Here is a 263,942-nt window from a genome sequence, read left to right as displayed (position 1 = left end):
CGGACACGGAGCAGAGAGGTGAGGGGAACAGCGTCCCTGCCTAGCAGTGGGCAGGGACGCCGGCGCTACAGCGAGAAAAGGCGAGAAAGGGCGTTGTAGGGCAGGAAAGGGCGTTTTAGGGCGAGAAAGAGTGTTGTAGGGTAAGAAAGAGCGAGAAGGGGCGTTGTAGGGCGAGAAACGGCGTTGAAGGGCGAGAAAGAGCGTTTTAGGGCGAGAAAGGGCGTTGTAGGGTGAGAAAGGGCGAGAAAGAGCGTTGTAGGGCGATAAAGGGAGAGAAAGGGTGAGAAAGGGTGAGAAAGGGCGAGAAAGGACGTTGTAGGGCGAGAAAGGGCGTTGTAGGGTGTTGTAGGGCGAGAATGGGCGTTGTAGGGCGAGAAAGGGCGAGAAAGGGCTTTGTAGGGCGAGAAAGGGCGATAAAGGGAGTAAAAGGGCGTGAAAGGGCGTTGTAGGGCGAAAAAAAACGAGAAAGGGCGAGAAAGGGCCTTGAAGGGCGAGAAAGGTCAAGAAAGGGCGTTGTAGGGTGAGAAAGGGCGAGAAAGGAAGTTGTAGGGCGAGAAAAGGCGAGAAAGGGCGAGAAAGGGTGTTGTAGGGCGAGAAAGGGCGAGAAAGGGTGAGAAAGGGCGTTGTAGGGCGAGAAAGGGCGTTGTAGGGCGTTGTAGGGCGAGAAAGGGCAAGAAAAGGCGAGAAAGGGCGTTTTAGGGCGTTGTAGGGAAAGAAAGGGCGTTATAGGGCGAGAAAGGGTGTTGTAGGGTAAGAAAGAGCGAGAAGGGGCGTTGTAGGGCGAGAAACGGCGTTGAAGGGCGAGAAAGAGCGTTTTAGGGCGAGAAAGGGCGTTGTAGGGTGAGAAAGGGCGAGAAAGGGCGTTGTAGGGCGTTGTAGGGCGAGAAAAAGCGAGAAAGGGCGAGAAAGGGTGTTGTAGGGCGAGAAAGGGCGAGAAAGGGTGAGAAAGGGGGTTGTAGGGCGATAAAGGGAGAGAAAGGGTGAGAAAGGGCGAGAAAGGGCGAGAAAGGACGTTGTAGGGCGAGAAAGGGCTTTGTAGGGCGTTGTAGGGCGAGAAAGGGCGTTGTAGGGTGAGAAAGGGTGTTGTAGGGTAAGAAAGAGCGAGAAGGGGCGTTGTAGGGCGAGAAACGGCGTTGAAGGGCGAGAAAGAGCGTTTTAGGGCGAGAAAGGGCGTTGTAGGGTGCGAAAGGGCGAGAAAGGGCGTTGTAGGGCGTTGTAGGGCGAGAAAAAGCGAGAAAGGGCGAGAAAGGGTGTTGTAGGTCGAGAAAGCGCGAGAAAGGGTGACGAAGGGCGTTGTAGGGCGATAAAGGGAGAGAAAGGGTGAGAAAGGGCGAGAAAGGGCGAGAAAGGACGACGTTGTAGGGCGAGAAAGGGCGTTGTAGGGCGAGAAAGGGCGTTGTAGGGCGAGAAAGGGCTTTGTAGGAAGTTGTTGCGCGAGAAAGGGCGATAAAGGGAGTGAAAGGGCGTGAAAGAGCGTTGTAGGGCGAAAAAAAGCGAGAAAGGGCGAGAAAGGGTGTTGTAGGGCGAGAAAGGGCCTTGTAGGGCGAGAAAGGGCGAGAAAGGGCGAGAAAGGAAGTTGTAGGGCGAGAAAAGGCGAGAAAGGGTGAGAAAGGGCGTTGTAGGGCGATAAAGGGCGAGAAAGGATGAGAAAGGACGTTGTAGGGCGAGAAAGGGCGTTGTAGGGCGAAAAAGGCAAGAAAGGGCGAGAAAGGGCATTGTAGGACGAGAAAGGGCGTTGTAGGGTGAAAAAAGGCGAGAAAGGGCGAGAAAGGAAGTACTAGGGCGAGAAAAGGCGAGAAAGGGCGAGAAACGGCGTTGTAGGGTGTTGTAGGGCGAGAAAGTGCTTTGTAGGGCGTTGTAGGGCGAGAAAGAGCGATAAAGGATGAGAAAGGGCGGGAAAGGGCGTTGTAGGGCGTTGTAGGGCGTTGTAGGGCGAGGAAGGACGTTGTAGGGTGAGAAAGGGCGACAAATGGAGTTGTAGGGCGATAAAGGGCGTGAAAGGGCGTTGTAGGGCGAGAAAGGGCGTTGTAGGGCGAGAAAGGGCGAGAAAGGGTGAGAAATGGAGTTGTAGGGCGAGAAAGGGCCAGAAAGGGCGTTGTAGAGAGTTGTATGGAGAGAAAGGGTGAGAAAGGGCGTTGTAGAGTGAGAAGGGGTGAGAAAGGGCGTTGTAGGGCGAGAAAGGGCAATGTAGGGCATTGTATAGCGTTGTAGGGCGAGAAAGGGAGAGAAAGGGAGTTGTAGGGCATTCTAGGGAGTTGTAGGGCGAGTAAGGGCGTTGTAAGGCGAGAAAGGGCTTTGAAGGGCGAGAAAGAGCGTTGTAGGGTGAGAAAGGGTGTTGTAGGGCGAGAAAGGGCGAGAAAGGGCGAGAAATGGAGTTGTAGGGCGAGATAGGGCGAGAAAGGGCGTTGTAGGGAGTTGTAGGGCGAGAAAGGGTGAGAAAGAGCGTTGTAGGGTGAGAAGGGGTGAGAAACGGCGTTGTAGGGCGAGAAAGGGCAATGTAGGGCATTGTAGAGCGTTGTAGGGCGAGAAAGGGCGTTGAAGGGCGAGAAAGAGCGTTGTAGGGCGAGAAAGGGCGTTGTAGGGCGAGAAAGGGCGTTCTAGGGCGTTGTAGGGCGAGAAAGGGCGTTGAAGGGCAAGAAAGAGCATTGTAGGGCGAGAAAGGGCGTTGAAAGGCGAGAAAAAGCGAGAAAGGGCGAGAAAGGGCGTTGTAGGGCGAGAAAGGGCAAGAAAGGGTGAGAAAGGGCATTGTAGGGCGAGAAAGGGCGTTGTAAGGCGTTGTAGGGCGTTGTAGGGCGTTGTAGGGCGAGAAAGGGTGAAAAAGGGTGAGAAAGGACGTTGTAGGGCGAGAAAGAGCGAGAAAGGGCGTTGTAGGGCGAGAAAGGGCGAGAAAGGGCGTTGTAGGGCGAGAAAGGGCGAGAAAGGGCGTTGTAGGGTAGAGAAAGGGCGTTGCAGGGCGAGAAAGGGTGAGAAAGGCGAGAAAGAGCGTTGCAGGGCGAGAAAGGGCGTTGTAGGGCGAGAAAGGGCGAGAATAATCTTTGTAGGGCGAGAAAGGGCCTTGTAGGGCGAGAAAAGGCGTTGTAGGGCGAGAAAGGGCGTTGTAGGGCGTTGTAGGGTGAGAAAGGGCGTTGTTAGGCGAGAAAGGGCGTTTTAGGGCTTTGTAGGGCGAGAAAGGGTGAGAAAGGGCGTTGCTAGGCGAGAAAGGGCGTTTTAGGGCTTTGTAGGGCGTTGTAGGGCGTTGTAGGGCAAGAAAGGGCGTTGCAGGGCGTTGTAGGGTGAGAAAGGGCGTTGTTAGGCAAGAAAGGGCGATTTAGGGCTTTGTAGGGCGTTGTAGGGCGAGAAAGGGCGCGAAAGGACGTTGTAGGGCGAGAAAGGGTGAGAAAGAGCGTTGTAGGGTGAGAAAGGGCGAGAAAGGGCGTTGTAGGGCGAGAAAGGGTGAGAAAGGACGTTGTAGGGCAAGAAAGGGCGTTGTAGGGTGGTGTAGGTCGTTGCAGGGCGAGAAAGGGCGCTGTAGGGCGCTGTAGGGTGAGAAAGGGCGTTGTAGGGCGAGAAAGGGAGAGAAAGGGTGTTGTAGGGCGAGAAAGGGCGTTGTAGGGCGTTGGAGGGCGAGAAAAGGGGAGAAAGGGCGTTGTTGGGCGAGAAATGTCGAGAAAAGGTGTTGTACGGCGAGAAAGGGCGAGTAAGGGCGTTGTATGGCGTTGTAGGGCGAGAAAGGGCATTGCAGGGCGAGAAAGGGCAAGAAAGTGTGAGAAAGGGCGTTGTAGGGCGAGAAAGGGCGTTGTAAGGCGTTGTAGGGCGTTGTAGGGCGAGAAAGGGTGAGAAAGGGCGGGAAAGGACGTTGTAGGGTGAGAAAAAGCGTTGTAGGGCGAGAAAGAGCGAGAAAGGGCGTTGTAGGGCGTTGTAGGGCTAGAAAGGGCATTGTAGGGCGAGAAAGGGCGAGAAAGGGCATTGTAGGGTAGAGAAAGGGCGTTGCAGGGCAAGAAAGGGTGAGAAAATCGATAAAGAGCGTTGTAGGGCGAGAAAGGGCGTTGTAGGGCGAGAAAGGGCGAGAATAAGATTTGTAGGGCGAGAAAGGGCCTTGTAGTGCGAGAAAAGGCGAGAAAGGTAGTTGTAGGGCGTTGTAGGGTGAGAAAGGGCGTTGTTAGGCGAGAAAGGGCGAGAAAGAGCGTTTTAGGGCTGTGTAGGGCGAGAAAGGGTGAGAAAGGGCGTTGTTAGGTGAGAAAGGGCGTTCTAGGGCTTTGTAGGGCGTTGTATGGCGTTGTAGGGCAAGAAAGGGCATTGTAGGGTGAGAAAGGGCGTTGTTAATCGAGAAAGGGCGAGAAAGGGTGTATTAGGGCTTTGCAGAGCGAGAAAAAGCGAGAAAGGGCGAGAAAGGGCGTTGTAGGGCGAGAAAGGGCGAGAAAGAGCGTTGTAGGGCGAGAAAGGGCGTTGTAGGACGAGAAAGTGTGAGAAAGGACGTTGTAGGGCGAGAAAGGGCGTTGTAGGGCGAGAAAGGGCGCCGTAGGGCGCTGTAGGGCGAGAAAGGGCGTTGTAGGGCGAGAAAGGGCGAGAAATGGAGAGAAAGGGCGAGAAAGGGCGTTGTAGGGCGAGAAAGGGCATTGTAGGGTGTTGAAGGGCGAGAAAAGGCGAGAAAGGGCGTTGTTGGGCGAGAAAGGGCGAGAAAGGGCGTTGTAGGGTGAGAAAGGGTGAGAAAGGGCGTTGTATGGCGTTGTAGGGCGAGAAAGGGCGTTGCAGGGCGAGAAAGGGCGAGAAAGAGCGTTGTAGGGCGAGAAAGGGCGTTGTAGGGCAAGAAAGAGTGTTATAGGGCGAGAAAGGGCGTTGTAGGGCGAGAAAGGGCGAGAAAGGTCGTTTTAGGGCGTTGTAGGGTGAGAAAGGGCCAGAAAGGGTGATAAAGGGCGTTGTAGGGCGAGAAAGGGCGAGAAAGGGCGTTGTAGGGCGAGAAAGGGCGTTGAAGGGCGAGAAAGAGCGTTGGAGGGCAAGAAAGGGCGTTGTAGGGTGAGAAAGGGCGAGAAAGGGCGTTGTAGGGCATTGTAGAGCGAGAAAAAGCGAGAAAGGGCAAGAAAGAGTGTTGTAGGGCAAGAAAGGGTGAGAAAGGGCCTTGTAGGGCGAGAAAGGGCGTTGTAGGGCGTTGTAGGGCGAGAAAGGGTGAGAAAAGGCGAGAAAGAGCGAGAAAGGGCGAGAAAGGGTTTTGTAGGGCAAGAAAGGGCGTTGTAGGGCGAGAAAGGGCGTTGTTAATCGAGAAAGGGCGAGAAAGGGCGTATTAGGGCTTTGCAGGGCGAGAAAGGGCGAGAAAGGGCGTTGTAGGGCGAGAAAGGGCGAGAAAGAGCGTTGTAGGGCGAGAAAGGGCGTTGTAGGACGAGAAAGTGTGAGAAAGGACGTTGTAGGGCGAGAAAGGGCGTTGTAGGGCGAGAAAGGGCGCTGTAGGGCGAGAAAGGGCGTTGTAGGGCGAGAAAGGGCGAGAAATGGAGAGAAAGGGCGAGAAAGGGCGTTATAGGGCGAGAAAGGGCATTGTAGGGCGTTGAAGGGCGAGAAAAGGCGAGAAAGGGCGTTGTTGGGTGAGAAAGGGCAAGAAAGGGCGTTGTAGGGTGAGAAAGGGCGAGAAAGGGCGTTGTATGGTGTTGTAGGGCGAGAAAGTGCGTTATAGGGCGAGAAAGGGCATTGTAGGGCGTTGAAGGGCGAGAAAAGGCGAGAAAGGGCGTTGTTGGGTGAGAAAGGGCGAGAAAGGGCGTTGTAGGGTGAGAAAGGGCGAGAAAGGGCGTTGTATGGCGTTGTAGGGCGAGAAAGGGCGTTGCAGGGCGAGAAAGGGCGAGAAAGGGCGTTGTATGGCGTTGTAGGGCGAGAAAGGGCGTTGCAGGGCGAGAAAGGGCGAGAAAGAGCGTTGTAGGGCGAGAAAGGGCGTTGTAGGGCAAGAAAGAGCGTTATAGGGCGAGAAAGGGCGTTGTAGGGCGAGAAAGGGCGAGAAAGGTCGTTTTAGGGCGTTGTAGGGTGAGAAAGGGCCAGAAAGGGCGATAAAGGGCGTTGTAGGGCGAGAAAGGGCGTTGAAGGGCGAGAAAGAGCGTTGGAGGGTAAGAAAGGGCGTTGTAGGGTGAGAAAGGGCGAGAAAGGGCGTTGTAGGGCGTTGTAGAGCGAGAAAAAGCGAGAAAGGGCAAGAAAGAGTGTTGTAGGGCGAGAAAGGGTGAGAAAGAGCGTTGTAGGGCGAGAAAGGGCGTTGTAGGGCGTTGTAGGGCGAGAAAGGGCGAGAAAGGGTTTTGTAGGGCAAGAAAGGGCGTTGTAGGGCGACAAAGGGTGTTGTAGGGTGAGAAAGAGCGAGAAAGGGCGTTGTAGGGCGAGAAAGGGCGTTGAAGGGCGAGAAAGGGCGTTGTAGGGTGAGAAAGGGCGAGAAAGGGCGTTGTAGGTCGTTGTAGGGTGAGAAAAAGCGAGAAAGGGTGAGAAAGGGTGTTGTAGGGCGAGAAAATGAGTTGTAGGGCGTTGTAGGGCGTTGTAGGGCGATAAAGGGAGAGAAAGGGTGAGAAAGGGCGAGAAAGGACTCTGTAGGGCGAGAAAGGGCGAGAAAGGGCGATGGAGGGCGAGAAAGGGCGAGAAAGGGTTTTGTAGGGCGTTGTTGGGCGAGAAAGGGCGAGAAAGGGCGAGAAAAGGCGTGAAAGGGCGTTGTAGGGCGTTTTAGGGCGAGAAAAAGCGAAAAAGGGCGAGAAAGGGTGTTGTAGGGCGAGAAAGGGCGTTGTAGGGCGTTGTAGGGTGAGAAAGGGCGAGAAAAGGCGAGAAAGGAAGTTGTAGGGCGAGAACAGGCGAGTAAGGGTGTTGTACGGCGAGAAAGGGCAAGAAAGGGTGAGAAAGGGCGTTGTAGGGCATTGTAGGGCGTTGTAGCGCGTTGTAGGGCGATAATGGGCGAGAAAGGGTGAGAAAGGACGTTGTAGGGCGAAAAAGGGCGTTGTAGGGCGAAAAAGGCGAGAAAGGGCGAGAAAGGGCGTTGTAAGGCGAGAAAGGGCATTGTAGGGCGTTGTAGTGTGAAAAAGGGCAAGAAAGGGCGAGAAAGGAAGTACTAGGGCGAGAAAAGGCGAGAAAGGGCATTGTAGGGTGTTGTAGGGCGAGAAAGGGTGAGAAAGGGCTTTGTAGGGCGTTGTAGGACGAGAAAGGGCGTTGTAGGGCGTTGTAGGGCGTTGTAGGGCGAGGAAGGACGTTGTAGGGTGAGAAAAAGCGAGAAGGGGCGAGAAATGGAGTTGTAGGGCGAGAAAGGGCGTGAAAGGGCCTTGTAGGGCGAGAAAGGGCGTTGTAGGGCGTTGTAGGGCGAGAAAGGGCGAGAAATGGAGTTGTAGGGCGAGAAAGGGCGAGAAAGGGCTTTGTAGGGCGTTGTTGGGTGAGAAAGGGCGATAAAGGGCAATAAAGGGCGTTGTAGGGCGTTGTAGGGCGAGAAAAAGCGAGAAAGGGCGAGAAAGGGAGTTGTAGGGCGTTCTAGGGCGTTGTAGGGCGAGAAAGGGCGTTGTAAGGCGAGAAAAGGCGTTGAAGGGCGAGAAAGAGTGTTGTACGGTGAGAAAGGGCATTGTAGGGCGAGAAAGGGCGTTGAAGTGCGATAAAGAGCGTTGTAGGGCGAGAAAGGGCGTTGTAGGGCGACAAAGGGTGAGAAAGGGCGTTGTAGGGCGTTGTAGGGCGAGAAAAAGCGAGAAAGGGCGAGAAAGGGCGTTGTAGGGCGAGAAAGGGTGAGAAAGGGCGTTGTAGGGCGAGAAAGATCGTTGTAGGGCGTTGTAAGGCGTTGTAGGACGAGAAAAGGCAAGAAAGCGCGAGAAAGGGCATTGTAGGGCGTTGTAGGGTAAGAAAGGGCGAGAAAGGGCGTTTTAGGGCGTTGTAGTGTGAGAAAGGGCGAGAAAGGGCGAGAATGGACGTTGTAGGGCGAGAAAGGGCGTTGTAGGGCGTTGTAGGGCGAGAAAGGGCGTTGTAGGGCGTTGTAGGGTGAGAAAGGGCGAGAAAGGGCGAGAAAGGGCGTTGTAGGGCGAGAAAGGGTGAGAAAGGGCGTTGTAGGGCGAGAAAGATCGTTGTAGGGCATTGTAAGGCGTTGTAGGGCGAAAAAGGGCGAGAAAAGGCAAGAAAGCGCGAGAAAGGGCATTGTAGTGCGTTGTAGGGTAAGAAAGGGCGTTGTAGGGCGAGAAAGGGCGAGAAAGGGCGTTTTAGGGCGTTGTAGTGTGAGAAAGGGCGAGAAAGGGCGAGAATGGACGTTGTAGGGCGAGAAAGGGCGTTGTAGGGTGTTGTAGGGCGAGAAAGGGCGTTGTAGGGCGTTGTAGGGTGAGAAAGGGCGAGAAAGGAAGTTGTAGGGCGAGAAAAGGCGAGAAAGGGCGAGAAAGGGCGAGAAAGGGCGAGAAAGGATGAGAAAGGGCTTTGTAGGGCGTTGTAGGGCGAGAAAGAGCGATAAAGGGCGAGAAAGAGCGAGAAAGGGTGTTGTAGGGCGAGAAAGGGCTTTGTAGGGCGTTGTATGGCGAGAAACGACGAGAAAGGGCGAGAAAGAGCGAGAAAGGGAGTTGTAGGGCGTTATAGAGCGAGAAAGGGCGAGAAAGGGCGAGGAAGGGTGAGAAAGGAAGTTGTAGGGCGAGAAAAGGCGAGAAAGGGTGAGAAAGGGCGTTGTAAGGCGAGAAAGGGTGAGAAAGGGCGTTGTAGGGCATTGTAGGGCGATAAAGGGCGAGAAAGGGTGAGAAAGGGCGAGAAAGGGCGTTGTAGGGCGAGAAAGGGCGAGAAAGGGTGAGAAAGGGCGTTGTAGGGCGATAAAGGGAGAGAAAGGGTGAGAAAGGGCGAGAAAGGGCGAGAAAGGATGTTGTAGGGCGTGAAAGGGCGTTGTAGGGCAAGAAAGGGCTTTGTAGGAAGTTGTTGGGCGAGAAAGGGCGATAAAGGGAGTGAAAGGGCGTGAAAGGGCGTTGTAGGGCGTTGTAGGGCGAAAAAAAGCGAGAAAGGGCGAGAAAGGGTGTTGTAGGGCGAGAAAGGGCCTTGTAGGGCGAGAAAGGGCGAGAAAGGAAGTTGTAGGGCGAGAAAAGGCGAGAAAGGGTGAGAAAGGGCGTTGTAGGGCGTTGTAGGGCGATAAAGGGCGAGAAAGGATGAGAAAGGACGTTGTAGGGCGAGAAAGGGCGTTGTAGGGCGAAAAAGGCAAGAAAGGGCGAGAAAGGGCGTTGTAGGACGAGAAAGGGCGTTGTAGGGTGAAAAAGGGCGAGAAAGGGCGAGAAAGGAAGTACTAGGGCGAGAAAAGGCGAGAAAGGGCGAGAAAGGGCGTTGTAGGGTGTTGTAGGGCGAGAAAGGGTGAGAAAGTGCTTTGTAGGGCGTTGTAGGGCGAGAAAGAGCGATAAAGGATGAGAAAGGGCGGGAAAGGGCGTTGTAGGGCGTTGTAGGGCAAGGAAGGACGTTGTAGGGTGAGGAAGGGCGACAAATGGAGTTGTAGGGCGAGAAAGGGCGTGAAAGGGCGTTGCAGGGCGAGAAAGGGCGTTGTAGGGCGAGAAAGGGCGAGAAAGGGTGAGAAATGGAGTTGTAGGGCGAGAAAGGGCGAGAAAGGGCGTTGTAGAGAGTTGTATGGCGTTGTAGGGTGAGAAGGGGTGAGAAAGGGCGTTGTAGGGCGAGAAAGGGCAATGTAGGGCATTGTATAGCGTTGTAGGGCGAGAAAGGGAGAGAAAGGGAGTTGTAGGGCGTTCTAGGGTGTTGTAGGGCGAGTAAGGGCGTTGTAAGGCGAGAAAGGGCTTTGAAGGGCGAGAAAGAGCGTTGTAGGGTGAGAAAGGGCGTTGTAGGGCGAGAAAGGGCGAGAAATGGAGTTGTAGGGCGTTGTAGGGCGAGAAAGGGTGAGAAAGAGCGTTGTAGGGTGAGAAGGGGTGAGAAAGGGCGTTGTAGGGCGAGAAAGGGCAATGTAGGGCATTGTAGAGCGTTGTAGGGTGAGAAAGGGCGTTGAAGGGCGAGAAAGAGCGTTGTAGGGCGAGAAAGGGCGTTGTAGGGCGAGAAAGGGCGTTCTAGGGCGTTGTAGGGCGAGAAAGGGCGTTGAAGTTCAAGAAAGAGCATTGTAGGGCGAGAAAGGGCGTTGTAGGGCGAGAAAAAGCGAGAAAGGGCGAGAAAGGGCGTTGTAGGGCGAGAAAGGGCAAGAAAGGGTGAGAAAGGGCGTTGTAGGGCGAGAAAGGGCGTTGTAAGGCGTTGTAGGGCGTTGTAGGGCGTTGTAGGGCGAGAAAGGGTGAAAAAGGGTGAGAAAGGACGTTGTAGGGCGAGAAAGAGCGAGAAAGGGCGTTGTAGGGCGAGAAAGGGCGAGAAAGGGCGTTGTAGGGCGAGAAAGTGCGAGAAAGGGCGTTGTAGGGTAGAGAAAGGGCGTTGCAGGGCGAGAAAGGGTGAGAAAGGCGAGAAAGAGCGTTGCAGGGCGAGAAAGGGCGTTGTAGGGCGAGAAAGGGCGAGAATAATCTTTGTAGGGCGAGAAAGGGCCTTGTAGGGCGAGAAAAGGCGTTGTAGGGCGAGAAAGGTCGTTGTAGGGCGTTGTAGGGTGAGAAAGGGCATTGTTAGGCGAGAAAGGGCGTTTTAGGGCTTTGTAGGGCGTTGTAGGGCGTTGTAGGGTGAGAAAGGGCGTTGTTAGGCACGAAAGGGCGATTTAGGGCTTTGCAGGGCGTTGTAGGGCGAGAAAGGGCGTGAAAGGACGTTGTAGGGCGAGAAAGGGCGAGAAAGAGCGTTGTAGGGCGAGAAAGGGCGAGAAAGGGCGTTGTAGGGCGAGAAAGGGTGAGAAAGGACGTTGTAGGGCAAGAAAGGGCGTTGTAGGGCGGTGTAGGTCGTTGTAGGGCGAGAAAGGGTGCTGTAGGGCGCTGTAGGGCGAGAAAGGGCGTTGTAGGGCGAGAAAGGGAGAGAAAGGGCATTGTAGGGCGTTGAAGGGCGAGAAAAGGGGAGAAAGGGCGTTGTTGGGCGAGAAATGTCGAGAAAAGGCGTTGTATGGCGAGAAAGGGCGAGTAAGGGCGTTGTATGGCGTTGTAGGGCGAGAAAGGGCATTGCAGGGCGAGAAAGGGCAAGAAAGTGTGAGAAAGGGCGTTGTAGGGCGAGAAAGGGCGTTGTAAGGCGTTGTAGGGCGTTGTAGGGCGAGAAAGGGTGAGAAAGGGCGGGAAAGGACGTTGTAGGGTGAGAAAAAGCGTTGTAGGGCGAGAAAGAGCGAGAAAGGGCGTTGTAGGGCGTTGTAGGGCGAGAAAGGGCGAGAAAGGGCGTTGTAGGGCGAGAAAGGGCGAGAAAGGGCGTTGTAGGGTAGAGAAAGGGCGTTGCAGGGCGAGAAAGGGTGAGAAAGTCGAGAAAGAGCGTTGTAGGGCGAGAAAGGGCGTTGTAGGGCGAGAAAGGGCGAGAATAAGCTTTGTAGGGCGAGAAAGGGCTTTGTAGTGCGAGAAAAGGCGAGAAAGGTCGTTGTAGAGCGTTGTAGGGTGAGAAAGGGCGTTGTTAGGCGAGAAAGGGCGAGAAAGAGCGTTTTAGGGCTGTGTAGGGCGAGAAAGGGTGAGAAAGGGCGTTGTTAGGTGAGAAAGGGCGTTTTAGGGCTTTGTAGGGCGTTGTATGGTGTTGTAGGGCAAGAAAGGGCATTGTAGGGTGAGAAAGGGCGTTGTTAATCGAGAAAGGGCGTGAAAGGGTACGCATTAGGGCTTTGCAGGGCGAGAAAGGGCGAGAAAGGGCGTTGTAGGGCGAGAAAGGGCGAAAAAGAGCGTTGTAGGGCGAGAAAGGGCGTTGTAGGACGAGAAAGTGTGAGAAAGGACGTTGTAGGGCGAGAAAGGGCGTTGTAGGGCGAGAAAGGGCGCTGTAGGGCGCTGTAGGGCGAGAAAGGGCGTTGTAGGGCGAGAAAGGGCGAGAAATGGAGAGAAAGGGCGAGAAAGGGCGTTGTAGGGCGAGAAAGGGCATTGTAGGGCGTTGAAGGGCGAGAAAAGGCGAGAAAGGGTGTTGTTGGGCGAGAAAGGGCGAGAAAGGGCATTCTAGGGTGAGAAAGGGCGAGAAAGGGCGTTGTATGGCGTTGTAGGGCGAGAAAAGGCGTTGCAGGGCGAGAAAGGGCGAGAAAGAGCGTTGTAGGGCGAGAAAGGGCGTTGTAGGGCAAGAAAGAGCGTTATAGGGCGAGAAAGGGCGTTGTAGGGCGAGAAAGGGCGAGAAAGGTCGTTTTAAGGCGTTGTAGGGTGAGAAAGGGCCAGAAAGGGCGATAAAGGGCGTTGTAGGGCGAGAAAGGGCGAGAAAGGGCGTTGTAGGGCGAGAAAGGGCGTTGAAGGGCGAGAAAGAGCGTTGGAGGGCAAGAAAGGGCGTTGTAGGGTGAGAAAGGGCGAGAAAGGGCGTTGTAGGGCGTTGTAGAGCGAGAAAAAGCGAGAAAGGGCAAGAAAGAGTGTTGTAGGGCGAGAAAGGGTGAGAAAGGGCGTTGTAGGGCGAGAAAGGGCGTTGTAGGGCGTTGTAGGGCGAGAAAGGGCGAGAAAAGGCGAGAAAGGGTGACAAAGGGCGAGAAAGGGTTTTGTAGGGCAAGAAAGGGCGTTGTAGGGCGAGAAAGGGCGTTGTTAATCGAGAAAGGGCGAGAAAGGGCGTATTAGGGCTTTGCAGGGCGAGAAAGGGCGAGAAAGGGCGAGAAAGGGCGTTGTAGGGCGAGAAAGCGCGAGAAAGAGCGTTGTAGGGTGAGAAAGGGCGTTGTAGGACGAGAAAGTGTGAGAAAGGACGTTGTAGGGCGAGAAAGGGCGTTGTAGGGCGAGAAAGGGCGCTGTAGGGCGCTGTAGGGCGAGAAAGGGCGTTGTAGGGCGAGAAAGGGCGAGAAATGGAGAGAAAGGGCTAGAAAGGGCGTTGTAGGGCGAGAAAGGGCATTGTAGGGCGTTGAAGGGCGAGAAAAGGCGAGAAAGGGCGTTGTTGGGCGGGAAAAGGCGAGAAAGGGCGTTGTAGGGTGAGAAAGGGCGAGAAAGGGCGTTGTATGGCGTTGTAGGGCGAGAAAGGGCGTTGCAGGGCGAGAAAGGGCGAGAAAGAGCGTTGTAGGGCGAGAAAGGGCGTTGTAGGGCAAGAAAGAGCGTTATAGGGCGAGAAAGGGCGTTGTAGGGCGAGAAAGGGCGAGAAAGGTCGTTTTAAGGCGTTGTAGGGTGAGAAAGGGCCAGAAAGGGCGATAAAGGGCGTTGTAGGGCGAGAAAGGGCGTTGTAGGGCGAGAAAGGGCGTTGAAGGGCGAGAAAGAGCGTTGGAGGGCAAGAAAGGGCGTTGTAGGGTGAGAAAGGGCGAGAAAGGGCGTTGTAGGGCGTTGTAGAGCGAGAAAAAGCGAGAAAGGGCAAGAAAGAGTGTTGTAGGGCGAGAAAGGGTGAGAAAGGGCGTTGTAGGGCGAGAAAGGGCGTTGTATGGCGTTGTAGGGCGAGAAAGGGCGAGAAAAGGCGAGAAAGGGCGAGAAAGGGCGAGAAAGGGTTTTGTAGGGCAAGAAAGGGCGTTGTAGGGCGAGAAAGGGCGTTGTTAATCGAGAAAGGGCGAGAAAGGGCGTATTAGGGCTTTGCAGGGCGAGAAAGGGCGAGAAAGGGCGAGAAAGGGCGTTGTAGGGCGAGAAAGCGCGAGAAAGAGCGTTGTAGGGTGAGAAAGGGCGTTGTAGGACGAGAAAGTGTGAGAAAGGACGTTATAGGGCGAGAAAGGGCGTTGTAGGGCGAGAAAGGGCGCTGTAGGGCGCTGTAGGGCGAGAAAGGGCGTTGTAGGGCGAGAAAGGGCGAGAAATGGAGAGAAAGGGCTAGAAAGGGCGTTGTAGGGCGAGAAAGGGCATTGTAGGGCGTTGAAGGGCGAGAAAAGGCGAGAAAGGGCGTTGTTGGGCGAGAAAAGGCGAGAAAGGGCGTTGTAGGGTGAGAAAGGGCGAGAAAGGGCGTTGTATGGCCTTGTAGGGCGAGAAAGGGCGTTGCAGGGCGAGAAAGGGCGAGAAAGAGCGTTGTAGGGCGAGAAAGGGCGTTGTAGGGCAAGAAAGAGCGTTATAGGGCAAGAAAGGGCGTTGTAGGGCGAGAAAGGGCGAGAAAGGTCGTTTTAGGGCGTTGTAGGGTGAGAAAGGGCCAGAAAGGGCGATAAAGGGCGTTGTAGGGCGAGAAAGGGCGAGAAAGGGCGTTGTAGGGCGAGAAAGGGCGTTGAAGGGCGAGAAAGAGCGTTGGAGGGCAAGAAAGGGCGTTGTAGGGTGAGAAAGGGCAAGAAAGGGCGTTGTAGGGCGTTGTAGAGCGCGAAAAAGCGAGAAAGGGCAAGAAAGAGTGTTGTAGGGCGAGAAAGGGCGAGAAAGGGCGTTGTAGGGCGAGAAAGCGCGAGAAAGAGCGTTGTAGGGTGAGAAAGGGCGTTGTAGGACGAGAAAGTGTGAGAAAGGACGTTATAGGGCGAGAAAGGGCGTTGTAGGGCGAGAAAGGGCGCTGTAGGGCGCTGTAGGGCGAGAAAGGGCGTTGTAGGGCGAGAAAGGGCGAGAAATGGAGAGAAAGGGCTAGAAAGGGCGTTGTAGGGCGAGAAAGGGCATTGTAGGGCGTTGAAGGGCGAGAAAAGGCGAGAAAGGGCGTTGTTGGGCGAGAAAAGGCGAGAAAGGGCGTTGTAGGGTGAGAAAGGGCGAGAAAGGGCGTTGTATGGCCTTGTAGGGCGAGAAAGGGCGTTGCAGGGCGAGAAAGGGCGAGAAAGAGCGTTGTAGGGCGAGAAAGGGCGTTGTAGGGCAAGAAAGAGCGTTATAGGGCAAGAAAGGGCGTTGTAGGGCGAGAAAGGGCGAGAAAGGTCGTTTTAGGGCGTTGTAGGGTGAGAAAGGGCCAGAAAGGGCGATAAAGGGCGTTGTAGGGCGAGAAAGGGCGAGAAAGGGCGTTGTAGGGCGAGAAAGGGCGTTGAAGGGCGAGAAAGAGCGTTGGAGGGCAAGAAAGGGCGTTGTAGGGTGAGAAAGGGCAAGAAAGGGCGTTGTAGGGCGTTGTAGAGCGCGAAAAAGCGAGAAAGGGCAAGAAAGAGTGTTGTAGGGCGAGAAAGGGTGAGAAAGGGCGTTGTAGGGCGAGAAAGGGCGTTGTAGGGCGAGAAAGGGCGAGAAAAGGCGAGAAAGGGCGAGAAAGGGCGAGAAAGGGTTTTGTAGGGCAAGAAAGGGCGTTGTAGGGCGAGAAAGGGCGTTGTTAATTGAGAAAGGGCGAGAAAGGGCGTATTAGGGCTTTGCAGGGCGAGAAATGGCGAGAAAGGGCGAGAAAGGGCGTTGTAGGGCGAGAAAGGGCGAGAAAGAGCGTTGTAGGGTGAGAAAGGGCGTTGTAGGACGAGAAAGTGTGAGAAAGGACGTTGTAGGGCGAGAAAGGGCGGTGTAGGGCGAGAAAGGGCGCTGTAGGGCGCTGTAGGGCGAGAAAGTTCGTTGTAGGGCGAGAAAGGGCGAGAAATGGAGAGAAAGGGCGAGAAAGGGCGTTGTAGGGCGAGAAAGGGCATTGTAGGGCGTTGAAGGGCGAGAAAAGGCGAAAAAGGGCGTTGTTGGGCGAGAAAGGGCAAGAAAGGGCGTTGTAGGGTGAGAAAGGGCGAGAAAGGGCGTTGTATGGCGTTGTAGGGCGAGAAAGGGCGTTGCAGGGCGAGAAAGGGCGAGAAAGGTCGTTTTAGGGCGTTGTAGGGTGAGAAAGGGCCAGAAAGGGCGATAAAGGGCGTTGTAGGGCGAGAAAGGGCGAGAAAGTGCGTTGTAGGGCGAGAAAGGGCGTTGAAGGGCGAGAAAGAGCGTTGGAGGGCAAGAAAGGGCGTTGTAGGGTGAGAAAGGGCGAGAAAGGGCGTTGTAGGGCGTTGTAGAGCGAGAAAAAGCGAGAAAGGGCAAGAAAGAGTGTTGTAGGGCGAGAAAGGGTGAGAAAGGGCGTTGTAGGGCGAGAAAGGGCGTTGTAGGGCGTTGTAGGGCGAGAAAGGGCAAGAAAAGGCGAGAAAGGGCGAGAAAGGGTTTTGTAGGGCAAGAAAGGGCGTTGTAGGGCGACAAAGGGTGTTGTAGGGTGAGAAAGAGCGAGAAAGGGCGTTGTAGGGCGAGAAAGGGCGTTGAAGGGCGAGAAAGGGCGTTGTAGGGTGAGAAAGGGCTTGAAAGGGCGTTGTAGGTCGTTGTAGGGCGAGAAAAAGCGAGAAAGGTCGTTTTAAGGCGTTGTAGGGTGAGAAAGGGCCAGAAAGGGCGATAAAGGGCGTTGTAGGGCGAGAAAGGGCGAGAAAGGGCGTTGTAGGGCGAGAAAGGGCGTTGAAGGGCGAGAAAGAGCGTTGGAGGGCAAGAAAGGGCGTTGTAGGGTGAGAAAGGGCGAGAAAGGGCGTTGTAGGGCGTTGTAGAGCGAGAAAAAGCGAGAAAGGGCAAGAAAGAGTGTTGTAGGGCGAGAAAGGGTGAGAAAGGGCGTTGTAGGGCGAGAAAGGGCGTTGTAGGGCGTTGTAGGGCGAGAAAGGGCGAGAAAAGGCGAGAAAGGGCGAGAAAGGGCGAGAAAGGGTTTTGTAGGGCAAGAAAGGGCGTTGTAGGGCGAGAAAGGGCGTTGTTAATCGAGAAAGGGCGAGAAAGGGCGTATTAGGGCTTTGCAGGGCGAGAAAGGGCGAGAAAGGGCGAGAAAGGGCGTTGTAGGGCGAGAAAGCGCGAGAAAGAGCGTTGTAGGGCGAGAAAGGGCGTTGTAGGACGAGAAAGTGTGAGAAAGGACGTTGTAGGGCGAGAAAGGGCGTTGTAGGGCGAGAAAGGGCGCTGTAGGGCGCTGTAGGGCGAGAAAGGGCGTTGTAGGGCGAGAAAGGGCGAGAAATGGAGAGAAAGGGCTAGAAAGGGCGTTGTAGGGCGAGAAAGGGCATTGTAGGGCGTTGAAGTGCGAGAAAAGGCGAGAAAGGGCGTTGTTGGGCGAGAAAAGGCGAGAAAGGGCGTTGTAGGGTGAGAAAGGGCGAGAAAGGGCGTTGTATTGCGTTGTAGGGCGAGAAAGGGCGTTGCAGGGCGAGAAAGGGCGAGAAAGAGCGTTGTAGGGCGAGAAAGGGCGTTGTAGGGCAAGAAAGAGCGTTATAGGGCGAGAAAGGGCGTTGTAGGGCGAGAAAGGGCGAGAAAGGTTGTTTTAGGGCGTTGTAGGGTGAGAAAGGGCCAGAAAGGGCGATAAAGGGCGTTGTAGGGCGAGAAAGGGCGAGAAAGGGCGTTGTAGGGCGAGAAAGGGCGTTGAAGGGCGAGAAAGAGCGTTGGAGGGCAAGAAAGGGCGTTGTAGGGTGAGAAAGGGCGAGAAAGGGCGTTGTAGGGCGTTGTAGAGCGCGAAAAAGCGAGAAAGGGCAAGAAAGAGTGTTGTAGGGCGAGAAAGGGTGAGAAAGGGCGTTGTAGGGCGAGAAAGGGCGTTGTAGGGCGTTGTAGGGCGAGAAAGGGCGAGAAAAGGCGAGAAAGGGCGAGAAAGGGCGAGAAAGGGTTTTGTAGGGCAAGAAAGGGCGTTGTAGGGCGAGAAAGGGCGTTGTTAATCGAGAAAGGGCGAGAAAGGGCGTATTAGGGCTTTGCAGGGCGAGAAATGGCGAGAAAGGGCGAGAAAGGGCGTTGTAGGGCGAGAAAGGGCGAGAAAGAGCGTTGTAGGGCGAGAAAGGGCGTTGTAGGACGAGAAAGTGTGAGAAAGGACGTTGTAGGGCGAGAAAGGGCGTTGTAGGGCGAGAAAGGGCGCTGTAGGGCGCTGTAGGGCGAGAAAGTTCGTTGTAGGGCGAGAAAGGGCGAGAAATGGAGAGAAAGGGCGAGAAAGGGCGTTGTAGGGCGAGAAAGGGCATTGTAGGGCGTTGAAGGGCGAGAAAAGGCGAGAAAGGGCGTTGTTGGGCGAGAAAGGGCAAGAAAGGGCGTTGTAGGGTGAGAAAGGGCGAGAAAGGGCGTTGTATGGCGTTGTAGGGAGAGAAAGGGCGTTGCAGGGCGAGAAAGGGCGAGAAAGGTCGTTTTAGGGCGTTGTAGGGTGAGAAAGGGCCAGAAAGGGCGATAAAGGGCGTTGTAGGGCGAGAAAGGGCGAGAAAGTGCGTTGTAGGGCGAGAAAGGGCGTTGAAGGGCGAGAAAGAGCGTTGGAGGGCAAGAAAGGGCGTTGTAGGGTGAGAAAGGGTGAGAAAGGGCGTTGTAGGGCGTTGTAGAGCGAGAAAAAGCGAGAAAGGGCAAGAAAGAGTGTTGTAGGGCGAGAAAGGGTGAGAAAGGGCGTTGTAGGGCGAGAAAGGGCGTTGTAGGGCGTTGTAGGGCGAGAAAGGGCGAGAAAGGGCGAGAAAGGGTTTTGTAGGGCAAGAAAGGGCGTTGTAGGGCGAAAAAGGGTGTTGTAGGGTGAGAAAGAGCGAGAAAGGGCGTTGTAGGGCGAGAAAGGGCGTTGAAGGGTGAGAAAGGGCGTTGTAGGGTGAGAAAGGGCGAGAAAGGGCGTTGTAGGTTGTTGTAGGGCGAGAAAAAGCGAGAAAGGGCGAGAAAGGGTGTTGTAGGGCGAGAAAGGGCGAGAAAGGTCGTTTTAGGGCGTTGTAGGGTGAGAAAGGGCCAGAAAGGGCGATAAAGGGCGTTGTAGGGCGAGAAAGGGCGAGAAAGTGCGTTGTAGGGCGAGAAAGGGCGTTGAAGGGCGAGAAAGAGCGTTGGAGGGCAAGAAAGGGCGTTGTAGGGTGAGAAAGGGCGAGAAAGGGCGTTGTAGGGCGTTGTAGAGCGAGAAAAAGCGAGAAAGGGCAAGAAAGAGTGTTGTAGGGCGAGAAAGGGTGAGAAAGGGCGTTGTAGGGCGAGAAAGGGCGTTGTAGGGCGTTGTAGGGCGAGAAAGGGCAAGAAAAGGCGAGAAAGGGCGAGAAAGGGTTTTGTAGGGCAAGAAAGGGCGTTGTAGGGCGACAAAGGGTGTTGTAGGGTGAGAAAGAGCGAGAAAGGGCGTTGTAGGGCGAGAAAGGGCGTTGAAGGGCGAGAAAGGGCGTTGTAGGGTGAGAAAGGGCTTGAAAGGGCGTTGTAGGTCGTTGTAGGGCGAGAAAAAGCGAGAAAGGTCGTTTTAAGGCGTTGTAGGGTGAGAAAGGGCCAGAAAGGGCGATAAAGGGCGTTGTAGGGCGAGAAAGGGCGAGAAAGGGCGTTGTAGGGCGAGAAAGGGCGTTGAAGGGCGAGAAAGAGCGTTGGAGGGCAAGAAAGGGCGTTGTAGGGTGAGAAAGGGCGAGAAAGGGCGTTGTAGGGCGTTGTAGAGCGAGAAAAAGCGAGAAAGGGCAAGAAAGAGTGTTGTAGGGCGAGAAAGGGTGAGAAAGGGCGTTGTAGGGCGAGAAAGGGCGTTGTAGGGCGTTGTAGGGCGAGAAAGGGCGAGAAAAGGCGAGAAAGGGCGAGAAAGGGCGAGAAAGGGTTTTGTAGGGCAAGAAAGGGCGTTGTAGGGCGAGAAAGGGCGTTGTTAATCGAGAAAGGGCGAGAAAGGGCGTATTAGGGCTTTGCAGGGCGAGAAAGGGCGAGAAAGGGCGAGAAAGGGCGTTGTAGGGCGAGAAAGCGCGAGAAAGAGCGTTGTAGGGCGAGAAAGGGCGTTGTAGGACGAGAAAGTGTGAGAAAGGACGTTGTAGGGCGAGAAAGGGCGTTGTAGGGCGAGAAAGGGCGCTGTAGGGCGCTGTAGGGCGAGAAAGGGCGTTGTAGGGCGAGAAAGGGCGAGAAATGGAGAGAAAGGGCTAGAAAGGGCGTTGTAGGGCGAGAAAGGGCATTGTAGGGCGTTGAAGTGCGAGAAAAGGCGAGAAAGGGCGTTGTTGGGCGAGAAAAGGCGAGAAAGGGCGTTGTAGGGTGAGAAAGGGCGAGAAAGGGCGTTGTATTGCGTTGTAGGGCGAGAAAGGGCGTTGCAGGGCGAGAAAGGGCGAGAAAGAGCGTTGTAGGGCGAGAAAGGGCGTTGTAGGGCAAGAAAGAGCGTTATAGGGCGAGAAAGGGCGTTGTAGGGCGAGAAAGGGCGAGAAAGGTTGTTTTAGGGCGTTGTAGGGTGAGAAAGGGCCAGAAAGGGCGATAAAGGGCGTTGTAGGGCGAGAAAGGGCGAGAAAGGGCGTTGTAGGGCGAGAAAGGGCGTTGAAGGGCGAGAAAGAGCGTTGGAGGGCAAGAAAGGGCGTTGTAGGGTGAGAAAGGGCGAGAAAGGGCGTTGTAGGGCGTTGTAGAGCGCGAAAAAGCGAGAAAGGGCAAGAAAGAGTGTTGTAGGGCGAGAAAGGGTGAGAAAGGGCGTTGTAGGGCGAGAAAGGGCGTTGTAGGGCGTTGTAGGGCGAGAAAGGGCGAGAAAAGGCGAGAAAGGGCGAGAAAGGGCGAGAAAGGGTTTTGTAGGGCAAGAAAGGGCGTTGTAGGGCGAGAAAGGGCGTTGTTAATCGAGAAAGGGCGAGAAAGGGCGTATTAGGGCTTTGCAGGGCGAGAAATGGCGAGAAAGGGCGAGAAAGGGCGTTGTAGGGCGAGAAAGGGCGAGAAAGAGCGTTGTAGGGCGAGAAAGGGCGTTGTAGGACGAGAAAGTGTGAGAAAGGACGTTGTAGGGCGAGAAAGGGCGTTGTAGGGCGAGAAAGGGCGCTGTAGGGCGCTGTAGGGCGAGAAAGTTCGTTGTAGGGCGAGAAAGGGCGAGAAATGGAGAGAAAGGGCGAGAAAGGGCGTTGTAGGGCGAGAAAGGGCATTGTAGGGCGTTGAAGGGCGAGAAAAGGCGAGAAAGGGCGTTGTTGGGCGAGAAAGGGCAAGAAAGGGCGTTGTAGGGTGAGAAAGGGCGAGAAAGGGCGTTGTATGGCGTTGTAGGGAGAGAAAGGGCGTTGCAGGGCGAGAAAGGGCGAGAAAGGTCGTTTTAGGGCGTTGTAGGGTGAGAAAGGGCCAGAAAGGGCGATAAAGGGCGTTGTAGGGCGAGAAAGGGCGAGAAAGTGCGTTGTAGGGCGAGAAAGGGCGTTGAAGGGCGAGAAAGAGCGTTGGAGGGCAAGAAAGGGCGTTGTAGGGTGAGAAAGGGTGAGAAAGGGCGTTGTAGGGCGTCGTAGAGCGAGAAAAAGCGAGAAAGGGCAAGAAAGAGTGTTGTAGGGCGAGAAAGGGCGTTGTAGGGCGAGAAAGGGCGTTGTAGGGCGTTGTAGGGCGAGAAAGGGCGAGAAAGGGCGAGAAAGGGTTTTGTAGGGCAAGAAAGGGCGTTGTAGGGCGAAAAAGGGTGTTGTAGGGTGAGAAAGAGCGAGAAAGGGCGTTGTAGGGCGAGAAAGGGCGTTGAAGGGTGAGAAAGGGCGTTGTAGGGTGAGAAAGGGCGAGAAAGGGCGTTGTAGGTCGTTGTAGGGCGAGAAAAAGCGAGAAAGGGCGAGAAAGGGTGTTGTAGGGCGAGAAAGGGTGTTGTAGGGCGTTGTAGGGCGTTGTAGGGCGATAAAGGGAGAGAAAGGGTGAGAAAGGGCGAGAAAGGGCGAGAAAGGACGCTGTAGGGCGAGAAAGGGCGAGAAAGAGCGTTGTAGGGCGAGAAAGGGCGAGAAAGGGCTTTGTAGGGCGTTGTTGGGCGAGAAAGGGCGAGAAAAGGCGTGAAAGTGCGTTGTAGGGTGTTTTAGGGCGAGAAAAAGCGAAAAAGGGCGAGAAAGGGTGTTGTAGGGCGAGAAAGGGCGAGAAAGGGCGTTGTAGGGCGTTGTAGGGTGAGAAAGGGTGAGAAAAGGCGAGAAAGGAAGTTGTAGGGCAAAAAAAGGCGAGTAAGGGTGTTGTACGGCGAGAAAGGGCAAGAAAGGGTGAGAAAGGGCGTTGTAGGACGTTGTAGGGCGTTGTAGCGCGTTGTAGGGCGATAATGGGCGAGAAAGGGTGAGAAAGGACGTTGTAGGGCGAAAAAGGGCGTTGTAGGGCGAAAAAGGCGAGAAAGGGCGAGAAAGGGCGTTGTAAGGCGAGAAAGGGCGTTGTAGGGCGTTGTAGGGTGAGAAAGGGTGAGAAAAGGCGAGAAAGGAAGTTTTAGGGCGAGAAAAGGCGAGTAAGGGTGTTGTACGGCGAGAAAGGGCAAGAAAGGGTGAGAAAGGGCGTTGTAGGACGTTGTAGGGCGTTGTAGCGCGTTGTAGGGCGATAATGGGCGAGAAAGGGTGAGAAAGGACGTTGTAGGGCGAAAAAGGGCGTTGTAGGGCGAAAAAGGCGAGAAAGGGCGAGAAAGGGCGTTGTAAGGCGAGAAAGGGCGTTGTAGGGCGTTGTAGGGTGAAAAAGGGCGAGAAAGGGCGAGAAAGGAAGTACTAGGGCGAGAAAAGGCGAGAAAGGGTGTTGTAGGGTGTTGTAGGGCGAGAAAGGGTGAGAAAGGGCTTTGTAGGGCGTTGTAGGACGAGAAAGGGCGTTGTAGGGCGTTGTAGGGCGAGGAAGGACGTTGTAGGGTGAGAAAAAGCGAGAAAGGGCGAGAAATGGAGTTGTAGGGCGAGAAAGGGCGTGAAAGGGCGTTGTAGGGCGAGAAAGGGCGTTGTAGGGTGAGAAAGGGCGAGAAAGGGCGAGAAATGGAGTTGTAGGGCGAGAAAGGGCGAGAAAGGGCTTTGTAGGGCGTTGTTGGGTGAGAAAGGGCGATAAAGGGCAATAAAGGGCGTTGTAGGGCGTTGTAGGGCGAGAAAAAGCGAGAAAGGGCGAGAAAGGGAGTTGTAGGGCGTTATAGGGCGTTGTAGGGCGAGAAAGGGCGTTGTAAGGCGAGAAAAGGCGTTGAAGGGCGAGAAAGAGTGTTTTACGGTGAGAAAGGGCATTGTAGGGCGAGAAAGGGCGTTGAAGGGCGATAAAGAGCGTTGTAGGGCGAGAAAGGGCGTTATAGGGCGACAAAGGGTGAGAAAGGGCGTTGTAGGGCGTTGTAGGGCGAGAAAAAGCGAGAAAGGGCGAGAAAGGGCGTTATAGGGCGAGAAAGGGTGAAAAAGGGCGTTGTAGGGTGAGAAAGATCGTTGTAGAGCATTGTAAGGCGTTGTAGGGCGAGAAAGGGCGAGAAAAGGCAAGAAAGCGCGAGAAAGGGCATTGTAGAGCGTTGTAGGGTAAGAAAGGGCGTTGTAGGGCGAGAAAGGGCGAGAAAGGGCGTTTTAGGGCGTTGTAGTGTGAGAAAGGGCGAGAAAGAACGAGAATGGACGTTGTAGGGCGAGAAAGGGCGTTGTAGGGCGTTGTAGGGCGAGAAAGGGCGTTGTAGGGCGTTGTAGGGTGAGAAAGGGCGAGAAAGGGCGAGAAAGGAAGTTGTAGGGCGAGAAAAGGTGAGAAAGGGCGAGAAAGGGTGAGAAAGGGCGAGAAAGGATGAGAAAGGGCTTTGTAGGGCGTTGTAGGGCGAGAAAGAGCGATAAAGGGCGAGAAAGAGCGAGAAAGGGTGTTGTAGGGCGAGAAAGGGCGAGAAAGGGCTTTGTAGGGCGTTGTATGGCGAGAAACGACGAGAAAGGGCGAGAAAGAGCGAGAAAGGGAGTTGTAGGGCGTTGTAGAGCGAGAAAGGGCGAGAAAGGGCGAGGAAGGGTGAGAAAGGAAGTTGTAGGGCGAGAAAAGGCGAGAAAGGGTGAGAAAGGGCGTTGTAAGGTGAGAAAGGGTGAGAAAGGGCGTTGTAGGGCATTGTAGGGCGATAAAGGGCGAGAAAGGGTGAGAAAGGGCGAGAAAGGGCGTTGTAGGGCGAGAAAGGGCGAGAAAGGGCGTTGTAGGGCGAGAAAGGGCGAAAAAGGGCGTTGTAGGGCGTTGTAGTGTGAGAAAGGGCGAGAAAGGAAGTTGTAGGGCGAGAAAAGGCGAGAAAGAGCGAGAAAGGGAGTTGTAGGGCATTGTAGAGCGAGAAAGGGCGAGAAAGGATGAGAAAGGAAGTTGTAGGGCGAGAAAAGGCGAGAAAGGGTGAGAAAGGGCGTTGTAGGGCTAGAAAGGGCGAAGGGCTTTGTAGGGCGTTGTAGGGCGATAAAGGGCGAGAAAGGGCGAGAAAGGGTGTTGTAGCGCGAGAAAGGGCGAGAAAGGGCGAGAAAGGGCGTTGTAGGGCGAGAAAGGGCGAAAAAGGGCGATGTATGGCGTTGTAGTGTGAGAAAGGGCGAGAAAGGAAGTTGTAGGGCGAGAAAGGGCGAGAAAAGGCGAGAAAGGGCGAGAAAGGGCGAGAAAGGGTTTTGTAGGTCAAGAAAGGGCGTTGTAGGGCGAGAAAGGGCGTTGTTAATCGAGAAAGGGCGAGAAAGGGCGTATTAGGGCTTTGCATGGCGAGAAAGGGCGAGAAAGGGTGAGAAAGGGCGTTGTAGGGCGAGAAAGGGCGAGAAAGAGCGTTGTAGGGCGAGAAAGGGCGAGAAAGGAAGTTGTAGGGCAAGAAAAAGCGAGAAAGGGCGAGAAAGGGCGAGAAAGGACGAGAAAGGGCTTTGTAGGGCGTTGTAGGGCGAGAAAGAGCGATAAAGGGCGAGAAAGAGCGAGAAAGGGCGTTGTAGGGCGAGAAAGGGCGAGAAAGGGCGTTGTAGGGCGTTGTAGAGCGAGAAAAAGCGAGAAAGGGCAAGAAAGAGTGTTGTAGGGCGAGAAAGGGTGAGAAAGGGCGTTGTAGGGCGAGAAAGGGCGTTGTAGGGCGTTGTAGGGCGAGAAAGGGCGAGAAAGGGTTTTGTAGGGCAAGAAAGGGCGTTGTAGGGCGAAAAAGGGTGTTGTAGGGTGAGAAAGAACGAGAAAGGGCGTTGTAGGGCGAGAAAGGGCGTTGAAGGGTGAAAAAGGGCGTTGTAGGGTGAGAAAGGGCGAGAAAGGGCGTTGTAAGTCGTTGTAGGGCGAGAAAAAGCGAGAAAGGGCGAGAAAGGGTGTTGTAGGGCGAGAAAGGGTGTTGTAGGGCGTTGTAGGGCGTTGTAGGGCGATAAAGGGAGAGAAAGGGTGAGAAAGGGCGAGAAAGGGCGAGAAAGGACGCTGTAGGGCGAGAAAGGGCGAGAAAGAGCGTTGTAGGGCGAGAAAGGGCGAGAAAGGGCTTTGTAGGGCGTTGTTGGGCGAGAAAGGGCGAGAAAAGGCGTGAAAGTGCGTTGTAGGGCGTTTTAGGGCGAGAAAAAGCGAAAAAGGGCGAGAAAGGGTGTTGTAGGGCGAGAAAGGGCGAGAAAGGGCGTTGTAGGGCGTTGTAGGGTGAGAAAGGGTGAGAAAAGGCGAGAAAGGAAGTTGTAGGGCAAAAAAAGGCGAGTAAGGGTGTTGTACGGCGAGAAAGGGCAAGAAAGGGTGAGAAAGGGCGTTGTAGGACGTTGTAGGGCGTTGTAGCGCGTTGTAGGGCGATAATGGGCGAGAAAGGGTGAGAAAGGACGTTGTAGGGCGAAAAAGGGCGTTGTAGGGCGAAAAAGGCGAGAAAGGGCGAGAAAGGGCGTTGTAAGGCGAGAAAGGGCGTTGTAGGGCGTTGTAGGGTGAGAAAGGGTGAGAAAAGGCGAGAAAGGAAGTTGTAGGGCGAGAAAAGGCGAGTAAGGGTGTTGTACGGCGAGAAAGGGCAAGAAAGGGTGAGAAAGGGCGTTGTAGGACGTTGTAGGGCGTTGTAGCGCGTTGTAGGGCGATAATGGGCGAGAAAGGGTGAGAAAGGACGTTGTAGGGCGAAAAAGGGCGTTGTAGGGCGAAAAAGGCGAGAAAGGGCGAGAAAGGGCGTTGTAAGGCGAGAAAGGGCGTTGTAGGGCGTTGTAGGGTGAAAAAGGGCGAGAAAGGGCGAGAAAGGAAGTACTAGGGCGAGAAAAGGCGAGAAAGGGTGTTGTAGGGTGTTGTAGGGCGAGAAAGGGTGAGAAAGGGCTTTGTAGGGCGTTGTAGGACGAGAAAGGGCGTTGTAGGGCGTTGTAGGGCGAGGAAGGACGTTGTAGGGTGAGAAAAAGCGAGAAAGGGCGAGAAATGGAGTTGTAGGGCGAGAAAGGGCGTGAAAGGGCGTTGTAGGGCGAGAAAGGGCGTTGTAGGGTGAGAAAGGGCGAGAAAGGGCGAGAAATGGAGTTGTAGGGCGAGAAAGGGCGAGAAAGGGCTTTGTAGGGCGTTGTTGGGTGAGAAAGGGCGATAAAGGGCAATAAAGGGCGTTGTAGGGCGTTGTAGGGCGAGAAAAAGCGAGAAAGGGCGAGAAAGGGAGTTGTAGGGCGTTATAGGGCGTTGTAGGGCGAGAAAGGGCGTTGTAAGGCGAGAAAAGGCGTTGAAGGGCGAGAAAGAGTGTTTTACGGTGAGAAAGGGCATTGTAGGGCGAGAAAGGGCGTTGAAGCGTGATAAAGAGCGTTGTAGGGCGAGAAAGGGCGTTATAGGGCGACAAAGGGTGAGAAAGGGCGTTGTAGGGCGTTGTAGGGCGAGAAAAAGCGAGAAAGGGCGAGAAAGGGCGTTGTAGGGCGAGAAAGGGTGAAAAAGGGCGTTGTAGGGTGAGAAAGATCGTTGTAGGGCATTGTAAGGCGTTGTAGGGCGAGAAAGGGCGAGAAAAGGCAAGAAAGCGCGAGAAAGGGCATTGTAGGGCGTTGTAGGGTAAGAAAGGGCGTTGTAGGGCGAGAAAGGGCGAGAAAGGGCGTTTTAGGGCGTTGTAGTGTGAGAAAGGGCGAGAAAGAACGAGAATGGACGTTGTAGGGCGAGAAAGGGCGAGAAAGGGCGTTGTAGGGCGAGAAAGGGCGAGAAAGGGCGTTGTAGGGCGTTGTAGGGTGAGAAAGGGCGAGAAAGGGCGAGAAAGGAAGTTGTAGGGCGAGAAAAGGCGAGAAAGGGCGAGAAAGGGTGAGAAAGGGCGAGAAAGGATGAGAAAGGGCTTTGTAGGGCGTTGTAGGGCGAGAAAGAGCGATAAAGGGCGAGAAAGAGCGAGAAAGGGTGTTGTAGGGCGAGAAAGGGCGAGAAAGGGCTTTGTAGGGCGTTGTATGGCGAGAAACGACGAGAAAGGGCGAGAAAGAGCGAGAAAGGGAGTTGTAGGGCGTTGTAGAGCGAGAAAGGGCGAGAAAGGGTGAGGAAGGGTGAGAAAGGAAGTTGTAGGGCGAGAAAAGGCGAGAAAGGGTGAGAAAGGGCGTTGTAAGGCGAGAAAGGGTGAGAAAGGGCATTGTAGGGCGATAAAGGGCGAGAAAGGGTGAGAAAGGGCGAGAAAGGGCGTTGTAGGGCGAGAAAGGGCGAGAAAGGGCGTTGTAGGGTGAGAAAGGGCGAGAAAGGAAGTTGTAGGGCAAGAAAAAGCGAGAAAGGGCGAGAAAGGGCGAGAAAGGACGAGAAAGGGCTTTGTAGGGCGTTGTAGGGCGAGAAAGAGCGATAAAGGGCGAGAAAGAGCGAGAAAGGGCGTTGTAGGACGAGAAAGGGCGAGAAAGGGCGTTGTAGGGCGTTGTAGGGTGAGAAAGGGCGAGAAAGGGCGAGAAAGGGCGTTGTAGGGCTAGAAAGGGCGAGAAAGGGCATTGTAGGGCGTTGTATGGCGAGAAAGGGCGAGAAAGGGCGAGAAAGAGCGAGAAAGGGAGTTGTAGGGCGTTGTAGAGCGAGAAAGGGCGAGAAAGGGTGAGAAAGGAAGTTGTAGGGCGAGAAAGGGCGAGAAAGGGCTTTGTAGGGCGTTGTAGGGCGTTGTAGGGCGATAAAGGGCGAGAAAGGGCGAGAAAGGGTGTTGTAGGGCGAGAAAGGGCGTTGTAGGGCGAGAAAGGGCGAAAAAGGGCGTTGTAGGGCGTTGTAGTGTGAGAAAGGGCGAGAAAGGAAGTTGTAGGGCGAGAAAAGGCGAGAAAGAGCGAGAAAGGGAGTTGTAGGGCATTGTAGAGCGAGAAAGGGCGAGAAAGGATGAGAAAGGAAGTTGTAGGGCGAGAAAAGGCGAGAAAGGGTGAGAAAGGGCGTTGTAGGGCTAGAAAGGGCGAAGGGCTTTGTAGGGCGTTGTAGGGCGATAAAGGGCGAGAAAGGGTGTTGTAGCGCGAGAAAGGGCGAAAAAGGGCGAGAAAGGGCGTTGTAGGGCGAGAAAGGGCGAAAAAGGGCGATGTATGGCGTTGTAGTGTGAGAAAGGGCGAGAAAGGAAGTTGTAGGGCGAGAAAGGGCGAGAAAAGGCGAGAAAGGGCGAGAAAGGGTTTTGTAGGTCAAGAAAGGGCGTTGTAGGGCGAGAAAGGGCGTTGTTAATCGAGAAAGGGCGAGAAAGGGCGTATTAGGGCTTTGCAGGGCGAGAAAGGGCGAGAAAGGGCGAGAAAGGGCGTTGTAGGGCGAGAAAGGGCGAGAAAGAGCGTTGTAGGGCGAGAAAGGGCGAGAAAGGAAGTTGTAGGGCAAGAAAAAGCGAGAAAGGGCGAGAAAGGACGAGAAAGGGCTTTGTAGGGCGTTGTAGGGCGAGAAAGAGCGATAAAGGGCGAGAAAGAGCGAGAAAGGGCGTTGTAGGGCGAGAAAGGGCGAGAAAGGGCGTTGTAGGGCGTTGTAGGGTGAGAAAGGGCGAGAAAGGGCGAGAAAGGGCGTTGTAGGGCTAGAAAGGGCGAGAAAGGGCATTGTAGGGCGTTGTATGGCGAGAAAGGGCGAGAAAGGGCGAGAAAGAGCGAGAAAGGGAGTTGTAGGGCGTTGTAGAGCGAGAAAGGGCGAGAAAGGGTGAGAAAGGAAGTTGTAGGGCGAGAAAGGGCGAGAAAGGGCTTTGTAGGGCGTTGTAGGGCGTTGTAGGGCGATAAAGGGCGAGAAAGGGCGAGAAAGGGTGTTGTAGGGCGAGAAAGGGCGTTGTAGGGCGAGAAAGGGCGAAAAAGGGCGTTGTAGGGCGTTGTAGTGTGAGAAAGGGCGAGAAAGGAAGTTGTAGGGCGAGAAAAGGCGAGAAAGAGCGAGAAAGGGAGTTGTAGGGCATTGTAGAGCGAGAAAGGGCGAGAAAGGATGAGAAAGGAAGTTGTAGGGCGAGAAAAGGCGAGAAAGGGTGAGAAAGGGCGTTGTAGGGCTAGAAAGGGCGAGAAAGGGCTTTGTAGGGCGTTGTAGGGCGATAAAGGGCGAGAAAGGGCGAGAAAGGGTGTTGCAGCGCGAGAAAGGGCGAGAAAGGGCGAGAAAGGGCGTTGTAGGGCGAGAAAGGGCGAAAAAGGGCGATGTATGGCGTTGTAGTGTGAGAAAGGGCGAGAAAGGAAGTTGTAGGGTGAGAAAGGGCGAGAAAATGCGAGAAAGGGCGAGAAAGGGCGAGAAAGGGTTTTGTAGGTCAAGAAAGGGCGTTGTAGGGCGAGAAAGGGCGTTGTTAATCGAGAAAGGGCGAGAAAGGGCGTATTAGGGCTTTGCAGGGCGAGAAAGGGCGAGAAAGGGCGATGTAGGGCGAGAAAGGGCGAGAAAGAGCGTTGTAGGGCGAGAAAGGGCGTTGTAGGACGAAAAAGTGTGAGAAAGGACGTTGTAGGGCGAGAAAGGGCGTTGTAGGGCGAGAAAGGGCGCTGTAGGGCGCTGTAGGGCGAGAAAGGGCGTTGTAGGGCGAGAAAGGGCGAGAAATGGAGAGAAAGGGCGAGAAAGGGCGTTATAGGGCGAGAAAGGGCATTGTAGGGCGTTGAAGGGCGAGAAAAGGCGAGAAAGGGCGTTGTTGGGCGAGAAAGGGCGAGAAAGGGCGTTGTAGGGTGAGAAAGGGCAAGAAAGGGCGTTGTATGGCGTTGTAGGGCGAGAAAGGGCGTTGCAGGGCGAGAAAGGGCGAGAAAGAGCGTTGTAGGGCGAGAAAGGGCGTTGTAGGGCAAGAAAGAGCGTTATAGGGCGAGAAAGGGCGTTGTAGGGCGAGAAAGGGCGAGAAAGGTCGTTTTAGGGCGTTGTAGGGTGAGAAAGGGCCAGAAAGGGCGATAAAGGGCGTTGTAGGGCGAGAAAGGGCGTTGAAGGGCGAGAAAGAGCGTTGGAGGGCAAGAAAGGGCGTTGTAGGGTGAGAAAGGGCGAGAAAGGGCGTTGTAGGGCGTTGTAGAGCGAGAAAAAGCGAGAAAGGGCAAGAAAGAGTGTTGAAGGGCGAGAAAGGGTGAGAAAGGGCGTTGTAGGGCGAGAAAGGGCGTTGTAGGGCGTTGTAGGGCGAGAAAGGGCGAGAAAAGGCGAGAAAGGGCGAGAAAGGGCGAGAAAGGGTTTTGTAGGGCAAGAAAGGGCGTTGTAGGGCGACAAACGGTGTTGTAGGGTGAGAAAGAGCGAGAAAGGGCGTTGTAGGGCGAGAAAGGGCGTTGAAGGGAGAGAAAGGGCGTTGTATGGTGAGAAAGGGCGAGAAAGGGCTTTGTAGTTCGTTGTAGGGCGAGAAAAAGCGAGAAAGGGAGAGAAAGGGTGTTGTAGGGCGAGAAAAGGCGTTGTAGGGCGTTGTAGGGCGATAAAGGGAGAGAAAGGGTGAGAAAGGGCGAGAAAGGACGCTGTAGGGCGAGAAAGGACGAGAAAGGGCGATGGAGGGCGAGAAAGGGCGAGAAAGGGCTTTGTAGGGCGTTGTTGGGCGAGAAAGGGCGAGAAAAGGCGTGAAAGGGCGTTGTAGGGCGTTTTAGGGCGAGAAAAAGCGAAAAAGGGCGAGAAAGGGTGTTGTAGGGCGAGAAAGGGCGAGAAAGGGCGTTGTAGGGTGAGAAAGGGCGAGAAAAGGCGAGAAAGGAAGTTGCAGGGCGAGAACAGGCGAGTAAGGGTGTTGTACGGCGAGAAAGGGCAAGAAAGGGTGAAAAAGGGCGTTGTAGGGCGTTGTAGGGCGTTGTAGCGCGTTGTAGGGCGATAATGGGCGAGAAAGGGTGAGAAAGGACGTTGTAGGGCGAAAAAGGGCGTTGTAGGGCGAAAAAGGCGAGAAAGGGCGAGAAAGGGCGTTGTAAGGCGAGAAAGGGCGTTGTAGGGCGTTGTAGGGTGAAAAAGGGCGAGAAAGGGCGAGAAAGGAAGTAATAGGGAGAGAAAAGGCGAGAAAGGGCATTGTAGGGTGTTGTAGGGCGAGAACAGGCGAGTAAGGGTGTTGTACGGCGAGAAAGGGCAAGAAAGGGTGAGAAAGGGCGTTGTAGGGCGTTGTAGCGCGTTGTAGGGCGATAATGGGCGAGAAAGGGTGAGAAAGGACGTTGTAGAGCGAAAAAGGGCGTTGTAGGGCGAAAAAGGCGAGAAAGGGCGAGAAAGGGCGTTGTAAGGCGAGAAAGGGCGTTGTAGGGCGTTGTAGGGTGAAAAAGGGCGAGAAAGGGCGAGAAAGGAAGTACTAGGGAGAGAAAAGGCGAGAAAGGGCATTGTAGGGTGTTGTAGGGCGAGAAAGGGTGAGAAAGGGCTTTGTAGGGCGTTGTAGGACGAGAAAGGGCGTTGTAGGGCGTTGTAAGGCGTTGTAGGGCGAGGAAGGACGTTGTAGGGTGAGAAAAAGCGAGAAAGGGCGAGAAATGGAGTTGTAGGGCGAGAAAGGGCGTGAAAGGGCGTTATAGGGCGAGAAAGGGCGTTGTAGGGCGTTGTAGGGCGAGAAAGGGCGAGAAATGGAGTTGTAGGGCGAGAAAGGGCGAGAAAGGGCTTTGTAGGGCGTTGTTGGGTGAGAAAGGGCGATAAAGGGCAATAAAGGGCGTTGTAGGGCGTTGTAGGGCGAGAAAAAGCGAGAAAGGGCGAGAAAGGGAGTTGTAGGCTGTTCTAGGGCGTTGTAGGGCGAGAAAGGGCGTTGTAAGGTGAGAAAAGGCGTTGAAGGGCGAGAAAGAGTGTTGTACTGTGAGAAAGGGCATTGTAGGGCGAGAAAGGGCGTTGAAGGGCGATAAAGAGCGTTGTAGGGCGAGAAAGGGCGTTGTAGGGCGACAAAGGGTGAGAAAGGGCGTTGTAGGGCGTTGTAGGGCGAGAAAAAGCGAGAAAGGGCGAGAAAGGGCGTTGTAGGGCGAGAAAGGGTGAGAAAGGGCGTTGTAGGGCGAGAAAGATCGTTGTAGGGCGTTGTAAGGCGTTGTAGGGCGAGAAAGGGCGAGAAAAGGCAAGAAAGCGCGAGAAAGGGCATTGTAGGGCGTTGTAGGGTAAGAAAGGGCGAGAAAGGGCGTTTTAGGGCGTTGTAGTGTGAGAAAGGGCGAGAAAGGGCAAGAATGGACGTTGTAGGGCGAGAAAGGGCGTTGTAGGGCGTTGTAGGGTGAGAAAGGGCGAGAAAGGGCGAGAAAGGATGAGAAAGGGCTTTTTAGGGCGTTGTAGGGCGAGAAAGAGCGATAAAGGGCGAGAAAGAGCGAGAAAGGGTGTTGTAGGGCGAGAAAGGGCGAGAAAGGGCTTTGTAGGGCGTTGTATGGCGAGAAACGACGAGAAAGGGCGAGAAAGAGCGAGAAAGGGAGTTGTAGGGCGTTGTAGAGCGAGAAAGGGCGAGAAAGGGCGAGGAAGGGTAAGAAAGGAAGTTGTAGGGCGAGAAAAGGCGAGAAAGGGTGAGAAAGGGCGTTGTAAGGCGAGAAAGGGTGAGAAAGGGCGTTGTAGGGCATTGTAGGGCGATAAAGGGCGAGAAAGGGTGAGAAAGGGCGAGAAAGGGCGTTGTAGGCGAGAAAGGGCGAGAAAGGGTGAGAAAGGGCGTTGTAGGGCGATAAAGGGAGAGAAAGGGTGAGAAAGGGCGAGAAAGGGCGAGAAAGGACGTTGTAGGGCGAGAAAGGGCGTTGTAGGGCGAGAAAGGGCGTTGTAGGGCGAGAAAGGGCTTTGTAGGAAGTTGTTGGGCGAGAAAGGGCGATAAAGGGAGTGAAAGGGCGTGAAAGGACGTTGTAGGGCGTTGTAGGGCGAAAAAAAGCGAGAAAGGGTGTTGTAGGGCGAGAAAGGGCCTTGTAGGGCGAGAAAGGGCGAGAAAGGGCGAGAAAGGAAGTTGTAGGGCGAGAAAAGGCGAGAAAGGGTGAGAAAGGGCGTTGTAGGGCGTTGTAGGGCGATAAAGGGCGAGAAAGGATGAGAAAGGACGTTGTAGGGCGAGAAAGGGCGTTGTAGGGCGAAAAAGGCAAGAAAGGGCGAGAAAGGGCGTTGTAGGACGAGAAAGGGCGTTGTAGGGTGAAAAAGGGCGAGAAAGGGCGAGAAAGGAAGTACTAGGGCGAGAAAAGGCGAGAAAGGGCGAGAAAGGGCGTTGTAGGGTGTTGTAGGGCGAGAAAGGGTGAGAAAGTGCTTTGTAGGGCGTTGTAGGGCGAGAAAGAGCGATAAAGGATGAGAAAGGGCGGGAAAGGGCGTTGTAGGGCGTTGTAGGGCGAGGAAGGACGTTGTAGGGTGAGAAAGGGCGACAAATGGAGTTGTAGGGCGAGAAAGGGCGTGAAAGGGCGTTGCAGGGCGAGAAAGGGCGTTGTAGGGCGAGAAAGGGCGAGAAAGGGTGAGAAATGGAGTTGTAGGGCGAGAAAGGGCGTTGTAGAGAGTTGTATGGCAAGAAAGGGTGAGAAAGGGCGTTGTAGGGTGAGAAGGCTTGAGAAAGGGCGTTGTAGGGCGAGAAAGGGCAATGTAGGGCATTGTATAGCGTTGTAGGGCGAGAAAGGGAGAGAAAGGGAGTTGTAGGGCGTTCTAGGGAGTTGTAGGGCGAGTAAGGGCATTGTAAGGCGAGAAAAGGCTTTGAAGGGCGAGAAAGAGCGTTGTAGGGTGAGAAAGGGCGTTGTAGGGCGAGAAAGGGCGAGAAAGGGCGAGAAATGGAGTTGTAGGGCGAGATAGGGCGAGAAAGGGCGTTGTAGGGCGTTGTAGGGCGAGAAAGGGTGAGAAAGAGCGTTGCAGGGTGAGAAGGGGTGAGAAAGGGCGTTGTAGGGCGAGAAAGGGCAATGTAGGGCATTGTAGAGCGTTGTAGGGCGAGAAAGGGCGTTGAAGGGCGAGAAAGAGCATTGTAGGGCGAGAAAGGGCGATGTAGGGCGAGAAAGGGCGTTCTAGGGCGTTGTAGGGCGAGAAAGGGCGTTGAAGGGCAAGAAAGAGCATTGTAGGGCGAGAAAGGGCGTTGTAGGGCGAGAAAAAGCGAGAAAGGGCGAGAAAGGGCGTTGTAGGGCGAGAAAGGGCAAGAAAGGGTGAGAAAGGGCGTTGTAGGGCGAGAAAGGGCGTTGTAAGGCGTTGTAGGGCGAGAAAGGGTGAAAAAGGGTGAGAAATGACGTTGTAGGGCGAGAAAGAGCGAGAAAGGGTGTTGTAGGGCGAGAAAGGGCGTTGTAGGGCGAGAAAGGGCGAGAAAGGGCGTTGTAGGGTAGAGAAAGGGCGTTGCAGGGCGAGAAAGGGTGAGAAAGGCGAGAAAGAGCGTTGCAGGGCGAGAAAGGGCGTTGTAGGGCGAGAAAGGGCGAGAATAATCTTTGTAGGGCGAGAAAGGGCCTTGTAGGGCGAGAAAAGGCGTTGTAGGGCGAGAAAGGGCGTTGTAGGGCGTTGTAGGGTGAGAAAGGGCATTGTTAGGCGAGAAAGGGCGTTTTAGGGCTTTGTAGGGCGAGAAATGGTGAGAAAGGGCGTTGCTAGGCGAGAAAGGGCGTTTTAGGGCTTTGTAGGGCGTTGTAGGGCGTTGTAGGGCGATGTAGGGCAAGAAAGGGCGTTGTAGGGCGTTGTAGGGTGAGAAAGGGCGTTGTTAGGCAAGAAAGGGCGATTTAGGGCTTTGTAGGGCGTTGTAGGGCGAGAAAGGGCGCGAAAGGACGTTGTAGGGCGAGAAAGGGTGAGAAAGGACGTTGTAGGGCAAGAAAGGGCGTTGTAGGGCGGTGTAGGTCGTTGTAGGGCGAGAAAGGGCGCTGTAGGGCGCTGTAGGGCGAGAAAGGGCGTTGTAGGGCGAGAAAGGGAGAGAAAGGGCGTTGTAGGGCGAGAAAGGGCGTTGTAGGGCGTTGAAGGGCGAGAAAAGGGGAGAAAGGGCGTTGTTGGGCGAGAAATGTCGAGAAAAGGCGTTGTACGGCGAGAAAGGGCGAGTAAGGGCGTTGTATGGCGTTGTAGGGCGAGAAAGGGCGTTGCAGGGCGAGAAAGGGCAAGAAAGTGTGAGAAAGGGCGTTGTAGGGCGAGAAAGGGCGTTGTAAGGCGTTGTAGGGCGTTGTAGGGCGAGAAAGGGTGAGAAAGGGCGGGAAAGGACGTTATAGGGTGAGAAAAAGCGTTGTAGGGCGAGAAAGAGCGAGAAAGGGCGTTGTAGGGCGTTGTAGGGCGTTGTAGGGCGAGAAAGGGCGTTGTAGGGCGAGAAAGGGCGAGAAAGGGCGAGAAAGGGCATTGTAGGGTAGAGAAAGGGCGTTGCAGGGCGAGAAAGGGTGAGAAAGTCGAGAAAGAGCGTTGTAGGGCGAGAAAGGGCATTGTAGGGCGAGAAAGGGCGAGAATAAGCTTTGTAGGGCGAGAAAGGGCTTTGTAGTGCGAGAAAAGGCGAGAAAGGTCGTTGTAGGGCATTGTAGGGTGAGAAAGGGCGTTGTTAGGCGAGAAAGGGCGAGAAAGAGCGTTTTAGGGCTGTGTAGGGCGAGAAAGGGTGAGAAAGGGCGTTGTTAGGTGAGAAAGGGCGTTTTAGGGCTTTGTAGGGCGTTGTATGGCGTTGTAGGGCAAGAAAGGGCATTGTAGGGTGAGAAAGGGCGTTGTTAATCGAGAAAGGGCGAGAAAGGGCGTATTAGGGCTTTGCAGGGCGAGAAAGGGCGAGAAAGGGCGAGAAAGGGCGTTGTAGGGCGAGAAAGGGCGAGAAAGAGCGTTGTAGGGCGAGAAAGGGCGTTGTAGGACGAGAAAGTGTGAGAAAGGACGTTGTAGGGCGAGAAAGGGCGTTGTAGGGCGAGAAAGGGCGCTGTAGGGCGCTGTAGGGCGAGAAAGGGCGTTGTAGGGCGAGAAAGGGCGAGAAATGGAGAGAAAGGGCGAGAAAGGGCGTTGTAGGGCGAGAAAGGGCATTGTAAGGCGTTGAAGGGCGTGAAAAGGCGAGAAAGGGCGTTGTTGGGCGAGAAAGGGCGAGAAAGGGCGTTGTAGGGTGAGAAAGGGCGAGAAAGGGCGTTGTATGGCGTTGTAGGGCGAGAAAGGGCGTTGCAGGGCGAGAAAGGGCGAGAAAGAGCGTTGTAGGGCGAGAAAGGGCGTTTTAAGGCGTTGTAGGGTGAGAAAGGGCCAGAAAGGGCGATAAAGGGCGTTGTAGGGCGAGAAAGGGCGAGAAAGGGCGTTGTAGGGCGAGAAAGGGCGTTGAAGGGCGAGAAAGAGCGTTGGAGGGCAAGAAAGGGCGTTGTAGGGTGAGAAAGGGCGAGAAAGGGCGTTGTAGGGCGTTGTAGAGCGAGAAAAAGCGAGAAAGGGCAAGAAAGAGTGTTGTAGGGCGAGAAAGGGTGAGAAAGGGCGTTGTAGGGCGAGAAAGGGCGTTGTAGGGCGTTGTAGGGCGAGAAAGGGCGAGAAAAGGCGAGAAAGGGCGAGAAAGGGCGAGAAAGGGTTTTGTAGGGCAAGAAAGGGCGTTGTAGGGCGAGAAAGGGCGTTGTTAATCGAGAAAGGGCGAGAAAGGGCGTATTAGGGCTTTGCAGGGCGAGAAAGGGCGAGAAAGGGCGAGAAAAGGTGTTGTAGGGCGAGAAAGGGCGAGAAAGAGCGTTGTAGGGCGAGAAAGGGCGTTGTAGGGCGAGAAAGGGCGAGAAAGGTCGTTTTAAGGCGTTGTAGGGTGAGAAAGGGCCAGAAAGGGCGATAAAGGGCGTTGTAGGGCGAGAAAGGGCGAGAAAGGGCGTTGTAGGGCGAGAAAGGGCGTTGAAGGGCGAGAAAGAGCATTGGAGGGCAAGAAAGGGCGTTGTAGGGTGAGAAAGGGCGAGAAAGGGCGTTGTAGGGCGTTGTAGAGCGAGAAAAAGCGAGAAAGGGCAAGAAAGAGTGTTGTAGGGCGAGAAAGGGTGAGAAAGGGCGTTGTAGGGCGAGAAAGGGCGTTGTAGGGCGTTGTAGGGCGAGAAAGGGCGAGAAAAGGCGAGAAAGGGCGAGAAAGGGCGAGAAAGGGTTTTGTAGGGCAAGAAAGGGCGTTGTAGGGCGAGAAAGGGCGTTGTTAATCGAGAAAGGGCGAGAAAGGGCGTATTAGGGTTTTGCAGGGCGAGAAAGGGCGAGAAAGTGCGAGAAAGGGCGTTGTAGGGCGAGAAAGGGCGAGAAAGAGCGTTGTAGGGCGAGAAAGGGCGTTGTAGGACGAGAAAGTGTGAGAAAGGACGTTGTAGGGCGAGAAAGGGCGTTGTAGGGCGAGAAAGGGCGCTGTAGGGCGCTGTAGGGCGAGAAAGGGCGTTGTAGGGCGAGAAAGGGCGAGAAATGGAGAGAAAGGGCGAGAAAGGGCGTTGTAGGGCGAGAAAGGGCATTGTAGGGCGTTGAAGGGCGAGAAAAGGCGAGAAAGGGCGTTGTTGGGCGAGAAAGGGCGAGAAAAGGCGTTGTAGGGTGAGAAAGGGCGAGAAAGGGCGTTGTATGGCGTTGTAGGGCGAGAAAGGGCGTTGCAGGGCGAGAAAGGGCGAGAAAGAGCGTTGTAGGGCGAGAAAGGGCGTTGTAGGGCAAGAAAGAGCGTTATAGGGCGAGAATGGGCGTTGTAGGGCGAAAAAGGGCGAGAAAGGTCGTTTTAGGGCGTTGTAGGATGAGAAAGGGCCAGAAAGGGCGATAAAGGGCGTTGTAGGGCGAGAAAGGGCGAGAAAGGGCGTTGTAGGGCGAGAAAGGGTGTTGAAGGGCGAGAAAGAGCGTTGGAGGGCAAGAAAGGGCGTTGTAGGGTGAGAAAGGGCGAGAAAGGGCGTTGTAGGGCGTTGTAGAGCGCGAAAAAGCGAGAAAGGGCAAGAAAGAGTGTTGTAGGGCTTGAAAGGGTGAGAAAGGGCGTTGTAGGGCGAGAAAGGGCGTTGTAGGGCGTTGTAGGGCGAGAAAGGGCGAGAAAGGGCGAGAAGGGGTTTTGTAGGGCAAGAAAGGGCATTGTAGGGCGAGAAAGGGCGTTGTTAATCGAGAAAGGGCGAGAAAGGGCGTATTAGGGCTTTGCAGGGCGAGAAAGGGCGAGAAAGGGCGTTGTAGGGCGAGAAATGGCGAGAAAGAGCGTTGTAGGGTGAGAAAGGGCGTTGTAGGACGAGAAAGTGTGAGAAAGGACGTTGTAGGGCGAGAAAGGGCGTTGTAGGGCGAGAAAGGGCGCTGTAGGGCGCTGTAGGGCGAGAAAGGGCGTTGTAGGGCGAGAAAGGGCGAGAAATGGCGTTGTAGGGCAAGAAAGGGCGAGAAAGGGCGTTGTAGGGTGAGAAAGGGATAGAATGGGCGTTGTAGGGCGTTGTAGGGTGAAAAAGGGCGAGAAAGGGCGAGAAAGGAAGTTGTAGGGCGAGAAAAGGTGAGAAAGGGCGAGAAAGGGCGTTGTAGGGCGAGAAAGGGCGAGAAAGGGCGTTGTCCGGCGTTGTAGGGCGTTGTAGGGCGAGGAAGGACGTTGTAGGGTGAAAAAAAGCGAGAAAGGTCGAGAAATGGAGTTGTAGGGCGAGAAAGGGCGTGAAAGGGCGTTGTAGGGCGAGAAAGGGCGTTTTAGGGCGTTGTAGGGCCAGAAAGGGCGAGAAATGGAGTTGTAGGGCGAGAAAGGGCGTTGTAGGGAGTTGTAGGGTGAGAAAGGGTGAGAAAGGGCGTTGTAGGGTGAGAAGGGGTGAGAAAGGGCATTATAGGGTGAGAAAGGGCGAGAAAGGGCAATGTAGGGCATTGTAGGGCGTCGTAGGGTGAGAAAAGGCGAGAAAGGGAGTTGTAGGGTGTTCTAGGGCGTTGTAGGGCGATAAAGGGCGTTGAAGGGCGAGAAAGAGCGTTGTAGGGTGAGAAAGGGCGTTGTAGCGCGAGAAAGGGCATTGAAGGGCGAGAAAGAGCATTGTAGGGCGAGAAAGGGTGTTGTAGAGCGAGAAAGGGTGAGAAAGGGCGTTGTAGGGCGTTGTAGGGCGACAAAAAGCGAGAAATGGCGAGAAAGGGCGTTGTAGGGCGAGAAATGGCGAGAAAGGTTGAGAAAGGGCGTTGTAGGGCGAGAAAGGGCGTTGTAAGGCGTTGTAGGGCGTTGTAGCGCGTTGTAGGGCGAGAAAGGGTGAGAAAGGGCGAGAAACGACGTTGTAGGGCGAGAAAGAGCGTTGTAGGGCGAGAAAGAGCGTTGTAGGGCGAGAAAGTGCGTTGTAGGGCGAGAAAGACTGTTGTAGGGCTAGAAAGGGCGTTATAGGGCGTTGTAGGGTGAGAAAGGGCAAGAAAGGGCGAGAAAGGGAGTTGTAGGGTGAGAAAGGGCGAGAAAGGTGGAGAAAGGGCGCTGTAGAGCGTTGTAGGGCGAGAAAGGGCGTTGTAGGGCGTTGTAGGGCGAGAAAGGGCGTTGAAGTTCGAGAAAGGGCGAGAATGAGCGTTGTAGGGCGTTGTTGGGCGAGAAAGGGCGAGAAAGGGTGTTGTAGGGCGATGTAGGGCGAGAAAGGGCGTTGCAGGGCTTTGCAGGGCGAGAAAGCGTGAGAAAGGGTGAGAAAGAGCGTTGTAGGGTGAGAAAGGGCGCTGTAGGGCGAGAAAGGGCGAGAAAGGGCGTTGCAGGGCGAGAAAGGTTGAGAAAGGCTAGAAAGAGCGTTGTAGGGCGAGAATGGGCGTTGTAGGGTGATGTAGGGCGAGAAAGGGCGTTGCAGGGCTTTGCAGGGCGTGAAAGGGTGAGAAAGGGCGAGAAAGAGCATTGTAGGGCAAGAAAGGGCGAGAAAGGGCGAGAAAGGGCGAGAAAGAGCGTTGTAGGGCGAGAAAGGGCGTTGTAGGGCGAGAAAGAGCATTGTAGGGCGAGAAAAAGCGTTGTAGGGCCAGAAAGGGCATTGTAAGGCGAGAAAGGGCGTTGTATGGCATTGTAGGGCGAGAAAGGGCGTTGTAGGGTGAGAAAGGGCGAGAAAGGGCGTTGTAGGGCGAAAAATGGCGAGAAAGGGCGTTGTAGGGTTGCGAAAGGGCGTTGCAGGGCGAGAAAGGTTGAGAAAGGCTAGAAAGAGCGTTGTAGGGCGAGAAAGGGCGTTGTAGGGCGAGAAAGGGCGAGAAAGGGCGAGAAAGGGCGAGAATAAGCTTTGTAGGGCGAGAAAGGGCCTTGTAGGGCGAGAAAATGCGAGAAAGGGAGAGAAAGGGCGTTTTAGGGCTTAGTAGGGCGAGAAAGGGTGAGAAAGGGCGTTGTTAAGCGAGAAAGGGCGAGAAAGGGCATTTTAGGGCTTTGTAGGGCGTTGTTGGGTGTTGTAGGGAAGAAAGGGCGTTGAAGGGCATTGTAGGGTGAGAAAGGGAGTTGTTAGGCGAGAAAGGGACGTTTTAGGGCTTGTAGGGCGTTGTAGGGCGAGAAAGGGCGTTGTAGGGCGAGAAAGGGCGAGAAAGAGCGTTGTAGGGCGAGAAAGGGCGAGTAAGGGCGTTGTAGGGCGAGAAAGGGTGAGAAAGGATGTTGTAGGGCGCTGTAGGGCGAGAAAAGGCGTTGCAGGGCGAGAAAGGGCGAGAAAGGAAGAGAAAGGACGAGAAAGAGCGTTGTAGGGCGAGAAAGGGCGTTGTAGGGCGAGAAAGAGCATTGTAGGGCGAGAAAAAGCGCTGTAGGGCGAGAAAGGGCGTTGTAGGGCGAGAAAGGGCGTTGTAGTGCATTGTAGGGCGAGAAAGGGCGTTGTAGGGCGAGAAAGGGCGTTGCAGGGCGAGAAAGGGAGTTGTAGGGCGAGAAAGGGCGAGAAAGGGCGTTGTAGGGTTGAGAAAGGGCGTTGCAGGGCGAGAAAGGGTGAGAAAGGCGAGAAAGTGCGTTGTTGGGCGAGAAAGGGCGAGAATAAGCTTTGTAGGACGAGAAAGGGCCTTGTAGGGCGAGAAAAGGCGAGAAAGGGTGAGAAAGGGCTTTGTTAGGTGAGAAAGGGCGTTTTAGGGTTTAGTAGGGCGAGAAAGGGTGAGAAAGGGCGTTGTTAAGCGAGAAAGGGCGAGAAAGGGTGTTTTAGGGCTTTGTAGGGCGTTGTAGGGCGAGAATGGGCGAGAAAGGGCGTTGAAGGGTGAGAAAGAGCTTTATAGGGCGAGAAAGGGCGTTGTAGGGCGTTGTAGGGCGTTGTAGGGTGAGAAAGGACGTTGTAGGGCGAGAAAGGGCGTTGCAGGGCGAGAAAGGGCGTTGTAGGGCGAGAAAAAGCATTGTAGGGTGAGAAAAAGCGTTGTAGAGTGAGATAGGGCGTTGTAAGGCGAGAAAGGGCGTTGTATGGCATTGTAGGGTGAGAAAGGGCGTTGCAGGGCGAGAAAGGGCGTTGTAGGGCGAGAAATGGCGAGAAAGGGCATTGTAGGGTTGAGAAAGGGCGTTGCAGGGCGAGAAAGGTTGAGAAAGGCTAGAAAGAGCGTTGTAGGGCGAGAAAGGGCATTGTAGGGCGAGAAAGGGCGAGAAAGGGCGAGAATAAGCTTTGTAGGGCGAGAAAGGGCCTTGTAGGGCGAGAAAATGCGAGAAAGGGAGAGAAAGGGCGTTTTAGGGCTTAGTAGGGCGAGAAAGGGTGAGAAAGGGAGTTGTTAGGCGAGAAAGGGCGAGAAAGGGACGTTTTAGGGCTTTGTAGGGCGAGAAAGGGCATTGTAGGGCGAGAAAGAGCTTTGTAGGGCGAGAAAGGGCGTGTAAGGGCGTTGTAGGGCGAGAAAGGGTGAGAAAGGATGTTGTAGGGCAAGAAAGGGCATTGTAGGGCATTGTAGGGTGAGAAAGAGCGAGAAAGGGCACTGTAGGGCGAGAAAGGGCGTTGCAGGGCGAGAAAGGGCGAGAAAGGAAGAGAAAGGACGAGAAAGAGCGTTGTAGGGCGAGAAAGGGCGTTGTAGGGCGAGAAAGAGCATTGTAGGGCGAGAAACAGCGCTGTAGGGCGAGAAAGGGCGTTGTGGGGCGAGAAAGGGCGTTGTAGGGCATTGTAGGGCGAGAAAGGGCATTGTAGAGCGAGAAAGGGTGAGAAAGGGCGTTGTAGGGCGAGAAAGGGCGTTGCAGGGCGAGAAAGGGCGTTGTAGGGCGAGAAAGGGCGTTGTAGGGTTGAGAAAGGGCGTTGCAGGACGAGAAAGGGTGAGAAAGGCGAGAAAGTGCGTTGTAGGGCAAGAAAGGGCGTTGTAGGGCGAGAATGGGCGAGAATAAGCTTTGTAGGACGAGAAAGGGCCTTGTAGGGCGAGAAAAGGCGAGAAAGGGTGAGAAAGGGCTTTGTTAGGCGAGAAAGGGCGTTTTAGGGCTTAGTAGGGCGAGAAACGGTGAGAAAGGGCGTTGTTAAGCGAGAAAGGGCGAGAAAGGGTGTTTTAGGGCTTTGTAGGGCGTTGTAGGGCGAGAATGGGCGAGAAAGGGCATTGTAGGGCGAGAAAGGGCGAGAAAGAGCTTTATAGGGCGAGAAAGGGCGAGAAAGGGCGTTGTAGGGCGTTGTAGGGCGAGAAAGGGTGAGAAAGGTTGTTATAGGGTGAGAAAGGGCGTTGTAGGGCGTTGTAGGGCGTTGTAGGGCGAGAAAGGGGGCTGAAGGGTGCTGTAGGGCGAGAAAGGACGTTGCAGGGCGAGAAATGGCGAGAAAGGGCGTTGTAGTGCGAGAAAGGGCGTTATAGGGCGTTGAAGGGCGAGAAAAGGCGAGAAAGGGCGTTGTAGGCCGAGAAATGGCAAGAAAAGGCGTTGTAGGGCGAGAAAGGGCGAGAAAGAGCTTTATAGGGCGAGAAAGGGCGTTGTAGGGCGTTGTAGGGCGAGAAAGGGTGAGAAAGGACGTTATAGGGTGAGAAAGGGCGTTGTAGGGCGTCGTAGGGCGAGAAAGGGGGCTGAAGGGTGCTGTAGGGCGAGAAAGGGCGTTGCAGGGCGAGAAATGGCGAGAAAGGGAGAGAAAGGACGAGAAAGGGCATTGTAGTGCGAGAAAGGGCGTTGTAGGGCGTTGAAGGGCGAGAAAAGGCGAGAAAGGGCGTTGTAGGCCGAGAAATGGCGAGAAAAGGCGTTGTATGGCGAGAAAGGGCGAGAAAGGGCATTGCAATGCGAGAAATGGCGTTGTAGGGCGAGAAAGGGCGAGAAAGGGCGTTGTAGGGTTGAGAAAGGGCAATGCAGGGCGAGAAAGGGTGAGAAAGGCGAGAAAGAGCGTTGTAGGGTGAGAAAGTGCGTTGTAGGGCGAGAAAGGGCGAGAAAGGGCGAGAATAAGCTTTGCAGGGCGAGAAAGGGCCTTGTAGGTCGAGAAAAGGCGAAAAAGGGGGAGAAAGGGCGTTGTTAGGCGAGAAAGGGCTTTTTAGGGCTTAGTAGGGCGAGAAAGGGTGAGAAAGGGCGTTGTTAAGCGAGAAAGGGCGAGAAAGGGCGTTTTAGGGCTTTGTAGAGCGTTGTAGGGCAAGAATGGTCGAGAAAGGGCGTTGTAGGGCGAGAAAGGGCGAGAAAGAGCGTTGTAGGGCGAGAAAGGGCGAGAAAGGGCGTTGTAGGGCGAGAAAGGGTGAGAAAGGACGTTATAGGGCGAGAAAGGGCATTGTAGGGCGTTGTAGGGCGTTGTAGGGCGTTGTAGGGCGCTGTAGGGCGCTGTAGGGCGCTGTAGGGCGAGAAAGGGCGTTGCAGGGCGAGAAATGGCGAGAAAGGGAGAGAAAGGACGAGAAAGGGCATTGTAGTGCGAGAAAGGGCGTTGTAGGGCGTTGAAGGGCGAGAAAAGGCGTTGTATGGTGAGAAAGGGCGAGAAAGGGCGTTGTATGGCGTTGTAGGGCGAGAAAGGGCGTTGCAGGGCGAGAAAGGGCCAGAAAGAGCGTTGTAGGGCGAGAAAGGGCGTTGTAGGGCGAGAAAGGGCGAGAAAGGTCGTTGTAGGGCGTTGTAGGGTGAGAAAGGGCCAGAAAGGGCGATAAAGGGCGTTGTAGGGCGAGAAAGGGCGAGAAAGGGCGTTGTAGGGCGAGAAAGGGCGTTGAAGGGCGAGAAAGAGAGTTGTAGGGTGAGAAAGAACGAGAAAGGGCAAGAAAGGGTGTTGTAGGGCGTTGTAGGGCGAGAAAAAGCGAGAAAGGGCAAGAAAGGGTGTTGTAGGGCGAAAAAGGGCGAGAAAGGGCGTTGTAGGGCGAGAAAGGCTTTGTAGGGCGTTGTAGGGCGTTGTAGGGCAAGAAAGGGCGAGAAAAGGCGAGAATGGGCGTTGTAGGGCGTTGAAGGGCGAGAAAGAGCGTTGTAGGGCGAGAAAGGGCGAGTAAGGGCGTTGTAGGGCGAGAAAGGGTGAGAAAGGACGTTGTAGGGCAAGAAAGGGCATTGTAGGGCGTTGTAGGACGTTGAAGGGCGAGAAAGAGCGAGAAAGGGCGCTGTAGGGCGAGAAATGGCGTTGCAGGGCGAGAAAGGAAGAGAAAGGATGAGAAAGAGTGTTGTAGGGCGAGAAAGGGCGTTGTAGGGCGAGTAAGAGCATTGTAGGGCGAGAAAAAGCGCTGTAGGGTGAGAAAGGGCGTTGTAGGGCGAGAAAGGGCGTTGTAGGGCATTGTAGGGCGAGAAAGGGCGTTGTAGGGCGAGAAAGGGTGAGAAAGGGCGTTGTAGGGCGAGAAAGGGCGTTGCAGGGCGAGAAAGGGTGTTGTAGGGCGAGAAAGAGCATTGTAGGGTGAGAAAAAGCGTTGTAGGGCGAGATAGGGCGTTGTAAGGCGAGAAAGGGCGTTGTATGGCATTGTAGGGCGAGAAAGGGCGTTGTAGGGCGAGAAATGGCGAGAAAGGGCGTTGTAGGGTTGAGAAAGGGCGTTGCAGGGCGAGAAAGGTTGAGAAAGGCTAGAAAGAGCGTTGTAGGGCGAGAAAGGGCGTTGTAGGGCGAGAAAGGGCGAGAATAAGCTTTGTAGGGCGAGAAAGGGCCTTGTAGGGCGAGAAAATGCGAGAAAGGGAGAGAAAGGGCGTTTTAGGGCTTAGTAGTGCGAGAAAGGGTGAGAAAGGGCGTTGTTAAGCGAGAAAGGGCGAGAAAGGGCATTTTAGGGCTTTGTAGGGCGTTGTTGGGTGTTGTAGGGCAAGAAAGGGCGTTGAAGGGCATTGTAGGGTGAGAAAGGGAGTTGTTAGGCGAGAAAGGGCGAGAAAGGGACGTTTTAGGGCTTGTAGGGCGTTGTAGGGCGAGAAAGGGCGTTGTAGGGTGAGAAATGGCGAGAAAGAGCGTTGTAGGGCGAGAAAGGGCGAGTAAGGGCGTTGTAGGGCGAGAAAGGGCGTTGAAGGGCGAGAAAAGGCGAGAAAGGGCGTTATAGGGCGAGAAAGGGCATTGCAGGGCGAGAAAGGGTGAGAAAGAGCGTTGTAGGGCGAGAAAGGGCGTTGTAGGGCGAGAAAGAGCGTTGTAGGGCGAGAAAGGGCGTTGTAGGGCGAGAAAGGGCGAGAAAGGTCGTTGTAGGGCGTTGTAGGGTGAGAAAGGGTCAGAAAGGACGAAAAAGGGCGTTGTAGTGCAAGAAAGGGCATTGAAGGGCGAGAAAGAGCGTTGTAGGGCAAGAAAGGGCGTTGTAGGGTGAGAAAGGGCGAGAAAGGGCGTTGTAGTTCATTGTAGGGCGAGAAAGGGTGAGAAAGAGTGTTGTAGGGTGAGGAAGGGCGTTGTAGGGCATTGTAGGGCGAGAAAGGGCGAGAAAAAGCGCTGTAGGGCGAGAAAGGGCGTTGTAGGGCGTTGTAGGGCGTTGTAGGGCATTGTAGGGTGAGAAAGGGCGTTGTAGGGCGAGAAAGGGTGAGAAAGGGCGTTGTAGGGCGAGAAAGGGCGTTGCAGGGTGAGAAAGGGCGTTGTAGGGCGAGAAAGGGCGTTGTAGGGTTGAGAAAGGGCGTTGCAGGGCGAGAAAGGGTGAGAAAGGCGAGAAAGTGCATTGTAGGGCGAGAAAGGGCGTTGTAGGGCGAGAAAGGGCGAGAATAAGCTTTGTAGGACGAGAAAGGGCCTTGTAGGGCGAGAAAAGGCGAGAAAGGGTGAGAAAGGGCGTTGTTAGGCGAGAAAGGGTGTTTTAGGGCTTAGTAGGGCGAGAAAGGGTGAGAAAGGGCGTTGTTAAGCGAGAAAGGGCGTTTTAGGGCTTTGTAGGGCGTTGTAGGGCGAGAATGGGCGAGAAAGGGCGTTGTAGGGCGAGAAAGGGCGAGAAAGAGCTTTATAGGGCGAGAAAGGGCGAGAAAGGGCGTTGTAGGGCGTTGTAGGGCGAGAAAGGGTGAGAAAGGACGTTATAAGGCGAGAAAGGGCGTTGTAGGGCGTTGTAGGGCGAGAAAGGGGGCTGTAGGGCGCTGTAGGGCGAGAAAGGGCGTTGCAGGGCGAGAAATGGCGAGAAAGGGAGAGAAAGGACGAGAAAGGGCGTTGTAGTGCGAGAAAGGGCGTTGTAGGGCGTTGAAGGGCGAGAAAAGGCGAGAAAGGGCGTTGTAGGCCGAGAAATGGCAAGAAAAGGCGTTGTATGGCGAGATAGGGCGTTGTATGGCGTTGTAGGGCGAGAAAGGGCGTTGCAGGGCGAGAAAGGGCGTTGTAGGGCGAGAAACGGCGAGAAAGGGCGTTGTAGGGTTGAGAAAGGGCGATGCAGGGCGAGATAGGGTGAGAAAGGCGAGAAAGAGCGTTGTAGGGCGAGAAAGGGCGTTGTAGGGCGAGAAAGGGCGAGAAAGGGTGAGAAAGGGTGTTGTAGGGCGAGAAAGGGCGTTGTAGGGCGTTGTAGGGCGTTGTAGGGCGAGAAAGGGCGTTGTAGGGCGTTGTAGGGCAAGAAAGAGCATTGTAGGGTGAGAAAGGGTGTGGTAGGGTGAGAAAGAGCGAGAAAGGGCGTTGTAGGGCGAGAAAGGGCGTTGAAAGGCGAGAAAGGGCGAAAAAGGGCAAAAAAGGGCGAGAAAGAACGTTGTAGGGCGAGAAAGGGCGAGAAAGGGCAAGAAAGGGCGAGAAAGAGCGTTGTAGGGCGAGAAAGGGCGAGAAAGGGCGTTGTAGGGCGAGAAAGGGTGAGAAAGGACGTTGTAGGGCGAGAAAGGGCGTTGTAGGGCGTTGTAGGGCATTGTAGGGCGAGAAAGGGCGCTGTAGGGCGCTCTAGGGCGAGAAAGTGCGTTGTAGGTAGTGTTGAGCCACCGCCGTAGTGTTCGAGTTCGGATTGGTTCGTCGAACACCCGTGTGTTCGCCGAACTGTTTGTCGAACTGTTCGACGAACACCTTCGAACACCGTTAAAACCAATGGCAGGCAAACAAAAACACATAGAAACACATAGAAAACACCTTCAAAGGTGTCCAAAAGCTGACAAACTGCTCAGAAGACACAACTAACACATGGAAAAGTGACAAGTACATATAGTCATGCGAAAAGAAAAGAGGTGGAGGAGTAAAAGGAGGGGGAGACACAGATATAGGCATGTCATGCCCTTCTAAAATCCAAAAAGTGAGAAGCCGACACGGCCAGTCCGCTCCTGCCCGTGCCACCTCCGTGTTGCCGGGTTTGTGCCAGAGCCGCGGTGAACCCTGACGGCCAGCCCCCCTCTCCCAATACTGGTGCCTGTCCGCTGGTGGGTCGAGCGAGCCCCCCTGTGCTGGAGGCAGCTCTAAGCTTTTTAATTTAAATTGTCTCTCTAATTTGAATGAATACACTTTAAATCCATTTACAAGGATCTATTGGGGGGCAAGTCTCATGCCAGCAGCCGCATAATTCCAGCTCCAGTAGCGTCCACTAAAGCTGCTGCAGTTAAAAAGCTTTTATAAGGATCGAGCTCGGCTGTCCACCGCAAGGCATCCTACTGCCAGTCCCAGCCCCTATGCCTTGGGGTGCCTCCTGATGCTCTTCACTGAGTATCCCGTGGTCCCGAAGCATTTCCTTTGAAAAAATTAAGTGTCCAAACTACAGGTGGTGTAGCTTGCTTAACAGCCGGGATAATCCGCTGACTAGCAGACACTGCTACTAGGCACAAAGTATTTCCTGGGCTAGATGCAGTTAAAAATTTGTAAGTAGATACTCTCGTTGGATGCTGAGAAAGCATTCCATAGAGTCTCCTGGCACGCCATATATGATTCTCTTAAAAAGCTTGGGGTAGGGGTCTAGGGGACCCTTTTATAGCCAAAATCACGGCCCTGTATCACAATACGTCACCTAGGCTGAAGATAAATGGAACTGTAGCACCCTGAGGGCTCGGTTGCTACAGACGTATTGCACCTCACCCAGAGGTGTGATATCTCACTCTCAGATAAGGATGGAGTGTGGATCAGGACCCGACACCTGCATGCATTACACCACATTGCCGTGGGGCAGGGCGACCAATATGCCCCTGAGATGGGCACGACAGCCCCTGTCCCTGGCTGGAGTGGGGGGAGGGAACACTGAGGAAGGGGAGCAGGGAGGAAGCAGTTCCTGGGTGCATTGAGAAGGGAGTATAAAAGGTGGGCACCATCTTAGTTCAGTGCAGAGAAGTCTGAGCAGAAGTGGCAGGGAGCAGGGGCTCTGCATGAGCTCTGCTCCGGAGGCGGGCCTAGTAACAGAGGCCCATTCCTGCAAGAGGGAGAAGGAAGGAAGAGGAGCGGAGAAGGCTCCAGGAACGAGGAATGAAGGGATCCCAGGGGTGCGGACGGGCGAGTCGCCACCGCAGTCCCGAATCCACCTGCGTGGAGGGGTCAGGCCAAAGGGGGAGACCGGTCCCCGAACTAGTGGAGGCAGGAAACGACCCTCAGCTAGAAACCGGAGGCTCTGACATTTTATGTGGCGCAGCCCCTTGCTACACCCGCTAGGAAGGCACCACATAGGGTCAGGGAAACTGGCGCCAAGTTTACCAAGAGGAGGCCCGAGGCAGCCGGACAGAAGTGTTGGTAAGAAAGGCCAGACAAAGGACACACAAAGGGGGTCCTGTGAAGCGCTCCAAAGTTATCTGGGAGTTGTCTGAGCCCCTCACCTGGTGAGCACAGTACGACGTGGGCAGCCGTTACCTGCAGACGTGGTCTGGATAATAAGAACTGTGAGTAAAGGCCCTGAACTGCATCACTGACTCCGTGTCGTTACTGCTGCTGCCCTGCACCATCACCCCCATCCTCCGCATACACTGCCCTGAGGCTATACTCCTCCCGTGGGGAGTTATGCTACGCTCTGCTGCACCCACAACACCAGCCTTAGCGGTCTGCCCTGTAGCGGCGGTTCACTCTGACCGCAGTCCACGGGTGGCATAGTCGGACATTTAAACATCAAAACCACATAAATAGTTCCGACACTGGTTTGACCGCCCTGAGCCACGGAACTGGGTCGCCGCCACGAAGACTACAACCACCAGCATCCACCAAAAAGGGTCCGGCTCCGGGTGTCCCAAGGCCCAGGGGGTGCGTCAGAACATTTTCATCACCTTTCACAATCACCAATGGGACAAGGCAGGGATGTCCTCTGTCCCCTCTCTTATACATCCTAGTGACGGAGCACCTGCTCTCATCAATTCGCCATAACCCCAATATTAGGTGGATTGAGGTGGGAGGCACCGAGTACAAGTGCTCTCTACTTGCTGATGATGTCCTAGTATATATCACTCAATCACATATATCCATCCATGCTGTTATGGCTGAAATAGATCACTTTGTTACATGGTCAAATTTTAAAATCAATGCAGCGAAGTCTGAGGCCCTCGATGTCTCCCTCCCCAAATCCATATAGGATTCCATCCAGTCCAACTTTCCCTTTGCCTGGCCCTCACAGAGTATCAAATACTTAGGAATTCCTATTCATAGAGACCTCTCCCATCTATGTTATCTTAATTTTGGGCCCTTTATTGAACAACTCCATACAGACCACGGTTGGCAAGTTAGAACTGTAAGATTCACTACGTGAACCACTGGTGTTTTGTGGAAAAGCACATGTACACTGCGTTCCAAATTATTATGCAAAAAGTGTTTAGGAGTGATAAGGGAAGAATTTGTTTGTTTGTCAGTTAAACTCATTGATGGTGATGTGTGTCAGGGCTCTTTATATCACTGTAAGCAATTGCAGACACCTGTGCTAATTAGTTTGGCAGGTGTGTCCAATGAAAGGCAAGACTACTTAAGAAGGCTGTCTCACATTATTAAGCAGCCTACATTTTCTGCCAAAATGGGAAAGAAAAAGGATGTGTCGGCTGCTGAGAAGCAACAAATTGTGGAGTGTTTAGGTCAAGGCATGACTACAATCAACATTGTGCGATGATCAGGATGAAGTGTCTTGGCAATCAAGAAGTATGTAGCTGATTCACAGTACACACGTGTGCGTGCTGATAAGGGCAAATTGAGGACTCTTTCCTACAGGCAATTACGTCAGGTTGAAAGAGCAGCGGCAAAAAAGCCTTGTCATAGCAGCAGACAAGTTTTTGAAGCTGCTTGTGCCTCCAACGTCCCCCGAACAACAAGATGCAGGGTCCTTCAGAGGTTTGCAGCTGTTCATACGCCATCCTGTCGACCTCCTCTATCCACTTCACACAAGCAGAAACGGCTCCAGTGGGCCAAACATTACATGAAGACTGATTTCAAAACTGTTTTGTTCACGGATGAGTGCCGTGCAGCGCTCGATGGTCCAGATGGATGGAGTGGAGGATGGCTGGTTGATGGACACCCCACGCAAACACGACTACAGCGCCAACAAGGAGGAGGTGGAGTAATGTTTTGGCCTGGAATCATGGGGAGAGAGATTGTCGGCCCCTTTAGGATCCCTGAAGGCGCTAAAGATGAACTCCATAATGTATGTGATTTTCTCAAACAGCACTTCCTGCCATGGTTTAAGAAGAAGAACCGTGTATTTCACAGCAAGATCATTTTTCTGCATGATAATGCACCATCTCATGCTGCACATAAAACATCTGCATCTCTGGCTGATATGGGCATAAAAGGGGACAAACTTATGGTGGGACCCCCATGCTCCCCTGACCTCTACCCCATTGAGAACCTTTGGAGCATCATTAAAAGGAGTTCACATCTAAGCAACAGCTCTGGGAGGGTATTCTGTCCTCATGCAAAACAATTGAAGCAGAAACCATCCAAAACCTGACAAATTCAATGGACGAGAGAGTTCAGAAGCTCCTTTCGAACAAGGGGTTCTACGTGAAAATGTAACATCACCTAGAATAAAGTTTTGAGTTTAAAACTGTTTGATTTCAGTTTCTAACAACCTGCTAATGCTTATAATTTCAAAAATGACCATTTTTTTGGTCTTTATTAAAATGAAAAGGTTGATCGAAAAGTTTGGGGGATCTAAGAGTGTGGCAACCCAGTAGTCATGATTACTTCGAATTCTGACAATATGAGGGTCATGCTGCAGGTAGTGCAGCAAGAAGGCACTTATGTGTCTTGCGCATCTCGGAGCCCCAAAATTATTTTCCGGGCTAGATGCAGCTGAAAATTTTTATTAATTTTAAATCTGGTGAAGCTTTAGTATAGATGGCCTAATAGGATCAGTGCTGCACACTGCTACAAAGCCCAAATTATTTTCCAGTCAAGATACAGATAAACATGATTAGTAATTTGAAAGCTTAAAACGGTTGGTAGGGTGATTTTAACCAATCGGATCCATGATTTGTTCATCTTTATGAACGTGAGTCTGTCTACATTATCAGTGGAGAGCCGCGTGCGCTTATCTGTCAGCACACCACCAGCAGCGCTGAACACACGTTCAGACAGAACGCTGGCTGCGGGGCATGACAAGATTTCCAAGGCGTAAGTGGCTAGCTCCGGCCATTTATCCAGATTGGAAGCCCAAAAAGAGCAAGGGTCCAGTGACACAGTCGTGGCTTCAATGTTTACTTGGAGATACTCCTGTACCATCGTCTCTAGGCGTTGACTATGTGTCAGACTTCTTGTCTCCTGTGGCCTTGCAAAGGATGGGCTAAAAAAGTGGTGAAATGATTCCGCAAAATTGATGTTACCAGCAGATACTGTGGTTCTGTTACGGTTTGAGTGCTGAACACTTGACGGTCCCACGGTTGGCAAGTTGGAACTGTGAGATTCACTACGTGCACCACTGGTATTTTGTGGAAAAGCACATGTAAGATTCTGCAACAGTCTCTGCTGATACTCCTGCATGCGTGCATCCCTTTCTATGGCAGGAATAATTTCTGCAAATTTACTTTTGTACCGGGGATCTAACAGTGTGGCAACCCAGTAGTCAGGATTATTTCTAATTCTCACAATTCGAGGGTCATGTTGCAGGTAGTGCAGCAAGAAGGCACTCATGTGTGTTGCGCATCCAGGAGCACCAAGTCCCTGTTGTGTTGGTGGCGAGGTAACAATCATGCTTCCTTCCTCTGTCCTCTCCCCCCAACCTCGCACAACAGAAATGTGATCAAGTTCTCCCTCATCTGATGAGTCTTCCATCAGTTCGTCCTCCACTTCTTCCTGGGCTCCTGCACCTTCCTCACTAGTTTGGCTGCTACCATGCGCCCTGGTAAAATCATCTCCCCCACCCTCACATGCCTGCCGCCTTGGTGCTGCCGACCGTCTGGACCTTGCAGATGTTAGCCCTTCCGCATACAACTCCTCCTCCTCTACTTCCTCCACCTCCTCTTGTGCCACCACCTGACTCCGAATTTTGTTTAACATGTGCTCCAGCATGTAAATCACCGGAATAGTCATGCTGATAATGGCATCGTCAGCACTAAACATCTTCGTCGCCATTTCAAAACTGTGCAGAAGGGTGCATAGGTCCCTGATCTGAGACCACTCCTCCAGCGTGATTTGCCCCACCTCTGAATCTCGTTGGCCCAGGCTATACGTCAGAACGTATTGCACCAGGGCTTGTCGGTGCTGCCACAGTCGCTGCAACATGTGCAGAGTTGAATTCCACCGGGTAGGCACATCGCATTTTAGCCGGTGAAGTGGCAGGCCCAACGACTTCTGTAGAGATGTAAGTCGCTGAGCTGCGGGATGCGAACGGCGGAAGTGAGCACACAGCGACCGTGCCCTCTGCAGAAGGCCATCTAGTCTGGGATAGTGGGCTAAAAATTGCTGGACAACCAGGTTCAACACGTGAGCCATACAAGGCACGTGTGTGACATTGCCCCGGCGAAGGGCCGCACCCAGGTTTGCAGCATTGTCGCACACGGCCTTCCCTGGTTTCAGGTCCAGTGGAGACAACCATTCATGAAATTGGTTCTCCAGAGCTGACCACAACTCCTCAGCTGTGTGACTCACATTTCCCAGACATTTCAATGTAAAAACCGCCTGATGACGTTGAGCCCTACTGCCAGCATAGTAAGGAGGTGTGCAGGATCCCTTCTGCGCAGTTAGAAAGCTTGTGGCATGACCAGACAGGCTTTGGGTGCAGGTGGAAGACCGAGAGGAGGTTGAGGAGGCAGAAGCAGTGGAGGAACTTTGACATAAAGAGGATTGACGCACAACTCGTGGGGACGGCAAGACTTGGACAGCAGCCCCTTGTCCTGCTGTCACCATAGTTACCCAGTGCCCAGTCAGCGACATGTAACGCCCCTGTCCATGCCTACTCGTCCAAGTGTCTGTGGTGAAATGCACCCTGTCACACACAGAGTTTCTCAAAGAAGCGGTGATGTTGTGTGCGACATGCTGGTGGAGCGCAGGCACACCTTTCTTTGAGAAGTAGTGCCGACTGGGCATCTGGTACTGGGGCACTGCGACGGACATAAGGTCTCGAAAATCCTCTGTGTCCACCAGGCGGAAAGGCAGCATTTCTGTAGCCAAGAGCTTGCAGATGGTGAAATTCAACCTCTTAGCTTTCTCATGGCTAGGAGGAAATGGTCTTTTACTTGTCCACATCTGAGGGACCGAGGGCTGGCTATTGTGCTTAGACGGGGTTGATAAGGGTGTCCCCGGCAAACGGCCGGTCTGTGAGGAAGATGCAGGCGGACATGTTAGGTTGCCTTGATCCAAAGGTGGTGCTATCGATGTCGGACAGCGCTCAACACCAGCTGGTGTTACCACCTCCAAAGAAAATTATGACCTGCCAATCAAGCTGGCTGTTGCAGGTAAAGAGGTGGCAGGTCTGCGCCCCAAAACAGGTGTGACTGCTGTCCCCCCAGTCACAGAGGATGAAGAGGCCGCGGATGCACAAGATATGGCAGACGGTGGTTGGCCCGGCCGGCTAGGCCGCATTGTAGCACACTGAGCTTCCCACTGCAACTTATGCTTCATGTTCATGTGCCGGTTCATGCATGAAGTACTCAAACTAAATATTTTTTGGCCTCTACTTAGCTTTTGCTGACAAATGTTACAGATAACACGAGTTGGGTCATCTTTATCGATCTGAAAAAATGCCCAGGCTATGCAAGGCTTAGCACCCATGCGACCTGAAGAGCCACCACGACTTGTGGTGAGAGGCAGAGTTGTGTTTGAGGATGCAGTTGTTGACGTGCTTCCAGTACTACGTCTCTGTCCAGGAAGGCGCAACCTGACCTCGTCGTCACTAGCATCTTCCTCCACCTCCTCTGCTGACCTCATCTCTTGGCTGACTGTGGGTTGACAGTAAGTGGGATCTCCAACCTCATCATCATCACCCTGTGCGTTATCACACCCGTCGTCCTCAGAGCCAACCTGTTCCTGCCCTGACAAAAACTAAAGTTGTCGCTCCAATCAGGTATTTGAGTCTTATCATCGTCTTCCTCATTGTCTCCACCAACAGGAGTTACAGTTTGGGAATGAGGGTCTACATTATGGTCAGAACCTTCTGCGTCTCGTCCTGGATCCGACTCATAAAGATTCTGGGCATCAGTGCAGATCATTTCCTCGTCTGGATTCACAGAAGCGCTGGAGTCGACCTCTGATTCCCAGGCTATAGTATGAGTAAACAGCTCTGCAGACTCAACCATCTGTTCTACCTCATACTCAGACGGGCAGCTGGAGATTTGGGAGCTGTGAGGAAGCAAGTGCGATTTGGGTGACACCTTTGAGGACTGGAGTATTTGTGATGTTGAAGTTGATGTGGAGGAGAGCCCACTTAAAGGAGCACTTGATATCCGTTGAAGCACCTGCTGTTTTTGTGCCTCATCTGGAATTTGTAGCGATTGGCGTGGCCGTAAGAAAGGGATCTTATCACATTGTCCGCTAAAAGAAGTAGACATTTTAGTTTGGCTGGAAGATGGTCTTTCTTCTGCACCTACCCCACGGACACAACCTTTTTTCCCCTTCCCAACACGCCTATTCCCCTTTCCACCAGCAGCAGGCCTTTTTCCACTCATTTTGGTGGTTAACTAATTCACAACTCTGGAGTTGTTTGCACAAAAAAACAATGGATGGTAACCGAGCAGAGCTGAGTGGCCAAACTGTGGTATTAGGCCAAAACTATTGGCTGGGTTAGATGCAGAAAAAAATTATTTTGAATTTGCAACCTGATGGAGGTCAGTATAGATGGACTAATACAACAAGTCCCACACACAGCTAGAAGCCGAATATTTTTTCAGAGGTAGATGCAGAAAAAAATATATTCAGTTTGCAACCTGATGGAGGTCAGTATAGATGGATTAATAGAACAAGTCCCACACACTGCTAGAAGCCCAAATATTTTTTCAGAGCTAGATGCAGAAAAAAATTATTTTTAATTTGCAACCTGATGGAGGTCAGTATAGATGGACTAATAGACCAAGTCCCACACACCGCTAGAAGCCCAAATATTTTTTCAGAGCTAGATGCAGAAAAAAATTATATTCAATTTGCAACCTGATGGAGGTAAGTATAGATGGACTAATAGACCAAGTCCCACACACTGCTAGAAGCCCAAATATTTTTTCAGAGCTAGATGCAGAAAAGTTTTTTATTCAATTTGCAACCTGATGGAGGTCACTATAGATGGACTAATAGAACAAGTCCCACACACTGCTAGAAGCCCAAATATTTTTTCAGAGCTAGATGCAGAAAAAAATTATTTTTAATTTGCAACCTGATGGAGGTCAGTATAGATGGACTAATAGACCAAGTCCCACACACCGCTAGATGCCCAAATATTTTTTCAGAGCTAGATGCAGAAAAAAATTATATTCAGTTTGCAACCTGATGGAGGTTAGTATAGATGGATTAATAGAACAAGACCCACACACAGCTAGAAGCCCAATATTTTTTCAGAGGTAGATGCAGAAAAAAATATATTCAGTTTGCAACCTGATGGAGGTCAGTATAGAAGGACTAATAGAACAAGTCCCGCACACCGCTAGAAGCCCAAATATTTTTTCAGAGCTAGATGCAGAAAAAAATTATATTCAATTTGCAACCTGATGGAGGTCAGTATAGATGGACTAATACAACAAGTCCCACACACAGCTAGAAGCCGAATATTTTTTCAGAGGTAGATGCAGAAAAAAATATATTCAGTTTGCAACCTGATGGAGGTCAGTATAGATGGACTAATACAACAGGTCCCACACACAGCTAGAAGCCCAAATATTTTTTCAGAGGTACTGTAGATGCAGATAAAAATTAGTTTTCATTTGCAACCTGATGGAGGTCAGTATAGGTGGACTAATAGAACAAGTCCCACACACTGCTAGAAGCCCAAATATTTTTTCAGAGCTAGATGCAGAAAAAAATTATATTCAGTTTGCAACCTGATGGAGGTCAGTATAGATGGATTAATAGAACAAGACCCACACACAGCTAGAAGCCCAATATTTTTTTAGAGGTAGATGCAGAAAAAAATATATTCAGTTTGCAACCTGATGGAGGTCAGTATAGAAGGACTAATAGAACAAGTCCCACACACTGCTAGAAGCCCAAATATTTTTTCAGAGCTAGATGCAGAAAAAAAATATTTTTAATTTGCAACCTGATGGAGGTCAGTATAGGTGGACTAATAGAACAAGTCCCACACACTGCTAGAAGCCCAAATATTTTTTCAGAGCTAGATGCAGAAAAAAATTATATTCAGTTTGCAACCTGATGGAGGTCAGTATAGATGGATTAATAGAACAAGACCCACACACAGCTAGAAGCCCAATATTTTTTCAGAGGTAGATGCAGAAAAAAATATATTCAGTTTGCAACCTGATGGAGGTCAGTATAGAAGGACTAATAGAACAAGTCCCACACACTGCTAGAAGCCCAAATATTTTTTCAGAGCTAGATGCAGAAAAAAATTATTTTTAATTTGCAACCTGATGGAGGTCAGTATAGATGGACTAATAGACCAAGTCCCACACACCGCTAGAAGCCCAAATATTTTTTCAGAGCTAGATGCAGAAAAAAATTATATTCAATTTGCAACCTGCTGGAGGTCAGTATAGAAGGACTAATAGAACAAGTCCCACACACTGCTAGAAGCCCAAATATTTTTTCAGAGCTAAATGAAGAAAAAAAATATTTTTAATTTGCAACCTGATGGAGGTCAGTATAGATGGACTAATAGACCAAGTCCCACACACTGCTAGAAGCCCAAATATTTTTTCAGAGCTAGATGCAGAAAAAAATTATTTTTAATTTGCAACCTGATGGAGGTCAGTATAGATGGACTAATAGACCAAGTCCCACACACCGCTAGAAGCCCAAATATTTTTTCAGAGCTAGATGCAGAAAAAAATTATATTCAGTTTGGAACCTGATGGAGGTCAGTATAGATGGATTAATAGAACAAGACCCACACACAGCTAGAAGCCCAATATTTTTTCAGAGGTACTGTAGATGCAGATAAAAATTAGTTTTAATTTGCAACCTGATGGAGGCCAGTATAGATGGACTAATAGAATGATGCTATGCCCAAAAGATTTTACTTCACTAGGTGCAGTAAAAAAATTGGTATTCTATACACAGGTGGTATATCTTGCAACACAGATAGGCTACTCCACTGACTAACACACTCTGCAATAGGCCAAAAAGGATTAGCTTTGCTAGATTCAGCCAAATGCTGTGAAAAAAACTTGCACAGCACTGGCACAGGCCTGCCTGGCAAAAACTGATAGGAACTGATGTAACCTAGTCCTGAAAAGGACTCCAATTACAATTAGTCTTTACTCCCACAACCTATCTATTTAAGAGCACAGACCTCCCTGATAAAAGTCGTAGGAAATGCTGTAACCTAGTCCTTAAAAGGACTGCAATCACAACTATTCCCTACTCCCAAGCTATCTGTATATTTGTGCGAAAATTGGCTTGAAATTAACAAGGTATAGCGCACACAGCAACAGCGGTGCCGTCTAACACGCAGCTGCAGCAGTGAGAAAATGGTGGCGATGGGGAAAATGGCTTGGTCTTATAGGGCAAGGACATGTGACATACACTGCCAATGACACATGCCCTTGTGTGAAAAAAAGCACTTCGCTCCGTGTGTGCGCTGCTGATAGGCTGACAGATTGCACCTCCCCACTGCAAATGCGGGAAAGAGAAAAAAAAATGGAGATCTTCATTGTTCCTGCAGAGATCCATCCCCTGCCCCTCCCCCCACCCCGCTGTACACTCAAACTGCGTATTAATATTAATTTTCATCATTACTGAGAAAAAATCCAGTTATGATTTTGGTGCACGAACAGTTATCGAACATAACCTCGAACAGCCGAATTTTTCTCAAATTGTTCGTGTTCGCCGAACGACTCGAACACCGCCCAAAACAGCTCGAATTTGAGATTGGCGAACAGTTCGAGTAGAACAACGCTCATCTCTAGTTGTAGGGCGAGAAAGGGTGAGAAAGGACGAGAAAGGGCTTTGTAGTGCGAGAAAGGGCGATGTATGGCGTTGAAGGGCGAGAAAAGGCGAGAAAGGGCGTTGGAGGGCGAGAAATGGCGAGAAAAGGCGTTGTAGGGCGAGAAAGGTCATTGTAGGGCGTTGTAGAGTGAGAAAGGGCCAGAAAGGGTGAGAAAGAGCGTTGTAGGGCGAGAAAGGGCGAGAAATGGCATTGTAGGGCGAGAAAGGGTGAGAAAGGACGTTGTAGGGCGAGAAAGGACGCTGTAGGGTGCTGTAGGGCGAGAAAGGGCGCTGCAGGGCGAGAAATGGCGAGAAAGGGAGAGAAAGGACGAGAAAGGGCATTGTAGTGCGAGAAAGGGCGTTGTAGGGCGTTGAAGGGCGAGTAAAGGCGAGAAAAGGCGTATGGTGAGAAAGGGCGAGAAAGGGCGTTGTATGGCGTTTTAGGGTGAGAAAGGGCGTTGCAGGGCGCGAAAGGGCCAGAAAGAACAATGTAGGGCGAGAAAGGGCGTTTTAGGGCGAGAAAGGGCGAGAAAGGTCGTTGTAGGGCGTTGTAGGGTGAGAAAGGGCCAGAAAAGGCGATAAAGGGCGTTGTAGGGCGAGAAAGGGCGAGAAAGGGCGTTGAAGGGCTAGAAAGAGCGTTGTAGGGTGAGAAAGAACGAGAAAGGGCAAGAAAGGGTGTTGTAGGGCGTTGTAGGGCGAGAAAAAGCGAGAAAGGGCAAGAAAGGGTGTTGTAGGGCGAAAAAGGGCGAGAAAGGGCGTTGTAGGGCGAGAAAGGGCGTTGTAGGGCGTTGTAGGGCAAGAAAGGGCGAGAAAAAGCGAGAATGGGCGTTGTAGGGCGTTGTAGGGCAAGAAAGAGCGTTGTAGGGCGAGAAAGTGTGTTGTAGGGTGAGAAAGAGCGAGAAAGGGCGTTGAAGGGAGAGAAAGAGCGTTGTAGGGCGAGAAAGGGCGTTGTAGGGCAAGAAAGGGCGTTGTAGGGTGAGAAAGGGTGTTGTAGGGCGAGAAATGGTGAGAAAGGGCGTTGTTAAGCGAGAAAGGGCGAGAAAGGGCGTTTTAGGGCTTTGTAGGGCGTTGTAGGGCGCTGTAGGGCGTTGTAGGGCAAGAAAGGGCGTTGTAGGGCGTTGTAGGGTGAGAAAGGGAGTTGTTAGGCGAGAAAGAGCGTTTTAGGGCTTTGTAGGGCGTTGTAAGGCGAGAAAGGGCGAGAAAGGGCGTTGTAGGGCAAGAAAGGGTGAGAAAGGACATTGTAGGGCGAGAAAGGGCGTTGTAGGGCATTGTAGGGCGAGAAAGGGCGAGAAAAGGCGCTGTAGGGCGCTGTAGGGCGAGAAAGGGCGTTGCAGGGCGAGAAAGGGCGAGAAAGGGAGAGAAAGGACGAGAAAGGGCGTTGTAGTGCGAGAAAGGGCGTTGTAGGGCGTTGAAGGGCGAGAAAAGGCGAGAAAGGGCTTTGTAGGGCGAGAAATGGCGAGAAAAGGCATTCTATGGCGAGAAAGGGCGAGAAAGGGCGTTGTATGGCGTTGTAGGGCGAGAAAGGGCATTGAAGGGCGAGAAAGGGTGAGAAAGAGCGTTGTAGGGCGAGAAAGGGCGTTGTAGGGCGAGAAAGAGCGTTGTAGGGCGAGAAAGGGCGTTGTAGGGCGAGAAAAGGCGAGAAAGGTCGTTGTAGGGCGTTGCAGGGTGAGAAAGGGCCAGAAAGGGCGATAAAGGGCGTTGTAGTACGAAAAAGGGTGTTGAAGGGCGAGAAAGAGCGTAGTAGGGCAAGAAAGGGCGTTGTAGGGTGAGGAAGGGCGAGAAAGGGCGTTGTAGGGCGTTGTAGGGCGAGAAAGGGTGTTGTAGGGCGAGAAAGGGCGTTGTAGGGCGTTGTAGGGCGAGAAAGGGCGAGAAAAGGCGTTGTAGGGCGAGAAAGGGCGTTGTAGGGCGTTGTAGGGCAAGAAAGAGCGTTGTAGGGCGAGAAAGGGCGTTGTAGGGCGAGAAAGAGCATTGTAGGGCGAGAAAAAGCGCCGTAGGGCGAGAAAGGGCGTTGTAGGGCGAGAAAGGGCGTTGTAGGGCATTGTAGGGTGAGAAAGGGCGTTGTAGGGCGAGAAAGGGTGAGAAAGGGCGTTGTAGGGCGAGAAAGGGCGTTGCAGGGCGAGAAAGGGCGTTGTAGGGCGAGAAAGGGCGTTGTAGGGCGAGAAAGGGCGTTGTAGGGTTGAGAAAGGGCGTTGCAGGGCGAGAAAGGGTGAGAAAGGCGAGAAAGTGCATTGTAGGGCGAGAAAGGGCGTTGTAGGGCGAGAAAGGGCGAGAAAGGGCGAGAATAAGCTTTGTATGACGAGAAAGGGCCTTGTAGGGCGAGAAAAGGCGAGAAAGGGTGAGAAAGGGCGTTGTTAGGCGAGAAAGGGTGTTTTAGGGCTTAGTCGGGCGAGAAAGGGTGAGAAAGGGCGTTGTTAAGCGAGAAAGGGCGAGAAAGGGCATTTTAGGGCTTTGTAGGGCGTTGTAGGGCGAGAAAGGGCGTTGTAGGGCGAGAAAGGGCGAGAAAGAGCTTCATAGGGCGAGAAAGGGCGAGAAAGGGCGAGAAAGGGCGAGAAAGGGTGAGAAAGGACGTTATAGGGCGAGAAAGGGCGTTGTAGGGCGTTGTAGGGCGAGAAAGGGGGCTGTAGGGCGCTGTAGGGCGAGAAAGGGCGTTGCAGGGCGAGAAATGGCGAGAAAGGGAGAGAAAGAAGGAGAAAGGGCGTTGTAGTGCATGAAAGGGCGTTGTAGGGCGTTGAAGGGCGAGAAAAGGCGAGAAGGGGCGTTGTAGGCCGAGAAATGGTGAGAAAAGACGTTGTATGGCGAGAAAGGGCGAGAAAGGGCGTTGTATGGCGTTGTAGGGCGAGAAAGGGCGTTGCAGGGCGAGAAAGGGCGAGAAAGGGCGTTGTAGGGTTGAGAAAGGGCGATGCAGGGCGAGAAAGGGTGAGAAAGGCGAGAAAAAGCGTTGTAGGGCGAGGAAGGGCGTTGTAGGGCGAGAAAGGGCGTTGTAGGGCGAGAAAGGGCGAGAAAAGGCGAGAATAAGCTTTGCAGGGCGAGAAAGGGCCTTGTAGGTCGAGAAAAGGCGAAAAAGGGTGAGAAAGGGCGTTGTTAGGCGAGAAAGGGCGTTTTAGGGCTTAGTAGGGCGAGAAAGGGTGAGAAATGGCGTTGTTAAGCGAGAAAGGGCGAGAAAGGGCGTTTTAGGGCTTTGTAGGGCGTTGTAGGGCGAGAATGGGCGAGAAAGGGCGTTGTAGGGCAAGAAAGGGCGAGAAAGAGCGTTGTAGGGCGAGAAAGGGCGAGAAAGGGTGAGAAAGGACGTTATAGGGCGAGAAAGGGCATTGTAGGGCGTTGTAGGGCGCTGTAGGGCGAGAAAGGGTGCTGTAGGGCTCTGTAGGGCGAGAAAGGGCGTTGCAGGGCGAGAAATGGCGAGAAAGGGAGAGAAAGGACGAGAAAGGGCATTGTAGTGCGAGAAAGTGCGTTGTAGGGCGTTGAAGGGCGAGAAAAGGCGAGAAAAGGCGTTGTATGGTGAGAAAGGGCGAGAAAGGGCGTTGTATGGCGTTGTAGGGCGAGAAAGGGCGTTGCAGGGCGAGAAAGGGCCAGAAAGAGCGTTGTAGGGCGAGAAAGGGCGTTGTAGGGCGAGAAAGGGCGAGAAAGGTCGTTGTAGGGTGTTGTAGGGTGAGAAAGGGCCAGAAAGGGCGATAAAGGGCGTTGTAGGGCGAGAAAGGGCGTTGTAGGGCGAGAAAGGGCGTTGAAGGGCGAGAAAGAGCGTTGTAGGGTGAGAAAGAACGAGAAAGGGCAAGAAAGGGTGTTGTAGGGCGTTGTAGGGCGAGAAAAAGCGAGAAAGGGCGTTGTAGGGCGAGAAAGGGCGTTGTAGGGCGTTGTAGGGCAAGAAAGGGCGAGAAAAGGCGAGAATGGGCGTTGTAGGGCGTTGTAGGGCAAGAAAGAGCGTTGTAGGGCGAGAAAGTTTGTTGTAGGGTGAGAAAGAGCGAGAAAGGGCGTTGAAGGGAGAGAAAGAGCGTTGTAGGGCGAGAAAGGGCGTTGTAGGGCAAGAAAGGGCGTTGTAGGGTGAGAAAGGGTGTTGTAGGGCGAGAAATGGTGAGAAAGGGCGTTGTTAAGCGAGAAAGGGCGAGAAAGGGCGTTTTAGGGCTTTGTAGGGCGTTGTAGGGCGCTGTAGGGCGTTGTAGGGCAAGAAAGGGCGTTGTAGGGCGTTGTAGGGTGAGAAAGGGAGTTGTTAGGCGAGAAAGGGCGTTTTAGGGCTTTGTAGGGCGTTGTAGGGCGAGAAAGGGCGAGAAAGGGCGTTGTAGGGCGAGAAAGGGTGAGAAAGGACATTGTAGGGCGAGAAAGGGCGTTGTAGGGCATTGTAGGGCGAGAAAGGGCGAGAAAAGGCGCTGTAGGGCGCTGTAGGGCGAGAAAGGGCGTTGCAGGGCGAGAAAGGGCGAGAAAGGGAGAGAAAGGGAGAGAAAGGACGAGAAAGGGCGTTGTAGTGCGAGAAAGGGCGTTGTAGGGCGTTGAAGGGCGAGAAAAGGCAAGAAAGGGCTTTGTAGGGCGAGAAAAGGCGTTCTATGGCGAGAAAGGGTGAGAAAGGGCGTTGTATGGCGTTGTAGGGCGAGAAAGGGCATTGAAGGGCGAGAAAGGGTGAGAAAGAGCGTTGTAGGGCGAGAAAGGGCGTTGTAGGGCGAGAAAGAGCGTTGTAGGGCGAGAAAGGGCGTTGTAGGGCGAGAAAGGGCGAGAAAGGTCGTTGTAGGGCGCTGTAGGGTGAGAAAGGGCCAGAAAGGGCGATAAAGGGCGTTGTAGTGCGAAAAAGGGCGTTGAAGGGCGAGAAAGAGCGTTGTAGGGCAAGAAAGGGCGTTGTAGGGTGAGAAAGGGCGTTGTAGGGCGTTGTAGGGCGAGAAAGGGTGAGAAAGGGTGTTGTAGGGCGAGAAAGGGCGTTGTAGGGCGTTGTAGGGCGAGAAAGGGCGAGAAAAGGCATTGTAGGGCGAGAAAGGGCGGTGTAGGGCGTTGTAGGGCAAGAAAGAGCGTTGTAGGGCGAGAAAGGGCGTTGTAGGGCGAGAAAGAGCATTGCAGGGCGAGAAAAAGCGCCGTAGGGCGAGAAAGGGCGTTGTAGGGCGAGAAAGGGCGTTGTAGGGCATTGTAGGGTGAGAAAGGGCGTTGTAGGGCGAGAAAGGGTGAGAAAGGGCGTTGTAGGGCGAGAAAGGGCGTTGCAGGGCGAGAAAGGGCGTTGTAGGGCGAGAAAGGGGGTTGTAGGGCGAAAAAGGGCGTTGTAGGGCGAGAAAGGGCGTTGTAGGGTTGAGAAAGGGCGTTGCAGGGCGAGAAAGGGTGAGAAAGGCGAGAAAGTGCATTGTAGGGCGAGAAAGGGCGTTGTAGGGCGAGAAAGGGCGAGAAAGGGCGAGAATAAGCTTTGTATGACGAGAAAGGGCCTTGTAGGGCGAGAAAATGCGAGAAAGGGTGAGAAAGGGCGTTGTTAGGCGAGAAAGGGTGTTTTAGGGTTTAGTAGGGCGAGAAAGGGTGAGAAAGGGCGTTGTTAAGCGAGAAAGGGCGTTTTAGGGCTTTGTAGGGCGTTGTAGGGCGAGAATGGGCGAGAAAGGGCGTTGTAGGGCGAGAAAGGGCGAGAAAGAGCTTTATAGGGCGAGAAAGGGCGAGAAAGGGCGTTGTAGGGCGTTGTAGGGCGAGAAAGGGTGAGAAAGGACGTTATAGGGCGAGAAAGGGCGTTGTAGGGCGTTGTAGGGCGAGAAAGGGGGCTGTAGGGCGCTGTAGGGCATCAAGGGCGTTGCAGGGCGAGAAATGGCGAGAAAGGGCGTTGTAGTGCGAGAAAGGGTGTTGTAGGGCGTTGAAGGGCGAGAAAAGGTGAGAAAGGGCGTTGTAGGCCGAGAAATGGTGAGAAAAGGCGTTGTATGGCGAGAAAGGGCGAGAAAGGGCGTTGTATGGCGTTGTAGGGCGAGAAAGGGCGTTGCAGGGCGAGAAAGGGCGTTGTAGGGCGAGAAAGGGCGAGAAAGGGCGTTGTAGGGTTGAGAAAGGGCGATGCAGGGCGAGAAAGGGTGAGAAAGGCGAGAAAGAGCGTTGTAGGGCGAGGAAGGGCGTTGTAGGGCGAGAAAGGGCGTTGTAGGGCGAGAAAGGGCGAGAAAAGGCGAGAATAAGCTTTGTAGGGCAAGAAAGGGCCTTGTAGGTCGAGAAAAGGCGAAAAAGGGTGAGAAAGGGCGTTGTTAGGCGAGAAAGGGCGTTTTAGGGCTTAGTAGGGCGAGAAAGGGTGAGAAAGGGCGTTGTTAAGCGAGAAAGGGCGAAAAAGGGCGTTTTAGGGCTTTGTAGGGCGTTGTAGGGCGAGAATGGGCGAGAAAGGGCGTTGTAGGGCAAGAAAGGGCGAGAAAGAGCGTTGTAGGGCGAGAAAGGGCATTGTAGGGCGTTGTAGGGCGAGAAAGGGTGCTGTAGGGCTCTGTAGGGCGAGAAAGGGCGTTGCAGGGCGAGAAATGGCGAGAAAGGGAGAGAAACGACGAGAAAGGGCATTGTAGTGCGAGAAAGTGCGTTGTAGGGCGTTGAAGGGCGAGAAAAGGCGAGAAAAGGCGTTGTATGGTGAGAAAGGGCGAGAAAGGGCGTTGTATGGCGTTGTAGGGCGAGAAAGGGCGTTGCAGGGTGAGAAAGGGCCAGAAAGAGCGTTGTAGGGCAAGAAAGGGCGTTGTAGGGCGAGAAAGGGCGAGAAAGGTCGTTGTAGGGCGTTGTAGGGTGAGAAAGGGCCAGAAAGGGCGATAAAGGGCGTTGTAGGGCGAGAAAGGGCGTTGTAGGGCGAGAAAGGGCGTTGAAGGGCGAGAAAGAGCGTTGTAGGGCGTTGTAGGGCGTTGTAGGGCAAGAAATGGCGAGAAAAGGCGAGAATGGGCGTTGTAGGGCAAGAAAGAGCGTTGTAGGGCGAGAAAGGGTGAGAAAGGGTGAGAAAGGGTGTTGTAGGGCGAGAAAGGGCGTTGTAGGGCAATAAAGGGCGAGAATGGGCGTTGTAGGGCGTTGTAGGGCAAGAAAGAGCGTTGTAGGGCGAGAAAGGGTGTTGTAGGATGAGAAAGAGCGAGAAAGGGCGTTGAAGGGAGAGGAAGAGCGTTGTAGGGCGAGAAAGGGCGTTGTAGGGCAAGAAAGGGCGTTGTAGGGCGAGAAAGGGTGTTGTAGGGCGAGAAAGGGTGAGAAAGGGCGTTGTTAAGTGAGAAAGGGCGAGAAAGGGCATTTTAGGGCTTTTTAGGGCGTTGTAGGGCATTGTAGGGCGTTGTAGGGCAAGAAAGGGCGTTGTAGGGCGTTGTAGGGTGAGAAACGGAGTTGTTAGGCGAGAAAGGGCGTTTTAGGGCTTTGTAGGGCGTTGTAGGGCGAGAAAGGGCGAGAAAGGGCGTTGTAGGGCGAGAAAGGGTGAGAAAGGACCATTGTAGGGCGAGAAAGGGCATTGTAGGGCATTGTAGGGCGAGAAAGGGCGAGAAAAGGCGCTGTAGGGCACTGTAGGGCGAGAAAGGGCGTTGCAGGGCGAGAAAGGGCGAGAAAGGGAGAGAAAGGACTAGAAAGGGCGTTGTAGTGCGAGAAAGGGCGTTGTAGGGCGTTGAAGGGTGAGAAAAGGCGAGAAAGGGCGTTGTAGGGCGAGAAATGGCGAGAAAAGGCGTTCTATGGTGAGAAAGGGCGAGAAAGGGCGTTGTATGGCGTTGTAGGTCGAGAAAGGGCATTGCAGGGCGAGAAAGGGTGAGAAAGAGCGTTGTAGGGCGAGAAAGGGCATTGTAGGGCGAGAAAGAGCGTTGTAGGGCGAGAAAGGGCGTTGTAGGGCGAGAAAGGGCGTTGTAGGGCGTTGTAGGGCGAGAAAGGGCTAGAAAGGGCGATAAAGGGCGTTGTAGTGCGAGAAAGGGCGTTGAAGGGCGAGAAAGAGCGTTGTAGGGCAAGAAAGGGCGTTGTAGGGTGAGAAAGGGCGTTGTAGGGCGTTGTAGGGCGAGAAAGGGTGAGAAAGGACGTTATAGGGCGAGAAAGGGCGTTGTAGGGCGTTGTAGGGCGAGAAAAGGGGCTGTAGGGCGCTGTAGGGCGAGAAAGGGCGTTGCAGGGCGAGAAATGGCGAGAAAGGGAGAGAAAGGACGAGAAAGGGCGTTGTAGTGCGAGAAAGGGTGTTGTAGGGCGTTGAAGGGCGAGAAAAGGCGAGAAAGGGCGTTGTAGGCCGAGAAATGGTGAGAAAAGGCGTTGTATGGCGAGAAAGGGCGAGAAAGGGCGTTGTATGGCGTTGTAGGGCGAGAAAGGGCGCTGCAGGGCGAGAAAGGGCGTTGTAGGGCGAGAAAGGGCGAGAAAGGGCGTTGTAGGGTTGAGAAAGGGCGATGCAGGGCGAGAAAGGGTGAGAAAGGCGAGAAAGAGCGTTGTAGGGCGAGGAAGGGCGTTGTAGGGCGAGAAAGGGCGTTGTAGGGCGAGAAAGGGCGAGAAAAGGCTAGAATAAGCTTTGCAGGGCGAGAAAGGGCCTTGTAGGTCGAGAAAAGGCGAAAAAGGGTGAGAAAGGGCGTTGTTAGGCGAGAAAAGGCGTTTTAGGGCTTAGTAGGGCGAGAAAGGGTGAGAAAGGGCATTGTTAAGCGAGAAAGGGCGAGAAAGGGCGTTTTAGGGCTTTGTAGGGCGTTGTAGGGCGAGAATGGGTGAGAAAGGGCGTTGTAGGGCAAGAAAGGGCGAGAAAGAGCGTTGTAGGGCGAGAAAGGGCGAGAAAGGGCGTTATAGGGCGAGAAAGGGCATTCTGGGCGTTGTAGGGCGTTGTAGGGCGAGAAAGGGTGCTGTAGGGCTCTGTAGGGCGAGAAAGGGCGTTGCAGGGCGAGAAATGGCGAGAAAGGGAGAGAAACGACGAGAAAGGGCATTGTAGTGCGAGAAAGTGCGTTGTAGGGCGTTGAAGGGCGAGAAAAGGCGTTGTATGGTGAGAAAGGGCGAGAAAGGGCGTTGTATGGCGTTGTAGGGCGAGAAAGGGCGTTGCAGGGTGAGAAAGGGCCAGAAAGAGCGTTGTAGGGCGAGAAAGGGCGTTGTAGGGCGAGAAAGGGCGAGAAAGGTCGTTGTAGGGCGTTGTAGGGTGAGAAAGGGCCAGAAAGGGCGATAAAGGGCGTTGTAGGGCGAGAAAGGGCGAGAAAGGGCGTTGTAGGGCGAGAAAGGGCGTTGAAGGGCGAGAAAGAGCGTTGTAGGGCGTTGTAGGGCGTTGTAGGGCAATAAATGGCGAGAAAAGGCGAGAATGGGCGTTGTAGGGCAAGAAAGAGCGTTGTAGGGCGAGAAAGGGTGAGAAAGGGTGAGAAAGGGTGTTGTAGGGCGAGAAAGGGCGTTGTAGGGCAATAAAGGGCGAGAAAAGGCGAGAATGGGCGTTGTAGGGCGTTGTAGGGCAAGAAAGAGCGTTGTAGGGCGAGAAAGGGTGTTGTAGGATGAGAAAGAGCGAGAAAGGGCGTTGAAGGGAGAGGAAGAGCGTTGTAGGGCGAGAAAGGGCGTTGTAGGGCAAGAAAGGGCGTTGTAGGGCGAGAAAGGGTGTTGTAGGGCGAGAAAGGGTGAGAAAGGGCGTTGTTAAGTGAGAAAGGGCGAGAAAGGGCGTTTTAGGGCTTTGTAGGGCGTTGTAGGGCATTGTAGGGCGTTGTAGGGCAAGAAAGGGCGTTGTAGGGCGTTGTAGGGTGAGAAAGGGAGCTGTTAGGCGAGAAAGGGCGTTTTAGGGCTTTGTAGGGCGTTGTAGGGCGAGAAAGGGCGTTGTAGGGCGAGAAAGGGCGAGAAAGGGCGTTGTAGGGCGAGAAAGGGTGAGAAAGGACCATTGTAGGGCGAGAAAGGGCATTGTAGGGCATTGTAGGGCGAGAAAGGGCGAGAAAAGGCGCTGTAGGGCACTGTAGGGCGAGAAAGGGCGTTGCAGGGCGAGAAAGGGCGAGAAAGGGAGAGAAAGGACTAGAAAGGGCGTTGTAGTGCGAGAAAGGGCGTTGTAGGGCGTTGAAGGGTGAGAAAAGGCGAGAAAGGGCGTTGTAGGGCGAGAAATGGCGAGACAAGGCGTTCTATGGCGAGAAAGGGCGTTGTATGGTGTTGTAGGTCGAGAAAGGGCATTGCAGGGCGAGAAAGGGTGAGAAAGAGCGTTGTAGGGCGAGAAAGGGCATTGTAGGGCGAGAAAGAGCGTTGTAGGGCGAGAAAGGGCGTTGTAGGGCGAGAAAGGGCGAGAAAGGTCGTTGTAGGGCGTTGTAGGGTGAGAAAGGGCCAGAAAGGGCGATAAAGGGAGTTGTAGTGCGAGAAAGGGCGTTGAAGGGCGAGAAAGAGCGTTGTAGGGCAAGAAAGGGCGTTGTAGGGTGAGAAAGGGCGTTGTAGAGCGTTGTAGAGCGAGAAAGGGTGAGAAAGGGTGTTGTAGGGCGAGAAAGGGCGTTGTAGGGCGAGAAAGGGCGAGAAAAGGCGAGAAAGGGCGAGAAAGGGCGAGAAAGGGCGAGATAGGGCGAGAAAGGGCGTTGTAGGGGAAGAAAGAGTGTTGTAGGGTGAGAAAGGGTGTTGTAGGGTGAGAAAGAGCGAGAAAGGGCGTTGTAGGGCGAGAAAGGGCGTTGAAAGGCGAGAAAGGGTGAGAAAGGGCAAAAAAGGGCGAGAAAGGGCAAGAAAGGGCGAGAAAGAGCGTTGTAGGGCGAGAAAGGGCGAGAAAGGGCGTTGTAGGGCGAGAAAGGGTGAGAAAGGACGTTGTAGGGCAAGAAAGGGCGTTGTAGGGCGTTGTAGGGCATTGTAGGGCGCTCTAGGGCGAGAAAGGGCGCTGTAGGGCGCTCTAGGGCGAGAAAGTGCGTTGTAGGGCGAGAAAGGGTGAGAAAGGGAGAGAAAGGACGAGAAAGGGCTTTGTAGTGCGAGAAAGGGCGATGTATGGCGTTGAAGGGCGAGAAAAGGCGAGAAAGGGCGTTGGAGGGCGAGAAATGGCGAGAAAAGGCGTTGTAGGGCGAAAAAGGGCGAGAAAGGGCGTTGTATGGCGTTGTAGGGCGAGAAAGGGCGTTGCAGGGCGAGAAAGAGCGTTGTAGGGCGAGAAAGGGCGAGAAAGGTCGTTGTAGGGCGTTGTAGAGTGAGAAAGGGCCAGAAAGGGCGAGAAAGAGCGTTGTAGGGCGAGAAAGGGCGTTGTAGGGCGAGAAAGGGTGAGAAAGGACGTTGTAGGGCGAGAAAGGGCGTTGTAGGGCGTTGTAGGGCATTGTCGGGCGAGAAAGGGCACTGTAGGGCGCTCTAGGGCGAGAAAGGGCGTTGTAGGGCGAGAAAGGGTGAGAAAGGGAGAGAAAGGACGAGAAAGGGCATTGTAGTGCGAGAAAGGGCGATGTATGGCGTTGAGGGGCGAGAAAAGGCGAGAAAGGGCGTTGGAGGGCGAGAAATGGCGAGAAAAGGCGTTGTAGGGCGAGAAAGGGCGAGAAAGGGCGTTGTATGGCGTTGTAGGGCGAGAAAGGGCGTTGCAGGGCGAGAAAGAGCGTTGTAGGGCGAGAAAGGGCGAGAAAGGTCGTTGTAGGGCGTTGTAGATTGAGAAAGGGCCAGGAAGGGCGATAAAGTGCATTATAGGGCGAGAAAGGGCGTTGTAGGGCGAGAAAGGGCGAGAAAGAGCGTTGTAGGGCGAGAAAGGGCGTTGTAGGGCGAGAAAGGGCGAGAAAGATCGTTGTAGGGCGTTGTAGGGTGAGAAAGGGCCAGAAACGGCGATAAAGGGCGCTGTAGGGCGCTGTAGGGCGAGAAAGGGCGTTGTAGGGCGAGAAAGGGCGTTGTAGGTTGAGAAAGAAAGAGAAACGGCAAGAAAGCGTGTTGTAGGGCGTTGTAGGGCGAGAAAAAGCGAGAAAGGGCAAGAAAGGGTGTTGTAGGGCGACAAAGAGCAAGAAAGGGCGTTGTAGGGCGTGTAGGGCAAGAAAGGGCGAGAAAAGGCGAGAAAGGGCAAGAAAGGGTGTTGTAGGGCAAGAAAGAGCGATGTAGGGCGAGAAAGGGTGTTGTAGGGCGTTGTAGGGTGAGAAAGGGCCAGAAAGGGCGATAAAGGGCGTTGTAGGGCGAGAAAGGGCGAGAAAGGGCGTTGTAGGGCGAGAAAGGGCGTTGAAGGGCGAGAAAGAGCGTTGTAGGGCGTTGTAGGGCAATAAATGGCGAGAAAAGGCGAGAATGGGCGTTGTAGGGCAAGAAAGAGCGTTGTAGGGCGAGAAAGGGTGAGAAAGGGTGAGAAAGGGTGTTGTAGGGCGAGAAAGGGCGTTGTAGGGCAATAAAGGGCGAGAAAAGGCGAGAATGGGCGTTGTAGGGCGTTGTAGGGCAAGAAAGAGCGTTGTAGGGCGAGAAAGGGTGTTGTAGGATGAGAAAGAGCGAGAAAGGGCGTTGAAGGGAGAGGAAGAGAGTTGTAGGGCGAGAAAGGGCGTTGTAGGGCAAGAAAGGGCGTTGTAGGGCGAGAAAGGGTGTTGTAGGGCGAGAAAGGGTGAGAAAGGGCGTTGTTAAGTGAGAAAGGGCGAGAAAGGGCGTTTTAGGGCTTTGTAGGGCGTTGTAGGGCATTGTAGGGCGTTGTAGGGCAAGAAAGGGCGTTGTAGGGCGTTGTAGGGTGAGAAAGGGAGCTGTTAGGCGAGAAAGGGCGTTTTAGGGCTTTGTAGGGCGTTGTAGGGCGAGAAAGGGCGTTGTAGGGCGAGAAAGGGCGTTGTAGGGCGAGAAAGGGTGAGAAAGGACCATTGTAGGGCGAGAAAGGGCATTGTAGGGCATTGTAGGGCGAGAAAGGGCGAGAAAAGGCGCTGTAGGGCACTGTAGGGCGAGAAAGGGCGTTGCAGGGCGAGAAAGGGCGAGAAAGGGAGAGAAAGGACTAGAAAGGGCGTTGTAGTGCGAGAAAGGGCGTTGTAGGGCGTTGAAGGGTGAGAAAAGGCGAGAAAGGGCGTTGTAGGGCGAGAAATGGCGAGACAAGGCGTTCTATGGCGAGAAAGGGCGTTGTATGGTGTTGTAGGTCGAGAAAGGGCATTGCAGGGCGAGAAAGGGTGAGAAAGAGCGTTGTAGGGCGAGAAAGGGCATTGTAGGGCGAGAAAGAGCGTTGTAGGGCGAGAAAGGGCGTTGTAGGGCGAGAAAGGGCGAGAAAGGTCGTTGTAGGGCGTTGTAGGGTGAGAAAGGGCCAGAAAGGGCGATAAAGGGAGTTGTAGTGCGAGAAAGGGCGTTGAAGGGCGAGAAAGAGCGTTGTAGGGCAAGAAAGGGCGTTGTAGGGTGAGAAAGGGCGTTGTAGGGCGTTGTAGAGCGAGAAAGGGTGAGAAAGGGTGTTGTAGGGCGAGAAAGGGCGTTGTAGGGCGAGAAAGGGCGAGAAAAGGCGAGAAAGGGCGAGAAAGGGCGAGAAAGGGCGAGATAGGGCGAGAAAGGGCGTTGTAGGGGAAGAAAGAGTGTTGTAGGGTGAGAAAGGGTGTTGTAGGGTGAGAAAGAGCGAGAAAGGGCGTTGTAGGGCGAGAAAGGGCGTTGAAAGGCGAGAAAGGGTGAGAAAGGGCAAAAAAGGGCGAGAAAGGGCAAGAAAGGGCGAGAAAGAGCGTTGTAGGGCGAGAAAGGGCGAGAAAGGGCGTTGTAGGGCGAGAAAGGGTGAGAAAGGACGTTGTAGGGCAAGAAAGGGCGTTGTAGGGCGTTGTAGGGCATTGTAGGGCGCTCTAGGGCGAGAAAGGGCGCTGTAGGGCGCTCTAGGGCGAGAAAGTGCGTTGTAGGGCGAGAAAGGGTGAGAAAGGGAGAGAAAGGACGAGAAAGGGCTTTGTAGTGCGAGAAAGGGCGATGTATGGCGTTGAAGGGCGAGAAAAGGCGAGAAAGGGCGTTGGAGGGCGAGAAATGGCGAGAAAAGGCGTTGTAGGGCGAAAAAGGGCGAGAAAGGGCGTTGTATGGCGTTGTAGGGCGAGAAAGGGCGTTGCAGGGCGAGAAAGAGCGTTGTAGGGCGAGAAAGGGCGAGAAAGGTCGTTGTAGGGCGTTGTAGAGTGAGAAAGGGCCAGAAAGGGCGAGAAAGAGCGTTGTAGGGCGAGAAAGGGCGTTGTAGGGCGAGAAAGGGTGAGAAAGGACGTTGTAGGGCGAGAAAGGGCGTTGTAGGGCGTTGTAGGGCATTGTCGGGCGAGAAAGGGCACTGTAGGGCGCTCTAGGGCGAGAAAGGGCGTTGTAGGGCGAGAAAGGGTGAGAAAGGGAGAGAAAGGACGAGAAAGGGCATTGTAGTGCGAGAAAGGGCGATGTATGGCGTTGAGGGGCGAGAAAAGGCGAGAAAGGGCGTTGGAGGGCGAGAAATGGCGAGAAAAGGCGTTGTAGGGCGAGAAAGGGCGAGAAAGGGCGTTGTATGGCGTTGTAGGGCGAGAAAGGGCGTTGCAGGGCGAGAAAGAGCGTTGTAGGGCGAGAAAGGGCGAGAAAGGTCGTTGTAGGGCGTTGTAGATTGAGAAAGGGCCAGGAAGGGCGATAAAGTGCATTATAGGGCGAGAAAGGGCGTTGTAGGGCGAGAAAGGGCGAGAAAGAGCGTTGTAGGGCGAGAAAGGGCGTTGTAGGGCGAGAAAGGGCGAGAAAGATCGTTGTAGGGCGTTGTAGGGTGAGAAAGGGCCAGAAACGGCGATAAAGGGCGCTGTAGGGCGCTGTAGGGCGAGAAAGGGCGTTGTAGGGCGAGAAAGGGCGTTGTAGGTTGAGAAAGAAAGAGAAACGGCAAGAAAGCGTGTTGTAGGGCGTTGTAGGGCGAGAAAAAGCGAGAAAGGGCAAGAAAGGGTGTTGTAGGGCGACAAAGAGCAAGAAAGGGCGTTGTAGGGCGTGTAGGGCAAGAAAGGGCGAGAAAAGGCGAGAAAGGGCAAGAAAGGGTGTTGTAGGGCAAGAAAGAGCGATGTAGGGCGAGAAAGGGTGTTGTAGGGTGAGAAAGGGCAAGAAAGGGTGTTGTAGGGCGACAAAGGGTGAGAAAGGGTGAGAATGGGCGTTGTAGGGCGTTGTAGGGCAAGAATGGGCGAGAAAAGGCGAGAAAGGGCGAGAAAGGGCGTTGTAGGGCGTTGTAGGGCAAGAAAGAGCGTTGAAGGGCATGAAAGAGCGTTGTAGGGCGAGAAAGGGCGTTGTAGGGCAAGAAAGGGCGTTGTAGGGCGAGAAAGGGCGTTGTAGGGTGAGAAAGGGCGTTGTAGGGCGAGAAAGGGCGTTGAAGGGCGAGAAAGTGCTTTGTAGGGCGAGAAAAAGGGCGTTGTAGGGCGAGAAAGGGCGAGAAAGGTAGTTGTAGGGTGTTGTAGGATGAGAAAGGGCCAGAAAGGGCGATAAAGGGCGTTGTAGGGTGAGAAAGAGTGTTGTAGGGCGAAAAAGGCGAGAAAGCGCGAGAAAGGGCGTTGTAGGGACAGAAAGGGCGAGAAAGGGCGTTCTAGTCTGTTGTAGGGTGAAAAAGGGCGAGAAAGGAAGTTGTAGGGCGAGAAAAGACGAGAAAGGGCGAGAAAGGGCGTTGTAGGGTGTTGTAGGGCGAGAAAGGGCTTTGTAGGGCGTTGTAGGGCGTTGTAGGGCGAAAAAGGGCGATAAAGGGCGAGAAAGGGTGTTGTAGGGCGTTGTAGGGTGAGGAAAGACGTTGTAGGGTGAGAAAAAGCGGGAAAAGGCGAGAAATGGAGTTGTAGGGCGAGAAAGGGCGTGAAAGGGCGTTGTAGGGCGAGAAAGGGCATTGTAGGGCAAGAAAGGGCGAGAAATGGAGTTGTAGGGCGAGAAAGGGCGAGAAAGGGCGTTGTAGGGAGTTGTAGGGTGAGAAAGGGTGAGAAAGGGCGTTGTAGGGCGAGAAAGGGCGAGAAAGGACAATGTAGGGCATTGTAGGGCGTTGTAGGGCGAGAAAGGGAGTTGTAGGGCGTTCTAGGGCGTTGTAGGGCGAGAAAGGGCGTTGTAGGGCGAGAAAGAGCGTTGTAGGGCAAGAAAAAGCATTGTAGGGCGAGAAAGGGCATTGTAGGGCGAGAAAGGGCGTTGTAGGGCATTGTAGGGCGAGAAAGGGCGTTGTAGGGCGAGAAAGGGCTTTGTAGGGCGTTGCATGGCAAGAAAGGGCGTTGTAGGGCGAGAAAGGGTGTTGTAGGGTGAGAAAGAGCGAGAAAGGGCGTTGCAGGCGAGAAGGGGCGTTGTAGGGCGAGAAAGTGTGAGAAAGGGCGTTGTTGGGCGTTGTAGGGCATTGTCGGGCGAGAAAGGGCACTGTAGGGCGCTCTAGGGCGAGAAAGGGCGTTGTAGGGCGAGAAAGGGTGAGAAAGGGAGAGAAAGGACGAGAAAGGGCATTGTAGTGCGAGAAAGGGCGATGTATGGCGTTGAGGGGCGAGAAAAGGCGAGAAAGGGCGTTGGAGGGCGAGAAATGGCGAGAAAAGGCGTTGTAGGGCGAGAAAGGGCGAGAAAGGGCGTTGTATGGCGTTGTAGGGCGAGAAAGGGCGTTGCAGGGCGAGAAAGAGCGTTGTAGGGCGAGAAAGGGCGAGAAAGGTCGTTGTAGGGCGTTGTAGATTGAGAAAGGGCCAGGAAGGGCGATAAAGTGCATTATAGGGCGAGAAAGGGCGTTGTAGGGCGAGAAAGGGCGAGAAAGAGCGTTGTAGGGCGAGAAAGGGCGTTGTAGGGCGAGAAAGGGCGAGAAAGATCGTTGTAGGGCGTTGTAGGGTGAGAAAGGGCCAGAAACGGCGATAAAGGGCGCTGTAGGGCGCTGTAGGGCGAGAAAGGGCGTTGTAGGGCGAGAAAGGGCGTTGTAGGTTGAGAAAGAAAGAGAAACGGCAAGAAAGCGTGTTGTAGGGCGTTGTAGGGCGAGAAAAAGCGAGAAAGGGCAAGAAAGGGTGTTGTAGGGCGACAAAGAGCAAGAAAGGGCGTTGTAGGGCGTGTAGGGCAAGAAAGGGCGAGAAAAGGCGAGAAAGGGCAAGAAAGGGTGTTGTAGGGCAAGAAAGAGCGATGTAGGGCGAGAAAGGGTGTTGTAGGGCGTTGTAGGGTGAGAAAGGGCCAGAAAGGGCGATAAAGGGCGTTGTAGGGCGAGAAAGGGCGAGAAAGGGCGTTGTAGGGCGAGAAAGGGCGTTGAAGGGCGAGAAAGAGCGTTGTAGGGCGTTGTAGGGCGTTGTAGGGCAATAAATGGCGAGAAAAGGCGAGAATGGGCGTTGTAGGGCAAGAAAGAGCGTTGTAGGGCGAGAAAGGGTGAGAAAGGGTGAGAAAGGGTGTTGTAGGGCGAGAAAGGGCGTTGTAGGGCAATAAAGGGCGAGAAAAGGCGAGAATGGGCGTTGTAGGGCGTTGTAGGGCAAGAAAGAGCGTTGTAGGGCGAGAAAGGGTGTTGTAGGATGAGAAAGAGCGAGAAAGGGCGTTGAAGGGAGAGGAAGAGAGTTGTAGGGCGAGAAAGGGCGTTGTAGGGCAAGAAAGGGCGTTGTAGGGCGAGAAAGGGTGTTGTAGGGCGAGAAAGGGTGAGAAAGGGCGTTGTTAAGTGAGAAAGGGCGAGAAAGGGCGTTTTAGGGCTTTGTAGGGCGTTGTAGGGCATTGTAGGGCGTTGTAGGGCAAGAAAGGGCGTTGTAGGGCGTTGTAGGGTGAGAAAGGGAGCTGTTAGGCGAGAAAGGGCGTTTTAGGGCTTTGTAGGGCGTTGTAGGGCGAGAAAGGGCGTTGTAGGGCGAGAAAGGGCGTTGTAGGGCGAGAAAGGGTGAGAAAGGACCATTGTAGGGCGAGAAAGGGCATTGTAGGGCATTGTAGGGCGAGAAAGGGCGAGAAAAGGCGCTGTAGGGCACTGTAGGGCGAGAAAGGGCGTTGCAGGGCGAGAAAGGGCGAGAAAGGGAGAGAAAGGACTAGAAAGGGCGTTGTAGTGCGAGAAAGGGCGTTGTAGGGCGTTGAAGGGTGAGAAAAGGCGAGAAAGGGCGTTGTAGGGCGAGAAATGGCGAGACAAGGCGTTCTATGGCGAGAAAGGGCGTTGTATGGTGTTGTAGGTCGAGAAAGGGCATTGCAGGGCGAGAAAGGGTGAGAAAGAGCGTTGTAGGGCGAGAAAGGGCATTGTAGGGCGAGAAAGAGCGTTGTAGGGCGAGAAAGGGCGTTGTAGGGCGAGAAAGGGCGAGAAAGGTCGTTGTAGGGCGTTGTAGGGTGAGAAAGGGCCAGAAAGGGCGATAAAGGGAGTTGTAGTGCGAGAAAGGGCGTTGAAGGGCGAGAAAGAGCGTTGTAGGGCAAGAAAGGGCGTTGTAGGGTGAGAAAGGGCGTTGTAGGGCGTTGTAGAGCGAGAAAGGGTGAGAAAGGGTGTTGTAGGGCGAGAAAGGGCGTTGTAGGGCGAGAAAGGGCGAGAAAAGGCGAGAAAGGGCGAGAAAGGGCGAGAAAGGGCGAGATAGGGCGAGAAAGGGCGTTGTAGGGGAAGAAAGAGTGTTGTAGGGTGAGAAAGGGTGTTGTAGGGTGAGAAAGAGCGAGAAAGGGCGTTGTAGGGCGAGAAAGGGCGTTGAAAGGCGAGAAAGGGTGAGAAAGGGCAAAAAAGGGCGAGAAAGGGCAAGAAAGGGCGAGAAAGAGCGTTGTAGGGCGAGAAAGGGCGAGAAAGGGCGTTGTAGGGCGAGAAAGGGTGAGAAAGGACGTTGTAGGGCAAGAAAGGGCGTTGTAGGGCGTTGTAGGGCATTGTAGGGCGCTCTAGGGCGAGAAAGGGCGCTGTAGGGCGCTCTAGGGCGAGAAAGTGCGTTGTAGGGCGAGAAAGGGTGAGAAAGGGAGAGAAAGGACGAGAAAGGGCTTTGTAGTGCGAGAAAGGGCGATGTATGGCGTTGAAGGGCGAGAAAAGGCGAGAAAGGGCGTTGGAGGGCGAGAAATGGCGAGAAAAGGCGTTGTAGGGCGAAAAAGGGCGAGAAAGGGCGTTGTATGGCGTTGTAGGGCGAGAAAGGGCGTTGCAGGGCGAGAAAGAGCGTTGTAGGGCGAGAAAGGGCGAGAAAGGTCGTTGTAGGGCGTTGTAGAGTGAGAAAGGGCCAGAAAGGGCGAGAAAGAGCGTTGTAGGGCGAGAAAGGGCGTTGTAGGGCGAGAAAGGGTGAGAAAGGACGTTGTAGGGCGAGAAAGGGCGTTGTAGGGCGTTGTAGGGCATTGTCGGGCGAGAAAGGGCACTGTAGGGCGCTCTAGGGCGAGAAAGGGCGTTGTAGGGCGAGAAAGGGTGAGAAAGGGAGAGAAAGGACGAGAAAGGGCATTGTAGTGCGAGAAAGGGCGATGTATGGCGTTGAGGGGCGAGAAAAGGCGAGAAAGGGCGTTGGAGGGCGAGAAATGGCGAGAAAAGGCGTTGTAGGGCGAGAAAGGGCGAGAAAGGGCGTTGTATGGCGTTGTAGGGCGAGAAAGGGCGTTGCAGGGCGAGAAAGAGCGTTGTAGGGCGAGAAAGGGCGAGAAAGGTCGTTGTAGGGCGTTGTAGATTGAGAAAGGGCCAGGAAGGGCGATAAAGTGCATTATAGGGCGAGAAAGGGCGTTGTAGGGCGAGAAAGGGCGAGAAAGAGCGTTGTAGGGCGAGAAAGGGCGTTGTAGGGCGAGAAAGGGCGAGAAAGATCGTTGTAGGGCGTTGTAGGGTGAGAAAGGGCCAGAAACGGCGATAAAGGGCGCTGTAGGGCGCTGTAGGGCGAGAAAGGGCGTTGTAGGGCGAGAAAGGGCGTTGTAGGTTGAGAAAGAAAGAGAAACGGCAAGAAAGCGTGTTGTAGGGCGTTGTAGGGCGAGAAAAAGCGAGAAAGGGCAAGAAAGGGTGTTGTAGGGCGACAAAGAGCAAGAAAGGGCGTTGTAGGGCGTGTAGGGCAAGAAAGGGCGAGAAAAGGCGAGAAAGGGCAAGAAAGGGTGTTGTAGGGCAAGAAAGAGCGATGTAGGGCGAGAAAGGGTGTTGTAGGGTGAGAAAGGGCAAGAAAGGGTGTTGTAGGGCGACAAAGGGTGAGAAAGGGTGAGAATGGGCGTTGTAGGGCGTTGTAGGGCAAGAATGGGCGAGAAAAGGCGAGAAAGGGCGAGAAAGGGCGTTGTAGGGCGTTGTAGGGCAAGAAAGAGCGTTGAAGGGCATGAAAGAGCGTTGTAGGGCGAGAAAGGGCGTTGTAGGGCAAGAAAGGGCGTTGTAGGGCGAGAAAGGGCGTTGTAGGGTGAGAAAGGGCGTTGTAGGGCGAGAAAGGGCGTTGAAGGGCGAGAAAGTGCTTTGTAGGGCGAGAAAAAGGGCGTTGTAGGGCGAGAAAGGGCGAGAAAGGTAGTTGTAGGGTGTTGTAGGATGAGAAAGGGCCAGAAAGGGCGATAAAGGGCGTTGTAGGGTGAGAAAGAGTGTTGTAGGGCGAAAAAGGCGAGAAAGCGCGAGAAAGGGCGTTGTAGGGACAGAAAGGGCGAGAAAGGGCGTTCTAGTCTGTTGTAGGGTGAAAAAGGGCGAGAAAGGAAGTTGTAGGGCGAGAAAAGACGAGAAAGGGCGAGAAAGGGCGTTGTAGGGTGTTGTAGGGCGAGAAAGGGCTTTGTAGGGCGTTGTAGGGCGTTGTAGGGCGAAAAAGGGCGATAAAGGGCGAGAAAGGGTGTTGTAGGGCGTTGTAGGGTGAGGAAAGACGTTGTAGGGTGAGAAAAAGCGGGAAAAGGCGAGAAATGGAGTTGTAGGGCGAGAAAGGGCGTGAAAGGGCGTTGTAGGGCGAGAAAGGGCATTGTAGGGCAAGAAAGGGCGAGAAATGGAGTTGTAGGGCGAGAAAGGGCGAGAAAGGGCGTTGTAGGGAGTTGTAGGGTGAGAAAGGGTGAGAAAGGGCGTTGTAGGGCGAGAAAGGGCGAGAAAGGACAATGTAGGGCATTGTAGGGCGTTGTAGGGCGAGAAAGGGAGTTGTAGGGCGTTCTAGGGCGTTGTAGGGCGAGAAAGGGCGTTGTAGGGCGAGAAAGAGCGTTGTAGGGCAAGAAAAAGCATTGTAGGGCGAGAAAGGGCATTGTAGGGCGAGAAAGGGCGTTGTAGGGCATTGTAGGGCGAGAAAGGGCGTTGTAGGGCGAGAAAGGGCTTTGTAGGGCGTTGCATGGCAAGAAAGGGCGTTGTAGGGCGAGAAAGGGTGTTGTAGGGTGAGAAAGAGCGAGAAAGGGCGTTGCAGGCGAGAAGGGGCGTTGTAGGGCGAGAAAGTGTGAGAAAGGGCGTTGTTGGGCGTTGTAGGGCGAGCAAGGGCGTTGTAGGGCGAGAAGGGGCGTTGTGGGGCGTTGTAGGGCGAGAAAAGGCATTGTAGGGTGAGAAACGGTGAGAAAGTTCGTTGTAGGGCGAGAAAGGGCGTTGAAGGGCGAGAAAGAGTGTTGTAGGGCGAGAAAGGGCGTTGTAGATTGAGAAAGGGCGAGAAAGGGCGTTGTAGGGCGAGAAAGGGTGAGAAAGGGCGAGAAAGGACGTTGTAGGGTGAGAAAGGGCGAGAAAGGGCGAGAAAAGTCGTTGTAGGGCAAGAAAGGGCGATAAAGGGCGTTGTAGGGTGAGAAAGGGCGAGAAGGGGAGAGAAAGGGCGAGAATGGAAGTTGTAGGGCGAGAAAAGGCGAGAAAGGGCGAGAAAGGGCGTTGTAGGGCGAGAAATTGCGAGAAAGGGCTTTGTATTGCGTTGTAGGGCGAGAAAGAGCGATAAAGGGAGAGAAAGGGCGTTGTAGGGCGAGAAAGGGCGTTGTAGGGCGTTTTAGGGTGAGAAAGGGCGAGAAAGGGCGAGAAAGGGCGTTGTAGGGCGAGAAAAAGCGAGAAAGGGCGAGAAAGGGCGTTGTAGGGCGAGAAAAAGCGAGAAAGGGTGAGAAAGGGTGTTGTAGGGCAAGAAAGGGCGAGAAAGGGCGTTGTAGGGCGTTGTAGGGTGAGAAAGGGCGAGAAAGGAAGTTGTAGGACGAGAAAAGGCTGAGAAAGGGCGTTTTATGGCGAGAGAGGGCTTTGTAGGGCGTTGTAGGGCGAGAAAGGGCGATAAAGGGCGAGAAAGGGTGAGAAAGGGCGGGAAAGGCGTTATAGGGCGAGAAAGGGCGATGTAGGGCGTTGTAGGGTGAGAAAGGGCGAGAAAGGAAGTTGTAGGGCGAGAAAAGGCGAGAAAGGGCAAGAAAGGGCGTTGTAGGGCGTTGTAGGTCGAGAAAGGGCGATAAAGGGTGTTGTAGGGCGTTGTAGGGCGAGAAAGGGTGTTGTAGGGTGAGAAAGAGCGAGAAAGGGCGTTGCAGGCGAGAAGGGGCGTTGTAGGGCAAGAAAGTGTGAGAAAGGGCGTTGTTGGGCGTTGTAGGGCGAGCAAGGGCGTTGTAGGGCGAGAAGGGTCGTTGTAGGGCGTTGTAGGGCGAGAAAGGGCATTGTAGGGTGAGAAAGGGTGAGAAAGTTCATTGTAGGGCGAGAAAGGGCGTTGAAGGGCTAGAAAGAGTGTTGTAGGGCGAGAAAGGGCGAGAAAGGGCGAGAATGGAAGTTGTAGGGTGAGAAAAGGCGAGAAAGGGCGAGAAAGGGCGTTGTAGGGCGAGAAATTGCGAGAAAGGGCTTTGTATTGCGTTGTAGGGCGAGAAAGGGCGATAAAGGGAGAGAAAGGGCGTTGTAGGGCGAGAAAGGGCGTTGTAGGGCGTTTTAGGGTGAGAAAGGGCGAGAAAGGGCGTTGTAGGGTGAGAAAAAGCGAGAAAGGGCGAGAAAGGGCGTTGTAGGGCGTTGTAGGGCGAGAAAAAGCGAGAAAGGGTGAGAAAGGGTGTTGTAGGGCGAGAAAGGGCGAGAAAGGGCGTTGTAGGGCGTTGTAGGGTGAGAAAGGGCGAGAAAGGAAGTTGTAGGACGAGAAAAGGCTGAGAAAGGGCGTTGTAGGGGGAGAGAGGGCTTTGTAGGGCGTTGTAGGGCGAGAAAGGGCGATAAAGGGCGAGAAAGGGTGAGAAAGGGCGGGAAAGGCGTTATAGGGCGAGAAAGGGCGATGTAGGGCGTTGTAGGGTGAGAAAGGGAGAGAAAGGGCGAGAAAGGAAGTTGTAGGGCGAGAAAAGGCGAGAAAGGGCAAGAAAGGGCGTTGTAGGGCGTTGTAGGTCGAAAAAGGGCGATAAAGGGTGTTGTAGGGCGTTGTAGGGCAAGAAAGGGTGTTGTAGGGTGAGAAAGAGCGAGAAAGGGCGTTGCAGGCGAGAAGGGGCGTTGTAGGGTGAGAAAGTGTGAGAAAGGGTGTTGTTGGGCGTTGTAGGGCGAGCAAGGGCGTTGTAGGGCGAGAAGGGGCGTTGTAGGGCGTTGTAGGGCGAGAAAGGGCATTGTAGGGTGAGAAAGGGTGAGAAAGTTCATTGTAGGGCGAGAAAGGGCGTTGAAGGGCGAGAAAGAGTGTTGTAGGGCGAGAAAGGGCGTTGTAGGTTGAGAAAGGGCGAGAAAGGGCGTTGTAGGGCGTTGTAGGGCGAGAAAGGGTGAGAAAGGGCGAGAAAGGGCGAGAAAGGACGTTGTAGGGTGAGAAAGGGCGAGAAAGGGTGAGAAAAGTTGTTGTAGGGCAAGAAAGGGCGATAAAGGGCGTTGTAGGGCGTTGTAGGGTGAGAAAGGGCGAGAAGGGGCGAGAAAGGGCGAGAATGGAAGTTGTAGGGCGAGAAAAGGCGAGAAAGAGTGAGAAAGGGCGTTGTAGGGCGAGAAATTGCGATAAAGGGCTTTGTATTGCGTTGTAGGGCGAGAAAGGGCGATAAAGGGAGAGAAAGGGCGTTGTAGCGCGAGAAAGGGCGAGAAAGGGCGTTGTAGGGCGTTTTAGGGTGAGAAAGGGTGAGAAAGGGCGAGAAAGGGCGTTGTAGGGCATTGTAGGGCGAGAAAAAGCGAGAAAGGGCGAGAAAGGGCGTTGTAGGGCGTTGTAGGGCGAGAAAAAGCGAGAAAGGGCGAGAAAGGGTGTTGTAGGGTGAGAAAGGGCGAGAAAGGGTGTTGTAGAGCGTTGTAGGGTGAGGAAGGGCGAGAAAGGAAGTTGTAGGACGAGAAAAGGCTGAGAAAGGGCGTTGTAGGGCGAGAAAGGGCGAGAGAGGGCTTTGTAGGGCTTTGTAGGGCGAGAAAGGGCGATAAAGGGCGAGAAAGGGTGAGAAAGGGCGGGAAAGGCGTTATAGGGCGAGAAAGGGCGATGTAGGGCATTGTAGGGTGAGAAAGGGCGAGAAAGGAAGTTGTAGGGCGAGAAAAGGCGAGAAAGGGCAAGAAAGGGCGTTGTAGGGCGTTGTAGGTCGAGAAAGGGCGATAAAGGGTGTTGTAGGGCGTTGTAGGGCGAGAAAGGGCGAGAAAGGGCTTTGTAGGGCGTTGTAGGGCGAGAAAGGGCGAGAATGGGTGAGAAAGGGTGGGAAAGGGCGTTATAGGGCGAGAAAGGGCGATGTAGGGCGTTGTAGGGTGAGAAAAGGCGAGAAAGGGCGAGAAAGGGCATTGTAGGGCGTTGTAGGTCGAGAAAGGGCGAGAAAGGGTGTTGTAGGGCGTTGTAGGGCGAGAAAAAGCGAGAAAGGGCGAGAAAGGGTGTTGTAGGGCGAGAAAGGGCGAGAAAGGGTGAGAAAGGGCGTTGTAGGGCGTTGTAGGGCGATAAAGGGCGAGAAAGGGTGAGAAAGGGCGAGAAAGGACGTTGTAGGGCAAGAAAGGGTGTTGTAGGGCGAAAAATGCGAGAAAGGGCGAGAAAGGGCGCTGTAGGGAGAGAAAGGGCGAGAAAGGGCATTGTAGGGCGTTGTAGGGTGAAAAAGGGCGAGAAAGGGCAAGAAAGGAAGTTGTCGGGCGAGAAAAGGCGAGAAAGGGCGAGAAAGGGCGTTGTAGGGTGTTGTAGGGCGAGAAAGGGCGAGAAAGGGCGTTGTAGGGCGATAAAGGGCGATAAAGGGAAAGAAAGGGCGTTGTAGGGCATTGTAGGGCGAGGAAAGACGTTGTAGGGTGAGAAAAAGCGGGAAAGCGCGAGAAATGGAGTTGTAGGGCGAGAAAGGGCGTGAAAGGGTGTTGTAGGGCGAGAAAGGACATTGTAGTACGAGAAAGGGCGAGAAAGGGCGATAAATGGAGTTGTAGGGCAAGAAAGGGTGAGAAAGGGCGTTGTAGGGTGAGAAAGGGCAAGAAAGGGAGTTGTAGGGCGTTCTAGGGCGTTGTAGGGCGAGAAAGGGCGTTGTAGGGCGAGAAAGAGCGTTGTAGGGCAAGAAAAAGCATTGTAGGGCGAGAAAGGGCGTTGTAGGGCGAGAAAGGGCGAGAAAGGGAGTTGTAGGGCGTTCTAGGGCGTTGTAGGGCGAGAAAGGGCGAGAAAGGGAGTTGTAGGGCGTTCTAGGGCGTTGTAGGGCGAGAAAGGGCGTTGTAAGGCGAGAAAGAGCGTTGTAGGGCAAGAAAAAGCATTGTAGGACGAGAAAGGGCGTTGTAGGGCGAGAAAGGGCGTTGTAGGGCATTGTAGGGCGAGAAAGGGAGTTGTAGGGTGAGAAAGGGTGTTGTAGGGCGTTGTAGGGCGAGAAAGGGCGAGAAAGGGCATTGTAGGGCGAGAAAGGAAAAGAAAGGGCGTTGTAGGGCGTTGTTGGGCAAGAAAGGGCGAGAAAGGGTGTTGTAGGGCGATGTAGGGCGAGAAAGGGCGTTGCAGGGCTTTGCAGGGCGAGAAAAGGTGATAAATGGTGAGAAAGAGCATTGCAGGGCGAGAAATGGCGCCGTAGGGCGAGAAAGGGCGAGAAAGGGCGAGAAAGAGCGTTGTATTGCGAGAAAGTTTGTTGTAGGGCGAGAAAGAGCGTTGTAGGGCGAGAAAGGGCGTTGTAGGGCGAGAAAGGGCGAGAAAGGGCGTTGTAGTCTGTTGTAGGGCGAGAAAGGGCGAGAAAGGGTGTTGTAGGGTGATGTAGGGCGAGAAAGGGCGTTGCAGGGCTTTGCAGGGCGAGAAAGGGTGAGAAAGGGCAAGAAAGAGCGTTGTAGGGAGAGAAAAGGCGAGAAAGGGCGAGAAAGAGCGTTGTAGGGCGAGAAAGGGCGTTGTAGGGCAAGAAAGAGCGACGTAGAGCGAGAAAAAGCATTGTAGGGCGAGAAAGGGCGTTGTAGGGTGAGAAAGGGCGTTGTAGGGCGAGAAAGGGTGAGAAAGGACGTTGTAGGGCGAGAAAGGGCGTTGCAGGGCGGTGTAGGGAGTTGTAGGGCGTTGCAGGGCGGTGTAGGGAGTTGTAGGGCGAGAAAGGGCGAGAAAGGGCGTTGTAGGGCGAGAAAGGGCGAGAAAGGGAGAGAAAGGGCGTTGTAGGGCGCTGTAGGGCGAGAAAGGGCGTTGTAGGGTGTTGTAGGGTGAGAAAGGGCGAGAAAGGGCGTTGTAGGGCGATAAAGGGCGATAAAGGGAAAGAAAGGGCGTTGTAGGGCATTGTAGGGCGAGGAAAGACGTTGTAGGGTGAGAAAAAGTGGGAAAGGGCGAGAAATGGAGTTGTAGGGCGAGAAAGGGCGTGAAAGGGTGTTGTAGGGCGAGAAAGGGCATTGTAGGGCGAGAAAGGGCGAGAAAGGGCGATAAATGGAGTTGTAGGGCAAGAAAGGGTGAGAAAGGGCGTTGTAGGGCGAGAAAGGGCAAGAAAGGGAGTTGTAGGGCATTCTAGGGCGTTGTAGGGCGAGAAAGGGCGTTGTAGGGCGAGAAAGAGCGTTGTAGGGCAAGAAAAAGCATTGTAGGGCGAGAAAGGGCGTTGTAGGCCAAGAAAGGGCGAGAAAGGGAGTTGTAGGGCGTTCTAGGGCGTTGTAGGGCGAGAAAGGGCGAGAAAGGGAGTTGTAGGGCGTTGTAGGGTGTTGTAGGGCGAGAAAGAGCGTTGTAGGGCAAGAAAAAGCATTGTAGGACGAGAAAGGGCGTTGTAGGGCGAGAAAGGGCGTTGTAGGGCATTGTAGGGCGAGAAAGGGCGTTGTAGGGCGAGAAAGGGCGTTGTAGGGCGAGAAAGGAAAAGAAAGGGCGTTGCAGGGCGTTGTTGGGCAAGAAAGGGCGAGAAAGCGTGTTGTAGGGCGATGTAGGGCTAGAAAGGGCGTTGCAGGGCTTTGCAGGGCGAGAAAAGGTGATAAATGGCGAGAAAGAGCGTTGCAGGGCGAGAAATGGCGCCGTAGGGCGAGAAAGGGCGAGAAAGGGCGAGAAAGAGCGTTGTATTGCGAGAAAGTTTGTTGTAGGGCGAGAAAGAGCGTTGTAGGGCGAGAAAGGGCGTTGTAGGGCGAGAAAGGGCGAGAAAGGGCGTTGTAGTCTGTTGTAGGGCGAGAAAGGGCGAGAAAGGGTGTTGTAGGGTGATGTAGGGCGAGAAAGGGCGTTGCAGGGCTTTGCAGGGCGAGAAAGGGTGAGAAAGGGCAAGAAAGAGCGTTGTAGGGAGAGTAAACGCGAGAAAGGGCGAGAAAGAGCGTTGTAGGGCGAGAAAGGGCGTTGTAGGGCAAGAAAGAGCGATGTAGAGCGAGAAAAAGCGTTGTAGGGCGAGAAAGGGCGTTGTAGGGTGAGAAAGGGCGTTGTAGGGCGAGAAAGGGTGAGAAAGGACGTTGTAGGGCGAGAAAGGGCATTGTAGGGCGGTGTAGGGAGTTGTAGGGCGAGAAAGAGCGAGAAAGGGCGCTGTAGGGCGAGAAAGGGCGTTGTAGGGCGAGAAAGGGTGAGAAAGGGAGAGAAAGGGCGAGAAAGGGCGTTGTAGGGCGAAAAAGGGCGTTGTAGGGCATTGAAGGGAGAGAAAAGGCGAGAAAGGGCGTTGTTGGGCGAGAAATGGCGAGAAAAGGCGTTGTAGGGCGAGAATGGGCAAGAAAGGGCGTTGCAGGGCGAGAAAGAGCGTTGTAGGGCGAGAAAGGGTGAGAAAGAGCGTTGTAGGGCGAGAAATTGCGTTGTAGGGCAAGAAAGGGCGTTGTAGGGCGATAAAGGGCGAGAAAGGTCGTTGTAGGGCTTTGTAGGGTGAGAAAGGGACAGAAAGGGCGATAAAGGGCGTTGTAGGGCGAGAAAGGGCGAGAAAGGGCATTGTAGGGCGAGAAAGGGCGTTGAAGGGCGAGAAAGAGCGTTGTAGGGCAAGAAAGGGCGTTGTTGGGTGAGAAAGGGCGTTGTAGGGCGTTGTAGGGCGTTGTAGAGCGAGAAAAAGCGAGAAAGGGCAAGAAAGGGTGTTGTAGGGCGAGAAAGGGGTGAGAAAGGGAGTTGTAGGGCGTTGTAGGGCGAGAAAGGGCGAGAAAAGGCGAGAAAGGGCAAGAAAGGGCGTTGTAGGGAGTTGTAGGGCAAGAAAGGGCGTTGTAGGGCGAGAAAGGGTGTTGTAGGGTGAGAAAGAGTGAGAAAGGGCGTTAAAGGGCGAGAAAGAGCATTGTAGGGCGAGAAAGGGCGAGAAAGGGCGTTGTAGTCTGTTGTAGGGCGAGAAAGGGCGAGAAAGGGTGTCGTAGGGTGATGTAGGGCGAGAAAGGGCGTTGCAGGGCTTTGCAGGGCGAGAAAGGGTGAGAAAGGGCAAGAAAGAGCGTTGTAGGGCGAGAAAAGGCGAGAAAGAGCGAGAAAGAGCGGTGTAGGGCGAGAAAGGGCGTTGTAGGGCGAGAAAGAGCGATGTAGAGCGAGAAAAAGCGTTGTAGGGCGAGAAAGGGCGTTGTAGGGTGAGAAAGGGCGAGAAAGGGCGTTGTAGGGCGAGAAAGGGTGAGAAAGGACGTTGTAGGGCGAGAAAGGGCGATAAAGGGCGAGAAAGGGTGAGAAAGGGCGGGAAAGGCGTTATAGGGCGAGAAAGGGCGATGTAGGGCATTGTAGGGTGAGAAAGGGCGAGAAAGGAAGTTGTAGGGCGAGAAAAGGCGAGAAAGGGCAAGAAAGGGCGTTGTAGGGCGTTGTAGGTCGAGAAAGGGCGATAAAGGGTGTTGTAGGGCGTTGTAGGGCGAGAAAGGGCGAGAAAGGGCTTTGTAGGGCGTTGTAGGGCGAGAAAGGGCGAGAATGGGTGAGAAAGGGTGGGAAAGGGCGTTATAGGGCGAGAAAGGGCGATGTAGGGCGTTGTAGGGTGAGAAAAGGCGAGAAAGGGCGAGAAAGGGCATTGTAGCTCGTTGTAGGTCGAGAAAGGGCGAGAAAGGGTGTTGTAGGGCGTTGTAGGGCGAGAAAAAGCGAGAAAGGGCGAGAAAGGGTGTTGTAGGGCGAGAAAGGGCGAGAAAGGGTGAGAAAGGGCGTTGTAGGGCGTTGTAGGGCGATAAAGGGCGAGAAAGGGTGAGAAAGGGCGAGAAAGGACGTTGTAGGGCAAGAAAGGGTGTTGTAGGGCGAAAAATGCGAGAAAGGGCGAGAAAGGGCGCTGTAGGGAGAGAAAGGGCGAGAAAGGGCATTGTAGGGCGTTGTAGGGTGAAAAAGGGCGAGAAAGGGCAAGAAAGGAAGTTGTAGGGCGAGAAAAGGCGAGAAAGGGCGAGAAAGGGCGTTGTAGGGTGTTGTAGGGCGAGAAAGGGCGAGAAAGGGCGTTGTAGGGCGATAAAGGGCGATAAAGGGAAAGAAAGGGCGTTGTAGGGCATTGTAGGGCGAGGAAAGACGTTGTAGGGTGAGAAAAAGCGGGAAAGCGCGAGAAATGGAGTTGTAGGGCGAGAAAGGGCGTGAAAGGGTGTTGTAGGGCGAGAAAGGACATTGTAGTACGAGAAAGGGCGAGAAAGGGCGATAAATGGAGTTGTAGGGCAAGAAAGGGTGAGAAAGGGCGTTGTAGGGTGAGAAAGGGCAAGAAAGGGAGTTGTAGGGCGTTCTAGGGCGTTGTAGGGCGAGAAAGGGCGTTGTAGGGCGAGAAAGAGCGTTGTAGGGCAAGAAAAAGCATTGTAGGGCGAGAAAGGGCGTTGTAGGGCGAGAAAGGGCGAGAAAGGGAGTTGTAGGGCGTTCTAGGGCGTTGTAGGGCGAGAAAGGGCGAGAAAGGGAGTTGTAGGGCGTTCTAGGGCGTTGTAGGGCGAGAAAGGGCGTTGTAAGGCGAGAAAGAGCGTTGTAGGGCAAGAAAAAGCATTGTAGGACGAGAAAGGGCGTTGTAGGGCGAGAAAGGGCGTTGTAGGGCATTGTAGGGCGAGAAAGGGAGTTGTAGGGCGAGAAAGGGTGTTGTAGGGCGTTGTAGGGCGAGAAAGGGCGAGAAAGGGCATTGTAGGGCGAGAAAGGAAAAGAAAGGGCGTTGTAGGGCGTTGTTGGGCAAGAAAGGGCGAGAAAGGGTGTTGTAGGGCGATGTAGGGTGAGAAAGGGCGTTGCAGGGCTTTGCAGGGCGAGAAAAGGTGATAAATGGCGAGAAAGGTGCGTTGCAGGGCGAGAAATGGCGCCGTAGGGCGAGAAAGGGCGAGAAAGGGCGAGAAAGAGCGTTGTATTGCGAGAAAGTTTGTTGTAGGGCGAGAAAGAGCGTTGTAGGGCGAGAAAGGGCGTTGTAGGGCGAGAAAGGGCGAGAAAGGGCGTTGTAGGGCGAGAAAGGGCGTTGTAGGGCGAGAAAGGGCGTTGTAGTCTGTTGTAGGGCGAGAAAGGGCGAGAAAGGGTGTTGTAGGGTGATGTAGGGCGAGAAAGGGCGTTGCAGGGCTTTGCAGGGCGAGAAAGGGTGAGAAAGGGCAAGAAAGAGCGTTGTAGGGAGAGAAAAGGCGAGAAAGGGCGAGAAAGAGCGTTGTAGGGCGAGAAAGGGCGTTGTAGGGCAAGAAAGAGCGATGTAGAGCGAGAAAAAGCATTGTAGGGCGAGAAAGGGCGTTGTAGGGTGAGAAAGGGCGTTGTAGGGCGAGAAAGGGTGAGAAAGGACGTTGTAGGGCGAGAAAGGGCGTTGCAGGGCGGTGTAGGGAGTTGTAGGGCGTTGCAGGGCGGTGTAGGGAGTTGTAGGGCGAGAAAGGGCGAGAAAGGGCGTTGTAGGGCGAGAAAGGGCGAGAAAGGGAGAGAAAGGGCGTTGTAGGGCGCTGTAGGGCGAGAAAGGGCGTTGTAGGGTGTTGTAGGGTGAGAAAGGGCGAGAAAGGGCGTTGTAGGGCGATAAAGGGCGATAAAGGGAAAGAAAGGGCGTTGTAATGCATTGCAGGGCGAGGAAAGACGTTGTAGGGTGAGAAAAAGCGGGAAAGGGCGAGAAATGGAGTTGTAGGGCGAGAAAGGGCGTGAAAGGGTGTTGTAGGGCAAGAAAGGGCATTGTAGGGCGAGAAAGGGCGAGAAAGGGCGATAAATGGAGTTGTAGGGCAAGAAAGGGTGACAAAGGGCATTGTAGGGCGAGAAAGGGCAAGAAAGGGAGTTGTAGGGCATTCTAGGGCGTTGTAGGGCGAGAAAGGGCGTTGTAGGGCGAGAAAGAGAGTTGTAGGGCAAGAAAAAGCATTGTAGGGCGAGAAAGGGCGTTGTAGGCCAATAAAGGGCGAGAAAGGGAGTTGTAGGGCGTTCTAGGGCGTTGTAGGGCGAGAAAGGGCGAGAAAGGGAGTTGTAGGGCGTTGTAGGGTGTTGTAGGGCGAGAAAGAGCGTTGTAGGGCAAGAAAAAGCATTGTAGGACGAGAAAGGGCGTTGTAGGGCGAGAAAGGGTGTTGTAGGGCATTGTAGGGCGAGAAAGGGCGTTGTAGGGCGAGAAAGGGCGTTGTAGGGCGAGAAAGGAAAAGAAAGGGCGTTGTAGGGCGTTGTTGGGCAAGAAAGGGCGAGAAAGGGTGTTGTAGGGCGACGTAGGGCTAGAAAGGGCGTTGCAGGGCTTTGCAGGGCGAGAAAAGGTGATAAATGGCGAGAAAGAGCGTTGCAGGGCGAGAAATGGCGCCGTAGGGCGAGAAAGGGCGAGAAAGGGCGAGAAAGAGCGTTGTATTGCGAGAAAGTTTGTTGTAGGGCGAGAAAGAGCGTTGTAGGGCGAGAAAGGGCGTTGTAGGGCGAGAAAGGGCGAGAAAGGGCGTTGTAGTCTGTTGTAGGGCGAGAAAGGGCGAGAAAGGGTGTTGTAGGGTGGTGTAGGGCGAGAAAGGGCGTTGCAGGGCTTTGCAGGGCGAGAAAGGGTGAGAAAGGGCAAGAAAGAGCGTTGTAGGGAGAGAAAAGGCGAGAAAGGGCGAGAAAGAGCGTTGTAGGGCGAGAAAGGGCGTTGTAGGGCAAGAAAGAGCGATGTAGAGCGAGAAAAAGCGTTGTAGGGCGAGAAAGGGCGTTGTAGGGTGAGAAAGGGCGCTGTAGGGCGAGAAAGGGTGAGAAAGGACGTTGTAGGGCGAGAAAGGGCATTGTAGGGCGGTGTAGGGAGTTGTAGGGCGAGAAAGAGCGAGAAAGGGCGCTGTAGGGCGAGAAAGGGCGTTGTAGGGCGAGAAAGGGCGAGAAAGGGAGAGAAAGGGCGAGAAAGGGCGTTGTAGGGCGAGAAAGGGCGTTGTAGGGCATTGAAGGGAGAGAAAAGGCGAGAAAGGGCGTTGTTGGGCGAGAAATGGCGAGAAAAGGCGTTGTAGGGCGAGAATGGGCAAGAAAGGGCGTTGCAGGGCGAGAAAGAGCGTTGTAGGGCGAGAAAGGGTGAGAAAGAGCGTTGTAGGGCGAGAAATTGCGTTGTAGGGCAAGAAAGGGCGTTGTAGGGCGATAAAGGGCGAGAAAGGTCGTTGTAGGGCTTTGTAGGGTGAGAAAGGGACAGAAAGGGCGATAAAGGGCGTTGTAGGGCGAGAAAGGGCGAGAAAGGGCATTGTAGGGCGAGAAAGGGCGTTGAAGGGCGAGAAAGAGCGTTGTAGGGCAAGAAAGGGCGTTGTTGGGTGAGAAAGGGCGTTGTAGGGCGTTGTAGGGCGTTGTAGAGCGAGAAAAAGCGAGAAAGGGCAAGAAAGGGTGTTGTAGGGCGAGAAAGGGGTGAGAAAGGGCGTTGTAGGGCGTTGTAGGGCGAGAAAGGGCGAGAAAAGGCGAGAAAGGGCAAGAAAGGGCGTTGTAGGGAGTTGTAGGGCAAGAAAGGGCGTTGTAGGGCGAGAAAGGGTGTTGTAGGGTGAGAAAGAGTGAGAAAGGGCGTTAAAGGGCGAGAAAGAGCGTTGTAGGGCGAGAAAGGGCGAGAAAGGGCGTTGTAGTCTGTTGTAGGGCGAGAAAGGGCGAGAAAGGGTGTCGTAGGGTGATGTAGGGCGAGAAAGGGCGTTGCAGGGCTTTGCAGGGCGAGAAAGGGTGAGAAAGGGCAAGAAAGAGCGTTGTAGGGCGAGAAAAGGCGAGAAAAAGCGAGAAAGAGCGGTGTAGGGCGAGAAAGGGCGTTGTAGGGCGAGAAAGAGCGATGTAGAGCGAGAAAAAGCGTTGTAGGGCGAGAAAGGGCGTTGTAGGGTGAGAAAGGGCGAGAAAGGGCGTTGTAGGGCGAGAAAGGGTGAGAAAGGACGTTGTAGGGCGAGAAAGGGCGTTGTAGGGCGGTGTAGGGAGTTGTAGGGTGAGAAAGGGCGAGAAAGGGCGCTGTAGGGCGAGAAAGGGCGTTGTAGGGCGAGAAAGGGCGTTGTAGGGCGAGAAAGGGCGAGAAAGGGAGAGAAAGGGCGAGAAAGGGCGTTGAAGGGCGAGAAAGGGCGTTGTAGGGCGTTGAAGGGAGAGAAAAGGCGAGAAAGGGCGTTGTTGGACGAGAAATGGCGAGAAAAGGCGTTGTAGGGCGAGAATGGTCGAGAAAGGGCGTTGCAGGGCGAGAAAGGGCGAGAAAGAGCGTTGTAGGGTGAGAAAGGGCGAGAAAGAGCGTTGTAGGGCAAGAAAGGGCGTTGTAGGGCTCTGTAGGGTGAGAAAGGGACAGAAAGGGCGATAAAGGGCGTTGTACGACGAGAAAGGGCGAGAAAGGGCATTGTAGGGCGAGAAAGGGCGTTGAAGGGCGAGAAAGAGCGTTGTAGGGCAAGAAAGGGCGTTGTTGGGTGACAAAGGGCGTTGTAGGGCGTTGTAGAGCGAGAAAAAGCGAGAAAGGGCAAGAAAGGGTGTTGTATGGCGAGAAAGGGGTGAGAAAGGGCGTTGTAGGGCGTTGTAGGGCGAGAAAGGGCGAGAAAAGGCGAGAAAGGGCAAGAAAGGGCGTTGTAGGGAGTTGTAGGGCAAGAAAGGGCGTTGTAGGGCGAGAAAGGGTGTTGTAGGGTGAGAAAGAGTGAGAAAGGGCGTTAAAGGGCGAGAAAGAGCGTTGTAGGGCGAGAAAGGGCGAGAAAGGGCGTTGTAGTCTGTTGTAGGGCGAGAAAGGGCGAGAAAGGGTGTCGTAGGGTGATGTAGGGCGAGAAAGGGCGTTGCAGGGCTTTGCAGGGCGAGAAAGGGTGAGAAAGGGCAAGAAAGAGCGTTGTAGGGCGAGAAAAGGCGAGAAAGAGCGAGAAAGAGCGGTGTAGGGCGAGAAAGGGCGTTGTAGGGCGAGAAAGAGCGATGTAGAGCGAGAAAAAGCGTTGTAGGGCGAGAAAGGGCGTTGTAGGGTGAGAAAGGGCGAGAAAGGGCGTTGTAGGGCGAGAAAGGGTGAGAAAGGACGTTGTAGGGCGAGAAAGGGCGTTGTAGGGCGGTGTAGGGAGTTGTAGGGTGAGAAAGGGCGCTGTAGGGCGAGAAAGGGCGTTGTAGGGCGAGAAAGGGCGTTGTAGGGCGAGAAAGGGCGAGAAAGGGAGAGAAAGGGCGAGAAAGGGCGTTGAAGGGCGAGAAAGGGCGTTGTAGGGCGTTGAAGGGAGAGAAAAGGCGAGAAAGGGCGTTGTTGGGCGAGAAATGGCGAGAAAAGGCGTTGTAGGGCGAGAATGGTCGAGAAAGGGCGTTGCAGGGCGAGAAAGGGCGAGAAAGAGCGTTGTAGGGTGAGAAAGGGCGAGAAAGAGCGTTGTAGGGCAAGAAAGGGCGTTGTAGGGCTCTGTAGGGTGAGAAAGGGACAGAAAGGGCGATAAAGGGCGTTGTACGACGAGAAAGGGCGAGAAAGGGCATTGTAGGGCGAGAAAGGGCGTTGAAGGGCGAGAAAGAGCGTTGTAGGGCAAGAAAGGGCGTTGTTGGGTGACAAAGGGCGTTGTAGGGCGTTGTAGAGCGAGAAAAAGCGAGAAAGGGCAAGAAAGGGTGTTGTAGGGCGAGAAAGGGTAAGAAAGGGCGTTGTAGGGCGTTGTAGAGCGTTGGAGGGCAATAAAGGGAGAGAAAGGGCGAGAAAGGGCGAGAAAGGACGTTGTAGGGCGAGAAAGGGCGAGAAAGGGCGTTGTAGGGCGAGAAAGGGTGTTGTAGGGTGAGAAAGAGTGAGAAAGGGCGTTGTAGGACGAGAAAGAGCGTTGTTAGGCGAGAAATGGCGTTGTAAGGTGAGAAAGGGCGAGAAAGGACGCTGTAGGGCGTTGTAGGGCGAGAAAAAGTGAGAAAGGGCGAGAAAGGGTGTTGTAGGGCGAGAAAGGGTAAGAAAGGGCGTTGTAGGGCGTTGTAGAGCGTTGGAGGGCAATAAAGGGAGAGAAAGGGCGAGAAAGGGCGAGAAAGGACGTTGTAGGGCGAGAAAGGGCGAGAAAGGGCGTTGTAGGGCGAGGAAGGGCGTTGTTGGGCGAGAAATGGCGAGAAAGGGCTTTGTAGGGCGTTGTTGGGCGAGAAAGGGCGATAAAGGGCGAGAAAGGGCGTGTAAGGGCGTTGTAGGGCGAGAAAAAGCGAGAAAGGGCGAGAAAGGGTGTTGTAGGGCGAGAAAGGGCGAGAAAGGGCGTTGTAGGGCGAGAAAGGGCGTTGTAGGGTGAGAAAGGGCGAGAAAGGGCGAGAAAGAGCGTTGCAGGGCGAGAAAGGGCGTTGTAGGGCGATAAAGGGCGAGAAACGGCGACAAAGAGTGTTGTATTGCGAGAAAGGGAGTTGTAGGGCGAGAAAGAGAGTTGTAGGGCGAGAAGGTGCGTTGTAGGGCGAGAAAGGGCGAGAAAGGGCGTTGTAGTCTGTTGTAGGGCGAGAAAAGGCGAGAAAGGGTGTTGTAGGGCGATTTAGGGCGAGAAAGGGCGTTGCAGGGCCTTGCAGGGCGAGAAAGGGTGAGAAAGGGCGAGAAAGAGCGTTGTAGGGTGAGAAAGGGCGAGAAAGGGCGAGAAAGAGCGTTGTAGGGCGAAAAAGGGCGTTGTAGGGCGACAAAGAGCAATGTAGAGCGAGAGAAAGCGTTGTAGGGCGAGAAAGTGCGTTGTAGGGCGAGAAAGGGCGGTGTAGGGCGAGAAAGGGTGAGAAAGGACGTTGTAGGGCGAGAAAGGGCGTTGTAGTGCGGTGTAGGGAGTTGTAGGGCGAGAAAGGGCGAGAAAGGTCGCTGTAGGGCGAGAAAGGGCGTTGTAGGGCGAGAAAGGGTGAGAAAGGGAGAGAAAGGGTGAGAACGGGCGTTGTAGGACGAGAAAGGGCGTTGTAGGGCGTTGAAGGGCGAGAAAAGGCGAGAAAGGGCGTTGTTGGGCGAGAAATGGTGAGAAAAGGCGTTGTAGGGCGAGAAAGGGCTAGAAAGGGCGATGTATAGCGTTGTAGGGCGAGAAAGGGCGAGAAAGGGCGAGAAAGACCGTTGTAGGGCGAGAAAGGGCGTTGTAGGGCGAGAAAGAGCGTTGTAGGGCGAGAAAGAGCGTTGTAGGGCGAGAAAGGGCGAGAAAGGTCGTTGTAGGGCGTTGTAGGGTGAGAAAAAGCGAGAAAGGGCGAGAAAGGGCTTTGTAGGGCGAGAAAGGGCGATAAAGGGAGTAAAAGGGCGTGAAAGGGCGTTGTCGGGCGTTGTAGGGCGAAAAAAAGCGAGAAAGGGCGAGAAAGGGTGTTGTAGGGTGACAAAGGGCGAGAAAGGGCCATGTAGGGCGAGAAAGGGCGAGAAAGGGCGTTGTAGGGCGTTGTAGGGTGAGAAAGGGCAAGAAAGGAAGTTGTAGGGCGAGAAAGCGCGAGAAAGGGTGAGAAAGGGCGTTGTAGGGCATTCTAGGGCGTTGTAGGGCGATAAAGGGCGAGAAAGGATGAGAAAGGACGTTGTAGGGCGAGAAAGGGCGTTGTAGGGCGAAAAAGGCGAGAAATGGCGAGAAGAGGCGTTGTAGGGCGAGACAGGGCGAGAAAGGTCGTTGTATAGCGTTGTAGGGCGAGAAAGGGCGAGAAAGGGCGAGAAAGACCGTTGTAGGGCGAGAAAGGGCGTTGTAGGCTGAGAAAGGGTGTTGTAGGGCGAGAAAGGGCGAGAAAGGTCGTTGTAGGGCGTTGTAGGGTGAGAAAAAGTGAGAAAGGGCAATAAAGGATGTTGTAGGGCGAGAAAGGGCGAGAAAGGGTGAGAAAGGGCGTTGTAGGGCGAGAAAGGGCGTTGTAGGGCGAGAAAGGGCGATAAAGGGAGTAAAAAGGCGTGAAAGGGCGTTGTCGGGCGTTGTAGGGTGAAAAAAAGCGAGAAAGGGCGAGAAAGGGTGTTGTAGGGCGACAAAGGGCGAGAAAGGGCCATGTAGGGCGAGAAAGGGCTTTGTAGGGCGTTGTAGGGTGAGAAAGGGCAAGAAAGGAAGTTGTAGGGCGAGAAAAGGCGAGAAAGGGCGAGAAAGGGTGTTGTAGGGCGAGAAAGGGCGAGAAAGGGTGAGAAAAGGCGTTGTAGGGCATTGTAGGGTGTTGTAGGGCGATAAAGGGCGAGAAAGGATGAGAAAGGACGTTGTAGGGCGAGAAAGGGCGCTGTAGGGCGAAAAAGGCGAGAAATGGCGAGAAAAGGCGTTGTAGGGCGAGAAAGGGCGAGAAAGGGCGTTGTATAGCGTTGTAGGGCGAGAAAGGGCGAGAAAGGGCGAGAAAGACCGTTGTAGGGCGAGAAAGGGCGTTGTAGGGCGAGAAAGAGTGTTGTAGGGTGAGAAAGGGTGTTGTAGGGCGAGAAAGGGCGAGAAAGGTCATTGTAGGGCGTTGTAGGGTGAGAAAAAGCGAGAAAGGGCAATAAAGGATGTTGTAGGGCGAGAAAGGGCGAGAAAGGGTGAGAAAGGGCGTTGTAGGGCAAGAAAGGGCGTTGTAGGGCGTTGTAGGGCGAAAAAGGGCAAGAAAAGGCGAGAAAGGGCGTTGTAGGGCGTTGTAGGGAAAGAAAGGGCGTTGTAGGGCGAGAAAGGGTGTTGTAGGGTAAGAAAGAGCGAGAAAAGGCGTTGTAGGGCGAGAAACGGCGTTGAAGGGCGAGAAAGAGCGTTTTAGGGCGAGAAAGGGCGTTGTAGGGTGAGAAATGGCGAGAAAGGGCGTTGTAGGGCGTTGTAGGGCGAGAAAGGGTGTTGTAGGGCGAGAAAGGGCGAGAAAGGGTGAGAAAGGGGGTTGTAGGGCGATAAAGGGAGAGAAAGGGTGAGAAAGGGCGAGAAAGGGCGAGAAAGGACGTTGTAGGGCGAGAAAGGGCGTTGTAGGGCGTTGTAGGGCGAGAAAGGGCGTTGTAGGGCGAGAAAGGGTGTTGTAGGGTAAGAAAGAGCGAGAAGGGGCGTTGTAGGGCGAGAAACGGCGTTGAAGGGCGAGAAAGAGCGTTTTAGGGCGAGAAAGGGCGTTGTAGGGCGAGAAAAAGCGAGAAAGGGCGAGAAAGGGTGTTGTAGGGCGAGAAAGGGTGAGAAAGGGCGAGAAAGGGTGAGAAAGGGCGTTGTAGGGCGTTGTAGGGCGATAAAGGGAGAGAAAGGGTGAGAAAGAGCGAGAAAGGACGTTGTAGGGCGAGAAAGGGTGTTGTAGGGCGAGAAAGGGCGAGAAAGGTCATTGTAGGGCGTTGTAGGGTGAGAAAAAGCGAGAAAGGGCAATAAAGGATGTTGTAGGGCGAGAAAGGGCGAGAAAGGGTGAGAAAGGGCGTTGTAGGGCAAGAAAGGGCGTTGTAGGGCGTTGTAGGGCGAGAAAGGGCAAGAAAAGGCGAGAAAGGGCGTTGTAGGGCGTTGTAGGGAAAGAAAGGGCGTTGTAGGGCGAGAAAGGGTGTTGTAGGGTAAGAAAGAGCGAGAAAAGGCGTTGTAGGGCGAGAAACGGCGTTGAAGGGCGAGAAAGAGCGTTTTAGTCTGTTGTAGGGCGAGAAAAGGCGAGAAAGGGTGTTGTAGGGCGATTTAGGGCGAGAAAGGGCGTTGCAGGGCCTTGCAGGGCGAGAAAGGGTGAGAAAGGGCGAGAAAGAGCGTTGTAGGGTGAGAAAGGGCGAGAAAGGGCGAGAAAGAGCGTTGTAGGGCGAGAAAGGGCGTTGTAGGGCGACAAAGAGCAATGTAGAGCGAGAGAAAGCGTTGTAGGGCGAGAAAGTGCGTTGTAGGGCGAGAAAGGGCGGTGTAGGGCGAGAAAGGGTGAGAAAGGGAGAGAAAGGGTGAGAACGGGCGTTGTAGGACGAGAAAGGGCGTTGTAGGGCGTTGAAGGGCGAGAAAAGGCGAGAAAGGGCGTTGTTGGGCGAGAAATGGTGAGAAAAGGCGTTGTAGGGCGAGAAAGGGCTAGAAAGGGCGATGTATAGCGTTGTAGGGCGAGAAAGGGCGAGAAAGGGCGAGAAAGACCGTTGTAGGGCGAGAAAGGGCGTTGTAGGGCGAGAAAGAGCGTTGTAGGGCGAGAAAGAGCGTTGTAGGGCGAGAAAGGGCGAGAAAGGTCGTTGTAGGGCGTTGTAGGGTGAGAAAAAGCGAGAAAGGGCGAGAAAGGGCTTTGTAGGGCGAGAAAGGGCGATAAAGGGAGTAAAAGGGCGTGAAAGGGCGTTGTCGGGCGTTGTAGGGCGAAAAAAAGCGAGAAAGGGCGAGAAAGGGTGTTGTAGGGCGACAAAGGGCGAGAAAGGGCCATGTAGGGCGAGAAAGGGCGAGAAAGGGCGTTGTAGGGCGTTGTAGGGTGAGAAAGGGCAAGAAAGGAAGTTGTAGGGCGAGAAAAGGCGAGAAAGGGCGAGAAAGGGTGTTGTAGGGCGAGAAAGCGCGAGAAAGGGTGAGAAAGGGCGTTGTAGGGCATTCTAGGGCGTTGTAGGGCGATAAAGGGCGAGAAAGGATAAGAAAGGACGTTGTAGGGCGAGAAAGGGCGTTGTAGGGCGAAAAAGGCGAGAAATGGCGAGAAGAGGCGTTGTAGGGCGAGACAGGGCGAGAAAGGTCGTTGTATAGCGTTGTAGGGCGAGAAAGGGCGAGAAAGGGCGAGAAAGACCGTTGTAGGGCGAGAAAGGGCGTTGTAGGCTGAGAAAGGGTGTTGTAGGGCGAGAAAGGGCGAGAAAGGTCGTTGTAGGGCGTTGTAGGGTGAGAAAAAGTGAGAAAGGGCAATAAAGGATGTTGTAGGGCGAGAAAGGACGAGAAAGGGTGAGAAAGGGCGTTGTAGGGCGAGAAAGGGCGTTGTAGGGCGAGAAAGGGCGATAAAGGGAGTAAAAGGGCGTGAAAGGGCGTTGTCGGGCGTTGTAGGGTGAAAAAAAGCGAGAAAGGGCGAGAAAGGGTGTTGTAGGGCGACAAAGGGCGAGAAAGGGCCATGTAGGGCGAGAAAGGGCGTTGTAGGGCGTTGTAGGGTGAGAAAGGGCAAGAAAGGAAGTTGTAGGGCGAGAAAAGGCGAGAAAGGGCGAGAAAGGGTGTTGTAGGGCGAGAAAGGGCGAGAAAGGGTGAGAAAAGGCGTTGTAGGGCATTGTAGGGTGTTGTAGGGCGATAAAGGGCGAGAAAGGATGAGAAAGGACGTTGTAGGGCGAGAAAGGGCGCTGTAGGGCGAAAAAGGCGAGAAATGGCGAGAAAAGGCGGTGTAGGGCGAGAAAGGGCGAGAAAGGGCGTTGTATAGCATTGTAGGGCGAGAAAGGGCGAGAAAGGGCGAGAAAGACCGTTGTAGGGCGAGAAAGGGCGTTGTAGGGCGAGAAAGAGTGTTGTAGGGTGAGAAAGGGTGTTGTAGGGCGAGAAAGGGCGAGAAAGGTCATTGTAGGGCGTTGTAGGGTGAGAAAAAGCGAGAAAGGGCAATAAAGGATGTTGTAGGGCGAGAAAGGGCGAGAAAGGGTGAGAAAGGGCGTTGTAGGGCAAGAAAGGGCGTTGTAGGGCGTTGTAGGGCGAAAAAGGGCAAGAAAAGGCGAGAAAGGGCGTTGTAGGGCGTTGTAGGGAAAGAAAGGGCGTTGTAGGGCGAGAAAGGGTGTTGTAGGGTAAGAAAGAGCGAGAAAAGGCGTTGTAGGGCGAGAAACGGCGTTGAAGGGCGAGAAAGAGCGTTTTAGGGCGAGAAAGGGCGTTGTAGGGTGAGAAATGGCGAGAAAGGGCGTTGTAGGGCGTTGTAGGGCGAGAAAGGGTGTTGTAGGGCGAGAAAGGGCGAGAAAGGGTGAGAAAGGGGGTTGTAGGGCGATAAAGGGAGAGAAAGGGTGAGAAAGGGCGAGAAAGGGCGAGAAAGGACGTTGTAGGGCGAGAAAGGGCGTTGTAGGGCGTTGTAGGGCGAGAAAGGGCGTTGTAGGGCGAGAAAGGGTGTTGTAGGGTAAGAAAGAGCGAGAAGGGGCGTTGTAGGGCGAGAAACGGCGTTGAAGGGCGAGAAAGAGCGTTTTAGGGCGAGAAAGGGCGTTGTAGGGCGAGAAAAAGCGAGAAAGGGGGAGAAAGGGTGTTGTAGGGCGAGAAAGGGTGAGAAAGGGCGAGAAAGGGTGAGAAAGGGCGTTGTAGGGCGTTGTAGGGCGATAAAGGGAGAGAAAGGGTGAGAAAGAGCGAGAAAGGACGTTGTAGGGCGAGAAAGGGTGTTGTAGGGCGAGAAAGGGCGAGAAAGGTCATTGTAGGGCGTTGTAGGGTGAGAAAAAGCGAGAAAGGGCAATAAAGGATGTTGTAGGGCGAGAAAGGGCGAGAAAGGGTGAGAAAGGGCGTTGTAGGGCAAGAAAGGGCGTTGTAGGGCGTTGTAGGGCGAGAAAGGGCAAGAAAAGGCGAGAAAGGGCGTTGTAGGGCGTTGTAGGGAAAGAAAGGGCGTTGTAGGGCGAGAAAGGGTGTTGTAGGGTAAGAAAGAGCGAGAAAAGGCGTTGTAGGGCGAGAAACGGCGTTGAAGGGCGAGAAAGAGCGTTTTAGGGCGAGAAAGGGCGTTGTAGGGTGAGAAAGGGCGTTGTAGGGCGTTGTAGGGCGAGAAAGGGTGTTGTAGGGGAAGAAAGGGCGAGAAAGGGTGAGAAAGGGGGTTGTAGGGCGATAAAGGGAGAGAAAGGGTGAGAAAGGGCGAGAAAGGGCGAGAAAGGACGTTGTAGGGCGAGAAAGGGCGTTGTAGGGCGTTGTAGGGCGAGAAAGGGCGTTGTAGGGCGAGAAAGGGTGTTGTAGGGTAAGAAAGAGCGAGAAGGGGCGTTGTAGGGCGAGAAACGGCGTTGAAGGGCGAGAAAGAGCGTTTTAGGGCGAGAAAGGGCGTTGTAGGGCGAGAAAAAGCGAGAAAGGGGGAGAAAGGGTGTTGTAGGGCGAGAAAGGGTGAGAAAGGGCGAGAAAGGGTGAGAAAGGGCGTTGTAGGGCGTTGTAGGGCGATAAAGGGAGAGAAAGGGTGAGAAAGAGCGAGAAAGGACGTTGTAGGGCGAGAAAGGGTGTTGTAGGGCGAGAAAGGGCGAGAAAGGTCATTGTAGGGCGTTGTAGGGTGAGAAAAAGCGAGAAAGGGCAATAAAGGATGTTGTAGGGCGAGAAAGGGCGAGAAAGGGTGAGAAAGGGCGTTGTAGGGCAAGAAAGGGCGTTGTAGGGCGTTGTAGGGCGAGAAAGGGCAAGAAAAGGCGAGAAAGGGCGTTGTAGGGCGTTGTAGGGAAAGAAAGGGCGTTGTAGGGCGAGAAAGGGTGTTGTAGGGTAAGAAAGAGCGAGAAAAGGCGTTGTAGGGCGAGAAACGGCGTTGAAGGGCGAGAAAGAGCGTTTTAGGGCGAGAAAGGGCGTTGTAGGGTGAGAAAGGGCGTTGTAGGGCGTTGTAGGGCGAGAAAGGGTGTTGTAGGGGAAGAAAGGGCGAGAAAGGGTGAGAAAGGGGGTTGTAGGGCGATAAAGGGAGAGAAAGGGTGAGAAAGGGCGAGAAAGGGCGAGAAAGGACGTTGTAGGGCGAGAAAGGGCGTTGTAGGGCGTTGTAGGGCGAGAAAGGGCGTTGTAGGGCGAGAAAGGGTGTTGTAGGGTAAGAAAGAGCGAGAAGGGGCGTTGTAGGGCGAGAAACGGCGTTGAAGGGCGAGAAAGAGCGTTTTAGGGCGAGAAAGGGCGTTGTAGGGTGCGAAAGGGCGAGAAAGGGCGTTGTAGGGCGTTGTAGGGCGAGAAAAAGCGAGAAAGGGCGAGAAAGGGTGTTGTAGGGCGAGAAAGGGTGAGAAAGGGCGAGAAAGGGTGAGAAAGGGCGTTGTAGGGCGTTGTAGGGCGATAAAGGGAGAGAAAGGGTGAGAAAGAGCGAGAAAGGACGTTGTAGGGCGAGAAAGGGTGTTGTAGGGCAAGAAAGGGCGTTGTAGTTCGAGAAAGGGTGAGAAAGGGCTTTGTAGGAAGTTGTTGGGCGATAAAGGGAGTGAAAGGGCGTGAAAGGGCGTTGTAGGGCGTTTTAGGGCGAAAAAAAGCGAGAAAGGGCGAGAAAGGGTGTTGTAGGGCGAGAAAGGGCGAGAAAGGGCGTTGTAGGGCGTTGTAGGATGAGAAAGGGCGAGAAAGGAAGTTGTAGGGCGAGAAAAGGCGAGAAAGGGTGAGAAAGGGCGTTGTAGGGCGTTGTAGGGCGATAAAGGGCGAGAAAGGATGAGAAAGGACGTTGTAGGGCGAGAAAGGGCGTTGTAGGGCGAAAAAGGCAAGAAAGGGCGAGAAAGGGCGTTGTAGGACGAGAAAGGGCGAGAAAGGGCGTTGTAGGGCGTTGTAGGGTGAAAAAGGGCGAGAAAGGAAGTACTAGGGCGAGAAAAGGCGAGAAAGGGCGAGAATGGGCGTTGTAGGGTGTTGTAGGGCGAGAAAGGGTGAGAAAGTGCTTTGTAGGGCGTTGTAGGGCAAGAAAGAGCGATAAAGGATGAGAAAGGGCGGGAAAGGGCGTTATAGGGCGTTGTAGGGTGTTGTAGGGCGAGGAAGGACGTTGTAGGGTGAGAAAGGGCGAGAAAGGGCGAGAAATGGAGTTGTAGGGCGAGAAAGGGCGTGAAAGGGCGTTGCAGGGCGAGAAAGGGCGTTGTAGGGCGAGAAAGGGCGAGAAAGGGTGAGAAATGGAGTTGTAGGGCGAGAAAGGGCGAGAAAGGGCGTTGTAGAGAGTTGTATGGCAAGAAAGGGTGAGAAAGGGCGTTGTAGGGTGAGAAGGGGTGAGAAAGGGCGTTGTAGGGCGAGAAAGGGCAATGTAGGGCATTGTAGAGCGTTGTAGGGCAAGAAAGGGCGTTGAAGGGCGAGAAAGAGCGTTGTAGGGAGAGAAAGGGCGTTGTAGGGCGAGAAAGGGTGAGAAAGGGCGTTCTAGGGTGTTGTAGGGCGAGAAAGGGCGAGAAATGGAGTTGTAGGGCGAGATAGGGCGAGAAAGGGCGTTGTAGGGAGTTGTAGGGCGAGAAAGGGTGAGAAAGAGCGTTGTAGGGTGAGAAGGGGTGAGAAAGGGCGTTGTAGGGCGAGAAAGGGCAATGTAGGGCATTGTAGAGCGTTGTAGGGCAAGAAAGGGCGTTGAAGGGCGAGAAAGAGCGTTGTAGGGAGAGAAAGGGCGTTGTAGGGCGAGAAAGGGTGAGAAAGGGCGTTCTAGGGCGTTGTAGGGCGAGAAAGGGCGTTGAAGGGCAAGAAAGAGCATTGTAGGGCGAGAAAGGGCGTTGTAGGGCGAGAAAAAGCGAGAAAGGGCGAGAAAGGGCGTTGTAGGGCGAGAAAGGGCAAGAAAGGGTGAGAAAGGGCTTTGTAGGGCGAGAAAGGGCGTTGTAGGGCGTTGTAGGGCGAGAAAGGGCAAGAAAAGGCGAGAAAGGGCGTTGTAGGGCGTTGTAGGGAAAGAAAGGGCGTTGTAGGGCGAGAAAGGGTGTTGTAGGGTAAGAAAGAGCGAGAAAAGGCGTTGTAGGGCGAGAAACGGCGTTTTAGGGCGAGAAAGAGCGTTTTAGGGTGAGAAAGGGCGTTGTAGGGTGAGAAAGGGCGCTGTAGGGCGTTGTAGGGCGAGAAAGGGTGTTGCTGGGCGAGAAAGGGTGTTGTAGGGCGAGAAAGGGCGAGAAAGGGTGAGAAAGGGGGTTGTAGGGCGATAAAGGGAGAGAAAGGGTGAGAAAGGGCGAGAAAGGGCGAGAAAGGGCGAGAAAGGACGTTGTAGGGCGAGAAAGGGCGTTGTAGGGCGAGAAAGGGCGTTGTAGGGCGAGAAAGGGTGTTGTAGGGTAAGAAAGAGCGAGAAGGGGCGTTGTAGGGCGAGAAACGGCGTTGAAGGGCGAGAAAGAGCGTTTTAGGGCGAGAAAGGGCGTTGTAGGGTGCGAAAGGGCGAGAAACGGCGTTGTAGGGCGTTGTAGGGCGAGAAAAAGCGAGAAAGGGCGAGAAAGGGTGTTGTAGGGCGAGAAAGGGTGAGAAAGGGCGAGAAAGGGTGAGAAAGGGCGTTGTAGGGCGTTGTAGGGCGATAAAGGGAGAGAAAGGGTGAGAAAGAGCGAGAAAGGACGTTGTTGGGCGAGAAAGGGCGCTGTAGGGCGAGAAAGGGCATTGTAGGGCGAGAAAGGGTGAGAAAGGGCTTTGTAGGAAGTTGTTGGGCGAGAAAGGGCTTTGTAGGAAGTTGTTGGGCGAGAAAGGGCGATAAAGGGAGTGAAAGGGCGTGAAAGGGCGTTGTAGGGCGTTGTAGGGCGAAAAAAAGCGAGAAAGGGCGAGAAAGGGTTTTGTAGGGCGAGAAAGGGCCTTGTAGGGCGAGAAAGGGCGAAAAAGAGCGTTGTAGGGCGAGAAAGGGCGAGAAAGGAAGTTGTAGGGCGAGAAAAGGCGAGAAAGGGTGAGAAAGGGCGTTGTAGGGCGTTGTAGGGCGATAAAGGGCGAGAAAGGATGAGAAAGGACGTTGTAGGGCGAGAAAGGGCGTTGTAGGGCGAAAAAGGCAAGAAAGGGCGTTGTAGGACGAGAAAGGGCGATAAAGGGCGTTGTAGGGCGTTGTAGGGTGAAAAAGGGCGAGAAAAAGCGAGAAAGGAAGTACTAGGGCGAGAAAAGGCGAGAAAGGGCGAGAATTGGCGTCGTAGGGTGTTGTAGGGCGAGAAAGGGTGAGAAAGTGCTTTGTAGGGCGTTGTAGGGCGAGAAAGAGCGATAAAGGATGAGAAAGGGCGGGAAAGGGCGTTGTAGGACGTTGTAGGGCGTTGTAGGGCGAGGAAGGACGTTGTAGGGTGAGAAAGGGCGAGAAAGGGCGAGAAATGGAGTTGTAGGGCGAGAAAGGGCGTGAAAGGGCGTTGCAGGGCGAGAAAGGGCGTTGTAGAGCGAGAAAGGGTGAGAAAGGGTGGGAAATGGAGTTGTAGGGCGAGAAAGGGCGAGAAAGGGCGTTGTAGAGAGTTGTATGGCGAGAAAGGGTGAGAAAGGGCGTTGTAGGGTGAGAAGGGGTGAGAAAAGGCGTTGTAGGGTGAGAAAGGGCAATGTAGGGCATTGTATAGCGTTGTAGGGCGAGAAAGGGAGAGAAAGGGAGTTGTAGGGCGTTCTAGGGAGTTGTAGGGCGAGAAAGGGCGTTGTAAGGCGAGAAAGGGCATTGAAGGGCGAGAAAGAGTGTTGTAGGGTGAGAAAGGGCGTTGTAGGGCGACAAAGGGCGAGAAATGGAGTTGTAGGGCGAGATAGGGCGAGAAAGGGCGTTGTAGGGAGTTGTAGGGCGAGAAAGGGTGAGAAAGAGCATTGTAGGGTGAGAAGGGGTGAGAAAGGGCGTTGTAGGGCGAGAAAGGGCATTGTAGGGCATTGTAGAGCGTTGTAGGGCAAGAAAGGGCGTTGAAGGGCGAGAAAGAGCGTTGTAGGGCGAGAAAGGGCGTTGTAGGGCGAGAAAGGGTGAGAAAGGGCGTTCTAGGGCGTTGTAGGGCAAGAAAGGGCGTTGAAGGGCAAGAAAGAGCATTGTAGGGCGAGAAAGGACGTTGTAGGGCGAGAAAAAGCGAGAAAGGGCGAAAAAGGGCGTTGTACGGCGAGAAAGGGCAAGAAAGGGTGAGAAAGGGCGTTGTAGGGCGAGAAAGGGCGTTGTAGGGCGTTGTAGGGCGAGAAAGGGCAAGAAAAGGCGAGAAAGGGCGTTGTAGGGCGTTGTAGGGAAAGAAAGGGCGTTGTAGGGCGAGAAAGGGTGTTGTAGGGTAAGAAAGCGAGAAAAGGCGTTGTAGGGCGAGAAACGGCGTTGAAGGGCGAGAAATAGCGTTTTAGGGCGATAAAGGGCGTTGTAGGGTGCGAAAGGGCGAGAAAGGGCGTTGTAGGGCGTTGTAGGGCGAGAAAGGGTGTTGTAGGGCGAGAAAGGGTGTTGTAGGGCGAGAAAGGGCGAGAAAGGGTGAGAAAGGGGGTTGTAGGGTGATAAAGGGAGAGAAAGGGCGAGAAAGAGCGAGAAAGGACGTTGTAGGGCAAGAAAGGACGTTGTAGGGTGTTGTAGGGCGAGAACGGGCGTTGTAGGGCGAGAAAGGGTGTTGTAGGGTAAGAAAGAGCGAGAAGGGGCGTTGTAGGGCGAGAAACGGCGTTGAAGGGCGAGAAAGAGCGTTTTAGGGCGAGAAAGGGCGTTGTAGGGTGCGAAAGGGCGAGAAAGGGCGTTGTAGGGCGTTGTAGGGCAAGAAAAAGCGAGAAAGGGAGAGAAAGGGTGTTGTAGGGCCAGAAAGGGTGAGAAAGGGCGAGAAAGGGAGAGAAAGGGCGTTGTAGGGCGTTGTAGGGCGATAAAGGGAGAGAAAGGGTGAGAAAGAGCGAGAAAGGATGTTGTAGGGCGAGAAAGGGCGTTGTAGGGCGAGAAAGGGCGTTGTAGGGCGAGAAAGGGTGAGAAAGGGCTTTGTAGGAAGTTGTTGGGCGAGAAAGGGCGATAAAGGGAGTGAAAGGGCGTGAAAGGGAGTTGTAGGGCGTTGTAGGGCGAAAAAAAGCGAGAAAGGGCGAGAAAGGGTGTTGTAGGGCGAGAAAGGGCCTTGTAGGGCGAGAAAGGGCGAGAAAGGGCGTTGTAGGGCGTTGTAGGATGAGAAAGGGCGAGAAAGGGCGAGAAAGGAAGTTGTAGGGCGAGAAAAGGCGAGAAAGGGCGAGAAAGGGTGAGAAAGGGCGTTGTAGGGCGTTGTAGGGCGATAAAGGGCGAGAAAGGATGAGAAAGGACGTTGTAGGGCGAGAAAGGGCGTTGTAGGGCGAAAAAGGCAAGAAAGGGCGAGAAAGGGCGTTGTAAGACGAGAAAGGGCGAGAAAGGGCGTTGTAGGGCGTTGTAGGGTGAAAAAGGGCGAGAAAGGGCGAGAAAGGAAGTACTAGGGCGAGAAAAGGCGAGAAAGGGCGAGAAAGGGCATTGTAGGGTGTTGTAGGGCGAGAAAGTGCTTTGTAGGGCGTTGTAGGGCGAGAAAGAGCGATAAAGGATGAGAAAGGGCGGGAAAGGGCGTTGTAGGGCGTTGTAGGGCGTTGTAGGGCGTTGTAGGGCGAGGAAGGACGTTGTAGGGTGAGAAAGGGCGAGAAAGGGCGAGAAATGGAGTTGTAGGGCGAGAAAGGGCGTGAAAGGGCGTTGCAGGGCGAGAAAGGGCGTTGTAGGGCGAGAAAGGGCGAGAAAGGGTGAGAAATGGAGTTGTAGGGCGAGAAAGGGCGAGAAAGGGCGTTGTAGAGAGTTGTATGGCGAGAAAGGGTGAGAAAGGGCGTTGTAGGGTGAGAAGGGGTGAGAAAGGGCGTTGTAGGGCGAGAAAGGGCAATGTAGGGCATTGTAGAGCGTTGTAGGGCGAGAAAGGGCGTTGAAGGGTGAGAAAGAGTGTTGTAGGGTGAGAAAGGGCGTTGTAGGGTGAGAAAGGGTGAGAAATGGAGTTGTAGGGCGAGATAGGGCGAGAAAGGGCGTTGTAGGGAGTTGTAGGGCGAGAAAGGGTGAGAAAGAGCGTTGTAGGGTGAGAAGGGGTGAGAAAGGGCGTTGTAGGGCGAGAAAGGGCAATGTAGGGCATTGTAGAGCGTTGTAGGGCGAGAAAGGGCGTTGAAGGGCGAGAAAGAGCGTTGTAGGGCGAGAAAGGGCGTTGTAGGGCGAGAAAGGGTGAGAAAGGGCGTTCTAGGGCGTTGTAGGGCGAGAAAGGGCGTTGAAGGGCAAGAAAGAGCATTGTAGGGCGAGAAAGGGCGTTGTAGGGCGAGAAAAAGCGAGAAAGGGCGAGAAAGGGCGTTGTAGGGCGAGAAAGGGCAAGAAAGGGTGAGAAAGGGCTTTGTAGGGCGAGAAAGGGCGTTGTAGGGCGTTGTAGGGCGTTGTAGGGCGAGAAAGGGCAAGAAAAGGCGAGAAATGGCGTTGTAGGGTGTTGTAGGGAAAGAAAGGGCGTTGTAGGGCGAGAAAGGGTGTTGTAGGGTAAGAAAGAGCGAGAAAAGGCGTTGTAGGGCGAGAAACGGCGTTGAAGGGCGAGAAAGAGCGTTTTAGGGCGAGAAAGGGCGTTGTAGGGTGAGAAAGGGCGTTGTAGGGCGAGAAAGGGTGTTGTTGGGCGAGAAAGGGTGTTGTAGGGCGAGAAAGGGCGAGAAAGGGTGAGAAAGGGGGTTGTAGGGCGATAAAGGGAGAGAAAGGGTGAGAAAGGGCGAGAAAGGGCGAGAAAGGACGTTGTAGGGCGAGAAAGGGCGTTGTAGGGCATTGTAGGGCGAGAAAGGGCGTTGTAGGGCGAGAAAGGGTGTTGTAGGGTAAGAAAGAGCGAGAAGGGGCGTTGTAGGGCGAGAAACGGTGTTGAAGGGCGAGAAAGAGCGTTTTAGGGCGAGAAAGGGCGTTGTAGGGTGCGAAAGGGCGAGAAACGGCGTTGTAGGGCGTTGTAGGGCGAGAAAAAGCGAGAAAGGGCGAGAAAGGGTGTTGTAGGGCGAGAAAGGGTGAGAAAGGGCGAGAAATGGTGAGAAAGGGCGTTGTAGGGCGTTGTAGGGCGATAAAGGGAGAGAAAGGGTGAGAAAGAGCGAGAAAGGACGTTGTAGGGCGAGAAAGGGCGCTGTAGGGCGAGAAAGGGCATTGTAGGGCGAGAAAGGGTGAGAAAGGGCTTTGTAGGAAGTTGTTGGGCGATGAATGGCGATAAAGGGAGTGAAAGGGCGTGAAAGGGCGTTGTAGGGCGTTGTAGGGCGAAAAAAAGCGAGAAAGGGCGAGAAAGGGTTTTGTAGGGCGAGAAAGGGCCTTGTAGGGCGAGAAAGGGCGAGAAAGGGCGTTGTAGGGCGTTGTAGGATGAGAAAGGGCGAGAAAGGGCGAGAAAGGAAGTTGTAGGGCGAGAAAAAGCGAGAAAGGGCGAGAAAGGGTGAGAAAGGGCGTTGTAGGGCGTTGTAGGGCGATAAAGGGCGAGAAAGGATGAGAAAGGACGTTGTAGGGCGAGAAAGGGCGTTGTAGGGCGAAAAAGGCAAGAAAGGGCGAGAAAGGGCGTTGTAGGACGAGAAAGGGCGATAAAGGGCGTTGTAGGGCGTTGTAGGGTGAAAAAGGGCGAGAAAAAGCGAGAAAGGAAGTACTAGGTTGAGAAAAGGCAAGAAAGGGCGAGAATTGGCGTTGTAGGGTGTTGTAGGGCGAGAAAGGGTGAGAAAGTGCTTTGTAGGGCGTTGTAGGGCGAGAAAGAGCGAAAAAGGATGAGAAAGGGCGGGAAAGGGCGTTGTAGGGCGTTGTAGGGCGTTGTAGGGCGAGGAAGGACGTTGTAGGGTGAGAAAGGGCGAGAAAGGGCGAGAAATGGAGTTGTAGGGCGAGAAAGGGCGTGAAAGGGCGTTGCAGGGCGAGAAAGGGCGTTGTAGGGCGAGAAAGGGTGAGAAAGGGTGAGAAATGGAGTTTTAGGGCGAGAAAGGGGGAGAAAGGGCGTTGTAGAGAGTTGTATGGCGAGAAAGGGTGAGAAAGGGCGTTGTAGGGTGAGAAGGGGTGAGAAAGGGCGTTGTAGGGCGAGAAAGGGCAATGTAGGGCATTGTATAGCGTTGTAGGGCGAGAAAGGGAGAGAAAGGGAGTTGTAGGGCGTTCTAGGGAGTTGTAGGGCGAGAAAGGGCGAGAAAGGATGAGAAAGGACGTTGTAGGGCGAGAAAGGGCGTTGTAGGGCGAAAAAGGCAAGAAAGGGCGAGAAAGGGCGTTGTAGGACGAGAAAGGGCGATAAAGGGCGTTGTAGGGCGTTGTAGGGTGAAAAAGGGCGAGAAAAAGCGAGAAAGGAAGTACTAGGTTGAGAAAAGGCAAGAAAGGGCGAGAATTGGCGTTGTAGGGTGTTGTAGGGCGAGAAAGGGTGAGAAAGTGCTTTGTAGGGCGTTGTAGGGCGAGAAAGAGCGAAAAAGGATGAGAAAGGGCGGGAAAGGGCGTTGTAGGGCGTTGTAGGGCGTTGTAGGGCGAGGAAGGACGTTGTAGGGTGAGAAAGGGCGAGAAAGGGCGAGAAATGGAGTTGTAGGGCGAGAAAGGGCGTGAAAGGGCGTTGCAGGGCGAGAAAGGGCGTTGTAGGGCGAGAAAGGGTGAGAAAGGGTGAGAAATGGAGTTTTAGGGCGAGAAAGGGGGAGAAAGGGCGTTGTAGAGAGTTGTATGGCGAGAAAGGGTGAGAAAGGGCGTTGTAGGGTGAGAAGGGGTGAGAAAGGGCGTTGTAGGGCGAGAAAGGGCAATGTAGGGCATTGTATAGCGTTGTAGGGCGAGAAAGGGAGAGAAAGGGAGTTGTAGGGCGTTCTAGGGAGTTGTAGGGCGAGAAAGGGCGTTGTAAGGCGAGAAAGGGCATTGAAGGGCGAGAAAGAGCGTTGTAGGGTGAGAAAGGGCGTTGTAGGGCGAGAAAGGGTGAGAAATGGAGTTGTAGGGCGAGATAGGGCGAGAAAGGGTGTTGTAGGGAGTTGTAGGGCGAGAAAGGGTGAGAAAGAGCGTTGTAGGGTGAGAAGGGGTGAGAAAGGGCGTTGTAGGGCGAGAAAGGGCATTGTAGGGCATTGTAGAGCGTTGTAGGGCGAGAAAGGGCGTTGAAGGGCGAGAAAGAGCGTTGTAGGGCGAGAAAGGGCGTTGTAGGGCGAGAAAGGGTGAGAAAGGGCGTTCTAGGGCGTTGTAGGGCGAGAAAGGGCGTTGAAAGGCAAGAAAGAGCATTGTAGGGCGAGAAAGGGCGTTGTAGGGCGAGAAAAAGCGAGAAAGGGCGAAAAAGGGCGTTGTAGGGCGAGAAAGGGCAAGAAAGGGTGAGAAAGGGCGTTGTAGGGCGAGAAAGGGCGTTGTAGGGCGTTGTAGGGCGTTGTAGGGCGAGAAAGGGCAAGAAAAGGCGAGAAAGGGCGTTGTAGGGCGTTGTAGGGAAAGAAAGGGCGTTGTAGGGCGAGAAAGGGTGTTGTAGGGTAAGAAAGAGCAAGAAAAGGCGTTGTAGGGCGAGAAACGGCGTTGAAGGGGGAGAAAGAGCGTTTTAGGGCGAGAAAGGGCGTTGTAGGGTGAGAAAGGGCGAGAAAGGGCGTTGTAGGGCGTTGTAGGGCGAGAAAGGGTGTTGTAGGGCGAGAAAGTGTGTTGTAGGGCGAGAAAGGGCGAGAAAGGGTGAGAAAGGGGGTTGTAGGGCGATAAAGGGAGAGAAAGGGCGAGAAAGGACGTTGTAGGGCGAGAAAGGGCGTTGTAGGGCGTTGTAGGGCGAGATAGGGCGTTGTAGGGCGAGAAAGGGTGTTGTAGGGTAAGAAAGAGCGAGAAGGGGCATTGTAGGGCGAGAAACGGCGTTGAAGGGCGAGAAAGAGCGTTTTAGGGCGAGAAAGGGCGTTGTAGGGTGCGAAAGGGCGAGAAACGGCGTTGTAGGGCGTTGTAGGGCGAGAAAAAGCGAGAAAGGGCGAGAAAGGGTGTTGTAGGGCGAGAAAGGGTGAGAAAGGGCGAGAAAGGGTGAGAAAGGGCATTGTAGGGCGTTGTAGGGCGATAAAGGGAGAGAAAGGGTGAGAAAGAGCGAGAAAGGACGTTGTAGGGCGAGAAAGGGCGTTGTAGGGCGAGAAAGGGCGTTGTAGGGCGAGAAAGGGTGAGAAAGGGCTTTGTAGGAAGTTGTTGGGCGAGAAAGGGCGATAAAGGGAGTGAAAGGGCGTGAAAGGGAGTTGTAGGGCGTTGTAGGGCGAAAAAAAGCGAGAAAGGGCGAGTAAGGGTGTTGTAGGGCGAGAAAGGGCCTTGCAGGGCGAGAAAGGGCGAGAAAGGGCGTTGTAGGGTGTTGTAGGATGAGAAAGGGCGAGAAAGTGCGAGAAAGGAAGTTGTAGGGCGAGAAAAGGCGAGAAAGGGCGAGAAAGGGTGAGAAAGGGCTTTGTAGGGCGTTGTAGGGCGATAAAGGGCGAGAAAGGATGAGAAAGGACGTTGTAGGGCGAGAAAGGGCGTTGTAGGGCGAAAAAGGCAAGAAAGGGCGAGAAAGGGCGTTGTAGGACGAGAAAGGGCGAGAAAGGGCGTTGTAGGGCGTTGTAGGGTGAAAAAGGGCGAGAAAGGGCGAGAAAGGAAGTACTAGGGTGAGAAAAGGCGAGAAAGGGCGAGAAAGGGCATTGTAGGGTGTTGTAGGGCGAGAAAGTGCTTTGTAGGGCTTTGTAGGGCGAGAAAGAGCGATAAAGGATGAGAAAGGGCGGGAAAGGGCGTTGTAGGGCGTTGTAGGGCGAGGAAGGACGTTGTAGGGTGAGAAAGGGCGAGAAAGGGCGAGAAATGGAGTTGTAGGGCGAGAAAGGGCGTGAAAGGGCGTTGCAGGGCGAGAAAGGGCGTTGTAGGGCGAGAAAGGGCGAGAAAGTGTGAGAAATGGAGTTGTAGGGCGAGAAAGGGCGAGAAAGGGCGTTGTAGAGAGTTGTATGGCGAGAAAGGGTGAGAAAGGGCGTTGTAGGGTGAGAAGGGGTGAGAAAGGGCGTTGTAGGGCGAGAAAGGGCAATGTAGGGCATTGTATAGCGTTGTAGGGTGAGAAAGGGAGAGAAAGGGAGTTGTAGGGCGTTCTAGGGAGTTGTAGGGCGAGAAAGGGCGTTGTAAGGCGAGAAAGGGCGTTGAAGGGCGAGAAAGAGCGTTGTAGGGTGAGAAAGGGAGTTGTAGGGCGAGAAAGGGCGAGAAATGGAGTTGTAGGGCGAGATAGGGCGAGAAAGGGCGTTGTAGGGAGTTGTAGGGCGAGAAAGGGTGAGAAAGAGCGTTGTAGGGTTAGAAGGGGTGAGAAAGGGCGTTGTAGGGCGAGAAAGGGCAATGTAGGGTATTGTAGAGCGTTGTAGGGCGAGAAAGGGCGTTGAAGGGCGAGAAAGAGCGTTGTAGGGCGAGAAAGGGCGTTGTAGGGCGAGAAAGGGTGAGAAAGGGCGTTCTAGGGCGTTGTAGGGCGAGAAAGGGCGTTGAAGGGCAAGAAAGAGCATTGTAGGGCGAGAAAGGGCGTTGTAGGGCGAGAAAAAGCGAGAAAGGGCGAGAAAGGGCGTTGTAGGGCGAGAAAGGGCAAGAAAGGGTGAGAAAGGGCGTTGTAGGGCGAGAAAGGGCGTTGTAGGGCGTTGTAGGGCGAGAAAGGATGAGAAAGGGCGAGAAAGGACGTTGTAGGGCGAGAAAGAGCGTTGTAGGGCGAGAAAGAGCGAGAAAGGGCGTTGTAGGGCGTTGTAGGGCGAGAAAGGGCGAGAAAGGGCGTTGTAGGGCGTTGTAGGGCGAGAAAGGGCGTTGTAGGGCGAGAAAGGGCGGGAAAGGGCGTTGTAGGGTAGAGAAAGGGCGTTGCAGGGCGAGAAAGGGTGAGAAAGGCGAGAAAGAGCGTTGCAGGGCGAGAAAGGGCGTTGTAGGGCGAGAAAGGGCGAGAATAATCTTTGTAGGGCGAGAAAGGGCCTTGTAGGGCGAGAAAAGGCGAGAAAGGGCGAGAAAGGGCGTTGTAGGGCGTTGTAGGGTGAGAAAGGGCGTTGCTAGGCGAGAAAGGGCGTTTTAGGGCTTTGTAGGGCAAGAAAGGGTGAGAAAGGGCGTTGCTAGGCGAGAAAGGGCGTTTTAGGGCTTTGTAGGGCGTTGTAGGGCGTTGTAGGGCAAGAAAGGGCGTTGTAGCGCGTTGTAGGTTAGAAAGGGCGTTGTTAGGCAAGAAAGGGCGATTTAGGGCTTTGTAGGGTGTTGTAGGGCGAGAAAGGGCGCGAAAGGACGTTGTAGGGCGAGAAAGGGCGAGAAAGAGCATTGTAGGGCAAGAAGGGGCGAGAAAGGTCGTTGTAGGGCGAGAAAGGGTGAGAAAGGACGTTGTAGGGCGAGAAAGGGCGCTGTAGGGCAAGAAAGGGCGTTGTAGGGCGAGAAAGGGAGAGAAAGGGCGTTGTAGGGCGAGAAAGGGTGTTGTAGGGAGTTGAAGGGCGAGAAAAGGGTAGAAAGGGCGTTGTTGGGCGAGAAATGGCGAGAAAAGGCGTTGTACGGCGAGAAAGGGCAAGTAAGGGCGTTGTATGGCGTTGTAGGGCGAGAAAGGGCGTTGCAGGGCGAGAAAGGGCAAGAAAGTGTGAGAAAGGGCGTTGTAGGGCGAGAAAGGGCGTTGTAAGGCGTTGTAGGGCGTTTTAGGGCGAGAAAGGGTGAGAAAGGGCGGGAAAGGACGTTGTAGGGTGAGAAAAAGCGTTGTAGGGCGAGAAAGAGCGAGAAAGGGCGTTGTAGGGTGTTGTAGGGCGAGAAAGGGCGAGAAAGGGCGTTGTAGGGCGAGAAAGGGCGAGAAAGGGCGAGAAAGGGCGTTGTAGGGTAGAGAAAGGGCGTTGCAGGGCGAGAAAGGGTGAGAAAGTCGAGAAAGAGCGTTGTAGGGCGAGAAAGGGCGTTGTAGGGCGAGAAAGGGCGAGAATAAGCTTTGTAGGGCGAGAAAGGGCCTTGTAGGGCGAAAAAAGGCGAGAAAGGGCGTTGTAGGGCGTTGTAGGGTGAAAAAGGGCATTGTTAGGCGAGAAAGGGTGAGAAAGAGCGTTTTAGGGCTGTGTAGGGCGAGAAAGGGTGAGAAAGGGCGTTGTTAGGTGAGAAAGGGCGTTTTAGGGCTTTGTAGGGCGTTGTATGGCGTTGTAGGGCAAGAAAGGGCATTGTAGGGTGAGAAAGGGCGTTGTTAATCGAGAAAGGGCGAGAAAGGGCGTATTAGGGCTTTGCAGGGGGAGAAAGGGCGAGAAAGGGCGAGAAAGGGCGAGAAAGGGCGTTGTAGGGCGAGAAATGGCGAGAAAGAGCGTTGTAGGGCGAGAAAGGGCGTTGTAGGACGAGAAAGTGTGAGAAAGGACATTGTAGGGCGAGAAAGGGCGTTGTAGGGCGAGAAAGGGCGCTGTAGGTCGCTGTAGGGCGAGAAAGGGCGTTGTAGGGCGAGAAAGGGCGAGAAATGGAGAGAAAGGGCGAGAAAGGGCGTTGTAGGGCGAGAAAGGGCATTGTAGGGCGTTGAAGGGCGAGAAAAGGCGAGAAAGGGCGTTGTTGGGTGAGAAAGGGCGAGAAAGGGCGTTGTAGGGTGAGAAAGGGTGAGAAAGAGCGTTGTAGGGCGAGAAAGGGCGTTATAGGGCAAGAAAGAGCGTTATAGGGCGAGAAAGGGCGTTGTAGGGCCAGAAAGGGCGAGAAAGGTCGTTTTAGGGCGTTGTAGGGTGAGAAAGGGCCAGAAAGGGCGATAAAGGGCGTTGTAGGGCGTTGTAGGGCGAGAAAGGGCGTTGTAGGGCGAGAAAGGGCGTTGAAGGGCGAGAAAGAGCGTTGTAGGGCAAGAAAGGGCGTTGTAGGGTGAGAAAGGGCGATAAAGGGCGTTGTAGGGCGTTGTAGAGCGAGAAAAAGCGAGAAAGGGCAAGAAAGAGTGTTGTAGGGCGAGAAAGGGTGAGAAAGGGCGTTGTATGGCGTTGTAGGGCGAGAAAGGGCGTTGCAGGGCGAGAAAGGGTGAGAAAGAGCGTTGTAGGGCGAGAAAGGGCGTTATAGGGCAAGAAAGAGCGTTATAGGGCGAGAAAGGGCGTTGTAGGGCCAGAAAGGGCGAGAAAGGTCGTTTTAGGGTGTTGTAGGGTGAGAAAGGGCCAGAAAGGGCGATAAAGGGCGTTGTAGGGCGTTGTAGGGCGAGAAAGGGCGTTGTAGGGCGAGAAAGGGCGTTGAAGGGCGAGAAAGAGCGTTGTAGGGCAAGAAAGGGCGTTGTAGGGTGAGAAAGGGCGATAAAGGGCGTTGTAGGGCGTTGTAGAGCGAGAAAAAGCGAGAAAGGGCAAGAAAGAGTGTTGTAGGGCGAGAAAGGGTGAGAAAGGGCGTTGTAGGGCGAGAAAGGGCGTTGTAGGGCGAGAAAGAGCGAGAAAAGGCGAGAAAGGGCGAGAAAGGACGAGAAAGGGTTTTGTAGGGCAAGAAAGGGCGTTGTAGGGCGACAAAGGGTGTTGTAGGGTGAGAAAGAGCGAGAAAGGGCGTTGTAATGCGAGAAAGGGCGTTGTAATGCGAGAAAGGGCGTTGTAGGGCGAGAAAGGGCGAGAAAGGGTGTTGTAGGGCGAGAAAGGGTGAGAAAGGGCGTTGTAGGGCATTGTAGGGCGTTGTAGGGCGATAAAGGGAGAGAAAGGGTGAGAAAAGGCGAGAAAGGGCGAGAAATGGGCGTGAAAGGGCGTTGTAGGGCGAAAAAGGGCGTTGTAGGGCGAGAAAGGGCGAGAAAGGGCGAGAGATGGAGTTGTAGGGCGAGAAAGGGCGAGAAAGGGCGTTGTAGGGAGTTATAGGGCGAGAAAGGGTGAGAAAGGGCGTTGTAGGGTGAGAAGGGGTGAGAAAGGGCGTTGTAGGGCGAGAAAGGGCAATGTATGGCATTGTAGAGCGTTGTAGGGCGAGAAAGCGCGAGAAAGGGAGTTGTAGAGTGTTCTAGGGCACTGTAGGGCGAGAAAGGGCGTTGTAAGGCGAGAAAGGGCGTTGAAGGGCGAGAAAGAGCGTTGTAGGGTGAGAAAGGGCATTGTAGGGCGAGAAAGGGCGTTGAAGGGCGAGAAAGAGCGTTGTAGAGCGAGAAAGGGCGTTGTAGGGCGAGAAAGGGTGAGAAAGGGCATTGTAGGGCGAGAAAAAGCGAGAAAGGGCGAGAAAGGGCGTTGTAGGGCGAGAAAGGGTGAGAAATGGCGTTGTAGGGCGAGAAAGGGCGTTGTAAGGTGTTGTAGGGCGAGAAAGGGCGAGAAAAGGCAAGAAAGGGCGAGAAAGGGCATTGTAGGGCGTTGTAGGGTAAGAAAGGGTGTTGTAGGGAGAGAAAGGCTGTTGTAGGGTGAGAAAGAGCGAGAAAGGGCATTGTAGGGCGAGAAAGGGCGTTGAAGTGCGAGAAAGAGCGTTGTAGGGCGAGAAAGGGCGTTGTAGTGTGAGAAAGGGCGAGAAAGGGTGAGAAAGGGCGTTGTAGGGCGTTGTAGAGCGAGAAAAAGTGAGAAAGGGCAAGAAAGAGTGTTGTAGGGCGAGAAAGGGTGAGAAAGGGCGTTGTAGGGCGAGAAAGGGCGTTGTAGGGCGAGAAAGAGCGAGAAAAGGCGAGAATGGGCGAGAAAGGACGAGAAAGGGTTTTGTAGGGCAAGAAAGGGCGTTGTAGGGCGACAAAGGGTGTTGTAGGGTGAGAAAGAGCGAGAAAGGGCGTTGTAATGCGAGAAAGGGCGTTGAAGGGCGAGAAAGGGCGTTGTAGGGCGAGAAAGGGCGAGAAAGGGTGTTGTAGGGCGAGAAAGGGTGAGAAATGGCATTGTAGGGCATTGTAGGGCGGTGTAGGGCGATAAAGGGAGAGAAAGGGTGAGAAAGGGCGAGAAAGGGCGAGAAAGGACGCTGTAGGGCGAGAAAGGGCGAGAAAGGGCGTTGTAAGGCGAGAAAGGGCTTTGGAGGGCGTTGTTGGGCGAGAAAGGGCGAGAAAAGGCGTGAAAGGGCGTTGTAGGGCGTTTTAGGGCGAGAAAAAGCGAAAAAGGGTGAGAAAGGGTGTTGTAGGGCGAGAAAGGGCGAGAAAGGGCGTTGTAGGGCGTTGTAGGGTGAGAAAGGGCGAGAAAAGGCGAGAAAGGAAGTTGTAGGGCGAGAAAAGGCGAGTAAGGGTGTTGTACGGTGAGAAAGGGCAAGAAAGGGTGAGAAAGGGCGTTGTAGGGCGTTGTAGGGCGTTGTAGCGCGTTGTAGGGCGATAATGGGCGAGAAAGGGTGAGAAAGGACGTTGTAGGGCGAAAAAGGGCGTTGTAGGGCGAAAAAGGCGAGAAAGGGCGTTGTAAGGCGAGAAAGGGCGTTGTATGGCGTTGTTGGGCGTTGTAGGGTAAAAAAGGGCGAGAAAGGGCGAGAAAGGAAGTACTAGAGCGAGAAAAGGCGAGAAAGGGCGTTGTAGGGTGTTGTAGGGCGAGAAAGAGTGAGAAAGGGCTTTGTAGGGCGTTGTAGGACGAGAAAGGGCGTTGTAGGGCGTTGTAGGGCGAGGAAGGACGTTGTAGGGTGAGAAAAAGCGAGAAAGGGCGAGAAATGGAGTTGTAGGGCGAGAAAGGGCGTGAAAGGGCGTTGTAGGGCGAGAAAGGGCGTTGTAGGGTGTTGTAGGGCGAGAAAGGGCGAGAAATGGAGTTGTAGGGCGAGAAAGGGCGAGAAAGGGCTTTGTAGGGCGTTGTTGGGTGAGAAAGGGCGATAAAGGGCAATAAAGGGCGTTGTAGGGCGAGAAAAAGCGAGAAAGGGCGAGAAAGGGTGTTGTAGGGCGAGAAAGGGCGAGAAAGGGCGAGAAAGGGTGAGAAAGGGCATTGTAGGGCGTTGTAGGGTGAGAAAGGGCGAGAAAGGATGTTGTGGGGCGAGAAAAGGCGAGAAAGGGCGAGAAAGGGTGTTGTAGGGCGAGAAAGGGTGAGAAAGGGCGTTGTAGGGTGTTGTAGGAAGTTGTAGGGCGTTGTAGGGCGATAAAGGGCGAGAATGGGTGAGAAAAGACGTTGTAGGGCGAGAAAGGGCGTTGTAGGGCGAAAAAGGCGAGAAAGGGCGAGAAAGGGCGTTGTAGGGTGAGAAAGGGCGAGAAAGGGCGTTGTAGGGCATTGTAGGGTGAAAAAGGGCGAGAAAGGGCGAGAAAGAAAGTACTAGGGCGAGAAAAGGCGAGAAAGGGCGTGAAAGGGCGTTGTAGGGTGTTGTAGGGCGAGAAAGGGTGAGAAAGGGCTTTGTAGGACGTTGTAGGGCGAGAAAAAGCGATAAAGGGCGAGAAAGGGCGAGAAAGGGCGTTGTAGGGCGTTGTAGGGTGTTGTAGGGCGAGGAAGGACGTTGTAGGGTGAGAAAAAGCGAGAAAGGGCGAGAAATGGGCGTGAAAGGGCGTTGTAGGGCGAAAAAGGGCGTTGTAGGGCAAGAAAGGGCGAGAAAGGGCGAGAAAGGGCGAGAAAGGGCGAGAAATGGAGTTGTAGGGTGAGAAAGGGCGAGAAAGGGCGTTGTAGGGAGTTATAGGGCGAGAAAGGGTGAGAAAGGGCGTTGTAGGGTGAGAAGGGGTGAGAAAGGGCGTTGTAGGGCGAGAAAGGGCAATGTATGGCATTGTAGAGCGTTGTAGGGCGAGAAAGCGCGAGAAAGGGAGTTGTAGAGTGTTCTAGGGCACTGTAGGGCGAGAAAGGGCGTTGTAAGGCGAGAAAGGGCGTTGAAGGGCGAGAAAGAGCGTTGTAGGGTGAGAAAGGGCATTGTAGGGCGAGAAAGGGTGTTGAAGGGCGAGAAAGAGCGTTGTAGAGCGAGAAAGGGCGTTGTAGGGCGAGAAAGGGTGAGAAAGGGCATTGTAGGGCGAGAAAAAGCGAGAAAGGGCGAGAAAGGGCGTTGTAGGGCGAGAAAGGGTGAGAAATGGCGTTGTAGGGCGAGAAAGGGCGTTGTAGGGTGTTGTAGGTCGAGAAAGGGCGAGAAAAGGCAAGAAAGGGCGAGAAAGGGCATTGTAGGGCGTTGTAGGGTAAGAAAGGGCGTTGTAGGGAGAGAAAGGCTGTTGTAGGGTGAGAAAGAGCGAGAAAGGGCATTGTAGGGCGAGAAAGGGCGTTGAAGTGCGAGAAAGAGCGTTGTAGGGCGAGAAAGGGCGTTGTAGTGTGAGAAAGGGCGAGAAAGGGTGAGAAAGGGCGTTGTAGGGCGTTGTAGAGCGAGAAAAAGCGAGAAAGGGCAAGAAAGAGTGTTGTAGGGCGAGAAAGGGTGAGAAAGGGCGTTGTAGGGCGAGAAAGGGCGTTGTAGGGCGAGAAAGAGCGAGAAAAGGCGAGAAAGGGCGAGAAAGGACGAGAAAGGGTTTTGTAGGGCAAGAAAGGGCGTTGTAGGGCGACAAAGGGTGTTGTAGGGTGAGAAAGAGCGAGAAAGGGCGTTGTAATGCGAGAAAGGGCGTTGAAGGGCGAGAAAGGGCGTTGTAGGGCGAGAAAGGGCGAGAAAGGGTGTTGTAGGGCGAGAAAGGGTGAGAAAGGGCGTTGTAGGGCATTGTAGGGCGTTGTAGGGCGATAAAGGGAGAGAAAGGGCGAGAAAGGGCGAGAAAGGACGCTGTAGGGCGAGAAAGGGCGAGAAAGGGCGTTGTAAGGCGAGAAAGGGCTTTGTAGGGCGTTGTTGGGCGAGAAAGGGCGAGAAAAGGCGTGAAAGGGCGTTGTAGGGCGTTTTAGGGCGAGAAAAAGCGAAAAAGGGTGAGAAAGGGTGTTGTAGGGCGAGAAAGGGCGTTGTAGGGCGTTGTAGGGCGAGAAAGGGCGAGAAAAGGCGAGAAAGGAAGTTGTAGGGCGAGAAAAGGCGAGTAAGGGTGTTGTACGGTGAGAAAGGGCAAGAAAGGGTGAGAAAGGGCGTTGTAGGGCGTTGTAGGGCGTTGTAGCGCGTTGTAGGGCGATAATGGGCGAGAAAGGGTGAGAAAGGACGTTGTAGGGCGAAAAAGGGCGTTGTAGGGCGAAAAAGGCGAGAAAGGGCGTTGTAAGGCGAGAAAGGGCGTTGTATGGCGTTGTTGGGCGTTGTAGGGTGAAAAAGGGCGAGAAAGGGCGAGAAAGGAAGTACTAGAGCGAGAAAAGGCGAGAAAGGGCGTTGTAGGGTGTTGTAGGGCGAGAAAGGGTGAGAAAGGGCTTTGTAGGGCGTTGTAGGACGAGAAAGGGCGTTGTAGGGCGAGGAAGGACGTTGTAGGGTGAGAAAAAGCGAGAAAGGGCGAGAAATGGAGTTGTAGGGCGAGAAAGGGCGTGAAAGGGCGTTGTAGGGCGAGAAAGGGCGTTGTAGGGTGTTGTAGGGCGAGAAAGGGCGAGAAATGGAGTTGTAGGGCGAGAAAGGGCGAGAAAGGGCTTTGTAGGGCGTTGTTGGGTGAGAAAGGGCGATAAAGGGCAATAAAGGGCGTTGTAGGGCGTTGTAGGGCGAGAAAAAGCGAGAAAGGGCGAGAAAGGGTGTTGTAGGGCGAGAAAGGGCGAGAAAGGGTGAGAAAGGGCATTGTAGGGCGTTGTAGGGTGAGAAAGGGCGAGAAAGGGCGAGAAAGGATGTTGTGGGGCGAGAAAAGGCGAGAAAGGGCGAGAAAGGGTGTTGTAGGGTGAGAAAGGGTGAGAAAGGGCGTTGTAGGGTGTTGTAGGAAGTTGTAGGGCGTTGTAGGGCGATAAAGGGCGAGAATGGGTGAGAAAAGACGTTGTAGGGCGAGAAAGGGCGTTGTAGGGCGAAAAAGGCGAGAAAGGGCGAGAAAGGGCGTTGTAGGGTGAGAAAGGGCGAGAAAGGGCGTTGTAGGGCATTGTAGGGTGAAAAAGGGCGAGAAAGGGCGAGAAAGAAAGTAATAGGGCGAGAAAAGGCGAGAAAGGGCGTGAAAGGGCGTTGTAGGGTGTTGTAGGGCGAGAAAGGGTGAGAAAGGGCTTTGTAGGACGTTGTAGGGCGAGAAATAGCGATAAAGGGCGAGAAAGGGCGAGAAAGGGCGTTGTAGGGCGTTGTAGGGTGTTATAGGGCGAGGAAGGACGTTGTAGGGTGAGAAAAAGCGAGAAAGGGCGAGAAATGGGCGTGAAAGGGCGTTGTAGGGCGAAAAAGGGCGCTGTAGGGCGAGAAAGGGCGAGAAAGGGCGAGAAATGGAGTTGTAGGGCGAGAAAGGGCGAGAAAGGGCGTTGTAGGGAGTTATAGGGCGAGAAAGGGTGAGAAAGGGCGTTGTAGGGTGAGAAGGGGTGAGAAAGGGCGTTGTAGGGCGAGAAAGGGCAATGTATGGCATTGTAGAGCGTTGTAGGGCGAGAAAGCGCGAGAAAGGGAGTTGTAGAGTGTTCTAGGGCACTGTAGGGCGAGAAAGGGCGTTGTAAGGCGAGAAAGGGCGTTGAAGGGCGAGAAAGAGCGTTGTAGGGTGAGAAAGGGCATTGTAGGGCGAGAAAGGGCGTTGAAGGGCGAGAAAGAGCGTTGTAGAGCGAGAAAGGGCGTTGTAGGGCGAGAAAGGGTGAGAAAGGGCATTGTAGGGCGAGAAAAAGCGAGAAAGGGCGAGAAAGGGCGTTGTAGGGCGAGAAAGGGTGAGAAATGGCGTTGTAGGGCGAGAAAGGGAGTTGTAGGGTGTTGTAGGGCGACAAAGGGCGAGAAAAGGCAAGAAAGGGCGAGAAAGGGCATTGTAGGGCGTTGTAGGGTAAGAAAGGGCGTTGTAGGGAGAGAAAGGCTGTTGTAGGGTGAGAAAGAGCGAGAAAGGGCATTGTAGGGCGAGAAAGGGCGTTGAAGTGCGAGAAAGAGCGTTGTAGGGCGAGAAAGGGCGTTGTAGTGTGAGAAAGGGCGAGAAAGGGTGAGAAAGGGCGTTGTAGGGCGTTGTAGGGCGAGAAAAAGCGAGAAAGGGCGAGAAAGGGCGTTGTAGGGAGTTATAGGGCGAGAAAGAATGAGAAAGGGCATTGTAGGGTGAGAAGCGGTGAGAAAGGGCGTTGTAGGGCGAGAAAGGGCAATGTATGGCATTGTAGAGCGTTGTAGGGCGAGAAAAGGCGAGAAAGGGAGTTGTAGGGCGTTCTATTGCGTTGTAGGGCGAGAAAGGGCGTTGTAAGGCGAGAAAAGGCGTTGAAGGGCGAGAAAGAGTGTTGTACGGTGAGAAAGGGCATTGTAGGGCGAGAAAGGTCGTTGAAGGACGATAAAGAGCGTTGTAGGGTGAGAAAGGGCGTTGTAGGGCGACAAAGGGTGAGAAAGGGCGTTGTAGGGCGTTGTAGGGCGAGAAAAAGCGAGAAAGGGCGAGAAAGGGCGTTGTAGGGCGAGAAAGGGTGAGAAAGGGCGTTGTAGGGCGAGAAAGATCGTTGTAGGGCGTTGTAAGGCGTTGTAGGGCGAGAAAGGGCGAGAAATGGCAAGAAAGCGCGAGAAAGGGCATTTTAGGGCGTTGTAGCGTAAGAAAGGGCGTTGTAGGGCGAGAAAGGGCGAGAAAGTGCGTTGTAGGGCGTTGTAGTGTGAGAAAGGGCGAGAAAGGGCGAGAATGGACGTTGTAGGGCGAGAAAGGGCGAGAAAGGGCGTTGTAGGGCGAGAAAGGGCGTTGTAGGGCGTTGTAGGGTGAGAAAGGGCGAGAAAGGGCGAGAAAGGAAGTTGTAGGGCGAGAAAAGGCGAGAAAGGGTGAGAAAGGGCGTTGTAAGGCGAGAAAGGGTGAGAAAGGGCGTTGTAGGGCATTGTAGGGCGATAAAGGGCGAGAAAGGGTGAGAAAGGGCGAGAAAGGGCGAGAAAGGGCGTTGTAGGGCGAGAAAGGGCGAGAAAGGGCGAGAAAGGGCGTTGTAGGGTGAGAAAGGGCGAGAAAGGAAGTTGTAGGGCAAGAAAAAGCGAGAACGGGCGAGAAAGGGCGAGAAAGGGCGAGAAAGGACGAGAAAGGGCTTTGTAGGGCGTTGTAGGGCGAGAAAGAGCGATAAAGGGCGAGAAAGAGCGAGAAAGGGCGTTGTAGGGCGAGAAAGGGCGTTGTAGGACGTTATAGGGTGAGAAAGGGCGAGAAAGGGCGTTGTATGGCGAGAAAGGGCGAGAAAGGGCGAGAAAGAGCGAGAAAGGGAGTTGTAGGGAGTTGTAGAGTGAGAAAGGGTGAGAAAGGGTGAGAAAGGAAGTTGTAGGGCGTGAAAAGGCGAGAAAGGGAGTTGTAGGGCTAGAAAGGGCGAGAAAGGGCTTTGTAGGGCGTTGTAGGGCGTTGTAGGGCGATAAAGGGCGAGAAAGGGCGAGAAAGGGTGAGAAAGGGCGAGAAAGGGAGTTGTAGGGCGAGAAAGGGCGAAAAAGGGCGTTGTAGTGTGAGAAAGGGCGAGAAAGTAAGTTGTAGGGCGAGAAAAGGCGAGAAAGAGCGAGAAAGGGAGTTGTAGGGCGTTGTGGAGCGATAAAGGGCAAGAAAGGGTGAGAAAGGAAGTTGTAGGGTGAGAAAAGGCGAGAAAGGGTGAGAAAGGGCATTGTAGGGCTAGAAAGGGCGAGAAAGGGCTTTGTAGGGCGTTGTAGGGCGATAAAGGGTGAGAAAGGGCGAGAAAGGGTGTTGTAGCGCGAGAAAGGGCGAGAAAGGGCGAGAAAGGGCGTTGTAGGGCGAGAAAGGGCGAAAAAGGGCGTTGTAGGGCGTTGTAGTGTGAAAAAGGGCGAGAAAGGAAGTTGTAGGGCGAGAAAAGGCGAGAAAGGGCGTTTTAGGGCGTTGTAGGGCGAGCAAAAGCGAGAAAGGGTGAGAAAGGGTGTTGTAGGGCGAAAAAGGTCGTTGTAGGGCGTTGTAGGGCGTTGTAGGGCGATAAAGGGCGAGAAAGGGCGAGAAAGGGCGAGAAATGGCGAGAAAGGACGTTGTAGGGCGAGAAAGGGCGTTGTAGGGCGAAAAAGGCGAGAAAGGGCGAGAAAGGGCGTTGTAGGGCGAGAAAGGGCGAGAATGGGCGTTGTAGGGCGTTGTAGGGTGAGAAAGGGCGAGAAAGGAAGTTGTAGGGCGAGAAAAGGTGAGAAAGGGCGAGAAAGTGCGTTGTAGGGTGTTGTAGGGTGAGAAAGGGCAAGAAAGGGCTTTGTAGGGCGTTGTAGGGCGAGAAAGGGCGAGAAAGGGCGTTGTTTGGCGTTGTAGGGCGTTGTAGGGCGAGGAAGGACGTTGTAGGGTGAGAAAAAGCGAGAAAGGGCGAGAAATGGAGTTGTAGGGCGAGAAAGGGCGTGAAAGGGCGTTGTAGGGCGAGAAAGGGCGTTTTAGGGCGTTGTAGGGCGAGAAAGGGCGAGAAATGGAGTTGTAGGGCGAGAAAGGGCGTTGTAGAGAGTTGTAGGGTGAGAAAGGGTGAGAAAGGGCGTTGTAGGGTGAGAAGGGGTGAGAAAGGGCATTGTAGGGTGAGAAAGGGCAATGTAGGGCATTGTAGGGCGTCGTAGGGTGAGAAAGGGCGAGAAAGGGAGTTGTAGGGTGTTCTTGGGCGTTGTAGGGCGAGAAAGGGCGTTGAAGGGCGAGAAAGAGCGTTGTAGGGTGAGAAAGGGCGTTGTAGGGCGAGAAAGGGCATTGAAGGGCGAGAAAGAGCATTGTAGGGAGAGAAAGGGTGTTGTAGAGCGAGAAAGGGTGAGAACGGGCGTTGTAGGGCGTTGTAGGGCGAGAAAAAGCGAGAAATGGCGAGAAAGGGCGTTGTAGGGCGAGAAATGGCGAGAAAGGTTGAGAAAGGGCGTTGTAGGGCGAGAAAGGGCGTTGTAAGGCGTTGTAGGGCGTTGTAGCGCGTTGTAGGGCGAGAAAGGGTGAGAAAGGGCGAGAGACGACGTTGTAGGGCGAGAAAGAGCGTTGTAGGGCGAGAAAGAGCATTGTAGGGCGAGAAAGTGCGTTGTAGGGCGAGAAAGACCGTTGTAGGGCTAGAAAGGGTGTTGTAGGGCGTTGTAGGGTGAGAAAGGGCAAGAAAGGGCGAGAAAGGGAGTTGTAGGGCGAGAAAGGGCGAGAAAGGTGGAGAAAGGGCGCTGTAGAGCGTTGTAGGGCGAGAAAGGGCGTTGTAGGGCGTTGTAGGGCGTTGTAGGGTGAGAAAGAACGTTGAAGGGCGAGAAAGGGTGAGAATGAGCGTTGTAGGGCGTTGTTGGGCGAGAAAGGGCGAGAAAGGGTGTTGTAGGGCGATGTAGGGCGAGAAAGGGCGTTGCAGGGCTTTGCAGGGCGAGAAAGCGTGAGAAAGGGCGAGAAAGAGCGTTGTAGGGTGAGAAAGGGCGCTGTAGGGCGAGAAAGGGCGAGAAAGGGCGTTGCAGGGCGAGAAAGGTTGAGAAAGGCTAGAAAGAGCGTTGTAGGGCGAGAAAGGGCGTTGTAGGGTGATGTATTGCGAGAAAGGGCGTTGCAGGGCTTTGCAGGGCGTGAAAGGGTGAGAAAAGGCGAGAAAGAGCATTGTAGGGCAAGAAAGGGCGATAAAGGGCGAGAAAGGGTGAGAAAGAGCGTTGTAGGGCGCGAAAGGGCGTTGTAGGGCGAGAAAGAGCATTGTAGGGCGAGAAAAAGCATTGTAGGGCCAGAAAGGGCGTTGTAAGGCGAGAAAGGGCGTTGTATGGCATTGTAGGGCGAGAAAGGGCGTTGTAGGGCGAGAAAGGGCGAGAAAGGGCGTTGTAGGGCGAGAAATGGCGAAAAAGGGCGTTGTAGGGTTGAGAAAGGGCGTTGCAGGGCGAGAAAGGTTGAGAAAGGCTAGAAAGAGCGTTGTAGGGCGAGAAAGGGCGTTGTAGGGCGAGAAAGGGCGAGAAAGGGCGAGAATAAGCTTTGTAGGGTGAGAAAGGGCCTTGTAGGGCGAGAAAATGCGAGAAAGGGAGAGAAAGGGCGTTTTAGGGCTTAGTAGGGCGAGAAAGGGTGAGAAAGGGCATTGTTAAGCGAGAAAGGGCGAGAAAGGGCATTTTAGGGCTTTGTAGGGCGTTGTAGGACGTTGTTGGGTGTTGTAGGGCAAGAAAGGGCGTTGAAGGGCATTGTAGGGTGAGAAAGGGAGTTGTTAGGCGAGAAAGGGCGAGAAAGGGACATTTTAGGGCTTTGTAGGGCGTTGTAGGGCGAGAAAGTGCGTTGTAGGGCGAGAAAGGGCGAGAAAGAGCGTTGTAGGGCGAGAAAGGGCGAGTAAGGGCGTTGTAGGGCGAGAAAGGGTGAGAAAGGACGTTGTAGGGCAAGAAAGGGCATTGTAGGGCGTTGTAGGACGTTGTAGGGCGAGAAAGAGCGAGAAAGGGCGCTGTAGGGCGCTGTAGGGCGAGAAAGGGCGTTGCAGGGCGAGAAAGGGCGAGAAAGGAAGAGAAAGGCCGAGAAAGAGCGTTGTATGGCGATAAAGGGCGTTGTAGGGCGAGAAAGAGCATTGTAGGGCGAGAAAAAGCACTGTAGGGCGAGAAAGGGCGTTGTAGGGCGAGAAAGGGCGTTGTAGGGCATTGTAGGGCGAGAAAGGGCATTGTAGGGTGAGAAAGGGTGAGAAAGGGCGTTGTAGGGCGAGAAAGGGCATTGCAGGGCGAGAAAGGGCGTTGTAGGGCGAGAAAGAGCATTGTAGGGCGAGAAAAAGCGTTGTAGGGTGAGATAGGGCGTTGTAAGGCGAGAAAGGGCGTTGTATGGCATTGTAGGGCGAGAAAGGGCGTTGTAGGGCGAGAAAGGGCGTTGTAGGGCGAGAAATGGCGAGAAAGAGCGTTGTAGGGTTGAGAAAGGGCGTTGCAGGGCGAGAAAGGTTGAGAAAGGCTAGAAAGAGCGTTGTAGGGCGAGAAAGGGCGTTGTTGGGCGAGAAAGGGCGAGAAAGGGCGAGAATAAGCTTTGTAGGGCGAGAAAGGGCCTTGTAGGGCGAGAAAATGCGAGAAAGGGAGAGAAAGGGCGTTTTAGGGCTTAGTAGGGCGAGAAAGGGTGAGAAAGGGCGTTGTTTAGCGAGGAAGGGCGAGAAAGGGCATTTTAGGGCTTTGTAGGGCGTTGTTGGGTGTTGTAGGGCAAGAAAGGGCGTTGAAGGGCATTGTAGGGTGAGAAAGGGAGTTGTTAGGCGAGAAAGGGTGAGAAAGGGACGTTTTAGGGCTTTGTAGGGCGTTGTAGGGCGAGAAAGGGCGTTGTAGGGCGAGAAAGGGCGAGAAAGAGCGTTGTAGGGCGAGAAAGGGCGAGTAAGGGCGTTGTAGGGCGAGAAAGGGTGAGAAAGGACGTTGTAGGGCAAGAAAGGGCATTGTAGGGCGTTGTAGGGCGAGAAAGAGCGAGAAAGGGCGCTGTAGGGCGCTGTAGGGCGAGAAAGGGCGTTGCAGGGCGAGAAAGGGCGAGAAAGGAAGAGAAAGGACGAGAAAGAGCGTTGTAGGGCGAGAAAAAGCGCTGTAGGGTGAGAAAAGGCGTTGTAGGGCGAGAAAGGGCGTTGTAGGGCATTGTAGGGCGAGAAAGGGCGTTGTAGGGAGAGAAAGGGCGTTGCAGGGCGAGAAAGGGCGTTGTAGGGCGAGAAAGGGCGAGAAAGGGCGTTGTAGGGTTGAGAAAGGGCGTTGCAGGGCGAGAAAGGGTGAGAAAGGCGAGAAAGTGCGTTGTTGGGCGAGAAAGGGCGTTGTAGGGCGAGAAAGGGCGAGAATAAGCTTTGTAGGACGAGAAAGGGCCTTGTAGGGCGAGAAAAGGCGAGAAAGGGTGAGAAAGGGCTTTGTTAGGCGAGAAAGGGCGTTTTAGGGCTTAGTAGGGCGAGAAAGGGTGAGAAAGGCCGTTGTTAAGTGAGAAAGGGCGAGAAAGGGTGTTTTAGGGCTTTGTAGGGCGTTGTAGGGCGAGAATGGGCGAGAAAGGGCGTTGTAGGGCGAGAAAGAGCTTTATAGGGCGAGAAAGGGCGAGAAAGGGCGTTGTAGGGCGTTGTAGGGCGAGAAAGGGTGAGAAAGGACGTTGTAGGGCGAGAAAGGGCGTTGCAGGGCGAGAAAAGGCGTTGTAGGGCGAGAAAGAGCATTGTAGGGCGAGAAACAGCGTTGTAGGGCGAGATAGGGCGTTGTAAGGCGAGAAAGGGCGTTGTATGGCATTGTAGGGCGAGAAAGGGCGTTGTAGGGCGAGAAAGGGCGTTGTAGGGCGAGAAATGGCGAGAAAGGGCGTTGTAGGGTTGAGAAAGGGCGTTGCAGGGCGAGAAAGGTTGAGAAAGGTTGAGAAAGGCTAGAAAGAGCGTTGTAGGGCGAGAAAGGACGTTTTAGGGCGAGAAAGGGCGAGAAAGGGCGAGAATAAGCTTTGTAGGGCGAGAAAGGGCCTTGTAGGGCGAGAAAATGCGAGAAAGGGAGAGAAAGGGCGTTTTAGGGCTTAGTAGGGCGAGAAAGGGTGAGAAAGGGAGTTGTTAGTAGAGATGAGCGTTGTTCTACTCGAACTGTTCGCCAATCTCAAATTCGAGCTGTTTTGGGCGGTGTTCGAGCCGTTCGGCGAACACGAACAATTTGAGAAAAATTCGGCTGTTCGAGGTTATGTTCGATAACTGTTCGTGCACCAAAATCATAACTGGATTTTTTCTCAGTAATGATGAAAATGAATGTTAATACGCAGTTTGAGTGTACAGCGGGGTGGGGGGAGGGGCAGGGGATGGATCTCTGCAGGAACAATGAAGATCTCCATTTTTTTTTCTCTTTCCCGCATTTGCAGTGGGGAGGTGCAATCTATCAGCTTATCAGCAGCGCACACACGGAGCGAAGTGCTTTTTTTCACACAAGCAAGGGCATGTGTCATTGGCAGTGTATGTCACATGTCCTTGCCCTATAAGACCAAGCCATTTTCCCCGTCGCCACCATTTTCTCACTGCTGCAGCTGCGTGTTAGACGGCACCGCTGTTGCTGTGTGCGCTATACCTTGTTAATTTCAAGCCAATTTTCGCACAAATATACAGATAGCTTGGGAGTAGGGAATAGTTGTGATTGCAGTCCTTTTAAGGACTAGGTTACAGCATTTCCTACGACTTTTATCAGGGAGGTCTGTGCTCTTAAATAGATAGGTTGTGGGAGTAAAGACTAATTGTAATTGGAGTCCTTTTCAGGACTAGGTTACATCAGTTCCTATCAGTTTTTGCCAGGCAGGTCTGTGCCAGTGCTGTGCAAGTTTTTTTCACAGCATTTGGCTGAATCTAGCAAAGCTAATCCTTTTTGGCCTATTGCAGAGTGTGTTAGTCAGTGGAGTAGCCTATCTGTGTTGCAAGATATACCACCTGTGTATAGAATACCAATTTTTTTACTGCACCTAGTGAAGTAAAATCTTTTGGGCATAGCATCATTCTATTAGTCCATCTATACTGACCTCCATCAGGTTGCAAACTGAATATAATTTTTTTCTGCATCTAGCTCTGAAAAAATATTTGGGCTTCTAGCAGTGTGTGGGACTTGGTCTATTAGTCCATCTATACTGACCTCCATCAGGTTGCAAATTAAAAATAATTTTTTTCTTCATTTAGCTCTGAAAAAATATTTGGGCTTCTAGCAGTGTGTGGGACTTGTTCTATTAGTCCTTCTATACTGACCTCCAGCAGGTTGCAAATTGAATATAATTTTTTTCTGCATCTAGCTCTGAAAAAATAGTTGGGCTTCTAGCGGTGTGTGGGACTTGGTCTATTAGTCCATCTATACTGACCTCCATCAGGTTGCAAATTAAAAATAATTTTTTTCTGCATCTAGCTCTGAAAAAATATTTGGGCTTCTAGCAGTGTGTGGGACTTGGTCTATTAGTCCATCTATACTGACCTCCATCAGGTTGCAAATTAAAAATATTTTTTTTCTGCATCTAGCTCTGAAAAAATATTTGGGCTTCTAGCAGTGTGTGGGACTTGGTCTATTAGTCCATCTATACTGACCTCCATCAGGTTGCAAATTAAAAATAATTTTTTTCTTCATTTAGCTCTGAAAAAATATTTGGGCTTCTAGCAGTGTGTGGGACTATTTGTATTAGTCCATCTATACTGACCTCCATCAGGTTGCAAACTGAATATATTTTTTTCTGCATCTACCTCTGAAAAAATATTTGGCCTTCTAGTAGTGTGTCGGACTTTCTCTATTAGTCCATCTATACTGACCTCCATCAGGTTGCAAATTAAAACTAATTTTTATCTGCATCTTCAGTACCTCTGAAAAAATATTTGGGCTTCTAGCTGTGTGTGGGACTATTTGTATTAGTCCATCTATACTGACCTCCATCAGGTTGCAAATTCAAAATAATTTTTTTCTGCATCTAACCCAGCCAATAGTTTTGGCCTAATACCACAGTTTGGCCACTCAGCTCTGCTCGGTTACCATCCATTGTTTTTTTGTGCAAACAACTCCAGAGTTGTGAATTAGTTAACCACCAAAATGAGTGGAAAAAGGCCTGCTGCTGGTGGAAAGGGGAATAGGCGTGTTGGGAAGGGGAAAAAAGGTTGTGTCCGTGGGGTAGGTGTTAAAGCAACAGTAACATCTGCAGAAGAAAGACCATCTTCCAGCCAAACTAAAATGTCTACTTCTTTTAGCGGACAATGTGATAAGATCCCTTTCTTACGGCCACGCCAATCGCTACAAATTACAGATGAGGCACAAAAACAGCAGGTGCTTCAACGGATATCAAGTGCTCCTTTAAGTGGGCTCTCCTCCACATCAACTTCAACATCACAAATACTCCAATCCTCAAAGGTGTCACCCAAATCGCACTTGCTTCCTCACAGCTCCCAAATCTCCAGCTGCCCGTCTGAGTATGAGGTAGAACAGATGGTTGAGTCTGCAGAGCTGTTTACTCATACTATAGCCTGGGAATCAGAGGTCGACTCCAGTGCTTCTGTGAATCCAGACGAGGAAATGATCTGCACTGATGCCCAGAATCTTTATGAGTCGGATCCAGGACCAGACGCAGAAGGTTCTGACCATAATTTAGACCCTCATTCCCAAACTGTAACTCCTGTTGGTGGAGACAATGAGGAAGACGATGATAAGACTCAAATACCTGATTGGAGCGACAACTTTAGTTTTTTGTCAGGGCAGGAACAGGTTGGCTCTGAGGACGACGGGTGTGATAACGCACAGGGTGATGATGATGAGGTCGGAGATCCCACTTACTGTCAACCCACAGTCAGCCAAGAGATGAGGTCAGCAGAGGAGGTGGAGGAAGATGCTAGTGACGACGAGGTCAGGTTGCGCCGTCCTGGACAGAGACGTAGTACTGGAAGCACGTCAACAACTGCATCCTCAAACACAACTCTGCCTCTCACCACAAGTCGTGGTGGCTCTTCAGGTCGCATGGGTGCTAAGCCTTGCATAGCCTGGGCATTTTTCAGATCGATAAAGATGACCCAACTCGTGTTATCTGTAACATTTGTCAGCAAAAGCTAAGTAGAGGCCAAAAAATACATAGTTTGAGTACTTCATGCATGAACCGGCACATGGACATGAAGCATAAGTTGCAGTGGGAAGCTCAGTGTGCTACAATGCGGCCTAGCCGGCCGGGCCAATCACCGTCTGCCATATCTTGTGCATCCGCGGCCTCTTCATCCTCTGTGACTGGGGGGACAGCAGTCACACCTGTTTTGGGGCGCAGACCTGCCACCTCTTTACCCGCAACAGCCAGCGTGATTGGCAGGTCATCATTTTCTTTGGAGGTGGTAACACCAGCTGGTGTTGAGCGCTGTCCGACATCGATAGCACCACCTTTGGATCAAGGCAACCTAACATGTCCGCCTGCATCTTCCTCACAGACCGGCAGTTTGCCGGGGACACCCTTATCAACCCCGTCTAAGCACAATAGCCAGCCCTCGGTCCCTCAGATGTGGACAAGTAAAAGACCATTTCCTCCTAGCCATGAGAAAGCTAAGAGGTTGAATTTCACCATCTGCAAGCTCTTGGCTACAGAAATGCTGCCTTTCCGCCTGGTGGACACAGAGGATTTTCGAGACCTTATGTCCGTCGCAGTGCCCCAGTACCAGATGCCCAGTCGGCACTACTTCTCAAAGAAAGGTGTTCCTGCGCTCCACCAGCATGTCGCACACAACATCACCGCTTCTTTGAGAAACTCTGTGTGTGACAAGGTGCATTTCACCACAGACACTTGGACGAGTAGGCATGGACAGGGGCGTTACATGTCGCTGACTGGGCACTGGGTAACTATGGTGACAGCAGGACAAGGGGCTGCTGTCCAAGTCTTGCCGTCCCCACGAGTTGTGCGTCAATCCTCTTTATGTCAAAGTTCCTCCACTGCTTCTGCCTCCTCAACCTCCTCTCGGTCTTCCACCTGCACCCAAAGCCTGTCTGGTCATGCCACAAGCTTTCTAACTGCGCAGAAGGGATCCTGCACACCTCCTTACTATGCTGGCAGTAGGGCTCAACGTCATCAGGCGGTTTTTACATTGAAATGTCTGGGAAATGTGAGTCACACAGCTGAGGAGTTGTGGTCAGCTCTGGAGAACCAATTTCATGAATGGTTGTCTCCACTGGACCTGAAACCAGGGAAGGCCGTGTGCGACAATGCTGCAAACCTGGGTGCGGCCCTTCGCCGGGGCAATGTCACACACGTGCCTTGTATGGCTCACGTGTTGAACCTGGTTGTCCAGCAATTTTTAGCCCACTATCCCAGACTAGATGGCCTTCTGCAGAGGGCACGGTCGCTGTGTGCTCACTTCCGCCGTTCGCATCCCGCAGCTCAGCGACTTACATCTCTACAGAAGTCGTTGGGCCTGCCACTTCACCGGCTAAAATGCGATGTGCCTACCCGGTGGAATTCAACTCTGCACATGTTGCAGCGACTGTGGCAGCACCGACAAGCCCTGGTGCAATACGTTCTGACGTATAGCCTGGGCCAACGAGATTCAGAGGTGGGGCAAATCACGCTGGAGGAGTGGTCTCAGATCAGGGACCTATGCACCCTTCTGCACAGTTTTGAAATGGCGACGAAGATGTTTAGTGCTGACGATGCCATTATCAGCATGACTATTCCGGTGATTTACATGCTGGAGCACATGTTAAACAGAATTCGGAGTCAGGTGGTGGCACAAGAGGAGGTGGAGGAAGTAGAGGAGGAGGAGTTGTATGCGGAAGGGCTAACATCTGCAAGGTCCAGACGGTCGGCAGCACCAAGGCGGCAGGCATGTGAGGGTGGGGGAGATGGTTTTACCAGGGCGCATGGTAGCAGCCAAACTAGTGAGGAAGGTGCAGGAGCCCAGGAAGAAGTGGAGGACGAACTGATGGAAGACTCATCAGATGAGGGAGAACTTGATCACATTTCTGTTGTGCGAGGTTGGGGGGAGAGGACAGAGGAAGGAAGCATGATTGTTACCTCGCCACCAACACAACAGGGACTTGGTGCTCCTGGATGCGCAACACACATGAGTGCCTTCTTGCTGCACTACCTGCAACATGACCCTCGAATTGTGAGAATTAGAAATAATCCTGACTACTGGGTTGCCACACTGTTAGATCCCCGGTACAAAAGTAAATTTGCAGAAATTATTCCTGCCATAGAAAGGGATGCACGCATGCAGGAGTATCAGCAGAGACTGTTGCAGAATCTTACATGTGCTTTTCCACAAAATACCAGTGGTGCACGTAGTGAATCTCACAGTTCCAACTTGCCAACCGTGGGACCGTCAAGTGTTCAGCACTCAAACCGTAACAGAACCACAGTATCTGCTGGTAACATCAATTTTGCGGAATCATTTCACCACTTTTTTAGCCCATCCTTTGCAAGGCCACAGGAGACAAGAAGTCTGACACATAGTCAACGCCTAGAGACGATGGTACAGGAGTATCTCCAAGTAAACATTGAAGCCACGACTGTGTCACTGGACCCTTGGTCTTTTTGGGCTTCCAATCTGGATAAATGGCCGGAGCTAGCCACTTACGCCTTGGAGATCTTGTCATGCCCCGCAGCCAGCGTTCTGTCTGAACGTGTGTTCAGCGCTGCTGGTGGTGTGCTGACAGATAAGCGCACGCGGCTCTCCACTGATAATGTAGACAGACTCACGTTCATAAAGATGAACAAATCATGGATCCGAAACGACTTTTCTACCCCTGTGTCATCCTGGGGAGAGTAAAAGCTTGATGATTGGTTAAAATCACCCTACCAACCGTTTTAAGCTTTCAAATTACTAATCATGTTTATCTGTATCTTGACTGGAAAATAATTTGGGCTTTGTAGCAGTGTGCAGCACTGATCCTATTAGGCCATCTATACTAAAGCTTCACCAGATTTAAAATTAAAAATAATTTTTAGCTGCATCTAGCCCGGAAAATAATTTTGGGGCTCCGAGATGCGCAAGGCACATAAGTGCCTTCTTGCTGCACTACCTGCAGCATGACCCTCATATTGTCAGAATTCGAAGTAATCATGACTACTGGGTTGCCACACTCTTAGATCCCCCAAACTTTTCGATCAACCTTTTCATTTTAATAAAGACCAAAAAAATGGTAATTTTTGAAATTATAAGCATTAGCAGGTTGTTAGAAACTGAAATCAAACAGTTTTCAACTCAAAACTTTATTCTAGGTGATGTTACATTTTCACATAGGACCCCTTGTTCGAAAGGAGCTTCTGAACTCTCTCGTCCATTGAATTTGTCAGGTTTTGGATGGTTTCTGCTTCAATTATTTTGCATGAGGACAGAATACCCTCCCAGAGCTGTTGCTTAGATGTGAACTGCCTCCCGCCATCATAGACACTCCTTTTAATGATGCTCCAAAGGTTCTGAATGGGGTAGAGGTCAGGGGAGCATGGGGGTCAAACCATAAGTTTGTCCCCTTTTATGCCCATATCAGCCAGAGATGCAGATGTTTTATGTGCAGCATGAGATGGTGCATTATCATGCAGAAAAATGATCTTGCTGTGAAATACACGGTTCTTCTTCTTGAACCATGGCAGGAAGTGCTGTTTGAGAAAATCCACATACATTATGGAGTTCATCTTTAGCGCCTTCAGGGATCCTAAAGGGGCCGACAATCTCTCTCCCCATGATTCCAGCCCAAAACATTACTCCACCTCCTCCTTGTTGGCGCTGTAGCCGTGTTTGCGTGGGGTGTCCATCAACCAGCCATCCTCCACTCCATCCATCTGGACCATCGAGCGCTGCACGGCACTCATCCGTGAACAAAACAGTTTTGAAATCAGTCTTCATGTAATGTTTGGCCCACTGGAGCCGTTTCTGCTTGTGTGAAGTGGATAGAGGAGGTCGACAGGATGGCGCATGCACAGCTGCAAACCTCTGAAGGACCCTGCATCTTGTTGTTCGGGGGACGTTGGAGGCACAAGCAGCTTCAAAAACTTGTCTGCTGCTATGACAAGGCTTTTTTGCCGCTGCTCTTTCAACCTGATGTAATTGCCTGTAGGAAAGAGTCCTCAATTTGCCCTTATCAGCACGCACACGTGTGTACTGTGAATCAGCTACATACTTCTTGATTGCCAAGACACTTCATCCTGATCATCGCACAATGTTGATTGTAGTCATGCCTTGACCTAAACACTCCACAATTTGTTGCTTCTCAGCAGCCGACACATCCTTTTTCTTTCCCATTTTGGCAGAAAATGTAGGCTGCTTAATAATGTGAGAGAGCCTTCTTAAGTAGTCTTGCCTTTCATTGGACACACCTGCCAAACTAATTAGCACAGGTGTCTGCAATTGCTTACAGTGATATAAAGAGCCCTGACACACATCACCATCAATGAGTTTAACTGACAAACAAACAAATTCTTCCCTTATCACTCCTAAACACTTTTTGTATAATAATTTGGAACGCAGTGTACATGTGCTTTTCCACAAAACACCAGTGGTTCACGTAGTGAATCTTACAGTTCTAACTTGCCAACCGTGGTCTGTATGGAGTTGTTCAATAAAGGGCCCAAAATTAAGATAACATAGATGGGAGAGGTCTCTATGAATAGGAATTTCTAAGTATTTGATACCCTGTGAGGGCCAGGCAAAGGGAAAGTTGGACTGGATGGAATCCTATATGGATTTGGGGAGGGAGACATCGAGGGCCTCAGACTTCGCTGCATTGATTTTAAAATTTTACCATGTAACAAAGTGATCTATTTCAGCCATAACAGCATGGATGGATATATGTGATTGAGTGATATATACTAGGACATCATCAGCAAATAGAGAGCACTTGTACTCGGTGCCTCCCACCTCAATCCACCTAATATTGGGGTTATGGCGAATTGATGAGAGCAGGTGCTCCGTCACTAGGATGTATAAGAGAGGGGACAGAGGACATCACTGCCTTGTCCCATTGGTGATTGTGAAAGGTGATGAAAATGTTCTGACGCACCCCCTGGGCCTTGGGACACCCGGAGCCGGACCCTTTTTGGTGGATGCTGGTGGTTGTAGTCTTCGTGGCGGCGACCCAGTTCCGTGGCTCAGGGCGGTCAAACCAGTGGCGGAACTATTTATGTGGTTTTGATGTTTAAATGTCCGACTACGCCACCCGTGGATTGCGGTCAGAGTGAACCGCCGCTACAGGGCAGACCACTGAGGCTGGTGTTGTGGGTGCAGCAGAGCATAGCATAACTCCCCACGGGAGGAGTATAGCCTCAGGGCAATGTATGCGGAGGATGGGGGTGATGGTGCAGGGCAGCAGCAGTAACGACACGGAGTCAGTGATGCAGTTCAGGGCCTTTACTCACAGTTCTTATTATCCAGACCACGTCTGCAGGTAACGGCTGCCCACGTCGTACTGTGCTCACCAGGTGAGGGGCTCAGACAACTCCCAGATAACTTTGGAGCACTTCACAGGACCCCCTTTGTGTGTCCTTTGTCTGGCCTTTCTTACCAACACTTCTGTCCGGCTGCCTCGGGCCTCCTCTTGGTAAACTTGGCGCCAGTTTCCCTGACCCTATGTGGTGCCTTCCTAGCGGGTGTAGCGAGGGGCTGCGCCACATAAAATGTCAGAGCCTCCGGTTTCTAGCTGAGGGTCGTTTCCTGCCTCCACTAGTTCGGGGACCGGTCTCCCCCTTTGGCCTGACCCCTCCACGCAGGTGGATTCGGGCGTGCGGTGGCGACTCGCCCGTCCGCACCCCTGGGATCCCTTCATTCCTCATTCCTGGAGCCTTCTCCGCTCCTCTTCCTTCCTTCTCCCTCTTCCAGGCCTGGGCCTCTGTTACTAGGCCCGCCTCCGGAGCAGAGCTCATGCAGAGCCCCTGCTCCCTGCCACTTCTGCTCAGACTTCTCTGCACTGAACTAAGATGGTGCCCACCTTTTATACTCCCTTCTCAATGCACCCAGGAACTGCTTCCTCCCTGCTCCTGCACTACAGGGTTCCCCTTCCTCAGTGTTCCCTCCCCCCACTCCAGCCAGGGACAGGGACTGTCGTGCCCATCTCAGGGGCATATTGGTCGCCCTGCCCCACGGCAATGTGGTGTAATGCATGCAGGTGTCGGGTCCTGATCCACACTCCAACCTTACCTGAGAGTGAGATATCACACCTCTGGGTGAGGTGCAATACGTCTGTAGCAACCGAGCCCTCAGGGTGCTACAGTTCCATTTATCTTCAGCCTAGGTGACGTATTGCGATACAGGGCCGTGATTTTGGCTATAAAAGGGTCCCCTAGACCCCTACCCCAAGCTTTTTAAGAGAATCATATATGGCGTGCCAGGAGACTCTATGGAATGCTTTCTCAGCATCCAACGAGAGTATCTAATTACAAATTTTTAACTGCATCTAGCCCAGGAAATACTTTGTGCCTAGTAGCAGTGTCTGCTAGTGAGCGGATTATCCCGGCTGTTAAGCAAGCTGCACCACCTGTAGTTTAGACACTTAATTTTTTCAAAGGAAATGCTTCGGGACCATGGGATACTTAGTGAAGAGCATCAGGAGGCACCCCAAGGCATAGGGGCTGGGACTAGCAGTAGGATGCCTTGCGGTGGACAGCCGAGCTCGATCTTTATAAAAGCTTTTTAACTGCAGCAGCTTTAGTGGACGCTACTGGAGCTGGAATTACCGCGGCTGCTGGCATGAGACTTGCCCTCCAATAGATCCTTGTAAATGGATTTAAAGTGTATTCATTCAAATTAGAGAGACAATTTAAATTAAAAAGCTTAGAGCTGCCTCCACCACAGGGGGGCTCGCTCGACCCACCAGCGGACAGGCACCAGTATTGGGAGAGGGGGGCTGGCCGTCAGGGTTCACCGCGGCTCTGGCACAAACCCGGCGACACGGAGGTGGCACGGGCAGGAGCGGACTGGCCGTGTCGGCTTCTCACTTTTTGGATTTTAGAAGGGCATGACATGCCTATATCTGTGTCTCCCCCTCCTTTTACTCCTCCACCTCTTTTATTTTCGCATGACTATATGTACTTGTCACTTTTCCATGTGTTAGTTATGTCTTCTGAGCAGTTTGTCAGCTTTTGGACACCTTTGAAGGTGTTTTCTATGTGTTTCTATGTGTTTTTGTTTGCCTGCCATTGGTTTTAACGGTGTTCGAAGGTGTTCGACGAACAGTTCGACGAACAGTTCGGCGAACACACGGGTGTTCGACGAACCGAACCGAACTCGAACACTACGGGGGTGGCTCAACACTAGTTGTTAGGCGAGAAAGGGCGAGAAAGGGACGTTTTAGGGCTTTGTAGGGCGTTGTAGGGCGAGAAAGGGCGTTGTAGGGTGAGAAAGGGCGAGAAAGAGCGTTGTAGGGCGAGAAAGGGCGAGTAAGGGCGTTGTAGGGTGAGAAAGGGTGAGAAAGGACGTTGTAGGGCAAGAAAGGGCATTGTAGGGCGAGAAACAGCGAGAAAGGGCGCTGTAGGGCGCTGTAGGGCGAGAAAGGGCGTTGCAGGGCGATAAAGGGCGAGAAAGGAAGAGAAAAGACGAGAAAGAGCGTTGTAGGGCGAGAAAGGACGTTGTAGGGCGAGAAAGAGCATTGTAGGGCGAGAAAAAGCGCTGTAGAGCGAGAAAGGGCGTTGTAGGGCGAGAAAGGGCGTTGTAGGGCATTGTAGGGCGAGAAAGGGCGTTGTAGGGCGAGAAAGGGTGAGAAAGGGCGTTGTAGGGCGAGAAAGGGCGTTGCAGGGCGAGAAAGGGCGTTGTAGGGCGAGAAAGGGCGTTGTAGGGTTGAGAAAGGGCGTTGCAGGGCGAGAAAGGGTGAGAAAGGCGAGAAAGTGCGTTGTAGCGCGAGAAAGGGCGTAGTAGGGCGAGAAAGGGCGAGAATAAGCTTTGTAGGACGAGAAAGGGCCTTGTAGGGCGAGAAAAGGCGATAAAGGGTGAGAAAGGGCATTGTTAGGCGAGAAAGGGCGTTTTAGGGCTTAGTAGGGCAAGAAAGGGTGAGAAAGGGCGTTGTTAAGCGAGAAAGGACGAGAAAGGGTGTTTTAGGGCTTTGTAGGGCGTTGTAGGGCGAGAATGGGCGAGAAAGGGCGTTGTAGGGCGAGAAAGGGCGAGAAAGAGCTTTATAGGGCGAGAAAGGGCGAGAAAGGGCGTTGTAGGGCGTTGTAGGGCGAGAAAGGGTGAGAAAGGACGTTATAGGGTGAGAAAGGGCGTTGTAGGGCGTTGTAGGGCGTTGTAGGGCGAGAAAGGGCGTTGCAGGGCGAGAAATGGCGAGAAAGGGAGAGAAAGGACGAGAAAGGGCGTTGTAGTGCGAGAAAGGGCGTTGTAGGGCGTTGAAGGGCGAGAAAAGGCGAGAAAGGGCGTTGTAGGCCGAGAAATGGCGAGAAAAGGCGTTGTATGGCGAGAAAGGGCGCGAAAGGGCGTTGTATGGCGTTGTAGGGCGAGAAAGGGCGTTGCAATGCGAGAAAGGGCGTTGTAGGGCGAGAAAGGGCGAGAAAGGGCGAGAATAAGCTTTGCAGGGCGAGAAAGGGCCTTGTAGGTCGAGAAAAGGCGAAAAAGGGGGAGAAAGGGCGTTGTTAGGCGAGAAAGGGCTTTTTAGGGCTTAGTAGGGCGAGAAAGGGTGAGAAAGGACGTTGTTAAGCGAGAAAGGGCGAGAAAGGGCGTTTTAGGGCTTTGCAGAGCGTTGTAGGGCGAGAATGGGCGAGAAAGGGCGTTGTAGGGCGAGAAAGGGCGAGAGAGAGCGTTGTAGGGCGAGAAAGGGCGAGAAAGGGCGTTGTAGGGCGAGAAAGGGTGAGAAAGGACGTTGTAGGGCGAGAAAGGGCATTGTAGGACGTTGTAGGGCGTTGTAGGGCGAGAAAGGGCGAGAAAGGGCGCTGTAGGGCGCTGTAGGGCGAGAAAGGGCGTTGCAGGGCGAGAAATGGCGAGAAAGGGAAAGAAAGGACGAGAAAGGGCATTGTAGTGCGAGAAAGGGCGTTGTAGGGCGTTGAAGGGCGAGAAAAGGCGTTGTATGTTGAGAAAGTGCGAGAAAGGGCGTTGTATGGCGTTGTAGGGCGAGAAAGGGCATTGCAGGGCGAGAAAGGGCCAGAAAGAGCGTTGTAGGGCGAGAAAGTGCGTTGTAGGGCGAGAAAGGGCGAGAAAGGTCGTTGTAGGGCGTTGTAGGGTGAGAAAGGGCCAGAAAGGGCGATAAAGGGCGTTGTAGGGCGAGAAAGGGCGTTGAAGGGCGAGAAAGAGCGTTGTAGGGTGAGAAAGAACGAGAAAGGGCAAGAAAGGGTGTTGTAGGGCGAGAAAAAGCGAGAAAGGGCAAGAAAGGGTGTTGTAGGGCGAAAAAGGGCGAGAAAGGGCGTTGTAGGGCGAGAAAGGGCGTTGTAGGGCGATGTAGGGCGTTGTAGGGCAAGAAAGGGCGAGAAAAGGCGAGAATGGGCGTTGTAGGGCGTTGTAGGGCAAGAAAGAGCGTTGTAGGGCGAGAAAGTGTGTTGTAGGGTGAGAAAGAGCGAGAAAGGGCGTTGAAGGGAGAGAAAGAGCGTTGTAGGGTGAGAAAGGGCGTTGTTGGGCAAGAAAGGGCGTTGTAGGGTGAGAAAGGGTGTTGTAGGGCGAGAAATGGTGAGAAAGGGCGTTGTTAAGCGAGAAAGGGTGAGAAAGGGCGTTTTAGGGCTTTGTAGGGCGTTGTAGGGCGCTGTAGGGCGTTGTAGGGCAAGAAAGGGCGTTGTAGGGCGTTGTAGGGTGAGAAAGGGAGTTGTTAGGCGAGAAAGGGCGTTTTAGGGCTTTGTAGGGCGTTGTAGGGCGAGAAAGGGCGAGAAAGGGCGTTGTAGGGCGAGAAAGGGTGAGAAATTACATTGTAGGGCGAGAAAGGGCGTTGTAGGGCATTGTAGGGCGAGAAAGGGCGAGAAAAGGCGCTGTAGGGAGCTGTAAGGCGAGAAAGGGTGTTGCAGGGCGAGAAAGGGCGAGAAAGGGAGAGAAAGGACGAGAAAGGGCGTTGTAGTGTGAGAAAGGGCGTTGTAGGGCGTTGAAGGGCGAGAAAAGGCGAGAAAGGGCGTTGTAGGGAGAGAAAAGGCGTTCTATGGCGAGAAAGGGCGAGAAAGGGCGTTGTATGGCGTTGTAGGGCGAGAAAGGGCATTGCAGGCCGAGAAAGTGTGAGAAAGAGCGTTGTAGGGCGAGAAAGGGCGTTGTAGGGCGAGAAAGAGCGTTGTAGGGCGAGAAAGGGCGTTGTAGGGCGAGAAAGGGCGAGAAAGGTCGTTGTAGGGCGTTGTAGGGTGAGAAAGGGCCAGAAAGGGCGATAAAGGGCGTTGTAGTGCGAGAAAGGGCATTGAAGGGCGAGAAAGAGCGTTGTAGGGCAAGAAAGGGCGTTGTAGGGTGAGAAAGGGCGAGAAAGGGCGTTGTAGGGCGAGAAAGGGTGAGAAAGGGTGTTGTAGGGCGAGAAAGGGCGTTGTAGGGCGTTGTAGGGCGAGAAAGAGCGTTGTAGGGCGAGAAAGGGCGTTGTAGGGCGAGAAAGAGCATTGTAGGGCGAGAAAAAGCGCTGTAGGGCGAGAAAGGGCGTTGTAGGGCGAGAAAGGGCGTTGTAGGGCGAGAAAGGGTGAGAAAGGGCGTTGTAGGGCGAGAAAGGGCTTTGCAGGGCGAGAAAGGGCGTTGTAGGGCGAGAAAGGGCGTTGTAGGGTTGAGAAAGGGCGTTGCAGGGCGAGAAAGGGTGAGAAAGGCGAGAAAGTACATTGTAGGGCGAGAAAGGGCGTTGTAGGGCGAGAAAGGGCGAGAATAAGCTTTGTAGGACGAGAAAGGGCCTTGTAGGGCGAGAAAAGGCGAGAAAGGGTGAGAAAGGGCGTTGTTAGGCGAGAAAGGGTGTTTTAAGGCTTAGTAGGGCGAGAAAGGGTGAGAAAGGGCGTTGTTAAGCGAGAAAGGGCGAGAAAGGGCGTTTTAGGGCTTTGTAGAGCGTTGTAGGGCGAGAATGGGCGAGAAAGGGCGTTGTAGGGCGAGAAAGGGCGAGAAAGAGCTTTATAGGGCGAGAAAGGGCGAGAAAGGGCGAAAGGGCGTTGTAGGGCGAGAAAGGGTGAGAAAGGACGTTATAGGGCGAGAAAGGGCGTTGTAGGGCGTTGTAGGGCGAGAAAGGGGGCTGTAGGGCGCTGTAGGGCGAGAAAGGGCGTTGCCGGGCGAGAAATGGCGAGAAAGGGAGAGAAAAGACGAGAAAGGGCGTTGTAGTGCGAGAAAGGGCGTTGTAGGGCGTTGAAGGGCGAGAAAAGGCGTTGTATGGTGAGAAAGGGCGAGAAAGGGCGTTGTATGGCGTTGTAGGGCGAGAAAGGGCGTTGCAGGGCGAGAAAGGGCCAGAAAGAGCGTTGTAGGGCGAGAAAGGGCGTTGTAGGGCGAGAAAGGTCGTTGTAGGGCGTTGTTGGGTGAGAAAGGGCCAGAAAGGGAGATAAAGGGCGTTGTAGGGCGAGAAAGGGCGAGAAAGGGCGTTGTAGGGCGAGAAAGGGCGTTGAAGGGCGAGAAAGAGCGTTGTAGGGTGAGAAAGAACGAGAAAGGGCAAGAAAGGGTGTTGTAGGGCGAGAAAAAGCGAGAAAGGGCAAGAAAGGGTGTTGTAGGGCGAAAAAGGGCGAGAAAGGGCGTTGTAGGGCGAGAAAGGGCGTTGTAGGGCGATGTAGGGCGTTGTAGGGCAAGAAAGGGCGAGAAAAGGCGAGAATGGGCGTTGTAGGGCGAGAAAGGGCGTTGTAGGGCATTGTAGGGTGAGAAAGGGCGTTGTAGGGCGTGAAAGGGTGAGAAAGGGCGTTGTAGGGCGAGAAAGGGCTTTGCAGGGCGAGAAAGGGCGTTGTAGGGCGAGAAAGGGCGTTGTAGGGTTGAGAAAGGGCGTTGCAGGGCGAGAAAGGGTGAGAAAGGCGAGAAAGTACATTGTAGGGCGAGAAAGGGCGTTGTAGGGCGAGAAAGGGCGAGAATAAGCTTTGTAGGACGAGAAAGGGCCTTGTAGGGCGAGAAAAGGCGAGAAAGGGTGAGAAAGGGCGTTGTTAGGCGAGAAAGGGTGTTTTAAGGCTTAGTAGGGCGAGAAAGGGTGAGAAAGGGCGTTGTTAAGCGAGAAAGGGCGAGAAAGGGCGTTTTAGGGCTTTGTAGAGCGTTGTAGGGCGAGAATGGGCGCGAAAGGGCGTTGTAGGGCGAGAAAGGGCGAGAAAGAGCTTTATAGGGCGAGAAAGGGCGAGAAAGGGCGAGAAAGGGCGTTGTAGGGCGAGAAAGGGTGAGAAAGGACGTTATAGGGCGAGAAAGGGCGTTGTAGGGCGTTGTAGGGCGAGAAAGGGGGCTGTAGGGCGCTGTAGGGGGAAAGGCGTTGCCGGGCGAGAAATGGCGAGAAAGGGAGAGAAAAGACGAGAAAGGGCGTTGTAGTGCGAGAAAGGGCATTGTAGGGCGTTGAAGGGCGAGAAAAGGCGAGAAAGAGCGTTGTAGGCCGAGAAATGGCGAGAAAAGGCGTTGTATGGCGAGAAAGGGCGAGAAAGGGTGTTGTATGGCGTTGTAGGGCGAGAAAGGGCGTTGCAGGGCGAGAAAGGGCGTTGTAGGGCGAGAAAGGGCGAGAAAGGGCGTTGTAGGGTTGAGAAAGGGTGATGCAGGGCGAGAAAGGGTGAGAAAGGCGAGAAAGAGCGTTGTAGGGCGAGAAAGGGCGTTGTAGGGCGAGAAAGGGCGAGAAAGGGTGAGAAAGGTTGTTGTAGGGCGAGAAAGGGCGTTGTAGGGCGTTGTAGGGCGAGAAAAGGAGAGAAAGGGCGTTGTAGGGCGTTGTAGGGCAAGAAAGAGCGTTGTAGGGTGAGAAAGGGTGTTGTAGGGTGAGAAAGAGCGAGAAAGGGCGTTGTAGGGCGAGAAAGGGCGAGAAAGGCAAAAAAGGGCGAGAAAGAGCGTTGTAGGGCGAGAAAGGGCGAGAAAGGTCGTTGTAGGGCGTTGTAGGGTGAGAAAGGGCCAGAAAGGGCGATAAAGGGCGTTGTAGGGCGAGAAAGGGCGAGAAAGGGCGTTGTAGGGCGAGAAAGGGCGTTGAAGGGCGGGAAAGAGCGTTGTAAGGTGAGAAAGAACGAGAAAGGGCAAGACAGGGTGTTGTAGGGCGTTGTAGTGCGAGAAAAAGCGAGAAAGGGCAAGAAAGGGTGTTGTAGGGCGAAAAAGGGCGAGAAAGGGCGTTGTAGGGCGAGAAAGGGCGTTGTAGGGCGATGTAGGGCGTTGTAGGGCAAGAAAGGGCGAGAAAAGGCGAGAATGGGCGTTGTAGAGCGTTGTAGGGCAAGAAAGAGCGTTGTAGAGCGAGAAAGTGTGTTGTAGGGTGAGAAAGAGCGTTGTAGGGTGAGAAAGGGCGTTGTTGGGCAAGAAAGGGCGTTGTAGGGTGAGAAAGGGTGTTGTAGGGCGAGAAATGGTGAGAAAGGGCGTTGTTAAGCGAGAAAGGGCGAGAAAGGGCGTTTTAGGGCTTTGTAGGGCGTTGTAGGGCGCTGTAGGGCGTTGTAGGGCAAGAAAGGGCGTTGTAGGGCGTTGTAGGGTGAGAAAGGGAGTTGTTAGGCGAGAAAGGGCGAGAAAGGGCGTTTTAGTGCTTTGTAGGGCGTTGTAGGGCGAGAAAGGGCGAGAAAGGGCGTTGTAGGGCGAGAAAGGGCGAGAAAGGGCGTTGTAGGGCGAGAAAGGGTGAGAAAGGACATTGTAGGGCGAGAAAGGGCGTTGTAGGGCATTGTAGGGCGAGAAAGGGCGAGAAAAGGCGCTGTAGGGCGCTGTAAGGCGAGAAAGGGCGTTGCAGGGCGAGAAAGGGCGAGAAAGGGAGAGAAAGGATGAGAAAGGGCGTTGTAGTGCGAAAAAGGGCGTTGTAGGGTGTTGAAGGGCGAGAAAAGGCGAGAAAGGGCGTTGTAGGGAGAGAAAAGGCGTTCTATGGCGAGAAAGGGCTAGAAAGGGCGTTGTATGGCGTTGTAGGGCGAGAAAGGGCATTGCAGGGCGAGAAAGTGTGAGAAAGAGCGTTGTAGGGCGAGAAAGGGCGTTGTAGGGCGAGAAAGAGCGTTGTAGGGCGAGAAAGGGCGTTGTAGGGCGAGAAAGGGCGAGAAAGGTCGTTGTAGGGCGTTGTAGGGTGAGAAAGGGCCAGAAAGGGCGATAAAGGGCGTTGTAGTGCGAGAAAGGGCATTGAAGGGCGAGAAAGAGCGTTGTAGGGCAAGAAAGGGCGTTGTAGGGTGAGAAAGGGCGAGAAAGGGCGTTGTAGGGCGAGAAAGGGTGAGAAAGGGTGTTGTAGGGCGAGAAAGGGCGTTGTAGGGCGTTGTAGGGCGAGAAAAGGCGTTGTAGGGCGAGAAAGGGCGTTGTAGGGCGTTGTAGGGCAAGAAAGAGCGTTGTAGGGCGAGAAAGGGCGTTGTAGGGCGAGAAAGAGCATTGTAGGGCGAGAAAAAGCGCTGTAGGGCGAGAAAGGGCGTTGTAGGGCGAGAAAGGGCGTTGTAGGGCATTGTAGGGTGAGAAAGGGCGTTGTAGGGCGAGAAAGGGTGAGAAAGGGCGTTGTAGGGCGAGAAAGGGCGTTGCAGGGCGAGAAAGGGCGTTGTAGGGCGAGAAAGGGCGTTGTAGGGTTGAGAAAGGGCGTTGCAGGGCGAGAAAGGGTGAGAAAGGCGAGAAAGTACTTTGTAGGGCGAGAAAGGGCGTTGTAGGGCGAGAAAGGGCGAGAATAAGCTTTGTAGGACGAGAAAGGGCCTTGTAGGGCGAGAAAAGGCGAGAAAGGGTGAGAAAGGGCGTTGTTAGGCGAGAAAGGGTGTTTTAGGGCTTAGTAGGGCGAGAAAGGGTGAGAAAGGGCGTTGTTAAGCGAGAAAGGGCGAGAAAGGGCGTTTTAGGGCTTTGTAGGGCGTTGTAGGGCGAGAATGGGCGAGAAAGGGCTTTGTAGGGCGAGAAAGGGCGAGAAAGAGCTTTATAGGGCGAGAAAGGGCGAGAAAGGGCGAGAAAGGGCGTTGTAGGGCGAGAAAGGGTGAGAAAGGACGTTATAGGGCAAGAAAGGGCGTTGTAGGGCGTTGTAGGGCGAGAAAGGGGGCTGTAGGGCGCTGTAGGGCGAGAAAGGGCGTTGCAGGGCGAGAAATGGCGAGAAAGGGAGAGAAAAGACGAGAAAGGGCGTTGTAGTGCGAGAAAGGGCGTTGTAGGGCGTTGAAGGGCGAGAAAAGGCGAGAAAGGGCGTTGTAGGCCGAGAAATGGCGAGAAAAGGCGTTGTATGGCGAGAAAGGGCGAGAAAGGGTGTTGTATGGCGTTATAGGGCGAGAAAGGGCGTTGCAGGGCGAGAAAGGGCGTTGTAGGGCGAGAAAGGGCGAGAAAGGGCGTTGTAGGGTTGAGAAAGGGCGATGCAGGGCGAGAAAGGGTGAGAAAGGCGAGAAAGAGCGTTGTAGGGCGAGAAAGGGCGTTGTAGGGCGAGAAAGGGCGAGAAATGGTAAGAAAGGGTGTTGTAGGGCGAGAAAGGGCGTTGTAGGGCGTTGTAGGGCGAGAAAGGGCGAGAAAGGGCGTTGTAGGGCGTTGTAGGGCAAGAAAGAGCGTTGTATGGTGAGAAAGGGTGTTGTAGGGTGAGAAAGAGCGAGAAAGGGCGTTGTAGGGCGAGAAAGGGCGAGAAAGGCAAAAAAGGGCGAGAAAGAGCGTTGTAGGGCGAGAAAGGGCGAGAAAGGGCAAGAAAGGGCGAGAAAGAGCATTGTAGGGCGAGAAAGGGCGTTGTAGGGCGAGAAAGGGTGAGAAAGGACGTTGTAGGGCGAGACAGGGCGTTGTAGGGCATTGTAGGGCGAGAAAGGGCGAGAAAGGGCGCTGTAGGGCGCTCTAGGGCGAGAAAGTGCGTTGTAGGGCGAGAAAGGGTGAGAAAGGGAGAGAAAGGACGAGAAAGGGCTTTGTAGTGCGAGAAAGGGCGATGTATGGCGTTGAAGGGCGAGAAAAGGCGAGAAAGGGCGTTGGAGGGCGAGAAATGGCGAGAAAGGTCGTTGTAGGGCGTTGTAGAGTGAGAAAGGGCCAGAAAGGGCGAGAAAGAGCGTTGTAGGGCGAGAAAGGGCGAGAAAGGGCGTTGTAGGGCGAGAAAGGGTGAGAAAGGACGTTGTAGGGCGAGAAAGGGCGCTGTAGGGCGCTGTAGGGCGAGAAAGGGTGTTGCAGGGCGAGAAATGGCGAGAAAGGGAGAGAAAGGACGAGAAAGAGCATTGTAGTGCGAGAAAGGGCGTTGTAGGGCGTTGAAGGGCGAGAAAAGGCGAGAAAAGGCGTTGTATGGTGAGAAAGGGCGAGAAAGGGCGTTGTATGGCGTTGTAGGGCGAGAAAGGGCGTTGCAGGGCGAGAAAGGGCCAGATAGAGCGTTGTAGGGCGAGAAAGGGCGAGAAAGGTCGTTGTAGGGCGTTTTAGGGTAAGAAAGGGCCAGAAAGGGCGATAAAGGGCGTTGTAGGGCGAGAAAGGGCGTTGAAGGGCGAGAAAGGGTGTTGTAGGGTGAGAAAGAACGAGAAAGGGCAAGAAAGGGTGTTGTAGGGCGTTGTAGGGCGAGAAAAAGCGAGAAAGGGCAAGAAAGGGTGTTGTAGGGCGAAAAAGGGCGAGAAAGGGCGTTGTAGGGCGAGAAAGGGCGTTGTAGGGCAAGAAAGGGCGAGAAAAGGCGAGAATGGGCGTTGTAGGGCGTTGTAGGGCAAGAAAGAGCGTTGTAGGGCGAGAAAGTGTGTTGTAGGGTGAGAAAGAGCGAGAAAGGGCGTTGAAGGGAGAGAAAGAGCGTTGTAGGGCGAGAAAGGGCGTTGTAGGGCAAGAAAGGGCGTTGTAGGGTGAGAAAGGGTGTTGTAGGGCGAGAAATGGTGAGAAAGGGCGTTGATAAGCGAGAAAGGGCGAGAAAGGGCGTTTTAGGGCTTTGTAGGGCGCTGTAGGGCGTTGTAGGGCAAGAAAGGGCGTTGTAGGGCGTTGTAGGGTGAGAAAGGGAGTTGTTCGGCGAGAAAGGGCGTTTTAGGGCTTTGTAGGGTGTTATAGGGCGAGAAAGGGCGAGAAAGGGCGTTGTAGGGCGAGAAAGGGTGAGAAAGGACATTGTAGGGCGAGAAAGGGCGTTGTAGGGCATTGTAGGGCGAGAAAAGGCGAGAAAGGGCGTTGTAGGCCGAGAAATGGCGAGAAAAGGCGTTGTATGGCGAGAAAGGGCGAGAAAGGGTGTTGTATGGCGTTGTAGGGCGAGAAAGGGCGTTGTAGGGCGAGAAAGGGCGAGAAAGGGCGTTGTAGGGTTGAGAAAGGGCGATGCAGGGCGAGAAAGGGTGAGAAAGGCGAGAAAGAGCGTTGTAGGGCGAGAAAGGGCGTTGTAGGGCGAGAAAGGGCGAGAAAGGGTGAGAAAGGGTGTTGTAGGGCGAGAAAGGGCGTTGTAGGGCGTTGTAGGGCGAGAAAGGGCGAGAAAGGGCGTTGTAGGGCGTTGTAGGGCAAGAAAGAGCGTTGTATGGTGAGAAAGGGTGTTGTAGGGTGAGAAAGAGCGAGAAAGGGCGTTGTAGGGCGAGAAAGGGCGAGAAAGGCAAAAAAGGGCGAGAAAGAGCGTTGTAGGGCGAGAAAGGGCGAGAAAGGGCGAGAAAGAGCATTGTAGGGCGAGAAAGGGCGTTGTAGGGCGAGAAAGGGTGAGAAAGGACGTTGTAGGGCGAGACAGGGCGTTGTAGGGCGTTGTAGGGCATTGTAGGGCGAGAAAGGGCGCTGTAGGGCGCTCTAGGGCGAGAAAGTGCGTTGTAGGGCGAGAAAGAGTGAGAAAGGGAGAGAAAGGACGAGAAAGGGCTTTGTAGTGCGAGAAAGGGCGATGTATGGCGTTGAAGGGCGAGAAAAGGCGAGAAAGGGTGTTAGAGGACGAGAAATGGCGAGAAAGGTCGTTGTATTGCGTTGTAGAGTGAGAAAGGGCCAGAAAGGGCGAGAAAGAGCGTTGTAGGGCGAGAAAGGGCGTTGTAGGGCGAGAAAGGGTGAGAAAGGACGTTGTAGGGCGAGAAAGGGCGCTGTAGGGCGCTGTAGGGCGAGAAAGGGTGTTGCAGGGCGAGAAATGGCGAGAAAGGGAGAGAAAGGACGAGAAAGAGCATTGTAGTGCGAGAAAGGGCGTTGTAGGGCGTTGAAGGGCGAGAAAAGGCGAGAAAAGGCGTTGTATGGTGAGAAAGGGCGAGAAAGGGCGTTGTATGGCGTTGTAGGGCGAGAAAGGGCGTTGCAGGGCGAGAAAGGGCCAGATAGAGCGTTGTAGGGCGAGAAAGGGCGAGAAAGGTCGTTGTAGGGCGTTGTAGGGTGAGAAAGGGCCAGAAAGGGCGATAAAGGGCGTTGTAGGGTGAGAAAGGGCGTTGTAGGGCGAGAAAGGGCGTTGAAGGGCGAGAAAGGGTGTTGTAGGGTGAGAAAGAACGAGAAAGGGCAAGAAAGGGTGTTGTAGGGCGTTGTAGGGCGAGAAAAAGCGAGAATGGGCAAGAAAGGGTGTTGTAGGGCGAAAAAGGGTGAGAAAGGGCGTTGTAGGGCGAGAAAGGGCGTTGTAGGGCAAGAAAGGGCGAGAAAAGGCGAGAATGGGCGTTGTAGGGCGTTGTAGGGCAAGAAAGAGCGTTGTAGGGCGAGAAAGTGTGTTGTAGGGTGAGAAAGAGCGAGAAAGGGCGTTGAAAGGAGAGAAAGAGCGTTGTAGGGCGAGAAAGGGCGTTGTAGGGCAAGAAAGGGCGTTGTAGGGTGAGAAAGGGTGTTGTAGGGCGAGAAATGGTGAGAAAGGGCGTTGATAAGCGAGAAAGGGTGAGAAAGGGCGTTTTAGGGCTTTGTAGGGCGCTGTAGGGCGTTGTAGGGCAAGAAAGGGCGTTGTAGGGCGTTGTAGGGTGAGAAAGGGAGTTGTTAGGCGAGAAAGGGCGTTTTAGGGCTTTGTAGGGTGTTGTAGGGCGAGAAAGGGTGAGAAAGGACATTGTAGGGCGAGAAAGGGCGTTGTAGGGCATTGTAGGGCGAGAAAGGGCGAGAAAAGGCGCTGTAGGGCGCTGTAGGGCGAGAAAGGGCGTTGCAGGGCGAGAAAGGGCGAGAAAGGGAGAGAAAGGACGAGAAAGGGCGTTGTAGTGCGAGAAAGGGCGTTGAAGGGCGAGAAAAGGCGAGAAAGGGCGTTGTAGGACGAGAAATGGCGAGAAAGGGCGTTCTATGGCGAGAAAGGGCGTTGTATGGCGTTGTAGGGCGAGAAAGGGCATTGCAGGGCGAGAAAGGGCGTTGTAGGGCGAGAAAGAGCGTTGTAGGGCGAGAAAGGGCGTTGTAGGGCAAGAAAGGTCCTTGTAGGGCGTTGTAGGGTGAGAAAGGGCCAGAAAGGGCGATAAAGGGCGTTGTAGTGCGAGAAAGGGCGTTGAAGGGCGAGAAAGAGCGTTGTAGGGCAAGAAAGGGCGTTGCAGGGTGAGAAAGGGCGAGAAAGGGCGTTGTAGGGCGTTGTAGGGCGAGAAAGGGTGAGAAAGGGTGTTGTAGGGCGAGAAAGGGCGTTGTAGGGCGTTGTAGGGCGTTGTAGGGCGAGAAAAGGCGTTGTAGGGCGAGAAAGGGCGTTGTAGGGCGTTGTAGGGCAAGAAAGAGCGTTGTAGGGTGAGAACGGGCGTTGTAGGGCGAGAAAGAGCATTGTAGGGTGAGAAAAAGCGCCGTAGAGCGAGAAAGGGCGTTGTAAGGCGAGAAAGGGCGTTGTAGGGCATTGTAGGGTGAGAAAGGGCATTGTAGGGTGAGAAAGGGTGAGAAAGGGCGTTGTAGGGCGAGAAAGGGCGTTGTAGGACGAGAAAGGGCGTTGTAGGGTTGAGAAAGGGCGTTGCAGGGCGAGAAAGGGTGAGAAAGATGAGAAAGTGCATTGTAGGGCGAGAAAGGGCGTTGTAGGGCGAGAAAGGGCGAGAAAGGGCGAGAATAAGCTTTGTAGGACGAGAAAGGGCCTTGTAGGGCGAGAAAAGGCGAGAAAGGGTGAGAAAGGGCGTTGTTAGGCGAGAAAGGGTGTTTTAGGGCTTTGTAGGGCGTTGTAGGGCAAGAATGGGCGAGAAAGGGCGTTGTAGGGTGAGAAAGGACGAGAAAGAGCTTTATAGGGCGAGAAAGGGCGAGAAAGGGCGTTGTAGGGCGTTGTAGGGTGAGAAAGGGTGAGAAAGGACGTTATAGGGCGAGAAAGGGCGTTGTAGGGCGAGAAAGGGGGCTGTAGGGCGAGAAAGGGCGAGAAAGCGCGTTGCAGGGCGAGAAATGGCGAGAAAGGGAGAGAAAGGATGAGAAAGGGCGTTGTAGTGCGAGAAAGGGCGTTGTAGGGCGTTGAAGGGCGAGAAAAGGCGAGAAAGGGCGTTGTAGGCCGAAAAATGGCGAGAAAAGGCGTTGTATGGCGAGAAAGGGCGAGAAAGGGCATTGTATGGCGTTGTAGGGCGAGAAAGGGCGTTGCAGGGCGAGAAGGGGTGTTGCAGGGCGAGAAAGGGCGAGAAAGGGCGTTGTAGGGTTGAGAAAGGGCGATGCAGGGCGAGAAAGGGTGAGAAAGGCGAGAAAGAGCATTGTAGGGCGAGAAAGGGCGTTGTTGGGCGAGAAAGGGCGTTGTAGGGCGAGAAAGGGCGAGAAAAGGCGAGAATAAGCTTTGCAGGGCGAGAAAGGGCCTTGTAGGTCGAGAAAAGGCGAAAAAGGGTGAGAAAGGGCGTTGTTAGGCGAGAAAGGGCGTTTTAGGGCTTAGTAGGGCGAGAAAGGGTGAGAAAGGGCGTTGTTAAGCAAGAAAGGGCGAGAAAGGGCGTTTTAGGGCGTTGTAGGGCGAGAATGGGCGAGAAAGGGCATTGTAGGGCGAGAAAGGGTGAGAAAGGACGTTATAGGGCGAGAAAGGGCTTTGTAGGGCGTTGTAGGGCGTTGTAGGGCGAGAAAGGGTGCTGTAGGGCGCTGTAGGGCGAGAAAGGGCGTTGCAGGGCGAGAAATGGCGAGAAAGGGAGAGAAAGGACGAGAAAGGGCATTGTAGTGCGAGAAAGGGCGTTGTAGGGCGTTGAAGGGCGAGAAAAGGCGAGAAAAGGCGTTGCATGGTGAGAAAGGGCGAGAAAGGGCGTTGTATGGCGTTGTAGGGCGAGAATGGGCGTTGCAGGGCGAGAAAGGGCCAGAAAGAGAGTTGTAGGGCGAGAAAGAGCGTTGTAGGGCGAGAAAGGGCGAGAAAGGTCGTTGTAGGGCGTTGTAGGGTGAGAAAGGGCCAGAAAGGGCGATAAAGGGCGTTGTAGGGCGAGAAAGGGCGAGAAAGGACGTTGTAGGGTGAGAAAGGGCATTGAAGGGCGAGAAAGAGCGTTGTAGGGCAAGAAAGGGCGTTGTAGGGTGAGAAAGAACGAGAAAGGGCAAGAAAGGGTGTTGTAGGGCGTTGTAGGGCGAGAAAAAGCGAGAAAGGGCAAGAAAGTGTGTTGTAGGGCGAAAAAGGGAGAGATAGGGTGAGAAAGGGCGTTGTAGGGCGTTGTAGGGCGTTGTCGGGCAAGAAAGGGCGAGAAAAGGCGAGAATGGGTGTTGTAGGGCATTGTAGGGCAAGAAAGAGCGTTGTAGGGCGAGAAAGGGTGTTGTAGGATGAGAAAGAGCGAGAAAGGGCATTGAAGGGAGAGGAAGAGCATTGTATTGCGAGAAAGGGCGTTGTAGGGCGAGAAAGGGTGTTGTAGGGCGAGAAAGGGTGAGAAAGGGCGTTGTTAAACGAGAAAGGGCGAGAAAGGGCGTTTTAGGGCTTTGTAGGGCGTTGTAGGGCATTGTAGGGCGTTGTAGGGCAAGAAAGGGCGTTGTAGGGCGTTGTAGGGTGAGAAAGGGAGTTGTTAGGTGAGAAAGGGCGAGAAAGGACATTTTAGGGCTTTGTAGGGCGTTGTAGGGAGAGAAAGGGCGAGAAAGGGCGTTGTAGGGCGAGAAAGGGTGAGAAAGGACCATTGTAGGGCGAGAAAGGGCGTTGTAGGGCATTGTAGGGCGAGAAAGGGCGAGAAAAGGCGCTGTAGGGCACTGTAGGGCGAGAAAGGGCGTTGCAGGGTGAGAAAGGGCGAGAAAGGGAGAGAAAGGACTAGAAAGGGCGTTGTAGTGCGAGAAAGGGCGTTGTAGGGCGTTGAAGGGCGAGAAAAGGCGAGAAAGGGCGTTGTAGGGCGAGAAATGGCGAGAAAAGGCGTTCTATGGCGAGAAAGGGCGAGAAAGGGCGTTGTATGGCGTTGTTGGGTGAGAAAGGGCATTGCAGGGCGAGAAAGGGTGAGAAAGAGCTTTGTAGGGCGAGAAAGGGCGTTGTAGGGCGAGAAAGAGCGTTGTAGGGCGAGAAAGGGCGTTGTAGGGCGAGAAAGGGCGTTGTAGGGCGAGAAAGGGCGAGAAAGGTCGTTGTAGGGCGTTGTAGGGTGAGAAAGGGCCAGAAAGGGCGATAAAGGGCGTTGTAGTGCGAGAAAGGGCGTTGAAGGGCGAGAAAGAGCGTTGTGGGCAAGAAAGGGCGTTGTAGGGTGAGAAAGGGCGAGAAAGGGCATTGTAGGGCGTTGTAGAGTGAGAAAGGGTGTTGTAGGGCGAGAAAGGGCGTTGTAGGGCGAGAAAGGGCGAGAAAAGGCGAGAAAGGGCGAGAAAGGGCGTTGTAGGGCGTTGTGGGGCAAGAAAGAGTGTTGTAGGGTGAGAAAGGGTGTTGTAGGGTGAGAAAGAGCGAGAAAGGGCGTTGTAGGGCGAGAAAGGGCGTTGAAAGGCGAGAAAGGGCGTGAAAGGGCAAAAAAGGGCGAGAAAGAGTGTTGTAGGGCGAGAAAGGGCGAGAAAGGGCAAGAAAGGGCGAGAAGGAGCGTTGTAGGGCGAGAAAGGGCGTTGTAGGGCGAGAAAGGGTGAGAAAGGATGTTGTAGGGCGAGAAAGGGCGTTGTAGGGCGTTGTAGGGCATTGTAGGGCGCACTAGGGCGAGAAAGGGCGCTGTAGGGCGCTCTAGGGCGAGAAAGTGCGTTGTAGGGCGAGAAAGGGTGAGAAAGGGAGAGAAAGGACGAGAAAGGGCTTTGTAGTGCGAGAAAGGGCGATGTATGGCGTTGAAGGGCGAGAAAAGGCGAGAAAGGGCGTTGGAGGGCGAGAAACGGCGAGAAAAGGCGTTGTAGGGCGAGAAAGGGCGAGAAAGGGCGTTGTATGGCGTTGTAGGGCGAGAAAGGGCGTTGCAGGGTGAGAAAGAGCATTGTAGGGCGAGAAAGGGCGAGAAAGATCATTGTAGGGCGTTGTAGAGTGAGAAAGGACTAGAAAGGGCGAGAAAGAGCGTTGTAGGGCGAGAAAGGGCGAGAAAGGGCGTTGTAGGGCGAGAAAGGGTGAGAAAGGACGTTGTAGGGCGAGTAAGGGTGTTGTAGGGTGTTGTAGGGCATTGTAGGGCGAAAAAGGGCGCTGTAGGGCGCTCTAGGGCGAGAAAGGGCGTTGTAGGGCGATAAAGGGTGAGAAAGGGAAAGAAAGAACGAGAAAGGGCGTTGTATGGCGTTGTAGGGCGAGAAAGGGCGTTGCAGGGCGAGAAAGAGTGTTGTAGGGCGAGAAAGGGCGAGAAAGGTCGTTGTAGGGCGTTGTAGAGTGAGAAAGGGCCAGGAAGGGTGATAAAGTGCATTGTAGGGCGAGAAAGGGCGTTGTAGGGCGAGAAAAGGCAAGAAAGAGCGTTGTAGGGCGAGAAAGGGCGTTGTAGGGCGAGAAAGGGCGAGAAAGGTCGTTGTAGGGCGTTGTAGGGTGAGAAAGGGCCAGAAAGGGCGATAAAGGGCGTTGTAGGGCGAGAAAGGGCGAGAAAGGGCGTTGTAGGGCGAGAAAGGGCGTTGTAGGGTGCGAAAGAAAGATAAACGGCAAGAAAGCGTGTTGTAGGGCGTTGTAGGGCGAGAAAAAGCGAGAAAGGGCAAGAAAGGTTGTTGTAGGGCGACAAAGGGCGAGAAAGGGCGTTGTAGGGCGTGTAGGGCAAGAAAGGGCGAGAAAAGGCGAGAAAGGGCGAGAAAGGGCGTTGTAGGGCAAGAAAGAGCGTTGTAGGGCGAGAAAGGGTGTTGTAGGGTGAGAAAGGGCAAGAAAGGGTGTTGTAGGGCGACAAAGGGCGAGAAAGGGTGAGAAAGGGCGTTGTAGGGCGTTGTACGGCATTGTAGAGCAAGAAAGGGCGAGAAAAGGCGAGAAAGGGCGTTGTAGGGCATTGTAGGGCAAGAAAGAGCGTTGAAGGGCATGAAAGAGCGTTGTAGGGCGAGAAAGGGCGTTGTAGGGCAAGAAAGGGCGTTGTAGGGCGAGAAAGGGTGTTGTAGGGTGAGAAAGGGAGTTGTAGGGCGAGAAAGGGCGTTGAAGGGCGACAAAGAGCGTTGTAGGGCGAGAAAAAGGGCATTGTAGGGCGAGAAAGGGCGAGAAAGGTAGTTGTAGGGTGTTGTAGGATGAGAAAGGGCCAGAAAGGGCGATAAAGGGCGTTGTAGGGCGAGAAAGGGCGAGAAAGGGCGTTGTAGGGCGAGAAAGGGCGTTGTAGGGCGTTGAAGGGCGAGAAAAGGCGAGAAAGGGCGTTGTAGGGCGAGAAATGGCGAGAAAAGGCGTTCTATGGCGAGAAAGGGCGTTGTATGGCGTTGTAGGGCGAGAAAGGGCATTGCAGGGCGAGAAAGAGCGTTGTAGGGCGAGAAAGGGCGTTGTAAGGCGAGAAAGAGCGTTGTAGGGCGAGAAACGGCATTGTAGGGCGAGAAAGGACGAGAAAGGTCGTTGTAGGGCGTTGTAGGGTGAGAAAGGGCCAGAAAGGGCGAAAAAGGGCGTTGTAGTGCGAGAAACGGCGTTGAAGGGCGAGAAAGAGCGTTGTAGGGCAAGAAAGGGCGTTGTAGGGTGAGAACGGGCGAGAAAGGGCGTTGTAGGACGTTGTAGGGCGAGAAAGGATGGGAAAGGGTGTTGTAGGAAGAGAAAGGGCGTTGTAGGGCGTTGTAGGGCGAGAAAGGGCGAGAAAAGGCGAGAAAGGGCGTTGTAGGGCGTTGTAGGGCAAGAAAGAGCGTTGTAGGGTGAGAAAGGGTGTTGTAGGGTGAGAAAGAGCGAGAAAGGGCGTTGTAGGGAGAGAAAGGGCGTTGAAAGGCGAGAAAGGGCAAGAAAGGGCGAGAAAGAGCGAGAAAGGGCAAGAAAGGGCGAGAAAGAGCGTTGTAGGGCGAGAAAGGGCGTTGTAGGGCGAGAAAGGGCGTTGTAGGGCGAGAAAGGGCGTTGTAGGGCGTTGTAGGGCAAGAAAGAGCGTTGTAGGGCGAGAAAGGGCGTCGTAGGGCGAGACAGGGCGTTGTAGGGCGAGAAAGGGCGTTGTAGGGCGTTGTAGGGCAAGATAGAGCGTTGTAGGGTGAGAAAGGGTGTTGTAGGGTGAGAAAGAGCGAGAAAGGGCGTTGTAGGGAGAGAAAGGGCGTTGAAAGGCGAGAAAGGGCAAGAAAGGGCGAGAAAGAGCGAGAAAGGGCAAGAAAGGGCGAGAAAGAGCGTTGTAGGGCGAGAAAGGGCGAGAAAGGGCATTGTAGGGCGAGAAAGGGTGAGAAAGGACGTTGTAGGGCGAGAAAGGGCGTTGCAGGGCATTGTAGGGCGAGAAAGGACGAGAAAGGGCGCTTTAGGGCGCTCTAGGGTGAGAAAGGGCGTTGTAGGGCGAGAAAGGGCGAGAAAGGGAGAGAAAGGACGAGAAAGGGCATTGTAGTGCGAGAAAGAGCGATGTATGGCGTTGAAGGGCGAGAAAAGGCGAGAAAGGGCGTTGGAGGGCGAGAAATGGCGAGAAAAGGCGTTGTAGGGCGAGAAAGGGCATTGTATGGCATTGTAGGGCGAGAAAGGGCGTTGCAGTGCGAGAAAGAGCGTCGTAGGGCGAGAAAGGGCGAGAAAGGTCGTTGTAGGGCGTTGTAGAGTGAGAAAGGGCCAGAAAGGGCGATAAAGTGCGTTGTAGGGCGAGAAAGGGCGTTGTAGGGCGAGAAAGGGCGAGAAAGAGCGATTGTAGGGCGAGAAAGGGCGTTGTAGGGTGAGAAAGGGCGAGAAAGGTCATTGTAGGGCGTTGTAGGGTGAGAAAGGGCCAGAAAGGGCGATAAAGGCGTTGTAGGGTGAGAAAGGGCGAGAAAGGGCGTTGTAGGGCGAGAAAGGGCGTTGTAGAGTGAGAAAGAACGAGAAAGGGCAAGAAAGGGTGTTGTAGGGCGTTGTAGGGTGAGAAAAAGCGAGAAAGGGCAAGAAAGGGTGTTGTAGGGCAACAAAGGTCGAGAAAGGGCGTTGTAGGGCGTGTAGGGCAAGAAAGGGCGAGAAAAGGCGAGAAAGGGCGTTGTAGGGCGTTGTAGGGCAAGCAAGAGCGTTGTAGGACGAGAAAGGGTGTTGTAGGGTGAGAAAGGGCAAGAAAGGGTGTTGTAGGGCGACAAAGGGCGAGAAAGGGTGAGAAAGGGCGTTGTAGGGCGTTATAGGGCATGAAAGGGCGAGAAAAGGCGAGAAAGGGCGAGAAAGGGCGTTGTAGGGCAAGAAAGAGCGTTGTAGGGCGAGAAAGGGTGTTGTAGGGTGAGAAAGAGCAAGAAAGGGCGTTGTAGGGCGAGAAAGGGCGTTGAAGGGCATGAAAGAGCGCTGTAGGGTGAGAAAGGGCGTTGTAGGGCAAGAAGGGGCGTTGTAGGGCGAGAAAGGGTGTTGTAGGGTGAGAAAGAGCGAGAAAGGGCGTTGTAGGGCGAGAAAGGGCGTTGAAGGGCGAGAAAGGGTGTTGTAGGGCGAGAAAAAGGGCGTTGTAGGGCGAGAAAGGGCGAGAAAGGTAATTGTAGGGCGTTGTAGGATGAGAAAGGGCCAGAAAGGGCGATAAAGGGCGTTGTAGGGCGAGAAAGGGCGTTGAAGGGCATGAAAGAGCGCAGTAGGGTGAAAAAGGGCGTTGTAGGGCAAGAAAGGGCGTTGTAGGGCGAGAAAGGGTGTTGTAGGGTGAGAAAGAGCGAGAAAGGACGTTGTAGGGCGAGAAAGGGCGTTGAAGGGCGAGAAAGAGCGCTGTAGAGCGAGAAAAAGGGCGTTGTAGGGCGAGAAAGGGCGAGAAAGGTAGTTGTAGGGCGTTGTAGGATGAGAAAGGGCCAGAAAGGGCGATAAAGGGCGTGTAGGGCGAGAAAGGGCGAGAAAGGGCGTTGTAGGGCGAGAAAGGGCGTTGAAGGGCGAGAAAGGGTGTTGTAGGGCGAGAAAGGGCGAGAAAGGGCGAGAATAAGCTTTGTAGGGCGAGAAAGGGCCTTGTAGGGTGAGAAAAGGCGAGAAAGGGTGAGAACGGGCGTTGTTAGGCGAGAAAGGGCAAGAAAGGGCGTTTTAGGGCTTAGTAGGTCAAGAAAGGGTGAGAAGGGCGTTGTTAAGCGAGAAAGGGCGAGAAAGGGCGTTTTAGGGCTTTGCAGGGCATTGTAGGGCGTTGTAGTGCAAGAAAGGGCGGTGTAGGGCGTTGTAGGGTGAGAAAGGGAGTTGTTAGGCGATAAAGGGCGAGAAAGGGCGTTTTAGGGCTTTGTAGTGCGAGAAATGGCGAGAAAGGGCGTTGTAGGGCGAGAAAGGGCGAGAAACAGTGTTGTAGGGCGAGAAAGGGCGTTGTAGGGCGAGAAAGGGTGAGAAAGGAAATTGTAGGGCGAGAAAGGGCGTTGTAGGGCGTTGTAGGGCGAGAAAGGGCGAGAAAGGGCGCTGTAGGGCTCTGTAGGGCGAAAAAGGGTGTTGCAGGGCGAGAAAGGGCGAGAAAGGGAGAGAAAGGAGGAGAAAGGGCGATGTAGTGCGAGAAAGGGCGTTGTAGGGCGTTGAAGGGCGAGAAAAGGCGAGAAAGGGCGTTGTAGGGCGAGAAATGGCGAGAAAAGGTGTTGTATGGCGAGAAAGGGCGAGAAAGGGCATTGTATGGTGTTGTAGGGCGAGAAAGGGCATTGCAGGGCGAGAAAGAGCGTTGTATGGCGAGTACGGGCGTTGTAGGGCGAGAAAGAGCGTTGTAGGGCGAGAAAGAGCGTTGTAGGGCGAGAAAGGGCGAGAAAGGTCGTTGTAGGGCGTTGTAGGGTGAGAAAGGGCCAGAAAGGGCGATAAAGGGCGTTGTAGGGCGAGAAAGGGAGTTGAAGGGCGAGAAAGAGCGTTGTAGGGCAAGAAAGGGCGTTGTAGGGTGAGAAAGGGCGAGAAAGGGCGTTGTAGGGTGTTGTAGGGCGAGAAACGGTGAGAAAGGGCGTTGTAGGGCGAGAAAGGGCATTGTAGGGCGTTGTAGGGCGAGAAAGGGCGAGAAAAGGCGAGAAAGGGCTAGAAAGGGCGTTGTAGGGCAAGAAAGAGCGTTGTAGGGCGAGAAAGGGTGTTGTAGGGTGAGAAAGAGCGAGAAAGAGCGTTGTAGGGCGAGAAAGTGCGTTCAAGGGCGAGAAAGGGCGAGAAAGGGCAAGAAAGGGTGAGAAAGAGCGTTGTAGGGCGAGAAAGAGCGTTGTAGGGCGAGAAAGGGCGTTGCAGGGCGAGAAAGGGCGAGAAAGGTCGTTGTAGGGCGTTGTAGGGTGAGAAAGGGCCAGAAAGGGCGATAAAAGGCGTTGTAGGGCGAGAAAGTGAGTTGAAGGGCGAGAAAGAGCATTGTAGGGCAAGAAAGGGCGTTGTAGGCTGAGAAAGGGCGAGAAAGGGCGTTGTAGGGTGTTGTAGGGCGAGAAAGGGTGAGAAAGGGCGTTGTAGGGCGTTGGAGGGCGAGAAAGGGCGAGAAAGGGCGAGAAAAGGCGAGAAAGGGCTAGAAAGGGCGTTGTAGGGCGTTGTAGGGCAAGAAAGAGCGTTGTAGGGCGAGAAAGGGTGTTGTAGGGTGAGAAAGAGCGAGAAAGACCATTGTAGGGCGAGAAAGGGCGTTGAAGGGCGAGAAAGGGCGAAAAAGGGCAAGAAAGGGCGAGAAAGAGCGTTGTAGGGCGAGAAAGGGCGAGAAAGGGCAAGAAAGGGCGAGAAAGAGCGTTGTAGGGCGAGAAAGGGCGTGAAAGGGCGTTGTAGGGCGAGAAAGGGTGAGAAAGGACGTTGTAGGGCGAGAAAGGGTGTTGTAGGGCGTTGTAGGGCATGGTAGGGCGAGAAAAGGCGAGAAAGGGCGAGAAAGGGCGCTGTAGGGCCCTCTAGGGCGAGAATGGGCGTTGTAGGGCGAGAAAGGGCGAGAAAGGAAGTTGTAGGGCGAGAAAAGGCGAGAAAGGGTGAGAAAGGGAGTTGTAGGGCTAGAAATGGCGAGAAAGGGCTTTGTAGGGAGTTGTAGGGAGTTGTAGAGCGATAAAGGGCGAGAAAGGGCGAGAAAGGGTGTTGTGGGGCGAGAAAGGGCGAGAAAGGGCGAGAAAGGTCGTTGTAGGGCGAGAAAGGGCGAAAAAGGGCGTTGTAGGGCGTTGTAGTGTGAGAAAGGGCGAGAAAGTAAGCTGTAGGGCGAGAAAAGGCGCGAAAGAGCGAGAAAGGGAGTTGTAGAGCGTTGTAGAGCGAGAAAGGGCGAGAAAGGGAGAGAAAGGAAGTTGTAGGGCGAGAAAAGGCGAGAAAGGGTGAGAAAGGGCATTGTAGGGCTAGAAAGGGCGAGAAAGGGCTTTGTAGGGCATTGTAGGGCGTTGTAGGGCGATAAAGGGCGAGAAAGGGTGTTGTAGGGCGAGAAAGGGCGTTGTAGGGCGAGAAAGGGCGAAAAATGGCGTTGTAGGGCGTTGTAGTGTGAGAAAGGGCGAGAAAGGAAGTTGTAGGGCGAGAAAAGTCGAGAAAGGGCGTTGTAGGGCGAGAAAGGGCGTTGCAGGGCGAGAAAGGGCGAGAAAGGTCGTTGTAGGGCGTTGTAGGGTGAGAAAGGGCCAGAAAGGGCAATAAAAGGCGTTGTAGGGCGAGAAAGTGAGTTGAAGGGCGAGAAAGAGCATTGTAGGGCAAGAAAGGGCGTTGTAGGCTGAGAAAGGGCGAGAAAGGGCGTTGTAGGGTGTTGTAGGGCGAGAAAGGGTGAGAAAGGGCGTTGTAGGGCGTTGGAGGGTGAGAAAGGGCGAGAAAGGGCGAGAAAAGGCGAGAAAGGGCTAGAAAGGGCGTTGTAGGGCGTTGTAGGGCAAGAAAGAGCGTTGTAGGGCGAGAAAGGGTGTTGTAGGGTGAGAAAGAGCGAGAAAGACCATTGTAGGGCGAGAAAGGGCGTTGAAGGGCGAGAAAGGGCGAAAAAGGGCAAGAAAGGGCGAGAAAGAGCGTTGTAGGGCGAGAAAGGGCGAGAAAGGGCAAGAAAGGGCGAGAAAGAGCGTTGTAGGGCGAGAAAGGGCGAGAAAGGGCGTTGTAGGGCGAGAAAGGGTGAGAAAGGACGTTGTAGGGCGAGAAAGGATGTTGTAGGGCGTTGTAGGGCATGGTAGGGCGAGAAAAGGCGAGAAAGGGCGAGAAACGGCGCTGTAGGGCCCTCTAGGGCGAGAATGGGCGTTGTAGGGCGAGAAAGGGCGAGAAAGGAAGTTGTAGGGCGAGAAAAGGCGAGAAAGGGTGAGAAAGGGAGTTGTAGGGCTAGAAATGGCGAGAAAGGGCTTTGTAGGGAGTTGTAGGGAGTTGTAGAGCGATAAAGGGCGAGAAAGGGCGAGAAAGGGTGTTGTAGGGCGAGAAAGGGCGAGAAAGGGCGAGAAAGGTCGTTGTAGGGCGAGAAAGGGCGAAAAAGGGCGTTGTAGGGCGTTGTAGTGTGAGAAAGGGCGAGAAAGTAAGCTGTAGGGCGAGAAAAGGCGCGAAAGAGCGAGAAAGGGAGTTGTAGGGCGTTGTAGAGCGAGAAAGGGCGAGAAAGGGTGAGAAAGGAAGTTGTAGGGCGAGAAAAGGCGAGAAAGGGTGAGAAAGGGCATTGTAGGGCTAGAAAGGGCGAGAAAAGGCTTTGTAGGGCGTTGTAGGGCGTTGTAGGGCGATAAAGGGCGAGAAAGGGTGTTGTAGGGCGAGAAAGGGCATTGTAGGGCGAGAAAGGGCGAAAAAGGGCGTTGTAGGGCGTTGTAGTGTGAGAAAGGGCGAGAAAGGAAGTTGTAGGGCGAGAAAAGTCGAGAAAGGGCGTTGTAGGGCGTTGTAGGGCGAGCAAAAGCGAGAAAGGGCAAGAAAGGGTGTTGTAGGGCGAAAAAGGGCGTTGTAGGGCGTTGTAGGGCGTTGTAGGGCGATAAAGGGCGAGAAAGGGTGAGAAAGGGCGAGAAATGGCGAGAAAGGACGTTGTAGGGCGAGAAAGGGCGTTGTAGGGTGAAAAAAGCGAGAAAGGGCGAGAAAGGGCGTTGTAGGGCGAGAAAGGGTGAGAATGGGCGTTGTAGGGCGTTGTAGGGTGAAAAAGGGCGAGAAAGGGCGAGAAAGGAAGTTGTAGGGCGAGAAAAGGTGAGAAAGGGCGGGAAAGGGCGTTGTAGGGTGTTATAGGGTGAGAAAGGGCGAGAAAGGGCTTTGTAGGGCGTTGTAGGGCGACAAAGGGCGATAAAGGGCGAGAAAGGGCGATGTCTGGCGTTGTAGGGCGTTGTATTGCGAGGAAGGACGTTGTAGGGTGAGAAAAAGCGAGAAAGGGCGAGAAATGGAGTTGTAGGGCGAGAAGGGGCGTGAAAGGGCGTTGTAGGGCGAGAAAGGGCGATTTAGGGCGTTGTAGGGCGAGGAAGGTCGAGAAATAGAGTTGTAGGGCGAGAAAGGGCGAGAAAGGGCGTTGTAGGGAGTTGTAGGGTGAGAAAGGGTGAGAAAGGGCGTTGTAGGGTGAGAAGGGGTGAGAAAGGGCATTGTAGGGTGAGAAAGGGCGAGAAAGGGCAATGTAGGGCATTGTAGGGCGTCGTAGGGTGTGAAAGGGCGAGAAAGGGAGTTGTAGGGTGTTCTAGGGCGTTGTAGGGCGAGAAAGGGCGTTGAAGGGCGAGAAAGAGCGTTGTAGGGTGAGAAAGGGCGTTGTAGGGCGAGAAAGGGCATTGAAGGGCGAGAAAGAGCATTGTAGGGCGAGAAAGGGTGTTGTAGAGCAAGAAAGGGTGAGAAAGGGCGTTGTAGGGCGTTGTAGGGCGAGAAAAAGCGAGAAATGGCGAGAAAGGGCGTTGTAGGGCGAGAAATGGCGAGAAAGGTTGAGAAAGGGCGTTGTAGGGTGAGAAAGGGCGTTGTAAGGCGTTGTAGGGCGTTGTAGCGCGTTGTAGGGCGAGAAAGGGTGAGAAAGGGCGAGAAACGACGTTGTAGGGCGAGAAAGAGCGTTGTAGGGCGACAAAGAGCGTTGTAGGGCGAGAAAGTGCGTTGTAGGGCGAGAAAGACCGTTGTAGGGCTAGAAAGGGCGTTGTAGGGTGTTGTAGGGTGAGAAAGGGCAAGAAAGGGCGAGAAAGGGAGTTGTAGGGTGAGAAAGGGTGAGAAAGGTGGAGAAAGGGCGCTGTAGAGCGTTGTAGGGCGTTGTAGGGCGTTGTAGGGGGTTGTAGGGCGAGAAAGGGCGTTGAAGGGCGAGAAAGGGCGAGAATGAGCGTTGTAGGGCGTTGTTGGGCGAGAAAGGGCGAGAAAGGGTGTTGTAGGGCGATGTAGGGCGAGAAAGGGCGTTGCAGGGCTTTGCAGGGCGAGAAAGCGTGAGAAAGGGCGGGAAAGAGCGTTGTAGGGTGAGAAAGGGCGCTGTAGGGCGAGAAAGGGAGAGAAAGGGAGAGAAAGGGCGAGAAAGAGCGTTGTTTTGCGAGAAAGGGCCTTGTAGGGCGAAAAAGAACGTTGTAGTGCGAGAAAGGGCGTTGTAGGGCGAGAAAGGGCGAGAAAGGGAGTTGTAGTGCGTTGTAGGGCGAGAAACGGCGTTGCAGGGCTTTGCAGGGCGAGAAAGGGTGAGAAAGGGCGTTGTAGGGTTGAGAAAGGGCGATGCAGGGCGAGAAAGGGTGAGAAAGGCGAGAAAGAGCGTTGTAGGGTGAGAAAGGGCGTTGTAGGGCGAGAAAGGGCGAGAATAAGCTTTGCAGGGCGAGAAAGAGCCTTGTAGGTCGAGAAAAGGCGAAAAAGGGGGAGAAAGGGCGTTGTTAGGCGTGAAAGGGCGTTTTAGGGCTTAGTAGGGCGAGAAAGGGTGAGAAAGGGCGTTGTTAAGCGAGAAAGGGCGAGAAAGGGCGTTTTAGGGCTTTGTAGAGCGTTGTAGGGCGAGAATGGGCGAGAAAGGGCGTTGTAGGGCGAGAAAGGGCGAGAAAGAGCGTTGTAGGGCGAGAAAGGGCGAGAAAGGGCGTTGTAGGGCGAGAAAGGGTGAGAAAGGACGTTATAGGGCGAGAAAGGGCATTGTAGGGCGTTGTAGGGCGAGAAAGGGCGCTGTAGGGCGAGAAAGGGCGTTGCAGGGCGAGAAATGGCGAGAAAGGGAGAGAAATAACGAGAAAGGGCATTGTAGTGCGAGAAAGGGCGTTGTAGGGCGTTAAAGGGCGAGAAAAGGCGTTGTATGGTGAGAAAGGGCGAGAAAGGGCGTTGTATGGCGTTGTAGGGCGAGAAAGGGCGTTGCAGGGCGAGAAAAGGCCAGAAAGAGCGTTGAAGGGCGAGAAAGGGCGTTGTAGGGCGAGAAAGGGCGAGAAAGGTCGTTGTAGGGCGTTGTAGGGTGAGAAAGGGCCAGAAAGGGCGATAAAGGGCGTTGTAGGGCGAGAAAGGGCGTTGTAGGGCGAGAAAGGGCGTTGAAGGGCGAGAAAGAGCGTTGTAGGGTGAGAAAGAACGAGAAAGGGCAAGAAAGGGTGTTATAGGGCGTTGTAGGGCAAGAAAAAGCGAGAAAGGGCAAGAAAGGGTGTTGTAGGGTGAAAAAGGGCGAGAAAGGGCGTTGTAGGGCGAGAAAGGGCGTTGTAGTTCGTTGTAGGGCGTTGTAGGGCAAGAAAGGGCGAGAAAAGGCGAGAATGGGCGTTGTAGGGCGTTGTAGGGCAAGAAAGGGTGAGAAAGGGCGTTGTAGGGCGAGAAAGGGCGTTGCAGGGCGAGAAAGGGCGTTGTAGGGCGAGAAAGAGCATTGTAGGGCGAGAAAAAGCGTTGTAGGGCGAGATAGGGCATTGTAAGGCGAGAAAGGGCGTTGTATGGCATTGTAGGGCGAGAAAGGGCGTTGTAGGGCGAGAAAGGGCGTTGTAGGGCGAGAAATGGCGAGAAAGGGCGTTGTAGGGTTGAGAAAGGGCGTTGCAGGGCGAGAAAGGTTGAGAAAGGCTAGAAAGAGTGTTGTAGGGTGAGAAAGGGCGTTGTAGGGCGAGAAAGGGCGAGAAAGGGCGAGAATAAGCTTTGTTGGGCGAGAAAGGGCCTTGTAGGGCGAGAAAATGCGAGAAAGGGAGAGAAAGGGCGTTTTAGGGCTTAGTAGGGCGAGAAAGGGTGAGAAAGGGCGTTGTTAAGCGAGAAAGGGCGAGAAAGGGCATTTTAGGGCTTTGTAGGGCGTTGTTGGGAGTTGTAGGGCAAGAAAGGGCGTTGAAGGGCATTGTAGGGTGAGAAAGGGAGTTGTTAGGCGAGAAAGGGCGAGAAAGGGACGTTTTAGGGCTTTGTAGGGCGTTGTAGGGCGAGAAAGGGCGTTGTAGGGCGAGAAAGGGCGAGAAAGAGCGTTGTAGGGCGAGAAAGGGCGAGTAAGGGCGTTGTAGGGCGAGAAAGGATGAGAAAGGACGTTGTAGGGCAAGAAAGGGCATTGTAGGGCGTTGTAGGGCGAGAAAGAGCGAGAAAGGGCGCTGTAGGGCGCTGTAGGGCGTTGCAGGGCGAGAAAGGGCGAGAAAGGAAGAGAAAGGACGAGAAAGAGCGTTGTAGGCGAGAAAGGGCGTTGTAGGGCGAGAAAGAGCATTGTAGGGCGAGAAAAAGCGCTGTAGGGCGAGAAAGGGCGTTGTGGGCGAGAAAGGGCGTTGTAGGGCATTATAGGGCGAGAAAGGGCGTTGTAGGGCGAGAAAGGGTGAGAAAGGGCGTTGTAGGGCGAGAAAGGGCGTTGCAGGGCGAGAAAGGGCGTTGTAAGGCGAGAAAGGGCGTTGTAGGGTTGAGAAAGGGCGTTGCAGGGCGAGAAAGGGTGAGAAAGGCGAGAAAGTGCGTTGTTGGGCGAGAAAGGGCGTTGTAGGGCGAGAAAGATCGAGAATAAGCTTTGTAGGACGAGAAAGGGCCTTGTAGGGCGAGAAAAGGCGAGAAAGGGTGAGAAAGGGCTTTGTTAGGCGAGAAAGGGCGTTTTAGGGCTTAGTAGGGCGAGAAAGGGTGAGAAAGGGCGTTGTTAAGCGAGAAAGGGCGAGAAAGGGTGTTTTAGGGCTTTGTAGGGCGTTGTAGGGCGAGAATGGGCGAGAAAGGGCGTTGTAGGGCGAGAAAGGGCGAGAAAGAGCTTTATAGGGCGAGAAAGGGCGAGAAAGGGCGTTGTAGGACGTTGTAGGGCGAGAAAGGGTGAAAGGACGTTGTAGGGCGAGAAAGGGCGTTGCAGGGCGAGAAAGGGCGTTGTAGGGCGAGAAAGAGCATTGTAGGGCGAGAAAAAGCGTTGTAGGGCAAGATAGGGCGTTGTAAGGCGAGAAAGGGCGTTGTATGGCATTGTAGGGCGAGAAAGGGCGTTGTAGGGTGAGAAAGGGCGAGAAAGGGCGTTGTAGGGCGAGAAATGGCGAGAAAGGGCGTTGCAGGGTTGAGAAAGGGCGTTGCAGGTCGAGAAAGGTTGAGAAAGGCTAGAAAGAGCGTTGTAGGGCGAGAAAGGGCGTTGTAGGGCGAGAAAGGGCGAGAATAAGCTTTGTAGGGCGAGAAAGGGCCTTGTAGGGCGAGAAAATGCGAGAAAGGGAGAGAAAGGGCGTTTTAGGGCTTAGTAGGGCGAGAAAGGGTGAGAAAGGGCGTTGTTAAGCGAGAAAGGGCGAGAAAGGGCATTTCAGGGCTTTGTAGGGCGTTGTTGGGTGTTGTAGGGCAAGAAAGGGCGTTGAAGGGCATTGTAGGGTGAGAAAGGGAGTTGTTAGGCGAGAAAGGGCGAGAAAGGGACGTTATAGGGCTTTGTAGGGCGTTGTAGGGCGAGAAAGGGTGTTGTAGGGCGAGAAAGGGCGAGAAAGAGCATTGTAGGGCGAGAAAGGGTGAGAAAGGAAGTTGTAGGGCAAGAAAGGGCGTTGTAGGGCGAGAAAGAGCGAGAAAGGGTGCTGTAGGGCGCTGTAGGGCGAGAAAGGGCGTTGCAGGGCGGGAAAGGGCGAGAAAGGAAGAGAAAGGACGAGAAAGAGCGTTGTAGGGCGAGAAAGGGCGTTGTAGGGCGAGAAAGAGCATTGTACGGCGAGAAAAAGCGCTGTAGGGCGAGAAAGGGCGTTGTAGAGCGAGAAAGTGCGTTGTAGAGCATTGTAGGGCGAGAAAGGGCGTTGTAGGGCGAGAAAGGGTGAGAAAGGGCGTTGTAGGGCGAGAAAGGGCGTTGCAGGGCGAGAAAGGGCGTTGTAGGGCGAGAAAGGGCGAGAATAAGCTTTGTAGGACGAGAAAGGGCCTTGTAGGGCGAGAAAAAGCGAGAAAGGGTGAGAAAGGGCTTTGTTAGGCGAGAGAGGGCGTTTTAGGGCTTAGTAGGGCGAGAAAGGGTGAGAAAGGGCGTTGTTAAGCGAGAAAGGGCGAGAAAGGGTGTTTTAGGGCTTTGTAGGGCGTTGTAGGGCGAGAATGGGCGAGAAAGGGCGTTGTAGGGCGAGAAAGGGCGAGAAAGAGCTTTATAGGGCGAGAAAGGGCGAGAAAGGGCGTTGTAGGGCGTTGTAGGGCGAGAAAGGGTGAGAAAGGACGTTATAGGGCGAGAAAGGGCGTTGTAGGGCGTTGTAGGGCGAGAAAGGGGGCTGAAGGGCGCTGTAGGGCGAGAAAGGGCGTTGCAGGGCGAGAAATGGCGAGAAAGGGAGAGAAAGGACGAGAAAGGGGGTTGTAGTGCGAGAAAGGGCGTTGTAGGGCATTGAAGGGCGAGAAAAGGTGAGAAAGGGCGTTGTAGGCCGAGAAAAGGCGTTGTATGGCGAGAAAGGGCGCGAAAGGGCGTTGTATGGCGTTGTAGGGCGAGAAAGGGCGTTGCAATGCGAGAAAGGGCGTTGTAGGGCGAGAAAGGGCGTTGTAGGGTTGAGAAAGGGCGATGCAGGGCGAGAAAGGGTGAGAAAGGCGAGAAAGAGCGTTGTAGGGTGAGAAAGGGCGTTGTAGCGCGAGAAAGGGCGAGAATAAGCTTTGCAGGGCGAGAAAGAGCCTTGTAGGTCGAGAAAAGGCGAAAAAGGGGGAGAAATGGCGTTGTTAGGCGAGAAAGGGCGTTTTAGGGCTTAGTAGGGCGAGAAAGGGTGAGAAAGGGCGTTGTTAAGCGAGAAAGGGCGAGAAAGGGTGTTTTAGGGCTTTGTAGGGCGTTGTAGGGCGAGAATGGGCGAGAAAGGGCGTTGTAGGGCGAGAAAGGGTGAGAAAGAGCGTTGTAGGGCGAGAAAGGGCGAGAAAGGGCGTTGTAGGGCGAGAAAGGGTGAGAAAGGACGTTATAGGGCGAGAAAGGGCATTGTAGGGCGTTGTAGGGCGAGAAAGTTCGAGAAAGGGCGCTGTAGGGCGCTGTAGGGCGAGAAAGGGCGTTGCAGGGCGAGAAATGGCGAGAAAGGGAGAGAAATAACGAGAAAGGGCATTGTAGTGCAAGAAAGGGCGTTGTAGGGCGTTGAAGGGCGAGAAAAGGCATTGTATGGTGAGAAAGGGCGAGAAAGGGCGTTGTATGGCGTTGTAGGGCGAGAAAGGGCGCTGCAGGGCGAGAAAGGGCCAGAAAGAGCGTTGTAGGGAAAGAAAGGGCGTTGTAGGGCGAGAAAGGGCGAGAAAGGTCGTTGTAGGGCGTTGTAGGGTGAGAAAGGGCCAGAAAGGGCGATAAAGGGCGTTGTAGGGCGAGAAAGGGCGAGAAAGTGCGTTGTAGGGCGAGAAAGGGCGTTGAAGGGCGAGAAAGAGCGTTGTAGGGTGAGAAAGAACGAGAAAGGGCAAGAAAGGGTGTTGTAGGGCGTTGTAGGGCGAGAAAAAGCGAGAAAGGGCAAAAAAGGGTGTTGTAGGGTGAAAAAGGGCGAGAAAGGGCGTTGTAGGGCGAGAAAGGGTGAGAAAGGGCGTTGTAGGGCGAGAAAGGGCGTTGCAGGGCGAGAAAGGGCGTTGTAAGGCGAGAAAGGGCGAGAAAGGGCGTTGTAGGGTTGAGAAAGGGCGTTGCAGGGCGAGAAAGGGTGAGAAAGGCGAGAAAGTGCGTTGTTGGGCGAGAAAGGGCGTTGTAGGGCGAGAAAGATCGAGAATAAGCTTTGTAGGACGAGAAAGGGCCTTGTAGGGCGAGAAAAGGCGAGAAAGGGTGAGAAAGGGCTTTGTTAGGCGAGAAAGGGCGTTTTAGGGCTTAGTAGGGCGAGAAAGGGTGAGAAAGGGCGTTGTTAAGCGAGAAAGGGCGAGAAAGGGTGTTTTAGGGCTTTGTAGGGCGTTGTAGGGCGAGAATGGGCGAGAAAGGGCGTTGTAGGGCGAGAAAGGGCGAGAAAGAGCTTTATAGGGCGAGAAAGGGCGAGAAAGGGCGTTGTAGGGCGTTGTAGGGCGAGAAAGGGTGAAAGGACGTTGTAGGGCGAGAAAGGGCGTTGCAGGGCGAGAAAGGGCGTTGTAGGGCGAGAAAGAGCATTGTAGGGCGAGAAAAAGCGTTGTAGGGCGAGATAGGGCGTTGTAAGGCGAGAAAGGGCGTTGTATGGCATTGTAGGGCGAGAAAGGGCGTTGTAGGGCGAGAAAGGGCGAGAAAGGGCGTTGTAGGGCGAGAAATGGCGAGAAAGGGCGTTGCAGGGTTGAGAAAGGGCGTTGCAGGTCGAGAAAGGTTGAGAAAGGCTAGAAAGAGCGTTGTAGGGCGAGAAAGGGCGTTGTAGGGCGAGAAAGGGCGAGAATAAGCTTTGTAGGGCGAGAAAGGGCCTTGTAGGGCGAGAAAATGCGAGAAAGGGAGAGAAAGGGCGTTTTAGGGCTTAGTAGGGCGAGAAAGGGTGAGAAAGGGCGTTGTTAAGCGAGAAAGGGCGAGAAAGGGCATTTTAGGGCTTTGTAGGGCGTTGTTGGGTGTTGTAGGGCAAGAAAGGGCGTTGAAGGGCATTGTAGGGTGAGAAAGGGAGTTGTTAGGCGAGAAAGGGCGAGAAAGGGACGTTATAGGGCTTTGTAGGGCGTTGTAGGGCGAGAAAGGGTGTTGTAGGGCGAGAAAGGGCGAGAAAGAGCATTGTAGGGCGAGAAAGGGTGAGAAAGGAAGTTGTAGGGCAAGAAAGGGCATTGTAGGGCGTTGTAGGGCGAGAAAGAGCGAGAAAGGGTGCTGTAGGGCGCTGTAGGGCGAGAAAGGGCGTTGCAGGGCGGGAAAGGGCGAGAAAGGAAGAGAAAGGACGAGAAAGAGCGTTGTAGGGCGAGAAAGGGCGTTGTAGGGCGAGAAAGAGCATTGTACGGCGAGAAAAAGCGCTGTAGGGCGAGAAAGGGCGCTGTAGAGCGAGAAAGTGCGTTGTAGAGCATTGTAGGGCGAGAAAGGGCGTTGTAGGGCGAGAAAGGGTGAGAAAGGGCGTTGTAGGGCGAGAAAGGGCGTTGCAGGGCGAGAAAGGGCGTTGTAGGGCGAGAAAGGGCGAGAATAAGCTTTGTAGGACGAGAAAGGGCCTTGTAGGGCGAGAAAAAGCGAGAAAGGGTGAGAAAGGGCTTTGTTAGGCGAGAGAGGGCGTTTTAGGGCTTAGTAGGGCGAGAAAGGGTGAGAAAGGGCGTTGTTAAGCGAGAAAGGGCGAGAAAGGGTGTTTTAGGGCTTTGTAGGGCGTTGTAGGGCGAGAATGGGCGAGAAAGGGCGTTGTAGGGCGAGAAAGGGCGAGAAAGAGCTTTATAGGGCGAGAAAGGGCGAGAAAGGGCGTTGTAGGGCGTTGTAGGGCGAGAAAGGGTGAGAAAGGACGTTATAGGGCGAGAAAGGGCGTTGTAGGGTGTTGTAGGGCGAGAAAGGGGGCTGAAGGGCGCTGTAGGGCGAGAAAGGGCGTTGCAGGGCGAGAAATGGCGAGAAAGGGAGAGAAAGGACGAGAAAGGGCGTTGTAGTGCGAGAAAGGGCGTTGTAGGGCATTGAAGGGCGAGAAAAGGTGAGAAAGGGCGTTGTAGGCCGAGAAAAGGCGTTGTATGGCGAGAAAGGGCGCGAAAGGGCGTTGTATGGCGTTGTAGGGCGAGAAAGGGCGTTGCAATGCGAGAAAGGGCGTTGTAGGGCGAGAAAGGGCGTTGTAGGGTTGAGAAAGGGCGATGCAGGGCGAGAAAGGGTGAGAAAGGCGAGAAAGAGCGTTGTAGGGTGAGAAAGGGCGTTGTAGCGCGAGAAAGGGCGAGAATAAGCTTTGCAGGGCGAGAAAGAGCCTTGTAGGTCGAGAAAAGGCGAAAAAGGGGGAGAAATGGCGTTGTTAGGCGAGAAAGGGCGTTTTAGGGCTTAGTAGGGCGAGAAAGGGTGAGAAAGGGCGTTGTTAAGCGAGAAAGGGCGAGAAAGGGTGTTTTAGGGCTTTGTAGGGCGTTGTAGGGCGAGAATGGGCGAGAAAGGGCGTTGTAGGGCGAGAAAGGGTGAGAAAGAGCGTTGTAGGGCGAGAAAGGGCGTTGTAGGGCGAGAAAGGGTGAGAAAGGACGTTATAGGGCGAGAAAGGGCATTGTAGGGCGTTGTAGGGCGAGAAAGTTCGAGAAAGGGCGCTGTAGGGCGCTGTAGGGCGAGAAAGGGCGTTGCAGGGCGAGAAATGGCGAGAAAGGGAGAGAAATAACGAGAAAGGGCATTGTAGTGCGAGAAAGGGCGTTGTAGGGCGTTGAAGGGCGAGAAAAGGCATTGTATGGTGAGAAAGGGCGAGAAAGGGCGTTGTATGGCGTTGTAGGGCGAGAAAGGGCGCTGCAGGGCGAGAAAGGGCCAGAAAGAGCGTTGTAGGGAAAGAAAGGGCGTTGTAGGGCGAGAAAGGGCGAGAAAGGTCATTGTAGGGCGTTGTAGGGTGAGAAAGGGCCAGAAAGGGCGATAAAGGGCGTTGTAGGGCGAGAAAGGGCGAGAAAGTGCGTTGTAGGGCGAGAAAGGGCGTTGAAGGGCGAGAAAGAGCGTTGTAGGGTGAGAAAGAACGAGAAAGGGCAAGAAAGGGTGTTGTAGGGCGTTGTAGGGCGAGAAAAAGCGAGAAAGGGCAAAAAAGGGTGTTGTAGGGTGAAAAAGGGCGAGAAAGGGCGTTGTAGGGCGAGAAAGGGCGTTGTATGGCGTTGTAGGGCGTTGTAGGGCAAGAAAGGGCGAGAAAAGGCGAGAATGGGCGTTGTAGGGCGTTGTAGGGCAAGAAAGAGCGTTGTAGGGCGAGAAAGTGTGTTGTAGGGTGAGAAAGAGCGAGAAAGGGCGTTGAAGGGAGAGAAAGAGCGTTGTAGGGCGAGAAAGGGCGTTGTAGGGCAAGAAAGGGCGTTGTAGGGTGAGAAAGGGTGTTGTAGGGCGAGAAATGGTGAGAAAGGGCGTTGTTAAGCGAGAAAGGGAGAGAAAGGGCGTTTTAGGGCTTTGTAGGGCGTTGTAGGGCGCTGTAGGGCGTTGTAGGGCAAGAAAGAGCGTTGTAGGGCGTGGTAGGGTGAGAAAGGGAGTTGTTAGGCGAGAAAGGGCGTTTTAGGGCTTTGTAGGGCGTTGTAGGGCGAGAAAGGGCGAGAAAGGGCGTTTTAGGGCTTTGTAGGGCGTTGTAGGGCGTTGTAGGGCATTGTAGGGCGAGAAAGGGCGTTGTAGGGCGAGAAAGGGCGTTGTAGGGTGAGAAAGGGTGAGAAAGGACATTGTAGGGCGAGAAAGGGCGTTGTAGGGCGAGAAAGAGCATTGTAGGGCGAGAAAAAGCGCTATAGGGCGAGAAAGGGCGTTGTAGGGCAAGAAAGGGCGTTGTAGGGCATTGTAGGGCGAGAAAGGGCGTTGTAGGGTGAGAAAGGGTGAGAAAGGGCGAGAAAGGGCGAGAAAGGGCGAGAAAGGGCGTTGCAGGGCGAGAAAGGGCGCTGTAGGGCGAGAAAGGGCATTGTAGGGTTGAGAAAGGGCGTTGCAGGGCGAGAAAGGGTGAGAAAGGCGAGAAAGTGCGTTGTAGGGCGAGAAAGGGCGTTGTAGGGCGAGAAAGGGCGAGAATAAGCTTTGTAGGACGAGAAATGGCTTTGTAGGGCGAGAAAAGGCGAGAAACGGTGAGAAAGGGCTTTGTTAGGCGAGAAAGGGCGTTTTAGGGCTTAGTAGGGTGAGAAAGGGTGAGAAAGGGCGTTGTTAAGCGAGAAAGGGCGAGAAAGGGTGTTTTAGGGCTTTGTAGGGCGTTGTAGGGCGAGAATGGGCGAGAAAGGGCGTTGTAGGGCGAGAAAGGGCGAGAAAGAGCTTTATAGGGCGAGAAAGGGCGAGAAAGGGCGTTGTAGGGCGTTGTAGGGCGAGAAAGGGTGAGAAAGGACGGTATAGGGCGAAAAAGGGCGTTGTAGGGCCTTGTAGGGCGAGAAAGGGGGCTGAAGGGCGCTGTAGGGCGAGAAAGGGCGTTGCAGGGCGAGAAATGGCGAGAAAGGGAGAGAAAGGACGAGAAAGGGCGTTGTAGTGCGAGAAAGGGCGTTGTAGGGCATTGAAGGGCGAGAAAAGGCGAGAAAGGGCGTTGTAGGCCGAGAAATGGCGAGAAAAGGCGTTGTATGGCGAGAAAGGGCGCGAAAGGGCGTTGTATGGCGTTGTAGGGCGAGAAAGGGCGTTGCAGTGCGAGAAAGGGCGTTGTAGGGCGAGAAAGGGCGTTGTAGGGTTGAGAAAGGGCGATGCAGGGCGAGAAAGGGTGAGAAAGGCGAGAAAGAGCGTTGTAGGGTGAGAAAGGGCGTTGTAGGGTGAGAAAGGGCGAGAATAAGCTTTGCAGGGCGAGAAAGGGCCTTGTAGGTCGAGGAAAGGCGAAAAAGGGGGAGAAAGGGCGTTGTTAGGCGAGAAAGGGCGTTTTAGGGCTTAGTAGGGCGAGAAAGGGTGAGAAAGGGCGTTGTTAAGCGAGAAAGGGCGAGAAAGGGCGTTTTAGGGCTTTGTAGAGCGTTGTAGGACGAGAAAGGGCGAGAAAGGGCGTTGTAGGGCGAGAAAGGGCGAGAAAGAGCGTTGTAGGGCGAGAAAGGGCGAGAAAGGGCGTTGTAGGGTGAGAAAGGGTGAGAAAGGACGTTATAGGGCGAGAAAGGGCATTGTAGGGCGTTGTAGGGCGAGAAAGGGCGAGAAAGGACGTTATAGGGCGAGAAAGGACGTTGTAGGGCGTTGTAGGGCGAGAAAGGGGGCTGAAGGGCGCTTGTAGGGCGAGAAAGGGCGTTGCAGGGCGAGAAATGGCGAGAAAGGGAGAGAAAGGACGAGAAAGGGCGTTGTAGTGCGAGAAAGGGCGTTGTAGGGCATTGAAGGGCGAGAAAAGGCGAGAAAGGGCGTTGTATGGCGAGAAAGGGCGCGAAAGGGCGTTGTATGGCGTTGTAGGGCGAGAAAGGGCGTTGCAATGCGAGAAAGGGCGTTGTAGGGCGAGAAAGGGTGAGAAAGGGCGTTGTAGGGATGAGAAAGGGCGATGCAGGGCGAGAAAGGGTGAGAAAGGCGAGAAAGAGCGTTGTAGGGTGAGAAAGGGCGTTGTAGGGCGAGAAAGGGCGAGAATAAGCTTTGCAGGGCGAGAAAGGGCCTTGTAGGTCGAGAAAAGGCGAAAAAGGGGGAGAAAGGGCGAGAAAGGGCGTTTTAGGGCTTTGTAGGGCGTTGTAGGGCGTTGTAGGGCATTGTAGGGCGAGAAAGGGCGTTGTAGGGCGAGAAAGGGCGTTGTAGGGCATTGTAGGGCGAGAAAGGGCGTTGTAGGGTGAGAAAGGGTGAGAAAGGGCGAGAAAGGGCGCTGTAGGGCGAGAAAGGGCGTTGTAGGGTTGAGAAAGGGCGTTGCAGGGCGAGAAAGGGTGAGAAAGGTGAGAAAGTGCGTTGTAGGGCGAGAAAGGGTGTTGTAGGGCGAGAAAGGGCGAGAATAAGCTTTGTAGGACGAGAAAGGGCCTTGTAGGGCGAGAAAAGGCGAGAAAGGGCTTTGTTAGTAGGGTGAGAAAGGGTGAGAAAGGGCGTTGTTAAGCGAGAAAGGGCGAGAAAGGGTGTTTTAGGGCTTTGTAGGGCGAGAATGGGCGAGAAAGGGCGTTGTAGGGCGAGAAAGGGCGAGAAAGAGCTTTATAGGGCGAGAAAGGGCGAGAAAGGGCGTTGTAGGGCGTTGTAGGGCGAGAAAGGGTGAGAAAGGACGTTATAGGGCGAAAAAGGGCGTTGTAGGGCCTTGTAGGGCGAGAAAGGGGGCTGAAGGGCGCTGTAGGGCGAGAAAGGGCGTTGCAGGGCGAGAAATGGCGAGAAAGGGAGAGAAAGGACGAGAAAGGGCGTTGTAGTGCGAGAAAGGGCGTTGTAGGGCATTGAAGGGCGAGAAAAGGCGAGAAAGGGCGTTGTAGGCCGAGAAATGGCGAGAAAAGGCGTTGTATGGCGAGAAAGGGCGCGAAAGTGCGTTGTATGGCGTTGTAGGGCGAGAAAGGGCGTTGCAGTGCGAGAAAGGGCGTTGTAGGGCGAGAAAGGGCGTTGTAGGGTTGAGAAGGGCGATGCAGGGCGAGAAAGGGTGAGAAAGGCGAGAAAGAGCGTTGTAGGGTGAGAAAGGGCGTTGTAGGGCGAGAAAGGGCGAGAATAAGCTTTGCAGGGCGAGAAAAGGCCTTGTAGGTCGAGAAAAGGCGAAAAAGGGGGAGAAAGGGCGTTGTTAGGCGAGAAAGGGCGTTTTAGGGCTTAGTAGGGCGAGAAAGGGTGAGAAAGGGCGTTGTTAAGCAAGAAAGGGCGAGAAAGGGCGTTTTAGGGCTTTGTAGAGCGTTGTAGGGCGAGAATGGGCGAGAAAGGGCGTTGTAGGGCGAGAAAGGGCGAGAAAGAGCGTTGTAGGGCGAGAAAGGGCGAGAAAGGGCGTTGTAGGGTGAGAAAGGGTGAGAAAGGACGTTATAGGGCGAGAAAGGGCATTGTAGGGCGTTGTAGGGCGTTGTAGGGCGAGAAAGGACGTTATAGGGCGAGAAAGGGCGTTGTAGGGCGTTGTAGGGCGAGAAAGGGGGCTGAAGGGCGCTGTAGGGCGAGAAAGGGCATTGCAGGGCGAGAAATGGCGAGAAAGGGAGAGAAAGGACGAGAAAGGGCGTTGTAGTGCGAGAAAGGGCGTTGTAGGGCATTGAAGGGCGAGAAAAGGCGAGAAAGGGCGTTGTAGGCCGAGAAATGGCGAGAAAAGGCGTTGTATGGCGAGAAAGGGCGCGAAAGGGCGTTGTATGGCGTTGTAGGGCGAGAAAGGGCGTTGCAATGCGAGAAAGGGCGTTGTAGGGCGAGAAAGGGTGAGAAAGGGCGTTGTAGGGTTGAGAAAGGGCGATGCAGGGCGAGAAAGGGTGAGAAAGGCGAGAAAGAGCGTTGTAGGGTGAGAAAAGGCGTTGTAGGGCGAGAAAGGGCGAGAATAAGCTTTGCAGGGCGAGAAAGGGCCTTGTAGGTCGAGAAAAGGCGAAAAAGGGGGAGAAAGGGCGTTGTTAGGCGAGAAAGGGCGTTTTAGGGCTTAGTAGGGCGAGAAAGGGTGAGAAAGGGCGTTGTTAAGCGAGAAAGGGCGAGAAAGGGCGTTTTAGGGCTTTGTAGAGCGTTGTAGGGCGAGAATGGGCGAGAAAGGGCGTTGTAGGGCGAGAAAGGGCGAGAAAGAGCGTTGTAGGGCGAGAAAGGGCGTTGTAGGGCGAGAAAGGGTGAGAAAGAACGTTATAGGGCGAGAACGGGCATTGTAGGGCGTTGTAGGGCGAGAAAGGGCGCTGTAGGGCGCTGTAGGGCGAGAAAGGGCGTTGCAGGGCGAGAAATGGCGAGAAAGGGAGAGAAATAACGAGAAAGGGCATTGTAGTGCGAGAAAGGGCGTTGTAGGGCGTTGAAGGGCGAGAAAAGGCGTTGTATGGTGAGAAAGGGCGAGAAAGGGCGTTGTATGGTGTTGTAGGGCGAGAAAGGGCGTTGCAGGGCGAGAAAGGGCCAGAAAGAGCGTTGTAGGGCAAGAAAGGGCGTTGTAGGACGAGAAAGGGCGAGAAAGGTCGTTGTAGGGCGTTGTAGGGTGAGAAAGGGCCAGAAAGGGCGATAAAGGGCGTTGTAGGGCGAGAAAGGGCGAGAAAGGGCGTTGTTGGGCGAGAAAGGGCGTTGAAGGGCGAGAAAGAGCGTTATAGGGTGAGAATGGGCGAGAAAGGGCGTTGTAGGGCGAGAAAGGGCGAGAAAGAGCAAGAAAGGGTGTTGTAGGGTGAAAAAGGGTGAGAAAGGGCGTTGTAGGGCGTTGTAGGGCGAGAAAAAGCGAGAAAGGGCAAGAAAGGGTGTTGTAGGGTGAAAAAGGGCGAGAAAGGGCGTTGTAGGGCGAGAAAGGGCGTTGTAGGGCGTTGTAGGGCGTTGTAGGGCAAGAAAGGGCGAGAAAAGGCGAGAATGGGCGTTGTAGGGCGTTGTAGGGCAAGAAAGAGCGTTGTAGGGCGAGAAAGTGTGTTGTAGGGTGAGAAAGAGCAAGAAAGGGCGTTGAAGGGAGAGAAACAGCGTTGTAGGGCGAGAAAGGGCGTTGTAGGGCAAGAAAGGGCGTTGTAGGGTGAGAAAGGGTGTTGTAGGGCGAGAAATGGTGAGAAAGGGCGTTGTTAAGCGAGAAAGGGCGAGAAAGGGCGTTTTAGGGCTTTGTAGGGCGTTGTAGGGCGCTGTAGGGCGTTGTAGGGCAAGAAAGGGCGTTGTACGGCGTGGTAGGGTGAGAAAGGGAGTTGTTAGGCGAGAAAGGGCGTTTTAGGGCTTTGTAGGGCGTTGTAGGGCGTTGTAGGGCGAGAAAGGGCGTTTTAGGGCTTTGTAGGGCGTTGTAGGGCATTGTAGGGCGAGAAAGGGCGTTGTAGGGCGAGAAAGGGCGTTGTAGGGCGAGAAAGGGTGAGAAAGGACATTGTAGGGTGAGAAAGGGCGTTGTAGGGCGAGAAAGAGCATTGTAGGGCGAGAAAAAGCGCTGTAGGGTGAGAAAGGGCGTTGTAGGGCAAGAAAGGGCGAGAAAGGGCGTTGCAGGGCGAGAAAGGGCGCTGTAGGGCGAGAAAGGGCGTTGTAGGGTTGAGAAAGGTCGTTGCAGGGCGAGAAAGGGTGAGAAAGGCGAGAAAGTGCGTTGTAGGGCGAGAAAGGGCGTTGTAGGGCGAGAAAGGGCGAGAATAAGCTTTGTAGGACGAGAAAGGGCCTTGTAGGGCGAGAAAAGGCGAGAAAGAGTGAGAAAGGGCTTTGTTAGGCGAGAAAGGGCGTTTTAGGGCTTAGTAGGGTGAGAAAGGGTGAGAAAGGGCGTTGTTAAGCGAGAAAGGGCGAGAAAGGGTGTTTTAGGGCTTTGTAGGGCGTTGTAGGGCGAGAATGGGCGAGAAAGGGCGTTGTAGGGCGAGAAAGGGCGAGAAAGAGCTTTATAGGGCGAGAAAGGGTGAGAAAGGGCGTTGTAGGGCGTTGTAGGGCGAGAAAGGGTGAGAAAGGACGTTATAGGGCGAAAAAGGGCGTTGTAGGGCCTTGTAGGGCGAGAAAGGGGGCTGAAGGGCGCTGTAGGGCGAGAAAGGGCGTTGCAGGGCGAGAAATGGCGAGAAAGGGAGAGAAAGGACGAGAAAGGGCGTTGTAGTGAGAGAAAGGGCGTTGTAGGGCATTGAAGGGCGAGAAAAGGTGAGAAAGGGCGTTGTAGGCCGAGAAATGGCGAGAAAAGGCGTTGTATGGCGAGAAAGGGCGCGAAAGGGCGTTGTATGGCGTTGTAGGGCGAGAAAGGGCGTTGCAATGCGAGAAAGGGCGTTGTAGGGCGAGAAAGGGCGAGAAAGGGCGTTGTAGGGTTGAGAAAGGGCGATGCAGGGCGAGAAAGGGTGAGAAAGAGCGTTGTAGGGTGAGAAAGGGCGTTGTAGGGCGAGAAAGGGCGAGAATAAGCTTTGCAGGGCGAGAAAGGGCCTTGTAGGTCGAGAAAAGGCGAAAAAGGGGGAGAAAGGGCGTTGTTAGGCGAGAAAGGGCGTTTTAGGGCTTAGTAGGGCGAGAAAGGGTGAGAAAGGGCGTTGTTAAGCGAGAAAGGGCGAGAAAGGGCATTTTAGGGCTTTGTAGAGCGTTGTAGGGCGAGAATGGGCGAGAAAAGGCGTTGTAGGGCGAGAAAGGGCGAGAAAGAGCGTTGTAGGGCGAGAAAGGGCGAGAAAGGGCGTTGTAGGGTGAGAAAGGGTGAGAAAGGACGTTATAGAGCGAGAAAGGGCATTGTAGGGCGTTGTAGGGCGAGAAAGGGCGAGAAAGGACGTTAGAGGGCGAGAAAGGGCATTGTAGGGCGTTGTAGGGCGAGAAAGGGGGCTGATGGGCGCTGTAGGGCGAGAAAGGGCGTTGCAGGGCGAGAAATGGCGAGAAAGGGAGAGAAAGGACGAGAAAGGGCGTTGTAGTGCGAGAAAGGGCGTTGTAGGGCATTGAAGGGCGAGAAAAGGCGAGAAAGGGCGTTGTAGGCCGAGAAATGGCGAGAAAAGGCGTTGTATGGCGAGAAAGGGCGCGAAAGGGCGTTGTATGGCGTTGTAGGGCGAGAAAGGGTGTTGCAATGCGAGAAAGGGCATTGTAGGGCGAGAAAGGGTGAGAAAGGGCGTTGTAGGGTTGAGAAAGGGCGATGCAGGGCGAGAAAGGGTGAGAAAGGCGAGAAAGAGCGTTGTAGGGTGAGAAAGGGCGTTGTAGGGCGAGAAAGGGCGAGAATAAGCTTTGCAGGGCGAGAAAGGGCCTTGTAGGTCGAGAAAAGGCGAAAAAGGGGGAGAAAGGGCATTGTTAGGCGAGAAAGGGCGTTTTAGGGCTTAGTAGGGCGAGAAAGGGTGAGAAAGGGCGTTGTTAAGCGAGAAAGGGCGAGAAAGGGCGTTTTAGGGCTTTGTAGAGCGTTGTAGGGCGAGAATGGGCGAGAAAGGGCGTTGTAGGGCGAGAAAGGGCGAGAAAGAGCGTTGTAGGGCGAGAAAGGGCGAGAAAGGGCGTTGTAGGGCGAGAAAGGGTGAGAAAGAACGTTATAGGGCGAGAAAGGGCATTGTAGGGCGTTGTAGGGCGAGGAAGGGCGCTGTAGGGCGCTGTAGGGCGAGAAAGGGCGTTGCAGGGTGAGAAATGGCGAGAAAGGGAGAGAAATAACGAGAAAGGGCATTGTAGTGCGAGAAAGGGCGTTGTAGGGCGTTGAAGGGCGAGAAAAGGCGTTGTATGGTGAGAAAGGGCGAGAAAGGGCGTTGTATGGCGTTGTAGGGCGAGAAAGGGCGTTGCAGGGCGAGAAAGGGCCAGAAAGAGCGTTGTAGGGCGAGAAAGGGCGTTGTAGGGCGAGAAAGGGCAAGAAAGGTCGTTGTAGGGCGTTGTAGGGTGAGAAAGGGCCAGAAAGGGCGATAAAGGGCGTTGTAGGGCGAGAAAGGGCGAGAAAGGGCGTTGTAGGGCGAGAAAAGGCGTTGAAGGGCGAGAAAGAGCATTGTTGGGTGAGAAAGAACGAGAAAGGGCAAGAAAGGGTGTTGTAGGGCGTTGTAGGGCGAGAAAAAGCGAGAAAGGGCAAGAAAGGGTGTTGTAGGGCGAAAAAGGGTGAGAAAGGGTGTTGTAGGGCGAGAAAGGGCGTTGTAGGGCGAGAAAGGGCGTTGTAGGGCGTTGTAGGGCAAGAAAGGGCGAGAAAAGGCGAGAATGGGCGTTGTAGGGCGTTGTAGGGCAGGAAAGAGCGTTGTAGGGCGAGAAAGTGTGTTGTAGGGTGAGAAAGAGCAAGAAAGGGCGTTGAAGGGAGAGAAAGAGCGTTGCAGGGCGAGAAAGGGCGTTGTAGGGCAAGAAAGGGCGTTGTAGGGTGAGAAAGGGTGTTGTAGGGCGAGAAATGGTGAGAAAGGGCGTTGTTAAGCGAGAAAGGGCGAGAAAGGGCGTTTTAGGGCTTTGTAGGGCGTTGTAGGGCGCTGTAGGGCGTTGTAGGGCAAGAAAGGGCGTTGTAGGGCGTGGTAGGGTGAGAAAGGGAGTTGTTAGGCGAGAAAGGGCGTTTTAGGGCTTTGTAGGGCGTTGTAGGGCGAGAAAGGGCGTTTTAGGGCTTTGTAGGGCGTTGTAGGGCGTTGTAGGGCATTGTAGGGCGAGAAAGGGCGTTGTAGGGCGAGAAAGGGCGTTGTAGGGCGAGAAAGGGTGAGAAAGGACATTGTAGGGCGAGAAAGGGCGTTGTAGGGCGAGAAAGAGCATTGTAGGGCGAGAAAAAGCGCTGTAGGGTGAGAAAGGGCGTTGTAGGGCAAGAAAGGGCGTTGTAGGGCATTGTAGGGCGAGAAAGGGCGTTGTAGGGTGAGAAAGGGTGAGAAAGGGCGAGAAAGGGCGAGAAAGGGCGTTGCAGGGCGAGAAAGGGCGCTGTAGGGTGAGAAAGGGCGTTATAGGGTTGAGAAAGGGCGTTGCAGGGCGAGAAAGGGTGAGAAAGGCGAGAAAGTGCGTTGTAGGGCGAGAAAGGGCGTTGTAGGGCGAGAAAGGGCGAGAATAAGCTTTGTAGGACGAGAAAGGGCCTTGTAGGGCGAGAAAAGGCGAGAAAGGGTGAGAAAGGGCTTTGTTAGGCGAGAAAGGGCGTTTTAGGGCTTAGTAGGGTGAGAAAGGGTGAGAAAGGGCGTTGTTAAGCGAGAAAGGGCGAGAAAGGGTGTTTTAGGGCTTTGTAGGGCGTTGTAGGGCGAGAATGGGCGAGAAAGGGCGTTGTAGGGCGAGAAAGAGCTTTATAGGGCGAGAAAGGGCGTTGTAGGGCGTTGTAGGGCGAGAAAGGGTGAGAAAGGACGTTATAGGGCGAAAAAGGGCGTTGTAGGGCCTTGTAGGGCGAGAAAGGGGGCTGAATAGCGCTGTAGGGCGAGAAAGGGCGTTGCAGGGCGAGAAATGGCGAGAAAGGGAGAGAAAGGACGAGAAAGGGCGTTGTAGTGCGAGAAAGGGCGTTGTAGGGCATTGAAGGGCGAGAAAAGGCGAGAAAGGGCGTTGTAGGCCGAGAAATGGCGAGAAAAGGCGTTGTATGGCGAGAAAGGGCGCGAAAGGGCGTTGTATGGCGTTGTAGGGCGAGAAAGGGCGTTGCAATGCGAGAAAGGGCGTTGTAGGGCGAGAAAGGGCGAGAAAGGGCGTTGTAGGGTTGAGAAAGGGCGATGCAGGGCGAGAAAGGGTGAGAAAGGCGAGAAAGAGCGTTGTAGGGTGAGAAAGGGCGTTGTAGGGCGAGAAAGGGCGAGAATAAGCTTTGCAGGGCGAGAAAGGGCCTTGTAGGTCGAGAAAAGGCGAAAAAGGGGGAGAAAGGGCGTTGTTAGGCGAGAAAGGGCGTTTTAGGGCTTAGTAGGGCGAGAAAGGGTGAGAAAGGGCGTTGTTAAGCGAGAAAGGGCGAGAAAGGGCGTTTTAGGGCTTTGTAGAGCGTTGTAGGGCGAGAATGGGCGAGAAAGGGCGTTGTAGGGCGAGAAAGGGCGAGAAAGAGCGTTGTAGGGCGAGAAAGGGCGAGAAAGGGCGTTGTAGGGTGAGAAAGGGTGAGAAAGGACGTTATAGGCCGAGAAAGGGCATTGTAGGGCGTTGTAGGGCGAGAAAGGGCGAGAAAGGACGTTATAGGGCGAGAAAGGGCATTGTAGGGCGTTGTAGGGCGAGAAAGGGGGCTGAAGGGCGCTGTAGGGCGAGAAAGGGCGTTGCAGGGCGAGAAAGGGCGAGAAAGGGAGAGAAAGGACGAGAAAGGGCGTTGTAGTGCGAGAAAGGGCGTTGTAGGGCATTGAAGGGCGAGAAAAGGCGAGAAAGGGCGTTGTAGGCCGAGAAATGGCGAGAAAAGGCGTTGTATGGCGAGAAAGGGCGCGAAAGGGCGTTGTATGGCGTTGTAGGGCGAGAAAGGATGTTGCAATGCGAGAAAGGGCATTGTAGGGCGAGAAAGGGTGAGAAAGGGCGTTGTAGGGTTGAGAAAGGGCGATGCAGGGCGAGAAAGGGTGAGAAAGGCGAGAAAGAGCGTTGTAGGGTGAGAAAGGGCGTTGTAGGGCGAGAAAGGGCGAGAATAAGCTTTGCAGGGCGAGAAAGGGCCTTGTAGGTCGAGAAAAAGCGAAAAAGGGGGAGAAAGGGCGTTGTTAGGCGAGAAAGGGCGTTTTAGGGCTTAGTAGGGCGAGAAAGGGTGAGAAAGGGCGTTGTTAAGCAAGAAAGGGCGAGAAAGGGCGTTTTAGGGCTTTGTAGAGCGTTGTAGGGCGAGAATGGGCGAGAAAGGGCGTTGTAGGGCGAGAAAGGGCGAGAAAGGGCGTTTTAGGGTTTTGCATGGCGTTGTAGGGCGAGAAAGGGCGAGAAAGGGCGTTGTAGGGCGAGAAAGGGCGTTGTAGGGCGAGAAAGGGTGAGAAAGGACATTGTAGGGCGAGAAAGGGCATTGTAGGGCATTGTAGGGCGAGAAAGGGCGAGAAAAGGCGCTGTAGGGCGCTGTAGGGCGAGAAAGGGCGTTGCAGGGCGAGAAAGGGAGAGAAAGGACGAGAAAGGGCGTTGTAGTGCGAGAAAGGGCGTTGTAGGGCGTTGAAGGGCGAGAAAAGGCGAGAAAGGGCGTTGTAGGGCGAGAAATGGCGAGAAAAGGCGTTGTATGGCGAGAAAGGGCGCGAAAGGGCGTTGTAGGGCGAGAAAGGGTGAGAAAGGACGTTATAGGGCGAGAAAGGGCATTCTAGGGCGAGAAAGGGCGAGAAAGGACGTTGTAGGGCGAGAAAGGGGGCTCAAGGGCGCTGTAGGGCGAGAATGGGCGTTGCAGGGCGAGAAATGGCGAGAAAGGGAGAGAAAGGACGAGAAAGGGCGTTGTAGTGCGAGAAAGGGCGTTGTAGGGCGTTGTAGGGCGAGAAAGGGCGTTGTAGGGCGAGAAAGGGTGTTGTAGGGTAAGAAAGAGCGAGAAGGGGCGTTGTAGGGCGAGAAAGGGCGTTGCAATGCGAGAAAGGGCGTTGTAGGGCGAGAAAGGGTGAGAAAGGGCGTTGTAGGGTTGAGAAAGGGCGATGCAGGGCGAGAAAGGGTGAGAAAGGCGAGAAAGAGCGTTGTAGGGTGAGAAAGGGCGTTGTAGGGCGAGAAAGGGCGAGAATAAGCTTTGCAGGGCGAGAAAGGGCCTTGTAGGTCGAGAAAAGGCAAAAAAGGGGGAGAAAGGGCGTTGTTAGGCGAGAAAGGGCGTTTTAGGGCTTAGTAGGGCGAGAAAGGGTGAGAAAGGGCGTTGTTAAGCGAGAAAGGGCGAGAAAGGGCGTTTTAGGGCTTTGTAGAGCGTTGTAGGGCGAGAATGGGCAAGAAAGGGCGTTGTAGGGCGAGAAAGGGCGAGAAAGAGCGTTGTAGGGCGAGAAAGGGCGTTGTAGGGCGAGAAAGGGTGAGAAAGGACGTTATAGGGCGAGAAAGGGCATTGTAGGGCGTTGTAGGGCGAGAAAGGGCGAGAAAGGGCGCTGTAGGGCACTGTAAGGCGAGAAAGGGCGCTGCAGGGCGAGAAATGGCGAGAAAGGGAGAGAAATAACGAGAAAGGGCATTGTAGTGCGAGAAAGGGCGTTGTAGGGCGTTGAAGGGCGAGAAAAGGCGTTGTATGGTGAGAAAGGGCGAGAAAGGGCGTTGTATGGCGTTGTAGGGCGATAAAGGGCGTTGCAGGGCGAGAAAGGGCCAGAAAGAGCGTTGTAGGGCAAGAAAGGGCGTTGTAGGGCGAGAAAGGGCGAGAAAGGTCGTTGTAGGGCGTTGTAGGGTGAGAAAGGGCCAGAAAGGGCGATAAAGGGCGTTGTAGGGCGAGAAAGGGCGAGAAAGGGCGTTGTAGGGCGAGAAAGGGCGTTGAAGGGCGAGAAAGAGCATTGTAGGGTGAGAAAGAACGAGAAAGGGCAAGAAAGGGTGTTGTAGGGCGTTGTAGGTTGAGAAATAGCGAGAAAGGGCAAGAAAGGGTGTTGTAGGGCGAAAAAGGGCGAGAAAGGGCGTTGTAGGGCGAGAAAGGGCGTTATAGGGCGTTGTAGGGCAAGAAAGGGCGAGAAAAGGCGAGAATGGGCGTTGTAGGGCGTTGTAGGGCAAGAAAGAGCGTTGTAGGGCGAGAAAGTGTGTTGTAGGGTGAGAAAGAGCGAGAAAGGGCGTTGAAGGGAGAGAAAGAGCGTTGTAGGGCGAGAAAGGGCGTTGTAGGGCAAGAAAGGGAGTTGTAGGGTGAGAAAGGGTGTTGTAGGGCGAGAAATGGTGAGAAAGGGCGTTGTTAAGCGAGAAAGGGCGAGAAAGGGCGTTTTAGGGCTTTGTAGGGCGTTGTAGGGCGCTGTAGGGCGTTGTAGGGCAAGAAAGGGCGTTGTAGGGCGTTGTAGGGTGAGAAAGGGAGTTGTTAGGCGAGAAAGGGCGAGAAAGGGCGTTTTAGGGTTTTGTTTGGCGTTGTAGGGCGAGAAAGGGCGAGAAAGGGCGTTGTAGGGCGAGAAAGGGCGAGAAAGGGCGTTGTAGGGCGAGAAAGGGTGAGAAAGGACATTGTAGGGCGAGAGAGGGCATTGTAGGGCATTGTAGGGCGAGAAAGGGCGAGAAAAGGCGCTGTAGGGCGCTGTAGGGCGAGAAAGGGCGTTGCAGGGCGAGAAAGGGAGAGAAAGGACGAGAAAGGGCGTTGTAGTGCGAGAAAGGGCGTTGTAGGGCGTTGAAGGGCGAGAAAAGGCGAGAAAGGGCGTTGTAGGGCGAGAAATGGCGAGAAAAGGCGTTCTATGGCGAGAAAGGGCGAGAAAGGGCGTTGTATGGCGTTGTAGGGCGAGAAAGGGCATTGCAGGGCGAGAAAGGGTGAGAAAGAGCGTTGTAGGGCGAGAAAGGGCGTTGTAGGGCGAGAAAGAGCGTTGTAGGGCGAGAAAGGGCGTTGTAGGGCGAGAAAGGGTGAGAAAGGTCGTTGTAGGGCGTTGTAGGGTGAGAAAGGGCCAGAAAGGGCGTTGTAGTGCGAGAAAGGGCGTTGAAGGGCGAGAAAGAGCATTGTAGGGCAAGAAAGGGCGTTGTAGGGTGAGAAAAGGCGAGAAAGGGCGTTGTAGGGCGAGAAAGGGTGAGAAAGGGTGTTGTAGGGCGAGAAAGGGCGTTGTAGGGCGTTGTAGGGCGTTGTAGGGCGAGAAAAGGCGTTGTAGGGCGAGAAAGGGCGTTGTAGGGCGTTGTAGGGCAAGAAAGAGCGTTGTAGGGCGAGAAAGGGCATTGTAGGGCGAGAAAAAGCACCGTAGGGCGAGAAAGGGCGTTGTAGGGTGAGAAAGGGCGCTGTAGGGCGAGAAAGGGTGAGAAAGGGCGTTGTAGGGCGAGAAAGGGCGTTGCAGGGCGAGAAAGGGCGTTGTAGGGCGAGAAAGGGCGTTGTAGGGTTGAGAAAGGGCGTTGCAGGGTGAGAAAGGGTGAGAAAGGCGAGAAAGTGCATTGTAGGGCGAGAAAGGGCGTTGTAGGGCGAGAAAGGGCGAGAAAGGGCGAGAATAAGCTTTGTAGGACGAGAAAGGGCCTTGTAGGGCGAGAAAAGGCGAGAAAGGGTGAGAAAGGGCGTTGTTAGGCGAGAAAGGGTGTTTTAGGGCTCAGTAGGGCGAGAAAGGCTGAGAAAGGGCGTTGTTAAGCGAGAAAGGGCGAGAAAGGGCGTTTTAGGGCTTTGTAGGGCGTTGTAGGGCGAGAATGGGTGAGAAAGGGCGTTGTAGGGTGAGAAAGGGCGAGAAAGAGCTTTATAGGGCGAGAAAGGGCGAGAAAGGGCATTGTAGGGCGAGAAAGGGTGAGAAAGGACGTTATAGGGCGAGAAAGGTCGTTGTAGGGCGTTGTAGGGCGAGAAAGGGGGCTGTAGGGCGCTGTAGGGCGGGAAAGGGCGTTGCAGGGCGAGAAAGGGCGTTGTAGGGCGAGAAAGGGCGAGAAAGGTCGTTGTAGGGCGTTGTAGGGTGAGAAAGGGCCAGAAAGGGCAATAAAGGGCGTTGTAGTGCGAGAAAGGGCGTTGAAGGGCGAGAAAGAGCGTTGTAGGGCAAGAAAGGGCGTTGTAGGGTGAGAAAGGGCGTTGTAGGGCGTTGTAGGGCGAGAAAGGGTGAGAAAGGGTGTTGTAGGGCGAGAAAGGGCGTTGTAGGGCGTTGTAGGGCGAGAAAGGGCGAGAAAAGGCGTTGTAGGGCGAGAAAGGGCGTTGTAGGGCGTTGTAGGGCAAGAAAGAGCGTTGTAGGGCGAGAAAGGGCATTGTAGGGCGAGAAAAAGCACCGTAGGGCGAGAAAGGGCGTTGAAGGGCGAGAAAGGGCGTTGTAGGGCATTGTAGGGTGAGAAAGGGCGTTGTAGGGTGAGAAAGGGCGAGAAAGAGCTTTATAGGGCGAGAAAGGGCGAGAAAGGGCGTAGTAGGGCGAGAAAGGGTGAGAAAGGACGTTATAGGGCGAGAAAGGTCGTTGTAGGGCGTTGTAGGGCGAGAAAGGGGGCTGTAGGGCGCTGTAGGGCGGGAAAGGGCGTTGCAGGGCGAGAAAGGGCGTTGTAGGGCGAGAAAGGGCGAGAAAGGTCGTTGTAGGGCGTTGTAGGGTGAGAAAGGGCCAGAAAGGGCAATAAAGGGCGTTGTAGTGCGAGAAAGGGTGTTGAAGGGCGAGAAAGAGCGTTGTAGGGCAAGAAAGGGCGTTGTAGGGTGAGAAAGGGCGTTGTAGGGCGTTGTAGGGCGTTGTAGGGCGAGAAAGGGTGAGAAAGGGTGTTGTAGGGCGAGAAAGGGCGTTGTAGGGCGTTGTAGGGCGAGAAAGGGCGAGAAAAGGCGTTGTAGGGCGAGAAAGGGCGTTGTAGGGCGTTGTAGCGCAAGAAAGAGCGTTGTAGGGCGAGAAAGGGCATTGTAGGGCGAGAAAAAGCACCGTAGGGCGAGAAAGGGCGTTGAAGGGCGAGAAAGGGCGTTGTAGGGCATTGTAGGGTGAGAAAGGGCGTTGTAGGGCGAGAAAGGGTGAGAAAGGGCGTTGTAGGGCGAGAAAGGGCGTTGCAGGGTGAGAAAGGGCGTTGTAGGGCGAGAAAGGGCGTTGTAGGGTTGAGAAAGGGTGTTGCAGGGCGAGAAAGGGTGAGAAAGGCGAGAAAGTGCATTGTAGGGCGAGAAAGGGCGTTGTTGGGCGAGAAAGGGCGAGAAAGGGCGAGAATAAGCTTTGTAGGACGAGAAAGGGCCTTGTAGGGCGAGAAAAGGCGAGAAAGGGTGAGAAAGGGCGATGTTAGGCGAGAAAGGGTGTTTTAGGGCTCAGTAGGGCGAGAAAGGGTGAGAAAGGGCGTTGTTAAGCAAGAAAAGGCGAGAAAGGGCGTTTTAGGGCTTTGTAGGGCGTTGTAGGGCGATAATGGGCGAGAAAGGGCGTTGTAGGGTGAGAAAGGGCGAGAAAGAGCTTTATAGGGCGAGAAAGGGCGAGAAAGGGCGTTGTAGGGCGAGAAAGGGTGAGAAAGGACGTTATAGGGCGAGAAAGGGCGTTGTAGGGCGTTGTAGGGCGAGAAAGGGCGTTGCAGGGCGAGAAAGGGCGTTGTAGGGCGAGAAAGGGCGTTGTAGGGTTGAGAAAGGGCGTTGCAGGGTGAGAAAGGGTGAGAAAGGCGAGAAAGTGCATTGTAGGGCGAGAAAGGGCGTTGTAGGGCGAGAAAGGGCGAGAATAAGCTTTGTAGGACGAGAAAGGGCCTTGTAGGGCGAGAAAAGGCGAGAAAGGGTGAGAAAGGGCGTTGTTAGGCGAGAAAGGGTGTTTTAGGGCTCAGTAGGGCGAGAAAGGGTGAGAAAGGGCGTTGTTAAGCGAGAAAGGGCGAGAAAGGGCGTTTTAGGGCTTTGTAGGGCGTTGTAGGGCGAGAATGGGCGAGAAAGGGCGTTGTAGGGTGAGAAAGGGCGAGAAAGAGCTTTCTAGGGCGAGAAAAGGCGAGAAAGGGCGTAGTAGGGCGAGAAAGGGTGAGAAAGGACGTTATAGGGTGAGAAAGGTCGTTGTAGGGCGTTGTAGGGCGAGAAAGGGGGCTGTAGGGCTCTGTAGGGCGGGAAAGGGCGTTGCAGGGCGAGAAAGGGCGTTGTAGGGCGAGAAAGGTCGTTGTAGGGCGTTGTAGGGTGAGAAAGGGCCAGAAAGGGCAATAAAGGGCGTTGTAGTGCGAGAAAGGGCGTTGAAAGGCGAGAAAGAGCGTTGTAGGGCAAGAAAGGGCGTTGTAGGGTGAGAAAGGGCGTTGTAGGGCGTTGTAGGGCGAGAAAGGGTGAGAAAGGGTGTTCTAGGGCGAGAAAGGGCGTTGTAGGGCGTTGTAGGGTGAGAAAGGGCGAGAAAAGGTGTTGTAGGGCGAGAAAGGGCGTTGTAGGGCGTTGTAGGGCAAGAAAGAGCGTTGTAGGGCGAGAAAGGGCATTGTAGGGCGAGAAAAAGCACCGTAGGGCGAGAAAGGGCGTTGAAGGGCGAGAAAGGGCGTTGTAGGGCACTGTAGGGTGAGAAAGGGCGTTGTAGGGCGAGAAAGGGTGAGAAAGGGCGTTGTAGGGCGAGAAAGGGCGTTTCAGGGCGAGAAAGGGCGTTGTAGGGCGAGAAAGGGCGTTGTAGGGTTGAGAAAGGGCGTTGCAGGGTGAGAAAGGGTGAGAAAGGCGAGAAAGTGCATTGTAGGGCGAGAAAGGGCGTTGTAGGGCGAGAAAGGGCGAGAAAGGGCGAGAATAAGCTTTGTAGGACGAGAAAGGGCCTTGTAGGGCGAGAAAAGGCGAGAAAGGGTGAGAAAGGGCGATGTTAGGCGAGAAAGGGTGTTTTAGGGCTCAGTAGGGCGAGAAAGGGTGAGAAAGGGCGTTGTTAAGCAAGAAAAGGCGAGAAAGGGCGTTTTAGGGCTTTGTAGGGCGTTGTAGGGCGATAATGGGCGAGAAAGGGCGTTGTAGGGTGAGAAAGGGCGAGAAAGAGCTTTATAGGGCGAGAAAGGGCGAGAAAGGGCGTTGTAGGGCGAGAAAGGGTGAGAAAGGACGTTATAGGGCGAGAAAGGGCGTTGTAGGGCGTTGTAGGGCGAGAAAGGGGGCTGTAGGGCGCTGTAGGGCGAGAAAGGGCGTTGCAGGGCGAGAAATGTCGAGAAAGGGAGATAAAGGACGAGAAAAGGCGTTGTAGTGCGAGAAAGGGCGTTGTTGGGCGTTGAAAGTCGAGAAAAGGCGAGAAAGGGCGTTGTAGGCCGAGAAATGGCGAGAAAAGGCGTTGTATGGCAAGAAAGGGTGTTGTATGGCGTTGTAGGGCGAGAAAGGGCGTTGCAGGGCGAGAAAGGGCGTTGTAGGGCGAGAAAGGGCGAGAAAGGGCGTTGTAGGGTTGAGAAAGGGCAATGCAGGGCGAGAAAGGGTGAGAAAGGCGAGAAAGAGCGTTGTAGGGCGAGAAAGGGCGTTGTAGGGCGAGAAAGGGCGAGAAAAGGCGAGAATAAGCTTTGCAGGGCGAGAAAGGGCCTTGTAGGTCGAGAAAAGGCGAAAAAGGGTGAGAAAGGGCGTTGTTAGGCGAGAAAGGGTGTTTTAGGGCTTAGTAGGGCGAGAAAGGGTGAGAAAGGGCGTTGTTAAGCGAGAAAGGGCGAGAAAGGGCATTTTAGGGCTTTGTAGGGCGTTGTAGGGCGAGAATGGGCGAGAAAGGGCGTTGTAGGGCAAGATAGGGCGAGAAAGAGCGTTGTAGGGCGAGAAAGGGCGAGAAAGGGCGTTGTAGGGCGAGAAAGGGCATTGTAGGGCGTTGTAGGGCGTTGTAGGGCGAGAAAGGGTGCTGTAGGGCGCTGTAGGGCGAGAAAGGGCGTTGCAGGGCGAGAAATGGCGAGAAAGGGAGAGAAAGGACGAGAAAGGGCATTGTAGTGCGAGAAAGGGCGTTGTAGGGCGTTGTAGGGCGTTGAAGGGCGAGAAAAGGCGAGAAAAGGCGTTGTATGGTGAGAAAGGGCGAGAAAGGGCGTTGTATGGCGTTGTAGGGCGAGAAAGGGCGTTGCAGGGCGAGAAAGGGCCAGAAAGAGCGTTGTAGGGCGAGAAAGGGCGTTGTAGGGCAAGAAAGGGCGAGAAAGGTCGTTATAGGGCGTTGTAGGGTGAGAAAGGGCCAGAAAGGGCGATAAAAGGCATTGTAGGGCGAGAAAGGGCGAGAAATGGCGTTGTAGGGCGTTGTAGGGCAAGAAAGAGCGTTGTAGGGTGAGAAAGGGTGTTGTAGGGTGAGAAAGAGCGAGAAAGGGCGTTGTAGGACGAGAAAGTGCGTTGAAAGGTGAGAAAGGGCGAGAAAGGGCAAAAAAGGGCGAGAAAGAGCGTTGTAGGGCGAGAAAGGGCGAGAAAGGGCAAGAAAGGGCGAGAAAGAACGTTGTAGGGCGAGAAAGGGCGTTGTAGGGCGAGAAAGGGTGAGAAAGGACGTTGTAGGGCGAGAAAGGGCGTTGTAGGGCATTGTAGGGCGAGAAAGGGCGCTGTAGGGCGCTCTAGGGTGAGAAAGGGCGTTGTAGGGCGAGAAAGGGTGAGAAAGGTAGAGAAAGGACGAGAAAGGGCATTGTAGTGCGAGAAAGGGCGATGTATGGCGTTGAAGGACAAGAAAAGGCGTGAAAGGGCGTTGGAGGGCGCGAAATGGCGAGAAAAGGCGTTGTAGGGCGAGAAAGGGCGAGAAACGGCGTTGTATGGCGTTGTAGGGTGAGAAAGGGCGTTGCAGGGCGAGAAAGAGTGTTGTAGGGCGAGTAAGGGCGAGAAAGGTCGTTGTAGGGCGTTGTAGGGCGAGAAAGGGCGAGAAAGGGCGAGAATAAGCTTTGTAGGACGAGAAAGGGCCTTGTATGGCGAGAAAAGGCGAGAAAGGGTGAGAAAGGGCGTTGTTAGGCGAGAAAGGGTGTTTTAGGGCTCAGTAGGGCGAGAAAGGGTGAGAAAGGGCGTTGTTAAGCGAGAAAGGGCGAGAAAGGGCGTTTTAGGGCTTTGTAGGGCGTTGTAGGGCGAGAATGGGCGAGAAAGGGCGTTGTAGGGTGAGAAAGGGCGAGAAAGAGCTTTATAGGGCGAGAAAGGGCGAGAAAGGGCGTAGTAGGGCGAGAAAGGGTGAGAAAGGACGTTATAGGGCGAGAAAGGTCGTTGTAGGGCGTTGTAGGGCGAGAAAGGGGGCTGTAGAGCGCTGTAGGGCGGGAAAGGGCGTTGCAGGGCGAGAAAGGGCGTTGTAGGGCGAGAAAGGGCGAGAAAGGTCGTTGTAGGGCGTTGTAGGGTGAGAAAGGGCCAGAAAGGGCAATAAAGGGCGTTGTAGTGCGAGAAAGGGCGTTGAAGGGCGAGAAAGAGCGTTGTAGGGCAAGAAAGGGCGTTGTAGGGTGAGAAAGGGCGTTGTAGGGCGTTGTAGGGCGTTGTAGGGCGAGAAAGGGTGAGAAAGGGTGTTGTAGGGCGAGAAAGGGCGTTGTAGGGCGTTGTAGGGCGAGAAAGGGCGAGAAAAGGCGTTGTAGGGCGAGAAAGGGCGTTGTAGGGCGTTGTAGGGCAAGAAAGAGCGTTGTAGGGCGAGAAAGGGCATTGTAGGGCGAGAAAAAGCACCGTAGGGCGAGAAAGGGCGTTGAAGGGCGAGAAAGGGCGTTGTAGGGCATTGTAGGGTGAGAAAGGGCGTTGTAGGGCGAGAAAGGGTGAGAAAGGGCGTTGTAGGGTGAGAAAGGGCGTTGCAGGGTGAGAAAGGGCGTTGTAGGGCGAGAAAGGGCTTTGTAGGGTTGAGAAAGGGCGTTGCAGGGCGAGAAAGGGTGAGAAAGACGAGAAAGTGCATTGTAGGGCGAGAAAGGGCGTTGTAGGGCGAGAAAGGGCGAGAAAGGGCGAGAATAAGCTTTGTAGGACGAGAAAGGGCCTTGTAGGGCGAGAAAAGGCGAGAAAGGGTGAGAAAGGGCGATGTTAGGCGAGAAAGGGTGTTTTAGGGCTCAGTAGGGCGAGAAAGGGTGAGAAAGGGCGTTGTTAAGCAAGAAAAGGCGAGAAAGGGCGTTTTAGGGCTTTGTAGGGCGTTGTAGGGCGATAATGGGCGAGAAAGGGCGTTGTAGGGTGAGAAAGGGCGAGAAAGAGCTTTATAGGGCGAGAAAGGGCGAGAAAGGGCGTTGTAGGGCGAGAAAGGGTGAGAAAGGACGTTATAGGGCGAGAAAGGGTGTTGTAGGGCGTTGTAGGGCGAGAAAGGGCGTTGCAGGGCGAGAAAGGGCGTTGTAGGGCGAGAAAGGGCGTTGTAGGGTTGAGAAAGGGCGTTGCAGGGTGAGAAAGGGTGAGAAAGGCGAGAAAGTGCATTGTAGGGCGAGAAAGGGCGTTGTAGGGCGAGAAAGGGCGAGAATAAGCTTTGTAGGACGAGAAAGGGCCTTGTAGGGCGAGAAAAGGCGAGAAAGGGTGAGAAAGGGCGTTGTTAGGCGAGAAAGGGTGTTTTAGGGCTCAGTAGGGCGAGAAAGGGTGAGAAAGGGCGTTGTTAAGCGAGAAAGGGCGAGAAAGGGCGTTTTAGGGCTTTGTAGGGCGTTGTAGGGCGAGAATGGGCGAGAAAGGGCGTTGTAGGGTGAGAAAGGGCGAGAAAGAGCTTTCTAGGGCGAGAAAAGGCGAGAAAGGGCGTAGTAGGGCGAGAAAGGGTGAGAAAGGACGTTATAGGGTGAGAAAGGTCGTTGTAGGGCGTTGTAGGGTGAGAAAGGGGGCTGTAGGGCTCTGTAGGGCGGGAAAGGGCGTTGCAGGGCGAGAAAGGGCGTTGTAGGGCGAGAAAGGTCGTTGTAGGGCGTTGTAGGGTGAGAAAGGGCCAGAAAGGGCAATAAAGGGCGTTGTAGTGTGAGAAAGGGCGTTGAAAGGCGAGAAAGAGCGTTGTAGGGCAAGAAAGGGCGTTGTAGGGTGAGAAAGGGCGTTGTAGGGCGTTGTAGGGCGAGAAAGGGTGAGAAAGGGTGTTGTAGGGCGAGAAAGGGCGTTGTAGGGCGTTGTAGGGTGAGAAATGGCGAGAAAAGGCGTTGTAGGGCGAGAAAGGGCGTTGTAGGGCGTTGTAGGGCAAGAAAGAGCGTTGTAGGGCGAGAAAGGGCATTGTAGGGCGAGAAAAAGCACTGTAGGGCGAGAAAGGGCGTTGAAGGGCGAGAAAGGGCGTTGTAGGGCACTGTAGGGTGAGAAAGGGCGAGAAAGGGCGAGAAAGGGTGAGAAAGGGCGTTGTAGGGCGAGAAAGGGCGTTTCAGGGCGAGAAAGGGCGTTGTAGGGCGAGAAAGGGCGTTGTAGGGTTGAGAAAGGGCGTTGCAGGGTGAGAAAGGGTGAGAAAGGCGAGAAAGTGCATTGTAGGGCGAGAAAGGGCGTTGTAGGGCGAGAAAGGGCGAGAAAGGGCGAGAATAAGCTTTGTAGGACGAGAAAGGGCCTTGTAGGGCGAGAAAAGGCGAGAAAGGGTGAGAAAGGGCGATGTTAGGCGAGAAAGGGTGTTTTAGGGCTCAGTAGGGCGAGAAAGGGTGAGAAAGGGCGTTGTTAAGCAAGAAAAGGCGAGAAAGGGCGTTTTAGGGCTTTGTAGGGCGTTGTAGGGCGATAATGGGCGAGACAGGGCGTTGTAGGGTGAGAAAGGGCGAGAAAGAGCTTTATAGGGCGAGAAAGGGCGAGAAAGGGCGTTGTAGGGCGAGAAAGGGTGAGAAAGGACGTTATAGGGCGAGAAAGGGCGTTGTAGGGCGTTGTAGGGCGAGAAAGGGGGCTGTAGGGCGCTGTAGGGCGAGAAAGGGCGTTGCAGGGCGAGAAATGTCGAGAAAGGGAGATAAAGGACGAGAAAGGGCGTTGTAGTGCGAGAAAGGGCGTTGTTGGGCGTTGAAAGTCGAGAAAAGGCGAGAAAGGGCGTTGTAGGCCGAGAAATGGCGAGAAAAGGCGTTGTATGGCAAGAAAGGGTGTTGTATGGCGTTGTAGGGCGAGAAAGGGCGTTGCAGGGCGAGAAAGGGCGTTGTAGGGCGAGAAAGGGCGAGAAAGGGCGTTGTAGGGCGAGAAAGGGCGAGAAAGGGCGTTGTAGGGTTGAGAAAGGGCAATGCAGGGCGAGAAAGGGTGAGAAAGGCGAGAAAGAGCGTTGTAGGGCGAGAAAGGGCGTTGTAGGGCGAGAAAGGGCGAGAAAAGGCGAGAATAAGCTTTGCAGGGCGAGAAAGGGCCTTGTAGGTCGAGAAAAGGCGAAAAAGGGTGAGAAAGGGCGTTGTTAGGCGAGAAAGGGCGTTTTAGGGCTTAGTAGGGCGAGAAAGGGTGAGAAAGGGCGTTGTTAAGCGAGAAAGGGCGAGAAAGGGCGTTTTAGGGCTTTGTAGGGCGTTGTAGGGCGAGAATGGGCGAGAAAGGGCGTTGTAGGGCAAGATAGGGCGAGAAAGAGCGTTGTAGGGCGAGGAAGGGCGAGAAAGGGCGTTGTAGGGCGAGAAAGGGCATTGTAGGGCGTTGTAGGGCGTTGTAGGGCGAGAAAGGGTGCTGTAGGGCGCTGTAGGGCGAGAAAGGGCGTTGCAGGGCGAGAAATGGCGAGAAAGGGAGAGAAAGGACGAGAAAGGGCATTGTAGTGCGAGAAAGGGCGTTGTAGGGCGTTGAAGGGCGAGAAAAGGCGAGAAAAGGCGTTGTATGGTGAGAAAGGGCGAGAAAGGGCGTTGTATGGCGTTGTAGGGCGAGAAAGGGCGTTGCAGGGCGAGAAAGGGCCAGAAAGAGCGTTGTAGGGCGAGAAAGGGCGTTGTAGGGCAAGAAAGGGCGAGAAAGGTCGTTATAGGGCGTTGTAGGGTGAGAAAGGGCCAGAAAGGGCGATAAAAGGCATTGTAGGGCGAGAAAGGGCGAGAAATGGCGTTGTAGGGCGTTGTAGGGCAAGAAAGAGCGTTGTAGGGTGAGAAAGGGTGTTGTAGGGTGAGAAAGAGCGAGAAAGGGCGTTGTAGGACGAGAAAGTGCGTTGAAAGGTGAGAAAGGGCGAGAAAGGGCAAAAAAGGGCGAGAAAGAGCGTTGTAGGGCGAGAAAGGGCGAGAAAGGGCAAGAAAGGGCGAGAAAGAACGTTGTAGGGCGAGAAAGGGCGTTGTAGGGCGAGAAAGGGTGAGAAAGGACGTTGTAGGGCGAGAAAGGGCGTTGTAGGGCATTGTAGGGCGAGAAAGGGCGCTGTAGGGCGCTCTAGGGTGAGAAAGGGCGTTGTAGGGCGAGAAAGGGTGAGAAAGGTAGAGAAAGGACGAGAAAGGGCATTGTAGTGCGAGAAAGGGCGATGTATGGCGTTGAAGGGCAAGAAAAGGCGAGAAAGGGCGTTGGAGGGCGCGAAATGGCGAGAAAAGGCGTTGTAGGGCGAGAAAGGGCGAGAAAGGGCGTTGTATGGCGTTGTAGGGTGAGAAAGGGCGTTGCAGGGCGAGAAAGAGCGTTGTAGGGCGAGTAAGGGCGAGAAAGGTCGTTGTAGGGCGTTGTAGAGTGAGAAAGGGCCAGGAAGGGCGATAAAGTGCATTGTAGGGCGAGAAAGGGCGTTGTAGGGCGAGAAAGGGCGAGAAAGAGCGTTGTAGGGCGAGAAAGGGCGAGAAAGGTCGTTGTAGGGCGTTGTAGGGTGAGAAAGGGCCAGAAAGGGCGATAAAGGGCGTTGTAGGGCGAGAAAGGGCGAGAAAGGGCGTTGTAGGGCGAGAAAGGGCGTTGTAGGGTGAGAAAGAAAGAGAAAAGGCAAGAAAGCGTGTTGTAGGGCGTTGTAGGGCGAGAAAAAGCGAGAAAGGGCAAGAAAGGGTGTTGTAGGGCGACAAAGGGCGAGAAAGGGCGTTGTAGGGCGTGTAGGGCAAGAAAGGGCGAGAAAAGGCGAGAAAGGGCGAGAAAAGGCGTTGTAGGGCAAGAAAGAGCGTTGCAGGGCGAGAAAGGGTGTTGTAGGGTGAGAAAGGGCAAGAAAGGGTGTTGTAGGGCGACAAAGGGCGAGAAAGGGTGAGAAAGGGCGTTGTAGGGCGTTGTAGGGCGTTGTAGGGCAAGAAAGGGCGAGAAAAGGCGAGAAAGGGCGAGAAAGGGCGTTGTAGGGCGTTGTAGGGCAAGAAAGAGCGTTGAAGGGCATGAAAGAGCGTTGTAGGGCGAGAAAGGGCGTTGTAGGGCAAGAAAGGGCGTTGTAGGGCGAGAAAGGGTGTTGTAGGGTGAGAAAGGGCGTTGTAGGGCGAGAAAGGGCGTTGAAGGGCGAGAAAGAGCGTTGTAGGGCGAGAAAAAGGGCGTTGTAGGGCGAGAAAGGGCGAGAAAGGTAGTTGTAGGGTGTTGTAGGATGAGAAAGGGCCAGAAAGCGCGATAAAGGGCGTTGCAGGGCGAGAAAGGGCGAGAAAGGGCGTTGTAGGGCGTTGAAGGGCGAGAAAGGGCATTGCAGGGTGAGAAAGGACGAGAAAGAGCGATGTAGGGCGAGAAAGGGTGTTGTAGGGCGAGAAAGAGCGTTGTAGGGCGAGAAAGGGCGTTGTAGGGCGAGAAAGGACGAGAAAGGTCGTTGTAGGGCGTTGTAGGGTGAGAAAGGGCCAGAAAGGGCGATAAAGGGCGTTGTAGTGCGAGAAACGGCGTTGAAGGGCGAGAAAGAGCGTTGTAGGGCAAGAAAGGCGTTGTAGGGTGAGAAAGGGCGAGAAAAGGCGTTGTAGGGCGAGAAAGGGTGAGAAAGGGTGTTGTAGGGAGAGAAAGGGCGTTGTAGGGCGAGAAAGGGCGAGAAAGGGCGTTGTAGGGCAAGAAAGAGCGTTGTAGGGTAAGAAAGGGTGTTGTAGGGTGAGAAAGAGCGAGAAAGGGCGTTGTAGGGCGAGAAAGGGCGTTGAAAGGCGAGAAAGGGCGAGAAAGGGCAAGAAAGGGCGAGAAAGAGCGTTGTAGGGTGAGAAAGGGCAAGAAAGGGCGAGAAAGAGCGTTGTAGGGCGAGAAAGGGCGAGAAAGGGCGTTGTAGGGCGAGAAAGGGTGAGAAAGGACGTTGTAGGGCGAGAAAGGGCGTTGTAGGGCATTGTAGGGCGAGAAAGGGTGAGAAAGGGCGCTCTAGGGTGAGAAAGGGCGTTGTAGGGCGAGAAAGAGCGTTGTAGGGCGAGAAAGGGCGTTGTAGGGCGAGAAAGGGCGAGAAAGGTCGTTGTAGGGCGTTGTAGGGTGAGAAAGGGCCAGAAAGGGCGATAAAGGGCGTTGTAGGGCGAGAAAGGGCGAGAAAGGGCGTTGTAGGGCGAGAAAGGGCGTTGTAGGGTGAGAAAGAAAGAGAAAAGGCAAGAAAGCGTGTTGTAGGGCGAGAAAAAGCTAGAAAGGGCAAGAAAGGGTGTTGTAGGGCGACAAAGGGCGAGAAAGGGCGTTGTAGGGCGTGTAGGGCAAGAAAGGGCGAGAAAAGGCGAGAAAGGGCGAGAAAAGGCGTTGTAGGGCAAGAAAGAGCATTGTAGGGCGAGAAAGGGTGTTGTAGGGTGAGAAAGGGCAAGAAAGGGTGTTGTAGGGCGACAAAGGGCGAGAAAGGGTGAGAAAGGGTGTTGTAGGGCGTTGTAGGGCAAGAAAGGGCGAGAAAAGGCGAGAAAGGGCGAGAAAGGGCGTTGTAGGGCGTTGTAGGGCAAGAAAGAGCGTTGAAGGGCATGAAAGAGCGTTGTAGGGCAAGAAAGGGCGTTGTAGGGCAAGAAAGGGCGTTGTAGGGCGAGAAAGGGTGTTGTAGGGTGAGAAAGGGCGTTGTAGGGCGAGAAAGGGCGTTGAAGGGCGAGAAAGAGCGTTGTAGGGCGAGAAAAAGGGCGTTGTAGGGCGAGAAAGGGCGAGAAAGGTAGTTGTAGGGTGTTGTAGGATGAGAAAGGGCCAGAAAGCGCGATAAAGGGCGTTGTAGGGCGAGAAAGGGCGAGAAAGGGCGTTGTAGGGCGTTGAAGGGCGAGAAAAGGCGAGAAAGGGCGTTGTAGGGTGAGAAATGGCGAGAAAAGGCGTTCTATGGCGAGAAAGGGCGTTGTATGGCGTTGTAGGGCGAGAAAGGGCATTGCAGGGTGAGAAAGGACGAGAAAGAGCGTTGTAGGGCGAGAAAGGGTGTTGTAGGGCGAGAAAGAGCGTTGTAGGGCGAGAAAGGGCGTTGTAGGGCGAGAAAGGACGAGAAAGGTCGTTGTAGGGCGTTGTAGGGTGAGAAAGGGCCAGAAAGGGCGATAAAGGGCGTTGTAGTGCGAGAAACGGCGTTGAAGGGCGAGAAAGAGCGTTGTAGGGCAAGAAAGGCGTTGTAGGGTGAGAAAGGGCGAGAAAAGGCGTTGTAGGGCGTTGTAGGGCGAGAAAGGGTGAGAAAGGGTGTTGTAGGGAGAGAAAGGGCGTTGTAGGGCGTTGTAGGGCGAGAAAGGGCGAGAAAGGGCGTTGTAGGGCAAGAAAGAGCGTTGTAGGGTAAGAAAGGGTGTTGTAGGGTGAGAAAGAGCGAGAAAGGGCGTTGTAGGGCGAGAAAGGGCGTTGAAAGGCGAGAAAGGGCGAGAAAGGGCAAGAAAGGGCGAGAAAGAGCGTTGTAGGGCGAGAAAGGGCAAGAAAGGGCGAGAAAGAGCGTTGTAGGGCGAGAAAGGGCGTTGTAGGGCGAGAAAGGGTGAGAAAGGACGTTGTAGGGCGAGAAAGGGCGTTGTAGGGCATTGTAGGGCGAGAAAGGGCGAGAAAGGGCGCTCTAGGGTGAGAAAGGGCGTTGTAGGGCGAGAAAGGGCGAGAAAGGGAGAGAAAGGACGAGAAAGGGCATTGTAGTGCGAGAAAGGGCGATGTATGGCGTTGAAGGGCGAGAAAAGGCGAAAAAGGGCGTTGGAGGGCGAGAAATGGCGAGTAAAGGCGTTGTAGGGCGAGAAAGGGCGTTGTATGGCATTGTAGGGGGAGAAAGGACGTTGCAGGGTGAGAAAGAGCGTCGTAGGGCGAGAAAGGGCGAGAAAGGTCATTGTAGGGCGTTGTACAGTGAGAAAGGGCCAGAAAGGGCGATAAAGTGCGTTGTAGGGCGAGAAAGGGCGTTGTAGGGCGAGAAAGGGCGAGAAAGAGCGTTGTAGGGTGAGAAAGGGCGTTGTAGGGCGAGAAAGGGCGAGAAAAGGCGTTGTAGGGCGTGTAGGGCAAGAAAGGGCGAGAAAAGGCGAGAAAGGGCGAGAAAGGGCATTGTAGGGCGTTGTAGGGCAAGCAAGAGCGTTGTAGGGCGAGAAAGGGTGTTGTAGGGTGAGAAAGGGCGTTGCAGGGCGAGAAAGAGCGTTGTAGGGCGAGTAAGGGCGAGAAAGGTCGTTGTAGGGCGTTGTAGAGTGAGAAAGGGCCAGGAAGGGCGATAAAGTGCATTGTAGGGCGAGAAAGGGCGTTCTAGGGCGAGAAAGGGCGAGAAAGAGCGTTGTAGGGCGAGAAAGGGCGAGAAAGGTCGTTGTAGGGCGTTGTAGGGTGAGAAAGGGCCAGAAAGGGCGATAAAGGGCGTTGTAGGGCGAGAAAGGGCGAGAAAGGGCGTTGTAGGGCGAGAAAGGGCGTTGTAGGGTGAGAAAGAAAGAGAAAAGGCAAGAAAGCGTGTTGTAGGGCGTTGTAGGGCGAGAAAAAGCGAGAAAGGGCAAGAAAGGGTGTTGTAGGGCGACAAAGGGCGAGAAAGGGCGTTGTAGGGCGTGTAGGGCAAGAAAGGGCGAGAAAAGGCGAGAAAGGGCGAGAAAAGGCGTTGTAGGGCAAGAAAGAGCGTTGCAGGGCGAGAAAGGGTGTTGTAGGGTGAGAAAGGGCAAGAAAGGGTGTTGTAGGGCGACAAAGGGCGAGAAAGGGTGAGAAAGGGCGTTGTAGGGCGTTGTAGGGCGTTGTAGGGCAAGAAAGGGCGAGAAAAGGCGAGAAAGGGCGAGAAAGGGCGTTGTAGGGCGTTGTAGGGCAAGAAAGAGCGTTGAAGGGCATGAAAGAGCGTTGTAGGGCGAGAAAGGGTGTTGTAGGGCAAGAAAGGGCGTTGTAGGGCGAGAAAGGGTGTTGTAGGGTGAGAAAGGGCGTTGTAGGGCGAGAAAGGGCGTTGAAGGGCGAGAAAGAGCGTTGTAGGGCGAGAAAAAGGGCGTTGTAGGGCGAGAAAGGGCGAGAAAGGTAGTTGTAGGGTGTTGTAGGATGAGAAAGGGCCAGAAAGCGCGATAAAGGGCGTTGTAGGGCGAGAAAGGGCGAGAAAGGGCGTTGTAGGGCGTTGAAGGGCGAGAAAAGGCGAGAAAGGGCGTTGTAGGGTGAGAAATGGCGAGAAAAGGCGTTCTATGGCGAGAAAGGGCGTTGTATGGCGTTGTAGGGCGAGAAAGGGCATTGCAGGGTGAGAAAGGACGAGAAAGAGCGATGTAGGGCGAGAAAGGGTGTTGTAGGGCGAGAAAGAGCGTTGTAGGGCGAGAAAGGGCGTTGTAGGGCGAGAAAGGACGAGAAAGGTCGTTGTAGGGCGTTGTAGGGTGAGAAAGGGCCAGAAAGGGCGATAAAGGGCGTTGTAGTGCGAGAAACGGCGTTGAAGGGCGAGAAAGAGCGTTGTAGGGCAAGAAAGGCGTTGTAGGGTGAGAAAGGGCGAGAAAAGGCGTTGTAGGGCGAGAAAGGGTGAGAAAGGGTGTTGTAGGGAGAGAAAGGGCGTTGTAGGGCGTTGTAGGGCGAGAAAGGGCGAGAAAGGGCGTTGTAGGGCAAGAAAGAGCGTTGTAGGGTAAGAAAGGGTGTTGTAGGGTGAGAAAGAGCGAGAAAGGGCGTTGTAGGGCGAGAAAGGGCGTTGAAAGGCAAGAAAGGGCGAGAAAGGGCAAGAAAGGGCGAGAAAGAGCGTTGTAGGGTGAGAAAGGGCAAGAAAGGGCGAGAAAGAGCGTTGTAGGGCGAGAAAGGGCGAGAAAGGGCGTTGTAGGGCGAGAAAGGGTGAGAAAGGACGTTGTAGGGCGAGAAAGGGCGTTGTAGGGCATTGTAGGGCGAGAAAGGGTGAGAAAGGGCGCTCTAGGGTGAGAAAGGGCGTTGTAGGGCGAGAAAGGGCGAGAAAGAGCGTTGTAGGGCGTTGTAGGGCGAGAAAAAGCTAGAAAGGGCAAGAAAGGGTGTTGTAGGGCGACAAAGGGCGAGAAAGGGCGTTGTAGGGCGTGTAGGGCAAGAAAGGGCGAGAAAAGGCGAGAAAGGGCGAGAAAAGGCGTTGTAGGGCAAGAAAGAGCATTGTAGGGCGAGAAAGGGTGTTGTAGGGTGAGAAAGGGCAAGAAAGGGTGTTGTAGGGCGACAAAGGGCGAGAAAGGGTGAGAAAGGGTGTTGTAGGGCGTTGTAGGGCAAGAAAGGGCGAGAAAAGGCGAGAAAGGGCGAGAAAGGGCGTTGTAGGGCGTTGTAGGGCAAGAAAGAGCGTTGAAGGGCATGAAAGAGCGTTGTAGGGCGAGAAAGGGCGTTGTAGGGCAAGAAAGGGCGTTGTAGGGCGAGAAAGGGTGTTGTAGGGTGAGAAAGGGCGTTGTAGGGCGAGAAAGGGCGTTGAAGGGCGAGAAAGAGCGTTGTAGGGCGAGAAAAAGGGCGTTGTAGGGCGAGAAAGGGCGAGAAAGGTAGTTGTAGGGTGTTGTAGGATGAGAAAGGGCCAGAAAGCGCGATAAAGGGCGTTGTAGGGCGAGAAAGGGCGAGAAAGGGCGTTGTAGGGCGTTGAAGGGCGAGAAAAGGCGAGAAAGGGCGTTGTAGGGTGAGAAATGGCGAGAAAAGGCGTTCTATGGCGAGAAAGGGCGTTGTATGGCGTTGTAGGGCGAGAAAGGGCATTGCAGGGTGAGAAAGGACGAGAAAGAGCGTTGTAGGGCGAGAAAGGGTGTTGTAGGGCGAGAAAGAGCGTTGTAGGGCGAGAAAGGGCGTTGTAGGGCGAGAAAGGACGAGAAAGGTCGTTGTAGGGCGTTGTAGGGTGAGAAAGGGCCAGAAAGGGCGATAAAGGGCGTTGTAGTGCGAGAAACGGCGTTGAAGGGCGAGAAAGAGCGTTGTAGGGCAAGAAAGGCGTTTTAGGGTGAGAAAGGGCGAGAAAAGGCGTTGTAGGGCGTTGTAGGGCGAGAAATGGTGAGAAAGGGTGTTGTAGGGAGAGAAAGGGCGTTGTAGGGCGTTGTAGGGCGAGAAAGGGCGAGAAAGGGCGTTGTAGGGCAAGAAAGAGCGTTGTAGGGTAAGAAAGGGTGTTGTAGGGTGAGAAAGAGCGAGAAAGGGCGTTGTAGGGCGAGAAAGGGCGTTGAAAGGCGAGAAAGGGCGAGAAAGGGCAAGAAAGGGCGAGAAAGAGCGTTGTAGGGCGAGAAAGGGCAAGAAAGGGCGAGAAAGAGCGTTGTAGGGCGAGAAAGGGCGTTGTAGGGCGAGAAAGGGTGAGAAAGGACGTTGTAGGGCGAGAAAGGGCGTTGTAGGGCATTGTAGGGCGAGAAAGGGCGAGAAAGGGCGCTCTAGGGTGAGAAAGGGCGTTGTAGGGCGAGAAAGGGCGAGAAAGGGAGAGAAAGGACGAGAAAGGGCATTGTAGTGCGAGAAAGGGCGATGTATGGCGTTGAAGGGCGAGAAAAGGCGAGAAAGGGCGTTGGAGGGCGAGAAATGGCGAGTAAAGGCGTTGTAGGGCGAGAAAGGGCGTTGTATGGCATTGTAGGGGGAGAAAGGACGTTGCAGGGTGAGAAAGAGCGTCGTAGGGCGAGAAAGGGCGAGAAAGGTCATTGTAGGGCGTTGTACAGTGAGAAAGGGCCAGAAAGGGCGATAAAGTGCGTTGTAGGGCGAGAAAGGGCGTTGTAGGGCGAGAAAGGGCGAGAAAGAGCGTTGTAGGGTGAGAAAGGGCGTTGTAGGGCGAGAAAGGGCGTTGTAGGGCGTGTAGGGCAAGAAAGGGCGAGAAAAGGCGAGAAAGGGCGAGAAAGGGCATTGTAGGGCGTTGTAGGGCAAGCAAGAGCGTTGTAGGGCGAGAAAGGGTGTTGTAGGGTGAGAAAGGGGAAGAAAGGGTGTTGTAGGGCGAAAAAGGGCGAGAAAGGGTGAGAAAGGGCGTTGTAGGGCGAGAAAGGGCGTTTCAGGGCGAGAAAGGGCGTTGTAGGGCGAGAAAGGGCGTTGTAGGGTTGAGAAAGGGCGTTGCAGGGTGAGAAAGGGTGAGAAAGGCGAGAAAGTGCATTGTAGGGCGAGAAAGGGCGTTGTAGGGCGAGAAAGGGCGAGAAAGGGCGAGAATAAGCTTTGTAGGACGAGAAAGGGCCTTGTAGGGCGAGAAAAGGCGAGAAAGGGTGAGAAAGGGCGATGTTAGGCGAGAAAGGGTGTTTTAGGGCTCAGTAGGGCGAGAAAGGGTGAGAAAGGGCGTTGTTAAGCAAGAAAAGGCGAGAAAGGGCGTTTTAGGGCTTTGTAGGGCGTTGTAGGGCGATAATGGGCGAGAAAGGGCGTTGTAGGGTGAGAAAGGGCGAGAAAGAGCTTTATAGGGCGAGAAAGGGCGAGAAAGGGCGTTGTAGGGCGAGAAAGGGTGAGAAAGGACGTTATAGGGCGAGAAAGGGCGTTGTAGGGCGTTGTAGGGCGAGAAAGGGGGCTGTAGGGCGCTGTAGGGCGAGAAAGGGCGTTGCAGGGCGAGAAATGTCGAGAAAGGGAGATAAAGGACGAGAAAGGGCGTTGTAGTGCGAGAAAGGGCGTTGTTGGGCGTTGAAAGTCGAGAAAAGGCGAGAAAGGGCGTTGTAGGCCGAGAAATGGCGAGAAAAGGCGTTGTATGGCAAGAAAGGGTGTTGTATGGCGTTGTACGGCGAGAAAGGGCGTTGCAGGGCGAGAAAGGGCGTTGTAGGGCGAGAAAGGGCGAGAAAGGGCGTTGTAGGGCGAGAAAGGGCGAGAAAGGGCGTTGTAGGGTTGAGAAAGGGCAATGCAGGGCGAGAAAGGGTGAGAAAGGCGAGAAAGAGCGTTGTAGGGCGAGAAAGGGCGTTGTAGGGCGAGAAAGGGCGAGAAAAGGCGAGAATAAGCTTTGCAGGGCGAGAAAGGGCCTTGTAGGTCGAGAAAAGGCGAAAAAGGGTGAGAAAGGGCGTTGTTAGGCGAGAAAGGGCGTTTTAGGGCTTAGTAGGGCGAGAAAGGGTGAGAAAGGGCGTTGTTAAGCGAGAAAGGGCGAGAAAGGGCGTTTTAGGGCTTTGTAGGGCGTTGTAGGGCGAGAATGGGCGAGAAAGGGCGTTGTAGGGCAAGATAGGGCGAGAAAGAGCGTTGTAGGGCGAGGAAGGGCGAGAAAGGGCGTTGTAGGGCGAGAAAGGGCATTGTAGGGCGTTGTAGGGCGTTGTAGGGCGAGAAAGGGTGCTGTAGGGCGCTGTAGGGCGAGAAAGGGCGTTGCAGGGCGAGAAATGGCGAGAAAGGGAGAGAAAGGACGAGAAAGGGCATTGTAGTGCGAGAAAGGGCGTTGTAGGGCGTTGAAGGGCGAGAAAAGGCGAGAAAAGGCGTTGTATGGTGAGAAAGGGCGAGAAAGGGCGTTGTATGGCGTTGTAGGGCGAGAAAGGGCGTTGCAGGGCGAGAAAGGGCCAGAAAGAGCGTTGTAGGGCGAGAAAGGGCGTTGTAGGGCAAGAAAGGGCGAGAAAGGTCGTTATAGGGCGTTGTAGGGTGAGAAAGGGCCAGAAAGGGCGATAAAAGGCATTGTAGGGCGAGAAAGGGCGAGAAATGGCGTTGTAGGGCGTTGTAGGGCAAGAAAGAGCGTTGTAGGGTGAGAAAGGGTGTTGTACGGTGAGAAAGAGCGAGAAAGGGCGTTGTAGGACGAGAAAGTGCGTTGAAAGGTGAGAAAGGGCGAGAAAGGGCAAAAAAGGGCGAGAAAGAGCGTTGTAGGGCGAGAAAGGGCGAGAAAGGGCAAGAAAGGGCGAGAAAGAACGTTGTAGGGCGAGAAAGGGCGTTGTAGGGCGAGAAAGGGTGAGAAAGGACGTTGTAGGGCGAGAAAGGGCGTTGTAGGGCATTGTAGGGCGAGAAAGGGCGCTGTAGGGCGCTCTAGGGTGAGAAAGGGCGTTGTAGGGCGAGAAAGGGTGAGAAAGGTAGAGAAAGGACGAGAAAGGGCATTGTAGTGCGAGAAAGGGCGATGTATGGCGTTGAAGGGCAAGAAAAGGCGAGAAAGGGCGTTGGAGGGCGCGAAATGGCGAGAAAAGGCGTTGTAGGGCGAGAAAGGGCGAGAAAGGGCGTTGTATGGCGTTGTAGGGTGAGAAAGGGCGTTGCAGGGCGAGAAAGAGCGTTGTAGGGCGAGTAAGGGCGAGAAAGGTCGTTGTAGGGCGTTGTAGAGTGAGAAAGGGCCAGGAAGGGCGATAAAGTGCATTGTAGGGCGAGAAAGGGCGTTGTAGGGCGAGAAAGGGCGAGAAAGAGCGTTGTAGGGCGAGAAAGGGCGAGAAAGGTCGTTGTAGGGCGTTGTAGGGTGAGAAAGGGCCAGAAAGGGCGATAAAGGGCGTTGTAGGGCGAGAAAGGGCGAGAAAGGGCGTTGTAGGGCGAGAAAGGGCGTTGTAGGGTGAGAAAGAAAGAGAAAAGGCAAGAAAGCGTGTTGTAGGGCGTTGTAGGGCGAGAAAAAGCGAGAAAGGGCAAGAAAGGGTGTTGTAGGGCGACAAAGGGCGAGAAAGGGCGTTGTAGGGCGTGTAGGGCAAGAAAGGGCGAGAAAAGGCGAGAAAGGGCGAGAAAAGGCGTTGTAGGGCAAGAAAGAGCGTTGCAGGGCGAGAAAGGGTGTTGTAGGGTGAGAAAGGGCAAGAAAGGGTGTTGTAGGGCGACAAAGGGCGAGAAAGGGTGAGAAAGGGCGTTGTAGGGCGTTGTAGGGCAAGAAAGGGCGAGAAAAGGCGAGAAAGGGCGAGAAAGGGCGTTGTAGGGCGTTGTAGGGCAAGAAAGAGCGTTGAAGGGCATGAAAGAGCGTTGTAGGGCGAGAAAGGGCGTTGTAGGGCAAGAAAGGGCGTTGTAGGGCGAGAAAGGGTGTTGTAGGGTGAGAAAGGGCGTTGTAGGGCGAGAAAGGGCGTTGAAGGGCGAGAAAGAGCGTTGTAGGGCGAGAAAAAGGGCGTTGTAGGGCGAGAAAGGGCGAGAAAGGTAGTTGTAGGGTGTTGTAGGATGAGAAAGGGCCAGAAAGCGCGATAAAGGGCGTTGTAGGGCGAGAAAGGGCGAGAAAGGGCGTTGTAGGGCGTTGAAGGGCGAGAAAGGGCGAGAATGGGTGTTGTATGGCATTGTAGGGCAAGAAAAGGCGTTGCAGGGCGAGAATGGGCGTTGTAATGTGAGAAAGGGCGAGAAAGGGAGTTGTAGGGAGAGAAAGGGCGTTGAAGTGCGAACAAGAGCGTTGTAGGGCGAGAAAGGGCGTTGTAGGACGAGAAAGGGTGTTGTAGGGGGAGAAAGGGCGAGAAAGGGTAAGAAAGGGCGTTGTAGGGCGAGAAAGGTGTTGTAGGGCATTATAGGGCGTAGTAGGGTGTTGTAGGGCGTTGTAGGGCAAGAAAGGGCGTTGTAGGGCGAGAAAGGGGGATAAAGGGCGAGAAAGGGCGATAAAGGGCGAGAAAGGGAGTTGTAGGGTGAGAAAAGGCGAGAAAGGGCGTTGTAGGGCGTTGTAGTGCGAGAAAGGGCGAGAAAGTGCGTTGTAGGGCGTTGTAGGGCGAGAAGGGGCATTGTAGGGCGATTAAGAGCGTTGTAGGGCAAGAAAGGGCGTTGAAGGGCGGTGTAGGGTGAGAAAGGGTGTTGTAAGGAGAGAAAGGGCGAGAACGGGCGTTGTAGGGTGAGAAAGGGCATTGTAGGGTGAGAAAGGGTGTTGCAGGGCGAGAAAGTGTGAGAAAGGGCGTTGTATGGTGAGAAAGGGCATTGTAGGGCGTTGTAGGGCGTTGTTCGGCGTTGTAGGACGGGAAAGGGCGTTGTAGGGTGAGAAAGGGCGAGAAAGGGCATTGTAGGGCGTTGTAGCTCGAGAAAGGGCGTTGTAGGGCGGGAAAGGGCGTTGTAGGGTGTTGTAGGGCGTTGTAGGGTGAGAAAGGGCGTTGTAGGGCAAGAAAGGGCGTTTTAGGGCGTTGTAGGGCGAGAAAGGGGGAGAGAGGGCGTTATAGGGCGAGAAAGGGTGAGAAAGGGAATTGTAGGGCGAGAAAGGGCGAGAAAGGGCGTTGTAGGGCGTTGTAGGGCGCTGTAGGGGGAGAACGGGCGTTGTAGGGCGTTGTATGGCGAGAAAGGGCGTTGTAGGACGAGAAAGGGCGAGAATGGGCGTTGTATGGCGTTGTAGGGTGAGAAAAGGCGTTGCAGGGCGAGAAAGGGCGTTGTAATGTGAGAAAGGGCGAGAAAGGGAGTTGTAGGGAGAGAAAGGGCGTTGAAGGGCGAACAAGAGCGTTGTAGGGCGAGAAAGGGCGTTGTAGGACGAGAAAGGGTGTTGTAGGGGGAGAAAGGGCGAGAAAGGGTAAGAAAGGGCGTTGTAGGGCGAGAAAGGTGTTGTAGGGCGTAGTAGGGCGTTGTAGGGCGAGAAAGAGCGAGAAAGGGCGTTGTAGGGCGAGAATGGGTGAGAAAGGGCGAGAAAGGGCGATAAAGGGCGAGAAAGGTCGTTGTAGGGCGAGAAAGGGCGAGAAAGGGCGAGAAAGGGCGTTGTAGGGCGAGAAAGGGCGTTGTAGGGCTAGAAAGGGCGAGAAAGGGCGAGAAAAGGCGAGAAAGGGCGCTGTAGGGCAAGAAAGGGGCGTTGTAGGGCGAGAAAGGGCGTTGTAGGGCGAGAAATGGCTGGAAAGGGCGTTGTAGGGTGAGAAAGGTCGTTGTAGGGCGAGAAAGGTTGAGAAAGGGCGTTTTAGGGCGAGAAAGGGCGAGAAAGGGCATTGTAGGGCGAGAAAGGGTGAGAATGGGCATTGTAGGGCTCTGTAGCGCAAGAAAGTGCGAGAAAGGGCGTTGTAGGGCATTGTAGGGCGAGAAAGGGCGTTGCAGGGCGTTGTAGGGCAACGAGGGGCGAAAAAGGGCGAGAAAGGGGGTTGTAGGGCGAGAATGTGTGAGAAAGGGTGAGAAAGGGCGAGAAAGGGCGTTGTAGGGGGAGGAAGGGCGAGAAAGGGTGAGAAAGGGCGAGAAAGGGCGTAGTAGGGTGAGAAAGGGCGTTGTAGGGTGAGAAAGGGCGTTGTAGGGCGAGAAAGGGCGAGAAAGGGCGTAGTAGGGTGAGAAAGGGCAAGAAAGGGCGTTGTAGGGCGAGAAAGGGCGAGAAAGGGTGTTGTAGGGGGAGAAAGGGCGAGAAAGTGTGAGAAAGGGCGTTGTAGGGCGAGAAAGGGCGTTGTAGGGCGTTATAGGGGGTTTTAGGGCGTTGCACGACGAGAAAGGGCGATGTAGGGCGAGAAAGGGCGAGAAAGGGCGTAGTAGGGTGAGAAAGGGCAAGAAAGGGCGTTGTAGGGCGAGAAAGGGCTTGAAAGGGCGTTGTAGGGCTTGAAAGGTTGTTGTAGGGCGAGAAAGGGGGAAAAAGGGCGTTGAAGGGCGTTGTAGGGCGAGAAAGGGCGTTGTAGGGCGAGAAAGGGCGAGAAATGGCAAGAAAGATCGTTGTAGGGCGAGAAAGGGCGTTATAGGGCGAGATAGAGCGTTGAAGGGCGAGAAAAGGCGTTGTAGGGCGCTGAAGGGCGTTGTAGCTTGAGAAAGGGCGTTGTAGGGTGAGAAAGGGAGAGAAAGGCATTGTAGGGCGAGAAAGGGCGTTGTAGGGCGAGAAAGGGCGAGAAAGGGCGTTGAAGGGCGTTGTAGGGCGAGAAAGGGCGTTGTAGGTCGAGAAAGGGCGAGAAAGGGAGAGAAAGATCGCTGTAGCTCGAGAAAGGGCGTTGTAGGGCGAGAAAGAGCGTTGTAGGGCGAGAAAGGGCGTTGTAGGGCGTTGAAGGGCGTTGTAGGGTGCAAAGGGCGTTGTAGAACGAGAAAGGGCGAGAAAGGGAGAGAAAGATCGCTGTAGCTTGAGAAAGGGCGTTGTAGGGCGAGAAAGAGCGTTGTAGGGCGAGAAAGGGCGTTGTAGGGCGTTGAAGGGCGTTGTAGGGTGGAAAGGGCGTTGTAGGGCGAGAAAGGGCATTGTAGGGCGTTGTAGGGCGAGAAAGGGCTAGAAAGGGCGTTGTAGGGCGAGAAAGGGCATTGCAGGGCGAGAAAGGGCGTTGTAGGGCAAGAAATGGCGGGAAAGGGCAAGAAAGGGCATTGTATGGCGTTGTAGGGCGAGAAAGGGCGTTGCAGGGCGAGAAAGTGTGAGAAATTGCGTTGTAGGGCGAGAAAGGGCATTGTAGGGCGTTGTAGGGCGTTGTAGGGCATTGTAGGGTGAGAAAGGGCGTTGTAGGGCGAGAAAGGGTGAGAAAGGGCGTTGTAGGGTGAGGAAGTGCATTGTAGGGCGAGAAAGGGCGAGAAAGGGCGTTGTAGGGCGAGAAAGGGCGAGAAAGGGCGTTGTAGGGCGTTGTAGGGCGAGAAAGGGCGAGAATGGGCGTTGTAGTGCGAGAAAGGGCGTTGAATGGTGGGAAAGGGCGAGAAAGGGTGAGAAAGGGCCTTGTAAGGCGAGAAAGAGCGTTGTAGGGCGAGAAAGGGCGTTGTAGGGCGTTGATGGGCGTTGTAGGGTGGAAAGGGCGTTGTAGGGCGAGAAAGGGCATTGTAGGGCGTTGTAGGGCGAGAAAGGGCGTTGTAGGCCGAGAAAGGGCATTGCAGGGCGAGAAAGGGCGTTGTAGGGCAAGAAATGGCGGGAAAGGGCAAGAAAGGGCATTGTATGGCGTAGTAGGGCGAGAAAGGCAGTTGCAGGGCGAGAAAGTGTGAGAAATTGCGTTGTAGGGCGAGAAAGGGCATAGTAGGGCGTTGAAGGGCGTTGTAGGGCATTGTAGGGTGAGAAAGGGCGTTGTAGGGCGAGAAAGGGCGAGAAAGGGCGTTGTAGGGCGAGAAAGGGCATTGTAGGCCGAGAAAGGGCGAGAAAGGGCGAGAGAGGGCGAGAAAGGGCGTTGTAGGGCGAGAATGGGTGAGAAAGGGCGAGAAAGGGCGAGAATGGGCGTTGTAGTGCGAGAAAGGGCGTTGATTGGTGGGAAAGGGCGAGAAAGGGTGAGAAAGGGCGTTGTAGGGCGAGAAAGGTCGAGAAAGGGCGTTATAGGGCGAGAAAGGGCGTTGTAGGGTGAGAAAGGGCGAGAAAGGGCGTTGTAGGGCGTTGTAGGGTGAGAATGGGCGTTGGAGGGCGTTGTAGAGCGAGGAAGGGCGAAAAAGGGTGAGAAAGGGCGTTGTAGGGCGAGAAATGGCGAGAAAGGGCGTTGTAGGGCGAGAAAGTGTGAGAAAGGGCGTTGTAGGGTGAGAAAGGGCGTTGTAGGGCGTTTTAGGGCGTTGTAGGGCGAGAAAGCGCGAGAAAGGGTGAGAAAGGGCGAGAAAGGGCGTTGTAGGGCGTTGTAGGGCGAGAAAGGGCGAGAAAGGGCGTTGTAGGGTGAGAAAGGGCGAGAAAGGGCGTTGTAGGGCGTTGTAGGGTGAGAATGGGCGTTGGAGGGCGTTATAGAGCGAGGAAGGGCGATAAAGGGTGAGAAAGGGCGTTGTAGGGCGAGAAATGGCGAGAAAGGGCGAGAAAGGGCGAGAAAGGGCGAGAAAGGGCGTTGTAGGGTCCGAAAGGGCGTTGTAGGGCGAGAAAGGGCGAGAAAGGGTGTTGTAGGGCGTTGTAGGGCGAGAAATGTCGAGAAAGAGAGTTGTAAGGCGAGAAAGGGCGAGAAGGGGCGTTTTAGGGCGTTGTAGGGCGTTGTAGGGCGAGAAAGGGCGTTGTAGGGCAAGAAAGGGCGTTGTAGGGCGAGAAAAGGCGTTGTAGGGCGTTGTAAGGCGTTGTACGGCGAGAAAGGTCGAGAAAGGGCGAGAAGGGGCGTTTTAGGGCGTTGTAGGGCGAAAAAGGGCGAGAAAGGGCGTTTTAGGGCATTGTAGGGCGAGAAAGGGCGTTGTAGAGCATTGTAGGGCGAGAAAGGGCGAGAAAGGGAGTTGTAGGGCGAGAAAGGGCGTTGTAGGGCGTTGTAGGGTGAGAAATGGCGAGAAAGGGCGTTGTAGGGTGAGAAAGGGCGGGAAAGGGTGTTGTAGGGCGTTGTAAGGCGAGAAAGGGCTTTGCAGGGTGAGAAAGGGCGAGAAATGGCGTTGTAGGGTGAGAAAGGGCGTTGAAGGGCGAGAAAGAGCGTTGTAGGGCGAGAAAGGGCGTTGTAGGGCGAGAAAGGGCGTTGTAGGGCGTTGTAGAGCGAGAAAGGGCGAGAAAGGGTGTTGTAGGGGGAGAAAGGGCGAGAAAGGGCGAGAAAGGGCGTTGTAGGGCGTTATAGGGCGTTGTAGGGCGAGAAAGCGCGAGAAAGGGCGTTGTAGGGCGAGAATGGGTGAGAAAGGGCGAGAATGGGCGTTGTAGTGCGAGAAAGGGCGTTGAATGGTGGGAAAGGGCGAGAAAGGGTGAGAAAGGGCGTTGTAGGGCGAGAAAGGGCGAGAAAGGGCGTTGTAGGGCGTTGTAGGGTGAGAAAGGGCGAGAAAGGGCGTTGTAGGGCGTTGTAGGGTGAGAATGGGCGTTGGAGGGCGTTGTAGAGCGAGGAAGGGCGATAAAGGGTGAGAAAGGGTGTTGTAGGGCGAGAAATGGCGAGAAAGGGCGAGAAAGGGCGTTGTATGGCGAGAAAGGGCGTTGTAGGGCGTTGTAGGGTGAGAAAGGGCGAGAAAGGGCGTTGTAGGGCATTGTAGGGCGAGAAAGGGTGTTGTAGGGCGAGAAAGGGCGTTGTAGGGCGAGAAAGGGCGAAAAAGGGCGAGGAAGGGCGTTGTAGGGCGATAAAGGGCGTTTTAGGGCGTTGTAGGGTGAGAAAGGGCGAGAAAGGGAGTTGTAGGGCAAGAAAGGGCGTTGTAGGGCATTGTAGGGCGTTGTAGGGTGAGAAATGGCGAGAAAGGGCGTTGTAGGGCGAGAAAGGGCCTGAAAGGGCGTTGGAGGGCGAGAAAGGGTGCTGCAGGGCGAGAAAGGGCGTTGTAGGGCGAGAAAAGGCGTTGTAGGGCGTTGTAAGGCGTTTAAGGGCGAGAAAGGGCGAGAAAGGGCGAGAAGTGGCGTTTTAGGGCGTTGTAAGGCGAGAAAGGGCGTTTTAGGGCGTTGTAGGGCGAGAAAGGGCGTTGTAGAGCATTGTAGGGCGAGAAAGGGCGAGAAAGGGAGTTGTAGGGCAAGAAAGGGCGTTGTAGGGCATTGTAGTGCGTTGTAGGGTGAGAAATGGCGAGAAAGGGCGTTGTAGGGTGAGAAAGGGCGAGAAAGGGTGTTGTAGGGCGTTGTAAGGTGAGAAAGGGCGTTGCAGGGTGAGAAAGGGCGATAAATGGTGTTGTAGGGTGAGAAAGGGCATTGAAGGGCGAGAAAGAGCGTTGTAGGGCGAGAAAGGGCGTTGTAGGGCGAGAAAGGGCGTTGTAGGGCGTTGTAGAGCGAGAAAGGGCGAGAAAGGGTGTTGTAGGGGGAGAAAGGGCGAGAAAGGGTGAGAAAGGGCGATGTAGGGAGAGAAAGGGCGTTGTAGGGCGGTATAGGGCGTTGTAGGGCATTGTTGGACGAGAAAGGGCGTTGTAGGACGAGAAAGGGAGTTGGAGGGCGAGAAAGGGCGAGAAAGGGCTTGAAAGGGCGTAGTAGGGCGAGAAAGGGCAAGAAAGGGCGTTGTAGGGCGAGAAAGGGCCTGAAAGGGCGTTGTAGGGCGAGAAAGGGTGTTGCAGGGCGAGAAAGGGCGTTGTATGGTGAGAAAGGGCGTTGTAGGGCGAGAAAGAGCGTTGTAGGGCGAGAAAGGGCATTGTAGGGCGTTGAAGGGCGTTGTAGATTGAGAAAGGGCGTTGTAGGGCGAGAAAGGGCATTGTAGGGCGAGAAAGGGCGTTGTAGGGCGAGAAAGGGCGAGAAATGGCGTTGTAGGGCGAGAAAGGGCGTTGTAGGGCGTTGAAGGGCGTTGTAGATTGAGAAAGGGCGTTGTAGGGCGAGAAAGGGCGTTGTAGGGCGAGAAAGGGCGTTGTAGGGCGAGAAAGGGCGTTGTAGGGCGAGAAAGGGCGTTGTAGGGCGAGAAAGGGCGAGAAAGGGCGTTGCAGGGCGAGAAAGGGCGTTGTAGGGCGAGAAAGGGCGAGAAATGGCGTTGTAGGGAGAGAAAGGGCGTTGTAGGGCGAGAAAGGTCCAGAAAGGGCGAGAAAGATCGTTGTAGGGCGAGAAAGGGCGTTGTAGGGCGAGAAAGAGCGTTGTAGGGTGAGAAAGGGCATTGTAGGGCGTTGAAGGGCGTTGTAGGGTGAGAAATGGCGTTGTAGGGCGAGAAAAGGCGAGAAAGGGCTTTGTAGGGAGAGAAAGGGCGAGAAAGGGTTTTGTAGGGCGTTGTAGGGCGAGAAAGGGCGTTGCAGGGCGAGAAAGGGTGGTGTAGGGCGTTGTAGGGCGTTGTAGGGCGAGAAAGGGCGTTGTCCGGCATTGTATGGCGAGAAAGGGCGTTGCAGGGTGAAAAAGGGTGAGAAACTGCATTGTAGGGCGAGAAAGGGCATTGTAGGGCGTTGTAGGGCGTTGTAGGGTGAGAAAGCGCGTTTTAGGGCGAGAAAGGACGTTGTAGGGCGTTGTAGGGCGTTGTAGGGCGAGAAAGGGCGAGAAAGGGAGTTGTAGGGCGCAAAAGGGTGAGAAAGGGCGTTGTAGGGCGTTGTAGGGCGAGAAAGAGCGTTGTAATGCGAGAAAGGGCGTTGTAGGGCGTTATAGGGCGTTATAGGGCGAGAAAGAGCGAGAAAGGGAATTGTAGGGTGAGAAAGGGCGAGAAAGGGCGTTGTAGGGCGTTGTAGGGCGCTGTAGGGCGAGAACGGGCGTTGTAGGGCGTTGTAGGGCGAGAAAGGGCGAGAATGGGTGTTGTATGGCATTGTAGGGCAAGAAAAGGCGTTGCAGGGCGAGAATGGGCGTTGTAATGTGAGAAAGGGCGAGAAAGGGAGTTGTAGGGAGAGAAAGGGCGTTGAAGTGCGAACAAGAGCGTTGTAGGGCGAGAAAGGGCGTTGTAGGACGAGAAAGGGTGTTGTAGGGGGAGAAAGGGCGAGAAAGGGTAAGAAAGGGCGTTGTAGGGCGAGAAAGGTGTTGTAGGGCATTATAGGGCGTAGTAGGGTGTTGTAGGGCGTTGTAGGGCAAGAAAGGGCGTTGTAGGGCGAGAAAGGGGGATAAAGGGCGAGAAAGGGCGATAAAGGGCGAGAAAGGGAGTTGTAGGGTGAGAAAAGGCGAGAAAGGGCGTTGTAGGGCGTTGTAGTGCGAGAAAGGGCGAGAAAGTGCGTTGTAGGGCGTTGTAGGGCGAGAAGGGGCATTGTAGGGCGATTAAGAGCGTTGTAGGGCAAGAAAGGGCGTTGAAGGGCGGTGTAGGGTGAGAAAGGGTGTTGTAAGGAGAGAAAGGGCGAGAACGGGCGTTGTAGGGTGAGAAAGGGCATTGTAGGGTGAGAAAGGGTGTTGCAGGGCGAGAAAGTGTGAGAAAGGGCGTTGTATGGTGAGAAAGGGCATTGTAGGGCGTTGTAGGGCGTTGTTCGGCGTTGTAGGACGGGAAAGGGCGTTGTAGGGTGAGAAAGGGCGAGAAAGGGCATTGTAGGGCGTTGTAGCTCGAGAAAGGGCGTTGTAGGGCGGGAAAGGGCGTTGTAGGGTGTTGTAGGGCGTTGTAGGGTGAGAAAGGGCGTTGTAGGGCAAGAAAGGGCGTTTTAGGGCGTTGTAGGGCGAGAAAGGGGGAGAGAGGGCGTTATAGGGCGAGAAAGGGTGAGAAAGGGAATTGTAGGGCGAGAAAGGGCGAGAAAGGGCGTTGTAGGGCGTTGTAGGGCGCTGTAGGGGGAGAACGGGCGTTGTAGGGCGTTGTATGGCGAGAAAGGGCGTTGTAGGACGAGAAAGGGCGAGAATGGGCGTTGTATGGCGTTGTAGGGTGAGAAAAGGCGTTGCAGGGCGAGAAAGGGCGTTGTAATGTGAGAAAGGGCGAGAAAGGGAGTTGTAGGGAGAGAAAGGGCGTTGAAGGGCGAACAAGAGCGTTGTAGGGCGAGAAAGGGCGTTGTAGGACGAGAAAGGGTGTTGTAGGGGGAGAAAGGGCGAGAAAGGGTAAGAAAGGGCGTTGTAGGGCGAGAAAGGTGTTGTAGGGCGTAGTAGGGCGTTGTAGGGCGAGAAAGAGCGAGAAAGGGCGTTGTAGGGCGAGAATGGGTGAGAAAGGGCGAGAAAGGGCGATAAAGGGCGAGAAAGGTCGTTGTAGGGCGAGAAAGGGCGAGAAAGGGCGAGAAAGGGCGTTGTAGGGCGAGAAAGGGCGTTGTAGGGCTAGAAAGGGCGAGAAAGGGCGAGAAAAGGCGAGAAAGGGCGCTGTAGGGCAAGAAAGGGGCGTTGTAGGGCGAGAAAGGGCGTTGTAGGGCGAGAAATGGCTGGAAAGGGCGTTGTAGGGTGAGAAAGGTCGTTGTAGGGCGAGAAAGGTTGAGAAAGGGCGTTTTAGGGCGAGAAAGGGCGAGAAAGGGCATTGTAGGGCGAGAAAGGGTGAGAATGGGCATTGTAGGGCTCTGTAGCGCAAGAAAGTGCGAGAAAGGGCGTTGTAGGGCATTGTAGGGCGAGAAAGGGCGTTGCAGGGCGTTGTAGGGCAACGAGGGGCGAAAAAGGGCGAGAAAGGGGGTTGTAGGGCGAGAAAGGGCATTGAAGGGCGGTTTAGGGTGAGGAGGGGCGAGAAAGGGCGAGAAAGGGCGAGAAAGGGAGTTGTAGGGTTACAAAAAGTGAGAAAGGGCGTTGTAGGGCGTTGTAGGGCGAGAAAGGGCGAGAAAGTGCGTTGTAGGGCGTTGTAAGGCGAGAAACGACGAGAAAGGGCGAGAAAGGGCGTTGTAGGGCGAGAAAGGGCGTTGCAGGGCAAGAAAGGGCAAAAAAGGACGCTGTAGAGCGTTGTAGGGCGAGAAAGGGCGTTGTAGGGCATTGTAGGTTGAGAAAGGGGGAGAAAGGGCGTTTTAGGGCGAGAAAGAGCATTGTAGGGCGTTGTAGGGCAAGAAAGGGTGTTGTAGGCCGAGAAAGGCCGAGAAAGGGCGTTGTAGGGCGTTGTAGGGCGAGAAAGGGCGTTGTAGGGTGAGAAAGGGCGAGAAAGGGCGAGAAAGGGCGTTGTAGGGCGTTGAAGGGCAAGAAAGGGCATTGTAGGACGAGAAAGGGCATTGTAGGGCTCTGTAGCGCAAGAAAGGGCGAGAAAGGGCATTGTAGGGCATTGTAGGGCGAGAAAGCGCATTGCAGGGCGTTGTAGGGCGACGAGGGGCGAGAAAGGGCATTGTAGGGCGAGAAAGGGCGTTGAAGGACGCTTTAGGGTGAGGAGGGGCGAGAAAGGGAGTTGTAGGGTTACAGCGGGCGAGAAAGTGCGTTGTAGGGCATTGTATGGCGAGAAAGAAAGGGCGAGAAAGGGCGTTGTAGGGCGAGAAAGGGCGTTGCAGGGCAAGAAAGGGCAAAAAAGGACGCTGTAGAGCGTTGTAGGGCGAGAAAGGGCGAGAAAGGGCGTTGTAGGGCGTTGTAGGGCGAGAAAGGGCGTTGTAGGGTGAGAAAGGGCGAGAAAGGGCGAGTAAGGCCGAGAAAGGGAGCTGTTGGGTGTTGTAGAAAGGGCGTTGTAGTGCGTTGTAGGGCGATAAAGGGCGAGAAAGGGAGTTGTAGGGCGAGAAAGTGCGTTGTAGGGAGTTGTAGGGTGAGAAAGTGCGTTGTAGGGTTTGAAAGGGCGTTGTAGGGTGCTGTAGGTCGAGAAAAGGCAAGAAAAGGCGTTGTAGGGCGAGGAAGGGCGTTGTAGGGCGAGAAAGGGCGAGAAAGGGAGGTGAAGGGCGAAAAAGGGCGAGAAAGGGCATTGTAGGGCGAGAAAGGGCAAGAAAGGGCGAGAAAGGGAGTTGTTGGGCGAGAAAGGGCATTGCAGGGCGAGAAAGGGTGAGAAAGGGCGTTGTAGGGCGAGAAAGGGCGTTGTAGGACGAGAAAGGGCGAGAATGGGCGTTGTATGGCGTTGTAGGGTGAGAAAAGGCGTTGCAGGGCGAGAAAGGGCGTTGTAATGTGAGAAAGGGCGAGAAAGGGAGTTGTAGGGAGAGAAAGGGCGTTGAAGGGCGAACAAGAGCGTTGTAGGGCGAGAAAGGGCGTTGTAGGACGAGAAAGGGTGTTGTAGGGGGAGAAAGGGCGAGAAAGGGTAAGAAAGGGCGTTGTAGGGCGAGAAAGGTGTTGTAGGGCGTAGTAGGGCGTTGTAGGGCGAGAAAGAGCGAGAAAGGGCGTTGTAGGGCGAGAATGGGTGAGAAAGGGCGAGAAAGGGCGATAAAGGGCGAGAAAGGTCGTTGTAGGGCGAGAAAGGGCGAGAAAGGGCGAGAAAGGGCGTTGTAGGGCGAGAAAGGGCGTTGTAGGGCTAGAAAGGGCGAGAAAGGGCGAGAAAAGGCGAGAAAGGGCGCTGTAGGGCAAGAAAGGGGCGTTGTAGGGCGAGAAAGGGCGTTGTAGGGCGAGAAATGGCTGGAAAGGGCGTTGTAGGGTGAGAAAGGTCGTTGTAGGGCGAGAAAGGTTGAGAAAGGGCGTTTTAGGGCGAGAAAGGGCGAGAAAGGGCATTGTAGGGCGAGAAAGGGTGAGAATGGGCATTGTAGGGCTCTGTAGCGCAAGAAAGTGCGAGAAAGGGCGTTGTAGGGCATTGTAGGGCGAGAAAGGGCGTTGCAGGGCGTTGTAGGGCAACGAGGGGCGAAAAAGGGCGAGAAAGGGGGTTGTAGGGCGAGAAAGGGCATTGAAGGGCGGTTTAGGGTGAGGAGGGGCGAGAAAGGGCGAGAAAGGGCGAGAAAGGGAGTTGTAGGGTTACAAAAAGTGAGAAAGGGCGTTGTAGGGCGTTGTAGGGCGAGAAAGGGCGAGAAAGTGCGTTGTAGGGCGTTGTAAGGCGAGAAACGACGAGAAAGGGCGAGAAAGGGCGTTGTAGGGCGAGAAAGGGCGTTGCAGGGCAAGAAAGGGCAAAAAAGGACGCTGTAGAGCGTTGTAGGGCGAGAAAGGGCGTTGTAGGGCATTGTAGGTTGAGAAAGGGGGAGAAAGGGCGTTTTAGGGCGAGAAAGAGCATTGTAGGGCGTTGTAGGGCAAGAAAGGGTGTTGTAGGCCGAGAAAGGCCGAGAAAGGGCGTTGTAGGGCGTTGTAGGGCGAGAAAGGGCGTTGTAGGGTGAGAAAGGGCGAGAAAGGGCGAGAAAGGGCGTTGTAGGGCGTTGAAGGGCAAGAAAGGGCATTGTAGGACGAGAAAGGGCATTGTAGGGCTCTGTAGCGCAAGAAAGGGCGAGAAAGGGCATTGTAGGGCATTGTAGGGCGAGAAAGCGCATTGCAGGGCGTTGTAGGGCGACGAGGGGCGAGAAAGGGCATTGTAGGGCGAGAAAGGGCGTTGAAGGACGCTTTAGGGTGAGGAGGGGCGAGAAAGGGCGAGAAAGGGAGTTGTAGGGTTACAGCGGGCGAGAAAGTGCGTTGTAGGGCATTGTATGGCGAGAAAGAAAGGGCGAGAAAGGGCGTTGTAGGGCGAGAAAGGGCGTTGCAGGGCAAGAAAGGGCAAAAAAGGACGCTGTAGAGCGTTGTAGGGCGAGAAAGGGCGAGAAAGGGCGTTGTAGGGCGTTGTAGGGCGAGAAAGGGCGTTGTAGGGTGAGAAAGGGCGAGAAAGGGCGAGTAAGGCCGAGAAAGGGAGCTGTTGGGTGTTGTAGAAAGGGCGTTGTAGTGCGTTGTAGGGCGATAAAGGGCGAGAAAGGGAGTTGTAGGGCGAGAAAGTGCGTTGTAGGGAGTTGTAGGGTGAGAAAGTGCGTTGTAGGGTTTGAAAGGGCGTTGTAGGGCGCTGTAGGTCGAGAAAAGGCAAGAAAAGGCGTTGTAGGGCGAGGAAGGGCGTTGTAGGGCGAGAAAGGGCGAGAAAGGGAGGTGAAGGGCGAAAAAGGGCGAGAAAGGGCATTGTAGGGCGAGAAAGGGCAAGAAAGGGCGAGAAAGGGAGTTGTTGGGCGAGAAAGGGCATTGCAGGGCGAGAAAGGGTGAGAAAGGGCGTTGTAGGGCGAGAAAGGGCATTGTAGGGCGTTGTAGGGCAAGAAAGGGCGTTGTAGGGCGAGAAAGGGGGATAAATGGCGGTGAAAGGGCGAGAAAGGCGAGAAAGGGAGTTGTAGGGTGAGAAAGGGCGAGAAAGGGCGAGAAAGGGCGTTGTAGGGCGTTGTAGGGTGAGAAAGGGCGAGAAAGTGCATTGTCAGGCATTGTACTGCGTTGTAGTGCGAGAAGGGCGTTGTAGGGCGATTAAGAGCGTTGTAGGGCAAGAAAGGGCATTGTAGGGCGTTGTAGGGTGAGAAGGGGAATTGTAGGGCGAGAAAGGGCGAGAACGGGCGTTGTAGGGTGAGAAAGGGCATTGTAGGGTGAGAAAGGGCGTTGCAGGGCGAGAAAGTGTGAGAAAGGGCGTTGTAGGGCGAGAAAGGGCATTGTAGGGCGTTGTAGGGCGTTGTTCGACGTTGTAGAATGAGAAAGGGCGTTGTAGGGTGAGAAAGGGCGAGAAAGGGCGTTGTAGGGCATTGTAGGGCGAAAAAGCGCGATGCAGAGCTTTGTAGGGTGACGAGGGGCGAGAAAGGGCGTTGTAGGGCGAGAAAGGGCGTTGAAGGGCGCTTTAGGGTGAGGAGGGGCGAGAAAGGGAGTTGTAGGGTTACAAAGGGCGAGAAAGGGCGTTGTAGGGCGTTGTAGGGTGAGAAAGGGCGAGGAAGTGCGTTGCAGGGCGTTGTAAGGCGAGAAAGGACAAGAAAGGGCGTTGTAGGGCGAGAAAGGGCGTTGCAGGGCAAGAAAGGACAAAAAAGGACGCTGTTGAGCGTTGTAGGGCGAGAAAGGGCGTTGAAGGGTGAGAAAGAGCAAGAAAGGGCGAGAAAGGGCAAGAAAGGGCGAGAAAGGGCAAGAAAGGGCGAGAAAGGGTGTTGTAGGGTGAGAAAGGGCGAGAAAGGGTGATGTAGGGTGAGAAAGGGCGTTGTAGGGTGTTGTAGGGCGAGAAAGGGCGAAAAAGGGCGAGAAAGGGCGTTGTAGGGCATTGTAGGGCGAGAAAGGGGGAGAAAGGGCGTTGTAGGGCAAGAAAGGGTGTTGTAGGGCGAGAAAGGGCGAGAAAGGGCGTTGTAGGGCGTTGTAGGGCGAGAAAGGGCCTTATAGGGTGAGAAAGGGCGAGAAAGGGCGAGAAAGGGAGCTGTAGGGTGAGAAGGGGCGAGAAAGGGCGTTGTAGGGCGTTATAGGGTGATAAAGGGCGAGAAAGGGCAAGAAAGGGAGTTGTAGGGCGAGAAAGGGCGAGAAAGTGCGTTGTAGGGAGTTTTAGGGTGAGAAAGTGCATTGTAGGGTGAGAAAGGACGTTGTAGGACGTTGTAGGTCGAGAAAAGGCGAGAAAGGGCGTTGTAGGGCGAGAAAGGGCAAGAAAAGTCGTTGTAGGGCGAGGAAGAGCGTTGTAGGGCGAGAAAGGGCGTGAAAGGGTGAGAAAGGGCGTTATAGGGCGTTGTAGGGCGAGAAAGGGCGAGAAAGGGAGGTGAAGGGCGAAAAAGGGCGAGAAAGGGCATTGTAGGGCGAGAAAGGGTGTTGCAGGGCGAGAAAGGGCGAGAAAGGGCGTTGTATGGCGAGAAAGGGCGTTGTAGGGCGAGAAAGAGCGTTGTAGGGCGAGAAAGGGCATTGTAGGGCGTTGAAGGGCGTTGTAGATTGAGAAAGGGCGTTGTAGGGTGAGAAAGGGCGTTGTAGGGCGAGAAAGGGCGTTGTAGGGCGAGAAAGGGCGTTGTAGGGCGTTGTAGGGCGTTGTAGGGCGAGAAAGGGCGTTGCAGGGCGAGAAAGGGCGTTGTAGGGCGAGAAAGGGCGTTGTAGGGCGAGAAAGGGCGAGAAATGGCGTTGTAGGGCGAGAAAGGGCGTTGTAGGGAGAGAAAGGGCGTTGTAGGGCGAGAAAGAGCGTTGTAGGGCGAGAAAGGGCATTGTAGGGCGTTGAAGGGCGTTGTAGGGTGAGAAAGGGCGTTGCAGGGCGAGAAAGAGCGAGAAAGGGAATTGTAGGGCGAGAAAGGGAGAGAAAGGGCGTTGTAGGGCGAGAAAGGGCGTTGTAGGGCGCTGTAGGTCGAGAAAAGGCAAGAAAAGGCGTTGTAGGGCGAGGAAGGGCGAGAAAGGGCGAGAAAGGGCGAGAAAGGGAGGTGAAGGGCGAAAAAGGGCGAGAAAGGGCATTGTAGGGCGAGAAAGGGCAAGAAAGGGCGAGAAAGGGAGTTGTTGGGCGAGAAAGGGCATTGCAGGGCGAGAAAGGGTGAGAAAGGGCGTTGTAGGGCGAGAAAGGGCATTGTAGGGCGTTGTAGGGCAAGAAAGGGCGTTGTAGGGCGAGAAAGGGGGATAAATGGCGGTGAAAGGGCGAGAAAGGCGAGAAAGGGAGTTGTAGGGTGAGAAAGGGCGAGAAAGGGCGAGAAAGGGCGTTGTAGGGCGTTGTAGGGTGAGAAAGGGCGAGAAAGTGCATTGTCGGGCATTGTACTGCGTTGTAGGGCGTTGTAGTGCGAGAAGGGCGCTGTAGGGCGATTAAGAGCGTTGTAGGGCAAGAAAGGGCATTGTAGGGCGTTGTAGGGTGAGAAGGGGAATTGTAGGGCGAGAAACGGCGAGAACGGGCGTTGTAGAATGAGAAAGGGCGTTGTAGGGTGAGAAAGGGCGAGAAAGGGCGTTGTAGGGCATTGTAGGGCGAGAAAGGGGGAGAAAGGGCGTTGTAGGGCAAGAAAGGGTGTTGTAGGGCGAGAAAGGGCGAGAAAGGGCGTTGTAGGGCGTTGTAGGGCGAGAAAGGGCCTTATAGGGTGAGAAAGGGCGAGAAAGGGCGAGAAAGGGAGCTGTAGGGTGAGAAGGGGCGAGAAAGGGCGTTGTAGGGCGTTATAGTGTGATAAAGGGCGAGAAAGGGCAAGAAAGGGAGTTGTAGGGCGAGAAAGGGCGAGAAAGTGCGTTGTAGGGAGTTTTAGGGTGAGAAAGTGCATTGTAGGGTGAGAAAGGACGTTGTAGGACGTTGTAGGTCGAGAAAAGGCGAGAAAGGGCGTTGTAGGGCGAGAAAGGGCAAGAAAAGTCGTTGTAGGGCGAGGAAGAGCGTTGTAGGGCGAGAAAGGGCGTGAAAGGGTGAGAAAGGGCGTTATAGGGCGTTGTAGGGCGAGAAAGGGCGAGAAAGGGAGGTGAAGGGCGAAAAAGGGCGAGAAAGGGCATTGTAGGGCGAGAAAGGGTGTTGCAGGGCGAGAAAGGGCGAGAAAGGGCGTTGTATGGCGAGAAAGGGCGTTGTAGGGCGAGAAAGAGCGTTGTAGGGCAAGAAAGGGCATTGTAGGGCGTTGAAGGGCGTTGTAGATTGAGAAAGGGCGTTGTAGGGTGAGAAAGGGCGTTGTAGGGCGAGAAAGGGCGTTGTAGGGCGAGAAAGGGCGTTGTAGGGCGTTGTAGGGCGTTGTAGGGCGAGAAAGGGCGTTGCAGGGCGAGAAAGGGCGTTGTAGGGCGAGAAAGGGCGTTGTAGGGCGAGAAAGGGCGAGAAATGGCGTTGTAGGGCGAGAAAGGGCGTTGTAGGGAGAGGAAGGGCGTTGTAGGGCGAGAAAGAGCGTTGTAGGGCGAGAAAGGGCATTGTAGGGCGTTGAAGGGCGTTGTAGGGTGAGAAAGGGCGTTGCAGGGCGAGAAAGAGCGAGAAAGGGAATTGTAGGGCGAGAAAGGGAGAGAAAGGGCGTTGTAGGGCGAGAAAGGGCGTTGTAGGGCGCTGTAGGTCGAGAAAAGGCAAGAAAAGGCGTTGTAGGGCGAGGAAGGGCGAGAAAGGGCGAGAAAGGGCGAGAAAGGGAGGTGAAGGGCGAAAAAGGGCGAGAAAGGGCATTGTAGGGCGAGAAAGGGCAAGAAAGGGCGAGAAAGGGAGTTGTTGGGCGAGAAAGGGCATTGCAGGGCGAGAAAGGGTGAGAAAGGGCGTTGTAGGGCGAGAAAGGGCATTGTAGGGCGTTGTAGGGCAAGAAAGGGCGTTGTAGGGCGAGAAAGGGGGATAAATGGCGGTGAAAGGGCGAGAAAGGCGAGAAAGGGAGTTGTAGGGTGAGAAAGGGCGAGAAAGGGCGAGAAAGGGCGTTGTAGGGCGTTGTAGGGTGAGAAAGGGCGAGAAAGTGCATTGTCGGGCATTGTACTGCGTTGTAGGGCGTTGTAGTGCGAGAAGGGCGCTGTAGGGCGATTAAGAGCGTTGTAGGGCAAGAAAGGGCATTGTAGGGCGTTGTAGGGTGAGAAGGGGAATTGTAGGGCGAGAAACGGCGAGAACGGGCGTTGTAGAATGAGAAAGGGCGTTGTAGGGTGAGAAAGGGCGAGAAAGGGCGTTGTAGGGCATTGTAGGGCGAAAAAGCGCGATGCAGAGCTTTGTAGGGCGACGAGGGGCGAGAAAGGGCGAGAAAGGGCGTTGTAGGGCGAGAAAGGGCGTTGAAGGGCGCTTTAGGGTGAGGAGGGGCGAGAAAGGGAGTTGTAGGGTTACAAAGGGCGAGAAAGGGCGTTGTAGGGCGTTGTAGGGTGAGAAAGGGCGAGGAAGTGTGTTGTAGGGCGTTGTAAGGCGAGAAAGGACGAGAAAGGGCGTTGTAGGGCGAGAAAGGGCGTTGCAGGGCAAGAAAGGGCAAAATAGGACGCTGTTGAGCGTTGTAGGGCGAGAAAGGGCGTTGAAGGGTGAGAAAGGGCAAGAAAGGGCGAGAAAGGGCAAGAAAGGGCGAGAAAGGGTGTTGTAGGGTGAGAAAGGGCGAGAAAGGGAGATGTAGGGTGAGAAAGGGCGTTGTAGGGTGTTGTAGGGCGAGAAAGGGCGAAAAAGGGCGAGAAAGGGCGTTGTAGGGCAAGAAAGGACATTGTAGGGCGAGAAAGGGCGTTGTAGGGCATTGTAGGGCGAGAAAGGGCGAGAAAGGGCGAGAAAGGGAGCTGTAGGGTGAGAAGGGGCGAGAAAGGGCGTTGTAGGGCGTTGTAGGGTGATAAAGGGCGAGAAAGGGCAAGAAAGGGAGTTGTAGGGCGAGAAAGTGCGTTGTAGGGAGTTATAGGGTGAGAAAGTGCATTGTAGGGTGAGAAAGGGCGTTGTAGGACGTTGTAGGTCGAGAAAAGGCGAGAAAGGGCGTTGTAGGGCGAGAAAGGGCAAGAAAAGTCGTTGTAGGGCGAGGAAGAGCGTTGTAGGGCGAGAAAGGGCGTGAAAGGGTGAGAAAGGGCGTTATAGGGCGTTGTAGGGCGAGAAAGGGATAGAAAGGGAGGTGAAGGGCGAAAAAGGGCGAGAAAGGGCATTGTAGGGCGAGAAAGGGTGTTGCAGGGCGAGAAAGGGCGAGAAAGGGCGTTGTATGGCGAGAAAGGGCGTTGTAGGGCGAGAAAGAGGGTTGTAGGGCGAGAAAGAGCGTTGTAGGGCGAGAAAGGGCATTGTAGGGCATTGAAGGGAGTTGTAGATTGAGAAAGGGCGTTGTAGGGCGAGAAAGGGCGTTGTAGGGCGAGAAAGGGCGTTGTAGGGCGTTGTAGGGCGTTGTAGGGCGAGAAAGGGCGTTGCAGGGCGAGAAAGGGCGTTGTAGGGCGAGAAAGGGCGTTGTAGGCCGAGAAAGGGCGAGAAATGGCGTTGTAGGGCGAGAAAGGGCGTTGTAGGGCAAGAAAGGTCCAGAAAGGGCGAAAAAGATCGTTGTAGGGCGAGAAAGGGCGTTGTAGGGCGAGAAAGAGCGTTGTAGGGCGAGAAAGGGCATTGTAGGGCGTTGAAGGGCGTTGTAGGGTGAGAAAGGGCGTTGTAGGGCGAGAAAGGGCGAGAAAGGGCTTTGTAGGGCGAGAAAGGGCGAGAAAGGGTTTTGTAGGGCGTTGTAGGGCGAGAAAGGGCGTTGCAGGGCGAGCAAGGGTGGTGTAGGGCGTTGTAGGGCGTTGTAGGGCGAGAAAGGGCGTTGTCCGGCGTTGTATGGCGAGAAAGGGCGTTGCAGGGTGAAAAAGGGTGAGAAACTGCATTGTAGGGCGAGAAAGGGCATTGTAGGGCGTTGTAGGGCGTTGTAGGGTGAGAAAGGGCGTTGTAGGGCGTTGTAGGGCGCGAAAGGGCGTTGTAATGCGAGAAAGGGCGTTGTAGGGCGTTATAGGGCGTTGTAGGGCGAGAAAGAGCGAGAAAGGGAATTGTAGGGCGAGAAAGGGAGAGAAAGGGCGTTGTAGGGCGCTGTAGGGCGAGAACGGGCGTTGTAGGGCGTTGTAGGACGAGAAAGGGCGTTGTAGGACGAGAAAGGGCGAGAATGGGTGTTGTATGGCATTGTAGGGCAAGAAAAGGCGTTGCAGGGCGAGAATGGGCGTTGTAATGTGAGAAAGGGCGAGAAAGGGAGTTGTAGGGAGAGAAAGGGCGTTGAAGTGCGAACAAGAGCGTTGTAGGGCGAGAAAGGGCGTTGTAGGACGAGAAAGGGTGTTGTAGGGGGAGAAAGGGCGAGAAAGGGTAAGAAAGGGCGTTGTAGGGCGAGAAAGGTGTTGTAGGGCATTATAGGGCGTAGTAGGGTGTTGTAGGGCGTTGTAGGGCAAGAAAGGGCGTTGTAGGGCGAGAAAGGGGGATAAAGGGCGAGAAAGGGCGATAAAGGGCGAGAAAGGGAGTTGTAGGGTGAGAAAGGGCGAGAAAGGGCGTTGTAGGGCGTTGTAGTGCGAGAAAGGGCGAGAAAGTGCGTTGTAGGGCGTTGTAGGGCGAGAAGGGGCATTGTAGGGCGATTAAGAGCGTTGTAGGGCAAGAAAGGGCGTTGTAGGGCGGTGTAGGGTGAGAAAGGGTGTTGTAAGGAGAGAAAGGGCGAGAACGGGCGTTGTAGGGTGAGAAAGGGCATTGTAGGGTGAGAAAGGGCGTTGCAGGGCGAGAAAGTGTGAGAAAGGGCGTTGTATGGTGAGAAAGGGCATTGTAGGGCGTTGTAGGGCGTTGTTCGGCGTTGTAGGACGGGAAAGAGCGTTGTAGGGTGAGAAAGGGCGAGAAAGGGCATTGTAGGGCGTTGTAGCTCGAGAAAGGGCGTTGTAGGGCGGGAAAGGGCGTTGTAGGGCGTTGTAGGGCGTTGTAGGGTGAGAAAGGGCGTTGTAGGGCAAGAAAGGGCGTTTTAGGGCGTTGTAGGGCGAGAAAGGGGGAGAGAGGGCGTTATAGGGCGAGAAAGGGCGAGAAAGGGAAATGTAGGGCGAGAAAGGGCGAGAAAGGGCGTTGTAGGGCGTTGCAGGGCGCTGTAGGGGGAGAACGGGCGTTGTAGGGCGTTGTATGGCGAGAAAGGGCGTTATAGGACGAGAAAGGGCGAGAATGGGCGTTGTATGGCGTTGTAGGGCGAGAAAAGGCGTTGCAGGGCGAGAAAGGGCGTTGTAATGTGAGAAAGGGCGAGAAAGGGAGTTGTAGGGAGAGAAAGGGCGTTGAAGGGCGTTGTAGGGCGTTGTAGGGTGAGAAAGGGCGTTGTAGGGCAAGAAAGGGCGTTTTAGGGCGTTGTAGGGCGAGAAAGGGGGAGAGAGGGCGTTATAGGGCGAGAAAGGGCGAGAAAGGGAAATGTAGGGCGAGAAAGGGCGAGAAAGGGCGTTGTAGGGCGTTGCAGGGCGCTGTAGGGGGAGAACGGGCGTTGTAGGGCGTTGTATGGCGAGAAAGGGCGTTGTAGGACGAGAAAGGGCGAGAATGGGCGTTGTATGGCGTTGTAGGGCGAGAAAAGGCGTTGCAGGGCGAGAAAGGGCGTTGTAATGTGAGAAAGGGCGAGAAAGGGAGTTGTAGGGAGAGAAAGGGCGTTGAAGGGCGAACAAGAGCGTTGTAGGGCGAGAAAGGGCGTTGTAGGACGAGAAAGGGTGTTGTAGGGGGAGAAAGGGCGAGAAAGGGTAAGAAAGGGCGTTGTAGGGCGAGAAAGGTGTTGTAGGGCATTATAGGGCGTAGTAGGGCGTTGTAGGGCGAGAAAGAGCGAGAAAGGGCGTTGTAGGGCGAGAATGGGTGAGAAAGGGCGAGAAAGGGCGATAAAGGGCGAGAAAGGTCGTTGTAGGGCGAGAAAGGGCGAGAAAGGGCGAGAAAGGGCGTTGTAGGGCGAGAAAGGGCGTTGTAGGGCTAGAAAGGGCGAGAAAGGGCGAGAAAAGGCGAGAAAAGGCGCTGTAGGGCAAGAAAGGGCGTTGTAGGGCGTTGTAGGGCGAGAAAGGGCGTTGTAGGGCGAGAAATGGCTGGAAAGGGCGTTGTAGGGTGAGAAAGGTCGTTGTAGGGCGAGAAAGGTTGAGAAATGGCGTTTTAGGGCGAGAAAGGGCGAGAAAGGGCGTTGAAGGGCAAGAAAGGGCATTGTAGGGCGAGAAAGGGTGAGAATGGGCATTGTAGGGCTCTGTAGCGCAAGAAAGTGCGAGAAAGGGCGTTGTAGGGCATTGTAGGGCGAGAAAGCGCGTTGCAGGGCGTTGTAGGGCGACGAGGGGCGAAAAAGGGCGAGAAAAGGGGTTGTAGGGCGAGAAAGGGCATTGAAGGGCGGTTTAGGGTGAGGAGGGGCGAGAAAGGGCGAGAAAGGGCGAGAAAGGGAGTTGTAGGGTTACAAAAAGCGAGAAAGGGCGTTGTAGGGCGTTGTAGGGCGAGAAAGGGCGAGAAAGTGCGTTGTAGGGCGTTGTAAGGCGAGAAACGACGAGAAAGGGCGAGAAAGGGCGTTGTAGGGCGAGAAAGGGCGTTGCAGGGCAAAAAAGGGCAAAAAAGGACGCTGTAGAGTGTTGTAGGGCGAGAAAGGGCGTTGTAGGGCGTTGTAGGGCGAGAAAGGGCCTTATAGGGTGAGAAAGGGCGAGAAAGGGCGAGAAAGGGAGCTGTAGGGTGAGAAGGGGCGAGAAAGGGCGTTGTAGGGCGTTGTAGGGTGATAAAGGGCGAGAAAGGGCAAGAAAGGGAGTTGTAGGGCGAGAAAGGGCGAGAAAGTGCGTTGTAGGGAGTTATAGGGTGAGAAAGTGCATTGTAGGGTGAGAAAGGGCGTTGTAGGACGTTGTAGGTCGAGAAAAGGCGAGAAAGGGCGTTGTAGGGCGAGAAAGGGCAAGAAAAGTCGTTGTAGGGCGAGGAAGAGCGTTGTAGGGCGAGAAAGGGCGTGAAAGGGTGAGAAAGGGCGTTATAGGGCGTTGTAGGGCGAGAAAGGGATAGAAAGGGAGGTGAAGGGCGAAAAAGGGCGAGAAAGGGCATTGTAGGGCGAGAAAGGGTGTTGCAGGGCGAGAAAGGGCGAGAAAGGGCGTTGTATGGCGAGAAAGGGCGTTGTAGGGCGAGAAAGAGGGTTGTAGGGCGAGAAAGAGCGTTGTAGGGCGAGAAAGGGCGTTGTAGGGCGAGAAAGGGCGTTGTAGGGCGTTGTAGGGCGTTGTAGGGCGAGAAAGGGCGTTGCAGGGCGAGAAAGGGCGTTATAGGGCGAGAAAGGGCGTTGTAGGCCGAGAAAGGGCGAGAAATGGCGTTGTAGGGCGAGAAAGGGCGTTGTAGTGCGAGAAAGGTCCAGAAAGGGGGAAAAAGATCGTTGTAGGGCGAGAAAGGGCGTTGTAGGGCGAGAAAGAGCGTTGTAGGGCGAGAAAGGGCATTGTAGGGCGTTGAAGGGCGTTGTAGGGTGAGAAAGGGCGTTGTAGGGCGAGAAAGGGCGAGAAAGGGCTTTGTAGGGCGAGAAAGGGCGAGAAAGGGTTTTGTAGGGCGTTGTAGGGCGAGAAAGGGCGTTGCAGGGCGAGCAAGGGTGGTGTAGGGTGTTGTAGGGCGTTGTAGGGCGAGAAAGGGCGTTGTCCGGCGTTGTATGGCGAGAAAGGGCGTTGCAGGGTGAAAAAGGGTGAGAAACTGCATTGTAGGGCGAGAAAGGGCATTGTAGGGCGTTGTAGGGCGTTGTAGGGTGAGAAAGGGCGTTGTAGGGCGAGAAAGGGCGAGAAAGGACGTTTTAGGGCGTTGTAGGGCGTTGTAGGGCGAGAAAGGGCGAGAAAGGGAGTTGTAGGGCGCAACAGGGTGAGAAAGGGCGTTGTAGGGCGTTGTAGGGCGAGAAAGGGCGTTGTAATGCGAGAAAGGGCGTTGTAGGGCGTTATAGGGCGTTGTAGGGCGAGAAAGAGCGAGAAAGGGAATTGTAGGGCGAGAAAGGGAGAGAAAGGGCGTTGTAGGGCGTTGTAGGGCGCTGTAGGGCGAGAACGGGCGTTGTAGGGCGTTGTAGGACGAGAAAGGGCGTTGTAGGACGAGAAAGGGCGAGAATGGGTGTTTTATGGCATTGTAGGCCAAGAAAAGGCGTTGCAGGGCGAGAATGGGCGTTGTAATGTGAGAAAGGGCGAGAAAGGGAGTTGTAGGGAGAGAAAGGGCGTTGAAGTGCGAACAAGAGCGTTGTAGGGCGAGAAAGGGCGTTGTAGGACGAGAAAGGGTGTTGTAGGGGGAGAAAGGGCGAGAAAGGGTAAGAAAGGGCGTTGTAGGGCGAGAAAGGTGTTGTAGGGCATTATAAGGCGTAGTAGGGTGTTGTAGGGCGTTGTAGGGCAAGAAAGGGCGTTGTAGGGCGAGAAAGGGGGATAAAGGGCGAGAAAGGGCGATAAAGGGCGAGAAAGGGAGTTGTAGGGTGAGAAAGGGCGAGAAAGGGCGTTGTAGGGCGTTGTAGTGCGAGAAAGGGCGAGAAAGTGCGTTGTAGGGCGTTGTAGGGCGAGAAGGGGCATTGTAGGGCGATTAAGAGCGTTGTAGGGCAAGAAAGGGCGTTGTAGGGCGGTGTAGGGTGAGAAAGGGTGTTGTAAGGAGAGAAAGGGCGAGAACGGGCGTTGTAGGGTGAGAAAGGGCATTGTAGGGTGAGAAAGGGCGTTGCAGGGCGAGAAAGTGTGAGAAAGGGCGTTGTATGGTGAGAAAGGGCATTGTAGGGCGTTGTAGGGCGTTGTTCGGCGTTGTAGGACGGGAAAGGGCGTTATAGGGTGAGAAAGGGCGAGAAAGGGCATTGTAGGGCGTTGTAGCTCGAGAAAGGGCGTTGTAGGGCGGGAAAGGGCGTTGGAGGGCGTTGTAGGGCGTTGTAGGGTGAGAAGGGCGTTGTAGGGCAAGAAAGGGCGTTTTAGGGCATTGTAGGGGGAGAAAGGGCGAGAAAGGGTAAGAAAGGGCGTTGTAGGGCGAGAAAGGTGTTGTAGGGCATTATAGGGCGTAGTAGGGTGTTGTAGGGCGTTGTAGGGCAAGAAAGGGCGTTGTAGGGCGAGAAAGGGGGATAAAGGGCGAGAAAGGGCGATAAAGGGCGAGAAAGGGAGTTGTAGGGTGAGAAAGGGCGAGAAAGGGCGTTGTAGGGCGTTGTAGTGCGAGAAAGGGCGAGAAAGTGCGTTGTAGGGCGTTGTAGGGCGAGAAGGGGCATTGTAGGGCGATTAAGAGCGTTGTAGGGCAAGAAAGGGCGTTGTAGGGCGGTGTAGGGTGAGAAAGGGTGTTGTAAGGAGAGAAAGGGCGAGAACGGGCGTTGTAGGGTGAGAAAGGGCATTGTAGGGTGAGAAAGGGCGTTGCAGGGCGAGAAAGTGTGAGAAAGGGCGTTGTATGGTGAGAAAGGGCATTGTAGGGCGTTGTAGGGCGTTGTTCGGCGTTGTAGGACGGGAAAGGGCGTTGTAGGGTGAGAAAGGGCGAGAAAGGGCATTGTAGGGCGTTGTAGCTCGAGAAAGGGCGTTGTAGGGCGGGAAAGGGCGTTGGAGGGCGTTGTAGGGCGTTGTAGGGTGAGAAGGGCGTTGTAGGGCAAGAAAGGGCGTTTTAGGGCGTTGTAGGGTGAGAAGGGCGTTGTAGGGCAAGAAAGGGCGTTTTAGGGCGTTGTAGGGCGAGAAAGGGGGAGAGAGGGCGTTATAGGGCGAGAAAGGGCGAGAAAGGGAATTGTAGGGCGAGAAAGGGCGAGAAAGGGCGTTGTAGGGCGTTGCAGGGCGCTGTAGGGGGAGAACGGGCGTTGTAGGGCGTTGTATGGCGAGAAAGGGCAATGTAGGACGAGAAAGGGCGAGAATGGGCGTTGTATGGCGTTGTAGGGCGAGAAAAGGCGTTGCAGGGCGAGAAAGGGCGTTGTAATGTGAGAAAGGGCGAGAAAGGGAGTTGTAGGGAGAGAAAGGGCGTTGAAGGGCGAACAAGAGCGTTGTAGGGCGAGAAAGGGCGTTGTAGGACGAGAAAGGGTGTTGTAGGGGGAGAAAGGGCGAGAAAGGGTAAGAAAGGGCGTTGTAGGGCGAGAAAGGTGTTGTAGGGCATTATAGGGCGTAGTAGGGCGTTGTAGGGCGAGAAAGAGCGAGAAAGGGCGTTGTAGGGCGAGAATGGGTGAGAAAGGGCGAGAAAGGGCGATAAAGGGCGAGAAAGGTCGTTGTAGGGCGAGAAAGGGCGAGAAAGGGCGAGAAAGGGCGTTGTAGGGCGAGAAAGGGCGTTGTAGGGCTAGAAAGGGCGAGAAAGGGCGAGAAAAGGCGAGAAAAGGCGCTGTAGGGCAAGAAAGGGCGTTGTAGGGCGTTGTAGGGCGAGAAAGGGCGTTGTAGGGCGAGAAATGGCTGGAAAGGGCGTTGTAGGGTGAGAAAGGGCGTTGTAGGCCGAGAAAGGGCGAGAAATGGCGTTGTAGGGCGAGAAAGGGCGTTGTAGGGCGAGAAAGGTCCAGAAAGGGCGAAAAAGATCGTTGTAGGGCGAGAAAGGGCGTTGTAGGGCGAGAAAGAGCGTTGTAGGGCGAGAAAGGGCATTATAGGGCGTTGAAGGGCGTTGTAGGGTGAGAAAGGGCGTTGTAGGGCGAGAAAGGGCGAGAAAGGGCTTTGTAGGGCGAGAAAGGGCGAGAAAGGGTTTTGTAGGGCGTTGTAGGGCGAGAAAGGGCGTTGCAGGGCGAGCAAGGGTGGTGTAGGGTGTTGTAGGGCGTTGTAGGGCGAGAAAGGGCGTTGTCCGGCGTTGTATGGCGAGAAAGGGCGTTGCAGGGTGAAAAAGGGTGAGAAACTGCATTGTAGGGCGAGAAAGGGCATTGTAGGGCGTTGTAGGGCGTTGTAGGGTGAGAAAGGGCGTTGTAGGGCGAGAAAGGGCGAGAAAGGACGTTTTAGGGCGTTGTAGGGCGTTGTAGGGCGAGAAAGGGCGAGAAAGGGAGTTGTAGGGCGCAACAGGGTGAGAAAGGGCGTTGTAGGGCGTTGTAGGATGAGAAAGGGCGTTGTAGGGCAAGAAAGGGCGTTTTAGGGCATTGTAGGGCGAGAAAGGGGGAGAGAGGGCGTTATAGGGCGAGAAAGGGCGAGAAAGGGAATTGTAGGGCGAGAAAGGGCGAGAAAGGGCGTTGTAGGGCGTTGCAGGGCACTGTAGGGGGAGAACGGGCGTTGTAGGGCGTTGTATGGCGAGAAAGGGCGTTGTAGGACGAGAAAGGGCGAGAATGGGCGTTGTATGGCGTTGTAGGGCGAGAAAAGGCGTTGCAGGGCGAGAAAGGGCGTTGTAATGTGAGAAAGGGCGAGAAAGGGAGTTGTAGGGAGAGAAAGGGCGTTGAAGGGCGAACAAGAGCGTTGTAGGGCGAGAAAGGGCGTTGTAGGACGAGAAAGGGTGTTGTAGGGGGAGAAGGGGCGAGAAAGGGTAAGAAAGGGCGTTGTAGGGCGAGAAAGGTGTTGTAGGGCATTATAGGGCGTAGTAGGGCGTTGTAGGGCGAGAAAGAGCGAGAAAGGGCGTTGTAGGGCGAGAATGGGTGAGAAAGGGCGAGAAAGGGCGATAAATGGCGAGAAAGGTCGTTGTAGGGCGAGAAAGGGCGAGAAAGGGCATTGTAGGGCGAGAAAGGGCGTTGTAGGGCTAGAAAGGGCGAGAAAGGGCGAGAAAAGGCGAGAAAAGGCGCTGTAGGGCAAGAAAGGGCGTTGTAGGGCGTTGTAGGGCGAGAAAGGGCGTTGTAGGGCGAGAAAGGGCGAGAAAGGACGTTTTAGGGCGTTGTAGGGCGTTGTAGGGCGAGAAAGGGCGAGAAAGGGAGTTGTAGGGCGCAACAGGGTGAGAAAGGGCGTTGTAGGGCGAGAAAGGGCGTTGTAGGGCTAGAAAGGGCGAGAAAGGGCGAGAAAAGGCGAGAAAAGGCGCTGTAGGGCAAGAAAGGGCGTTGTAGGGCGTTGTAGGGCGAGAAAGGGCGTTGTAGGGCGAGAAATGGCTGGAAAGGGCGTTGTAGGGTGAGAAAGGTCGTTGTAGGGCGAGAAAGGTTGAGAAATGGCGTTTTAGGGCGAGAAAGGGCGAGAAAGGGCGTTGAAGGGCAAGAAAGGGCATTGTAGGGCGAGAAAGGGTGAGAATGGGCATTGTAGGGCTCTGTAGCGCAAGAAAGTGCGAGAAAGGGCGTTGTAGGGCATTGTAGGGCGAGAAAGCGCGTTGCAGGGCGTTGTAGGGCGACGAGGGGCGAAAAAGGGCGAGAAAGGGGGTTGTAGGGCGAGAAAGGGCATTGAAGGGCGGTTTAGGGTGAGGAGGGGCGAGAAAGGGCGAGAAAGGGAGTTGTAAGGTTACAAAAAGCGAGAAATGGCGTTGTAGGGCGTTGTAGGCGAGAAAGGGCGAGAAAGTGCGTTGTAGGGCGTTGTAAGGCGAGAAACGACGAGAAAGGGCGAGAAAGGGCGTTGTAGGGCGAGAAAGGGCGTTGCAGGGCAAAAAAGGGCAAAAAAGGACGCTGTAGAGTGTTGTAGGGCGAGAAAGGGCGTTGTAGGGCATTGTAGGTTGAGAAAGGGGGAGAAAGGGCGTTGTAGGGCGAGAAAGAGCATTGTAGGGCGTTGTAGGGCGAGAAAGGGTGTTGTAGGCCGAGAAAGGCCGAGAAAGGGCGTTGTAGGGCGTTGTAGGGCGAGAAAGGGCCTTATAGGGTGAGAAAGGGCGAGAAAGGGCGAGAAAGGGCGAGAAAGGGAGCTGTAGGGTGAGAAGGGGCGAGAAAGGGCATTGTAGGGCGTTGTTGGGTGATAAAGGGCGAGAAAGGGCAAGAAAGGGAGTTGTAGGGCGAGAAAGGGCGAGAAAGTGCGTTGTAGGGAGTTATAGGGTGAGAAAGTGCATTGTAGGGTGAGAAAGGGCGTTGTAGGACGTTGTAGGTCGAGAAAAGGCGAGAAAGGGCGTTGTAGGGCGAGAAAGGGCAAGAAAAGTCATTGTAGGGCGAGGAAGAGCGTTATAGGGCGAGAAAGGGCGTGAAAGGGTGAGAAAGGGCGTTATAGGGCGTTGTAGGGCGAGAAAGGGATAGAAAGGGAGGTGAAGGGCGAAAAAGGGCGAGAAAGGGCATTGTAGGGCGAGAAAGGGTGTTGCAGGGCGAGAAAGGGCGAGAAAGGGCGTTGTATGGCGAGAAAGGGCGTTGTAGGGCGAGAAAGAGGGTTGTAGGGCGAGAAAGAGCGTTGTAGGGCGAGAAAGGGCATTGTAGGGCATTGAAGGGCGTTGTAGATTGAGAAAGGGCGTTGTAGGGCGAGAAAGGGCGTTGTAGGGCGAGAAAGGGCGTTGTAGGGCGTTGTAGGGCGTTGTAGGGCGAGAAAGGGCGTTGCAGGGCGAGAAAGGGCGTTGTAGGGCGAGAAAGGGCGTTGTAGGCCGAGAAAGGGCGAGAAATGGCGTTGTAGGGCGAGAAAGGGCGTTGTAGGGCGAGAAAGGTCCAGAAAGGGCGAAAAAGATCGTTGTAGGGCGAGAAAGGGCGTTGTAGGGCGAGAAAGAGCGTTGTAGGGCGAGAAAGGGCATTGTAGGGCGTTGAAGGGCGTTGTAGGGTGAGAAAGGGCGTTGTAGGGCGAGAAAGGGCGAGAAAGGGCTTTGTAGGGCGAGAAAGGGCGAGAAAGGGTTTTGTAGGGCGTTGTAGGGCGAGAAAGGGCGTTGCAGGGCGAACAAGGGTGGTGTAGGGTGTTGTAGGGCGTTGTAGGGCGAGAAAGGGCGTTGTCCGGCGTTGTATGGCGAGAAAGGGCGTTGCAGGGTGAAAAAGGGTGAGAAACTGCATTGTAGGGCGAGAAAGGGCATTGTAGGGCGTTGTAGGGCGTTGTAGGGTGAGAAAGGGCGTTGTAGGGCGAGAAAGGGCGAGAATGGACGTTTTAGGGCGTTTTAGGGCGTTGTAGGGCGAGAAAGGGCGAGAAAGGGAGTTGTAGGGCGCAACAGGGTGAGAAAGGGCGTTGTAGGGCGTTGTAGGGCGAGAAAGGGCGTTGTAATGCGAGAAAGGGCGTTGTAGGGCGTTATAGGGCGTTGTAGGGCGAGAAAGAGCGAGAAAGGGAATTGTAGGGCGAGAAAGGGAGAGAAAGGGCGTTGTAGGGCGCTGTAGGGCGAGAACGGGCGTTGTAGGGCGTTGTAGGACGAGAAAGGGCGTTGTAGGACGAGAAAGGGCGAGAATGGGTGTTGTATGGCATTGTAGGGCAAGAAAAGGCGTTGCAGGGCGAGAATGGGCGTTGTAATGTGAGAAAGGGCGAGAAAGGGAGTTGTAGGGAGAGAAAGGGCGTTGAAGTGCGAACAAGAGCGTTGTAGGGCGAGAAAGGGCGTTGTAGGACGAGAAAGGGTGTTGTAGGGGGAGAAAGGGCGAGAAAGGGTAAGAAAGGGCGTTGTAGGGCGAGAAAGGTGTTGTAGGGCATTATAGGGCGTAGTAGGGTGTTGTAGGGCGTTGTAGGGCAAGAAAGGGCGTTGTAGGGCGAGAAAGGGGGATAAAGGGCGAGAAAGGGCGATAAAGGGCGAGAAAGGGAGTTGTAGGGTGAGAAAGGGCGAGAAAGGGCGTTGTAGTGCGAGAAAGGGCGAGAAAGTGCGTTGTAGGGCGTTGTAGGGCGAGAAGGGGCATTGTAGGGCGATTAAGAGCGTTGTAGGGCAAGAAAGGGCGTTGTAGGGCGGTGTAGGGTGAGAAAGGGTGTTGTAAGGAGAGAAAGGGCGAGAACGGGCGTTGTAGGGTGAGAAAGGGCATTGTAGGGTGAGAAAGGGCGAGAAAGGGCGTTGTAGGGCGTTGCAGGGCGCTGTAGGGGGAGAACGGGCGTTGTAGGGCGTTGTATGGCGAGAAAGGGCGTTGTAGGACGAGAAAGGGCGAGAATGGGCGTTGTATGGCGTTGTAGGGCGAGAAAAGGCGTTGCAGGGCGAGAAAGGGCGTTGTAGGGCGTTGCAGGGCGCTGTAGGGGGAGAACGGGCGTTGTAGGGCGTTGTATGGCGAGAAAGGGCGTTGTAGGACGAGAAAGGGCGAGAATGGGCGTTGTATGGCGTTGTAGGGCGAGAAAAGGCGTTGCAGGGCGAGAAAGGGCGTTGTAATGTGAGAAAGGGCGAGAAAGGGAGTTGTAGGGAGAGAAAGGGCGTTGAAGGGCGAACAAGAGCGTTGTAGGGCGAGAAAGGGCGTTGTAGGACGAGAAAGGGTGTTGTAGGGGGAGAAAGGGCGAGAAAGGGTAAGAAAGGGCGTTGTAGGGCGAGAAAGGTGTTGTAGGGCATTATAGGGCATAGTAGGGCGTTGTAGGGCGAGAAAGAGCGAGAAAGGGCGTTGTAGGGCGAGAATGGGTGAGAAAGGGCGAGAAAGGGCGATAAAGGGCGAGAAAGGTCGTTGTAGGGCGAGAAAGGGCGAGAAAGGGCGAGAAAGGGCGTTGTAGGGCGAGAAAGGGCGTTGTAGGGCTAGAAAGGGCGAGAAAGGGCGAGAAAAGGCGAGAAAAGGCGCTGTAGGGCAAGAAAGGGCGTTGTAGGGCGTTGTAGGGCGAGAAAGGGCGTTGTAGGGCGAGAAATGGCTGGAAAGGGCGTTGTAGGGTGAGAAAGGGCGTTGTAGGCCGAGAAAGGGCGAGAAATGGCGTTGTAGGGCGAGAAAGGGCGTTGTAGGGCGAGAAAGGTCCAGAAAGGGCGAAAAAGATCGTTGTAGGGCGAGAAAGGGCGTTGTAGGGCGAGAAAGAGCGTTGTAGGGCGAGAAAGGGCATTGTAGGCGTTGAAGGGCGTTGTAGGGTGAGAAAGGGCGTTGTAGGGCGAGAAAGGGCGAGAAAGGGCTTTGTAGGGCGAGAAAGGGCGAGAAAGGGTTTTGTAGGGCGTTGTAGGGCGAGAAAGGGCGTTGCAGGGCGAGCAAGGGTGGTGTAGGGTGTTGTAGGGCGTTGTAGGGCGAGAAAGGGCGTTGTCCGGCGTTGTATGGCGAGAAAGGGCGTTGCAGGGTGAAAAAGGGTGAGAAACTGCATTGTAGGGCGAGAAAGGGCATTGTAGGGCGTTGTAGGGCGTTGTAGGGTGAGAAAGGGCGTTGTAGGGCGAGAAAGGGCGAGAAAGGACGTTTTAGGGCGTTGTAGGGCGTTGTAGGGCGAGAAAGGGCGAGAAAGGGAGTTGTAGGGCGCAACAGGGTGAGAAAGGGCGTTGTAGGGCGAGAAAGGGCGTTGTAGGGCTAGAAAGGGCGAGAAAGGGCGAGAAAAGGCGAGAAAAGGCGCTGTAGGGCAAGAAAGGGCGTTGTAGGGCGTTGTAGGGCGAGAAAGGGCGTTGTAGGGCGAGAAATGGCTGGAAAGGGCGTTGTAGGGTGAGAAAGGTCGTTGTAGGGCGAGAAAGGTTGAGAAATGGCGTTTTAGGGCGAGAAAGGGCGAGAAAGGGCGTTGAAGGGCAAGAAAGGGCATTGTAGGGCGAGAAAGGGTGAGAATGGGCATTGTAGGGCTCTGTAGCGCAAGAAAGTGCGAGAAAGGGCGTTGTAGGGCATTGTAGGGCGAGAAAGCGCGTTGCAGGGCGTTGTAGGGCGACGAGGGGCGAAAAAGGGCGAGAAAGGGGGTTGTAGGGCGAGAAAGGGCATTGAAGGGCGGTTTAGGGTGAGGAGGGGCGAGAAAGGGCGAGAAAGGGCGAGAAAGGGAGTTGTAGGGTTACAAAAAGCGAGAAATGGCGTTGTAGGGCGTTGTAGGCGAGAAAGGGCGAGAAAGTGCGTTGTAGGGCGTTGTAAGGCGAGAAACGACGAGAAAGGGCGAGAAAGGGCGTTGTAGGGCGAGAAAGGGCGTTGCAGGGCAAAAAAGGGCAAAAAAGGACGCTGTAGAGTGTTGTAGGGCGAGAAAGGGCGTTGTAGGGCATTGTAGGTTGAGAAAGGGGGAGAAAGGGCGTTGTAGGGCGAGAAAGAGCATTGTAGGGCGTTGTAGGGCGAGAAAGGGTGTTGTAGGCCGAGAAAGGCCGAGAAAGGGCGTTGTAGGGCGTTGTAGGGCGAGAAAGGGCCTTATAGGGTGAGAAAGGGCGAGAAAGGGCGAGAAAGGGCGAGAAAGGGAGCTGTAGGGTGAGAAGGGGCGAGAAAGGGCATTGTAGGGCGTTGTTGGGTGATAAAGGGCGAGAAAGGGCAAGAAAGGGAGTTGTAGGGCGAGAAAGGGCGAGAAAGTGCGTTGTAGGGAGTTATAGGGTGAGAAAGTGCATTGTAGGGTGAGAAAGGGCGTTGTAGGACGTTGTAGGTCGAGAAAAGGCGAGAAAGGGCGTTGTAGGGCGAGAAAGGGCAAGAAAAGTCGTTGTAGGGCGAGGAAGAGCGTTATAGGGCGAGAAAGGGCGTGAAAGGGTGAGAAAGGGCGTTATAGGGCGTTGTAGGGCGAGAAAGGGATAGAAAGGGAGGTGAAGGGCGAAAAAGGGCGAGAAAGGGCATTGTAGGGCGAGAAAGGGCGTTGTATGGCGAGAAAGGGCGTTGTAGGGCGAGAAAGAGGGTTGTAGGGCGAGAAAGAGCGTTGTAGGGCGAGAAAGGGCATTGTAGGGCATTGAAGGGCGTTGTAGATTGAGAAAGGGCGTTGTAGGGCGAGAAAGGGCGTTGTAGGGCGAGAAAGGGCGTTGTAGGGCGTTGTAGGGCGTTGTAGGGCGAGAAAGGGCGTTGCAGGGCGAGAAAGGGCGTTGTAGGGCGAGAAAGGGCGTTGTAGGCCGAGAAAGGGCGAGAAATGGCGTTGTAGGGCGAGAAAGGGCGTTGTAGGGCGAGAAAGGTCCAGAAAGGGCGAAAAAGATCGTTGTAGGGCGAGAAAGGGCGTTGTAGGGCGAGAAAGAGCGTTGTAGGGCGAGAAAGGGCATTGTAGGGCGTTGAAGGGCGTTGTAGGGTGAGAAAGGGCGTTGTAGGGCGAGAAAGGGCGAGAAAGGGCTTTGTAGGGCGAGAAAGGGCGAGAAAGGGTTTTGTAGGGCGTTGTAGGGCGAGAAAGGGCGTTGCAGGGCGAACAAGGGTGGTGTAGGGTGTTGTAGGGCGTTGTAGGGCGAGAAAGGGCGTTGTCCGGCGTTGTATGGCGAGAAAGGGCGTTGCAGGGTGAAAAAGGGTGAGAAACTGCATTGTAGGGCGAGAAAGGGCATTGTAGGGCGTTGTAGGGCGTTGTAGGGTGAGAAAGGGCGTTGTAGGGCGAGAAAGGGCGAGAAAGGACGTTTTAGGGCGTTGTAGGGCGTTGTAGGGCGAGAAAGGGCGAGAAAGGGAGTTGTAGGGCGCAACAGGGTGAGAAAGGGCGTTGTAGGGCGTTGTAGGGCGAGAAAGGGCGTTGTAATGCGAGAAAGGGCGTTGTAGGGCGTTATAGGGCGTTGTAGGGCGAGAAAGAGCGAGAAAGGGAATTGTAGGGCGAGAAAGGGAGAGAAAGGGCGTTGTAGGGCGTTGTAGGGCGCTGTAGGGCGAGAACGGGCGTTGTAGGGCGTTGTAGGACGAGAAAGGGCGTTGTAGGACGAGAAAGGGCGAGAATGGGTGTTGTATGGCATTGTAGGGCAAGAAAAGGCGTTGCAGGGCGAGAATGGGCGTTGTAATGTGAGAAAGGGCGAGAAAGGGAGTTGTAGGGAGAGAAAGGGCGTTGAAGTGCGAACAAGAGCGTTGTAGGGCGAGAAAGGGCGTTGTAGGACGAGAAAGGGTGTTGTAGGGGGAGAAAGGGCGAGAAAGGGTAAGAAAGGGCGTTGTAGGGCGAGAAAGGTGTTGTAGGGCATTATAGGGCGTAGTAGGGTGTTGTATGGCGTTGTAGGGCAAGAAAGGGCGTTGTAGGGCGAGAAAGGGGGATAAAGGGCGAGAAAGGGCGATAAAGGGCGAGAAAGGGAGTTGTAGGGTGAGAAAGGGCGAGAAAGGGCGTTGTAGGGCGTTGTAGTGCGAGAAAGGGCGAGAAAGTGCGTTGTAGGGCGTTGTAGGGCGAGAAGGGGCATTGTAGGGCGATTAAGAGCGTTGTAGGGCAAGAAAGGGCGTTGTAGGGCGGTGTAGGGTGAGAAAGGGTGTTGTATGGCGTTGTAGGGCAAGAAAGGGCGTTGTAGGGCGAGAAAGGGGGATAAAGGGCGAGAAAGGGCGATAAAGGGCGAGAAAGGGAGTTGTAGGGTGAGAAAGGGCGAGAAAGGGCGTTGTAGGGCGTTGTAGTGCGAGAAAGGGCGAGAAAGTGCGTTGTAGGGCGTTGTAGGGCGAGAAGGGGCATTGTAGGGCGATTAAGAGCGTTGTAGGGCAAGAAAGGGCGTTGTAGGGCGGTGTAGGGTGAGAAAGGGTGTTGTAAGGAGAGAAAGGGCGAGAACGGGCGTTGTAGGGTGAGAAAGGGCATTGTAGGGTGAGAAAGGGCGTTGCAGGGCGAGAAAGTGTGAGAAAGGGCGTTGTATGGTGAGAAAGGGCATTGTAGGGCGTTGTAGGGCGTTGTTCGGCGTTGTAGGACGGGAAAGGGCGTTGTAGGGTGAGAAAGGGCTAGAAAGGGCATTGTAGGGCGTTGTAGCTCGAGAAAGGGCGTTGTAGGGCGGGAAAGGGCGTTGTAGGGCGTTGTAGGGCGTTGTAGGGTGAGAAAGGGCGTTGTAGGGCAAGAAAGGGCGTTTTAGGGCGTTGTAGGGCGAGAAAGGGGGAGAGAGGGCGTTATAGGGCGAGAAAGGGCGAGAAAGGGAATTGTAGGGCGAGAAAGGGCGAGAAAGGGCGTTGTAGGGCGTTGCAGGGCGCTGTAGGGGGAGAACGGGCGTTGTAGGGCGTTGTATGGCGAGAAAGGGCGTTGTAGGACGAGAAAGGGCGAGAATGGGCGTTGTATGGCGTTGTAGGGCGAGAAAAGGCGTTGCAGGGCTAGAAAGGGCGTTGTAATGTGAGAAAGGGCGAGAAAGGGAGTTGTAGGGAGAGAAAGGGCGTTGAAGGGCGAACAAGAGCGTTGTAGGGCGAGAAAGGGCGTTGTAGGACGAGAAAGGGTGTTGTAGGGGGAGAAAGGGCGAGAAAGGGTAAGAAAGGGCGTTGTAGGGCGAGAAAGGTGTTGTAGGGCATTATAGGGCGTAGTAGGGCGTTGTAGGGCGAGAAAGAGCGAGAAAGGGCGTTGTAGGGCGAGAATGGGTGAGAAAGGGCGAGAAAGGGCGATAAAGGGCGAGAAAGGTCGTTGTAGGGCGAGAAAGGGCGAGAAAGGGCGAGAAAGGGCGTTGTAGGGCGAGAAAGGGCGTTGTAGGGCTAGAAAGGGCGAGAAAGGGCGAGAAAAGGCGAGAAAAGGCGCTGTAGGGCAAGAAAGGGCGTTGTAGGGCGTTGTAGGGCGAGAAAGGGCGTTGTAGGGCGAGAAATGGCTGGAAAGGGCGTTGTAGGGTGAGAAAGGTCGTTGTAGGGCGAGAAAGGTTGAGAAATGGCGTTTTAGGGCGAGAAAGGGCGAGAAAGGGCGTTGAAGGGCAAGAAAGGGCATTGCAGGGCGAGAAAGGGTGAGAATGGGCATTGTAGGGCTCTGTAGCGCAAGAAAGTGCGAGAAAGGGCGTTGTAGGGCATTGTAGGGCGAGAAAGCGCGTTGCAGGGCGTTGTAGGGCGACGAGGGGCGAAAAAGGGCGAGAAAGGGGGTTGTAGGGCGAGAAAGGGCATTGAAGGGCGGTTTAGGGTGAGGAGGGGCGAGAAAGGGCGAGAAAGGGCGAGAAAGGGAGTTGTAGGGTTACAAAAAGCGAGAAAGGGCGTTGTAGGGCGTTGTAGGGCGAGAAAGGGCGAGAAAGTGCGTTGTAGGGCGTTGTAAGGCGAGAAACGACGAGAAAGGGCGAGAAAGGGCGTTGTAGGGCGAGAAAGGGCGTTGCAGGGCAAAAAAGGGCAAAAAAGGACGCTGTAGAGTGTTGTAGGGCGAGAAAGGGCGTTGTAGGGCATTGTAGGTTGAGAAAGGGGGAGAAAGGGCGTTGTAGGGCGAGAAAGAGCATTGTAGGGCGTTGTAGGGCGAGAAAGGGTGTTGTAGGCCGAGAAAGGCCGAGAAAGGGCGTTGTAGGGCGTTGTAGGGCGAGAAAGGGCGTTGTAGGGTGAGAAAGGGCGAGAAAGGGCGAGAAAGGGCGTTGTAGGGCGTTGAAGGGCAAGAAAGGGCATTGTAGGACGAGAAAGGGCATTGTAGGGCTCTGTAGCGCAAGAAAGGGCGAGAAAGGGCATTGTAGGGCATTGTAGGGCGAGAAAGCGCATTGCAGGGCGTTGTAGGGCGACGAGGGGCGAGAAAGGGCATTGTAGGGCGAAAAAGGGCTTTTAAGGGCGCTTTAGGGTGAGGAGGGGCGAGAAAGGGCGAGAAAGGGAGTTGTAGGGTTACAACGGGCGAGAAAGTGCGTTGTAGGGCGTTGTAAGGCGAGAAAGAAAGGGCGAGAAAGGGCGTTGTAGGGCGAGAAAGGGCGTTGCAGGGCAAGAAAGGGCAAAAAAGGATGCTGTAGAGCGTTGTAGGGCGAGAAAGGGCGTTGAAGGGCGAGAAAGGGCGTTGAAGGGCGAGAAAGGGCAAGAAAGGGCGAGAAAGAGTGTTGTAGGGTGAGAAAGGGCGAGAAAGGGCGATGTAGGGCGAGAAAGGGCGTTGTAGGGTGTTGTAGGGCGAGAAAGGGCGAAAAAGGGCTAGAAAGGGCGTTGTAGGGCAAGAAAGGGCATTGTAGGGCGAGAAAGGGCGTTGTAGGGCATTGTAGGGCGAGAAAGGGGGAGAAAGGGCGTTGTAGGGCTTGAAAGGGCATTGTAGGGCGTTGTAGGGCGAGAAAGGGTGCTGTAGGGCGAGAAAGGGCGAGAAAGGGCGTTGTAGGGCGTTGTAGGGCGAGAAAGGGCGTTGTAGGGTGAGAAAGGGCGAGAAAGGGCGAGTAAGGGCGAGAAAGGGAGCTGTTGGGTGAGAAGGGGTGAGAAAGGGCGTTGTAGGGCGTTGTAGGGCGATAAAGGGCGAGAAAGGGAGTTGTAGGGCGAGAAAGGGCGAGAAAGTGCGTTGTAGGGAGTTGTAGGGTGAGAAAGTGCGTTGTAGGGTGAGAAAGGGCGTTGTAGGGCGCTGTAGGTCGAGAAAAGGCAAGAAAAGGCGTTGTAGGGCGAGGAAGGGCGTTGTAGGGCGTGAAAGGGCGTTGTAGGGCGAGAAAGGGCGTTGTAGGGCGAGAAAGGGCGAGAAAGGGAGGTGAAGGGCGAAAAATGGCGAGAAAGGGCATTGTAGGGCGAGAAAGGGCAAGAAAGGGCGAGAAAGGGAGTTGTTGGGCGAGAAAGGGCGTTGCACGGCGAGAAAGGGTGAGAAAGGGCGTTGTAGGGCGAGAAAGGGCATTGTAGGGCGTTGTAGGGCGAAAAAGGGCGTTGTAGGGCGAGAAAGGGGGATAAATGGCGGTGAAAGGGCGAGAAAGTCGAGAAAGGGAGTTGTAGGGTGAGAAAGGGCGAGAAAGGGCGAGAAAGGGCGTTGTAGGGCGTTATAGTGTGAGAAAGGGCGAGAAAGTGCATTGTCTGGCATTGTACTGCGTTGTAGGGCGTTGTAGTGCGAGAAGGGCGTTGTAGGGCGATTAAGAGCGTTGTAGGGCAAGAAAGGGCATTGTAGGGCGTTGTAGGGTGAGAAGGGGAATTGTAGGGCGAGAAAGGGCGAGAACGGGCGTTGTAGGGTGAGAAAGGGCATTGTAGGGTGAGAAAGGGCGTTGCAGGGCGAGAAAGTGTGAGAAAGGGCGTTGTAGGGCGAGAAAGGGCATCGTAGGGCGTTGTAGGGCGTTGTTCGACGTTGTAGAATGAGAAAGGCCGTTGTAGGGTGAGAAAGGGCAAGAAAGGGCAAGAAAGGGCGTTGTAGGGCATTGTAGGGCGAAAAAGCGCGATGCAGAGCTTTGTAGGGCGACGAGGGGCGAGAAAGGGCGAGAAAGGGCGTTGTAGGGCGAGAAAGGGCGTTGAAGGGCGCTTTAGGGTGAGGAGGGGCGAGAAAGGGAGTTGTAGGGTTACAAAGGGCGAGAAAGGGCGTTGTAGGGCGTTGTAGGGCGAGAAAGGGCGAGGAAGTGCGTTGTAGGGCGTTGTAAGGCGAGAAAGGACGAGAAAGGGCGTTGTAGGGCGAGAAAGGGCGTTGCAGGGCAAGAAAGGGCAAAAAAGGACGCTGTAGAGCATTGTAGGGCGAGAAAGGGCGTTGAAGGGTGAGAAAGGGCAAGAAAGGGCGAGAAAGGGCAAGAAAGGGCTAGAAAGGGTGTTGTAGGGTGAGAAAGGGCGAGAAAGGGTGATGTAGGGTGAGAAAGGGCGTTGTAGGGTGTTGTAGGGCGAGAAAGGGCGAAAAAGGGCGAGAAAGGGCGTTGTAGGGCAAGAAAGGACATTGTAGGGCGAGAAAGGGCGTTGTAGGGCATTGTAGGGCGAGAAAGGGGGAGAAAGGGCGTTGTAAGGCGAGAAAGGGAATTGTAGGGTGTTGTAGGGCGAGAAAGGGTGTGGTAGGGCGAGAAAGGGCGAGAAAGGGCGTTGTAGGGCGAGAAAGGGCCTTATAGGGTGAGAAAGGGCGAGAAAGGGCGAGAAAGGGCGAGAAAGGGAGCTGTAGGGTGAGAAGGGGCGAGAAAGGGCGTTGTAGGGCGTTGTAGGGTGATAAAGGGTGAGAAAGGGCAAGAAAGGGAGTTGTAGGGCGAGAAAGGGCGAGAAAGTGCGTTGTAGGGAGTTGTAGGGTGAGAAAGTGCATTGTAGGGTGAGAAAGGGCGTTGTAGGACGTTGTAGGTCGAGAAAAGGCGAGAAAGGGCGTTGTAGGGCGAGAAAGGGCAAGAAAAGTCGTTGTAGGGCGAGGAAGGGCGTTGTAGGGCGAGAAAGGGCGTGAAAGGGTGAGAAAGGGCGTTATAGGGCGTTGTAGGGCGAGAAAGGGCGAGAAAGGGAGGTGAAGGGCGAAAAAGGGCGAGAAAGGGCATTGTAGGGCGAGAAAGGGTGTTGCAGGGCGAGAAAGGGTGGGAAAGGGCGTTGTAGGGCGAGAAAGGGCATTGTAGGGTGTTGTAGGGCGAGAAAGGGGGTTGTAAGGTAAGAAAGGGGGATAAAGGGCGAGAAAGGGCGAGAAAGGTCGAGAAAGGGAGTTGTAGTGTGAGAAAGGGCGAGAAAGGGCGTTGTAGCGCGTTGTAGGGCGAGAAAGGGCGAGAAAGTTCGTTGTAGGGCGTTGTAGGGCGTTGTAGGGCGAGAAGGGGCGTTGTAGGGCAATTAAGAGCATTGTCGGGCAAGAAAGGGCGTTGTAGGGCATTGTAGGGCGTTGTAGGGCGTTGTAGGGTGAGAAAGGGCGTTGTAGGGTGAGAAAGGGCGTTGCAGGGCAAGAAAGTGTGAGAAAGGGCATTGTAGGGCGAGAAAGGGCATTGTAGGGCGTTGTAGGGCGTTGTTCGGCGTTGTAGGGCGAGAAAGGGCGTTGTAGGGTGAGAAAGGGCATTGTAGGGTGAGAAAGGGCGTTGCAGGGCAAGAAAGTGTGAGAAAGGGCATTGTAGGGCGAGAAAGGGCATTGTAGGGCGTTGTAGGGCGTTGTTCGGCGTTGTAGGGCGAGAAAGGGCGTTGTAGGGTGAGAAAGGGCGTTGTAGGGCGTTGTAGGGCGTTGTAGGGTGAGAAAGGGCATTGTAGGGCGGGAAAGGGCGTTGTAGGGCGTTGTAGGGTGAGAAAGGGCGCTGTAGGGCGAGAAAGGGCGTTGTAGGGCGTTGTAGGGTGTTGTAGGGCGAGAAAGGGCGAGAGAGGGCGTTGTAGTGCTAGAAAGGGTGAAAGAGGGAGTTGTAGGGCGAGAAAGGGTGAGAAAGGGCGTTGTAGGGCGTTGTAGGGCGTTGTAGGGCGAGAAAGGGCATTGTAGGGCGTTGTAGGGCGTTGTAGGGCGAGAAAGGGCGTTGTAGGATGAGAAAGGGCGAGAATGGGCGTTGTATGGTGTTGTAGGGCGAGAAAAGGCGTTGTAGGGCGAGAAAGGGCGTTGTAATGTGAGAAAGGGAGAGAAAGTGCATTGTAGGGAGAGAAAGGGCGTTGAAGGGCGAACAAGAGCGTCGTAGGGCGAGAATGGGCTTTGTAGGATGAGAAAGGATGTTGTAGGGGGAGAAAGGGCGAGAAAGGGCGTTGTAGGGCGAGAAAGGGTGTTGTAGGGCGTTATAGGGCGTAGTAGGGCGTTGTAGGGCGAGAAAGTGTGAGAAAGGGCGAGAAAGGGCGAGAATGGGTGAGAAAGTGTGAGAAAGGGCGATAAAGGGCTTGAAAGGTCGTTGTAGGGCGAGAAAGGGCGAGAAAGGGTGAGAAAGGGCGTTGTAGGGCGAGAAAGGGTGTTGTAGGGCTAGAAAGGGCCAGAAAGGGCGAGAAAAGGCGAGAAAGTTCGCTGTAGGGAGAAGTAAGGGCGTTGTAGGGCGAGAAAGGGCGAGAAAGGGCGTTGTAGGGCGAGAAATGTCTGGAAAGGGCGTTGTAGGGTGAGAACGGTCGTTGTAGGTCGAGAAAGGGCGTTGTAGGGCCAGAAAGGGCGAGAAAGGGCGTTGAAGGGCAAGAAAGGGCATTGTAGGACGAGAAAGGGCGAGAGAGGGCATTGTAGGGCGTTGTAGGGCAAGAAAGGGTGAGAAAGGGCGTTGTAGGGCATTGAAGGACGAGAGAGCGCATTGCAGGGCGTTGTAGGTCGACGAGGGGCGAGAAAGGGCGTTGTAGGGCGAGAAAGGTCGTTGAAGGGCGCTTTAGGGAGAGGAGGGGCGAGAAAGGGCGAGAAAGGGCGAGAAAGGGAGTTGTTGGGTTACAAAGGGCGAGAAAGGGCGTTGTAGGGCGTTGTAGAGCGAGAAAGGGCGAGAAAGTGCGTTGTAGGGCGTTGTAAGGCGAGAAAGGACGAGAAAGGGCGAGAAAGGGCGTTGTAGGGCGAGAAAGGGCAAAAAAGGACGCTGTAGAGCGTTGAAGGGCGAGAAAGGGCGTTGAAGGGCGAGAAAGAGCAAGAAAGGGGGAGAAAGGGCAAGAAAGGTCGAGTAAGGGTGTTGTAGGGTGAGAAAGTGCGAGAAAGGGCGATGTGGGGTGAGAAAGGGCGTTGTAAGGTGTTGTAGGGCGAGAAAGGGCGAAAAAGGGCGAGAAAGGTCGTTGTAGGGCAAGAAAGGGCATTGTAGGGCGAGAAAGGGCACTGTAGGGCATTGTAGGGTGAGAAAGGGCGTTGTAGAGCGAGAAAGGGCGTTGTAGGGCGTTGTAGGGCATTGTAGGGCGAGAAAGGGCGTTGTTGGGCGAGAAAGGGCGAGGAAGGGCGTTGTAGGGCGTTGTAGGGTGTTGTAGGGCGAGAAAGGGCGTTGCAGGGCGAGAAAGGGCGTTGTAGGGCGAGAATGTGTGAGAAAGGGTGAGAAAGGGCGAGAAAGGGCATTGTAGGGTGGGAAAGGGCGAGAAAGGGCATTGTAGGGCGTTGTAGGGCGAGAAAGTGCGTTGTAGGGCGTTGTATGGAGTTGTAGGGCGTTGTAGGGTGAGAAAAGACGTTGTAGGGCGAGAAAGGGCGAGAACGGGCGTTGTAGGGTGAGAAAGGGCATTGTAGGGTGAGAAAGGGCGTTGCTGGGCGAGAAAGTGTGAGAAAGGGCGTTGTAGGGCGAGAAAGGGCATTGTAGGGCGTTGTAGGGCGTTGTTCTGTGTTGTAGGGCGAGAAAGGGCGTTGTAGGTTGAGAAAGGGCTAGAAAGGGCGTTGTAGGGCGTTGTAGGGTGAGAAAGTACGTTGTAGGGCGGGAAAGGGCGTTGTAGGGCGTTGTAGGGCGAGAAAAGGCAAGAAAGGGCGTTGTAGGGCGTTGTAGGGTGAGAAACGGCGAGAAAGGGCGAGAGAGGGCGTTGTAGGGCTAGAAAGGGCGAAAAAGGAAGTTGTAGGGCGAGAAAGGGCGTTGTAGGGCGTTGTGGTGCGAGAAAGGGCGTTGTAGGGCGTTGTATGGCGTTGTAGGGCGAGAAAAGGCGTTGTAGGGCGAGAAAGGGCGTTGTAATGTGAGAAAGGGCGAGAAAGTGCGTTGTAGGGAGAGAAAGGGCGTTGAAGGGCGAACAAGAGCGTTGTAGGGCGAGAAAGGGCGTTGCAGGGCAAGAAAGGGCAAAAAAGGACGCTGTAGAGCGTTGTAGGGCAAGAAAGTGCGTTGAAGGGTGAGAAAGGGCAAGAAAGGGCGAGAAAAAGCAAGACAGGGCAAGAAAGGGTGTTGTAGGGTGAGAAAAGGCAAGAAAAGGCATTGTAGGGCGAGGAAGGGCGTTGTAGGGCGAGGAAGGGCGTGAAAGGGCGAGAAAGGGCATTATAGGGCGTTGTAGGGCGAGAAAGGGCGAGAAAGGGAGGTGAAGGGCGAAAAAGGGCGAGAAAGGGCATTGTAGGGCGAGAAAGGGCGTTGCAGGGCGAGAAAGGGTGAGAAAGGGCGTTGTAGGGCGAGAAAGGGCATTGTAGGGCGTTGTAGGGCGAGAAAGGGCGTTGTAGGGCGAGGAAGGGCGTGAAAGGGCGAGAAAGGGCATTATAGGGCGTTGTAGGGCGAGAAAGGGCGAGAAAGGGAGGTGAAGGGCGAAAAAGGGCGAGAAAGGGCATTGTAGGGCGAGAAAGGGCGTTGCAGGGTGAGAAAGGGCGTTGTAGGGCGAGAAAGGGCATTGTAGGGCGTTGTAGGGCGAGAAAGCGCGTTGTAGGGCGAGAAAGGGGGATAAAGGGCGAGAAAGGGCGAGAAAGGTCGAGAAAGGGAGTTGTAGGGTGAGAAAGGGCGAGAAAGGGCGTTGTAGCGCGTTGTAGGGCGAGAAAGGGCGAGAAACTGCGTTGTAGGGCGTTGTAGGGCGTTGTAGGGCGAGAAGGGGCGTTGTAGGGCAATTAAGAGCGTTGTAGGGCAAGAAAGGGCGTTGTAGGGTGTTGTAGGGCGTTGTAGGGTGAGAAAGGGCGTTGTAGGGCGAGAAAGGGCGAGAACGGGCGTTGTAGGGTGAGAAAGGGCATTGTAGGGTGAGAAAGGGCGTTGCAGGGCGAGAAAGTGTGAGAAAGGGCATTGTAGGGCGAGAAAGGGCATTGTAGGGCGTTGTAGGGCATTGTTCGGTGTTTTTTGGGGCGAGAAAGGGTGTTGTAGGGTGAGAAAGGGCGAGAGAGGGCGTTGTAGGGTGAGAAAGGGCATTGTATGGCGGGAAAGGGAGTTGTAGGGCGTTGTAGGGTGAGAAAGGGCGTTGTAGGGCGAGAAAAGGCGTTGTAGGTTGAGAAAGGGCTAGAAAGGGCGTTGTAGGGCGTTGTAGGGTGAGAAAGTACGTTGTAGGGCGGGAAAGGGCGTTGTAGGGCGTTGTAGGGTGAGAAAGGGCGTTGCAGGGCGAGAAAGGGCGTTGTAGGACGAGAAAAGGCAAGAAAGGGCGTTGTAGGGCGTTGTAGGGTGAGAAACGGCGAGAAAGGGCGAGAAAGGGCGAGAGAGGGCGTTGTAGGGCTAGAAAGGGCGAAAAAGGAAGTTGTAGGGCGAGAAAGGGCGTTGTAGGGCGTTGTGGGGCGAGAAAGGGCGTTGTAGGGCGTTGTATGGCGTTGTAGGGCGAGAAAAGGCGTTGGAGGGCGAGAAAGGGCGTTGTAATGTGAGAAAGGGCGAGAAAGTGCGTTGTAGGGAGAGAAAGGGCGTTGAAGGGCGAACAAGAGCGTTGTAGGGCGAGAAAGGGCGTTGCAGGGCAAGAAAGGGCAAAAAAGGACGCTGTAGAGCGTTGTAGGGCAAGAAAGTGCGTTGAAGGGTGAGAAAGGGCAAGAAAGGGCGAGAAAAAGCAAGACAGGGCAAGAAAGGGTGTTGTAGGGTGAGAAAAGGCAAGAAAAGGCATTGTAGGGCGAGGAAGGGCGTTGTAGGGCGAGGAAGGGCGTGAAAGGGCGAGAAAGGGCATTATAGGGCGTTGTAGGGCGAGAAAGGGCGAGAAAGGGAGGTGAAGGGCGAAAAAGGGCGAGAAAGGGCATTGTAGGGCGAGAAAGGGCGTTGCAGGGCGAGAAAGGGTGAGAAAGGGCGTTGTAGGGCGAGAAAGGGCATTGTAGGGCGTTGTAGGGCGAGAAAGGGCGTTGTAGGGCGAGAAAGGGGGATAAAGGGCGAGAAAGGGCGAGAAAGGTCGAGAAAGGGAGTTGTAGGGTGAGAAAGGGCGAGAAAGGGCGTTGTAGGGCGTTGTAGGGCGAGAAAGGGCGAGAAAGTGCGTTGTAGGGCGTTGTAGGGCGTTGTAGGGCGTTGTAGGGCGAGAAGGGGCGTTGTAGGGCAATTAAGAGCGTTGTAGGGCAAGAAAGGGCGTTGTAGGGTGTTGTAGGGCGTTGTAGGGTGAGAAAGGGCGTTGTAGGGCGAGAAAGGGCGAGAACGGGCGTTGTAGGGTGAGAAAGGGCATTGTAGGGTGAGAAAGGGCGTTGCAGGGCGAGAAAGTGTGAGAAAGGGCATTGTAGGGCGAGAAAGGGCATTGTAGGGCGTTGTAGGGCATTGTTCGGTGTTTTTTGGGGCGAGAAAGGGTGTTGTAGGGTGAGAAAGGGCGAGAGAGGGCGTTGTAGGGTGAGAAAGGGCATGGTATGGCGGGAAAGGGAGTTGTAGGGCGTTGTAGGGTGAGAAAGGGCGTTGTAGGGCGAGAAAAGGCGTTGTAGGGCGTTGTAGGGTGTTGTAGGGCGAGAAAGGGCGAGAGAGGGCGTTTTAGTGCTAGAAAGGGCGAAAAAGGGATTTGTAGGGCGAGAAATGGCGTTGTAGGGCGTTGTAGGGCGAGAAAGGGCGTTGTAGGACGAGAAAAGGCGAGAATGGGCGTTGTATGGCGTTGTAGGGCGAGAAAAGGCGTTGTAGGGCGAGAAAGGGCGTTGTAATGTGAGAAAGGGCGAGAAAGTGCGTTGTAGGGAGAGAAAGGGCGTTGAAGGGCGAACAAGAGCGTTGTAGGGCGAGAAAGGGCTTTGTAGGATGAGAAAGGATGTTGTAGGCGGAGAAAGGGCGAGAAAGGGTAAGAAACGGTGTTGTAGGGCGAGAAAGGGTGTTGTAGGGCGTTATAGGGCGTAGTAGGGCGTTGTAGGGCGAGAAAGGGTGAGAAAGGGCGAGAATGGGTGAGAAAGGGCGAGAAAGGGCGATAAAGGGCGAGAATCATAGAATCATAGAATGGTAGAGTTGGAAGGGACCTCCTGGGTCATCTGGTCCAACCCCCTGCTCAAAGCAGGATTCACTAGATCATCTCAGACAGATGTCTGTCCAGCCTCTGTTTGAAGACGTCCATTGAAGGGGAACTCACCACCTCTCGTGGCAGCCTGTTCCACTCATTAATCACCCTAACTGTCAAAAAGAAAGGTCGTTGTAGGCCGAGAAAGGGCGAGAAAGGGTGAGAAAGGGCGTTGTAGGGCGAGAAAGGGCGTTGTAGGGCTAGAAAGGGCCAGAAAGGGCGAGAAAAGGCGAGAAAGGGCGCTGTAGGGAGAAGAAAGGGCGTTGTAGGGCGAGAAAGGGCGTTGTAGGGCGAGAAATGTCTGGAAAGGGCGTTGTAGGGTGAGAAAGGTCGTTGTAGGGCGAGAAAGGGCGTTGTAGGGCGAGAAAGGGCGAGAAAGGGCGTTGAAGGGCAAGAAAGGGCATTGTAGGGCGAGAAAGGGCAAGAAAGGGCATTGTAGGGCGTTGTAGGGCAAGAAACGGTGAGAAAGGGCGTTGTAGGGCATTGTAGGACGAGAAAGCGCATTGCAGGGCGTTGTAGGGCGACGAGGGGCGAGAAAGGGCGTTGTAGGGCGAGAAAGGTCGTTGAAGGGCGCTTTAGGGTGAGGAGGGGCGAGAAAGGGCGAGAAAGGGTGAGAAAGGGAGTTGTAGGGTTACAAAGGGCGAGAAAGGGCGTTGTAGGGCGTTGTAGGGCGAGAAAGGGCGAGAAAGTGCGTTGTAGGGCGTTGTAAGGTGAGAAAGAGAAAGGACGAGAAAGGGCGAGAAAGGGCGTTGTAGGGCGAGAAAGGGCAAAAAAGGACGCTGTAGAGCGTCGTAGGGCGAGAAAGGGCGTTGAAGGGCGAGAAATGGCAAGAAAGGGGGAGAAAGGGCGAGAAAGGGTGTTGTAGGGTGAGAAAGTGCGAGAAAGGGCGATGTGGGGTGAGAAAGGGCGTTGTAGGGTGTTGTAGGGCGAGAAAGGGCGAAAAAGGGCAAGAAAGGTCGTTGTAGGGCGAGAAAGGGCGTTGTAGGGCATTGTAGGGCGAGAAAGGGTGAGAAAGGGCGTTGTAGGGCGAGAAAGGGCATTGTAGGGCGTTGTAGGGCGAGAAAGGGCGTTGTAGAGCGAGAAAGGGCATTGTAGGGCATTGTAGGGCGTTGAAGGGCGTTGTAGATTGAGAAAGGGCGTTGTAGGGCGAGGAAGGGCGTTGTAGGGCAAGAAAGGGCGTTGTAGTGCGAGAAAGGGCGAGAAATGGAGTTGTACGGCTTTGTAGGGCATTGTAGGGCGAGAAAGGGCGTTGTAGGGCGAGAATGTGTGAGAAAGGGTGAGAAAGGGCGAGAAAGGGTGTTGTTGGGTGAGAAAGGGCGAGAAAGGGCGTTGTAGGGCGTTGTAGGGCGAGAAAGGGCGAGAAAGTGCGTTGTAGGGCGTTGTAGGGAGTTGAAGGGCGTTGTAGGGTGAGAAAGGGCTTTGCTGGGCGAGAAAGTGAGAGAAAGGGCGTTGTAGGGCGAGAAAGGGCATTGTAGGGCTTTGTAGGGCGTTGTTCGGCATTGTAGGGCGAGAAAGGGCGTTGTAAGGTGAGAAAGGGCGAGAAAGGGTGTTGTAGGGCGTTGTAGGGTGAGAAAGGGCATTGTAGGGCGGGAAAGGGCGTTGTAGGGCGTTGTAGGGTGAGAAAGGGCATTGTAGGGCGGGAAAGGGCGTTGTAGGGCGTTGTAGGGTGAGAAAGGGCATTGTAGGGCGAGAAAGGGCGTTGTAGGGCGAGAAGGGGCGAGAAAGGGCGAGAAAGGACGAGAAAGGGCGTTGTAGGGCTAGAAAGGGCGAAAAAGGGAGTTGTAGGGTGAGAAAGGGCGTTGTAGGGCGTTGTAGGGCGAGAAAGGGCGTTGTAGGGCGTTGTATGGCGTTGTAGGGCGAGAAAAGGCGTTGTAGGGCGAGAAAGGGCGTTGTAATGTGAGAAAGGGCGAGAAAGTGCGTTGTAGGGAGAGAAAGGGCGTTGAAGGGCAAACAAGAGCGTTGTAGGGCGAGAAAGGGCGTTGTAGGACGAGAAAGGATTTTGCAGGGGGAGAAAGGGCGAGAAAGGCCAAGAAAGGGTGTTGTAGGGCGAGAAAGGGTGTTGTAGGGCAAGAAAGGGCGTTGTAGGGTGAGAAAGGGTGAGAAAGGGCATTGTAGGGCGAGAAAGGGCGTTGTAGGGCGAGAAGGGGCGAGAAAGGGCGAGAAAGGACGAGAGAGGGCGTTGTAGGGCTAGAAAAGGCGAAAAAGGGAGTTGTAGGGTGAGAAAGGGCGTTGTAGGGCGTTGTAGGGCGTTGTAGGGCGAGAAAGGGCGTTGTAGGGCGTTGTATGGCGTTGTAGGGCGAGAAAAGGCGTTGTAGGGCGAGAGAGGGCGTTGTAATGTGAGAAAGGGCGAGAAAGTGCGTTGTAGGGAGAGAAAGGGTGTTGAAGGGCGAACAAGAGCGTTGTAGGGCGAGAAAGGGCGTTGTAGGACGAGAAAGGATGTTGCAGGGGGAGAAAGGGCGAGAAAGGCCAAGAAAGGGTGTTGTAGGGCGAGAAAGGGTGTTGTAGGGCGTTATAGGGCGTAGTAGGGCGATGTAGGGCGAGAAAGGGCGAGAAAGGGCGAGAATGGGTGAGAAAGGGCGAGAAAGGGCGATAGAGGGCGAGAAAGGTCGTTGTAGGGCGAGAAAGGGCGAGAAAGGGTGAGAAAGGGCGTTGTAGGGCTAGAAAGGGCGAGAAAGGGTGAAAAAAGGCGAGAAAGGGCGCTGTAGGGCAAGAAAGGGCGTTGTAGGGCGAGAAAGGGCGAGAAAGGGCGTTGTAGGGAGAGGAAGGGCGTTGAAGGGCGAACAAGAGCGTTGTAGGGCGAGAAAGGGCGTTGTAGGACGAGAAAGGATGTTGCAGGGGGAGAAAGGGCGAGAAAGGCCAAGAAAGGGTGTTGTAGGGCGAGAAAGGGTGTTGTAGGGCGTTATAAGGCGTAGTAGGGCGTTGTAGGGCGAGAAAGGGCGAGAAAGGGCGAGAAAGGGCGAGAATGGGTGAGAAAGGGGGAGAAAGGGCGATAGAGGGCGAGAAAGGTCGTTGTAGGGCGAGAAAGGGCGAGAAAGGGTGAGAAAGGGCGCTGTAGGGCTAGAAAGGGCGAGAAAGGGTGAGAAAAGGCGAGAAAGGGCGCTGTAGGGCAAGAAAGGGCGTTGTAGGGCGAGAAAGGGCGAGAAAGGGCGTTGTAGGACGAGAAATGTCTGGAAAGGGCGTTGTAGGGTGAGAAAGGTCGTTGTAGGGCGAGAAAGGACGAGAAAGGGCGTTGTAGGGCGAGAAAGGGCGAGAAAGGGCGTTGAAGGGCAAGAAAGGGCATTGTAGGGCGACAAAGGGCATTGTAGGGCGTTGTAGGGCAAGAAAGGGTGAGAAAGGGCGTTGTAAGGCGAGAAAGGGCGTTGCAGGGCAAGAAAGGGCAAAAAAGGAAGCTGTAGAGCGTTGTAGGGCGAGAAAGGGAGTTGAAGGGCGAGAAAGGGCAAGAAAGGGCGAGAAAGGGCAAGAGAGGACGAGAAAGGGTGTTGTAGGGTGAGAAAGTGCGAGAAAGGGCGATGTAGGGTGAGAAACGGCGTTGTAGGGTGTTGTAGGGCGAGAAAGGGCGAAAAAGGGCGAGAAAGGTCGTTGTAGGGCAAGAAAGGGTGAGAACGGGCGTTGTAGGGTGAGAAAAGGCATTGTAGGGTGAGAAAGGGCGTTGCAGGGCAAGAAAGTGTGAGAAAGGGCATTGTAGGGCGAGAAAGGGCATTGTAGGGCGTTGTAGGGCGTTGTTCGGCGCTGTAGGGCGAGAAAGGGCGTTGTAGGGTGAGAAAGGGCGAGAAAGGGCGTTGTAGGGCGAGAAATGTCTGGAAAGGGCGTTGTAGGGTGAGAAAGGTCGTTGTAGGGCGAGAAAGGACGAGAAAGGGCGTTGTAGGGCGAGAAAGGGCGAGAAAGGGCGTTGAAGGGCAAGAAAGGACATTGTAGGGCGAGAAAGGGCATTGTAGGGCGTTGTAGGGCAAGAAAGGGTGAGAAAAGGCGTTGTAAGGCGAGAAAGGGCGTTGCAGGGCAAGAAAGGGCAAAAAAGGACGCTGTAGAGCGTTGTAGGGCGAGAAAGGAAGTTGAAGGGCGAGAAAGGGCAAGAAAGGGCGAGAAAGGGCAAGAGAGGACGAGAAAGGGTGTTGTAGGGTGAGAAAGTGCGAGAAAAGGCGATGTAGGGTGAGAAACGGCGTTGTAGGGTGTTGTAGGGCGAGAAAGGGCGAAAAAGGGCGAGAAAGGTCGTTGTAGGGCAAGAAAGGGTGAGAACGGGCGTTGTAGGGTGAGAAAGGGCATTGTAGGGTGAGAAAGGGCGTTGCAGGGCAACAAAGTGTGAGAAAGGGCATTGTAGGGCGAGAAAGGGCATTGTAGGGCGTTGTAGGGCGTTGTTCGGCGCTGTAGGGCGAGAAAGGGCATTGTAGGGTGAGAAAGGGCGAGAAAGGGCGTTGTAGGGCGTTGTAGGGTGAGAAAGGGCATTGTAGGGCGGGAAAAGGCGTTGTAGGGCGTTGTAGGGTGTTGTAGGGCGAGAAAGGGCGAGAGAGGGCGTTGTAGTCCTAGAAAGGGTGAAAAAGGGAGTTGTAGGGCGAGAAAGGGTGAGAAAGGGCGTTGTAGGGCGTTGTAGGGCGTTGTAGGGCGAGAAAGGGCATTGTAGGGCGTTGTCGGGCGTTGTAGGGCGAGAAAGGGCGTTTTAGGATGAGAAAGGGCGAGAATGGGCGTTGTATGGCGTTGTAGGGTGAGAAAAGGCGTTGTAGGGTGAGAAAGGGCGTTGTAATGTGAGAAAGGGAGAGAAAGTGCATTGTAGGGAGAGAAAGGGCGTTGAAGGGCGAACAAGAGCGTTGTAGGGCGAGAATGGGCTTTGTAGGATGAGAAAGGATGTTGTAGGGGGAGAAAGGGCGAGAAAGGGTAAGAGAGGGCGTTGTAGGGCGAGAAAGGGTGTTGTAGGGCGTTATAGGGCGTAGTAGGGCGTTGTAGGGCGAGAAAGTGTGAGAAAGGGCGAGAAAGGGCGAGAATGGGTGAGAAAGGGCGAGAAAGGGCGATAAAGGGCTTTAAAGGTCGTTGTAGGGCGAGAAAGGGTGTTGTAGAGCTAGAAAGAGCCAGAAAGGGCGAGAAAAGGCGAGAAAGTTCGCTGTAGGGAGAAGAAAGGGCGTTGTAGGGCGAGAAAGGGTGAGAAAGGGCGTTGTAGGGCGAGAAATGTCTGGAAAGGGCGTTGTAGGGTGAGAACGGTCGTTGTAGGGCGAGAAAGGGCGTTGTAGGGCGAGAAAGGGCGAGAAAGGGCGTTGAAGGGCAAGAAAGGGCATTGTAGGGCGAGAAAGGGCGAGAAAGGGCGTTGAAGGGCAAGAAAGGGCACTGTAGGGCGAGAAAGGGCGAGAGAGGGTATTGTAGGGCGTTGTAGGGCAAGAAAGGGTGAGAAAGGGCGTTGTAGGGCATTGTAGGACGAGAGAGCGCATTGCAGGGCGTTGTAGGTCGACGAGGGGCGAGAAAGGGCGTTGTAGGGCAAGTAAGGTCGTTGAAGGGCGCTTTAGGGAGAGGAGGGGCGTGAAAGGGCGAGAAAGGGCGAGAAAGGGAGTTGTAGAGTTACAAAGGGCGAGAAAGGGCGTTGTAGGGCGTTGTAGTGCGAGAAAGGGCGAGAAAGTGCGTTGTAGGGTGTTGTAGGGCGAGAAAGGGCGAAAAAGGGCGAGAAAGGTCGTTGTAGGGCAAGAAAGGGCATTGTAGGGCGAGAAAGGGCGTCGTAGGGCGTTGTAGGGCGTAAAAGGGTGAGAAAGGGCGTTGTAGGGCGAGAAAGGGCATTGTAGGGCATTGTAGGGCGAGAAAGGGCGTTGTAGAGCGAGAGAGGGCGTTGTAGGGCGTTGTAGGGCATTGTAGGGCGAGAAAGGGCGTTGTTGGGCGAGAAAGGGCGAGGAAGGGCATTGTAGGGCGTTGTAGGGTGTTGTAGGGCGAGAAAGGGCGTTGCAGGGAGAGAAAGGACGTTGTAGGGCGAGAATGTGTGAGAAAGGGTGAGAAAGGGCGAGAAAGGGCGTTGTAGGGTGAGAAAGGGCGAGAAAGGGCATTGTAGGGCGTTGTAGGGCGTTGTAGGGCGAGAAAGGGCGAGAAAGTGCGTTGTAGGGCGTTGTATGGAGTTGTAGGGCGTTGTAGGGTGAGAAAAGGCGTTGTAGGGCGAGAAAGGGCGAGAACGGGCGTTGTAGGGTGAGAAAGGGCATTGTAGGGTGAGAAAGGGCGTTGCTGGGCGAGAAAGTGTGAGAAAGGGCGTTGTAGGGCGAGAAAGGGCATTGTAGGGCGTTGTAGGGCGTTGTTCGGCGTTGTAGGGCGAGAAAGGGCGTTGTAGGTTGAGAAAGGGCGAGAAAGGGCGTTGTAGGGCGTTGTAGGGTGAGAAAGTATGTTGTAGGGCGGGAAAGGGCGTTGTAGGGCGTTGTAGGGTGAGAAAGGGCGTTGTAGGGCGAGAAAGGGCGTTGTAGGGCGTTGTAGGGCGAGAAAAGGCAAGAAAGGGCGTTGTAGGGCGTTGTAGGGTGAGAAACGGCGAGAAAGGGCGAGAAAGGGCGAGAGAGGGCGTTGTAGGGCTAGAAAGGGTGAAAAAGGAAGTTGTAGGGCGAGAAAGGGCGTTGTAGGGCGTTGTAGGGCGTTGTGGGGCGAGAAAGGGCATTGTAGGGCGTTGTATGGCGTTGTAGGGCGAGAAAAGGCGTTGTAGGGCGAGAAAGGGCGTTGTAATGTGAGAAAGGGCGAGAAAGTGCGTTGTAGGGAGAGAAAGGGCGTTGAAGGGCGAACAAGAGCGTTGTAGGGCGAGAAAGGGCGTTGCAGGGCAAGAAAGGGCAAAAAAGGACGAGAAATGGCAAGACAGGGCGAGAAAGGGTGTTGTAGGGTGAGAAAAGGCAAGAAAATGCATTTTAGGGCGAGGAAGGGCGTTGTAGGGCGAGGAAGGGCGTGAAAGGGCGAGAAAGGGCATTATAGGGCGTTGTAGGGCGAGAAAGGGCGACAAAGGGAGGTGAAGGGCGAAAAAGGGCGAGAAAGGGCATTGTAGGGCGAGAAAGGGCGTTGCAGGGCGAGAAAGGGTGAGAAAGGGCGTTGTAGGGCGAGAAAGGGCGAGAAAGGGAGTTGTAGGGCGAGAAAAGGCAAGAAAAGGCATTGTAGGGCGAGGAAGGGCGTTGTAGGGCGAGGAAGGGCGTGAAAGGGCGAGGAAGGGCGTGAAAGGGCGAGAAAGGGCATTATAGGGCGTTGTAGGGCGAGAAAGGGCGAGAAAGGGAGATGAAGGGCGAAAAAGGGCGAGAAAGGGCATTGTAGGCGAGAAAGGGCGTTGCAGGGCGAGAAAGGGTGAGAAAGGGCGTTTTAGGGCGAGAAAGGACATTGTGGGGCGTTGTAGGGCGAGAAAGGGCGTTGTAGGGCTAGAAAGGGGGATAAAGGGCGAGAAAGGGCGAGAAAGGTCGAGAAAGGGAGTTGTATGGTGAGAAAGGGCGAGAAAGGGCGTTGTAGCGCGTTGTAGGGCGAGAAAGGTCGAGAAAGTGCATTGTAGGGCGTTGTAGGGCGAGAAGGGGCATTGTAGGGCAATTAAGAGCGTTGTAGGGCAAGAAAGGGCGTTGTAGGGCGTTGTAGGGCGTTGTAGGGTGAGAAAGGGCGTTGTAGGGCGAGAAAGGGCGAGAATGGGCGTTGTAGGGTGAGAAAGGGCATTGTAGGGTAAGAAAGGGCGTTGCAGGTCGAGAAAGTGTGAGAAAGGGCATTGTAGGGCGAGAAAGGGCATTGTAGGGCGTTGTAGGGCGTTGTTCGGTGTTGTAGGGCGAGAAAGGGCGTTGTAGGGTGAGAAAGGGCGAGAGAGGGCGTTGTAGGGTGAGAAAGGGCATTGTATGGCGGGAAAGGGAGTTGTAGGGCGTTGTAGGGTGAGAAAGGGCGTTGTAGGGCGAGAAAAGGCGTTGTAGGGCGTTGTAGGGTGTTGTAGGGCGAGAAAGGGTGAGAGAGGGCGTTGTAGTGCTAGAAGGGGCGAAAAAGGGATTTGTAGGGCCAGAAATGACGTTGTAGGGCGTTGTAGGGCGTTGTAGGGCGAGAAAGGGCGTTGTAGGGCGTTGTAGGGCGAGAAAGGGCGTTGTAGGACGAGAAAGCGCGAGAATGGGCGTTGTATGGCGTTGTAGGGCGAGAAAAGGCGTTGTAGGGCGAGAAAGGGTGTTGTAGGGCGTTATAGGGCGTAGTAGGGCGTTGTAGGGCGAGAAAGGGTGAGAAAGGGCGAGAATGGGTGAGAAAGGGCGAGAAAGGGCGATAAAGGGCGAGAATCATAGAATCATAGAATCATAGAATGGTAGAGTTGGAAGGGACCTCCTGGTTCATCTGGTCCAACCCCCTGCTCAAAGCAGGATTCACTAGATCATCTCAGACAGATGTCTGTCCAGCCTCTGTTTGAAGACGTCCATTGAAGGGGAACTCACCACCTCTCGTGGCAGCCTGTTCCACTAATTAATCACCCTAACTGTCAAAAAGAAAGGTCGTTGTAGGCCGAGAAAGGGCGGGAAAGGGTGAGAAAGGGCGTTGTAGGGCGAGAAAGGGCGTTGTAGGGCTAGAAAGGGCCAGAAAGGGCGAGAAAAGGCGAGAAAGGGCACTGTAGGGAGAAGAAAGGGCGTTGTAGGGCGAGAAAGGGCGTTGTAGGGCGAGAAATGTCTGGAAAGGGCGTTGTAGGGTGAGAAAGGTCGTTGTAGGGCGAGAAAGGGCGTTGTAGGGCGAGAAAGGACGAGAAAGGGCGTTGAAGAGCAAGAAAGGGCATTGTAGGGCGAGAAAGGGCGAGAAAGGGCATTGTAGGGCGTTGTAGGGCAAGAAAGGGTGAGAAAGGGCGTTGTAGGGCATTGTAGGACGAGAAAGCGCATTGCAGGGCGTTGTAGGGCGAAGAGGGGCGAGAAAGGGCATTGTAGGGCGAGAAAGGTCGTTGAAGGGCGCTTTAGGGTGAGGAGGGGCGAGAAAGGGCGAGAAAGGGCCAGAAAGGGAGTTGTAGGGTTACAAAGGGCGAGAAAGGGCGTTGTAGGGCGTTGTAGGGCGAGAAAGGGCGAGAAAGTGCGTTGTAGGGCGTTGTAAGGTGAGAAAGAGAAAGGACGAGAAAGGGCGAGAAAGGGCGTTGTAGGGCGAGAAAGGGCTAAAAAGGACGCTGTAGAGCGTTGTAGGGCGAGAAAGGGCGTTGAAGGGCGAGAAAGGGCAATAAAGGGGGAGAAAGGGCGAGAAAGGGTGTTGTAGGGTGAGAAAGTGCGAGAAAGGGCGATGTGGGGTGAGAAAGGGCGTTGTTTGGTGTTGTAGGGCGACGAGGGGCGAGAAAGGGCGAGAAAGGGCGTTGTAGGGCGAGAAAGGGCGTTGCAGGGCGTTGTAGGGCGAGAAAGGGCGTTGTAGGGCGAGAAAGGGGGATAAATGGCGAGAAAGGGCGAAGTAGGGCGAGAAAGGGCGTTGTAGGGCGAGAAAGAGCGTTGTAGGGCGAGAAAGGGCGTTGTAGGGCGAGAAAGGGCATTGTAGGGCGTTGAAGGGCGTTGTCGGGTGAGAAAGGGCGTTGTAGGGCGAGAAAGGGCGAGAAAGGGCTTTGTAGGGCGAGAAAGTGCGAGAAAGGGCTTTGTAGGGCGTTGTAGGGCGAGAAAGGGCGTTGCAGGGCGAAAAAGGGCGGTGTAGGGCGTTGTAGGGCGTTGTAGGGCGAGAAAGGGCGTTGTACGGCGTTGTATGGCGAGAAAGGGCGTTGCAGGGTGAAAAAGGGTGAGAAACTGCATTGTAGGGCGAGAAAGGGCATTGTAGGGCGTTGTAGGGCGTTGTAGGGTGAGAAAGGGCGTTTTAGGGCGAGAAAGGGCGAGAAAGGACGTTGTAGGGCGTTGTAGGGCGTTGTAGGGTGTTGTAGGGCGAGAAAGGGCGAGAAAGGGAGTTGTAGGGCGCGAAAGGGTGAGAAAGGGCGTTGTAGGGTGTTGTAGGGCGTTGTAGGGCGAGAAAGGGCGTTGTAGGGCGAGAAAGGGCATTGTAGGGCGTTATAGGGCGTTGTAGGGCGAGAAAGAGCGAGAAAGGGCGTTGTAGGGCGAGAATGGGTGAGAAAGGGTGAGAAAGGGCGCGAAAGGGCTTTTTAGGGTGAGAAAGGGCGTTGTAGGGCATTATAGGGCGTTGAAGGGCTTTGTAGGGCGAGAAAGGGCGAGAAAGGGCGTTGTAGGGCGAGAATGGGAGAGAAAGGGAGAGAAAGGGCGAGAAAGGGCGAGAATGGCGGTTGTAGGGCGAGAAAGGGAGAGAAAGGGCGTTGTAGGGCAAGAAAGAGCGTTGTAGGGTGAGAAAGCACGAGAAATGAAGTTGTAGGGCATTGTAGGGCGTTGTAGGGCGTTGTAGGGTGAGAAAGGGCGTTGTAGGGCTAGAAAGGGGGTTGTAGGGCGTTGTAGGGCGAGAAAGGGCGAGAGAGGGCGTTATAGGGCGAGAAAGGGCGAGAAAGGGAATTGTAGGGCGAGAAAGGGCGAGAAAGGGCGTTATAGGGCATTGTAGGGCGCTGTAGGGCGAGAACGGGCGTTGTAGGGCGAGAAAGGGCGTTGTAGGACGAGAAAGGGCGAGAATGGGTGTTGTATGGCATTGTAGGACAAGAAAGGGCGTTGCAGGGCGAGAAAGGGCGTTGTAATGTGAGAAAGGGCGAGAAAGGGAGTTGTAGGGAGAGAAAGGGCGTTGAAGGGCGAACAAGAGCATTGTAGGGCGAGAAAGGGCGTTGTAGGACGAGAAAGGGTGTTGTAGGGGGAGAAAGGGCGAGAAAGAGTAAGAAAGGGCGTTGTAGGGCGAGAAAGGTGTTGTAGGGCATTATAGGGAGTAGTAGGGTGTTGTAGGGCGTTGTAGGGCAGGAAAGGGCGTTGTAGGGCGAGAATGGGTGAGAAAGGGTGAGAAAGGGCGCGAAAGGGCTTTTTAGGGCGAGAAAGGGCATTGTAGGGCGTTGTAGGGTGAGAAAGGGCGTTGTAGGGCTAGAAAGGGCGTTGTAGGGCGTTGTAGGGCAAGAAAGGGCGTTGTAGGGTGAGAAAGGGGGATAAAGGGCGAGAAAGGGCGAGAAAGGGCGAGAAAGGGCGTTGTAGGGCGTTGTAGTGCGAGAAAGGGCGAGAAAGTGCGTTGTAGGGCATTGTAGGGCGATTAAGAGCGTTGTAGGGCAAGAAAGGGCGTTGTAGGGCGTTGTAGGGTGAGAAAGGGCGTTGTAAGGAGAGAAAGGGCGAGAACGGGCGTTGTAGGGTGAGAAAGAGCATTGTAGGGTGAGAAAGGGCGTTGCAGGGCGAGAAAGTGTGAGAAAGGTCGTTGTATGGCGAAAAAGGGCATTGTAGGGCGTTGTAGGGCGTTGTTCGGCATTGTAGGACGGGAAAGGGCGTTGTAGGGTGAGAAAGGGCGAGAAAGGGCATTGTAGGGCGTTGTAGGGTGAGAAAGGGCGTTGTAGGGCGGGAAAGGGCGTTGTAATGCGTTGTAGGGCGTTGTAGGGTGAGAAAGGGCGATGTAGGGCGAGAAAGGGCGTTGTAGGGCGTTGTAGGGCGAGAAAAGGCGAGAGAGGGCGTTATAGGGCGAGAAAGGGCGAGAAAGGGAATTGTAGGGCGAGAAAGGGCGAGAAAGGGCGTTGTAGGGCGTTGTAGGGCGCTGTAGGGCGAGAACGGGCGTTGTAGGGCGTTGTATGGCGAGAAAGGGCGTTGTAGGACGAGAAAGGGCGAGAATGGGCGTTGTATGGCGTTGTAGGGCGAGAAAAGGCGTTGCAGGGCGAGAAAGGGCGTTGTAATGTGAGAAAGGGCGAGAAAGGGAGTTGTAGGGAGAGAAAGGGCGTTGAAGGGCGAACAAGAGCGTTGTAGGGCGAGAAAGGGCGTTGTAGGACGAGAAAGGGTGTTGTAGGGGGAGAAAGGGCGAGAAAGGGTAAGAAAGGGCGTTGTAGGGCGAGAAAGGTGTTGTAGGGCATTATAGAGCGTAGTAGGGCGTTGTAGGGCGAGAAAGGGCGAGAAAGGGCGTTGTAGGGCGAGAAAGGGCGTTGTAGGGCTAGAAAGGGCGAGAAAGGGCGAGAAAAGGCGAGAAAGGGCGCTGTAGGGCAAGAAAGGGCGTTGTAGGGCGAGAAAGGGCGAGAAAGGGCGTTGTAGGGCGAGAAATGGCTGGAAAGGGCGTTGTAGGGTGGGAAAGGTCGTTGTAGGGCGAGAAAGGGTGAGAAAGGGCGTTTTAGGGCTAGAAAGGGCGAGAACGGGCGTTGAAGGGCAAGAAAGGGCATTGTAGAGCGAGAAAGGGTGAGAATGGGCATTGTAGGGCTCTGTAGCGCAAGAAAGTGCGAGAAAGGGCGTTGTAGGGCATTGTAGGGCGAGAAAGCGCGTTGCAGGGGTTTTTTAGGGCGACCAGGGGCGAGAAAGGGCGAGAAAGGGGGTTGTAGGGCGAGAAAGGGCGTTGAAGGGCGGTTTAGGGTGAGGAGGGGCGAGAAAGAGCGAGAAAGGGCGAGAAAGGGAGTTGTAGGGTTACAAAAAGCGAGAAAGGGCGTTGTAGGGCGTTGTAGGGCGAGAAAGGGCGAGAAAGTGCGTTGTAGGGCGTTGTAAGGCGAGAAAGGGCGAGAAAGGGCGTTGTAGGGCGAGAAAGGGCGTTGCAGGGCAAGAAAGGGCAAAAAAGGACGCTGTAGAGCGTTGTAGGGCGAGAAAGGGCGTTGTAGGGCATTGTAGGGCGAGAAAGGGGGAGAAAGGGCGTTGTAGGGCGAGAAAGAGCATTGTAGGGCGTTGTAGGGCGAGTAAGGGTGTTGTAGGCAGAGAAAGGCCGAGAAAGGGCGTTGTAGGGCGTTGTAGGGCGAGAAAGGGCGTTGTAGGGTGAGAAAGGGCGAGAAAGGGCGAGAAAGGGCGTTGTAGGGCGTTGAAGGGCAAGAAAGGGCATTGTAGGACGAGAAAGGGCATTGTAGGTCTCTGTAGCGCAAGAAAGGGCGAGAAAGGGCATTGTAGGGCATTGTAGGGCGAGAAAGCGCGTTGCAGGGCGTTGTAGGGCGACGAGGGGCGAGAAAGGGCGTTGTAGGGCGAGAAAGTGCGTTGAAGGGCGCTTTAGGGTGAGGAGGGGCGAGAAAGGGCGAGAAAGGGAGTTGTAGGGTTACAACGGGCGAGAAAGTGCGTTGTAGGGCGTTGTAAGGCGAGAAAGGGCGAGAAAGGGCGTTGTAGGGCGAGAAATGGCGTTGCAGGGCAAGAAAGGGCAAAAAAGGACGCTGTAGAGCGTTGTAGGGCGAGAAAGGGCGTTGAAGGGCGAGAAAGGGCGTTGAAGGGCGAGAAAGGGCAAGAAAGGGCGAGAAAGAGTGTTGTAGGGTGAGAAAGGGCGAGAAAGGGCGATGTAGGGCGAGAAAGGGCATTGTAGGGCGAGAAAGGGCGTTGTAGGGCGTTGTAGGGCGAGAAAGGGCGTTGTAGGGTGAGAAAGGGCGAGAAAAAGCGAGTAAGGGCGAGAAAGGGAGCTGTTGGGTGAGAAGGGGTGAGAAAGGGCGTTGCAGGGCGTTGTAGGGCGATAAAGGGCGAGAAAGGGAGTTGTAGGGCGAGAAAGGGCGAGAAAGGGCGAGAAAGTGCGTTGTAGGGAGTTGTAGGGTGAGAAAGTGCATTGTAGGGTGAGAAAGGGCGTTGTAGGGCGCTGTAGGTCGAGAAAAGGCAAGAAAAGGCGTTGTAGGGCGAGGAAGGGCGTTGTAGGGCGTGAAAGGGCGTGAAAGGGCGAGAAAGGGCGTTGTAGGGCGAGAAAGGGAGAGAAAGGGAGGTGAAGGGCGAAAAAGGGCGAGAAAGGGCATTGTAGGGCGAGAAAGGGCAAGAAAGGGCGAGAAAAGGAGTTGTTGGGCGAGAAAGGGCGTTGCAGGGCGAGAAAGGGTGAGAAAGGGCGTTGTAGGGCGAGAAAGGGCATTGTAGGGCGTTGTAGGGCGAGAAAGGGCGTTGTAGGGCGAGAAAGGGGGATAAATGGCGGTGAAAGGGCGAGAAAGGGCGAGAAAGGGAGTTGTAGGGTGAGAAAGGGCGAGAAAGGGCGAGAAAGGGCGTTGTAGGACGAGAAAGGGCGAGAAAGTGCATTGTAGGGCATTGTACTGCGTTGTAGGGCGTTGTAGTGCGAGAAGGGGCGTTGTAGGGCGATTAAGAGCGTTGTAGGGCAAGAAAGGGCATTGTAGGGCGTTGTAGGGTGAGAAGGGGAATTGTAGGGCGAGAAAGGGCGAGAACGGGCGTTGTAGGGTGAGAAAGGGCATTGTAGGGTGAGAAAGGGCGTTGCAGGGCGAGAAAGTGTGAGAAAGGGCGTTGTAGGGCGAGAAAGGGCATTGTAGGGCGTTGTAGGGCGTTGTTCGACGTTGTAGAACGAGAAAGGGCGTTGTAGGGTGAGAAAGGGCGTTGTAGGGCATTGTAGGGCGAAAAAGCGCGTTGCAGAGCTTTGTAGGGCGACGAGGGGCGAGAAAGGGCGAGAAAGGGCGTTGTAGGGCGAGAAAGGGCGTTGAAGGGCGCTTTAGGGTGAGGAGGGGCGAGAAAGGGAGTTGTAGGGTTACAAAGGGCGAGAAAGGGCGTTGTAGGGCGTTGTAGGGCGAGAAAGGGCGAGGAAGTGCGTTGTAGGGCGATGTAAGGCGAGAAAGGACGAGAATGGGCGTTGTAGGGCGAGAAAGGGCGTTGCAGGGCAAGAAAGGGCAAAAAGGGACGCTGTAGAGCGTTGTAGGGCGAGAAAGGGCGTTGAAGGGCGAGAAAGGGCAAGAAAGAGCGAGAAAGGGTGTTGTAGGGTGAGAAAGGGCGAGAAAGGGTGATGTAGGGTGAGAAAGGGCGTTGTAGGGTGTTGTAGGGCGAGAAAGGGCGAAAAAGGGCGAGAAAGGGCGTTGTAGGGCAAGAAAGGGCATTGTAGGGCGAGAAAGGGCGTTGTAGGGCATTGTAGGGTGAGAAAGGGGGAGAAAAGGCGTTGTAGGGCGAGAAAGGGCCTTATAGGGTGAGAAAGGGCGAGAAAGGGCGAGAAAGGGAGCTGTAGGGTGAGAAGGGGCGAGAAAGGGCGTTGTAGGGC

This window comes from Phyllobates terribilis, unplaced genomic scaffold (assembly GCF_046119375.1).
Source record: "Phyllobates terribilis strain yellow unplaced genomic scaffold, ASM4611937v1 Scaffold_24__1_contigs__length_18792416, whole genome shotgun sequence".
Taxonomy (NCBI): Eukaryota; Metazoa; Chordata; class Amphibia; order Anura; family Dendrobatidae; genus Phyllobates; species Phyllobates terribilis.
Note: the sequence above shows the minus strand (reverse complement) of the source record.